General features: G+C 38.6%; 3 protein-coding genes across 16 annotated transcripts in view; 1 reads left to right on the plus strand and 2 right to left on the minus strand.

The window, feature by feature from the left end:
• Positions 1-23,858, minus strand: part of INPP1 (inositol polyphosphate-1-phosphatase) — a 64,108-nt gene extending 40,250 nt beyond the window's left edge. For 2 of the 9 annotated variants that reach the window (XM_069070212.1, XM_069070211.1), the window contains exons 1-2: positions 17,562-17,797; positions 17,073-17,131 (exon numbers count right to left, since the gene is read on the minus strand). The gene's annotated coding sequence lies outside the window, so the exon portion shown is untranslated. Of the gene's footprint in view, positions 1-17,072; positions 17,235-17,561; positions 17,798-23,586 lie in introns of those variants that run through there. The other 7 variants (XM_069070219.1, XM_069070217.1, XM_069070214.1 and 4 more) reach the window with 5 other exon arrangements.
• Positions 23,859-54,097: 30,239 nt separating this feature from the next.
• On the plus strand, positions 54,098-161,584 carry HIBCH (3-hydroxyisobutyryl-CoA hydrolase). 4 transcript variants are annotated; one of them, XM_069070220.1, is made up of 14 exons: positions 54,100-54,322; positions 67,438-67,480; positions 78,345-78,485; positions 78,710-78,794; positions 86,849-86,929; positions 88,318-88,370; positions 115,989-116,067; positions 118,950-119,095; positions 129,365-129,451; positions 130,714-130,772; positions 132,334-132,415; positions 145,574-145,693; positions 146,456-146,489; positions 161,266-161,584. In XM_069070220.1, exons 1-14 carry the CDS (start codon positions 54,288-54,290, stop codon positions 161,379-161,381), a joined length of 1,161 nt encoding a protein of 386 aa, XP_068926321.1. In that variant the 5' UTR covers positions 54,100-54,287; the 3' UTR covers positions 161,382-161,584. The 4 variants fall into 4 exon arrangements, with proteins under 4 accessions (XP_068926324.1, XP_068926323.1, XP_068926321.1 ...); XM_069070221.1 differs by lacking the exon at positions 54,100-54,322 and adding an exon at positions 55,857-56,030; XM_069070222.1 differs by lacking the exon at positions 88,318-88,370 and having other exon boundaries at positions 54,099-54,322; positions 86,849-86,973.
• A 6,457-nt stretch (positions 161,585-168,041) lies between these two features.
• On the minus strand, positions 168,042-190,221 carry CUNH2orf88 (chromosome unknown C2orf88 homolog). Of its 3 annotated transcripts, none has more exons than XM_069070225.1 (2): positions 190,101-190,221; positions 168,042-173,410 (listed from the first exon to the last, which is right to left on the minus strand). In XM_069070225.1, the coding sequence occupies exon 2, from the start codon at positions 173,246-173,248 to the stop codon at positions 172,976-172,978; it is 273 nt and encodes a 90-aa protein (XP_068926326.1). In that variant the 5' UTR covers positions 173,249-173,410; positions 190,101-190,221; the 3' UTR covers positions 168,042-172,975. The 3 variants fall into 3 exon arrangements, with proteins under 3 accessions (XP_068926326.1, XP_068926327.1, XP_068926325.1); XM_069070226.1 differs by lacking the exon at positions 190,101-190,221 and adding an exon at positions 179,836-180,002; XM_069070224.1 differs by lacking the exon at positions 190,101-190,221 and adding an exon at positions 179,811-180,002.
• Positions 190,222-204,823: the final 14,602 nt, after the last annotated feature.

A 204,823-nucleotide genomic window follows, 5' to 3' on the forward strand; every position in this document is an offset into this window, starting at 1 on the left:
GTGTGTGTGTGTGTGTGTGTGTGTGTGTGTGTGTGTGTGTGTGTGTGAGAGAGAGAGAGAGAGAGAGAGAGAGAGAGAGAGAGAGAGAGAGAGAGAAAGAGAATCTTCCCCTCTGTCAATGGGCAGCTTCACTTTTTCCAACCACTGATCTTTATTTCCCTTCAAAGTATAAGAATAGATTCTAAGCCTAGAATACCTTAGATGTTTTCTTTGGTGTGGCTCCCAAGGAATGTGGCTCTAATTAATAGTTGTTGATTTCAAAATCCAAGGAAGAATTTTCCTCAGTTAATGGCTAGAGGTAAGACATCTCCAGAGTTCCTATATGTACATTTGTACAAATTCTTTACAATCTGTACAAATTATGTGCAATCTCTTATACAAATATTTTAGAGTTAAGTTCAAAGCTTTTAACAGGCCACTTTATTTGGGGGACAGCTATGTTGGAAAATACTAAGTCAAGTCCAGTGGCCTTAAGTGATATTAATAAAATGGAGGTGGAAAGCTATGGGAAGGTCCTAGAACAAGAGATGAGCTCTGCAAATTTTGTTTCCATTTGGCTCAAAGAATAGAAAGTCTTCAAGTGAGACTAAGAGCTTCAATCATTGTTAGCACATGATGGTCAAAGTTGGCCTAGCCTTTGTGAAATTCTTAGTATAAAGTAAAGGAATTAACAACCAAGCAAAGACTCTAAGGAATAGATTCTGGTAGCTCATCTGAAATGCTCTGGCCATTGTGGCCCCAGATCTCCTTTTGAAGATGCAGTCAGGAACTTATCTGCATTTGGCTCTATGTTCATTCAAGTCCTGTGTTATCATAGAGCCTGGAGAGAATGCATCCAAGTAGGAATCAAAGTGAAAACAATGCTCACTAGAGATTCAGCCAAGAGATATGCACCAGACACTCCTGTCGCTAAGCCGAGACCCCCATTCCTATAGGAAAGGGGCTCTATGGTGAGCATTGGTACATGCCATGAGTCCAAGTGTAGCCATGATACAGATTAGGACCTACCTATCTCTTTAGGAATTATAGAGATTGCTACATCAATTAATAAATCAATCAATAAACATTCATTATATGTCTTGTACTAAGTGCTGGGCACGCAGAAAGAGGTAAAAGATAGTCCCTATCCTCTAGGATCTAATGGGGGAATGCACACGATGTGTAATTAATTTTACCCTTGCTGGGATCAGTCTCATGTTCAATTTCAACTGGAGGAAGTGATACCTTCATGGTTCTCCAATCCTTTGCAGGGTGCTGGCATTGATGAGGACATCTATTCTCTTCAGCTTCCTTGAATTGGGGTAGAGACTTTGTCTAGTTTCCTTAATATAAGGACATCCTTTTGTCCTAGATTTAGTGACATGACTGAAATTACTAGAGATCCTTTGTCCTACTTACAGTAACAAAAGGAATCTCCAAAATGGTGGAACTGTCTCTCCCAGACCCTGCTTTTTCCTTTTCAAATTCATTGAGTAGACAGGAAAATCAAACTAAAAGTCCTGGTTGTTTTCTTCTTTGATCAATTTGAAGGAAAAGTGGGGATGCAGGCTACATCTAGCAACAATCAAAGTCAATGTGGAACTAGAGAGGGGAGAGACAGATCCTATCTCTTTAAGCAACAGCTAAAAATAAAAATGAGAGTCTGAAACAACTCCTGTCTTTTGGATTCCCTCAACTCTTAGGGAGAATCATTGAAATGTTCGTCATATTATCTGAGTCCAACATCATTCCACATGATATGACAAAGGATTTTTTTTAATGAATGCAACAGAAAAGATGAAAGTCAGACTGTCCTAGAAAATCTAGGCCACAGTATTTGAGGGACACTAAATGGGGTGGATTAATTATGCAGAAAGGAATGTGGAATAGTTAGGGAAAGTAGTGAAGAAGGCTTGTAAGACCAATATAAGGCATAAAAGGTGGGTTCATAGGAAGAGATGGGGTCTTGGAAAATAGCCAAGGGAAAGGACAGTAGCAAGAATTGCAGCTTGAACAGAGAAAAAGCAGCTGCTACCAGAAGAGGCTTCAGAGGGGGGTCTCCCACTTCAATTCCAATTCCAGTTTAGCCCCTGAGGTTCAAAGCTATCCTGGACTGGAGAAAGAGAAAAATCAAGGTAGCTCCTTTTATGGCTCCTATTTCTTACTTCAAGCTCTGGGGTTGGATTAGCACTCCGGGAAAAATGCAGACTCCTTTATTGTGATCATCAGGTTGACAAATAGCTGCCTCAGATCTCTTCAGTAATAAGCCACCATTTCTTTTTTTGAAAAAAAAAATTTTTTTTCAATCAATAATTTATTTTCTCTCTCCCCTGTCTCCCTCTTCTCTCTCATTAAAAAGAGAGAGAGAAATTAAACCTTATAACAAATATACATAGTCAAGCAAAACAAATTCACCTTAGCCATTTTGAAAACAACTACCTACACTTTGAGTTCATCACTCCTCTGTAAGAGGTGATCCATCTCTTCTACACTCCCTTATAGGCAGATCTCTAACCAGATCCATATCATCATTTCTGTATAAACAGCTACTTCCTCTTTAAAGTTCCCTTTTAGGAAGAATGTGGCAACTAGGTGGCACAGTGGATAGAGTGCTGGGTGTGGAGTCAGGAAGACTCATCTTCCTGAGTTCAAATCCAGCCTCAGACAATACTAAGTGTGTGACCCTTGGGCAAGTCATTTGACTCTATTTGCAACCGTTTCCTTATCTGTAAAATGAGCTAGAGAAGGAAATGGCAAACCACTCCACTATCTTTGCCAAGAAAACCCCAAATGGGGTCATGAAGAGTTGGATGAGACAGAACAAGTACTTTAGGAAGAGCATTGACAATTCCTGTGGCTCTAAAAGCTCAACAAACTCTTCACTCTAGTAACATTCTTCCATCCTCCAAAATGCTAAGAGGTCAGAACAATGCTCTGCTGCTTCTGAAATTTTTACTTGTTTGTTTTTGCTCTCTCTTGTTTCCACTTTTTTTTAAAGGAGAAGTTCATTCTCCTGATAACCCAGAGAATAGAGAAGTATTCCTTAAGTCCCTTTACATTCTCTTCTAAGAGCGACGCCAGGCTGCACCTTGAATAGAGATAGCAGTCGCTTGGCTATGACAGAAATATTAATATAACTACAGATCACTGCAAAATTCACCCTACTCTCCATATTTAGGGGACACATCCTTGGCCACTGTTTTCCTTGCTAGTTGATCCCCTATGTGCTAGTTTATTTTAATTCACACATAACACTGTCATCACTTCAGATGCTGTTTCAACATTCAAAAAAGTATTTTTTTTCTAATAGGTGCTTTCTCTACAAGTAGGCGATATTACCACGAAGTACCTTAGTGATGGTGAAGCAGGAAGAAAACAAACATTTATTTGGCACCTACTACGTGACAGAGCTCTGCTAAGCACTTTGACAAATATTATCTAACATGATCTTCACAATAACCTTGGTGCTATTATTATCCTCGTTTTTCAGTTGAGGAAACTGAGTCAGAGAAAGGTTAAGTGACTTACCCAGGGTCACACAGCTAGTAAGTATCTGAAACTGGATTTAAACTTAGATCTTCCCAACTCCAGACCCAACACTCTATTTACTGTGCCAGCCAGCTTTCTAATAGCAGCTAACATTTAAATAGCATTTTCAAATTTTAAAAGTGTGTTATAAATATTTACTCATTTTATCCTCACAACAATCTTGGGAGGAAGGTGCTGATATCATCTTCATTTTGCAGATGAGGAAACTGAGGCAGAGGTTAAGTAACTTGCTCAGGGTCATACTTAGTAGAGTAGGTTTTTGAGGCTAAATATCCACTATGCACCTAGCTACTAGTGTGCTGCCAAGTAGTCAGTACAGGAAATGCTAGAGCCATTGTTTATCTGAGATGAAAATAAGCATGTTTCATTTTTTAAAATAATCAAACCTCTCTATTAAAATAGCTTTAAATGACCTAAGTGTCATCAAATGCTGTTGTACCAGCTTTCAAAGGGAAACTATCACCTTGGTAGGATGCTTTTGCTACTAACCAACTATTGATATATTCAGATCTCTAGTCTTTTGTTTCCACAAGCCTTGATTGGAATGATCTTTTATAATTCTCCTGCTTTTCTTAAAGAGTAAAAAGCTCTTCCTCCAGGTACATGAGTATACAACACTGGACCTCTAGAACCTCACTTTAGCATCCTATCAAAGCCCTTGCAGGCAGATTCTCTTCTGTTAGGATTTCCCTTTCCCTGAGTAGCTTTTCTTCTGACTTCTCTCAGGTAACCAAGGAAATCTTCCACTTCATCTTTGTACCTCCCTTTCTTCTTGATGTCTTCTTTATAATAGCAAAAGCCAGAAGAGATCATTCCTACACAGTGTATTTTTTTACTTCTTGGAGTAGGAAGCCTTTGACAAATATTTCAGAATTTCAGACTTCCCTGGTCGTTTCTTTTTCGGAAGAGGACTTAAATACCCCCTCCTTTCCATCTACCTTCCTTCACTTTTATGCCTCCTATTGCTATGGTCTGCATATATGAACATGAATATCTAAAGTGAATTAATTTTGATAGCAGAAAAAAAAGTACATGTCACCACATACACCAATAATTATTCCTTAATGGGGTAATCATAGGTCCTGGTGGTACAGTGGATAGAGTGCTGGGCCTGGAGTCAGAAAGACTAATCTCTGTGGGTTCAATCTAGTCTGACACTTACTAGCTGTGTGACCCTTGGGCAAGTCACTTAACCCTGTTTGCCTCAGTTCCTCATCTGTAAAATGAACTGGAGAAAGAAATGGCAAACCACTCTAGTATCTCTGCCAAGAAAACCCCAAAATAGTCATAGACTCAGCTACAACAGAAATAACTGAACAACAGCAACAATCATAGGTCCCACAGAATCACATTGACAATTTATTCATGCTTTTAAAGTTTTGTTTTTGAGGGGGTGGGGTGATCAGACTTATGTTTTAATTAGTGTGAGGAAATTCTCCCAAAGCAAATAAGCATCTTTTCTGTGTCCTATAGTCTTATTTAGTTCTCCAGAAATAGGACTTGAACCCACGTCATTTAAACTCCATGGTCAATTCTCTACCTACTAGGCCAGAATGACTCTCTAAAAAGAATTTGAGAGTATGTTTGAATCCATCTTATGGACTCCCCCTTAACTAAAAAAAAATTTATGAATTCACACTTCATCTGGTTTTCTTAGTTGTCTTGAATTATACAGGATCATATACAAACTACTTTGTATTAAGAGACATCTATCATTCAAAATAACTTTTCTTTTTAAATTATGGGGTCTTAACAAAACTGATTTAAAGTAGTTTTTTCACCCAATGATTCACCCAGTGAATTTACTTTTAGTTGTTGAAATGTTTTAAATGAGGAAAAGTAGGTTCTCAGTCAAGTTATTTCATCCTAGACAGAGAGACCTTTACAGGTTTTCTGACACAAGAGAAAGAACATAGATTGTGTAACCCCTGTTGCAAAAGCCCCTCCACCAGAGACTATTGAGACTGTTATTTCTTATAAGGAGAGATGTTAAGAATTATAATTGTTAACTGTTATTCTATGAGGCGCCTCTCCTTATGGAGTCAGAAGAAATATGTGTAATTATAAAATCTCTGATACAAACTATAGAGAAAACAGAGATGGTGAGAAGAAACTTCTTTCTCATTAAAATTGTTTTAATTGTTATTTTATGAAAAAACAAGAAGAATTTTGCAGGAAATAAGTCTTGAGAGAGACTAACAGTAAAGCATTGAAAAAAAATTAGACACTGTTGCCCTGTTCCTTCTGGGAGAGAAATATGGAGATATCTTCTGTCTTTATTCAACTATTATAATCTTACCTTGTGAAGAGGTTTCTTGAGAAGGAATTTATCTGGAGTGAACTAAATGGTGTAGGACTGTATGTTCAAAAGTGAGGAGTGTTACAATGAGAGTTTGAAGTGACTCTGGCTATAATTATTCTCCCAGCTAATATATTGTAAATAATTACCAGTCTTACATTATTAATAAGTTATATATTCACTTTGCTATTTATTTAATTTGGGGAGATTAAAAATGACTTAGTAGAGAAATTAGTAGTTGCTACTGGGAAAGAAGATTTCTCCAATATATTAAATAATTATTTCATGACTTGAGAACAAGGTTCCAAGTTTATCTGACTGAGAGATATGTTGAAATGTTATTAGTGAAGAAATACACAAGTGTCCCTTTGAATTATCCTCAAGTTCTGCCTAATAAGATCAAATATGGAAATGAATGAAGTAGCAGACTGAGGAGTAACCTACAAATGATGTTGTTGACTCATGTAACTGTTACAGGCAAGGGGGTCTGCCTGCTAACCCTGTTGCAATTGGACTTGTCTTGCTTAGTGGATTTTATTTAAGTTAAAATATTGCTTCGGCGGCTAGGTGGCACAGTGAGTAAAGTGCAGGCCTCAGAGTTGGGAGGACCAGGATTCGGTTCCAGCCTCAGACTCTTAACACCCACACACACACACACAAAGTAGCCATGCAACCTTGGGCAAGTTACTTAACCCCAATTGCCCTCCAAAAGGCAAAAAAACAAAAAAAAGTATTGCTTCAATGGATCTACAATAACTAACAATGTCCTGCACATAGTAGGAAAAATAAATGTTTTTGTTTTATTGATAGTTATTTTTATGTCTTGCATGATGTAGTTTATTTACAACATTTCTTCTTATTAGTATGAATTATATCTGTACTATTTGTCTTTCACAGAATTGATGTGTTGCTAACCTCATTTGGGGTGAACTTTTCTGTTGTAGTTGCTGTTCAGTTGTGTCTGACTCTACATGACCCCAAGGACTTTGTCCATTAGGTTTTCTTAGCAAAGATACTGAAGTGTTTTGCCCTTTTCCTCTTCAGTGTGTACCCATTTTACAGATGAAGAACTGAAGCAAATAGGAGTTAAGTGACTTGCCCACAGTCACACAGGTAGTAAGTGTATGAGGCTGGATTTGAATTCAGATATCTCTGACTCCAGGTCTAATGCTCTATCCATTGTACCACCTAGTTGCCTCCTTTCTAGACAATACTGCCAATTTTATGAAAATTTGTGATCTGAAAAAAGAAAAAATGTTCCTAAAAGTAATGGAGTCTTTTATTTATTTATTTATTTGCTTTTTGGAGGGCAACTGGGGTTAAGCGACTTGCCCAAGGTCACGTGGCTAGTTTTTGTGTTGTATGTGAGGCCAGATTTGAACTCAGGTCCTCCTGACTCCAGGATTGGTGCTCTATTCACTAACTGAGTCTTTCAAATGATGAAATATGATCTGCCATTTTTGAAAAGCCTTATTATATTGGTTTCATTAGGAATAGTTTTTTTTAATACCTATATATAAAAATAACCTTTTATGGTTTTTGGTTTGTTTTTTTTAACCTCTCAACTGAGACCTATTTATTTAAAAAAAAATTTTTAAAGCACAGATTTTTTAAACCTTTTTTTTAGTTCCAAATTCTCTCCTCCTCCCTCCATCTCCCACATTTAGAAGCCAAGAAAAAACAAAACCTATTGCAAACATGTATAGTCATGCAAAACAAATGTTTGCATTAGTTTTTTTAAGAAAAAATATGCTTTATTCTGCACTCTGAATCTATATTAATTCTCTCTCTTGAAGTAGATAGTATGTTTCATCATGAGTCCTTTGGAATTATGGTGAATCATTGTGTTGATTAGAATTAATAAGTCTTTCAAAGTTGATTATAATATTGTTATTACTGTGTAAATTGTTATCTTGGTTCTGCTTACTTCACTTTGTATCAGTTAATAAGGGTCTTCCCAGACTTTTCTGAAACTATCCCTGTCATAATTTTTACAGCACAATAGTATTCCATCACATTCATATACTCCCAAATTGATGAACATCCCCTTACTTTCCAATTCTTTGCTACCATAGAAAGAATAACTATAAAATATTTTTGTCCATATAGGCCCTTTTCCCCTTTCTTTTTTTTTTAAAAGCAATCGGGGTTAAGTAACTTGCTCAAGGTTACACGGCCAGTTATTTCTGGGTGTGGTGCTGAGTATCTGAGCCCAGATTTGGTCCAGGTCATCCCGACACTGGAGCCGGTGCTCTTACTCGCTGAGCCACCTGGCCACCCCTAAGCAATTGGGGTTAAGTAACTTGCTCAAGGCTACATGGCCAGGTGTTTCTGGGTGGGTGCTAAGTGTCTGAGCCCGGGATTCGATTTCCAGGTCTTCTCAACACTGGAACCGGTGCTCTTACTCACTGTGCTACCTAGCTGCCCCCCTTTCCCCCTTTCTTTGATCTGATAGAGGTATTGCTGGGTCAAAGAGCACACACAGTTTAATAGCCTTTGGGGCATAGCTCAAATTACTTTCCAGGATGGTTGAACTAGTTCTCAGATTCACTACAGTACATTAACATACTTGTTTTCCCACTTCCCCTTCAGTATATTATTTTCCTTTTTGTCATCTTAGCTAATCTAATGGTTGTGAGGTAGTTCCTCAGTGTTGTTTGATTTACATTTCTCTAATTATTACTGATTTAGAACATTCTTAATATGACTAGTAATGGTATTGACTGCTTCCTCTGAAAACTACCCATGCAGGCTGTTCTTCATTCATTTCAGTCATGTCTAACTCTTCATGTTGCCATTTCGGGTTTTCTTGGCAAAGATATCAGAGTGGTTTTGCCATTTTCTTCTCCATTTTACAGATGAGGAACTGAGGCAAACAGGGTTAACTGACTTGTCCAGGGTCACACAACTATTAAGTGTCTGAGGTCAGATTTGAACTCAGTGAGATGAATCTTCTTGCCTTTAAGCCCTGTACTTTATCCACTGTGCCACCTAGCTATCCTTATACATAGTCTTTGAATATTTATCAGTTGGGGAATAGCTCTTATCATTATAAATTTGACTCAGTTCCCTATATGCTTTAGAAGTAAGACCTTCATAAGAGATACCTGCTGCAAAGATTTTTCCCTACTTTCCTGCTTTTCTTCTAATTTTAGGTGTATTAGTTTTGTTTTTGTAAAGATTTTAAAATTTTATATAATAAAATATATCTATTTTAACTCCTGTAAAGCTCTCTCTCCCTTCTGGTTAAGAACTCTTCCCATATCTACAGATGTGACAGGCAATTTTACCATGCTCCCCTAATTTGCTTATGAAATCACTTTTTATGTCTAAAACATGCATCCATTTTGAGTTTATCTTGGTATACACTGTCAGATGTTGACCTAATTTCTGCTAGACTACTTTTCCAATAGTTTTTGTCATATAGGGAGTTCTGGCTCTATTGGCTGAGATCTCTGGGTTTAGAAAACATTCAGTTGCTGTGTTCATTTGCTTCTGTAAACCCTACACATCATTTGTTCCCATTGAACAACCAATTTCCTACCCAATACCAAATTGTTTTTAATGATTACATCCTTTGTAAAGTGATTACAGCTTTGTAGCATACTTTGAAATCTGGTAGTGCTAGGTCCCCTTCCTTTCCATATTTTTTTCATCAATTCTCTTGATATTCTTGACTTTTTGTTCCTTCAGATAAATTTAATTTAATTTTATTTTTCTAGGTCTATAAAGTAATTCTTTGGTAGTTTGGCTAGTATTACACTAGATAAATTAATTTATGTAGTATTGTCATTTTCATTATAATGACTTAGTGTACTCATGAGTAATTAATATTTCTGCGATTAGTTATATTTATTTTTATTTGAATGAAGTGCTTTGTAATTGTGTTCATATATCCCTGGATATGACTTGGCAGATAGACTCCCAAGGATTTTATACTGGGTGTACTTATTTTATGGATTTTTTTTCTATCTCTTCCCACTGAAATTTGTTGGTAATATATAGAACTGCTGGTGATTTGCACTATTTGGAGAGGAAAGAAGAAATAAAGGTGATATAAAAAGAAAAAAGTTAAGTCAAAAATATCTTAGAAATGAGAATTAATCTTCATTACAATCCCAACACAGTTTTTGTGAAAATTTTAGAAGCAGAGTCATCCAAATAGGTTTGGGAGACGTAAGACCCCAATTTGAGATACAATAGGGGTTCAGAAAAATTTCCTAACTCTAAGACAAAGACATTTAGGATAAAAAATTCTAATGAGCACATAGAGTTAAAAGAAAAGACTACTCTTTAATCTTAACATAAGCTATTCTGCTACCTTCCGTTGCTTGTCTAACTGGGCATGGAAACTTACAACCCTCATCTATTCAATAAAAAGCTCTCCTCAGAGAGAGGCTTTATACTTATAATAGTAGAGAAACCAGCTGATTCTAAAGAGACCAGTGAGCTTAAGAGCACCAGACAGTAGCAGAGAACAATGTCTATACTATGAAGACCACAGAGAATATATGACTAACAAAGCACAGCTCAAGTGCATTTCTCAACTCTGAAGTACTAAATATGAGAATGTCCAGTCATGCCTATGCCAAACATGTTCTCTACATGTGTGGGGCACATGGTAGAGATTTTTTTCTTTTCATTTTATTTGCTCTGTTGTTTGCTCAACCTGAGAACACATTAGTTCAAAATAAGACATTTATTCAGAGTCGACACAGTGGTGAGGCCTCATGTGCTAATGGATTTTAGTGGTTGCTGACCCAGATCATCTTGAACCTGGATTAGTTTTTCTAGGTTTGTATATTTGTAGCTACAGGTATAGACAGGGCTGGTCTTATATTTGTATTTGTTTAAATTAAATTATTCAAACTATATAATGTATTATCCCAAGGTGTTATTTTGAAAAACTGAAGAAGTTTATAACCTGTCATTTCTTTATTCAATTGTCACATTTGTCATTTTAGCCTTAACAAAGTAATTCAGAATTATGCTTAATTCACCAAGACCAGCTGTTAGTTTTGAACAGGTATATTTTATTTCATGCTAATATGCTTAATAAAAGGGTATCATGCATTCAAAGTAATAATAAAAATATCACAACCACCTTTCCCATGAATAAGTCAAATCATTTTAGGGAGTTAGATTTAGATTTAGGGAGTTGTGTAGTTATTCTCAACTACTTTATAATTATGGAACTCTTCCACTTCTTGTAGTAATATGAAAATTTTGTTGGTTTATTTCATTATTTTTAGATTCCATGACTGTTTTATGAGTTTTCCCCCTTAGCTACATTTTTGTCAAAGACATATCATTATTCTCAAATCAAATTGGATTATGAATTTATATAAAGTTTGCTTTAAAATGCTTAGTTTTTAAAGCAATCACTTTTTAAAATTAAAAAAAATGCTGGTTCTTCAAAATTAGCTAGATGATTGGCATAATGTTCTAAGGATGAAACACTACAAGTAATTGCTCAAGCTATTAGCTCTTTAAAAAGCTGCTGATAAAGAGAAATTACTGCAGGGTTTTAAATTGAATTAGATTTCCCTTAAGTAAAATAAAGAAAATATCTTCCTTCAAATGTTTTAAAGGATAACTGCCTTTGATGCTAATTAAAACTCTCTGTAGAATCAAGAAGAAATGATATAATTACCATTATGTAAAGAACAGGGCAATATTTATTTTTCAAGCAATTAAATATTTAAACTAACTTAAAATGAATCATTTAGGAGAACTCCAGTATTCAGTTGGTAAAAACAAAAGTCTTTTATACTTGACACTATGGTAATAATAATAGCAGGTCACATTTTCATTGTACTTTAAAAATTTGTTGTGCAAATTTTTATCATATAAAAATTACTTTTATACATCCACAATATCTTATATGACCCTCACTACAAACCTTTGGGGTTGATGCTATTATTCTATCCATTTTACAAAGGAGGAAACAGGCTTAAAGAGATTAAGTTGCTATGGTCAAACAGGTAATATATAAATTAAGTGGGGCTTGAGCCAGTTCTGGCAGGGTTTAAAGCTAGCATTTTATCTATTACACTGTCTTACCACTGCAGAAATCTTATGTCACGTGTGATTATGTTATCTGGCTTTTATAGTGGTTAGGTGGAGCAGTGAATAGAGCACCAGCCCTGGAGTCAGGGGACCTGAGTTCAAATCCGGACTCGGACACTTAACACTTACTAGCCGTATGACCTTGGGCAAGTCACTTAACCCCAATTGCCCTCCAAAAAGCAAAACAAAAAACAAAAAAACTGGAACAGTTACTTGCTTTTGTTTCAAGTATTTTTAAAATTAACATCTAAAATATTAATGAAATAATACAACAGATGTTTTAAAAATTTATTAAGTCTATTAGTTACAACTTACTAAGATTTAAAATTTACATATGACAATCTTTTTCCAATAAAATAGAAAATATAAATTGCCTAGGAAATAACTTCCTATTTGATTAAAAACTGCTGGGAAAACTGCAAAGCAGTCTGGCAGAAATTTGATTTAGACCAAAACCTTACACTATATTCCTCAATACATTGTAAATCGATATGTAACTTTAATATTAAAGTTCATACTATAAAATATATTAGAAAAGGAATTCATCAAGTGCCTCTCATAGCTATGGATAAGAGATGTATTCTTAACCAAGAGATAGAGGCAATTATAAAAGATAAAACATTCTTTGATTACATGAAACCAAAAATCTCCCATGCAAACAAAAGTAATGTACCTAGGATAAGAAGGAAAGCAGATGAATAGAAAAAAAATTGTATTAAATTTCTCTGATGTGGGTTTGATATCCAAGGTTAATTAACAATTGACAAACATATGTATGTGTATATATATCACAGCCATTCCTCAATAAATAAGTAAAGCATATGAACATGCAATTCACAAAAGAAAAATTCCAAAGTATTAACAACCACATGAAAGAATGCTCCAAATCACTAATAAGAAAAATGCAAATCCAAACAACTCTGAGGTTTCACGTCACAATCTGAAAATTGACAAAGATCATAAAAATTGGTGTCAGGGTATTTGGAGACCCCATATTTCCCAACACTAAGGTCCAGCAAACAGGCTGTGCCCCACACTTGGTATAACAAGAATCCTTTTTACTCTGGATGATTTCATCCTATGGCAAAGTGTATTCACTGAGGGATTTATGATTTTCATATTAATCAATAACTATTTAGATTTGTTGGAGCTTCCCCTATTTCCCAGGGATGTGAGAGCCAACATGCTGCAATCTAAAGCCATCCATCATATCTCTTGACATGCTCACAATCCCTGTTTCTTATAACTGCCAAGACAACTGAACCAGGTACTACACTCCTGTTCCCACCACCCTGACTTTGGTTCTATACTCTATTGAATGATCACAAGACTTGGCAACCCTTAAGACTTGAGAGACTGATCCACTTCTGACACCAATTAATGTCAACCAGACCAGAAATGATTTCTTCCCTGGGTATTATGAAAGTGTATAAGGTGGTTTAAATATGTAACTTCAATATATTAATAATGAGTCAACTATCAGGTGTTTGCTGTATGTCTAAAACCCCAGAATATGGGTACTTTTAACTTATAAGTAAAAGATAATTGAAATATTAACTGTTAGGGGAACATCAGGAAAGATGTTCAAACCCTAAGTTGTAATTAGTGAAATTTTGCTATTTAAAGTAAATTTATCTGTAAATAATTTAAAGTAAATTAATCCTGGGGCTATAACTTACTGTGGTTTTGAACTTTGATTTACCAGGATAGTTGTTGGAATTGTCATAAAGCCAGTAGACATATGTCACAATGTGGGAACTGCTAAAAGGTAGATGACTGTGCCTCGGAAAGGTTTTGGGGATGACCTCAAACATGGCCTAGGTAGAATCATCTGGACTCTCTATCCCTATTGTGCTATTTCCTTGCTGAATTAATACTAAACCTTGACTTTAACATTCTGTAACTACATGATTGACTGTCAGATATGACTCATGCCTGGAATCAAACAGAGCTAAGGGAATCTCTTCTCCGCCCCCCCCCCCCAACCATAGACAGAATTTTTCCCTCTGTTATGATATATGACATTGTTATAACTATGTTCCTATTTTTCCTTTTACAGCAAATTTCTATAATCAAGAAGTTTTGTAAGCACAACACTAAATCTATTAAATAACAGATCCATACTAGAACATCTCTAAGTTACTATAATATGATTCAAGTATGAACCTCTTACAATTTTATTTTTATTTTTTTGCTCTTTGGAGGAGGGAGGGCAGAGCAAATGGCAAGGTCACATGGCTAGTAAGTGTTAAGTGTCTGAGGTCAGATTTGAACTCAGGTCCCCCTGACTCCAGGGACAGTGCTCTATTCAGTGTACCACATAGTCACCCCAAACCTCTGACAATTTTAACCTATATTTGTGGTCAAATTATAATTTAAAGATAATATCTTCCTAAGGATGGAATGATTAGACAATATAATAAGTCAAAGATGTAATATAAAAATTTTCTAAATAAATAGAATAATAAATTTTGAGAAAAGCAACAGGATTAGACTGTTTTCTCTAAGAACTATGTGTATATGAATATGATTGACTTCCAAGTTATTTATCATGGAAATTCAGGCTTTGAGTATGTTTTGCTAATAAGTTCTCAAAATTGGATTAAAGATTTGTTCATTAAGGATGAATTAGATTTTCCACATAAATTGTATTGATAATGGTACAGAAAGTGAAATTATTTTCCCATTTTTCTCGACAACCTTAATATTTGAGAGACTGTTCCCATAAGACCCATGCCCAAGAAATGTCAGCCAAGGGAACTGCTTACTCAAGACCTAAGAACAATTGTGTTGTGTCCAGTCCCTTTCATGTATATAAGCTCTGCCTTTGACCCAGCATGTTAAGCCCTCCTTCTCAGAAGGGGGTTTTCTGGTCACAAGCATTTTCCTCACTCTGAAATAAATTAAACTTCTATTTGACTCCTGACTCCCCTGTCTTTAGCTTGCTCTGTTCTGCTCTGGCTACCTCAGGTTAGAGACCATTTCCAGTCTGGTTGACCTGGGTAATATTCAATGTTGGAAGGCACTGTGGGATGAGAGGCACACTAACACCTTTGTTGGAGCTATGCTATGAATCATACAACCTTTTGGAGAGCAATTTGGGATTATGTAAAGTGACTCCAAATATCCATACCCTTTGACCTGGAGATTCCATTATTGTACTATACCCCAAGAAAGCTATTGATAAGATGAAAGTCCTCATATATACCAAAATATTTATAACAGCACCTTTTGTGATAACAAAGAATTGAAAAAAAAGTAGATGCCAACTGATTGTGGAATAGCTCAACAAACTGTGGTACATGAATATAATGGAATATTACTATAACCTAAGAAATAGTGAATGTGATGAATACAAAGTATAAACAAATCTACATGAGTTAATGGTGTATGACAAGTTGAGCTAACAAAATACACACAATTTCTCTAACAATGTAGATGGAAACCATCACATACAAAAAATAAATAAATAAAACTGAATGTAGCAAAATTATAAGGATTAAGTATGACTTGAAAGGGCACCTAGAGTGCAAAGCAGTTAAAGAACTAAGCCTGGAGTCAGGAAGACCTGAGTTCAGATCCAGCGTTAGACACTTACTATGTGTTTGACCCTGGGCAAGTCGCTTAACCATGTTTGCCTCAGTTCTTCATCTGTAAAATGAGCCAGAGAAGGGAATGGCAAACCACTATAGTATATTTGCCAAGAAAAATCCAGTAGGGGTCATGAAGAGTCAGACACAAATGATCAACAAAAAATGACTTGAAAATCAAAGATAGGATAGTTCCAATTTACCCCTTTGTGGAGGCAGGAGTTCCAGGAGTACTGCACATCACAAAAGGTTTTGGACTTTTTCAATGTATTTATGTATTCCTTTTTTTTTTTTTTTGCCTTTAAAAATACTATTTGTTATATGGGATGGCTCTCTGGGAGGGGGAAGGGAAGTGGGAAATTATGAAAATGAAAAAAAAAACAAGACCTCAATAAAAACATTTACATAGGTTATTTACCATAGTGGAAAGAGAATATTTAAAAATTATCCCTCTTATTAGAGAAGGAAATAGAATGAGATCACTTACATGTTCATATTGAACAACTTTTGTTTTACAGGATCAATATAGGTCATTCAAAAAGTTATCATATTTACTCCTTTTCATTAAAGGAGGACTATTAAAGAAATAAAAATTCTTAGAAATGTAAGTAGGGTATTTGAAAACATAGGAGACTGAGATACAATTTCCCCAAAATTATATTCCCAACACAGCATCTATTCTAAAAATAATTAGCTCCCCTCCCCATAAGAAATGCAGAAAATTACAAATTCCTATATTCTGCCATCTTAAAAACATCTTCTGCATAATAAAATTGTAACAAGAGTACTCCAAAACCAAAACAAAACAACTCTAGAAGAGCTTAAAATGGAAAATAAGAAGCCAAACTGGAACACTAACAAGTTTCCAAGGTGAAATCAATCTCCCATTTCCTTCACTTTTTTTTCCTTTTGCCAACTATTTCGAAGGGTAAGAATGAGGTCATCCTAGATAACACCTGAATTACACATAGCCTGCAAATTTATCTTATTTTCGACAGTAATTAACTACCCATCTAACCCAAGAGCTGATTCTTTATCGACTTCTTTTGTTTCAAAGTAGTGAATCAAACAGAAAAAAAACAAACTCCTGTTTATTCAGTGTGGGATCTCACACTTAAATCACCACCTTGTCCTTAATCCAGTTTCCCTTTGAAAATGGTGCAGCTCAGAAGGCGGTTTTTTATTCTCGATCTGGCCCTTGACTTTGTTCATCTCAAACACACACAGACTGGCATACAATGCTTACTTCCTTTATCAGTCTGGTGTTTTTTTATGTCCTAGAATACGCAGGGCTGAATCAAATCTAGGTTAATCATCTTGCCCACCTCCCATTTGGACCCTACAAGTTGGACGAGTTTTCCCAAGGCAGAGCGCTGAAACTCAGTAATATGGAGCATTAAAAGCTTGAAAACAGAACCTTTCCCCAAGCAGAAGCATACGAAGTTTATTTTTACATGCGTGCTGATGCCTCCAAAAGGTATCAGGGGTTTGTTTGACAGCTACGAGTTACCACTCAGAGGGTGGGCGAGCAAAAGACCTCTCTGTGCAAACAACTGGAGAGGAAGAGGTTACAGCTTGCCACCTACCTGTAGACCTTGCGGCTCGGCTTCCCAAATGTCAGAACAGTTAGTATCCTCCTTCAGATCTAAAAACAAGCCACCCTTATGACTAAGACAAGTCCCCCACTAACCTTTCCTCCCAAGCCCATTTCAAGTCTTTCTGGTTGTTTTCAAAGAGCAGAGGGAGAGAATGCAAACTGCCTGGGCTCCTCCCCCCTCTCCAGCTGGTTGGCAAACCTGGTTGTAGCTGCAGCCACTCACGTCTCGGCCTCGGGTAGCTGGGGGTGGGGGTGGGGGGGTGGATTTTTACACCCGGACGCCGGGATGATCGCTGCAGGAGGCGGGTAGAAAAGGAACCCTCCAGGGCCATGGTTACTAATCCAGGCCTTTAAGAGACGATGGGGGGAAGGGGTCACAGGGGGAATGTCTAAAACTGCTTCTGGTACTCCCCCTCTCTCTTCTCGTTCTCCTCTTCCCCCTCCTCCGCGACTCCCTCCCTTCTGGGGCCCATCTGACCTTGAGAGCTGCAGAAGAGGTAGTGAGCGGTGAAGGAAAGTGAAAAGAAAAACGTATTACCTAGAGACTGAGGTGGGAGAAGGGTGATGCAGATGTTTCTGCCTTTCCCTAGAGGAACGGAAGAGGCGGGGGAGAAAAGGAGGAGGTGGGCCGGGAGATGCAATCAGAAGGGTTGCTAAGTGGCAGGGCTTATGCTGGAGCCAAGGCTGGAGCTGGGAGGCAGAGCCTGAAACCTTTGGCTGTCTAGGCTAAGGAGGTGGGGAGGGGGAGGAGGAAACGGGACTAGCTGGGAGGGGGCAGGGGAGGAACTGGGGCCGAAAGAAAGAATAAAATCAGGAGCAAATGGGTCCATGCTCCGCAGCTTGGGCCCTCTACGAATGGTAACAGCAGCATCCGCCTCAGATGGCCGCCCACTCATTTCCTTTGAGGTAGCCCTAGGGAAACTAGTGAACTATGCAGATAGTCACCCTCCCGGTGAGAGCAACTCAAGCGACATCTTTGACTGTCATACGCGAAGAGCTATGATGACGGCAAAAGAGGTCTCTGGAGTCCCCTAATCAGCTGTTGTCATTCTCTCTCAGAGTAACCTACAAGAAAAGGCTTTTTTAAAGTCTTTCTCTTCTTCCTCTATCTTTGGGGGATTAAATGTTTGACAGCTGGGTTGGCGGTACCGGGAACGCAAGAGATGTAACTGACAAAACAGGCTTCCTCCAGCTGAAAATAACCATAGCTAGCATTTATACAGCGTTTATCCATTTGGTTCTCGAAATAAGCCTGTGCGGTAGGTGCTATTATTATACCCATTATTCAGATACGAACACTGAGGCTAAAAGAGATAAAGCGATTTACCTAGGACTACTCAGTAAGGATCTGAGGCAAATTTGAATTCAAGACTTCCTGACTTCTAGGTCTAGGGATCTGTCCACTGCGCCACCTAGCTACCGTAATTGTTATTATTGTTTTCATATTTACTGAGCATTAAAAAGAGTTGGGTACTTTGCGGGGCACATTAGTGCCTTCGAGGAGTTCACCTACCATGTAAAGTGCTATACAAACCTTAAATCACTGCAAAAATATTAGTTGTTATTATTGGTGGCAGTTGTAGTAACAGCAGCAATATAACACAGTCTTAGAACTGAAGTTATACTCTGGGTACTGCCATGGGACCTTGGGAGGGCTTTAGTTTCCCTTTTGAGAGCTTTATTTTCTCCATATCTGAAAGGAGATTAGGTTAGGTGAATTCTAAATCCATAAAATACTATACTAAATCTTATGAAACAAGGGGTACAAATCATACTCCAAACATTTTTATCCAGGTGTTATTAGGTTTAAGCTGGGACACATGATTTCATTCCCTTGTGGTAGAAGTCCCTCCACAGAGGCATATCAACACCATCTGTAATTTAGAGATTTAGCACAGTACCTGGCATATAGTAGGTGTCTAATAAGTGTTTATTGACTAATTTGTAAGAGGTTAAGTGCCAATGGTCACATAGGTATAAGAGAGAGGTCTTAGGCTTTTTCTCTGGATACGATGCTACTTAACCTTCTCAAGTTACTGTAGTACTTGGTTTATCCTGCATGAAGCATGGAGCCATCATCTTGATTTACCATGTCCTTTTCCCCAAGAAACTAAGTTTCACACAAGTCAATGCTAGAAGGGACTTTAGAGGTTGTCTAGTCTAACATCTTTTTTTTTTTTAAACCACTGAGGAAACTGAGGCCAGGAGAAGTAAAATGAGTAGTAGAGTTAGAATTTAAACCCACTTCCTCTTACTCATAATTCATTACTCTTTCTCCTACATCAAATTATTTGCTGGGTAGTCCTGGTGAGGAAATGCCTTCTACCAAGGCATATCATCAATCATTCTGCAACTTAAGACTCTGAGAGCTGCTTATGGCTTAGCAATCTGTCATCTATGAGTTCTCTCAAATTCCCTCCTCTCTAGTTCAGTGTTTCTCTTAACCCACCTTTCTTTTCTCTTGTTTCTCCTGTCTCAGAGGAAAGTTCCCTTTTGTGTGTGTGTGCGCCAAGATTAACTTCTTTTCCTCTGCATTTGACCACAACCCCTACTACTTCTTCCATAATCTTGCTGCATATATTATCTCATTTTCTTTCTCTTGAATCTTCCATCTATGTCTAACCACTGATTCCTTTCCTTTTTATTTTTTAAACAAATATGCCCAAGATGGATAGCTAACCACTGGGTAACAGGTAAGATCCAAAAAGACACACAGCTTAGAATAGTTAACCTGAATCTAATTAAATGAAATTTAATAGGAATAAAGGTGATAGCTTACACACAGGTTAAAAAAAATTTCATAAGTACAATATGGTATAAACATGACTAAACAGCAGTTTATGTGAAAAAGATCCAGGTATTTTGGTGGACTGCAAACTCAGTGAGTAAAGGGTATGATATGGCAGCCAAAATGGGCAGGTAGATGGCACAGCACAAAGAGTGCCAAGCCTGGAATCTAGAAGGCTCCTCTGCCTGATTTCAAATCTGCTCTCAGATACTTCTTAGCTATGTGACACTGGACAAGTCATGTAATCCTGTTTGTCTCAGTTTCCATATCTGTTAATGAGCTAGAGAAGGAAATGGCAAACTACTCTAGTCTCTTTGTGGAGAAAACCCCAAATGGGGTAACAGAGTCAGATGACTAAAATACAACTGAAAGTCTAAGATGGCAGTTCCTTCCTTCCCCCCCTCCCCCCCCGCCAAAGAAATCTTAAACTTCATTAAGAGCAGGATAGTATACAGGAATAAAAAGAGCACAGCTCCATTATGCTCCATACTAGTCACAAAACATCTAGTGTCATCTTCTGGAGACTGTCTAGATCTGGGGACCAAATTTTAGGAAGGACATTTAGAAGTTGGAAAGTGTACTGAAGAGGGCAACCAGGGTGGTGAAGCATAAGTTCATGCTTTATGAGGACCAGTTGAAGGAAATGAGGATGATTATGGAAAAATGGGGAAAAGAGAAGCCTGAAGCTCTCTTTAAGTACAAGAAAGATTAGACTTGTTTTGCTTGGCTTTGGGGGGAAGAAATATGAAGACTATATGGAAGCTAGAAAGAAGAAAATTTAGACTTTATGTAAGAAAAACTCCCCAAGAATTAGAATTATCTATTAATGTAATGGTTTGTCTTGGGTCTCCCTCACTGGAGACCTTCAGGCTGGACAGCCACTTGTTGGGCAGGTTGTTAAAAGGAATTTTTCTTCTGGTATGGATTGGAGTAGATAGCCTCTAGAATCCTTTCCAACTCTGAGATTCTGTGATTCTATGAAATTCCCATCCTAAAAAAAATCGTTTCCATTGGCTATGCTATGCTTTTAAGCTGCCATTCCATCTCTCATTTTCCCTTGTTTGTAGACTTCTCAAAAGAGTAGTCTGAAGTTGCTGTTTCTATTTTCTCAACTCATTCATGCTTATTTCTTTCTTTTTGGTCAGCATTTATGAGTTAATTGGGAACTGTGGAAGAGGAAACTCCTTCTTCCAACGCATATCAGCAATTGTTCTGCAACTTACAGTCTTCAAAAGTTCCTTAGTCCTTAGCAATCTGCCTTCTCGTCTCATAGAGCTACTGAAGATTTTCTTTCAAAGGTCACTTCGCCATCAGCAAATGCAATAAATTTCTCTCAGTCCTTATCTTTCTTGACACCGAGATTCAGCTGCTAGCCATATACTAAATGAGGTCAATGACAAAAAGAAATGACTTATATAGATCAAAATATTTATAGCAGCACCTTTTGTAATAACAAAGAATGGAAAGAAAATCAAAGTTCATTGACTAGGGAATGGCTGAAAAAGTTATGGAAGGTGCATGTAATGGAATATTACTGTGCTATAAGAAACGATGAATATGAGGAATCCAGAGCTGAAGTAAGCAGAACCAGGCAGACAATATACACAATTACTATGATAATGTAATGGAAAGAACAACATAATTGAAACCAAATAGTACAAAATTATAATGGCCAAGCTTGGCCCCAAAGAGGAGATATGAAATGATGCCTGTGGCTACTTTTTGCAGACAGTAGGAGGCTATAGGTATGGAAAATAGCACAAGTCATATATTTTTTTCAATATTTTGATTAGTTTTGCTGAATGTATTTTTCTTTTTCTTCTTTTTAAATTATCTTTTACTATACATAGATATATATGTGTGTGTGTGTATATATATATATATTCTTTTATTATAAGGTTCTGGAGGGGAGGAGGGTACAGAATGGTAATTGTAGGTGATGGAAAAATAAAGGGTATCAATTAAAATATATTTTCAAAAGCACCACTAGATTGTGAGCTCCTTGAGAGAAGAAAATGTTTTTGCCTTACTTCGTATCACCAATGTTTAGCATAGTGCTTACCTTAGCATATGGTAGGTGCTTTATATAAATACTGGTTGACTTCATAAATAGAAAAGTCTGTGCATTGTGAAAGGATTTAGATTAGAGTGTCTTCAGTAAAAATTACAATGATTTCCTTTCTAGGTTCTGGCACTTCTTTTGTCTAGTTGGAGTCTTTTTGTTCTTGCTCTACATTTTCTGATGCCCAGAGTTTATTTATCCATAGCTCATATGCATAGCCCAGCCAAGTCACCACAACTCTAGTAGATGCTTTCCTGATCTTTGGAAATCTCAGCTATTGTCTACAGTAACTACCACTGAGGACTACTCTTTCAGGTACTCTTTTTCAACTGTGGGAGCCAATCAACTGACTTCTTCCTCCCAGCAACCTTGCTCTTATCCAATGAATGCCTGTCCCTAGACTCAGGGACTCATGGGAAATGAAGTCCTTAGTCTCTTCTAATCAGCACCTAAACTCCGGGTGCATGGACTCACCACAGATGGGGTTCTCATTATTGGGAATTCCTGCTACATTCTCTTCCTCTCCAATCAAAAAACAAAACACATATACCAAACTCTTGTGTACAATCTGTAGGTACGTATTATACCACATTGTCAAATTCTACAAAACATAGTTACATGCAAAGTATGTACATCACACAGTATTGTGGTAAATAGACTACCTCAGAAGATGTACAACGGCATACGTAGATATATACTAAACAGTACCGCAGATTAGTGTTCTGTGCAAAGTATACCTTACTTTGTAATACCATACTATGCTAAGTATACTTTATTCTATTGTCCAGGTACCATCTTGTCCCAAAGGGAGTGCATGATCTTGTGCCAGTAGACATTGCCTAGCTACATTAGTGTTGTCACCTATCATTTAAATAGCATTAAATGTCACTTGGCACTGGCCAGAATCCAAATACTTCTGAACCATTTAGTTTTTCTCTCTGTGCATAAACCAGTATCCTCAGGTCTACTGGCCTAAAGTGCCAAATTTGGGCCCTTGGATGACCAAGGCTGAACGTTGTCTTCTCCAGCTCTTATGGGGTCAGTTTTGTAGGTGGTCTCTGTTCTCTTGGGACATCCACAATTGGAGTATCAGCAGCACCTCTTCCCCTTTGGCTGTGCAGAGGTCCCTCTCTGCCAGAGTGATCTTGGCATTCAAATGACTAAAAGCCTACTAGATTACAGTTTTCTTTTCATTCATTTTCTCTAATCTGATTCTCCCCATACGAGAGTATCTTTTCCTCTCTAAGATCAGAGACTTTATTATTCATTTTTGTAAGTGTCTTATACATATTAGGTGCTCAATAAATATGTTGAATTTAATATTAGAATGTTTAATTTTTTTTTAGGTTGCATGGACTTGGGTAGGACTGTCATAATATTTATAAACACTCTGTAATGGATAATTTGATTTTTTGGAAATAGAGCAAAAGGTTGAGGTGCCAAGAGAAAAAGAATCTACATTCTTAGATGAATTCCTGACCAAAATTTCTCTAGTCACTTCCCTTTTCTGAGGAATATGATTGGCTTCTGGTTAAAGTAAATGAACTAGACATGAAACTTCAATCTTTTCTACCACTTGTTTCCTGTATCTTAGAACTTCTTTTTTACTGGGTTAAAATTCTTAAACTAAAAACAGTCATTTCTGCCACTTACCTTTCTACAGCAGTAGAGTTTTAGTGAAATCAGTTGATTATCAAGCTTTCTGAATTCTTAGATGAGAAGGAATATAAGCTCCAATGTCTTGATGTGTCTAATGCTACCCTTGAGATCTGGGTCCCTTTAGGTCCCCATAAAACAAAGCAAGGTTTCTGGTCTGAGAACAGAAAGTCTAGGAAATAGACTGTAGCTTATCCAAGAACTTACAATCAGTGACTCTTTGGTAAACTTCCCCAGCCCAAGTTAGGGTGGGGAGATAATAAGGTTCTCTGCTGGGAAGTCCAAAGGTTACCCTCTTTATCAAGCACATTACCAATGAGTCATTTCCTCTGATTCTTAAACATTCTCCTAAAACATTCATGTTTACTTTAGTTTTCTATGGATTTTCTTTAGTTTTCTAAAATATGCCTTTATTCTCCTTTCAGCCCAGTTCCTGATTTTCTGGATTTTCAAACTATGCTTTCCCTCTTGCCCCACCTCCAACTCCAATTTTTAGCTCCCCTTTTATGTGTTGGCCTCTCAAACTAGAATGTAAATTCTTTGAGGGCTGGGACTGTTTGTATCCCCAGTGCTTAGCACAACAGTACAGGCAGATAATAAATGCTTGTTTGCTTTGTTCTTCTTTCCTGTTATTGTTCTGTAAGAAAACATACACACACACACACAAACTAGGGGGAAGAGGAGAGGAGGAGAGGTGGCACAGTGAATAGTGTGTCAGGCCTGGACTCAGAAAGATCTGAGTTCAAATCTGATCTCTGACACTTAATAGCTACGGTATGTGACCCTGGTCAAATTACTCAACTCTGCCTTAGTTTCCTCACCTGTAAAATGTGCTGGAAAAGGAAATGATAAATCACTCCAGTATCATTGCCAAGAAAACTCCATAAAGGGGTCATGAAGAGTTGTACATAATTGAAAATGATTAAATAACATAGATAGATATACATATATATGTATATGTATATATGTGTGTGTGTAAAACCATACTTGTCTCTGGATACCCAAACTCTGCCTTTTGTATCAAAGAAAAACAGTTAAGCAAAAAAAAAAAAAAAGTCATTACAGTTGCCACATCTGATACTGAATGAAACATTTTATCCCTCTACTTAACCCCTTGCCCTCCTCCCTCCAGGGAAAGTATGTTTCATTGCCTGATCTCCACGACCATTATTGGTTATTACAGTTACTCAAATTTTGACTTCTCTTTAATGGCCTATTTTATTTACTCTTGCTGCAGTCATGCATATCATTTTAGTTCCTCTTCTTTCTCACTACCATCAATTTACCCAAATCTAACCCGGTGACTAGCTAGGCATAGCTCGGCTGTGGACACAGGAGATGAAGACCTGAGTTTGGGCTAGTCTCTGGCTTTTCCTTGCCATTGTGGTTTGCAAAGGTTTCACCTCTTGGGGAAGTATGACTTCTCAATAGAGGAAGTAGTCTCATCACTTTTCTCTTTGATTGATACCCCCACCTCAGCTTCAATTAAGTGTTACATTAGATAGAATGCTTTGAATTGGGAAGAGTTTGAATTTGAACTCAGACAATTACTAGTTATGCAACCCTGGGCAAGTCATTTGACCATTGTTTGTTCAGTTTCTTCAGCTTTAAAATGGGGCTAATAATTAGCACCTACCTCACAATATTGTTGTGAGGATTAAATGAGATATTTGTAAAACACTTAGCACAGTTCCAAACATGTAGCAGTCCTTTTATAAATGTTTGTTTTTTTTCCTGAAGAAGCTTGCTAATTCTCAGCATGGTGCTTCTGGTTCTAATCTAGAGTTTCTAGAAAGAAGAGGAAAAAACTTTAAAAGGTACCCAATAGAGGGACGGCTAGGTGGTGCAGTGAATAGAGCACTGGCCCTGGAGTCAGGAGTTCAAATCCGACCTCAGACACTTAACATTTAGTAGCTGGGTGACCTTGGGCAAGTCACTTAACCCCAATTGACCTGCCCTCTCCCCTCCAAAAATAAATAAGTAAATAAAAGGTACCCAATATTCCAACATGACTCAGGTATGGGGACAGTAGTATATTCCCATGTAGAAAAGGGAAGATTAAGCAATAATCATGGAATGATTAGAGCAGAATCCAGCAACAGCATAAGATAATAGATTTACAGCTGAAAGGGACCTTAGCAGACATTAAATTCAGCCCTCTTATTTTACAGATGAGGAGACTAAGGGGAAGGAGAACACACATTTATTAAGCACCTACTGTATCTCAAGCACTTCACTAAGCCCTTTACAACTATCATCTCATTGACCCTCACAACTGTGATGTAGGCGCTATTCTGATCTCTATTTTACAGTTGAGGAAACTGATGTAGACAGAAATTAAGTGACTTGCCTAGGGTCATACAGGCAATAAGTATCTAAGATGAGATTTTTACTCAACTCTTCCTGAATTGAAGCCTAGTGCTCTATCCACTGCACCACCAAGCTGCCCAGGTGCTGGAGGAATAAGTGACTTACTCAGGGTCACTCAGCTGAGAAGTATCTGAAGTGAATTTGAACTACTTTTACAATCATTTGGGATGCTAATATGAAAGCCTCACTGGGACATAAACAGTTCTACCAACAAGTCTTCTAGTCAGTCTACATTTCACCTCCAATGGGCACAGTCCAGTCAAACACCAAGTGGGATCGTCTATTCGGGGGGCAAAGTTTTCCCTGTTCTAAGCCTATTCTGCTACAGTTGCCTAGATGGCAAGCATACCCACTCTGCTAGAATGTTCTTGCCATCAGCATTCACAGGTCTTTCCAGATCTTTCAGCGTTCACAAGGTTGATACTAAATCAAACACAAAAGAGAGACAAGGCAGGCTTCTGGTATAAGGCTGGCTGAGTCTACACTCTCTATGGCAGCTGGGAAATGTGGTGGGACCCAGCCCCATTATTATTGCAGAGTAGGGAAATAACTTTCTTTGTTCCACTTTCCCATTTGAAGTCACAGTTTGTCTTCTTAAAGAGCTGCTTCCAAGCAACTTGACAGCCAAAAACTGAATTTCCTTCTACCAAGTGTGGCCTTTCTGAGTCATCAGCTTTCTTGGCTTAGCTCTCAAGTGGGGGAACTCAACCATGAGTCTTACATAGCCAGAAGCAGATCAGCATATGCTCTTAAGGGGGACAGGGAAGAGGATTTTACCATGCTCCCCTGAATGCAGGAAAATAGAAACAGAGCTGGAAGGGATCTTTAAGACCATCTAGTCCAAAGTCCTCATTTCACAGATGAGGAAACCAAGACCCAGGGAGATTCAGAGACTTGCCCAAATCATTGATGCAGGATTTGAATCCAGGTCCTCAAATCCAAAGTTTGTGGGCTTACCACTTAACCATGCTGCCTCCTAGCTTATTTCTTATTATAACCATTATTTCTTATTGCACAATAATAATCCATTACATTCATATGGCAGCTTCTTTAGCCATTCCCCATTTGCTGGAATCTGCTTTATTTCCAGTTCTTTTTTAGCACAAAAAAGTGCTTCTTTGAATGTTTTGGTATATATGGAAACTTTCCATCTTTTAGAGCATCTTGGGAAAACACTTGATTTTCATAATCTTTTTTTGTCTCATATTTTGTTTTGTTTTGTTTTTGCTTTTTGAGGGGGGAAGGCAGGGCAATTGGGGTAAAGTGACTTGCCCACTGTCATACAGCTAGTAAGTGTTAAGTGTCTGAGGTCAGATTTAAACTCAGGTCCTCCTGATTCCAGGGACGGGTACTCTATTCACTGCACCACCTAGCTGCTCCCTTGTCTCTCTAATATTAATATGAGTATTCTATCAAATCCATTTTAATCAGGATCAGCAAAATAATGTGTGGGAGAATGTTGAGAATATGATATGTAATGCAAAATATATTTTAATTTCTCAAATATTGAATGCAACTTTAAGAGAAAATCATATTCAAAATGTCCAGTTCATGGAGTTGCATTCTTTTTCTAAACCACACCCAATTGAATCTCTTTCACACGCAGAAGGAAATTTATGAAATTCCCATTTCATTCTGGTAAAACTTAGCTCATAGAAAACAGGCCTGGCAAGAGTAGACAAAAACTGGATCTCTCATTTGCTAGTCAGGCTTCACTTTTTTTAAAAGATATTTTCCCCCTCCAGTTTAAAAATCATTTTACCATTTAGGTAATACTTTGATAGAAAAACCTCTCCTGAGACAGTGGAAAGGGCACTGGATTTGGAATCATATGGCTTGGATTTGAATCCTGGATTTACCATTGAATGAATACCTTTGTGTCCCCAGGTAAATAAGTGTTAACTTTGGTGTCTTTGTCATGTCATGTATAGAATTAAAGGGTTAGGCCAGATTATGTCCAAAATCCCTTCCAACTCTAAGATACCATGGTTCCATTCCAGTAAAAGTAAGGAGTATTATTTAATATGCCTTAGGGCTTATTGAACTATCCTAGCTGCTTTTTCACCAGAGAAGTTTTTTTTTTTTATTTAAAACAATATATCTAAATGAGATTTTGGGCTTATTGTGGTTACTCATATTCTCTTAGTAGGAACTTTAGAGTTTGAATGTGAAAAATACTGAAAATTAGAAAGAACTTATAACTTGTGAGTGTTTGCAAAGTTTAAAGCACAACAATTATTATTGACATATCATTTTTCTCATGGGTTTTTTTTTTCCTTTTCTTCATCACTGTTCCACCTCTATCATAGTGAGATAGAAAATTTTTTGTGCATAAGTTGGCTGGCTCCTGAGTCCTAAATAGTGAGTTCCAGCTGAGAGGTGCAGATTGAAAAGGCAGTGTGGTATAACACATGGAGGGCTGGTCTTTGGAGTCAGGAAGATCCCTATTTAAGCCTTGCCTCTGACATATACTATCTGTGTGATCCTGGGTAAGTCACAACCCCCTTAGAGCTCTAAGTGAGTTTCTTTGTGTTGATATGCATTGGTAGAGGAAATTTCCTCACACAAGAGTTCCCTGATAACAATGAAATCACAGGTCTAGTCCCCAAACCTAGGGGTAATTAAGTGTAGAAGTGGATAGAGTGCCTGAGGTCAGGGGCCTGGAGTAATGATTCATCTTTCTGAATTCAGATCTGGCTTCTGATGCTTAGTAATTGTGTGAACCTGAGTAAGTCACTTAACCCTGTTTGCCTCAGTTTCCTCATCTGTAAAATGAGCTAGAGAAGGAGATGGCAAACCACTTCAGTATCTTTGCCAAGAAATCCCAAATGGGGTCATGAAGAGTCATTCACAACTAAAACAACTGAACAACAGTCCCAAACCAGAATGATTTTTTTTCTCACCCTTAATTCTTTTTCTTATTGCTTTGAAACAGTAACATCTGCTGCCAGAATTGCTTTTCTAAATCTTCAATCTTGTAAGGGCAGACAACAAGTTGTGTTAAAGACATAGACTTTTACTTGGCATGAGTCGGGGGTGGGAGAAGACACAAATGGAGAGAAAACATTTCTTTACCCATATCCTGTTGTTTTTTTTAAACTACCTTTCTTATTTATCTCTGTTTCATTCCTACCTTCTTTCCTGGTGGTAAAGAGACCAAACAACTTGAATATATTTCCCTTTTGAAATACTGTGGACTGGTTAGTGGACCTTTGGGCATTCAGGTTTTCATTGGAAAGGATAGTTTAATGGGGTCTGAAGCATGTGCAAACCCCATCAACTTGCTAAGATGGCATCTCCAGGTAAAAGATGCTAGGAAGCTGCTTCTGGGAGAATCCTGATGATCTGTGAGGGAAGTGCCTTGGAGAGGCTGGAATATGTGTAGATCATCTGTTAACCAGCTACAGCTAGCCTACCACATGTTGGATAGGAGCTGCCTTTTCCTTTGGCAGCAGATCCTGAGTCATCTCTTCTCCTGTTGTCTCTTGTTGCAAACTTCTCTGAAGGATTGAAGAAGTGAATCTTTCACCCATGAAGTCCAATGACTTACTAGTTGTTGTAAGTCAATAAGCATTAATTAAGGGTGTACTATGTGCTAGGCACTGTGCTAAGGAATGGAGGGAAGAGGATGGGGAGGGCTTTGGGCTTCCTTCCCTCTTTGCAACCATATGGCCCCTGAGAAACAGTCATATTCATTCATACTTTTCCATTCTATGTGCAGAGAGGAATCTCCAGCTTTGGGAATTTTAAAGGCCTGGAGAATGAGCCATAGAAATTCAGAAGTCAGAATCTAGGCCAGGTATTGCAACCAGCACAGCATGGATACCCTGAATATCCAGGAGCAAGGAATGATTTTTATCTTTATCTTTAGGAGTGACCCAGCTCAGTGGAATGACTCATCTGGCATCAATGTCAGTTTTGGACATAAACTTGATAGGATTAATGCTATATAGGAACTGAGCTAAGTAATGAGTCTGATCACCTGTTCACCTCCAGACAGGGATACTATAGAGGGATTATACCCCCGAGGTCTTGGGGGAAATGTTTGCATAATTGTTCTTGCTATGTCTTTGAAGTAAACATCCCTTTAAAAAAAACTAACTGATTTTAAGTGGTTAAAGGGAACCGGGCAGTTAGTTAGTGGCCAACTTAACTAATAGAAAAACACAAGTGTTAGGAGTCCCAGACAGGTGTAAGAAACAACTCACAAACTTTTCAGAGGGCCCAGGTGCTCTGAAGGCTGATGTAGCCTGCCTGGCTCTGGGAGAGAGGGCCTCAGAATATTTTTTACAATAGAATTTGGTGTTCTACCATCTGTGTTTCTTCTGTATTTATAACCCTGGAATTTTGCAAGATAGTCACCCTCTCTACTACCTCAAAAATAAATTTCTTAAAGCATAAACCTAACTGATGTTACTCTCATATTCAAGAAACATCACTGACTACTTGCTGTCTCCTAAGCTTAACATTCCATCTTCTTCCTCCTGTCTTTTTGCATAGACTCCCGCATGCCTGGGACGCACTCCCTCATCTCCATCCCTCGAGATCACTACCTTTCTTCAAGCTTCAGCATTTCTCGATCTAATTAGTTGTAAGTAATCATCCTACCTCAAATTATATTTATATTATATTCCTTCCCTAGGTGAAGGTAATTTCTATTTTTGTCATTGTTTCTTAATGCTTACTATGATGCCTTGCACATGACATATGTTTGAACATATCTTATATTGAGTAGTTCAATAATCCTCACCCAACTATTAAGTATCAGAGACAAGAATCAATTGTAGATCTTGCCCTCTTTCAATGACACCAGGCTTCCTCTGAAGAGTAAAAAAGTCACAGTCATCTGGTTAGCAAGAAAACCATAAAGGTGGTTCAGGATAGAGTTCAACTTTAATATTACTAAAGCAACATAGTATTTAAATAGTAGTCCCATTTTTTTCCTAAAAATAATTATTATCAAGTATTAAAAGTACAAATTTTCAGCAGAGGGAATTACATACATGTTATAATAATGATGGTGATCAAACCATTGACTTCCCCTCAGCTTAGTGAATATTTGCAAATAAAATGCAAACTGGTCTGCAGGGCACAAGGGTTCTTGGACTTGTTTGTAGATAAGCCAACCATTGTTGCTAGGTTACCTGCAGAGTTAAAAATCTAATTCAATAGTACTGATATTGTGACAAGCCCTTAATCCATGAAAACTGATATTTTTGCTTACTATACCTACAACTTGCTATTTTTAGATATACTATTTGCACATTAATGTTTTAAAATCCAAGTGCATTTGCATTGTTCTGTGAATAGTTGCTTTATGGGTTCATGACTAAGGAGGGTGAATGTAAATCTTTCCATTTACTTTGTTCTTTTTTTTACTTCCATTTTGATAATTAGTGTTTATACTCTATAAATTCAAGGAGGAATCAAGAAAGATGCTGTGGTTGCAAAGGTGGGTCACCTTAAAGAATGGAGGTGCCCTCAAGTAGAAATAGCAAAGTTCAGAAGGGTGGTTGATTTGGAGAAGACGGATGGTAATGAGATCTGGTGTTTTTTTGTTTGTTTGTTTTTGCTTTTTGGAGGGCAAATGGGGTTAAGTGACTTGCCCAAAGTCACATGGCTAGTAATTGTGTCAAGTGTCTGAGGTTGAATTTGAACTCAGATCCTCCTGACTCCAGGGCTGGTGCTCTATTCACTGTGCCACCTAGCTGCCCCATGAGATCTGTTTTGAAATAACTGAGTTTGGATACCTAGCTATAGGATACTGTAGCAGCAAGCACCCCAAGCGCGTTCTCAGGGTTTGCAGCTACCACAGGTTCTTAGATCTGCTTTGTTAAAGGAAAGCAACTCAAAATGGGTCAACAAGCTTACTTTAATCAGTCAGACATATATCGTTTACCTTGTTCAGAAGAAAAGGTCAGCACCCTGAACCTCAAAGTATACAGGCATAATTATCAAGACATTAACAGATCAAGTAGACAGCTTTCCAAACTGTCCAACCATTACATCCATACCCAGTCAACATCTGGGTTTCCACATTCTGGGTTTTTCAAAGCCGGGGGACTCTCAACAACGGCTTCCCAGAATTCAGATCAAATCACAGAACACTTCTCAAAGTGAGTCCCAAAACAAAGCTACACATCAGGGCTTATATAGCCTTCTCCTGGCTCAGAGAATGTAACAACCTTACTGACGCACTGGCCAATCAAAAAGTATCTACTGAAAAACAAGCCTCCCCCACCCCAGGCTTCAGGTGCACATTAGCCTAGGGGCAGGGAAGATCTTTAAAATTTGCATTCCCATTACAGATACCCAGCTGAAAATATCCAATAGACAGGATGCAGGATAAAATTTCAAGAGAGAAAAGATGGTTAGATATATGGACGTGGGAGTAAATTGCATAGAGCTAATAATTAATCCTATTGAATCTGATTAGATCACCCAATGAGATTGTAGAGAGAAAAGATGAAGGCCAGGACAGAGAAAATGAAGTGCAATGGATGGGGAATTAGAATCAGTCAGGAAGACCTACATTCAAATCCAGCTTCAGACCTTTACTAGCTGTGTGACCCTAGACCAGTTACCCTCTCTGGGCCTCAGTTATGTCATTTGCAAAGTGAGGGGGCTTGGATTCAATAACCTTTAAGGTTTCTTCGAGCTATAAGTCTATGGTCTCAGGAAATAAACTGAGCTCTAAATCTATGATCCCCACATCAGTACTTGGGAGATACAAGGGTATGGGAACAATTAGAAATTGACTTTCTGGGGGATTAACTTTGGTCAACAAGAAGTATTTAATAAGTACTTACTTTGTGCCAGGTACTTATTGTGCTTTCTAGATAGGGGAAATGTGCAAAAACATGGATGTGGAATATTATGCAGGAAAAAGATCAACTATAAGCCAGTTTGGAATTTAGAGTACTTTAAGGTGAATACAGTGAAATAAACTTGGAAAGGAGAGATGTAGTCAGATTGTAAAGGTCTTTAAATAACAGAGTAGTGGCAATAGTGAACTACTGGAGTTTTTTCTATAGGAAGTGAAAGATTATTTATTTGATTTTTTTTAAACTACTAGTTGTTACATTTTTAAAATGTAATTTAATTTTTAAAAATTTTCTCTTCTCTTTTTTACCCTATCCCCTCTTCAAGAGTCTTTTCCTTCTGACCAATGCCTACTTTAATCTGACTTTCCTTTTATTTTCCCTCCTCTTTTTCTTAACCTATTTTCCTCCCACTTCCCTGTTGGCTAAGATGAGTTTCTATATCCCACTAAGTTTGTATGTTTATTTTTATCTCCTTGAACCAATTCAGATAAGAGTGAGGTTCAGGTGTGCCTACTTCCTCCCCCCCCCCACTGCCTCCTCTATTGTATAGACTTTTCCTTGTGCACCCCATGTGCACAAGGAAATTTTCCCCATTTTTTCTTTTCTTTCCCCCCCTCTTCCAGTGTATTTCTCTTCCTTCTTCTTTCCTTCTTCTTTTGAGATCATCCCAAGATAATAGAATCACATCCAAACCTTTGTCTAATTAGACTCCCTCTAAGAGCTCAAGTGATGATAAAGTTCTGAGGGGTGATATATCCTCTCCTCATAAAAGAATGTAAATGGTTGAATTTTGTTTAATCTCTTATGATTGCTTGCTTGTGTTTACCTTTTTAAGCTTCTTTTGAGTCCTGCATCTGAATATCAAATATTCTATTTATCTTTGGTCATTTTATCAAGAACACTGGAAAATCTTCTATTTCATTGTGTCCTTCTCTCCCCCTCCCCCCACCCCCTAGGATTATACTCAATTTTGCAGGATAGGTTCTTTTTGGTTGCAATCCTAAATCCTTTGACTTCTGGAATATCATATTCCAAGTCCTCTGCTTCTTTATCATGGTAGCTGCTAAATCTCATGTGACTCTGACCACGGATGGTTACATGGTACTTGAACTATTTCTTTTTTTCTATTTGCAATATTTTCTCCTTGACCTGGGAGTTCTTGATTTGGGCCATACTACTCCTGGGTATTTGCATTTTGAGGTTTCTTTTAAGAGGTGGATTCTTTCGATTTCTACATTCCCTTCTGATTCTAAGATATCTGGGCAGCTTCCTTTATAATTTCTTGAATATGATGACTGCATCTTTTGTTGTTGTTTGTGGCTAATAATCTAATAACTATAAATAATATCTAATATAATAAAATAAATATAAATAATATCTAATATAAATCTAATAAATAATAATAGTCTAATAAATCTATACTCTCAAGAACTAAATCCAGTTCTTACATTTAGATGATTCTTAAATTATCACTTCTCAATCTATTTTCCAGGTCACTTGCTATTTCTATGAGATAGTTTACATTTTCTTTCATTTTTTTAATCTTTTGACTTTTAACAAACTATTTCTTGATGTCTCATGGAGTCATTAGCTTCCATTTGGCCAGTTTTAATTTTTAAGGAGTTATTTTTTTCCAGTAGTGTTCTATACCTCTTTTGTGAAACTGTTCATTCTTTTTTCACAAAACAACTTTCTTGCATAGCTCTTATTTATTTTTCATTTTTCTTCCTCTATCACTTTTATTTTTATTTTTAAACCATTTTTTTTGCACTTTCAAAAGCTTTATTTAATTTTTCTAAAAATTCTTGTTGGTTTTGTGTCCATTCTACAATTTTCTTGATGCTTGTAGATGTTTTCAAGTTACTGTTTTCTGTATGAATATTGGGCTTCTTTGCTACCATAGAGGATTTTTATGGTTGGGTTCCTTTTTTGTTTGCTTTTTTTTCTAGGCTATGTGTTGACTTTGGACTTTATGCTAGTACTGGGCTCTGCTCACTTCAGGAAGAGACATCTTATCTGAGCTTCCCTCTTTTTATGTGCTGCTGTTTTCACAGCACATTTGGGGTGGGGGAAGCTTCAAGTTTGCATTGCTTCCAAAACTGTGTGACCTGGGAAGAAGTTTGTTCACTGTCCTTCTGGTCTGAACTCTGCCAGTTCTGACCCAGGTTTGGGTATGTAGGATTGTGTGTGGTTGAGTTTTGGTAGATTGCTGCTGGAATCAGTTACTATCAGCCTCTTGGGAAATTCTGCAGGTTCAGAGTGACCGAATTGTACAATTCCCATTTGGTCTTGCTTTCTTATCCTGATTACTCCAATGCAAGCTTATGTGTAGAGCAGAAAGTTAGAACTGCCTCCTCTGCCTCCCTCCCTGCTTCTGAGCTCAGCAAAGAGCCAAACTTTTGGAATTCATGCCTTACTCTGTACACAGCTGAGGCCTCTCTTGCTCAAAATTGTTCCTGGAACTATCCCCAAACTGTATAATGGGCAACAGAGTTGCCAATTGGTATCTGTCCTCTTCTCAACATTGGTTCCAGGGTCCCCAGGTTCTCTTTTTACACAGGTGCTTCCAGCCCTGGTGTTCAATCTTAACTCTCTTACTGGGTTATACAGTACTGCCTGTCAAATGCTCTCCACCTCTGCTATTATTGCGGTGTTGCCTCCATTGCCACTCTGCTCTGCTCCTGGTTAGCCCCAGCACCCAAAGACTTTTATATCTTCCTAAGCAGACCTGGACTGAAAAATGACTCCTATGATCTTTTCTTAGCTTTCCCAATCAGGATTCAATCTGGTGCATTTTCTAGGTTGCTGTGGATACTGTTGGGTGAATTTAGCAAAAATGCTGACTCTTAACTCTGCCATCTTGACTCTGCCTCTAGTAGTTATATTTTTAAGAACACAATTGGACTAGCCATATATTCTGTATGAAATGGTATTTATTTGTAGGGGCTTAAAAAAAACTCATTTGGAGGGGGAACCTAACTGAAGAAGAAATGCTTTGGTTTACCTAGCAGTGACTCCATTGGCTCAGGCATATATAGCAATGATTTTAAAAATAATAACAGGGGCAGCTAGGTGGCACAGTGAATAGAGCACAGGTCGTGGAGTTAGGAGGACCTGAGTTCAAATTCAGCCTCACACACTTAACATTTACTAGCCTTGTGACCTTGGGCAAGTCACTTAACCCCAATTGCCCTTCCCTCCCCCCTCCAAAAAAAAGCAACAACAAAAAAATAAATTAATATGAGAACTAGGGCTGGATGTAATTACATTTCTTTAGGTGAGGTACTATTATTTTTGTCTTTGTGGCATCACAATGCCTAATCCAAAGGAGGCACTTAAATACTGGTGGTGTATCTCTATCATTAGAGAGACAGAGTTTCGGGGTAATTAATCATTTTATTAATCATGCTAGCAGATAATTAATAAAAGAATCAGAGGCACTTTCATATGCCAAAGACCCATCATGAAACTCACTCAAAGGTTATATGCCCTTAGAAGAGTTCCTGAGGGTGGCAATCAATTCTGGTTGGTTAGCAATAATGAAAGGAATAAATATCATAATGAGAGGTAGATCTTTTCTAATGAAAGGCTAAGAGATATGACTTTGATCACTCTTGCTCTCAGACTACATTCAGTCTCTGGCAATCTAGACAAGAGATCTACCGCCTGGCTAAAACTTCCAGAATGGAACACAATGGGCCAGAATTCACCTCAGATTAAATTCTTTGTAATGTTTTCTAGTTGAGTGGAGCAAAAACTCCACCTAGATAAGATGGTCTAAGTGAGGTAAATTTTTGGGAAAGATCAGAGATCTCCCCAATAATTTGTTATTTAATAATAATTTCTCTCAAAATTTAGGATTTAATAGGGTTAAATACTTTGGCTAAACAAAGTATTTATTTTGTCAGATTCTCTCCAAAAGAGAAAGAACATGTGTTTTTTAAATCTCTCTTGTTTTATGTTGTATCTTTTCATCCTGTACTCCAAAAAAAAACAAACAAAAAAATGAGCACTTTGAAGCATTTCCATCTATAGAGCAACAACCAACGAGGATTGTACACAAAATCACAAACATCCACCGCATACAGCTTGCTTCCCTCCAATTAAATAACAGACTTAACATGTAACTTTCAAAGTTGTCTTGCCTTCCTGTGTTTCTTTCTGTCCTTCCTTCTCTTTTCTTCAGTGCATTTTTGGAAAATGCTCCAGTTACTCTTTTTTTCCTTTTATTTTTCTTCCTTTCATTTATCTTTGGTAAGTATTTCTCCTCTCCCTAACCCTGTTCACCCAAAATTGTTTATAACATAGCATATATATTTTAATGGCTTATAGGTAGACATCAGACTCCAGATAAAACTGTATAAAGAATGCTTGTTTAGGGGAGGGAACATTGATCGCTTGCTGTGAAATGAACACTTCCCAGTTGTTGAAATCAGGATGTATGGAAAAGTATGGTTAAATTGCATTATCTAAGAATCTTAGAACCATGAGAAATGTTACAAAGAAATTATGTCGCATCATTTCCTCTCCTACTTTGGTGGATTGGACACCTACTTATTCTGATCATTCACAAAGTGGGTTAAGGCAGTTTATTTGAATACAGAGTCTATAAGCAAAGTCATGTAACATCTGACTAAGTTACTAGAGACAAAGTTGAAAATTTCACATAATCTATCATATAGAATCTTCAGGGTATGTTAAAGGAACAAATCCATTTCTGAAAATTGTCATCAGAAAGCATATGATTGAAAGTAGATAGGATTGAAATGTTAAACTTCCCCTGACATTTATGGCACTAGGGGCATCAGATATTCAATGAAACTCCTGCTCACGAGGCAATTATTGGACCTTTAAGAATAGATGTTCGTAATGACAAATAATTACAATTCTTGCTTAAAGCATTGAAAACTATTGAAAAAGTAGGTAAGTGCTAGTTAAACAGTCCAATTTTTAAAAATATAAATAATACATCTCAACAAACATAAAGATTTCAATATAAAAAGAATAGAACAGAATCACATATGACACTGAATTTATATTAGCTTTGTTTTAAAGTATACATTGAATTTGACATAGTAGTTGCAAAATCACCCTAATTTTCTGTTTTATCTGAATTTCTTTCTATGCCTTTTGGGTATTTCTTCATTTAATTGTTCATTTCTTCTCTCTTTTAAAAAAATCTCTATAACTGCTCAACAACTCCTCCTACCTCATGCAAACCTTCCTTTGCAACAAATAAGTGTAGTAAGCAAAATAAATCAACATGTTAACTGTGTCTGAATATATATCTCATTTTGTGTCTCTAGTCTACCTCTTTGCTATGATGTGGGAGGCATTTTGTCATCAGACTTCTGATGTAAACAATTACTAGAACATAGTAGGTGCTTAATAAATGTTTATTGGTTGATTGAAGTCATAGTAGGCCGTTGCATTAGTAAGATTTATAAAGACTTCAAAAAAAAATCATTTACATTATTATAGTTATTCCTTTACATTATTATGGTTATCTGGAATCATTATCAGCTGAAGAGTTATAAACTATTTTCCTTTCCATTATTATAGTTATTTTTCAAATTGTTCTTCTGGTTCTACTTGCTTCAGTCTTCATCAGATCATAGAATTCTTTCCATATTTCTCTGAATCTATCATGTTCATTATTCCTTACATAGCATTTCAGTAGGACTTTAAATGAACAGGAATGTGAGATATGGGTTCAGAGAGGTTTGTTTTGAAAGGATACCCCTGTAATGGGAAAGTAAATTTTTAAGATCTTCCCTGCCCCTAGGCTTAAGTGCACCTGGAGCCTGTGGTGGGAGGCTTGTTTCTCAGGAGATACTTTTTGATTGGGCAATGGGTCAAGAAGGTTGTTACATTCTCTGAGCCAGGAGAAGGATATAAGCCCTGATGTGAGGCGTTATTTTGGGGCTCACTTTGAGAAGTGTTCTGTGATTTGATCAGATGAGACTCTGGGAAGCTGTTGAGAGCCCCCTGGCTTTGAAAAACCCAGATGTTGTTGCCCCCTCTCTGGAAACTGTGATTTGGTATGGATGTAATGGTTGGACAGTTTGGAGGCCTGTCTGTTGAAATGTTCTTGTAACTTATGCCTCTGTATACCTGTATACCAGTATACTCTGTAACCTCTGTATACTCTGAAGTTTGGGGTGCTGACCTTTTTCCCCTGAACTAGGTAAACAATATATGTTTGACTGATTAAAGTAAGCTTGTTAACCCATTTTGAGTTGATTTCCTTTAGCAAAGCAGATCTAAGAACCTGTCTTGTCAGCCACCCTGGGGACTCTGGGGTGCTTGCTGCTACAACCCTTTCCAAGCTTACTATGAAGTCTGGAATATAAATAGCAGTTGATATTATATCAAGGGATGAGTTTAACCCCAGGGGGTATTTTAGTCAAGCAAACCAGTTCACAGAATCCTGGATAAGTTACTATTTAGTAGACATCATTTAAATAAGGAGGAACAATGTCTTTCTGGAATTCATTGGAAAGGAGAAACAATTCTCTTTGAGGTCTATTCCGAAGGCTTTATCTGGAGCTTCCAGGAATTCTGTCTAGAGCATCTGGAATCTTTATCAGCTGAAGCCTGAATAAAAGACTCCTTTCAGAAAACATATACCTCAGAAGACAGACTGAATTTGTCTAACTAGGTAAAAAAAAAAAAAATGAAGGTTTAGAGATAGATACCACAGCTTTTCTCATCTAGAGACTCCCAGAAACAATAGCCTGAATAATTACTTTGAGGGCTTTGACCAAGGACAATTTTGAGGCAAACAGGCAATATAATCCCACTGATTCTGTGTATATCTGATGCTGAAGACAATTACATACTTTAATAATGCTGGCATTATGCCACCTGCTGGTCAGAGATTTTTAGGGAAATTGTGCCATGTTCTTCATTACCACACCACTCCTTACCCTTTCCCTGTCAACCAAAGATCGATCAAAAGTTTTAAAAGTATTATAGAAACTATTGTTATTTCTTTTGTTCCATTTTATTTAGGGGAGACACTTAATGAAAACAGATTACTATATATCAGTTGGATCCTGTATTATGCCTCTGTAAAGTGAAAAACTGCTGGGCAATTGGTCAATGATATTTAAATACATCCTAGTTACCAAATCCCCTTTCTAGTGTGATACCATTGCATAGGTTCAAATGGAGTTATTATAGGATAAAAGTGGCTGTAACTAATATTCCATTAGTATTTGTCAATGATGAAATAGATATTCTTTCCTTCTAAGTAGTGTGTAAGACATTGAATTGAGGAAATAGAGACTACAATAGCTAAATACCATTGACTTTCTAGTCATCTGGTCAGATTGAAAAGAAAAAGAGGATCAGGAGAGACATGTTTGCTGATTCTTATCAGATTGAGGAAGGTCAACAACTGTCCTGTTACTAGAACAGGCTAAATAGAGATATGGTAGTATTGAGCTTCAAGTGGCAGATGGGAGGCTTGGGTAGTCAGGAGTGATTGTGCTGAGATCTGAGAATTTGTCTCTGTTCTGAGGATATTACAGGATACATACAGTAGCATTTGAAAATGATGCTCTACACGCTTCTGGGCAGCACAGATGAATTGAGGGAAAGTATATTTCATTTTCTAGAAAAATGTCAGTTACCTATAATTCCTGACAGGGAGGAGCTTCAAGAGACAGCTCACAGTGCTTGCGTAAAGCTTCTCTTTTAAGATGTTTCCTTAGTGGTATTTTCTCCTAATATGGAGAAATGAAGATGGTGTCTCTCTCTACAATACATTTGGGAAGCAAAAGTTCAAGGTATAGGATTTGATTATGATAGAACTTTAATTATATTTTCTGTTTTTCCTTGTTCCTATGGTAAAACAAAACTAATTATATTTTGAATCTTATTAGTTTGTGTATAGTCTAAATATTTATATAGATTAACTCTAGATATTAATTTGTATCTTAGATATCAACTATTTTCAATGATCAGTTATCATCACCATTAGTCATGGAACATTACTGTTTCTGAAGAATTGAAACCCAAAAGGTAAACAGGAGTTACATAGTGGATGCAAGCAGGTGATTGTGACTGGGAGTCCTAGGGCAGCCTCTCCAAAAGATCATCCTTGACTCCCTTTCCTCATGATGATATATTTGAGTCTATATTTTATTCTACAGGCTTAACAGTTTAACCAAAATATATTAAGAGCCTACAGCACAACCACTAGGCAAGCTGATAGGGATAACCAGATAAAATAAGACTGTTCCTCCCCTCAAGAACCTTATGATGTAGGAGTTGGAAGAAGACATAGTATCTGTTTGGACTGTAATACAAGGCATAATATTGAAATTGCAAAGGAGAGGTCTAGATAAGATACTAAGGGAAATGTAATCACTAGATCACTGAAGCTAAGAGTTGGTAGGGACCTCAAGAGCCTCTACTCCAACCTGCATTGGAACAAGTTTCTCCTTTACAGTCTCCCAGTGGTCATTCAGCCTTTGTCGTTCAGCTCAGGTGAGGGGGGACCTACTACTTCCAGAAGAAGTTAACTTCTCTTTTAGATATTTAGAATTATTTAGAAGTTTTCTCTTAAAACAGGCCTAAATTTGCCTCTTTGCCGCTTCTAATTGTGTCCAGTGTGCCTAAGTAGAATAAGTCTACCCTTTTCCATATGACAGCCCTTCAAATACTTAAAGATAGTTATCCTTACTCCTTTCCCTCCTCCCCACAAGTATTCCTTTTCTTCAGCCTAAATATCCCCACTTTCTTTAATCAGTCTTACATATGGCAAGGAGCCAGTACCCTTTACCATTCTCGTAATTCTTTTTTGTATAGTGTGTGGGAGGATTTATTTCCTGCTCCCCACCAGCTAGTTGATATAATTATAGAAAATGTTAGGGGCAGATCACAGAAGTATTCATATACCAATAAAGTGAAAAAAAAAGTATAGTCCATGACATCCTTAAGAAGGAGTTCTCTTATTGAATCAGAAGGACAGCTTGTCAGTGGCTGGGTGAAGATTGCCTAACAGGCTATGTTCCTAGATAGATGCCTTTAAAAAGCTAAGCCAATTAAGACCTGGAGATAATTGAACAAAGTGTTCAAAGCAGGAAGCAGTTATAGAATATGATTATATGGGTTCACCAGAGGACAGAAGAAGAAAGGGGAATTTTTTTTCTTCTTTATTGGCTATGGTGCCAAGGGATAGAGATGCTCTTCCAACAGGACACAATTCATCTAGGTATCAAATAGTTAAGTAATTCAAAGTAAGGAGTCAAGACAGACATTCTCCAAATAAATATAGACACAGAGAGGCAGCTTTGAAAGCAGGAAGCAGCTTCAAGGAATAATAGCTCTGGTGGGGGAGAAGAGGGCAGGCAGTTAGGTGGTACAGTGGATAGAGTGCCAAGCCTGGAGTAAGAAGACTCATCTTTGTGATTTCAAATCTGACCTCAGATACTTACTACCTGTGTGACCCTGGGCAAGTCATTTAACCCTGTTGGCTTCAGTTTCCTCATCTCTAAAATGAGCTAGAGAAGGAAATGTATCTTTACCAAGAAAACCCCAAATGGGGGTCATGAAGCATCAGATACAACTGAAATGACTGAACAACAGCAGCAGAGAAGAGAGATGACTACAGATTGGAGAGAACTGGCCCTTGTCATGTAGGGCTATGGAGAGAAGAGTTGTGGATGGGAGCTCTTCTAATTGACACACCTAAGAGAGATTTTGTGCCATGGTGAGGACACCATGAGAAGAAAAAAGGCAAACATGCTTTCCATACTCATACTTGTGAAGTTGATTTTTTTTTGTATCCAAAGGCAAGCCATTACATTTATCCCTATCTATCCCATTTATCCCTACTTTTATCTTACCAGATTCAACATTTTGCATCTTGCATTCATTGGGTTAGCTATCCCTTCCAGTTTTATACCACCTGAAAATTTGATGAGTATATTTTATGCTTTTATCCAAGATACTGATAAAATGTTAAGTAGTACAGGCCAAGAACACATTACTGTGAACAGATCCACTGTCATTTTCTCCCTTGCTGACAATGAACCATTAATAGCTACTCTTTGAGTCCAGCCATCCAAACTAGTCCTGGATCCTTCTGATCGTATTATTGTCTAATCCATATCTTTTCATCTCCTCTACAACTATAGCATGAGATACTTCATTTAGGCAAAATCTAAGAAAACAAGATCCAGAGCATCCTTTTCATCTACTATTTTAGTAATTCATTAAAAAAAGGAAATGGGGTTAATTTGTCATGGCCTTGTTTTGATGAAGGAAGCTGTGCTGACTTTTTGTAACCATTGCTTCACTTCCTAGATGTTTGCCAACCATATCTTTATTGATCAGTTCTAGAGTTTCCCCAGCTATTGAAATTAAGTACACTTGCCTGTCATTTATAGCTTCTTTCCCTTAAAAAACAATACAAAACAAAACAAAACCTGGAGAATATTTGCCTTTCCCTAATCTTTCATTTTTCAAATATCATTGGCAGTGGGTCAACAGTCACATCTGGAAGTTCTTTCAAAGCCCAAAGATACAGGCAATGGGGTATAGAAATTCATCTTGCCCAATAAGAAAGTGGCGGGGGCATAGGGGAGGATATAAGAACAGATCAGGGAAAGGGGTATTCAGTATAATTACTATCTTGGGGTGGGGGACAGGGGAGAGATGGGGAGAAAATTTGTAACTCAAAATCTTGGGAAATGAATGTTGGAAATGAAAATAAATACCTCCCCTAACCCCCAAAAAAGATATAGTTCATTTGGGTCAAATGACAGGGATTCATCAAGGGCAGCAAGATGTCCTCTTATTATCTTTTAATTATCTTGGATATCAACTCTTTATTAGTTATTTTTGTTGTCTTTCTGACATAAAGGTCATTCTCCCTTGCAGAGAAAGCAGAAACAAAATTAAAATCAAATAATTCTGCTTTCTCTCTACTGTCAGTTATCATCATATATGTTCCAACTAAAGGTCTTATTTTTCTTTAATCTTCGTTTTTCTCCCAAAGCAGCTTTAAAAAATAACAACCCTTTTTGTTGTCCTTAGTTTCCTTTATCAGCAGCAGTTTACTCTGAGATTTAGCATTCCTGATGATATCTTTCTAAGACTGTGTCACACTCTCGTATTCATCTTCTATTACCTGTCCTTGCTTTGACATTTTATATGTTACAAAAATCTAAGTAGTTTAGAGAGTTCCCTGAGCATTCACACTGATTTCTTCAGATAAATCTCATTTTCCTCTTCATTTGAATTGTTTCCCTTTGTTCCCTCAAAATTTTATTATTGAGCCTCTCCCATTCATTCTAGACTGACTTTCTCTAAAGCATTTTAGTCTGTGCGACTCTGAAATCTGCTTTCCCAAAATCTAGTCATCTATGCCCACATGAATCACCAGAAGTGGTTAGCTGTCATCTATTTTGATAAATCTTGGGAGGTTTTCTGTTATATTTTGACTATAAAACCCAAGAAGACAAAAGACCTCTATTAGTTACTACATCAACAACTAGCTCTTTCTATAACCCTGAACAGGGAATTACCAACAATTATTTGCTGCTTTTTCTTGGTCCCAAACTAGATGATCTTTTACCTGAATTTCTATGACTCCTCTGCCTATATTATCTTGAGGATAAGTAGCTTTTTCTTCCTCCTCAGAGTATTCAGCTATCTTCTCTTTAGGAAGAACATCAAATCTCCTTTTCAGTTCAAATTATTTAGCTGTCCTTTTCCTTCTGTTTCTCTTCTATCTATCATTTCCATTCTCTATCATCCCGACAAGGGTCAAGTGTCCTCTCCTTTACCTCAAGAACTCTTTTTTTTCTCAGTGTTTCTCCTTCCTTTGAGAACCCTTCTTCCTTCCTAACAACATGGAGTGTAGGTAGGTGCTCTATTTACTTCACCTTTTCTTACAGGAAACCAGCCTACACTTGGAACACAACTGTAGCAGAAATACAAACATCATACACTCCATGAAAGTAACTATAATTTCCCCTATTATCCATAATGTTTGTGGTTTTCATCTTTGTTTCTTAAAACTACTTGTGGGCGTTAGTTACATATCAAACTTGAATCCCTAATTAAAACTTTTTACAGCCAATTATTAATTTTAAAAGTTAAAACTTTTTTTAATAACCATTCCAACCGCCCCCCCCCCATTTGCTCTTTCCTCTGTTCTACTTGCCTTTTCTTACTTTCCCTTGCCTCACTTTGTCTTGCCAACTATCTTCTCTTTCTCCTTATGTCTACTTCTTCAGGTTCAACTCTCTAATACTACTTTATCCACATTAATCCTCTTATGGGTTCCTCAATTAATATTGTTTCTTTTGCAAATCAGAAGTATAATCAGCACCAGTATAAAAGCTTAGAGATTATATGTCCATATAGTCATATGGAAAAATGCTCAAAATAACTATTGACTAGAAAAATGCAAGTTAGAACATCTCTGAGGTACCACTTCATAGTTATCAGATTGACTAATATGACAGAAAATAAAATAAAAAATGTTGGAGGGGATTTGCAAAAATTTGGACACTAATGCACTGTTCATGGAATTATGAACTGATCCAACCATTCTAGAGAGCAATTTGGAACTATGCTCAAAGGGCTATAAAAATGTGCATACCCTTTGATCCAACTATAGCACTATGAGGTATGTATTCTAAAGGGACTTTTTAAAAGGGAGGGAGAAAAATATTTATAGCAGCTCTTTTTTTTGTGCTGGCTAAGAACTAGAAATTGAAGGGTGCCCATTAATGGGGAAGGTTTACAAGTTGTGGTATATAATTGTAATGGAATATTATTGTGCTATAAGGAATGACAAGCAGGATGATTTCAGAGAAACCTGGAAAGATTTGTATGAACTGATAGAGTGGAGTGAGCAGAACCAGGAGAACACTATACACTAACAGCAATATTGTACAATGAGCAACTTTGAATGACTTAGCTATTCTCATCAATAAAATGATCCAAGACAATGCCAAAGAACTCATGATGAAAAATGCTATCCACTTCCAGAGAAAGAATTAATGGTGCTTAAATACTGATTGAAGCATACTCTTTCTTTCTTTTCCTTCCTTCCTTCCTTCCTTCCTTCCTTCCTTCCTTCCTTCCTTCCTTCCTTCCTTCCTTCCTTCCTTCCTTCCTTCTTTCCTTCCTTCCTTCCTTCCTTCCTTCCTTCCTTCCTTCCTTCCTTCCTTCCTTCCTTCCTTCCTTCCTTCCTTCCTTTCTTTTTCAAGTATTCTTCCACAAAAGGACTAATATGGAACATTTTACGTAATTACACATGTATAACCTATATCAGATTATATAGGTTATACATAAGATATACAATCTTGGGGGTTAGGGAGGGGAGGAGGGACAGACAGAATTTGAAACTGAAAACAAAAAAAACTAAAAAAACTTAATAAATGTTAGAAATTGTTTTTACATGTAATTGGGGGAAAATCAAATATTATTTTTTAAAAACTTAGAGATTGTTCTTCAAATTTCTTCAGTGTCTATCAAATTTTGCTAAATATTTCCTCCTCAAATTCAATTTTGTATTGCCTTCACTACACTAAACCCTGTAAGTCACCTAATTTTCTTCTCTCTTCTCCCTCTCCTCCCATAATTTTCTCCTATGGAAGCTGGAAGAAGAAATGCTGAACAATCAGCCTCAAATACTCTCTTTTTGGAGTACCACATTACTTTGGGGTGATTTCTTAATATGTTTTCTTTTTTAAACTAGCTTACTTGTCTTAATTAGGGGTGAGTTCCAATTTCCATTTAGATTATTACCCTGTATGTTGCAAGGATATATTCTGAGAATTTGGGATTCTCTCAGGGGTGGGGAGACTGTGGCCTGAAGGTCACATGTGGTTCTCTAGGTCCTCAAGTACAGCCCTTTGACTAAACCCAAATTTCAGTCAAGGCTCACACTTGAGGACCTAGAGGGTCACATGTGGTCTTAAGATCCCATCCCTGTTCTAGATGTTGTAAGCATCCAGAGGAAGACCCAGGCCAGTTGACTTTCTTACCCTTAACCCCAGATCCCCTATCCCCTGTTGGGAGCCCCACTGGTACCATACTTCCCTCTGGGGGAAGCTTGATTTTTTCCCCCCTCCATTTTCTTTTATTTATTGTTCTTGGGTTAGATAGGCCAGGGATTCTTTAACTTTTTCCATTTACAGCTCCTTTTTGCCCCCAAAATTTTTACATGGCCCTAGGTATGTAAGTATATAGGATAGGTAGACAAACCAAACACTAATAAATCATAAAGAAATTTATTTTTAAACAATTCTTTGGCATACATGTAATTTTATCATTTATTAAAGACAAAAGCAAATTTTCATACTAATGAGATAGATTGCTTACTTACTTTTACATAAAAAATTAAATCTTGGGCACAATATTTGATACTGCAGGACATAGAGTATCTTCAATATTTTTCAGAGTTGATTGGTAGTTTGATTTTCTACTTGTTAATGCTGAGAACACCACTTTGCATAAATACATAATACTAAATGGCAGAAGTATGTTTAGGATCATTTCAGAAATTTTTGGAACTCTTGTCCTAATCCCAAGCCAAAATTCATTTAATGATTTTGTATATACACTAAAAACATTGCAATTCATAACATACAAATTTGAGCTGAGGTGTTTCTGGTAGCAGGTGTTGTGTGGTATGATAGCATGGGCAGTGCAAAGTACATATGTGTGTTTAAAACCAAGGCTGAAGTGAAATTGCATGATGCACCATGGGCAACATGGCCAAGTGCTGCCACAGACACCTCAGATTTATTATGTGTTTAATTTGGAATTAATTTTTGGTTTTTGCACACTCAGAAACCTTTTACTGTTGTCAAATTTTTTGCAACCCCCACATTGAGTTACATGATCCCATATAGGGTCCTGACCCACAGTTTAAGAAGTGCTGAGACAGGCCTTTGGAAGTATTTGGACAAGTTATATGAAAAAATTATAAATGTATGTTTGTTAAATTGAATTTGGGATTGGGTATAATCTTTACCCCTATCAGCTATGATAGGCCTGGACCTTCATGGAAGAATGTAAATTTCAGGATTGTTTAAAAGAAAAAAAAGATTTCCACATAAAGTTTGCTGAGTTTTTTCACTATGAGGTATTGGAAAAGACACTTATCAGGACAAAGTTTGGGCCTTCTCTAACTCCATATCATTGGAGAACTTTCCATTATTGAAAATATGGATTTTTCCAAAAAGTTTCCCCTTTGCTGGGAACAGCAAATATTTAACTGGAGGAAGAGTGGTGCAAAAGGGAGGTTTTTTTTTTTTTCAGAATCCATATTTTGGAAGGTTCTCCAACAGCTTGGGGGAGATTTGGTTCCCATCCCTCCTGTCTAACTGATGCAATAACAGGAAAAAAGAGGAAGATAACTGATATATTAATATGATAATAAAGTACAAAGACTTACCTATACCCGGTCATCCCTTTATCAAACATCAGAGTTCTTGGAATTATAAGGGTATCTGGCCATTGGCTGGGGGACTATCTGCTATGCCCTGGGTGGTCTCTGAATGACCCCAACTTACTAGTCTCCTGGGGACTTGAGGAGGCACACAGCTCTAATGAGATGCTGTAAAAGATATGAACTGGAGGAAGAAAGCTGTGAGAAGTCATTGATCTGGAAGAATGGGAATCCTTTTAGAGGTAGCTCTCATGAGCATCAGATGCAGACACTTGGGAGGAAGGCTGTGTGGGCCAATGACACTAGGTGTATATAGATGCTTTGTTGCTAGACAAACCCCAGACTACAGTTCCAACTACAATTCTCTATTTCCTTTTTCTTCTTGGATGCCCTCAGGGGAACCCAAAGTCTTTCCTCTAGGTAAGGGAAAGAATGTCTTGAAAATATATTTAGCTTTCTTTGTTTTAAACATTCACTTTGTGAAGAGAGCTGAGCTAGTAATTGCCAGAGCTTGGATTTGAACACATTCTTCTGACTTTCCATCTAGCAATCACTGCTTTCTAAACCTATATTCTACTAACAATTCAGCCAATCAATAAACAAATATTTATTGAATAGTCACAATGAACAATACACTAGGAAACACTCACATTTATTATGTATTTACATTATTATTATTATTACATTATTAGACATGGTTCTTGTCCCAAAAGAGTTTATAATTTATTTGGGAGAAAGGAGAAGAAAACCAAGATATGTGAAATAACTAGAGAACAATTGAAATTTGTGGTTTTGGTCTGATGCTGTCTTTTTTCATCTTTAATTCACTAGGTATTTAGCTACTGGATAAGACACTGGTCAGAAAAATAAGCTTTGATTTATATGACTAATGTAAAAATTTGGGGGGTGGAGGGGAATCTTCAAATTGTTAGCTGGGGAGGAAAGAACCCACTTAAGCTTAATTGCCTTTCCATGCTGTGGAAATTGTTCAGTGAACAACTTCTTCCTGGTAACATAGTGACCTTTGTATTGTAAGAAAGATAGTTGGAAAGTTTGTTTCTGGTGGGTGGATTTTGGATGTAGATAGAACATTCCTCTGGTAAGGGGGTGGTCCAGAATGAAATGGTCAGGTACTGTTATGGGGATAATTAAGTTTCAAACATAACAATAAATGGATTTAGAGCTAATTTGATAAAATATTTATTAAGGAGCCAAATATGAAGAGGCATTAGGGAGACAAAAACTAAAACAAAAAAATAGTCAAGTAGTCCTTGTCCTCAAGGAGCCTACATTTGACTGGGCATGCAACTTGTAAACAGTCAAGTCTATACATTACATAACTGTCAGTTCACAGCCTTGTCAGACCAGATTGAGTTGGGAACTTCAAGTGGACACTATGGCAGAACTGACCAATTTGGCAATCTCTCTTTGAACTTGGCTGTGGAGGTTTCTGGAAGAAGCAGAAGAAGAGATAGAGTATTAGAATGGGTGCTATATTATTAAGAAAGAAAATCAAGCAGCCACCAAATCCTTTTTTGTTGTGATTAATGATGGTGGCTGGCAAAGACTCAGGAAGAGGTTCTAATGTCTAGGAAAGACAGGAGAATGGCCTGTTTGCTATTCTTCAAACAAGATGTCATCTCTAGACGGGGAATTTTCTCTGGCTGTTCCCCATACCGGTAATACTCTTCCTCCAGGCTTCCCTGGCTTCCTTCAAGTCCCACCTAAAATCCTATGTTCTACAAGAAGCCTTTCCCGATCCCCCTTAATGCTAGAGCCTTTCCTCTGTTGTTTCATCTTCAATTTATGCTGTATATATCTTGTTTGTCCATGGCTGTTTGCATGCTATCTCTTTTAGATTTCGGTTTCTGGAGAGGGAGAACTGTTTTTGCTTTTCTTAATGTCTCCAGACTGACTGACAGGAGACACATTTTGTTTCATCACAGACTGAGGGGAAGGAAGAACAGAGGCTGCTCCCATATGGAAGTCCCCATAAGCATGGGGAGCATACTAATATCACACCCATAAGTAAGGACAAGTTTCCATAAACAGAAGCTATAGGGTAAGAGGTCTAGTTGCATATACATATCCTTAGACCTAAGATAAATCGTCAAAGACACCTGGGCTGAACCTGGCAATACCATTTGCCTGCAGGGTGTGCTCTACAGAGCTGGGGCTATCCATCATACCTTTTCTAGGTGAGGCACCCTGTGCTTTATTGCACATAGTTCCCACTGATGCCTTTGCTTCTTTACAGTGACAGTGTGAGGAGTGAGGGAGAAAGTATTAAGAAGTAGGAGAGTCTGAAAAAGCTTTCTATGAGTGACAACTGAGCCAAGCATTGAAGGAAGCTAAGGATTCTAAGAGGCAGAAGTGGGAGAAAGCCATAGGCCAAGACTGGGGAACATCTTATGCAAACGTACATAGGGAGAAGGATTTACAAATTCTGGGAACAAAATGGGACATTTTGACTGGTATGCAGATTACAGGATCATTGCTTTAGAGCTGAGAAGGATCTCTGAGGTCATTGAGTCCCACTCCTCATTTTACAGATGAGGACACCGAGGCTTAGAGAGATTAAGTACTAACCAAAGTCATGTAGCTAGTGAATGTCAGAAGCAAGACTTGAAACCAGGTCTTCCTGATTCCATTACTGTCTCTATTGTAGACTGTGTGTGAAAGGGAACAACGTGAAATAAATCTGGAAAGATGGAATCAGATTGTGAAAAGCTTTGAATGCTAGCTGAGAGACATACAGGCAGACAGGTGTAATGGGAATGCAGATTTGGAAGATCTTCCCTGCCCCTAGGCTAAAGTGCACCTGAAGCCTGGGGTGGGAGGCTTGTTTTTCAGTAGATACTTTTTGATTGGCCAGTGGGTCAATAAGGTTGTTACATTCTCTGAGCCAGGAGAAGGCTATATAAGCCCTGATGTGAGGCTTTGTTTTGGGGGGCTCACTTTGAGAAGTGTTCTGTGATTTGATATAGGTTCTGGGAAGCCGCTGTCCAGGGCCGCCCCCCCCCCCTTTTTGAAAAACCCAGATGTGGAAACCCAGATGTTGACTGGGTATGGGTGTAATGGTTGGACAGTTTGAAATCTGTCTACTAGATCTGTTTCTGTCTTGATAATTCTGTCTGTGTACTTTGAAGTTCGGGGTGCTGACCTTTTCCCCTGAACAAGGCAAACGATATATGTCTGACTGATTAAAGTAAGCTTGTTAACCCATTTTGAGTTGCTTTCCTTTATCAAAGCAGATCCAAGAACCTGTGGTGGAAGGAACCCTGAGGACGCTTGGGGTGCTTGCCGCTACAACAGGTGATGGGGATTATGTTTGGAAATGACTGGGATCCATAATGGGACACTAGCCAATGGCAGCCCTGTCCCCAGAGCATGCTCTGCCTGCTGCCAAACCACATGGAGAGGTTTGATCAGCTTCCTTTTGAAAATGCATGATGATATGTAGTGGGGATTTTTGCTCTCTGCCTCAGAGCATGCTCAGATATGCCTGTTTCTGGTTTGTTAACCATGTGATAAAGAAACAGATTTTGGATTGGCTATTGAGCTGGAACTGACAATGCAAAAAAAAGAAAAAGAAAAAGAAAAAAGACTACCAAGGTGGCAACTTTGCCTTTCTTTCCTCTCGAGAGGGGGCAAGCTGCTGTGGGTCCCAAAGCAAGGGGTAGACCTTAGGCTCTCTCACCTGTACCTGGCACACCGGCACCATTGGCCTACTCCAGGTCTATTTGGAGTCACAATACATGTCCCTGCTTCTGTTTGTGTTGTGCCTATTCTTTCATGCCCTAGGTGAAGGAATATTGGAGATGGAATGGACTAGGTTGTGACCTTGAGAGCTTTGAAAGGTTTGAGCCAATAGATATCCAGGAAGTTGAATCTATGCCAGAGTTTTCAGACTAAGCCAAGTCCACTATAGCCCCAGTTAGCAGTAATCCAGTCTAGCTGTGGATTGACCCCATAAGCCAAGATGCCAGGTCCCATAAGCATGAAATGGACTCTGTCAGTCAGTCAAAGCTACATTCAGAAAAGAAGCTGGTGGGGGTGAATGCTTTATTGCAACTACTTTAAGTTTGAACCTATTCTCCCCCAGAATTGAGGTAGTATAGGAGTGAGTGGGCTCCTTGATGTTAGAGGTAGATGTTTGTACTTCTATTTTTGTTGTTATATTCTTGGTAAATATCCCTTTGTAAAAACTAATTGATATTAAATGATACTATGACACTAATCTTTGTGTCAATCAACGATGTTAGGGAGATATTAACCATAACTGGTGATTGATTTTGGAATGAACACACTGGAATGGGACCTCAAAATGATTCTTTAGAGAAGAACCATAACCTCTCAGGAGTTCCTCTAGAATAATAATAGTTAGCATTTACATAGAGCTTCCTATATGCCAGACACTGTGCTAAGCACTTTACAATTGTTATTTCATTTGATCCTCACAATAACCTTAGGAGGCAGGTGCTATTTTTATTTCCAATTTACAGATGAGGGAACTGAGAGTTTAAGTGACTTGCCCAGGGTCATAGGACTAGTAAAGGTCCGAGGTTAGATTTGAACTCAGGTCTTCTAGGTGCATAGGTGCCTCTGGAATCCTGAAGGGGAGATGTAGCCTTGCTCTGGTGAACCCACCTGATTTGTCAGTAGAAGTGGGAAATGGGATAAAGATTTTCAGAGTTTATAAGAGCTACAAAAAATAATAAGAAAAAGCATGTATTTTAAAACCCAATGTTAGGTATTTTTATTTATCCTTAAGGAACTAGACAACAATTGAAGATTTTGAATAGGATTGTAGAGTCCTAAGAAAAGACCTTAGGGGTCATCTAATCTAATACCTTCTTTTTAGGGATGACATGATCAGATCTTTATTTTAGGACAATTTAATTTGGCAGCTATGTGGAGGATGAGTTTAATAGAGGAGAGACTGGAAATGGAGAAACCAGTTAGAAACTGTTGCCATAGTCTCAGGCAGAGTGGATGAGTACCTGAATAATGGTGATGAACCTATAATGATTCCTGAGAAGAGGATGGATGTAGGGTGTTGTGGAGAAAACAATTCATGGGACTTTGCATCTTCCTAACAAAGGAGAGTGAAGAGTTGAGTGTGAATCCAAGAATGCAAATTTGAATGATTAGAAAGACTCTGATACACTGAACCAAAACAGTGTATTTTGGTAAAGCTGTCCTTGTCTTAGTCGTCATCATCAGTCATCATCATCATCATCGGCACTATTACCCTCCCCCACACATACTCACATAAATTGACTATTTTCATATCAAATAAGGCAGCTCAGCTCAAGTACTACCTTCCTAAAGCAATCCTATCTTGAGCCCCCACTTGCTACTGCCTCTTCTGAAAAGATTACTTTGTATGTATTTTGTATTTCATTTTTCTACTATATATCGTTTTCCCTCTAACCAGAAAGCAAGCTCTTTGAAGAAACTATTTCATTTATGTTATTGTATTCTCCAAGATTAACAAACTGTTTGGTACAAAGCAGGCACTTAATGTTTGTTTAATGAATAACATTTTAATTTTTGGTATTAATATTATAAGCAAATTGTTATTAAAAAGCAATAGCAGTAATACTACTTTGAAATTTTGAAAGACGAAGATAAATATTTGGGGATGTGGGACTCTTGCAAGAAAACTGAATATGGAGGCAGTGTCTAAACTGCACTGGGGAGAGAGGGGTCCCCCTCTGACATTTCAGTCCTGCAGCAAATCACGCAAAAAGATTTTCAAAGCGCTTTTCCGATACTGGAGACCTGCCGCCCAAATAACTGAGCAAGGTTCAACCCAAGCAAGCCAAACCCCTCCCTGCGTGACGTCACGCCCTGCCCCGCCCTCTCTCGCACGCATTTCCTGTGACTTGGGGCCTTCTTCGCACATCACCTCCTGTACCCAGGCAGAAGAGCTCACGGAGGGCCGCTCTAGGCTCCTTGGAGGACCGGGCTTCTCTATTGCCCCGGCTACAACCTCATTCTTCTCCGGCGCCTCGGGGTGACGTGATCACTTAGCGCGTTCGGGGCTCTGAGTGTCGGTGCTAACTGTTCTCAGCATGGGGCTTTCGGAGGTGCTTAGGCCGGTGTCCAGGTGAGTGGCCGAGCCACGCGTCCCAGCAGCTGAGAGGTGACTGAGGAAGGGCGAGCGTTATCGCCCGGCTTGGACACTTCACTGCCTTCGGCCTGGTCTTAGGCACCCGCACCACTTTATTCCCCAGACCCCGCCCTCCACCCCCTTCTTCGCTCCAGCCTAGCCCTGCGTTATTTTCTTCTCCACCCCTTCCCCCTTTTCCTCCCCCCGTTTCTTCTCCTCTCTCCTCTCTTTCCCCCGTTCTCTCCCCCTCCCCCTTCCTCTCCTTCCTCTGCATCTCCTTCTCCCCTCTCCTTCCCTCTTCCCTTCCTATTCCTCTCTTACTCCCCCTCTCTTCTCTCCTTCAGTCTCTCCATCCCTAGTCCTCTCCAAGCACCTTAGTTTTCAGCGTTTTAATCACCGTTCTGCCTTGGCACCCAGACCTTCCCTTCCTATCAGATAGTTACACATATTTTCAGAGCCAAGTGAAGACAAAATAGAGGGCAAGTCGAGGAAAACCCAAAATGAATACTTAAACAAATTACTGAATTCAACTAACATTAAATACCCACTGTTTGTGCAACACCCTGCCAGATGAGGGTGGGGTGGGGGCGGAGTACCAAGTTTATTAAACTTGCCCCGCCGTTCTGAAATCCCTGCCTTTCAGAAGAAACTTTGGTAACTGGTGGAAGTTATATGTACTTCATTTGTTATTGGAGCCGCTCTCAAATATTTGCAGCTATTCATCAAACATTAACTACCTGTGATGTATCAGTCCCTGAGAATGCAAAAAAAAAAAAAAGTTCCATTTTTTAGAGGTTTAAAATGTAATGGGGGGAGAGGAGAATAAGATTTTTACACAAATATACTATTTGGTAGAATGTGATAATGGGGATCGGGTTGTGGAAGTCTAGACAAAGAATGCTAGAATAGAGTTTATGTTTTATCCTCTATACAGTGGGGGAAGGCATTTAAGGCCTTTGAACTGGGGAACGACATTGTTATATTTTTGAATTAGAAAAAAATGGAAACTGAAGGATTAATTGAAAGGAGAAGATACTAGAAACAGAGACTATTATAGTATTCCAGATTAATGAGGTTTTGAACTAGAGGGGTGGCAGTAAGAATGTAGAGGAAAGAGTAAATACAATGGTATGTGTAGGACTGGACAAGTGATTAAGGAGTTGGGAAAATTAGATTTTTGTGTCTGGGTGATTGAGAAATGGCATGACCTTTAGTAGAAATATGACAGGTAGGAAGATGGGCAGTTGGCAGGGAAAATGATCAGTTTGGGGCTTGTTGAGTTTAAGGGCTTGTAACATACAGGTGGAGATTTTACCAGGGAGTTCAGAATGCAGGATTAGAAGTCAGCAGGTAGGTGAGGTCTGGAGATAAGTGTTTGGGAGCGAGTTGTTTAGAAGTAAGTTAAAGCCATGGGAATAAATGAAATTAGCAAAGGAGAATAGTAGATGAGAGGGATATCTAGAGATCATTTCCAAACCCTTTAGACTATAGAACTAGTTTGACAAGATGATTGCATCATCCCTTAAAATAAATTCGTCTGTTGCTTGTTCTAGCAAGATCATAAATCTTGGATACAGACCTGGGAGAGACTTAAAGATTTATCTAGACTGACTCCCTCACTTTAGGAGTAACTTGAGGCCTGAAAAGGCCACTTGACTTTCCCAAGGCCATACAAGTAAATGGCAGAGCTGGAACCTGAACCAAGGTAATTAGATTTGAAATCCATCTTTTCTTCGCTGTATCACAGTGAACTGCAATTACTTTAGACTGTTACTTTCAGGTGGATAGTGTGAAAAATTTGATGGGGCTTTTAAATAGCAAAACAGTTTTGAAATATGGAAGAAATGGGAAGAATCTTAATACTGTTCTATTTAAAAATACTTTAAAAGTGCATGACACTCATTTTTTTTAAATGAAAAAATTTTGAGTTCTGCAGAGGAAGGTTTTTTTGTAAAATTGTCTTCCCCACTCTAGTAGGCTGAAATGAATCTGTATTGTATTAATCTTCAGTCTATTCTGGAAAATATACCAATTGCAACTGTGCTTGCTCATTTGAAATGAGGAGCATCAGTCAGCCAGACTTTGAGAGGCTAATTGGGTCATAGGTGAAATTCCTTCCTTGATGGGTGGAAAGGGGTGTTCTTTTGGTTAGAAGGCCGATTTGGTGGGTTACTATACTATTTTTTTTTTAATCATTCCAAGTTAGTTGAGTTATCCCTTCATTTGAACTAATACAGAAGTTAGTGAGTCATGAAAGTGAAATACTTGTAATGATCTGTTGCCTCAAACAGTTTTTAAAGTTGTGAGAACATAACTGCACAAGCAGCAAAATAAAAAGACTGATGATGAGTTTATTAGAGGTAATTAGTGACTTGGAGAAGGATTAATTGCGATATAGCCTCAGATGGTTTGATGTCAATCCAGGTCTTTAGAAGGAAATTCCCTGGTAAGGTGGAATCTGAGAGGCAGAATGGTAGAGACCTGGTGTCAGGTTCAGGAAACCTGGCTTGTTTAAGTTCTGCTTCTGACTTATACTGATTTTGTGACCCTGTGCAAGTCATTTAACCTCTCAGTGCACTAGGAAACCCTTAAGACTCTAAGTTGCATTGGTAGAGAGTTTCCTTATCTAAGAAGTAATGAAATCACAAGCCTAGTTCCAATCCCTAAGACATCTAACTAGGATGGATCTGGAGCCACAAATATCTTCCCTTTGGTTGGGTCTTGAAGGGGTGCTTTATATTTAATCCTGAGCAGTAACTTGAAGTAACAGAGACATTAGGTCAAGGTTATGTATTGAGACATAGACTTATCCTTAGAAACTGGGTTAGCTGGGTTTTGCAAAAAAAAAAAAAAAGTACACATAAATGTATTTTTCATCTTGCATGTTTATACATATGCAGAGTTTATTGGAAACATTACTAGTAATCATTTTTTTTCTAAAATTTAAGGTGAAGCACTAAATCAGGTCATAAGATAAAAGGTTTGTTCCCTCCCTTCCCTCAGGACAGAACAGATTTGTTTCCCCCACTAGAATGTAACCTTGAGGATAGGAGCTATTTCTTATATTTCATTATCTGTATAGTGTTGAACACATAGTAGCTATGTGGTTTTTTTTTTTGAGAGAAAAAAATGAAGTGATATTTGTTATTTAAAAGGAGTACTAGCTGCTGGACAAGCCCTAGAATGACTTGTAAACACTGTCCAGGTAGTTTGCCATCACCTGTAATGGTTGTTGCCAGGTGAGCAATCCTCACTTGATCTTTCCAGCTTAACCAGTTGGACATCCCATATCTTTTCCCTCCTGTTACTGAAGTCCTTCAGAAGGCCTTCTGTAACTACTTCTTGTGCTTCCTTTTTTTTTTTTCCCCCACTTTCTTTTTAGCTTTCTAGAGTTTGGCTTCTGACCTTTATCATTCAATTGAAACTTCTCTCTGAAATTACCAGTGATCTCTTTAAGTGCCATATCCAATGGCCTTTTCCCTGTCCTCAACTTTCTTGACCTCTCTGTACTCTTTGATACTGTTAATCATTGTCTTCTCAATACTCTTCCCTCTAGGTTTCTGTGACAATTCATCCTTGTCCTCCTACCTGTCTGAGTCCTTCACAGTCTCCTTTGCTAGAGCATCTTGATCACATCTGGTCATCGTGGATGTCTCCCAAGGCTCAATCATGGGCCCTCTTCTCCCACTATATCATTTTGCTTGGTGATTACATCGTCTCCCATGGATTCAATTATGATCTCTAGACTGAAGATTCTCAGATCTACTTATCCAGCTCTGACTTTTTTCCTGACTTCCAGACTCATATCTCCAGCTACTTATTGGATGTGTTGAACTGGATGTCCCATAGACATCCTAAACTCAACATGTCTGGAAATGAACTCATTATCATTTCCTCCAAACTATCCCCTTTTCCTGAATTTTCTTTTACTGTGGAGGGCACCACCCTCATCTGTCATCCAAGTTCAAGATCCAGGTGTCAGACTTAACTCATCACTCTTTCTCTCTTCCCATATTTAATCAGTTGTGAGGTCCTATTTCTGCCTTTGTAACATTTGTTATATACACCTCCTCTCTTTTGGCATCCTGGTATAGGCCCTCATCACATCATGCCTGTACTATTGCAGTAAACTTTTGTTTGGTCTCCCTTCCTCAAGTCTCTACTCATCCTCTACTTAATAGTCGAATTGATCTCCTTAAAGTGCAGATTTGACCATGTCATCCTCCTGTTTAATAAATTTATTTTTAAACTTTATTGCATTGTTTAAACCTAGCCCTGAATGGCTGGGAAACTGGACCATCTCTATGTGTTTTGTTTTGTTTTTTTTGCTTTTTAGAGGGCAATTGGAGTTAAGTAACTTGCACAAGGTTGCACGGCTAGGTTTTTTTTGTGTGTGTGTTAAGTGTCTGAGATGGGATCCGAACTGTTTAATAAATTTTAATGGCTCTGCATTACATCCAGGATCAAACATGAAATGCTGTGTTTGGCATTCAGAGCCTTCATGTCCTGGACCCTTCCTTCCTTTCCAGTCTTCTTAAACATTAGCCCTCTCCATGTATTCTGTGATTCAATGACACTGACTTGTTTTCTTACATAAGACACTCCATCTCTTCACTCTGTAAATTTTTCTTGGCTCTTTCCAATGCCTGCAATTTTCCCCTTACTTGTTTGCCTCCTGACTTCCTTCCTTAGCTAAAATCTTATCTTTTATGTGAAGCCTTTCCTGATTCCCCTTAATTCTAGTACCTTCCCTCTGTTGAGTCTATCCAATTTGTCTTGTATGTCTCTGTTTTTAAATAGTTGTTGGCATTTTCTTCCACTCATTAGATTGTGAGGTCCTTTAGATTAGGGGCTTTCTTTGCCTTTCTTTATATCCTCTGGGTTTGGCACACAGTACATGCTTAATAACTTAATTCGTGCGATTACTTCAGTAGATTTAATGCATGATTAAGTGAGGAAACTACCTCTATCTTACATATAGTAATTTATCTTTTTTACTAAAATCAAAATATAATAGTTGAGCAATAAAATGCAGGGCAATTCAGTTTACTTTCTATTTACCAAGGAACATAAACGTAATGAACAAGCATCAGGAAATAGTTTCTAGGTTCAAATGTTACTTCGTACTGATGAGCGTGAGAAGTGGAGGAAGGAGGGATTTATTCTATCTCTGGAGAGATTCAGGGAAGGGTTTTGGCACCTTTCTGTTGCTTCAAGACCAGTTATTTGTTCTATCCTCAAATGACTCCAAATCCTCTAAGTCTAATTGGCATAAACTCTTTTTCAGTTTTATTTTTCCAAACTTTTTTTTTTTTTTTTACCATATATGTACTGCTACTCTTAGGCTCTAAGCTTGACTAGCTGTGGTAATGTTCTGTAAGGGTTTAAGGTTCCTGAATTGCTTTTTAAATAGGAGTTATATACTTTCTGTTAACTGTAGAATTTCAAATAAATATTCTGGACTGTTAGCCCCATGAGCCATCAAAATGCCCAATAAATTTAATATTTTAGCAAATAATAATGGAATAAGTCAAGTTAGTAAATATGATAAAATATTTAGGGGCCATAAAATGGAGAACTGGTTGAAGAAACATAAAAGTTACTCATAAAAACTCTTTTAGGTATTCTTGGATTATGTGTCTTTAGCAGATGCTCACAAACCCTGCTGTGTATGCTCTGTTATAAAAGATTAACAATTGTGGCAGTGGGATCAAATAATAAAATTTTTTTGTCATACCATTGTGTCTTGATTTTTGGTTTGGAGAATACAGTCACCATTTTCTGGAAATAGCACTCTAGTATTCCTACTTACCTCACTTAGGTCTATTTTCCACCCAGATCATAATACAAATAAACTTTTCAAGACTTATTTCCATACAGTTTGAAACAAAATATAGGTTACCTAGTTAAACAAATTTCTTCAAAAAAGTTTATATTGTGGATACTTAACATACTGGTGGTATAGCTAGTGGATAGAGTGTTGGACTTGGAGTCAGGAAAACTCATCTTCCTGAGTTCAAATCTGACCTTGGACACTTACTAGGTGTGTAACCCTGGACAAGGCACTTAACCATGTTTGCCTCAGTTTCCTCATTTGTAAAATGACCTGGAGTAGGAAATGGCAAACTACTCCAGTATCTCTGCCAAGAAAAACCCCAAATTGGGTCACAGAGAGTCAGACATGACCAAAATGACTGAATCACAATATCCCGGCACATTGTGTAATATGGTATGTCATATGCCATATTCTGTAGCTAAGAATTCAGTATTACTAGAGTCTTGCTTGACTCTTATTCAGGGAGATTTAGTTACTAGAACTGCCAGAAGATTTGGGAGCCATCTGCTTAGTTAATAATTGAAGTCATGAGAATGAATCTGATTAGCTAAGGAGAATGAGTAGATGGGCAAATCACTTAACCTCTCAGAGCCTCAATTTCTTCATCTGTAAAATGGGGTTAATAATATTTATGCTTACTGCCTCACAGTGTTTTGAGCAAAACACTTTGCAAGCCTCAGAGGGATGTACAAATGTGAGTTGTAATTATTGTAACCCACGGCCAAAAATGCTTTTACTTACAAGGGAAGGAGGGAGCAAACATTGATTTAGCACCTTGTGTGTGCCAGTCCCTGTGCCAAGTGCTTTACAGGTATCTCATTCTATCCTCACAAAAACCCTGTGAAATAATTGTCTCCATTTTCCAGTTGAGGAAATTGAGATAGACAAAGGATATAAGTGGCTTGCTCAGGGTTACAGAGTTACTAAGTGTCTGAGGACACATTTGAACTTAGATCTTCCTAACTCCAAGTTCAGCTCTTTATCCACTGTACCACCTAGCTGCCTCAGTTCCTATCATGGGGCTTTTCAATAGTCATGCTCTTGGACACCTTCAGACTTTTCCTCAAGAACATCTAAATTTAGCTTTTTAGCCCTGCTTTGGGGGTGTGGGCTCTTCACTTTTTCTTCTACAAAACACTCATTATTCTGCAAGTCTATCAAGGTGTTTGAACTTCAAGCAATTTTTTTTACAGGACATCTAGAGAATGGTTATAGGCTGCATTCTTTCCATACTGAACTTGCAGGTACCTTCCTTGCATCTTAATAGTCCTTGAAAAAGGAATACTAATAGGTGGTATCCTAGAAACTTCAGTCTTGATCTGACCTTTGCCGCTGTCACTGTCTCAGGTACTTCTCAATGCCAGTTTTTAAGCTGTGTCTTTGAGACTGTGCTGTGCCTTTGCTTATGACTGCCATCTTCTACACTCAGCTTCCTTCTTCCTTGTGGTTCTTTCTGCATTCTTTGCTGGTTGCTTTTTTAATACCACCTGAATCCACAGAATCACTGAAAGAGCATTTGTTCTCCTTCCTTTCTCTGCCCTTTTGGGGGTTAAAGGTGTAGGGGAGGGAAAAAAGAAAAGCTCAGGTACTTGCTATATGATTGTATAGGGTAGTAGTGTGGCAAAATGGATAGAATGCCAAACTTGGAGTCAGGAATACTTGGGGTCCATATCTCACCTCTGACATTTGTTAGATAGCCATGGGTGAGTCACTTAACCCTCTCTGAACCTCAGTTCAATTATTAGTGAAATAGAGATGATAATATCCATACTTATAGTGTTTATTTTGTTGTATTGTGAAACTCAAATGCGATAATGTTTATAAAGCACTCACTTAGGATGGATTTTTACTTAAAATTTTGGGACTTTATTAAAAATAATCTAGAAATATAGTACATAAGATTCCCTAGTCAGGTATTGGTGGTCTCTTTGGATTTAGTGAGTCTGTCATTTAAGTCACATTGAAAAACTCAAGATCTTTCTGGGAGACAGAGATAGGGGTAGGTAGTAGACCTATGATTCCATTGGTATAAGGAATTCCCAAGTGAGGAAACTCCCTCTACTAATGAAGATCACTACCATCTCTGCAACTTACAGACTTAGAGAGCCACGTAAAGCAGTGAAATATTAAATGATTTTTCCAGGGGTGTATAGTCACTATGTATGTTAGAGGCAAGAATTGAACCCTGGTTCCCCTGGCAGCTAGGACTTCCTATCCACAATACTGTTAATCATTCTGGAAAAGGAAAAATTCTGAGTCTAGTTTTTGAATTTTCAGATCCTAGTACTTAACATTTTCCAAGTGTTAGGTTAATTTTTGCATCCTGTGATAAAATGAACTCAAAAGTTATACAACAAGAAGAAATTGAGATTAGTTTTTTGTTCTCTTACTTGAACAAAATAAAGAAGTTTTAAATGGAGTATTCAGATTATCAAAGTTCATATAAATTTAGTCACAGTAATTTGAAATGGCAACATCAATAGAAATACACAAGTTTTGGAATATACAGTTCTTTTGCTTCGATTAGCAAATTAAAATTTTGAAGTCATTAGTAAAAAATAAACAACTTTGCAACTTCATTCAATCTAGCACCTTATTTTAGAGCTTTCTCTTTTCCTGCCCCTTCTGGTAAAATGTCAACTATAACCTCTCATAAAAAAAAGATAAGGAAAGAGGGTTCCCAGGTAATCGGGATCTCTCCCCCTTTCATTCTTGTAACTATTCTCTACTGACCACTCTTAGAATTTTCTTAATGATTCTGGTACCTGGACTCATGGTCTCCCTCTTTTCCCCTATTCCCTACTATTATTCTTAGGACTTTAGAATTCATGTTGATAGCTCTTGATCAAACATAATAAATCTTCATTTCCTGCAGGGATGGCTCCAAATCTTTTTCTCCCCTTCAGTGCACTGCTACAACCTCATACCCTGGGAAATGACTTAATATCATGTTTCACAGAGAAGAAGAATACTGTCCTACATGAAACCACTCAACTCTATGCATTCTGCCAAACTTGTAAGCACTGTTACCTGCCTTTATGCTGGTCACAGGAACAGGATGGTCTCTCGGGTATATTATAGGTTAAATAGATTTTGGCGGGGTGTCAATGTTTCTCACCTTTCTCCCCTAGCTTCTAGAGACATATTTAGGCCTTCTCAATCCTGAATAAACTTGACTCCCTTAGCTTCCTTGGTTCTCTGTTTCCTCATATGTAAAATACGGAGTTTGAACTAAATGGCTTTTGAAACCCCCTCCAGCTCTAGATCTGTGATCTCATGCTCTTTTTTCTCCAGCTACTGGCCCATCTCTCTCCCTTATCACCCCTGAACTTGGAAAAACAATGCCTTTGCTCTCCTCTCAACCCTATGCAATTTGGTCTCTATCCTTCCAATTTCCCCCACCCCAAACCCCATTGAAACTCTAACAACCAGATTCAATAGTCTTTTTTCCAGTTCTCCTCCTCCTTGGTCTCTTGGTAGTATTTGAATTCCTAGCTTCCTTTAAGGTTCAGCTCAGGATATATCTCCCCTCAAGATTTTCTGATTTGTGAGTGCTCTTCTCCTGAAATTACTTTGTATTTACTTTTGTGTATGTGTGAGATATATCCATTCTAGTAGAAGGTAATATGCTTTTTTTCTATCCTTAGTGTCCACTTAACACAGTGCATTGTACATATAGACACAATAAAAATTTGTTTTGACTTTGGGTTGAATTTGATTGTATTGGCTGCTTTGCTATTCTAATACCTGATTGTTGTGGCAAAGGCACTTTCAAAAATTTCATAGGATCTGTTTTAGAACTGAAAGGGGTCTACAAGGTCATCTAATACAATACTCTCATTTTATACATAAGAAAGCTGAGTCCAGAGAAGTTAAATGGTTGTCATTAAATAAGTATATATTAAATCTTTATTATGTTCTAGTCACTGTGCTTAGTACTGGGGAGACCAAGAAAGACAAAAACAGCCCTTGTCAAGGACTAAGTCCTTAAAAAGACTGTCAAGAAGCTGGCTTTCTAATGGGGAAGGATGACGCAACGTACAAACAGATATGAACATTCAAGTTATATACAGTGTAAACGGGAGTTATCTCCCAGGGACATCACTAGCAGGTCGGGGGGCGGGGGTGTCGGCACACTGGAAAAGACCACAACTGTAAGGTGGGATTTGAACTGAGTATTGAAGGAAGCCAGCAGGTAAAAGTAAAGAGGGAGAGCATTCCAGACTTTGGGGAAAGCCAGTGGAAGACAGGGAGTTGAGATACAAAGAGAGTGGTGGCTAGTTTACATAGAGCCATCCTTCAGGTATATTTTTTGAGCACAACCTATTTTTTAAAATAATATTTAATTTTTTCCCCAATTACAATTTTTTACATTTTTTTTGTTTCGTGTTCTGGATTCTATTCCACCCCCCTTTCCCTTTCCCCAGAGCTGGTGAGCAATCTGATATAGGTTATACATGACACAGCCTCTTTATGTGTTAGAGACTGACTCAGCATGTATGGACACGTAATGGTACTAGTTAGGAATATAGGCACATATCCATACTGGTTAGGCATATACTGCCCTCTACTGATTTAATTTAATATTGGCATATACTGTTAAATTTTGTAGCTTTTAGTTTATTGTCATAAATTAATTTATGAAAACAACAATAGTCTAACAAGTTCTAGAAGTATTTAGTGACAATATACTAATATTTCAAAGTATATAAATTTCTACATGTAAAAACCTTCTAAGCCAAAATTTTATCTTTGCTATTTTCCAAAACAGGGTTTTTTCCTTTCGTAAAATGATGCAGAAACAAAACAAAACAAAAATCCCCCTGTAACTTTTTTGCAATTGTATTCTGGCAGAGTTTTGTTTGATTGAATAAACATCATTCAGTGCACTGAAAACCAGCAGTAGGTGCTGGGGATACAGAGATAAAAGTGAAACACAGTTGCTGCTCTCAAGGAACTAATTTTAACCAAATTGTGTGTGTGTGTGTGTGTGTGTGTGTGTGTGTTTAAAGAATGGTATTATTAAGGTGGCTAGGTAGCACAGTGAATAGAGCACTGGCCCTGGAGTCAGGAGGACCCGAGTTCAAATTTGGTCTCAGACACTTGACATACTAGCTATGTGACTTTGGGCAAGTCACAACCCCAGTTGCCCTCCAAAAAGCCAAAAAAAAAAAAAATGCTATTATTCTCTTACTATTTTACCTTGCAGAGTTTTTGGCAAGAAAGAGTTCAAGACCTAAGCCTAATTAGTGGTCTACTTTCATAAAAATAAATTACACAATTTTGAGAGAAATGGTTCTATCTTTAAGAAAAATTCACATGGTAGGTTCTTATATATTGTGAACCAAATCCCTTGAAATGCTCAAAAAGTAGGCTTTTTTTCAAAGCTTCAGGCTTTCCCCAATTTGATTTCAGACTTTTTTTTTAAAGGAGGCATTGGAAATGCCTTATTATCTAAGCAAGAATTGAATAGGTACAAATTTCAAGCTAATAGATATTTTTATAATTGACATTTATATAGGGCATTTATTATATAAACATTATATTATATAGTATATGTGTATATATATATTAATAAAGCTTTTACATGTTATTTTTTTTTCGCAACAATTCAGAATACAGCTCAGGTACCATAGCTATTACTATCCCCGTGTTACTATTGCGGAAATTGAAAGTCAGCAAGGTTAAGGGACATGCTTCTGGCTTTGTACTAGAAAGTGTAAGAAGTAGGATTCAGACTTGGGTCTCTAACAACCCCAAACCCAGCACTCTTTCCAGCTGTTGTACCATATACAGTATACTGCCTCTGAGAGCTGTAGTAGATTGCAAAAGGTATCAGAGTGCCTGCAGAGGGAGTTGTTTTTTTCTTCTCCCAAGTCTGGAGATTATATGCTGTTAAAGATAGAAGGAAAACATCATGAGTAATTATATGATAACTTTAAAAAATATTTTTATAGGCTGTAAATATCTCTTCTGGGGTGTATGGGAATTCAGGGAGGACTAGCACCTTTGGTGTGAGGACTTGCTGAGCTCTTTTTAGGGCTGCTCATCCTTCTTTGGTGTATATATATACCTGCACTCAACTCTCACCTGTGGCTCCAAGTAGCCGTAGTATGCACAGTGGCCATACCCCAGTAAACTGTCTTGGCTGGCAGGCTAGGCTAAACTAGGTTGAGGGTAACCAATGGGCTGTACACTTGTCTGTGAATTGGGTGTGTTTGCCCCAAGCATGTGAAGACTTACTCTGTTGGAATCAGCAGATGAGAACAATTTGTTCCAACAGCCATGAAGGTGGCTGGAGCAGGTGCTGTGGAGTGCCTGGAGCTTGGTCAGACATCAAAGGTGCCAACGTCATCCACTGCATCCAAGGCCATCACCAGTAGTCCTGACTTTTGTCTTGCTGCTGGACTTCGGTGACTGGAAGAGAGAGTGAGGCTGATGACTTTGTGCAGCTCTGCCTCACTGAAGTCCAATTCATGTGTGAGTCTAGACATGATCCTGTGATGTCATCGATCCTCTTCAAGAATGAAGGACAAGTAACAACAAATACACTTATAGCCAAAAAAAAAATGCACAGGAATCAGTAGCTCTTGCAGTACTTCAGCACAGCTCAACGTGCCTTTGCAAGAACACTCTTCATGCACTTGTATTTTAGGTGTATGGTTTACTTGTCTTAGAATTATTGATCTAGGGCTGAAGTGGCCTTCATAGCTTATTTTACATATGAGGAAGCTGAGACTCTGGGAGGTTTTCACTTTCCCATGGTCACACTAGTAGTGAACTTCAGAGGTGATTTTGAACCCAGGTCTTCTGACTCTAGAGCCTGTGTTCTTTCCACTGTTCTGCATTGTACAAATTGTAAAGCTGTTAATCATTTTCCCATACCCTCCTCAGGTCCAGGTTTGGGTTCATGAACATAAATGATTTTTCAACAAATATTTTTTAAGGAGAATTTTATTGCAAGGTTTAGTTTGAGAGTTGGATTCATTTTTAAAACAAAGTTTTATTCTCTGTTGGAGATGAGAAAAAGAGATTTGTAAAATAAAGTAACCCGGGGCGGCCAGGTGGTGCAGTGAGTAAGAGTGCTGGCCCCGGTGTCGGGAGACCTGGGATCGGTTCTGGCCTCAGATACTTGGCACCCACACAAAAAATAACTGGCCGTGTAACCTTGAGCAAATTACTTAACCCCAATTGCTTTAAAAAAAAAAATAAAGTAACTACCAATTAAATGAAACTAATGAACAATATTTATTATTATTAATATTTTGTGTTTTAGGTTCAGTTCTTTCAAGAGGACACAGATTATACTGCAACATTTAGTAAGTACTGACTTGTAAAACCTTAACATTTATTATATATGTGCTGTTTTTAGGATTGGGCTATCTTATAAGGGGAAATTAGATGAAGGCAACTGGGTAGATCAGATACCTTAAACTCAATATGTTTCAAGCAAAACCAGTAACACTGGCTTCTTCCTCACACAAGACATTTCATCTCCTGACTATACATTTTCTCTGGTTGTCTCCCATGCCTGGAACTTTCTTTTTACTCATCTCTGCCTCCTGGCTTCCTTCCACTAAAATTCCATCTTCTGCTAAAAGTCTTCTTTAGTCCTCCTTAATGCTAATAATGCCTTCCCTCTGAAATTATCTGCAATAATATATCCTGTACATATCTTGTTTGTATGTAACTGTTTGCTTATTGTCTCCCCTATTAGAATGTGATCTCCTTGAGAGTAGGAACTGATTTTACCTATCTGCCTCCACTGCTTATCACAGTGACTGGCACATAGTAGGCACTTAATAAATGATGACTTGATTAAGCATCTTAGGCCAATCAAGTATGAGGTCAGCTTCCTTGGAGTTTAGGAAAAGAATTAGACTAATTTATATGATGGTTGGGGATGGAGGTGGGGGAAGAAGTGAGTTACCCTGGCCTGTCACTATATCTTTTTTTTAAAGTTAATTTATTGTTTACTTTTAGTTTATAAGATTCAGTTCCACAATCCCTTGAGTTTCAAATTTTCTCCCCCTGCCACTCCCCATGGCAGCATGCAATCAAATATAGGATCTGCAGATAACTTCACATTAAACATTAGGTTGTAAAGAAGGATTTATAACTGATGGAACTAACTATGGGAAAGAGGAAACAAAACGAAACAAGAAAAAGAGAGCAGGTAATTTGCTTCAGTCTATGTTCAAACTCTGTAGTTCTTTCTCTGGATGTGACTGTTAAGATATTGATCTTAACTATTTTTTAGGCTGCCTTTCCCTCCCCTGCCCTCTCCTGTCCTCCCTTGTCCTCCTCTGTCCTCCCTTGTCCTCCTCTGTCCTCCCTTGTACTCCCCTATCCTCCCTTGTTCTCCACTGTCCTCCCCTCCCCTGTCTTCCCCTAGTGTGTGCGATGTTATCCATAGGAGATCATCTGTATTAAGCAGGGAACTTGGGAGGTAGCTAGAAATAACAAATTTAGGGGAGCAGGAAGGAGTACATAAATAGGAGAACTAGAGAAATGAATAGGTAAGTTAGGAATCAAAGCCATTGGGAAACCAGAATCATATGTCTTGGTCAATCTATTATTTATTTTTTAAAATATTAGTTTAAAAAAATTGTTGAATTCCACATTCTTACTCTTAGCAACCCCCACCCCACTATTGAAAAGGCAGGCAATATATCAGTTATACTTGTGAAATCATGCAAAACTTATTTTCATATCATTTATGTTCCTCCCAAAAGCAAGAAAAATAAGGAAAGTGAAAAAAAAATAAGCTTCAGTTTGTACTCACAGTTCATGAGTTCTCTCTCTAGAGATGGATGGCATTTTTCATCATGAGTTCTTTGGAATTGTCTTGTATCAGTTTAAAGATTAAAGTATAGGGGCGGCCAGGTAGCACAGTGAGTAAGAGCACCGGCTCCAGTGTTGAGAAGACCTGGAGATCGAATCCCGGGCTCAGACACTTAGCACCCACCCAGAAACACCTGGCCATGTAACCTTGAGCAAGTTACTTAACCCCAATTGCTTAGGGGCGGCCAGGTGGCTCAGTGAGTAAGAACACCAGCTCCAGTGTCGCGATGACCTGGATCAAATCTGGGCTCAGATACTCAGCATCACACCCAGCAATAACTGGCCGTGTAACCTTGAGCAAGTTACTTAACCCCGATTGCTTAAAAAAAAAAAAGATTAAAGTAGCTAAGTCTTTCATAATTGATCATTATACATTATTGCTGTTGCTGTGTACAATGTTTTCTTGGTTCTTCTCCTTCACTTTGCATTAGTTCATATAGGTCTTCCCAGGTTTTTATAAAATCCTCCTTTTCTTTTCTCTTTTTTAGAGTTCTTTTTTTTTTCATTTTTCAAATGCTTTATTAACTTCTGATTTACATCATTCATTTCCACCAGATTTTGAATTACAAATTTTCTCCCCGTTTTTCCCTACCCACTGCCCCAAAATAGCAGTCCCACAGGATATCCTCTCCTCCAATCAGCTCTCTCCCATATCTTCTCCCATGTCCCCTTCGACTTTTCCAGTAGGGCATGGTGGATCTCTATGCCCCAGTGCCTGTATAACTTATTTCCCAATTACGTGGAAAATAGTATTAATAATAATAATATATACATATATATACATACATTTAAACATTTGATTTTAAAACTTTGAATTCCAGATTCAATCCCTTCCTCCCTTGTCACCCACCCTTACTGGGAAGATAAGCAGTTTACTATAGGTTGTACATTTGTAGCTAATGCAAAACATTATCATAGTAAATATATTTTAAAAGACTGACTATATTTCCCTCCCTCCTATCCTACCTCCCACTTGTTCTATTCTCTACTTTGATCCCATCCCTTTTCAAAAGTGGGTGCTTCCAATTGCTCCCCCGCCAGCCTGCCCTTCTTTCCATCATTTTCCCTCTCATCCCCTTGCCCCCTACTCTCTGGTAGGGTGAAATACCCTATTTAATGTGTATGTCATTCCCTCCCTGAGCCAAATTCAATGAGAATAAGGTTGACTCATTCCCTTTTGCCTTCCTATTCTTCCCCTCCGCTGTAGCCATTTTCTCTTGCCTCTTCTATATGTGATAGTTTACCCCATTCGGTCTCTGCCCATGTAATAGTAATGGAATATAAAGATCCCCCTGTATTGGCTTGGTTTTCAAATTGCTTGTGTTAAAACCCAGAACTTGTGAATCCCACTTGTGGGATGGACTTGTTGACGGGAAAAGAGAGGACTGAACTGGGAGGAGCTGGTGATGTAAATTTAGAGAGACACAAAAAAAGAGAGAGGCAGAAGAACTTTTTGGAAGCAGCTCCTTTGGAGGCAGAGAGAGACTGAGAGGATTGCTGAGGGCCACTTTGAATTGCCCAGGACTTTTGAGAGCTGCCACCCAGAGCTGCCAAGGACTGAGGAGATATGGCTGTTATGCTGGTACTGTCTGTCTGTTTTGATGTTGTTTTGCCAGATTTGTCCACTGGTGAAAGACAGTCCTGTTGTTGCAGAGGTCTTGAAACCTTGCTGTTGGTTCAGAAGCCCTGAAGAAAGATTTTCTTGTTGTATGTTTACAGAAATCCTGGAAGAGGGTTTTGCTAATGTTTTCAGGGGTCCTAGAACTGTTCTGCAGACAGAGAATGAATTAATGAAGACACTGACAGTGTATCTTGTGGTCTTGCTAATAAGCTTTGTCTCCCCAGGAACAAAGATTGCTGAGAACTTGCCTCCTGTCAAGATGAAAAAAAAAACCTCCATTTGGGTATTAAATGCTGTGCTTAAGCTTGTTGTAACTCTGGGGTAAATTCAATTGTGATCCAAGAGTGGGGAACTTTTGACCTTTTTTGTGCTCTGTGATTGAACAAATGAATGTACTTTACTTATGATTGGAAACTAATCTCCATTTGAGAACAGGGGCTTTGTGATGGACTAAATGAATGTACAGTCTAGGGGTGGAGTAGTATTTAGAAGAGGGACTTTGTTATTGATTAAATTAATGTAATGTCCAGGGGTAGGGTAGTACTTGGAGATTATTGAATCACACTTAGTAAATGCTGTATTTTGAATGATGTCATATTTTGATCTTCTCTGTTCTTAATTTTTCAGTGAATAAAATGGAGAGCACCTATGCTGGTATTTTCAACCTTGGGAAGTTGCCTTTGCTTGGCATTACACCCCATCTCCTCTCATTATATTCCTCTCTCACCTCTTAATTTCACCTTTTATGTATCATCCCTTCCTATTAAATTGGTCCTGTGCCCTCTATCTATGTATACCTGTAAACATATATACACACATTCACATATGTATTCATATGCCTATATACCCTCTGATATAGATATATATGTATATATGTGTGTATATATATATATATATATTTCTATTCCCTTGAACTATTTGCATACTGAGAAAACTTTCATCAGTTACAATTATCGTTTTTCCATGTAGGAATATAAATAGTTCAACTTTGATAAGTTCCTTATGATTTCTTTTCCCTCTGTACCTTCTCATGCTTCTCTTGCTTCTTGTATCTGAATGTCAAATTTTCTATGCAACTCTAGTTTTTTCATTAAGAATGCTTGAAAGTCTTCTATTCCACTGAATGACCATATTTTCCCCTGAAACATGATACTCAGTTTTGCTGGATAGGTGATTCTTGGTTTTAATCCCAGCTCCTTTGCCCTCCGGAATATCATATTCCAAGCCCTTTTATCCCTCAGTGTAGAAGCTGCCAGATCCTGAGTGATCCTGATTGTGTTTCCACAATATTCAAATTGTTTCTTCCTGTCTACTTGTAATATTCTCTCCTTGATCTGGGAATTTCGGAACCTGGCTATAATATTCCTAGGAGTCTTCTTTTTGGGATCTTTTTCAGGAGGTGATTGATGGATTCTTTCAACCTCTGATTTGCCCTCTGGTTCTAAGATATCAGGGCAATTTTCCTTGAGAATTTCTTGGAGGATGATATCTAGGTTCTTTTTTTGATCATGGCTTTCAGGTAGTCCAATAATTTTTAAATGATCTCTCCTGGCTCTATTTTCCAGGTCAGTGGTTTTTCCCATGAGATATTTCACATTGCCTTCTATTCTTTCATTTGTTTGTATCTGATTAACAGCATCTTGATTTCTCATAAAGTCATTAGCTTCCATTTGCCCCCAATCTAATTCTGAAGCAATGATTCTCCTCAGTGAGCTTTTGAGATTCTTTTTCCATCTGGCAAATTCGGCTTTTTAAGGCATTCTTCTCCTTATTGCCTTTTTGAGCCTCTTTTGCCATTTGAGTTAGTCTGTTTTTTAAGGTGTTATTTTCCTCAGTCAGGCTGTTGACTCTCACTCATTTCATAATTTTCTTGCATCATTCTCATTTCTCTTTCCAATTTTTCCTCCACTTGTCTTATCTGCTTCTAAAGGTCCTCTATGGCCTGTAACCAGCTTGTATTTTTCTTGGAAGCTTTTGGTGCAGGAGTTCTGCCTTCGTTGTCTTCCTCCTGTTCCATGCTTTGATCCTTTTTGTCCCCAAAATAGGAGTTTAATGTTGGGTTCCTCTGTTTGCTTTGCTTCCCTCGTTTACTCATGTTTCCACTCAATTACTTGACTTTTAGTTTTGTTTTTGTTTTTTTTTTTTTTTGCCACAATAGGACTCTGCCACCAGACAAGGGAGCTTTGTTCCAAATGCTGGGGTTTTCTCAGCTGCTGGAGGTATTAGCTGCGTGCCCTCTCTAAAGCCTCCACATGCTCTGGCAAGCTGGTCACACAGCCCAGGACCTCCACCCTAGACCGCAATCCAGGTCCAAGCAGGTTAAAGGAAGAGTGATTACCCTGCAGACTGGTGTCTTGGTCCCCCTACACTCTGTAGGCCAGGAGCTGAAGCTGCCCCATGGTGGCTGGACTGCAGCCCTCAGTGGCTTCTTGCCTTGGGGGCAAAAGCTGATGCACTCCCAACTACAAAGTCCACATTGCACTGATCTCTCACGTTGTCCTTAGCATTTATGTGTTGATAATTCTGGATCGCCACAGCTGCTGGTGATCTGGAGTCCCTCCAGCAGGTGTTTGGTCAGGCCTGCCCTGAGGCTAAAATCTCTGAGTGGAGCTGAGCTCACCAGTGCTGTACTGGCCGCTTCCTGCCAGCCTGCTGGGCTGTCCTCAGCAGGAAGTTAGCTTCTCTGTGTCATTTTGTGGGTTCTGTAGCTCCAAAGTTTGTTCAGAGTCCCCTTTTAAATGGATTGGAGGTGGTGGGATCCAGAGCCACAGGGAGGTCCTGTTTCTACTCCACCATCTTGACTCCACCCTCCCTTTTCTTTTCTTATATAGTACAATAGTATTCCATCATAATTCATATAACACAACATAGTCAACCTTTCCCCAACTGATTGTCATCCCCTCAACTTCCAATTCTTTGCCACCACAAAAAGAGCTACCATAAATATTTTTGTGACATGTAATTCCTTTTCCCTTTTTTAGTCATCTCTTTGGGATACAGACCTAGTAGTAGTATTGCTGGGTCAAAGGGTATTCATGGATTTGTAGCCCTTTGGGCACAAATCCAAATTGCTTTCCACAAAAGATCTAGAAAATCACTAGAGTATATCTTGATTGTTACATCTAAGAAAAAATCACACACGTGTTTTTTCCAGCCCAGATTGGCTTCAGGAGGGAGAGATGTTTGCAGACTGGGGATGGGCTTTACCAGGAATCGTCACAAGGAACATTGTAGCTGAGAGTGTAAACGGGGACCACCCTGAGTCAGTATACCAGAGCACGGAAAGATCCCAGAGTCATCACAGAGGGCATGACATAATAGGGAGAAGGAACAGGTGTCAATTTCCAGCTCTTTGGTTTACTTCTCAGTGCTGGGTCTCAGATCCAGTGTGGACTGAGGAAAGGACTTGTGCCTAGGAGTAATGGTTCAGGGTAGGGAGTGGTCAGGCCCTAGGCTCTGCACTCAGTGAGGAGCAAGTATAGAAACAAACAGTAGCTGTGTATCTTTGGACCTGGGAGTGGAGCTGGGTCTCAGATCTAGTTCAATCTGAAGCCTGCAGCAGAATAGCCAAGGCAGGAAGCCCTGAGTAGAGAGGGGAGTCCATAGTTCTGCCACTTCATTCTGAACCTGCAGAATTTTCTGTCTAGCTGATGATGGCTGAGTCTAGCAGCTGTCCACTGGAGTTCCAGTCAGGGGCAAGCCCACAAAGTATTGCTCAGATCCCACCAATCCTACTTCAAGAACTTTTGTAATTCAGACCAAGAGGACAGTGCTTAGATTTCATCATGTATCAGACCTCTGTACACACTGAAAGCTTTCAAATCTCTTACCTGAACTCTCTCTGAGATCCTGGGATAACATTGCTCAATACCCCAAGAAAACTGTAGCAGTATACAAGAGGCTTACAAAATAGGACCAAATGTTGCCCAACCATTCTTTCCAGAATTATGCATTGTCTGGCCCTAACACAAAGTTGAAAATCAGGAAGTAAGATGGGAAGAATGAGCAAAAAAAAAAAAAAAAGGAATCCCATCATGAAAAAGTTATGGTGACAGACACTAAAATCTGTCTTAATTTTCTTTATCTACTTAAATTGTTAAATAAGAAAGACATTGATCCTTTTTAATTACTACTAGTTAAACCTGAGTTCTTTTTTGGGGAGGACGTGGGTTGAGGTTTCTGGATGTGTGATTTAATCATTGTATGGAACCTCCAGTGTGAAAACTTCTACTCATGAAGATGGGCCACTCGTCTGTAATTTATAGAGTGGGAGTTGCTTAGGACTGTGGTGTCAGACTTGATTAGAAACAGGACCACTACATTATACTTAACGTTCCCAGAAAGTTGCATATTGACTTAGAAAACTACATGTTAGCACTCTCTCTGTTTTAATATATTTTCATTTCTTTTGTTAAATATTTCCCAATTACATTTTAATCTGGTTCAGGCCACACCTTGAGAGTGCTGCCAGAATGTGGGTCAGCCTGCGCTTGACACCTCTGACCTAGTGCACTGAGATTCACCCATAGTCAGACAGCTAGTATTTATTATATATAGGACTTGATCCTAGATCTTCTCTATAAGGCATGCCTTTTATCCATTATGACATGTCAACTTTCACCTTAGGTTTAACACACTTTTAAATGAGAGAAAGCAGAGTTTTACCTTTGCATTTCTCAGCTCCTTTCCTTTTATTTTGTTGTTTCTCATTTATGTTAAATTCCTTTTTATTAAGAAAAATGTATGTATTTTAGGGATGTTTATTTTAACCCTTTTATGTTTATCACAATACACATTTTTATCCCAAGCTTGAGGTCTTTAAAGTTAGAAAAAATTTTGTTCATTATTCTTATAACCATATACATCACTTAACTGTAAATTATAACCTGCTTAAAGTATATTATTATTTTTGTCATTCACTTATGTTTAGTAACTTTAGCTTTCCTTGTCTGCTTATAAGCATCCCTTTGATGATGGTGGCTTTTTATTTTTTTTGGATAACTTCTTACAGGTCTTAAAATACATTTTAGTGTTTTCAAGAAGTATGATTTGAACTCATTCATAGAGTTTATAATTTTAGGGCTCAGTCTTTTTTTTTTACATCTGCATTTTTATCCCACTTTAATGTTTCCTCCATTTTTTGAAAAGTTCACTCTTATTCTAATTATTTAAAAAAATAATTATTTTCCAATTTGAGAAATTTTGTCTTCATAATTCTGTAGCTTAATAAATAAATAAATAAATGTATATATATGTGTGTATATATATATATATATATATATATTTGTCATTCATAGTGAGGGCCCTAGAGGGCTTCTGAGGAGAAAATGAGGCTGGTGACGATGGACAGCCTTCCTCACTTAAATCCAATTCCCTTACGAGTCATGACATCACCTTCCCAATGTCATGGTCTTCTTCGAAAATGAAGGACAAACAACAACAACCCTCCACGACTAAAACCTGTAGGTTTCTATTGGCAAAGGGAGCTTCCTCAATAGGAGTTCCTTACACCAGTGATGTCAAATTCAAGTACAAACAGAGGTCAAGAAATTGTAAAGAAGGATACTTGCAGGCTGCATATTGACTCAGAAAAAAAAACACATTAACAATATCTAACATTATCAGCACCTAACACAGAGCCTGATGAATAGTGGGTGATTAATAAATGTTTATTAATTGATCTATATTCTGTTGTATTTTTGTTAATGTTGTTAAATGTTTCCCAGTTACATTTTAATTCGGTTCAGGCTGTGTTTAGGAGTATAGTAGGCCACAATGCAGCATGCAGGCCAAATATTTGACACTGCCTTACAGCAATGAAACAGTAGAAATAAAATGTGGTAGAAACCATAAACATAGTTTTTTAAGCCATGCTTATTAATACTGTTCTATATATTACAATCTATTGCTCTTTCAGTGCCTATCACAGATCTAGCCCCCTCTCATGTAAAAAAAAAAAAAACCAAAGCAAGAGTCCAGATAATTTCAAAAACTGAACATACCAAACACAAGTGGTGAAGGAACAATTAGGAAATAATGAAACACAAGAACTGAAATCATTTGTAGAAACTATAAATTACAGAATAAAAGAAATTAAGCAAAGACCAGTAGTTAAAAATAAAACTAAAGAACAAGACAAGGAATAAACAACTAGAAAAGCAACTAAAAGATATACAGGACAAAGTCACCAAATTTAGAAAAGAAAATTGGCACAAACATTTGATGTATTATGTTCCCAGAAGCTAATGAAAAATGCAAGTTAGACAATATATTTAAGTACCTAACCAGAAAAAAAACCCAGCCTTTTTTTTCCTAGAGTTGACAAGACTATGAGTAGAAATATACAACATATAAGAAAGAAAAGGCCCAACTGTGAATGACTATATATATATATATTAAGCTACAGAATTATGAAGATAAAAAATTCTCAAATTGAAAAATAATTATATTTTAAAATAATTAGAATAACAGTGAATTTTTCAAAAAATGGGGAAAACATTAAAGTGGGATAAAAAAAAAGAGATGTATTAAAAAAGACTGAGCCAGTCATCCTGATTTATATAATACACTTAGGATAAGAAGGAAAGCAGTTTAATGATGGGAGGCCAGGAGAGGGAAATAAAACTCTTGCAAATTAACAAAGATGTCAAAGTATTAGAATAGTCAATATTGGAGTGGTTGTGGGAAGACAAGAACACTAATAAAATATTGGCATAGCTGTGAATCAGTACAATTATTTTTGGAAAGCAATTTAGAATCATGCAAATAAAGTGATTAAAATGCTTATTAATACTGTACTGTTAAGTACAATCCATTGCTCAATGCTTTTTGGATATATAATACTTTTTATTAGTTAGGCACTGATTTTGGATTTCTTAATATGTGAAATCATGTATAGAATATTCTCTTAAAAGAATAAAATAAAGTTAATATGGCAATACTCTGCCTATTCTGTTTATCTGTATCCCTTTTCAAATATCCTAATGCACTCTTTTGTGCATTTTTAAATGTTTCATCTTATTCTCTTCTTTTTGGGGCAATCACTAATACTGCCTTCCATTCCCCTTACAATTTTCTCCACAAAGTGGATTTAAAAAACCCTTTTCAACATTTAAAGTATCCAACCACATTTTAAAGAAATCATTAGTTCATTTCTTAGTTTTATATACTTTTGACCTTTTGTCTTGGTTTCTTGGTGTGTGGGTTTGCTGTTCTCTCTGTAGTTTTCATTAGCATTCCAGTATTGAATTTTAAAAGTTTATTTCAATCATGTACTGTAATTCTTTTCCATGTAATATTGGTAACCCTCGCATTTAGAAGAAGGAATGTGTTGAGTACAATTGTTAAAATGTGCCACGAATCCTGCAGTTGAGCACAGCAAAGTTCAGGACTTAGAGTTCACAGATTGTAATCCTAAAAGGTGCTGGTGTATTCAGTGTCATACTCTTGCTGAGCAGTGAAAAATGACAATCAAATTATAAGACTTTAAGGCAGTTGAGAGTTGCTTAAATACTTCAGTGTTTGTCTGAATCCATGTAGCAAATGCTATCCTAATTGCATACAGTATTGTTAACTCAGTAGTTTCATTTTATTGAGAGTGCCTAATTCTATTTATTTATAACAACCAGCAAAGAAATAAAATAATTATATTGTAATACATATAAAAACTAAAAAAAAATCCTAACTATTACAAATTTTTTTGTCTTTTGCCCATAAAGGGAATGTCTAAGCACACAGACTCAGAACCAGAGGTATTCTTGGAAAGAAAAGGCTGTGCAGGAGTGATAACATTAAACAGACCAAAGACTCTGAACTCATTGACTCTCTCTATGATACAACAGATATATACACAGTTAAAGGTTTGTAGCTCTTTTATTTTTTAAAAAATTGTATTGATTTTTAAAAATATAAGAACATCCTTCCTCCCATAATACCTTTCTTTGTACCAAAGAAAATCAAATAGACTCTGCCTTCAAAGACTTGATGCTCTACTAGGAAAATAATATACACAGAAAAAAGAAACTTTAAAGTGTTAGATGAATGTCAGTTGCTATTCTTAGCTGCTTCTTTTGTGTTTGAATAGAAATGGGAACAAGAACCAGAAACTTCTTTGATAATAATAAAGGGAGCTGGAGAAAAGGCTTTCTGTGCTGGAGGCGATGTCAGAGGTAAAAAAATTTGCTTTTTACTTCAAAACATTTTTCAGTGTAATGGACAGATTTTTAAACAGTGATGGATATAATTGTGCTTTATAGTTTGAGCAATAGTAAGTTTTAATTGTATGTTTTATATTTAAGCTGAAACACTTTAAAAAATGTGCCTTTTTGATTTAAAGTCTCAACTGTCCAGTTCAATGTGTGAACTTAGTGCTATGTAGAGATAGAGAAGAGGATTACAGAAGAGAGAGCCATCAGAGAAGATATTTGAGCTATAATCCTTGGCTCTCAGGTAGTATTGTTAATATGGTGTTTTGTCATTTTTTTCAGATGATGGGGAAGAACTGCTATCGTGAATGTGTTGCTTTTTCTCAGTAAATTGGGTATAAAATGATTTGGAAACCAGTTCAGAGTTATATTGGTTGTAACCTTGAAATTAATATATTTTTGTATACTTCTTTATATTGAGTATATAAATTCCTCTAGTTAAAATCTACAAAATTGGGTTTATAACTCACTACAATTTTATTAAAGTGAAAGTAGTTGGTCATTTAAAAGTATTTGAGACATGATATTCTGTAATTATAAATATGATTTTAGAGTTTGATAAATTTATGATAAGGTGAGTCAGAGATTCTTAAATTTTTTATGGTGCCCTTATCATCTCAGTAATTTTTTCATAGTGACCCTAGGCTAAAATAAATACATAATAGTTCAGTTCACTAACTAATTAGTTCCTAAGAACTTAATATGTCCTAACAACTTAGTAGTCATTTGAAAAAATAATACACATAAATTGAAAGAAAAAAATAATTTTTTTTGTTTCATTATTAAATAACCACAATTACTTATGAATAGGATGTATGCACTATTGGGCATTGCACAGGTTCTCAAAACTTGGGATCAAATGTGACATTGCCTTCCTCATTTCCTTTTCTGTGGTGATTTCCACAAGGTACTTTTTTTTTTTTAAAACAATCTATTTATTTATTTATTTTTGCTTTTTGGAGGGGGAAGGTAGGGCAATTGGGGTTAAGTGACTTGCCCAAAGTCACACAGCTAGTTTTGTGTTACATGTCTGAGGCCGCATTTGAACTTAGGTCATCCTGACACTGGAGCTGGTGCTCTTACTCGCTGTGCTACCTGGCCGCCCCGCCCCCTTTTTTCTTAATCCTCTTCTTTCCTACTTTCCTTTATGGTAAGATAGATTTCTATCTGATTGTGTCTGATATTCTCTCTTCGAGCCAGTTCCGACAAGAATAAGGTTCAAGCAATGCCCACTGCCTACCCTCCCATCTTTCCCTCTACTGTAATGGGTCTTTTGGCCTCTACTTGTGAGATAATTTCCCTCATTCTACCTCTTCCTGATTTCTCCTCCTAGAATAATACTCTTTCTCACTCCTTGATTTTATTTTTTTACATCATCCCCCTCAAAGTCACTTTATACTCATACCCTCTACCTATATATACACATTTTAACTGTACTAATAGTGATACAGTTCTTAAGAATTAAAAGAATTTTCTTCATGTGTAGGGATGTAAACAAGATTAGCTAGAAAGGACTATTAACAAACTTTCCTAATTTGTTAACTATAAATTTTCTTCTGAGATTAGAGAAGTTGGTGTAGTATAACTTTGTTAACTAGTGGTGATAAATGCTGGTAAATATTGCTTGTAAGCTTTTACTTTGCAGGACCCTCCAGTAGAAAAGAATAGCTGAATAATTTATTTGTTGAAACATTCTCTATATATTACCATGTGAAATCTATATTTACAAAACTGGATTTTGTTTTTCTTTTTAATGTTCATGACATTATTATTTCCTGCTGGGAAAAGGCTGGCACATGCTGATGATTAGGGCAAATGCCAGGGCTGTGGAGGGGCAAACTATTCCTCAGAAAGAAGGTAGTGTCCGCAGAGCTGAATGGAAAATTTGACTTTCAAATACAAGAATCAAGAGATGCATGATAAGGTAAACAGGAAAGAGAAATCATAAGGGATTTATTAAAGTAGCACTGTTTATATCCCTACACGAAAAGACGATATTTGTAACTCAAGACTTTTCTCAGTATGAGGATAGTTAAGGGCATATATATGTACATATATATGTATGTACATGTGTATATATGTATGTGTACATATATATGTATATATGTGTACATGTATACATAGAGGGCATAGGATCAGTTGAATATGAAGGAATGATATTTAAAAATTAAGAGGTGAGGAATATATTGGGAGAAGGAGATAGGGAGAGATAGAGTAGGGTAAATTATCTCACATAAAAGAGGCAAGAGGGGGGTAGCTAGGTGGTGCAGTGAATGGAGCACCAGCCCTGGAGTTGGGAGGACCTGAGATCAAGTCCGGCCTTGGACACTTAGCACAAAAACTGGCCGTGTGACCTTGGGCAAGTCACTTAACCCCAATTGCCCTCCAAAAAGCAAAAAAAAAAAAAAGAGGCAAGAGAAAACTGTCCAATGGAGGGGAAGAGCAGGAAGGGAAAAGGAATGAATCAATCTTACTCTCATTGGATTTGGCTTAAGGAGGGAATAACATACACACTCAGTTGGGTATCTTACCCTACAGGAAAGTAGGGGAGAAGGGGAGAAGGGAGGAATGATAGAAGGGAGGGCAGATTGGGGAGAGGGTAGTCAGAAGAAGATACTTTTGAAAAGGGACAGGGTCAAAGGAGAAGATAGAACAAATTGGGAGGTGGAATAGGATGGAAGGAAATATAGTTAGTCTTTTACAACATGACTACTATGGAAATGTTTTGCATAACTACATATGTATAACTTATATTGAATTTCTTGTCTTCTGAGTGGGGGTGGGTTAGGAGCGAAGAAGGGAGAGAATCTGGGACTCAAAGTTTTCAAAACAAATATTAAAACAAAAAATTGTTATTATATGCAACTGGGAAATAAGATATACAAGCAATGGGGTATAGAAATCTGTCTTGCCCTACAAGAAAGTAAGGGTTAAGGGGGTAAGGGCAGGGATGGGGGGAATATATGAGAGGACAGACTGGGGGATAGGAGTAATCAGTATGCTTGCCATCTTGGGGTGGAGGGTAGGGGAGTGATGGGGAGATAATTTGGAACTCAAAATCTTGTGGAAATGAATGTTGAAAACTAAAAATAAATAAATAAATTCTGAAAAAAAAGAAGGGTAGGGTTTGAATCGGGATCCATGCACTCCTAAAATCAGGAGACTGGGCAATCAGTTAAGTACTAAGTTTCTTTGGGAGTTCAAAAATCCAAGAAACTGAGATGGAGGCAAGAAAATAATCATGGTAGCAGAATTCCAGGGTGAATGACTGAATAAAGCATTTATTAAGACCTTACTATGTTCAAATCACTGGGGATAGAAGTAAAAAATTAAGACTGTTCATTTTCTCAAGGAGCCCACGTTCTAGTGGGGAGAAAATACATATGCATATTTTAACTACAGGTCAGATGGAAACATCCCAAAGTCCTTAGGGTACATTGGCAAAGCAAATGGTATTTAGCTCATTTAATGTCATTTACACTAATAAAATCCCATCAGTTTTTGATGTTCAACTGTTTGAGAGTGTTAAGGAGTTTGGTGGCTAGAACTTTCTTTTTTAGATCTTCGGTAGCTCTGACTACAGCCCCTGCAGGAGCTGTTGCCAGGTTTCATCTTCCCTGATATTGTTTCCCAGGAAGATGGCTTAGCACAATGAGCTGTAAGCATTGCTCTTCCCAAGGCTCTTAGATTCAAGGTAATGGGCTTTCTCTGTTTGGATCTGAAAGAAAATGGTGGGGGTGGTTTGACCTACTTGACATATGCTGCCACCTGTCCCTGTTAGGGTATCTTACTCTGTGTGTGGTAGTTGATTTTTAGTTGGCTGGCCTCTTCTCCACATAAGTTCTTCCCCAAATGGAGGGCTGAAAGTAAGTATGGGACTAAGGGGAGATGATGGTGGTCAAGGTGGTGACTTTGTGCTTTGACTTGTTTGGCACTTGCTTTTTCCTGTTTCTTTCTTAGGATGCCTTCCTGTTTCTTCCAGGCTAGTCTCTCTGTCCTATGTGTGGGATTTGATTGGCACTTGGTGGGGATTGTTGGCCCCTTTTCCTTAGGAGTTGCTTTTCTGGATGAGGGCTATGAGGGTTGGGCTTAAAGCAGGACTGGTCATGGTGGTGGGCTCCTGTGCCTATCTGTAATAATAGTCAGTAGGAAGTCTGTTATTATGAAGCAAGAGATACTTGGCCTATCAGGGAGCTGATTTTTTTTTTTTAAACTAACCCCTTTTCCCCAGAGCTTTAATTTTTTAATGCCAGTTGTCTCTAACCTATAGTGCTATATCATTGTGATCACAGGATGTGTCTGCTATGTCCCTCCTTGATTCAATTGCTAGTTAGGTTGTAGGCTCAGACAACATATGTTAACCTCTTTTCTTGGATCCTTCAAATGTAATATCTAGTTCAAGTGGGATAAAATATAAAATTTGAGATCAGGGCTCCTTGAAAAACTTTTTGTTATCATATACAGATAAGTCAGTAAGCATTTATTATATTCCAGTAAGCATATATTATATTCCGTATATATTATATGCAAAACCCTTAGGAATACAGAGAATGGCAAAAGACAATGCCTGATTCAAGGAGCTCACAGCCTAATGGAGGAGACAACATGAAAACAGACTTGTACAAATTAGACACACACACAAACATAGACATATTACATACACACACACATATATATTATATGTGGGTGTGTATATGTGTATCATATAAATGGTAAATTGGGAATTATCAACAGAGGGAAGACTGACATTTAGGGGGATCAGGAAAGGCTTCTGGCAGAAGGTGGGATTTTAGTTAGGACTTGAGGGAAGCTAAAGAACTAAGGAGGCGAAGATGAAGAAGGAAAGAATTCCAGGCATGGGGGACAACAGGTGAAAATGCAGAGTTGAGAGGTGGAGCATGTTATAGGAAGAACAGCAAGGAGAGCAGTGTTAATAGATCACATAATACGTGGATGGGAGTAAGGTGTAAGAAGACTGGGAGGTAGGAGGGGGATAGATTATGAAGGGCTTAAAACACTAAATAGAGGATTTTCTATTTGGAGGTGATAGGAAGCCCTTGGAGTTTATTGAATAGAGGAGTTACGTAGTCAGATTTGTGCTTTAGGAAGGTTACTTTGACTGGAAGGAGGGACTGGAGTGAGGAGAGATTTGTGGCAGGGAAACCAACCAGCAAGCTATTATGGTAGTGCAGGCAGGAGGTGATGAGGGCCTATGCCATGGTGGTGGCAGTGTCAGAAGATACCGCTCTATTGAGAAGTGTGAGATATGCTTCAACATCCCTTTGAAGTTACAGCTGGTCACTGCACTGATCAGTCTAATATTTTTCAGTATTTTTTTATTTTACATTATTGTGCTCATCATATAAATAGTTGTCCTGGTTCTATTTTTTTTGTGTGTGTGTGTCTGTTCATAAGTCTTACCAAGTTTTTTCTGAATTCTTATTGTTTCTTACAGCACAATGATACTCTTTTGTCCATATAGAGCCATTTGTTCAGCTTTTCTTTCCCTAGTTGATAGGTACTCATTTTGCTTCCAGTTATTTGTTACTATAAAATGTGCTTCTATAAATAAATCTGTGTATTTTGGACTTTTCCCTGTGTGTTTGATCTCCTTGGATTATGTGCCTAGTATTACTATGCTGATATATTTTGAACACTTCTTCAGAAGAGAATGGGTATTTTTTTTTGTAAATTCATGTAAGTTTCTTAGAGATTCAGCTTTTTATCACATACATGTATCCGAAATATATTATTTACGCGGTCCTTTTATTTTTATTCTGGGTACATTGTGCTATTTAAAAAAAAATAGAAGAATCCATTTTGTTTCTAGTGATGTCTTATTTGCTTAATAAAATTTTTTCTTCATTTGGTAGAAAAAAGGAATGATAGAGTCATCTCAGATTTTGAATGTTCAGAAATTACTGGATCATTGATCAGTTAGATTTTTTTAAATGTATGACTATAGAAATGAATCTAAATTAATTTTTCATCATACTGATATTTAGTTTTCCTTAAAACTTCTATTAAAATATGATTCTTTTCTCCAAAGTTTTGTATAGTTTCTGGTTATGCTTTGGGAAAGCATTGTAGTATGATAAAGTTCAGGAGGACTGAGGTCCAGCTCTTGAATGGGTGATGATCTTAGGTGAGCCATTTAACAGAATGATAATGCTACTACTTCTTCCCAGGACTTGTGGGGAAAGAGCTGTGTAAACCCTGAAGTATTATATAAATATGAGTCATTATCATAATCTTGGGTTTTTCAGTCACAAACTATACAATTTTGGTTCTGTTTCTGTATTTTTATATTTTAAAATCTGGCAAGGCAAGTTTCCTTTTATTTTTCCTCTTGATATTTTTGACCCACTTATTTTTCCAAGTACATTGAAAAAAAATCTGTATGTCTGGAGTACCCTATATGTGTTTTGATGTTACATTGTATCTATATACTAATTTGGGAAATATTACAATGAAGGCTCAAACCAAACTTTTTTAGAGTACAGAAATGTCTTTTTTGAACAGAACTTTTATTCAGAATCAAAACTGTTATTTTCATAAGAGAAGCAGCAGTAGGGTTGATTCAAAAGGGAGCAGATGTATAAAATGCTTTCAGACTGATCAAAGAAAGGTAAGATGAAAGTAGCAGATGCCAAATTTCATTTTAAAGCTTAGAAGGAATCACGAATTAGAATAAGAAGACAGAAATAAATTCTAAAGGATTAATCAGAAATTAGTATAAATAACCAACAATATTATTTTTCAGAATGATGAATTTTGTCTCAACAAAACAAATAAAATACAATAAAACAGTTAAGACAATGCGTAAAACTGATTGCAAATTGGTGATGATTAATTCTTATTTGCTTGTAGAAGAATGAAAAACTGTACTAATCTTAAAAGGATGTACCATTTGTGTCTATTGCTTTAAATAATAGTCTTATTGCTGTTTTAATACTTTTATTACATATTTGTGGCTTGTGTGTTATTATTTTGCTTTTGCTTTTTTCACTTGGATTATTTTGTATATATTCCCATAATTCTTTGAATTCTTCATTCCATGTATGCAGTAATATTCTATTACATATGTATTCCACAATCTAATTAAGCACTTTTCAGTAGTAGGGTACGTGCTTTGTTTCTGTCTTTTTGTTATCACAAATAATGTTAGCATATGACAATTTTTCTATGCAGAATAGTCCTTATTTCTTGCCTATAACCTTCTTAGGTTATAAACATAATACCAAAAATTCTGAAGATAGTAGTTTTTTCCTTGTAGTCAGAATTTTAAAATATGTTTAATTTCAGATACTATATTGGAGTGTAATAGTTGCTAGTAGGATTTAAAGAGGGGGTACCATGGTCAAAAGCATGGGCATTTTTGATCTCATCATTAAAGGTTGCATGGAGATAAGACCATGTAGGAAATAGGTGGTTCCTAGTGGGAGGAATTACAGAGTTTAAAAGAAAAATGAACAGAACCTAAGTAAGACAGGAATCAGGGATGAGCACTACATGATGCAGTGGAAATACCACTAGACTGGAATCCCAGAGACCTGGGTTCTAGTCCTGGCTCTGCCACTGATTAACTGTATGACTTTGGGCAAGTGATTTTTTCTAATTATCCCTATCTGTCTGAAGTGGTATGGTATGGTGGTCAATTGTAGTGAATTTGAATTCAGAGCACCTTGGTTTAAATCAGACCTTTTGTAACTTTCTGTCTGTGTGACGTTGGGTGATTTACTTACTCTTTTAGATCCTCAATTTCCTCATCTCTAAAATGAAAGATGATTAAGGATCCTTCCACTTCCAAATCCTATGATCCTTTACATTTTCTTTATAAAATGATGAGGTTCAGCTAGATGACATCTGAGCCGTCTTCTGGTTTTTAAGAGTATGTGGCTAATCCTTTTAGAGTTTTTTCACCAGTTATTATGACAAAATCATATAACTTTTGAATATTTGGTGTCAGAAAACTTTCATCTTATTCTATTTGAGATTTTATTCTTTTTCTTTTTCAGTCATATCTGAGGCAGGGAAGGCAAAACAGAAATTGGCTCAGGATTTCTTCAGAGAAGAGTATACTCTGAACTATGCCATTGGTATGTGTGCTGTGCATTGTCATAAAGCAGAATTGAGAAATAAGGTGCATATCTAACTTAAAAAAATTAAAGTATGATATAGTATTTAATAAATCCTTGTGCATTGGCTAGTATTTTATTAAAAGACTAACTTGTTCACTTGCAAGTATCTAGCTTAATATACTGCATTGAGAATTATTAATAACTGCGTGTTTAGTTGGACAGTGCAAACAAGCAGGTAAAAACTGAAGTCTCTTTCCGTGGGACATAGTGTAACAGCAATGCTACTTGTAGCTGCTGTGAAGTTGTATGACTAATAACACCAGCACACAGGAGGGCTGCTAGCACAGGTTCTTTGGTCTACTTTTTTAAAGAAAAGCAACTCAAAAGGGGTCAACAGTCTTACTTTAATCAAACATATATATATAATTTACTTAGTTCAGGGGGGAAAGTCAGCACCCTGAACTTCAGAGAAAATACACACAGAAATTACAAGCAGAAATAATAGTATAAAGACAAACAGGCAAGGCTTCTAACCATCTGACCAAATAATACATACATCACAGATCAACAGACAGATCCAACTGTCTGACCATTACATACATACATGGTTACCAGAGAGAGAAGCACCAATATCTGGGTTTTCAATGCCGAGGGACTCCTTAACGGCTACCCAGAGTCTCATCTGGCTGCATCACCCAAACACTCTCCCCATGTGTGAGCTCCAAAGCAAAATGCTAACCTCAGAATAAATATACACTTCTTCAGGGTCAGAGAGCATCACAACCCTTGTGATTCCGGCTCATGTGACTCATACTCATGTGACTTAGGCTTCCATGTGACTTAAGCAGGTCACATGGGCCTATTAATGGATGGGAAAGATCTTCCCATTAAGCAAAAAATACATTAACAATATACATAGGAATAACTTGTATTTCTATACTGCCTTAAACTTTTATTAAGTACCCGTATCATTATTCCCATTTTGACATAATGAGGAAACTTCATGTGTGCACACAGATTTTTCTCCTGAAACATATCAATTAAGGTAAAATGCCTTATAGAAGTCAATTCAACGAGCATATGTAGAACATTGTTAACCTATAGAAAAAGTGAATGGTAGACATGGTTCTCCAGTCCATTATTATAAAGAGTTTCCATTATATGTTGACCTTACAGTCATTAGTAGATGTTAACAAAAAGAATAGCAACTAATGTATCACTAATTTTTTTAATGAAATAATATGAATTGATAACATCCATATTTTTCAAACCACTCTTGTTGACTGCTTCTCTAATTTTCTCCATTTATATGGCAAATATTTGTGCTTTAAATATATTTCTCTGTGTTTTACAAAAAACTTGAAGCTTTCAAATATTGAAATTAATTATAGCTATATTTCTTGTAGGTACTTGTCAGAAGCCTTATGTTGCACTTATTCATGGAATTACAATGGGTGGAGTAAGTAAAATGTTTTATTGTGGTTATTGAGCCATGAATTTTCATTCTATACTAAAGTCAATACAAAAGTTATTTTTTTTCTTTTTAACTTAATGTTTTATTTTTCCCCAATTACATGCAAGAACCATTTTAACATTTTTTCAAAGCTTGAGTTTCAAATTTTCTCCTTCTATCCCTTCCTCTCCTCATTGAGAAAGCAAGCAATTTGACATAGGTTATTATACATGTGTAGTCATGCAAAACACATTTCTATGTAAGTCATGCTGTGGAAGAAAACATAGACAAAAAATTCCAAGAAAAATAAAGAAAAAGTATCTTTGATCTGTATTCAGCTTCCACCAGTAATTTCTTTGGAAATGCACAGCACCTTTCATCATAAGTGTTTCAGAATTGTATTGGGTCATTGTATTACAGAGACTAGCTAGGTTATTCACAGTAGATTGTCATACAGTATTGCTGTTACTGTGTATAATGTTTTCCTGGCTCTACTCATTTCACTTTGCTTCAGTTTGTGTAAGTCTTTTCAGGTTTTTCAGAGGTCATACTGCTTATCATTTCTTATGGCACATGGTATTCAGGGACAGTCATATACAGCAACTTGTTTAGCCATTTCCAGTTATTTCCATTTCTTTGCCACCACTAAAAGATCTGCTATAAATATTTTTGTACATACACGTCCTTTTCCTTTTTGTTTTTTATCTCTTTGGGATACAGACCTAGTAATGATATTGCTTGGTCAAAGGGTATGCATGGTTTTATAACCCTTTTGACACAGTTTCAAATTGCTCTCCAGAATGGTTGAAACAATCTACAACTTGACCAACAGTGCATTAATGTTTTAATTTTCACACATCTCCTCCAACATTTGACATTTTCCTTTTCTTTCATATTAAATAATCTGAAAGGTGTGTGGTGGTAGCTCAAGATTTGTTTTAATTTGTATTTCTCTAATCAATAGTGATTTAGAACATTTTTTCATATGCTTATAGATAGCTTTTATTACTTTGAAAACCAGCTATTCATATTCTTTGTTTATCAATTGAGGAGTGGTTCTTATTTCTGTAAATTTGAATGAGTTCTCTATACATTTGAGAAATAAGGTCTTTATTGGAGGAACTTGCTGTGAAATCTTTTTTCCACAGTAATGATTACTAACTATGTATTTCCCTCCATCCTATTTCCCCCCTGTTTACCCTGCTCTCTTTCCTTTCACTCTGTCCATTCTCAAAAGTGTTTTGATTTTGACTTCAACTTTTACCAATCTTCCCTCCCTTCTGCCAGGCCCTCCTTTCTCTTATTACCTTCTCCTCCCACTTTCCTGTATGGTAAGGTAGATTTCTATATCCAAATGAGTGTGTGTGTTATTTTCTCTTTGAGCTGTTTCTGATGAGAGTAAGGTTCATGTGCTCCCATCTCCTACTTCTCGCCTCTCCAGCCACTTCCCTTATCTCCCTCTCCATGTCAAATCTCCTGCCTTTTATATCTGATAATTTACTCCATTCTACCCTCCCTTTCCTCTTCTCTCAGTGCCTTCTTCTTTCTCGCCCCTTAACTTTATTTTTTAGTTAATCATCCCCCATATTCAACTCACACCTGTGCTTTTGTTCTATGTAGACTCCTTCTAACTGCCTTAATAATGAGAAAGGTTTTAGGAGTTACAGGTGTCATTTTCCATATAGGAATATAAACAGTTTAACTTTATTGAATCCTTTTATGATTTCTCTTTCTTATTTACCTTTTTATGCTTCTTTTGATCCATGTAAGTCAAATTTTCTGTTTGACTCTGGTCTTTTCCTCAGGAATTCCTGAAAGTCCTCCATTTCATTGAATGTCCATTTTTAACCCCTAGAGGACTCTACTGAGTTTTGCTGGATAGGTGATTCTAGGTTGTAATTCTAGCTCTTTTGCCCTCCAGAACATTATATTCCAAGCCTTATGATCCATTAATATAAAAATTGCTAATCTTGTGTTATCCTGACTGTGGCTCCATGATATTTGAATTGTTTCTTTTTGGATGCTTGCAATATTTTCTCCTTAACCTGAGAGTTCTGGAATTTGACTATAATACTCCTGAGAATTTTTGTTTTGGGATCTCTTATAGGAGGTGATCGGTAGATTTTTTCAATTTCTATTTTACCCTCTGATTCTAGAATATCAAGGCAGTTTTCCTTGAAAGATGATCTCTAAGGCTTTTTTTTTTTCTGATCATGGCTTTCAGGTAGTCTAGTAATTCTTTCTTTTTTTTTTTTTTTTGGAGGGTGAAGGTAGGGCAGTTGGGGTTAAGTGACTTGCCCAAGATCACACGGCTAGTTTTGTGTTAAGTGTCTGAGGCCGGATTTGAATTCAGGTCCTCCCGACTCCAGGGCCGGTGTTCTATTCACTGTGCCACCTAGCCACCCCTACTCCAGTAATTCTTAAATCATGTCTCCTGCATCTATTTTTCTAGGTCGGTTGTTTTTCCAATGAGATATTTCACATTTTCTTCTACTTTTTCATTCTTTTGATCTTGTCTTATTGTTTCTTAATCTCATAAAGTTATTAGCTTCTACTTGCCCAATTCTAATTTTTAAGGAATTATTTTCTTCAGTGAGCTTTTGTACCTACTTTTTAATTTGGCCAATTCTGTTTTTTAATGAGTTCTTTTCTTCAATGGATTTTTGTACCTCTTTTTCCACTTGGCCATGTCTGCTTTTTAAGGCATTCTTCTCTTTAGTGAATTTTTGTATATCTTTTTCCATTTGGCCAAATCTGATTTTCAAGGCATTCTTCTCCTCATTAGATTTTTGTACCTCTTTTACCATTTTGCCTATTGTTTTTTAAGGTGTTATTTTATTTAGTATTTTTTTTGTGCCTCCTTTACCGAACCATTAATTCTTTTTTCATGATTTTCTTGCAGCATTCTCATTTCTCTTTCCAATTTTTCTTCTACCTCTCTTACTTGATTTTTAAAATCCTTTTTGAGCTCTTCCATGACATGAGGTCAGTTTGCATTTTTCTCTGAGGCTTTGAATGTAGGAGTTTTGACTTTGTTTCCCTCTTTTGAGTTTGTGTTTTGATCTTCCCTGTCACCATAGTAACTTTCTATAGTCAGGATCTTTTTCTGCTATTTGCTTATTTTCAAGCCTATTTCTTTACTTTTAACTCTATGCTAAAGTGGGGTTCTACTTTCAGAGTGGCAGAGGGGCACCTTCCCAAGCTTCATAATTTTTTTTGTGCAGCTGTTTTCAGAGGTAATTCTGGGGACCTGTAATTTTTTGGTTCTTCCAAGGTGATATGATCTACGGAGAGGTGTGTTTACTATTCTCCTGGCCTGTGCTTTGATCTGCGATGACCATAAGCACTCTTTTCCACCTTGGAACTGTGACGAGGAATCCCGCTTCCCTGCAGCCATGAGCTGTGGTGTGCTAGTGTTTCTCTTTGTCTTGGAATTGAGACCCAGGGCTTCAACCCATAACCAGGTATGGGGAGTATAACAGAGTCCTGCCCCCCCAGTGCCAGTACAGGGACTCCTATAATCTCTTTCTGACCAGCCCTCTGATCCTCTTACTCTCTGTGGATTGAGAAGTCTGGAAACTGCTGCTGCTGCTGCTGATTTAGTTGCCCCTAAGGCCTGCTCCTAGTTTTCAAAGGACCTGGTTTGTGCTTGTGCAGCCCTGTGCTGGATTGCATTCTGCTCTAACCTGGTTCCTGCTGACTTTCTAAGTTGTCTTGGGCTGGCTGGAAAATTGTTTCACTACATCCTTTTGTGAATTCTGCCATTCTAGAATTTGTTTTGAGGCATTATTTAAACGTATTTGGAGGGATTTGGGGAGAGCTCATTTGAGTCTCTGCCTTTTCTTCACCATCTTGGCTCTACCTCCCCAAAAGTTCTTTCAAAAAGAAATGTTGTAATAATTCAGATATGATAGAGAATAAGATAGTTGTACTACATGAGGGCCCCCCCCCCAAAAAAAAAAGTTGTGGCTTTTGGGCTTTTGTAGAATTTAGATAGAATATATGGCAGGCATACGTACCTTAGGAGATTGCTTTGTATACCAAATGTAGGCGCCTTCATATGCCTTCTATACTCTGACCCTTAACCATGGTCTTGTTATTCAGAAGTAATCATTGAGTATTATATGTAGAACACTTGTTTTATTTACTCATGACTTCTTTCCCTCTATTCCCAGTCTATGATTGCTGTGTTTCTTTACTTTTTTGCCTTCTTTTTGTTGTCCCTGTGGTTGATCACTTTATGTGTACACTGCTTTCCCTTCTTAATTCTCTTGCTTTCTTAGTTTATTCTACTCATGTCTCCCCAAACTCCAAACCTGAGTTAACCTTACTCTTATTCGCAGGATGCTGGAGGAAGCCACAACTATGAAATCCACTACTAAATTATGTTTTCTAATCTCAGCCAGGCTGTTGCACAACAGTCCTTTTAATCTTACCTAAATAACTCTCCATTTCGACACTGGCTATCTAGACCTTCTCCTCTTTTCCCAAATTCTCTGCATCTTCCACCCCTCCCCCATGCTCTTAACTGAGGAACTCTCCTGTTTATTGATAAAATCAAGGCTGTCTACTCCCTCTTTGAATGAACATGTTTTGTTAAATCTTAGTTTGTGAATAAATCATTTCATTCTGATCCTGTACCTTAACGTCTTAACTAGTCTGAATCTTTCCTGACCCAGAACAACTCTTGAGGCCAGACACTCAGGCTGCCTTAACCTTCTTACATTGGAGTATAGAGTTCCCCAGTCCCTGCCCAGAGGCCTGGAGGAGGGGAGGAATAGGACTGTCCCCTGCATAGCTCCTTTGGGTCTCCTTTTGTTGTCTTGTCTGGGCTGAATTGGAGTCTGCTGTTTTTTTTGAGGGGGGGGGGATGGGGAGAGAGTTCTCAACAGCATCTCTGCAATTTTGGTAGTCCTTAACCTAGGCCTGGGCCCCAGTCAAAAAGCATCATGTTTTAAAGTCCCCAACCCCCGCCCCTTCCATTTCATTTGTGCACATTCAGTGTCTCTCACTCCTTGAGGGGTGGAGGAGGTGTGGGGGAGAGTATTCCAGTTGAGTCTCTCCAGAAATATGGACCCTTGCAGAAACCTGCAATAATCTTTACTCCTGTGGGTGTAGGCTGGTAGAGGAGAGGTGCTGGGTGAGCACTTTAAGGATCAGCATCCTCTGTTATTAATTGTATTAAGGATTTTACCTCCTGGGAGTTCTGATTTTTTTGGGGGGGGGATCTAACTATAAGTACTCTACATCTGGTGTTTAATTTGCTTTTTTTTTTTGAGAGTTGAAGTAGTTTAGGGAAAGTGACTAATTTGCCGTCTTGCTTATTAACCATATTCCTATAGCTGTTTTTTTTTTTTGTTTGTTTTTGCCTTTTTGGAGGGGGAAAGGCAGGGCAGTTGGGATTGTGTCTTGCCCAAGGTCACACAGCTACTAAGTGTTAAGTGTCTGAGGCTGGATTTGAACTCAGGTCCTCCTGACTCCAGGGCCAGCCAGTACTCTATTCACGGCACCACCATCTGCCCCTCTATAGTTCTTAATGTCTGTACTTAACATTTAATCTCATATTATTTATACATAGAGATATGATTTTTTCCATCTTGGGTCTGTCTTATATCTCTAGTTCTACAACCTTTTATTCACTTTGTGACTTGCAGGTGAATTAAGGTACTTGCCTTATGTATCTTTCAGTCTTCAGTAGTACTGAATACAGCGACTTGCACATAGTAGACATTCCCTTTTTATCTTGAATTTCTTTTAGAAAGATATTTATGTCAGCACTGGATTCAGAGAATCCATGTTGATGATGATCAATCAGTTGATTGATGTGGGCATTTCCTCCTTTTGAATATATCGTAATTCCTCCATGAATTCTTATTCTGGTCAGTTCTTGTCCTCCATTTCTAAAAATCTTCCATAGAAGATAAACCAAACAAATTGGTGGCCCTCTTTTAGGTCTTTTAATATTTTATATGTAACAGTATATTCCTGAAGAATTGTTGTTGCTTCATTATCCTTGGTGTCTTTTATGCCATTTCTTGAAACCAGATCATTATTTATAATAAGTCACAAACTTCCTACCCATGTTCATACATGTACTTTCTGTCACTTGTAGTTTTAATTCTTCTGAGATTGAGGTAATAATGCTTCAGTTCTTCAAGGATCCATGGTTTGGTCAGTGTAGGTACTCCCTTCACTGATGCAAATTGGAACCTCTCTATAACTTAGGAGTCAGTCTTTGAGACCATCTACTCATTGTGTTAATAATAATAATAGTAGTAAATAGTTTGAATGAATGAAAAAGGAAAAGCATTTATTAGTTATATACTGTGTTCAAAGCACTGTGTTAAACATTGATGATATAGTTAAAAATGTAAGATTGTCAGGACTAGGAGGTTTTAGTTGTAAGTTAGATGGGAGGGTCCTGTGGTCCTTCCAGTGCAGTAGCAGAGTAGATGGTAATGTAGCTTCTTTAATGTTGTTTCCACTGATGAAATCATATTAGTTTCTGATAGTGAGCCATTTGACATTGCTAAATATTTATTTTTTTGGTCTTTAGGACCTGTGGCTACAGGTACCAGGCTGCACATGCATGAGAGTTGCTTCCTGGGATGATAGCTGTGGGGGCTGAGTTGGAAGCAGGGCTGGTTGTCTGGGGTGGGGGGTGCTACCACTTCCAGGGCTCATGGACCTTACCTACCTGTTAGAAATAGTTGGTCTGCTGGTGGTGGTGGTGGTGATGGAGAAATTGTTAGGCTCCTTCTCCAAAGCCATTGTATCCGTCAGTGACGACTGTGAGACCCAGACTGGAAACTGGGCAAGTAATCAAGGAGAAATTGTTACTCCTGAGCTGTCTCCATTGAGGTCTGAGTGGAGGTAGTAGTTAAGGTGGAAGTGGTGGTTTATCTTGCCCAGTACTTGCCCAATCTTGATTCTTTTTTAGGTTGCCTTGCTGCTTATAATGTATCTAAGAGTGGGCAATCTCATTGAAAATTGGGAATAAATTTTTTTAACATAATTTAAATATATATTTTGGAAACTTTTTCATATTTTATTTGAGAATCTAATTCAAGGAACTTTAATGGTTTCAGTTATTCAGTAGGCATTTATTAAGCCCCTACTATGAGCCAGACACTGTGTGAGACATTAGAGATATAGACAAAAGAAAGCAGTCGTTGCTGTTGATGATCTAACAGTTGAGCTTAATGGCTTAAGGAGCTGGATTGTAAAAATGTAGTTTTGACTTATGTGCTAGTATTTTGTTATTCAAAATGTCTGTGTTTTTTTTCCCCTAGCAGGATTTTTGAACTATAATCATTTGGTGTAAATCTCTTATTTATTCCCTTTGAGGAAGGAAGACTGGTGATATGAGAGAGGGTAATCTTTCCAAAGAAAAATCATACTGAACCCATTTTGGAATTCATTGTAGATGTAATTCTGTTTTTAATCTTAACCTGAATTTGAATCAATAAGATAAATTAAAGACCTAATGAAAATTAGAAAAAAAGTTGTTTACTCTTAGGAAAATGTGCATCATCCAGTAGATGGGGCCATAGAGCTTAATTTTGGCTATGCATGATTTTATTTTCTCTTCTGGAATTGAGATTGATTTGTAAAACTGATTTTGGTTTGTAATTTCTTGTTCTATTACACTTTACATAATATGTTGAGATGTCTGAAAGGCATTTGGAGATGTGAGATTGGAGACCAGCAGAGAGATTGGGGCAGAATATGTAGATTTGAGAATCATCAACATAAAGATAAGATGTATGGGGTGTTCAAGGGACTAGCACCTCTTGTGTGAAGACTTGCTGAGCCCTTTTCAGGGCTGCTTATCCACCCTTGGTGTCTCCCCGGCACTAATTTTTCACTTGTGGCCCTAAGAAGCTGTAGCATGTGTAGTGGCCTCACCCCAGTAAATCATTTCTGCAGATGGGCTAAACCAGGTTGATTGTACACTGTTATGGGGGTGTCTACCCCAAGCATGTGAAGATTTCCCTTAGTGGGGGCAGCTAAGTAGTGCAGTGAATAGAGCACTGACCCTTGAGTCAGGAGGACATGAGTTCAAATCCGGCCTCAGACACTCAACAATTACTAGCCATGTGACCTTGGGCAAGTCACTTAACCCCAATTGCCCTGCCTTCCCCCCTCCAAAAAAAAGCAAAAATAAGATAAAATAAAGATTTTCCCTAGTTGGGATGGTTAGATGAGAACAGTTTGTTCCAACGGCCATGGAGGTGGCTAAAGCAGGCACTTTTGAGCTGCATCTTGGCCCATGGCCAGTCATCTTGATTTTTGTCTTGCCATAGGACTTTGATGACTCTGGAAAGAGAGTGAGGCTGATGACTTGCAACTCTGTCTCACTTAAATCTAATTCACATACGAGTCAAGACATCACCCCAGGATGTCATTGGTCCTATTTGAAAGTGAAGGACAAACAACAACGTAAGTTATTAAATTCATGGGAACTGATGAGATCACCAAGGAAATGGTAGAGAAGGAGAAGAGAAAAAGGCATGGAACAGAGTCGTGAGTGACATCTACAGTTAGAGGGCATGTTCTGTGGGAGGATCCTGCACGAGAGATAGAGAAGGAGGGGCCAAATTAGTAGGAGGAGAGCCAGGAGAGAACGGTGTCCTGAAAACCTAGAGAGTGTCACGGAGGAGAGTGACCAACAATGTCAAAGGCTGTAGAGAGGGCACAGTAGTATTCCCTTATTCTCATTTACCACATTTTGTTTAGCAATTAATCAGTTGAAGGGCATCTACTTTGTTGACAATTTTTTTGCTGTCACAAAAAGTGCTGCTATAAATATTTTGGTATATATGGAGACTTTTTTCTTATCAATGACTTTCTTGGATTAAAAGCCTAGTAATGGAATCTTGGGGAATAAGACCAAAAAGATGCTGCCATTCCTTCCTGGCTCCCTCCCTTTACCAATGGCACCCTGAGACTCCGTCCCCTCCTTCCCTCATCCTTTGTTTCCCTTCTCTCCAATCTCCTTGCCCTCTCTGCTGCCTTGAGGTCTTTCCTCTTCCTCTCCCTTATTTCTCTGGGTCAGATGGTATGGACATTTTAGTCCTTTAATTTGCATAATTCCAAATTGTTTTCCAAAGTGACTGTACAAATTCATAGCTCCATCAATAATACACTAATAATACCAATAATAATAAGAACGACAACAATAGTAGCACTTATATAGTGCCTACTATGTGCCAGGTACTGTGCTAAATGCTTTATAAATATTATCTCTTAAATATTTAATATCGATCTTTACAACAATCCTTGGGGGCAGGTGCTATTAATTATCACCATTTTACAGATGAGAAAAGTAGAGGCAGAATGGTTAAATGATTTATCTTAAGTCATACAGCTAGTAAATGTCTGCGGTTGGATTTGAACTGGGGTCTTCCTAGGCATCCAGCTGTCTCTGATAACATATGAATAGTAAGCACCAGTGCTCATCTGCCCAGAACCCCTCCTGCAGTGACTTGCTACCTTTTGTAATTTTTGCCAATTTGCAGGGGGTGAGGTGAAACCTCAGGGTTGTTTTCTTTTGCATTTCTCTTATTAGTGATTAGTGATCATGTGGTTTTTAATAGTTTTCAGTTACTTTTTTTAAAGAACTATTTGTTCATATACTTTGACCACTTATCTTTTGGGGAATGGTTATTGGTTGTGTGTGTGGTATGTGTATATTATATATGTATGTATATATTATACATGTATGTATATATTATACATATACACATATACTTGTGTGTATCCATATGTGTGTGTGTTTATCTCTCACTCTGTCTTTTAATTGTTAGTATATCTTGGATATCAAATCTTTGTCGAAGAAGTTTGAAGCAGATTTTTCCCTTCTTTTCCCAAATGCATTAATTTTGTCTGCAAAAGCTTTTCAAGTTTCATGTAATCATAGTTATCTATTTTATCTTGTAATTCCCCCTGTCTTTTCTATAAGAGGTTTGTGATCTTTTCTTCTGATTTTTATAGCATTTTTTAAATAGTGTGATCTTTAATATTAAGGTCATGTATTTATTTAGAATATTGTGAAATATGGTATAAGATACTGGTCGAAATCTATTTTTTGCCCCATTGTTTTATAGTTTTCCCAGTGTTTTTTTTTTTAAATAAGATCAAGTTATTTCTAAGTAATTTATGTTTTCTAGTTTGTCACACACTGGGTTCTTCAGTTCTATTGTTTCTGATTCTCCTTTGTCCAGTCTCTTACATTGTTCTGCCTCTCTATTTTTTAACCAATACCAGATAGTTCTAATGGCTGATGCTTCAAATGTAATTTGAAGTCTGGTGATTCTATTTCTCTTTTATCCTGACCTCTTTTCATCATTTCCCTTGATATTCTCTTTTCTTTTTTTTCCTCTTTTCTTTTTCCAAATGAATTTTGTTATTTTATCAGGTTCTATAAAGCATCCCTTTGATAATTTGATTGACATGTAGCATGAAAATTAGAAATTAGCTGTGGTAGAAGTGGCATTTTTATTATGTTGGTAAGCTAATCTCTTTCAGTGGAGTTCAGATAGAAATGGTCTTGGAGTAATTGCTGTTTTATATTGAATGTTCTGCTGGCTCTTGTGCAGGTGGATAAAATAATTGCTTTTTGTAGTTGAATAAATATAGGCTCACAGAAAGCATCCTCACTATAATTCAAGTAACAAGACTGTGGGGATGATATGTACTTCATCTTGTTTCTACATGATTTTGATTTCTTCTTTAAGATCTCTATATTTTGAAAGCATAGCATTCTATGTAGCTTGGAAACTACATGAATATTTATTTGTATGGTGACATCAATTAAAAATGTTCTTCAGGTTTTATCAACCAATGTTATATCTTGATGATGATTATGATTTCTTATTGTTATCATTATGTGACCATATGTACTTTTCTTGTTTACCTTTTCTGAAAAATGGGATAGACCATCTCCTAGGAGTGAATGACTTCAATGATTGTAAAGTCTAATATAAATATAATAATTGCTAGCATTTATAGAGTTCTTTAAGGTTTTCAAAGTACTTGACAAATGTTATCTCATTTGATTCTCATGGCAACGATATGAGGTACTTGTGCTTACTGTCTCCATTTATGGATGAGCAAACTTAAGTGGTTTACCCACCACCACACAGATGGCAAGTGTCTGGGGCAGAATTGAGCTCAGGTCTTCCTGATACAAGTACTCTATGTATTGTAAAACCTGGCTGCTTGTTGGGTAAATTATTGAAATAAGGTCTATGCTCATGGCAGTATCTTGACTGAATTTAAAGGTCCTCTAAAACTTAGTTCTGATTTAGTTTATAGAATTGCTTCTTTCTTTTTCATAAGCTGTCAAGTTTCATTGTCAACTGAGACAATTAAAGAACAAACCAGTACTTTATCATAGAAGAAAAAGAATTCTTAATATGCCATCTATTCATTTAACACTAAAATCATTAAAAGGGTGCATTAGAAAACTGTTGTATAAAAAAGGTCAAATAATTTCATGTAATAGGTGCAGAGCTTAAAATTAGTATTTATCTTGTAGAAATATAATTGTGTCAACTTGCTATTTTACCTACTCCTTTAATATAATTTAGGAGCTCAATCATTACATTAGTATCCTGAACAGTCTTTATAGGTGAAGGAAGTATTTTAAGCTTGCTTCTCAAGGCTACAAGAGATTAGAGCAAGGGGATGGGGCAAGCTATGACGATTTCTGTTTCTGTAATTTTATAGTTGAAGAAATGGAGGCAAGTGGAGGTATAGTAACTTTGCCAGTTTCAGATTTGGGATTCAAGTCTGCTTGAGTCTAGCCTAGGTTCTATTCATTGTACCACCTAGCTGCCAGTTCAGTTCACCTCTTGGTTTTTTTCCTTTAATTTTCTGTCAAATAAATGATTGTCTCTGGGAACAATTGCAGAAGTTAGTTTGTTCATAACCCCGCAGCTCCCCCCCTGCCTTTTATCTGTTGTTCTTTGTCTGTCTTTCTTAATTTCTGCCTCTCTCTGCTTTAATTTCATTGATATGGGAAACTCTTGATGTAGACTTTACCTCTAGTCATGCAAACTGGCAATGCTTTCAAAATTTAAAGGCTTATAACTGATAACTCCTTCATAACTTACTGTCTCTCCCAGATCCACTCTTGACTCTCTGGGCTTTTCCACTTTAGTGTCAACAGCTTTCTCACTATTATCACTCTTCCTCCCTTCGTACCCTATGAATTTTTTTCCCTCCATTAAAATGTAAGCTCCCAAAGGGTAGGAACTATCTTTTTTTGCTTATACTTTATTGTATGCCCACTGCTTAGCACTGTGCCTAGCTCTAGTAAACACTTAATGAGTGCTTTATCTATCTGGATAATTGCCTGATGCCCACTGGAGGCATTAAAATGTTGCCTTTTTCTATCTTCCTTTATAGTCATTCTTTTCACTGGAAATTTGCAGGCTTTCTTGGGCTTTGAGGTATAAGCTTGATGTACCCTATATATACCGTGTTTCCCCGATAATAAGACACTGTCTTATTATTTTTTTGGACAGAAAAACACCAGAGGGCTTATTTTCAGGGGAGGGCTTATTTTAATGAACATTGACAGCAATTTTAATAAACAGGTAAATGTGAACAAAAAAATGTACCTTTATTCAATGATGATCATGTCATCTTCTTCAACAACATCGTCATAAGTGTCCATACCCTGAATTCAGTCCTGGATGTCTTGCGCCTCCATTTCCTTCAGAAGAAGTGGACCCAATCTGTCACGTCCAGCAATATAGCTCTCTTTAAATGAATATGTCTTGTCCAGGTAACCTGCTGTAATAAGAATGTAAATTTTAAAGATCTTCCCTGCCCCTAGGCTAATGTGCACCTGAAGCCTTGGGTGGGGGAGGCTTGTTTTTCAGTAGATACTTCTTGATTGGCCAGTGAGTCAATAAGGTTGTTACATTCTCTGAGCCAGGAGAAGGCTATATAAGTCCTGATGTGTAACTTTGTTTTGGGACTCACTTTGAGAAGTGTTCTGTGATTTGATCTGAATTCTGGGAAGCCGTTGTTGAGAGTCCCCCGGCTTTGAAAAACCCAGGATGTGGAAACCCAGATGTTGACTGGGTATGGATGTAATGGTTGGACAGTTTGGAAATCTGTCTACTTGATGTTTCTGTCTTGATAATTATGCCTGTATACTTTGAGGTTCAGGGTGCTGACCTTTTCTCTTGAACAAGGTAAACGATATATGTCTGACTGATTAAAGTAAGCTTGTTATCCCATTTTGAGTTGCTTTCCTTTAACAAAGCAGATACAAGAACCTGTGGTAGCTGCAAACCCTGAGGACGCTTGGGGTGCTTGCTGCTACACCTGCTCGTAGTGCCTTGGCGACACAGCTGTCAGTAATTTTATCCCATGACTTCTTCACCCAAGTCACGACTTCTTGCAGACAGGGCTTCACAAAGTTTCCACGCTGATTTCTTTCCATTCTATTTTCAATGTAGTCATTGACTTCCATGTGCAAATGGTCCTTGAATGGCTTGTTTATTGCAATATCAAGGGTCTGGAGATAGGCAGTCATTCCTGCAGGAATCATTACTTGATCTATTCTTCTCTCTGCAAGGAAGTTCTTCATTTCTTTAGCGCGGTGAGTGCTGGCTGAATCCCAGACTATCAGACCTCTTTGGTTACCTCGCATAACAAGTGGCAGCATTAAATCAACCCACTTTCTTATAATGGCTTGTGTACACCAGGCTTTTTTGGTTTCAAGAACGTAAATGCCAGATACACGTTCAATCTTATCTTTCTTGCCCTTACTGATGATTAGAGGTGTGGCTTTCTTTCCATCCAAACGAATTGCCAAAACACAGGTGACCCGTGCACTTTCATAGCCAGTGGTGGGAATGTAGATTGACGTTGCACCCCTGTGATGAATTGTTGTTTGAGATCCTTGTCCCATAAACACTACAGTTTCATCCATAGCAATCATATTGCAGGTTTGGTACTTGGAAATGTCGATCCTATCAATAAAGGACTTGAATGCAAGTGCATGTTTAATAACTTCAGCATCTTCCAGCTTAAACAGTGTTGTTGATCTTCTTAGGGGCAGTTCATACCGTTGAAGGAAACCATCCAACCAGTATTGTTGATGCTTTGAATCCTTCTGAGACCATTTCAAACTCTGGTGCCATTGAAAGGGCAAATGCTTGAATATCAGCCCTGCGCACAACCAAGGCCTTTGCTCTCCTGTCAGCAATCCATTCACCAATGAGGATCTCCAAGTCAGGATATAAGGGCTGCCGACCTGATCCAGACCTGCGCTTTTTCCCTTTTCCCTCATCCACCTGTTGATTGAGGTTATTATAATCTGCTCTCCATTTTCTGACCATTCGAAGATCCAGAAGTTTTTCTTTACAGAAAACTGCAAGATTCTTGCCATGTGACTCCTCCACAATTGCTTTCTTATACTCAACAGTATAGCTCTTCCTTTTTGTACTCATGTCTGGGGGTCAAAACAGACAGAATAATAAAATTATAACCATCAGTCCTTCTTTTCACTCCATCATGCTCCCTTAGTTCTTCTTTTTTCCTCCATCATGCCCTTTTTATCCTCCATCATGCCCCCTCACTCCCGCTTACATACCGGGTTTTTATGTTGTCCTGCCTCAGCTCTCCTCCGCGGCACTGCTCTCAATGGCGCTAGCAAGCAAATCACTGGGGAAGAACAGGATGACGCGCTCACTGCTGCAGCTCTGATTGGATGCATCTCGGAGTGCGGCGTGTGTTTCACCCGGGGGGGGGGGGAATGGTGCATACAGAGGGTACCGTAATGTAGTGTGTAGCGCAGGGGATCACCTTCACTACAGTAGCAATCTCAATAGGGCTTATTTTCAGGGGGAGGGCTTATTTTAGAGGAATCTTACACAGTAAGGGGAGGGCTTATTTTCGGGATAGGTCTTATTATCGGGGAAACACGGTAGCTGTTGGATGGTGTAATAGTAATAATAACTCACATTTATATAGTGACTTCAAATTTATAGTTTTTTTTCCTCCAAACCTTGTGATGTAGAAGTGCATTACTGATGACTTTTAGGCCATTGTAAAAGCTTCTGTCTCTAACCTCTAACCAATTTTCTGGCATCTAGTTTTGGCAGAGATTCTTCCCCTCTATACCTTCTTCACTGGTTGAAGCCTCCCTTTTTATTGGCCTAGATCCAGGGATCAAGAGCCATACTTCTGATGCTCTCAGCTGATCGCCTATATCAACTCCTAGAAGCCTTGGCCTATTTGGCACTAACTGCCCGTTGCCAGCTGAAAATAAATTTTGCAAATAGAATCTTTACAGTAGTTATATAATTCTGTTGCTCTTAACTACTGGCAGCAGGGACAACCAATATATACCTCATTTTATAAAACTTGGCAGAAATCATATGAAATTAAGCTAAGGACTGGATCTGGTTTGTGGGTGAGAAGTTTCCCACTCCTGCTTTAATAGACTGGGAAACCTAAATTATTTTATTTAGTCATTTGAGTAGTCATTCTAACACACTGTAGAGAAATATGGCTTTTAGTAAATTCAGGAAAATGAATTATGATTTTATAAGAATTTGAGAGAAAAATTGGTGTAGACCAAAGTTCTAGTCTACCACTAAATAGATGTGTGAGCTCAGATAAGTCACTCCCATTAGGCCTCAATTTTCTTCTTTCCCTAAAAAATGCTTTGCAAATCTTAAAGTGATGCATAAATGCTAATACTTTTTATTATTTTTCTCTATGAAATGAGCAAATAGAATTAGGTGGTTTTTGAGGTCCTTTCCAACTCCATATTTGATTTTCTAAGCTTTTTTTTTTTTAAAGGGAAACCATATCACTTAACATTTTTCAGCCAGTGTGATTCACCTCTAGCTGCAATGGATGCCTTGAATCCCATAATTAAAACAAAACAAAACTCTTGTTCTTAGAGTAAGTACAAAACAACAATATTTTGATGTCTTTTATATCCATAACTATGGAAGAACATTATTGTGCATTTGACTTATGACCCTGTAAATCAAACACCAGATAAATCTTGTAAATGATGAAAATATATTGTACCTTTGCTATCTTTTATTTCAACCATGCTACTGGAAGAAGTTATTTGGACTTTTCAGAGGCATCATGCCTTTGCAGAACAGCTGTGGTATCAAAATAACTCCTGGGAGTACTAGTTAGATTTGCTTCTTTTCATCTACCTATTGTAATATAAAGAGTAGTGGGTTGTAGATGAAAAATAAATAAAAGCTCCTGGTTTCTAAAGCCAGGGCTGTAAGGCCTTAGAGACTCTTCCCTGCTTCTCCAATGAGGTGATGTTGGAATGGGGAAAGTGTGGGCCGTAATGCATGGATCACTGATTTGTTGTCGTACCCAGTGTTTACTGGGAAGGCATAGTCCCATGTAATCTGTGACCAGTTTTTTCCCAATGTAAGAGAACAGCAATAGAAAGGAAAACAAAAATCAGATTGTTTAATATCTCATCCACTTTTTTCAAAAATCAGTGAGATTTCATTGAAGTGGGTAATCATTTCACCTATTTGAAGTCTGTAATAGAGGCAGATATTTTTCCATTTCTTAAATCCAAATAAGTTAACATCTGATGTTCTTAGTATGGCAGAAATTGGGCATAGACCAATATCTAACACCGTACACCAAAATAAAGTTGAAATGGGTGCATGATCTAGGTATAAAAACTGAAACTGTAAGCAATCTGGGAGAGTAAGGGATAGTTTACCTGTCAGATCTATGGAGAGGGAAAGACTTTATGATGAAACAAGAGTTAGAGAATATTATAAAATGCACAATGGATAATTTTGATTACATTAAATTGAAAAGCTTCTGTACAAATAAAGCCAATATCACCAAGATTAAGAGGGAAGTGGAAAATTGGGAAAGAATTTTTACAACCAATGTCTCTGATAAAGGCCTCATTTCTAAAATATACAGAGAATTGAGTCAAATCTATAAGAATACAAGCCACTCCCCACTTGATAAATGGTCAAAGGATACGAACAGGCAGTTCTCAGAAGATGAAATTAAAGATACCTATAAGCATATGAAAAAATGTTCTAAATCATTAGTGATTAGATAAATGCAAATCAAAACAACTGTTAGGTACCACATCTCATCAGCCAGATTGGCTAAGATGACAAAACAGGAAAATGATAAATGCTGGAGAGGATGTGGAAAAATTGGAACACTAATGCATTGTTGGTGGAGTTGTGAACTGATCCAGCCATTCTGGAGAGCAATCTGGAACTATGCCCAAAGGACTATAAATAAGTGCATACCCTTTGACCCAGCAATACCACTTCTAGTGTTATATCCCAAAGAGATCAGAGAAGTGGGAGGAGAACTCGTATGTACAAAAATATTTATAGCAGCTCTTTTTGTGGTGGCAAAGAATTGCAAATCAAGGGAATGCCCATCAATTGGGGAATGGCTGAACAAGTTTGGTACATGAATGTAATGGAGGAGCAGACAGACTTCATAATAACCTGGAGAGACTTATATAAACTGATGCTGAGTGAGAAGAGCAGAACCAGGAGAAATCTCTACACAATCACAGAAAAAACATATGTGTGACGACTAACTTAAGTAGACTGGGCTCCTGTGTATGGGCTCAGCAATGTAAGGTTATAAGACAACTCCAAAAGACTCATGATTGAAAGAGAGAGCCACATTCAGAGAAAGAGCTGGGGAGTCTGAATGCAGACTGAAACAAACTACTTGCTCTCTCTTTTTCTTGTTTTGTTTTGTTTCCTCTTTCCCACTGATCATTCCATCAGTTATGATCCTTCTTTACAACCTGACTAATCGTTAATGTGAAGATATTTGTAGATTCTGTATTTGAGTGCATGCTGCCATGATGGGGCGGTGGGGGGAAGAGAGGAAGGGGGAAAAAATCTGAAACTCAAGGGACTATGGAACTGAGTGTTGTAAAATAAAAGTAAACAAACAGATAAACAAAAATAACATCTGATGTTCTAATTTCCCATTATCACTAGAGTATTTAACATACTGACACATTATGGCAAAACTTGAGAAAAGCATTTTTTTTCCACCTCAGTGTCCTCACCCCTTCTCAATTTTTTCCTGCTTTGAAATGGCAAGTAGTACCATCATGTGGTTTTATTTTTATTAAAAGATCTACTAGTTCATCCCATTGGGGGGTGAAATGTAGGGAATTTTAGAAGAAATTGAGCAACTTTAGATCTCTGTTTCAATTAACTTTGTCACAGATTTCTGGTTAACACAATTAAGTTCCTGTTATTAATTAATGAACCTGAAGATCTCAAAGATTAATTAGATGATAATGGTTTGTACTAGACCAGGACTCAGTGCTTCCATGTTCTCTTCCTCAATCACTTTTCTGGTCAGACATGGAAAGGAAGGAAAGATCCAATCAGTCATTCAATAAGCATTTATTAAACTGCCTACCATGTGCCAGGCACTATGCTAAGTACTGGGGATAGTAAAAGAGGCAAAAGACAGTCCCTCCTCTTACGGAGTTTATAATGTTATGGGGGAAATAATACACAGAGGATTGGTGGCAAAGGAGGAGCCTTTGACCTGAAACATCACAGGGATGGTGAGTGGTGTCATAAGGGAGTAGACTGATAGGTGTTATCCATGGCTGATCTGATCATAGTTCGTGGTTCTAAGAACTGGAGAGTGGGGGCAAGGAAGGGAGATTATGGTTAGGGAGATGGTTATTGCAGAGGTTGTGAAGGATGTAGCTTGATGGCAGGGAGGGAAGTGACATGTGCCTGGAGGGTCCCCTGAAAGTAGTGGTCCGAAAGAGGCAGTTACCAGCCAGAAGCACAGGACCCTAGAACTGAAGCTCTTCCAGGGCACGGTCTTTGGTGTGGGCAGCAAGGTGAGATGATTGAAATACTTCAGTATCCAAAAGATCTTTAATTTCAGTATTGTGGGTTATAAGCACCATTGCCTAAGTCTTAAAAGAGAAACAATGGAGGGTTAAAACCAATTTAAAGAAAGCTTGGCAAGAGACCAAATAAAGCAAAACCATCCGGAGGTCATTCAAAGATAAAAATAGGACAACAAACAGAAGAAGAATGGAAAAGAGCCTAACAGTTCTGTTTTGTTTTAAATAATGAACTGTTTTCACCATCAAAGATGGTAGAGCTGCCACACTCAGGACTGTAACACAGGAGTTGTGTTATAGAGGAGGTAACAGTGACAATAAAGACAGCAAAAATGGGGAAAATGGCCAGATTAGACCAAACATCTTGTGCTAGAAGGTCACACTTGTGAGGATGTTGAGGGATCAATTCACAATATATATAAAGGAGAATTTGCCAAATGGATGGAAAAATAAATTTCAAACTTTGAAAAAAGATCACTCAGAAAATATCTACAGTGAATGTTTTAAAGGCTTGCTTCTCTATCTCCATAATTTTTTTTTCTGAGAATTGGCTCCATATGCATTGAGTATCTTCCAAAAAAGGGGGAGGGGGAGGGGACAGCTAGGTAATGCAGTAGATAGAGCACCAGCCCTTGAATCAGGAGGACTCGAGTTCCACTCCAGCCTCAGGCACTTGACACCTCTTAGCTGTTTGACCCTGGAAAAGTCGCTTAACCCAGATTGCCTTGCCACTCACCCCCCAAAAGTATCTTCCATAAGTATATTAATAGGGAGCAGACAAGCTTTTAGAAATGGTATAACACCACTAAGCATATCTTTACTATCAACCAACTGGCTTAAAGATGTAGAGAGTACAGAATTGTTTCATATTTAAAAAACAAACATTCAATAGAATAAAACTCTGCCTTTGAAGACTTTGTTCCAATAAAGATGTCTCCCATCTTTACATAAAAACCACTCAAGAATCCTTGAAAGATATAATAACAACACAGAGAAACTTGCTCATTGACCCTCTATGCACAAATATCAGATGAGGCATATAACAAAGTGTGTACAACTAAAGTATCATCATTGTGATGGGGAAGATCTGGCACAGAGTTTAAGTGGAAGATCAAGTCCATCAAGTGGATAGTGAGTTTCCAGATATTCTTGATTCTGGATGACATTGTGTCGGTTGCATCAAGTACTGGAACATGGAAATTCTTTTCCTTATCTATAATCATTCAGAAGAGTTTGGCCAGACCATCCACAGAGGAAAAACCAAGTGGATAAAGACTATTGCCCAGATTATGATATACTATGATGCATGAGCAAACTGTAAAGTTTATTTGGTAGTATGTATACTAGTCCATCAATAAATATTTATTAAATGCCTGTTATGTTCCAGATACTGTGCTAAGCACTGGGATACAAAGAATGGTAAAAGACAGTCTCTGCTCTGAAGGAGCTCACAGTCATATGAGGAATACAAAACGCAAGCAACCATGTGTATCAGAGGATGAATTGGAAAAATCAGAAGAGGGAAAACACTAGAATTAAGGGGGAATGGGAATTAGGGAAGAATTAAGGGGGAATTCTATAGAATGAGGTTTTAGCTGGGATTTGAAGACAGAAGAAGACTGGGGGTGATAGGGAACCAGTGGAGTTTATTGAGTAGAGAGGGTGACATGGTCAGACCTCTGCTTTATGAAAATCACTTTGACAGCTGAGGAGAGAATAGACTGAAGAGGGATTTCGAGCATAAAAGAATGAAGGAATAAAACATTAAGTACCTACTATGTACTGGATACTTGCTAAGTATTTAACAAATATCTCATTTGATTCTCACAACAATCTTGGGAGGTAAGTGATATTATCCCCATTTCATAGTTGAAGAAACTGAGGTAGGCAGAAGTTAAGTGACTTGTTCAAGATCACACAGCTAGTAGGTATCTGAGTATGAGTTTGAACTGACCTGGTACTCTGTCCACTGAATCACCCAGCTGGTAGGGAGATCAACGAGCAGGCTGTTTCAGTGGTCCAGGTATGAAGTGATGAGGGCTAGTAACAGGGTGCTGACAAAGTTGAAGGAGAGATGCTTTGTTCCTCAGCATGAATAGGCATGAAGGCTGACAATGTATCTGGGACTGACAGTGATCCCAAGGTTAGGCTTGTTTTTTAGTTAACCTTAAGCATCAAATATAAGGATTAATAATGGTGCTTTTATTAGAATGAAATAATGAATATTTACATTTTTGACTGAACACACAATCTTGATTTTTAGGTGTTCTCTGTATTCCTAATGACACGGAGTACCTGCTGTTGAGTGCTTTCTGGTACCATAATACAGCTGCTACGTCAGCCATTGCATGTGATCTTGCTTTCAGTGGACATATGTGCTTATATTTAGGCATATGACCTTTTGGGAAGTGAATACTGATTTTATACAGTTGTCACACTGTTTTATTGGCTATGGTCTTTTCACTTAAAAAAAAAACCCAATAATACCTTTTTTGTCCCCATGACCAAGTCAGGAGTGAAGAAGTCCCACATATGGTGTGTGGGGTGTGTGTGTCTGTGTGAGAGAGACAGAGACAGAGAGAGAAAGGGTGTCATATCAGTTTCTGGGTTTAGTAATGGTATAGAAGGTAATAGTTTGGTAATTATATGCCTGGAAACCCTGTTGCAAGAGCTTCTCTTCCATTGCTACTCACACCAATCCCACTACAGAAAGAAAAGGTCTGGGCTTCACTTAGCAGATAAAGTTTAGAACAGAGCATTTGGTAGAATAAAGGTCCCCTATACATCCTAACTGGGTTAAGTCTATGGTCCTGATTCCTGTGACACCTCCCATCCAGCTGCTGGGTAGATTACTCATTTATTATGATAAGTTATTCTGCATTTGGCATTTAAAGCTCTTTACAACCTGCCCTTCCCAGCTTTCTAGTCTTCTTACCCATTAGTCTCCTCCATACACCCAAATTCCAGCCATGTTTGCCCTCCTTGCTGTTCCTTCCACAAAACACTTGCAATTTCATTTCACTGTCTTTCCCTGAGTCTGGAATGTTCTCCTTTTTCTCTTTTACCTCTTAGAATCCTTAGATTTATTCAGAGCTCAGCTTCTCTTCTACATGAAGCCTTTTCTGATCCCATCGGCTGCTAGTGCCCTCCTTCCTCAAACTGCCCTGTATTCATTTTTATATATATGTTATGCATGTACTTCCATATGTCCATGCTGCCTTCTCCATTGGGATATAAGCTCTTTGAAAGAAAGGACTGTTTCTCTTTTGTTTTTATGCCCCTAAATGCTTAGTGTAACGCCTGGCAGTAGTAGAAGCTTAGTAAATACTTACTTGATTGAATCATATGCCAATCTGTTCCTTGGCATACTTGATTGATAATATCTTAAGTCAGGGGTTATTGGGGTCTGTCAATTTTTACAAAGATATTTTAAAAACTATTTCACCATATATTTGGATATATTCCTTTCCTATATATTTTGTTTTATGGATTTAAAAACATTATTCTTCAATTGATTGTAAAGGTATTAAAAAAGAATTAGTAGGGGGGGCGGAGCCAAGATGGCAGAGTAGAAGCATGACCTTCCCGTGGCTCTGGCTTCCACCTTCCCCAATCCATGTAAAAAGGAGACCAATCCATGTAAAAAAATTTGTTTAAACTTTGATGCTGCAGAACCCACAAAATGACACAGAGAAGCTAACCTCCTGCTGAGGACAGCCCGGCAGGCCTGCAGGAATCAGCCAGCATGGAGCACTCTGGGAGCCAAGCCCTAAGGCTTTAGCCCCAGGGCGGGCCTGACCAGCTGCAGCCAGAGGGACCCCAGATCAGCAGCAGTTGTGGTCCTTTCCAGATTTATCAAGACACAGATGAGAAGGACAAAGTGAGAGGTCAGTGCAGCTCTGGACTTTGGGACCAGTAAGTGGGAGTGTGTGCCTTTTACCCCTGGGGCGAGAAGCCGCTGAGGCGCCGACACAGCCAGCCAGCGCCACTTGGTGGCTTCAGCTCCTGGCCTGCAGAGTGTAGGGGGACCAAGCACCAGTCTGAGGGGTAATCGCTCTTGCTTTAATCTTCTTGGATCTGGATTTCAGTCTAGGGTGGAGGTCCTGGGGTGTGTGTACAGCTTGCCAGAGTGTGTGGAGGCTTCAGCAAGGGCACCCATCTAATACCTCCAGCAGCTGAGAAAACCCCAGCTGTTGGGACGAAAGCTCGCCTGTCTGGTGGCAGAGTCCTACTGTGGCAAAAAGCCCAAAAGTCAAGTAATTGAGTGGCAAAATGAGCAGGCAAAGGAAACAAAGCAGACAGAAGATTCCAAATTTACACTCCTATTTTGGGGACAAAAGGAGCAAAGCATGGAACAGGAAGAAGACAATGAAATCAGAACTCCTGCACCAAAAGCTTCAAAGGAAAATATGAGCTGGTTACAGGCCATAGAGGACCTTAAGAAGCAGATAAGAGAAGTGGAGGAAAAATTGGGAAGAGAAATGAGAACAATGCAAGAAAATTATGAAATGAGAGTCAACAGCCTGACTGAGGAAAATAATACTTTAAAAAACAGACTGACTCAAATGGCAAAAGAGGCTCAAAAAGGGGCGGCCAGGTAGCACAGTGAGTAAGAGCACTGGCTCCAGTGTTGAGAAGACCTGGAGATCGAATCCCGGGCTCAGACACTTAGCGCCCACACAGAAACACCTGGCCATGTAACCTTGAGCAAGTTACTTAACCCCAATTGCTTAGGGGTGGCCAGGTGGCTCAGTGAGTAAGAGCACCGGCTCCAGTGTCGGGGTGACCTGGATCAAATCCGGGCTCAGATACTCAGCACCACACCCAGAAATAACTGGCCGTGTAACCTTTAGCAAATTTCATTAACCCCAGTTGTAAAAAAAAAAAAAAAAAAGAGGTTCAAAAAGGCAATGAGGAGAAGAATGCCTTAAAAAGTCGAATTTGCCAGATAGAAAAAGAATCTCAAAAGCTCATTGAGAAGGATCATGGCTTCAGAATTAGACTGGAGCAAATGGAAGCTAATGACTTTATGAGAAATCAAGATGCTGTTAAACAGATCCAAACAAATGAAAGAATAGAAGGCAATGTGAAATATCTCATGGGAAAAACCACTGACCTGGAAAATAGATCCAGGAGGGATAATTTAAAAATTATTGGACTACCTGAAAGCCATGATCAAAGTAAGAAACTAGAAATCATCCTCCAGGAAGTTCTCAAAGAAAACTGCCCTGATGTTTTAGAATCAGAGGGCAAAATAAAGGTTGAAAGAATCCACCGATCACCTGCTGAAAAAGATCCCACAAAGAAAACTCCTAGCAATATTATAGCCAGGTTCTGGAATTCCCAGATTAAGGAGAGAATATTACAAGCAGCCAGGAAAAAACAATTTGAATATTGTGGAAACACAATCAGGATAACCCAGGATCTGGCAGCTTCTACACTGAGGAATTGAAGGGCTTGGAATATGATAGTCTGGAGGTCAAAGGAGCTGCGATTAAAACCAAGAATCACCTACCCAGCAAAACTGAGTATCATGTTTCAGGGGGAAAATATGGTCATTCAGTGGAATAGAGGACTTTCAAGCATTCTTGCTGAAAAAACCAGAGTTGCATAGAAAATTTGACATTCAGATACAAGAAGCAAGAGAAGCATGAGAAGGTAAACAGGGAAAAGAAATCTTAAGGTACTTATCAAAGTTGAACTATTAACATTCCTACATGGAAAAACAATAATTGTAACTTATAAAACTTTTCTCAGTAGTTGAAGGGAATAGAAATATATATATATATGTATATATGTCTATGTATGAGGGTATATGGGCATATGAATACATATGTGTGTATATGTTTACAGGTATACACAGATAGAGGGCACAGGTCCGGGATGATACTTAAAAGGTGAAATTAAGAGGTGAGAGAGGAATATAATGAGAGGAGATGGGGAGAGACAGAATGAGGTAAACTATCTCATACAGAAGAGGCAAGGGAAAATGGTTACAATGGAGGGGAAGAATAGGAAGGCAAAAGGGAATGGGTCAACCTTATTCCCATTTAATTTTGGCTTGAGGAGAGAATGAAATACACACTAAATAGGGTATCTCACCCTACAGGAAAGTAGGGGGGGGTAAGGGGATGAGAGGGGGGATGATGAAAGGGAGGGAAGGCTGGGGGGGAGGGAAGTTGGAAGCACCTACTTTTGAAAAGGGACGGGATTAAAGTAGAGAATAGAACAAGTGGGAGGTGGGATAGGAGGGAGGGAAATATAGTCAGTCGTTTACATTATATCTACTATGTTATTGTTTTGCATTAGCCACACATGTATATCCTATAATGAACTCCTTATCTTCCCAGTAAGGATGGGTGACAAGGGAGGAAGGGAATGAATCTGGAATTCAAAGTTTTAAAATCAAATATTCAAAAATGTATGTGTGTATATATATATGTGTGTGTGTGTATGTATACATATATATATATATATATATATATATATACTATTATCAATACCATTTTACATGTAATTGGGAAATAAGATATACAGGCACTGGGGCATAGAGATCCACTGGAAAAATCGAAAGGGGTATGGGAGAAAATATGGGAGAGAGCAGATTGGAGGAGGGGATATCCTGTGAGACTGCTATTTTGGAGGGGTGGGTAGGGAAAAACAGGGAGAAAATTTGTAACTCAAAATCTGGAGAAAATGAATGATGTAAATCAGAAGTTAATAAAGCATTTGAAAAAAAAAATAAGAATTAGTAACCAGATCTGTGGTCTTCATTTTCTTTGGCTGCATTCTTGATTTGATTCCTTTGCTGATGAGCATCTGAGAGACAGTGCAATAATGGGAGAGACCTTGGACCTTCTCCAAGATGAGGCTATATGTGCCTCTGTAAAAACAGGCCTTGGTCTTGGTGCCTTCCCTTTTTGTTATTTTCTATTTTTGGGAAGGGCTTTGTAGAATCTAACTTTGTGAGTTGCAGTCAGGAAGATAACTTCCAGACTTCCTGGGCTCCCAGCATCCTGGCTTTGCAACCAGTTCATCATCAATGCCCAGGAGGTGAATGACCTTCAGAAGAGATCTTTGAGATCTAGTGCAAGTATTGATGATAGGAGGAATCATCTAGAAAAAAATCCACGATTTGGACTTACTGGGATGATTGAGCATCTCCTGTATATTCCAGTGATTCTAAAACACTAGATGTCACTATCCAAACCCCATTCCCTATCCTCCACTACTCAGTTCCTTATTTCTATCCCCCCACCCTCCTACCCCAAATCAAATGCTACCCATCCCTTCCACTATGCCCTTGTAATGTCTGTTCTATAAGCAAACTTCCGTTTATCCCAAATCTTTTCCTCTTTCACTCCTTTTTGCTACATTGATTTTGTTCATGTGAAAACTGTTCAGGTTCATGTAATCAATGTGACCGATATTTTATCTTTATGAACTCCTCTATAGATTGTTGGATTAAGAATTCTCTGCTAGCTATAATTATAGAAGTACCTCTTTACATTTCCTTCCATAAACTTTTATTTTTGTGGTTAGTGTACATTTGTATTGTGTTGTGTATCATATAAGATGCTTGTTTAAATCTGACTTTTTGCTTTGCAGTTTTTCCATCAGTTCTTTTCAAACAGTCCTTTTCTAAGTATTTTGTTTTTGGCTTTATTGACCACTGAGGTATTAAGTTCTCTTATTTCTGATAATTTATCTAGTTCTGCATATCTACTTTAATATTATTTAATTTGTTCCAAAGAGTTTTGATAATTGCTGCTTTATAATATAGGATTACAGCTAGAAGTTCTATTCCCAATTAATTCTTATTTAAAAAAATTTTTCCATTGAGAATCTAAATCTTTTCCCCCTCCTTATGAATTTTATTATTATTTTTCCATAAAGTAACCTTTTTGTAGTTTTGATTGTCATAGCACAAAATCTAAAAGTTAATTTAGGTATTATCATTTTTATTATATTGGAGTAACTTAGCCATCAACAGTGAATATCCCTAAAATTATACACCTTCCTTTAGTTCTGTAAAGGGTATTTTTATAGTTTTTGATACCTTAGAAGATTGATTTCCAGATATTTTATGTAGTTTATGATTGTCTTGGATTGCTTTCTAGAAATGTGGATGATTTTTATGGACATAGTTCATACCTTGCTGACTTACTGAAGCTGTTGTCTCACTCTCTTTGCCAATTCTCTAGAGCTTTATAATTAAAGCATCTTTTCTGCAAATAGCTATGGTTTTGTTTCATTTTGCCAATGCTTATGTCTTTAATTTATTTTCCTTGGCCTATTATAATCAATATTTCTATAACTTTAATATTTCTAGGAATAAGTCAAATAATGTTTTATTTTATAAATAGTAAAGCAAAAGCATTGTATTGCTATGTTAATGAGAAAAGTTTCCACTATTTTTCCATTGCCAAGTATTGCTATCCTGAATGTTTAGATAAATATTTTTAGATCGTAAGACCTTTCTATGCTATGCTTTTTTGGGATGTTTTATCATAAGACAGTAGCTATGATAATAGTTTTAGCATAATAGAATACTATTTTTTTTCAAAGCGTTTTCTGAACTTATTAGTATAATCATGTGCTCTTAGTTGTTTTTGAAGATATATCCAACTATATTAAGTCTAGAATATGTGACATTTAAATAATCAGTTATGTAATTAATTTAAATATGATTCATTTTTAAGCATAATAATATTTTGTTCTATTTTTAGGGTGTTGGTGTCTCAGTTCATGGACATTTCCGAGTGGCTACAGAGAAAACGCTTTTTGCTATGCCAGAAACAGCACTAGGTAAGAATTATTCTCAGTTTTAACTTCTGGCATTGTCTTCTTTAATGTGTTTCAGATTACATGAAAATTGTTGAAATAATGGGCAGGAATCTTATATGAGGTAGGAGAAATGAAAGAAGAGTTGAAAATGATTGAAAATAAAACCAAAATAAAAATATTTAAATGATTTTCTACATTTTCTGATTAAATACATAATTTGTTCAGACAATAAGGTAAATCTTTTTTTCTTTTTTTGCTTTTTGGAGGGGGGATGGTAGGGCAATTGGGGTTAAGTGACTTGCCCAAGGTCACATGGCTAGTTTTCTTTTGTGTATATGTGTGTTACGTATCTGAGGACGAATTTGAATTCAGGACCTCCTAACTCCAGGGCCAGTGCTCTATTCACTGCACCACCTAGCTGCCCCTAATAAAGTAAATCATAATGGGATTCAGACACAAATATACTTCTCAAAATCTAAGATAAAAGATTATTAGTACTAAACATTGTTATGAATTAAGAGGATGATATCTTTTCATTGTCAGGCACAGAATTCAGGAACAAGTAGAAGAAGAGCTTGGTCCTTGAATTACACAGAATATTTGAAGAATGATCTTCTCGTTGTTCAAATGTGCTGGGTAGTAAACAGTTGCCACATAAAACTGTTGCAGGTTGTCAATATTCAAAGATTTAGAAAATAATACAATTAGCATGAAGTTATAATGAAATTAATGTAATTTTTGTATAAATCAAATTACCTCCCACTCCATGTAAAAATGGTGCTAGACTTCAAGTAAGGAGATTTGAGTTTGAATTGCAACTGATACTTATCTCAGTTTCCAAATCTGTAAAATGGAATACTAACACTTGTGCTACCATGGTACTGTTGTTGGGAAATCACCTTGTAAATATTAAGACTTTATTAGTCTGAGTCAGTTTTACTTTAGGGCTTTGTAGTGTCTGAGAGCCATAATTATGAACATGTAATCAGTTACAGCCACCCAGAAGAACTAACTAATTAATTAATTAACTGGTTATTTAAATGTCACATATTCTAGACTTAATATAGTTGGATATATCTTCAAATATAATATGCTGAATGTTACAAGAATTATTTATCTAATTTGACTGAAGACTTTTGGCTGTTGGTTCATTTTGGAGTAGGTGTTCTTACAAGTTCTTTTCACTTTTTGAGATTCTCACATTTGATCGCTAATCTCTAACCAATATAATTACATTTGTGAATAAGTACTGTTTGATATAAGATAAGAAAGCTCACTTTACCTTAGTTTGCTGTATTAAAAAAAAAAAAACCGTGAATGTAAATATCAGCTTTTGTAATCGTTTGGAGCAATCTGCCAACCTGAAAGAATCAGAGATTTTTAAGCCAGTTCATATTTATTCATATACATTTTAAAGCTATCATCCAGAGGTATCCAAAAGTCATTTGAGTGCTTATAGACATGTTTACTATGAGTCCCCTGAATGAGGACATGGTAATGGTTCTTTAAAGTTATTGAGCCCTAATTTATTCAGTGTGTAACTAAGCACCACAAAACAAGTGCTTACAGTGACCACTAGCCTGATTTGCTAGTGGACTATCTTCTTTTATTACTGGACAATGATGGCCTGGAGATTTTTTTTAGATTGCAATTGAGTTATGGAAAATGTGAATTATAAATACTTGGTTAAATGTAAATGAGGAAGCTACAATTAGCCATTTTAACACCAGCCTGTAAATAATATGTAAAAATTAATGATGGAATTTCAGATTTTTTTTTCTTTTTGGAGGGGGGAAGCTAGGGCAATTGGGGTTAAGTGACTTGCCCAAGGTCACATGGCAAATTTTGTGTTAAGTGTCTGAGGCTGAATTTGAACTCAGGTCCTCCTGACCCCAGGACTGGTGCTCTATTCACTGCACCACCCAGCTGCCCCAACTTCTGAATTTTTAAAAACATTTATATAACACCTTAAGGTTTAAAAAGAGTTTTCCATATATTATCTCATTTGATCCTTATAATGTCTCTGCAGGGTAGATGCTATTATTACACCCATTTTACTGAGTCAGAGGTCAAATGACTTGCCTTGGATTTGAAATCAGGTCTTTCTTCCTTACTTCTTGTACTCTGTCCTTTGTTGATATACAAACTCAATTTTTGAATTTTCATATTCATTCATTCATTGAATACTTATTCAGTAAGCACCTGTTGGTTGCCAAGCATTATGCTAGGTGCTGAGATGCAAAAGGGGCATCCCTGCCCTCACGTAATTTGCATTCCATTGGTAGTAAACAACATGAACATTGCTAAGTCAATACAAAATATACACAAATACATCATATACAAAATATTTGCAGAGTTGTTTCAGTGGGAGGTCTTAAGAGGCAGAATTGAGAAAGGAGTGCTTGGTGTAGGATAGCTTGAGCAAGGGCACAGAGATAAGAAACTGAATGTCCTGTTCAGGGGATAGCAAATGGGCTAGTTGGGTTAGACATGAAAGCTTAGGTGGAGCCAGATTGAGGGCTTTACATTCTAAACTGAGGCATTGGAGGTCTCATTCCAGAGGCATTTGGGAACCACTGGAGTTTCTTGAGCAGGTCTGTCAGATTTAATTAGAATTTGGAATTTGTGTGCCTTCTTATTTAATGAAAAATTTTGTATATATGTGTGTTTTCATGCATGAACTGGTAGCTAAATTTAATTTCATATGTTGCATTTGTTCAGTCTACTGGGATTTAATTCTGTAGCTATCATACATAAATATTTTAATCATTTCCAGTTTAACTACTGTTACTTGTAGTACTGATTAAAGTCTAATATTTAATCATGTGGATAAGTGCTCCTAATATGTTTCATTTGGACCAGTCCTATAGCTTTTCATTTTTAAAAATTTTCTTAAATTGCAGGACTTTTCCCTGATGTGGGTGGAGGTTATTTTCTACCACGGCTTCCAGGAAAACTTGGATACCTCCTTGCACTCACAGGATTCAGATTGAAAGGTAGAGATGTCCAAAAAGGAGGAATTGCTACACACTTTGTAGACTCTGATAAGGTTAGGAATTTTGTATAATTTCATTTTTCATTATGAGATAACTTGAAATTAGAGGTGTGGCTAACTTTAAAAAAATTGAGTTTGTAAAACTCCAGTCATAGGAACTAACTAAAACAAAAGAGAAATTATTTTTTTCTATGGAAAAATTCTACCGGGTTCTCTAAGTGGTGAGTTCCCTCAATGCTTTTAAAACCAGTCAGTAAACAAGCATTTATTTATTAAGTGTCTACTATGTGCCAGGCACTGCTAAATCCTTTCCCTCAAAGAGCTTAAAATCTAATGGGGGAAGACAAAAAGTGGGGAAGGAGAAGGTACCCAGGATACATAGTAGAGTTAAGTCCAAGGAGTGCATCTGGTAGGAAATAAAAAGATGGCTGGCTGGGCAACCTATTTAAATGGAAGCTTTGGGAGGAGTGCTTTGTGCAACCTTTCAGCCCTGGAATCAAAGGGGCAGAGGTACTGAGGATTCTAACCAGGTGTGAGTACCAAAGCTGTAGTTTCATAGGATGATAAGTTTCCTTGTGATGAGGTTTCTAGGGGCATGATCATGACAGGTTCCAGTCCAAGGAGTATAGCTACTCAGGGGGGGAAATAATTGTTTTGAAAAATTTGACTCCTGCATAATTTCTTTGGAATATAACTTTTGCATAAAGCCTGGCCCACTTATAATGTTCTCACTTTTATTTAGGTAATTAGGCTATTTTCCTTAGAAGACATTTTCTTGTGACCCTTGCTCTTCTAATATTGCAAAATATATTTATTGCTTTTGATAGCAGTGTTTTTCACTTTTAAACTACCCTCACGTGTACAAGATAGGAAAGTCATTTTTCCACGTGTCCTCCTGACAGAGCTAATACAGTTTCTGCTTTTAATGCTGGAGCCAGATGTTATAGTACTTACAGAATAGTTAATTACAACCAATGACTTTTAGTGATACATCCCCATGCTCTCCCTATGTTGCCAGTGCACTGTATTTGTTGCTAAGCAGGGGAGGACAACAAAGCATATGTAATGGCAAGCAAAGTAGGATTTTTTTTTTACAGTTTTTTTGTGGATTGAGTTTTAGCTAATCAAGTGTTTTTGATTGAGTCTTACCTTTGATTGAATCAAGAATCCTTGATTGAATCAAGAGTCTTTGAAGCAAGGGTCTTTGACTGGAAACAGTAGATATTGTATTTCTTGGAGGGAGAGGTGAGAGAGAGACATACACACACACAGACAGAGACAGAGAGAGACAGCATGATGTAGTAGAGAAGGAACTTAGATGCCATGACAACTGAATTCATGTCCCACTTCTGATAAACACTGGTCATATGACTGAGCAAACCACATGATCATTCAGTGCTCAGAAAGGCCTTGATGAGTCAGAGGTTATCCATAGGGTGACCAGGCTAGTAAAGGACCTCCAGGTCATTCTCCATGTGAGGTTCAGTTGGAAAAACTGGGAATGTTCATCCTAAAGAAGAGAAGACTTAAGGAAGAAGCTGCAAGCAGGAGCCCCTGGAGCCTGCTGTCAGGCAGAAGCAGGAAGAGCTTGGAGTGGAGTAGTCCCTAAGAGCTGAGATAAGGAGCAGAAGTAGAGAGCTGCCTTTGTGGGAACCCAGGCAAGAGCTAGGAATGGTAGACCCATGGAGGAGGAGCCATGGGGTTTGGAAGTCAGCCTGGAGTCAAGATGAATATAATGTCAAGCAAAGGCAACTCCCAAGGTTCAAAATGCCAGCATAGCTGCTCTCCATTTTATTCATTGACAAAGAATAGACAAAAATAAAAAAATAGCATAATTCAAAATACAGAATTCACCAAGTGTAATTGAATAATTTCCAAGTACTACTCCACCCCTGGGAAGTACATTCATTTGGTCAGTCACAGAGCACAGAAAAGTCAAAAGTTTCCCACCCCTGGATCACAGCTGAATTACAATTATCATCAGTTAATGCCAAGCACCTTCTCAAAAGGGGCAGTAAAGAGCACAAAGGCCATCTGTCCCTGAGTTACAATAAGGTTAAGATATCATCACAGTATTTAATACCAAAGAAAGGTCTTTTCTTCATCTTGACCCAAGGCAAGTTCTCAGCAATCTCTTCCTGTGGAGACAAAGCTTAACAAGGGCACAAGATACATTGCCAGTGTCCTCATTAATTCATTCTCCATCTGTAGAACAGTTCTAGGACCCCTGAAAACATTAGCAAGACCCTCTTCCAGGATTTCTGTAAACATACAACAAGAAAACACTTCTTCAGGGCTTCTGAATCAACAGCAAGGTTCCAGGACCTCTGCAACATCAGCACTGTCCTTCACCAACGGATGAATCTGGCAAAAACAACATCAAAACAGACAAAGTACCGGCATCACAGCCATGTCTCCTCAGTCCTTGGCAGCTCCAGGTGGCAGCTCTCAAAAGTCCTGGGCATGGGGCGGCCAGGTAGCACAGCGAGTAGGATCACCAGCCCCAGAGTCAGGATGACCTGGGATCAAATCCGGGCTCAGACACTTAGCACCCACCCAGAAACACCTGGCCATGTAACCTTGAGCAAGTTACTTAACCCCAATTGCTTAGGGGCAGCCAGGTGGTGCAGTGAGTAAGAGCACTGGCCCCAGAGTCGGGATGACCTGGGATCAAATCTGGGCTCTGATACTTAGCACCATACCCAGAAATAACTGGCTGTGTAACCTTGAGCAAGTTACTTATACTTAACCCCAATTGCTTTAAAAAAAAAAAAAGTCCTGGGCAGCTTTAACTGGCCTTCAGCAATCCTCTCTCTCTCTGCCTCCAGGATGCTGCTTCCAAAAATTCTTCTGCCTCTCTTCCTCTGCTTGTGCCTCTCCAAATCCATGTCACCAGCTCCTCCCAGTTCAGCCCTTTCTTTTCACATCCACAAGTCCATCCCACAAGTGGGATTCATAAGCTCTGGGTTTTAACACTCCACCTGAAAAACAAGCCAATACAGGGGGATCTTTAAATTCCATTACTATTATAATGAGAGAGGACTTTACATAGACACTGTGTATTGATTGAGGAGATTGTGACCTACTGTGACCTAGGGGTAGATAGTGTTTTTATTTTCTGCTACCTCTTAAGGATGTGTTGTGCTAGGGATGACCCTAGCCTGGGACCCCGTAATTGTGTAAACAAGTATTTTGGGGAATGTTACTGAATGCAATGATATATGTATGCACCATATGATATACTGAGTGTTTTATATATACATATACATATATATATATATATATAGATATGATATGTTATGCTTTAGTTTATTGCTGAATAGAGAGTTCATTATACTATGTGATTAGACCCTTGAGATTATTCGCAGCAGCATTCCTCAGGTATGCTGCTATGATTGGTGTTATAGCATGATTATTTATGGAACTTTCTCTGTATACCTTCTACAGGAATACAAATGTTAGCCATTTGAAGGGTCCTGTAACAAATAAGATTGATTCATAATTTCATACAGATATAGTTTACAGGTTAAGTCCCATTATAATGGGATATGCAGGACCTTCAAATAGCATTGGGGTTTTTTTTTTGTTTTTTTTTAAAGCAATTGCGGTTAAGTAACTTGCTCAAGGTTATACAGCCAGTTATTTCTGAGTGTGGTGCTAAGTATCTGAGCCCGGATTTGATCCCCAGGTCATCCCGACACTGGAGCTGGTGCTCTTACTTGCTGAGCCACCTGACTGCCCCTAAGCAATTGGGGTTAAGTAACTTGCTCAAGGTTACATGGCCAGGTGTTTCTGGATGGGTAATAAGTGTCTGAGTCTGGATTCGATCCACATGTCATCCTGACACTGGAGCCGGTGCTCTTACTCGCTGTGCTACCTGGCCGCCCCCAAATAGCATTGTTTGAAGGTAATTGTGCAATGTTGCATAAATGACCAGAAATACCATTCTCAGTTTAAAGAATTTAGAAGTAAAATAGAACTGGTAACCAGTCTTTCTGTAGCAAATTGGGAGAAAGTTGTCAGAGTAGAAGGAAAGAGAGAAATGTTTTTCTTGTCAGGTTTCTGAATTATTTGGTATTTGGGGTTGAGATTTTTGTCTGTGTTTTCTTGGTGGCTTGATTGAGGTGTTTAAGATAAGGAAGAATTAGGGAAAGGGAAGTAGAAGGGTAAGTGCTTCTCCTCCTCCCCAAATAAAAGAAGTATGAAGAGCTTTTCCCTTGACAGAGCTCTCAGCACTACTGGATCAAAAATTTTTAAAAACCATTTGTTCTCTAGGGTTATGCCTTTTTAAGCAAGTTACTTACCATTCACAACTATTTTTTGTTTCCTATCACTTCTTTTTGGAATAGAATTTGTTTTTGAAAGTTTTTACCTGTAGTTTTTAATGATTTTCAAGAATTTAAGAATTTTCATGGGTTTTTCCTTTGTTGGTAATTGTTTTGATAATTTTCCTCTCTTACTAATTGGTAAACTTCTTTAACTTAGAGTATTAAGTGGATTCATATCCCACTTAAAAACTGTTTAGATTTCTATAGTGAGGTATTTTTTTGTTCTCTTATTTAAAAAAAAATTAAGTTTGTTGATTGAATATATATTTAAAGACCACTTATTAAAGCTTGTAGAATGCCTGACCTATAGAGATAATTTTGTTTGGGATAGAATAGTTTGGAATGTCTACAATTACTGCTTTTCAATAAAATTTCTTTCAGGTAATTATAGGTATTGAATTGTTTCTTCACACTTGATAATTGGTTTAGTTTAAATCAATTAGCAGTTATGTTATATTCATTGCCTGTGAAAGGTAAACTATTTAAGATTTCTGAGTCTGGCCTTTCAGATTTAGAAAGCCATACCTACAGAATCATAGAATGCTGGGCTGGAAGGGATCTTATTGGTCAGCCAGGGCAGTCTTCTCCTATACTTAAGTAGACTGAGGCCTGCAATGGTAAGGTGACTTATTCAAGGTCACATAATATCACAGCTGATATTATAAAAGGTTTACTAAGGAAAAGAAAAAGTTAAGGATAATTTTGATATATTCTGTAAAGTTTCTACCAAACAGTTGCTCTGAGGTAAATTTTGATATTAGTACCATGAGTAATCCTTATATTTAGAATTGAAGTTTCCACCCTTTCCTTAAAAGCATTAAGGAAGAGGATTGAGTTTGAAATGCCCGCTTCTTTTTTTTTTAATTTTATTTTATTAAATTTGTCTACTTTTAATTTACGACATTCAGTTCCACGATCCCATGAGTTCCAAATTTTCTTCCCCTCCCCCGCCACCCCATGGCAGCATACAATCCAATACAGGCTCTGCAAATACCTTTGCATTAAGCATTAGTCAGGTTGTAAAGAAGAATTATAGCCAATGAAGTGAACAACGAGAAAGAAGGAATGAAACAAAGCTAAACACAAAAGAGAGAACAAGTAGTTTGCCTCAATCTGCATTCAAACTCTGTAGTTCTTTTTTCTGGATGTGGATATCCTTCCATTATGAGTCTTTTTGAGTTGTCTTATAACCTTGCATTGCTGAGAGGAGCCCAGTCTATCACAGTTAGTAGTCATAGATACAATGTGTCTGTAATTGTGTGCCTACTTCTTACCTACATACTATTCCAGGAAGAATGAATTTTTATCTGTGTTATCTGCTGCACTTTGTATATAAATACTTCTTCAAAATGATGATAAATGTCAATGGGGAAATAGAACTTATTTTATAGGAATAAATTATACAAATAACTTTTCAGGAGCTCCTATGTAAGGGAAACCTGGATCAAAGCATTTTATAAATTGAATAATCATTTTGATTGGTAGTTTTTATAAGTTAAGGCTTGTATATTGGATCATCTTTTTTGTTTCTATTAAAAATATTATTTTTTACATTCTTTTTAAATTTTGAGTTTCAAATTCTCTCCCTCTCTTCCACCCTTCCCCCACTCACTGAGAAGGCAACCAAAATAATATCAATTATTTATATATGTAAAATCATGCAAAATATTTCCATATTATCCATATCACAAAAAAGCAAAAAAAGAAATGAGAAAATTGTATTTCAGTTTGCCCTCAGAGTTCATCAGTTCTTTCTTTGGAGGTAGATAACATTTTTTTTTTATCATGAGTCATTTGTAATTGTCTTGAATCATTATATTAATCAGAGTAGCCAAGTTTTTCATTTGGTCATCATTACAATATTGCTGTTACTATGCATAATGATCTCATGGTTCTTTTCACGTCACTTTATATCAGTTCATATAGATCTTGCCATGTTGTTTTTTCTGAAACTACCCTCTTTGTCATTTCTTATAACACAACAGTACTCTATCACAATTATATGCCATAACTTGTTCAGTCATTACCCAATTGATGAACATCCCCTCAATTTCCAATTCTTAACCACCACAGAAGAGCTGCTACAAATATTTTTATACATGTAGGTCCTTCTCCTTTTTCTTTGTTCTCTTTGGGGTGCAGACCTAGTAGTGGTATTGTTAGGTGAAAGGGTATGCAGAGTTATATAGCCTATTAGGTGTAGTTCCAAATTGTTCTCTAGAATGGTTGGATCAGTTCGCGACTCCACTAATGTTTATTAGTATACTCATTTTTCTTTACCCTTGCCAGCATGTCATTTATGATTGTTAAGGGGTGGCATCTCAGATTTGTTTTAATTTGAATTTCTGTAACTAATAGCAATTTAAGGCATCTTTTCATATGACTGAAGGTAGCTTGTAGGGCAGTAGGAGGTGCAGTAGACAGAGTGCCAGGCCTGGAGTCAGGAAGATTTATTTTCTTGAGTTCAAACCTGTCCTTAGGGTTCATGAAGTGTTCTATTTCACCAAAAGGACTGCACAACAATAGGTATCTTTGATTTCTTCTTTTGAAAACTGTCTGTTCATATCCTATGACCATTTATCAATTGGGGAATAGCACTTATTTTTATAGATTTGACTCATTTCTATATATGTTGAGAAATGAGGACTTTATTAGAGAAACTTGCTGTAATTTTTTTAATATTACTTTTTTGTTTTTGGTACCATTTAGCAAAATGTGATTTCTCTGATTATCTCTATTAGTTAGGTCTGTTTTTGCTTTTGCTTTGCCTGAGATCATTGTTGCTCCCCCTGCCTTTTTTATTTCAGCTGAAGCACGATAGATTCTAATTCAGCCTTTTATTTTAGCTCTCTGTGTATCTTTCTGTTTCAAGTGTGTCTCTTGTAAAATATTGTGTTGGATTCTGGTTTCTAATCCATTCTGCTATCTACTCCTGTTTTATGGGTAAGCTCATTCCATTCACAATCACCGTTATTATTACTAACTGTATATTTTCCTCCATTCTATCTTTTATTCCCTCTTTCTTTTTATTCTGTCTCTCCTCAAAAGTCTGTTTTGCTTCTGACCACTGCATCCCTTAATCTGCCCTCCCTTTTATCATCCCCCTCACCATATCTCTTATCCCCTTCCCATTTATTTCCCTTTTGGGTAAAATAGATTTCTGTACTTCCCTTTTTCAACCAATTCTCATTAGAATGAGGTTCAAGCATTGCCTTCCACCCTTTCCACTATAAAAGCTCTTCCTTGCAAGCCTCTTTTATGTGAGAAAATTTCCCCATTCTACCTCTCTCTTCTCCCTACTTCTCCCAGTGCATCCCTTCTTTCTCACTCTTTAATTTTTCTTTTTGAGATTATCCCAACACAATCGTCTTATATTCATGCTTTCTACATAGACTCTTTTTAACTACCCTAATGATTATAAAGTTCTTAGGACTTACATATATAATATTCTCATATAGGAATATAAACAGTTTAATTTTATTGAGTCCCTTAAGTTTTCTCTTTCATGTTTACCTTTTTGTGTTCTTCTTGAGTCTTGTGTTTGAATGTCAGATTTTCTACCCAGTTCTGGTCTTTTCATCATCAATGCTTAAAAATTCTCTATTTTCTTAAATGTCAATTTTTTCCAAAGGATCATCCTCAGTTTTGCTAGTATGTTATTCTTGGTTGTAATCCTAGCTTCTTTTCCTTCTAGAATATCATATTCTATGCTCTCCACTCATCTAAGCTGCTAAGTCTTGTGTAGTCCTGACTCGATAATATTTGAATAGTTTCTTTCTGGCTGCTTGCAATATTTTCTCCTGAACTTTGGAACTTTGGAATTTGGCTATAAAATTCCTAGGAGTTTTCATTTTGGTACTTTTTTCAGGAGGTGATTGGTGGATTCTTTGAGTTTCTGTTTTACCCTCTAGAGCTAAGATATGGGGGCAGTTTTCCTTGATAAGTTCTTGAAATATGATATCTAGACTTTTTTTCATTGTGGCTTCCAGGTAGTCCACCAGATCTTAAATGATCTCTTCTTGATCTATTTTCCAAGTCAAATGCTTTTCTGATGAGATATTTTACATTTTCTTTTCTTTCTTCCTTTTCCCCTTTCTTTTGATTTTGTTTTATTCTTTCTTGATGTCTTATGGAGTTACTAATTTTCACTTTCCCAATTCTGACTTTTAAGGAATTATTTTCTTAAGTGACCTTTTGTACCTCCTTTTCTATTTGGCTTTTTCTACTTTTTAAGTTCTTTACTGAATTTTTGTGCCTTTTTTTTTTACCATGAGGATAATTATGCTTTTTAAGATACTTGGTTTTTTTTTTCAGTACTTTTTTGTGTCTCTTTTACCAAGCTGTTAATTTTCTTTTCATAATTTTCTTACATCACTCTAACTTCTTTTCCCTCTTATCCATCTTACCTCTTTCTTTAGCTCTTCCAGGTATTCTTGTTGGGTTTGTGTCCAATTAGCATTTTTCTTTGAGGCTCTGCTTGTAACTGTTTCTACATTGGCCTTCTTCACAGTTTATGTCTTGGTCTTTCCTGCCACTATAGTAGCTTTTTATGGTCAAGGGTTTTGTTTGTTTATTTGTTTGTTTTGCTTTATTTTTGTTTTTGTTGTTTGCTCATTTTTCTAGCCTATTTCTTGACTTTGAACTTTATGCTAAAGTTTGGCTCTGCTCACCTGGTGATGAGGAGGCAATGTCCCAAGCTTCAGACTTTTTTTGTGTTGTTGCTTTCAGAGCTAGTTGTGGGAGGTCTGCAAATTTTTGGTCCTTTCAGAGTAGTGTGATCTGGGGAGAAGTGTGATTACTGTTCTCATGTTCTACACTCTGTTATCTAGGAAGGGCCCCTGCTTCCCTGCAGCTTCAAGTGTTAGTGCTTCTTTCTGCTTTGAGACTGTGACCAGGGTCCCTGTTCCCTTGTGATCTGCTACAAGTGTACCTCTCTGCCTTGGAATTACAACCCGTAACTGCTTACGGGCAGTAGTCTCCAGTCAGCACCATCTGCACCCACTGTCAGCAGTGGATCATCTCTTGTAATGTTTTTCTGACTAATTGTCTGACCCTTTCCTTACTGTCTCTGAGCTGAGAACTGCTGCTGCTGCTGTCATGGCTCTCATTGATGCTCCTGCCATGCTCAAGGCTGGCTCCAACCCAGGTGTCACAGACCTCTACTGCTGACCTTCTGAGTTGTCAGGTTGGAAAAACATCTCACTCTGACCTCTTGTTGTTTCTTCCGCTCCAGTATTTGATTTGAAGAGTTTTTTGGAAGGGAATGTTGGGAGAGTTCAGCTGGGTACTTTTTCATATTGGTTCTTTCTACTATTGGATCTTCTCAAAGTCATGCAAATGTCTAACTTGTCCACTGACATTGTGTAAGATGTGAAGTGTTGCATAAGATTTGACCACATAGTTGTGATTTAAAGAATATAGAACTTTTGTAGATTGGTGAACTTACTGTAAATTTTGCATGTATAGAAATCAGTCTGAGACAAATATGAATGTACCCTTAAATTAAGTAAAAAGTTACCCTTTCAAACTAGTATCAGTTTTCCCACATAGTTTTGAGCACAGAGGAAATATTTCCATTCCTTTGTTTGCTACCTCCTAAAAACAAGACCTCTGTAAAGTACTTTTTAGGAAACTAGATATAATTCTCTGTAATAGCTATAAAAGCTGATTACTGCTATCTTTTTTTATTTTGAGGAAGAGTAAAAAGAAATGGCTTAATAAGATGGGACTAGCTGGGGAGCTAGAGGGAATAGACAAAGGCAGATGATGTAACTTCTCCTTACTCAGTTTCTCTTCCACCTTCTTGGACTCCCTCCAAGTAATATTACTTATATTAATATAGGAATGTGCCTTCCTATGTGGAGGAATAATTAAATAATTGATTCAGTAAGAATAAGTAGCATGATGTCTAATTCAGATTATCTTCTTTTAAAGTGTTTTTTAAATTCTACATTTTTTCTGTGAAATTCAATTTTTCTTTAATTCTACTCTTTAGTTGACAATGCTAGAGAAAGATTTGTTGGTCCTGAAATCTCCTTCAAAAGAAAATGTGGCAGAAGTCTTGGACACTTACCAGAAGAAGGTAATACAATTGATAGTTTTAACCTCAGGTGTTAATTAAAGGAACTCTACTAAGATTCATTCATGTATATGAGTTTTAAGCTGGGGGGTGGGGCACTAACTGTGACTCTTTGCTTGAGGGCTCAGAGTTCTACATTGTCCAAGAGCTGAGATTACTTCCAGTTTCCTCCTAGAGAAGAGATGCCTACTGAGAGGCCTAGGGAACATGACAGAATAGTACGAAAGGAGGGTTGAACTTGTTCTTCTTGGGTCTAGCGGTAGAATTGGAAACCGTGGGTGGAATCTGCAAGGAGGTAGATTTAGTTTTGAGTTCGGTATGTAGAAGGACTTTATGTGCTGGCTTTAGAAGTAGGGAATTTCTCGTCATGGAAATCTTTACAAGGAGGGTGGGTTGCCACTTGTTATTAATGTTACATAAAGATTTTATACTTGGGTGTGGATTGGATTAGATGTATTTGAAGGACTTTTCTACCTTTGATAGCCTACATGTTATCCTAACAAGGTTTATCACAACTTTGCTTCTTCAATGCCTCTTCCACAAGTGAACAGGTTGTCATGCAAAACCTATGTTGTGGGTTGAAATGTGTAGCAGCGTGTTTTAGAGGTTCTCATTTGTTTACATTTTAGTGAGCAGGATGACATTGTCAAAAAAACCCACAAAAACCACAGAGAGAGCCTAAAAAGGTCTCATACCATATGAGGTTTTTACTCCAGCAGTGTATATTAACCTCTAGTGAACATCCATCTTATAATAAAGTACATTGCAATATTCTAATGCTTTCCTTAGAGATTATCTAAATCTACATTCTCTCACATAATCCAGAAAGTTGTAGATTTAGCTATTAGCACCAAGCATGATACATGAGTAGGCTTGTTAATTTTTTGTGAATACTATAACAAAATAACAAAAAGCCTGAAATTGTCTAAAATAATTCTGAGTCCATAACAAGGCATATTTAATACTCTTAAACGAGACAAAACCTTAAAGTGTTATATAAATTATCCTTATAATACTATCTGGATTTTGAACATGGTAGTGAATTATGTATATTTATCTACTATTGTAGATGTAATTTGACCAAGTATGATAATTTGTTATTGTCTCTTAATAGATCTATATTTCATTATTGTCTGTTATTAACATTTATAATCTATAATTATTGCAATTAAATTCATCATTGTCATAGCAATTTTAAGATTTCCACATTATTTTAATTCCTTCAATTAGCCAAGACAAAATTTTTGTCATCTCTTTTTACGCAGTCTAAAATTGATCAAGATAAACCTTTCATACTTGAGGAACATATGGACAATATTAACAGGTATTTTTTTTTCAGATCTTCAGTGCTTTTCTTTTATTTTCCATTTATTTAGTCATTTATCTATTTATTTTCTTATTTATTTGTAGCATCTATTTACAGAGCATAGAGTTTTTTTATTGATTTTTTTTTTTAGTTCCAAATTCCTCTTCCCTACCCATTGAGAAGGCAAGAAAAACAAGGAAAACAAATCAGGGGTGTGTGTGTGTGTGTGTCTGTGTGTGTGTGTGCATGCGCACACAATATTTCTATGCTAGCTCTGTTCTGTGTTCCAACCCCCAAAAAAGCAAGTAAAAGAAAGAAAAAAAATTATACTTCAATATGTATGCTGAGTTCATCAGCTTTCTTTCTAAAGGTAGGTAGCATGTTTCATCATGAGTTCTTTGGAGTTATGGTAGATCATTGTTTTGATCACAGTACTAAGTCTTTCACAGTTGATTGTCTTTAAGATATATCTGTTACTCTGTAGATTCTTTTTCTGGTTTTGTGCCCTTCACTTTTTATTAGTTCATATGGTCTTCCCAGGTTTTTCTGAAACCCTCCTCTTCATCAGTATTAGCAAATATTGAGCAGCATTCTTTGTGTTTCTGTTCCTACAAAAAGAGTATCTTAATTTGAACTGGCTAACAGTGCAATAATAAAAAGTTTAAAAGCGACACAGTAATTATGTAATGCATATAATTCTAAATTAGGTTACACATTGCTTTCATTTTTACTTCTCTTTGAAAGTGGTTACTCTGTTTCTCCAGGGTCATAACAGTTATTGGGATAGAAAAACCGGAATACTAGTCATATTTTAGGACAAGGTACCTTGACAAGGCAGAAAGGGTAAAAGACTGACCAAAAGGAAAATCTTTGTGAACTAATAAATTCTTTAGAATCATTTGTTCAATGTGTCAAGTAAAATATTTTATGTAGTTAAATCATGAAAAAACCAAATAGGACAGAGAAAAGGCTAAATAATTGTATGTTAAACATCTATAGACTTTTGAAAAGTGTTTATTTTTATATCTGAAAATACTGGTACATCTATTAATTTTGATGAATATAGTAAGAAATAGTGTGGTGTAGTGCATATAGATCTGGCATTGGAGTCTGGAAGACTGAGTAGGGTTTATGCCCTGCCTCTGGCACAGACTGGTTTTGTAATTTGGAGCAAGTTATTTAATCTTGATGTATCCCAGGCTTCCCTCTAAGACTACTGATGTACTTTGGTAGAGGGAGTTTCCTTGAAAGTGGGAGGATAACCCTTTATTATTAAAATCATAGGTCTAACTCCACCCTCCCCAAACAACTCAGAAATAATCATAATAAGTACAAGGAAAGAATATCATATAGCAAAGGAATAGTTAGGCTTAATTTACAATTAGTGAAAATTGGTCACAAAGTTTCCTGGAGAATCTAGTCTGTTTCTTGCTATTTTTAATTAAGTTGGAAAAAATTTTATTTTTACTGTAGAGAGGGGGGAAACAATCATGCTTTCCCCAATTTCAAATTCACTGATAATTCGGAAATGGAAAAATAGATCACTGATTGGCGATACAATAAATTTTCCTTTCTATAGATGTTTTTCAGCAAACACCATGGAACAGATTATTCAGAATTTACAGGAAGATGGTTCACCTTTTGCACTTGAGCAATTAAAGGTAATGTATACATATCACCAATATAATAGTATTGACATTAAAAGCCTCTGAATTGTACTCTGTTATCATCTTCTCACTTTTCTTTGTGGATCCTGGGTGAGAGAGCCTCTGACATCACCTCTGCAAAACTCTTGGGAACCCAGATTCCTCAATTTCTGGGTGATAAAGACAAATTCAAGTAGAAAGGAATCCTAGAAGAGGAGGACTCATTTTTACTATTTTCCATGTCTTATAGGGACAGGTACAAACTTGGAAAGGAATCATAAAGGAGAAAATTAATAATATGTGGCAATTATAGCATTTTCTTGTAGAGTCTATTGATATGGAACAGATTAATAGAAGCCCTTTAACCAAGGATGAAAGTAGGTTTGATAGGGAAGTTTAACCAATAAAAAATAAGCAAAACAGACCAAATTTAAGTAAATTTTATTATATAAATTGTCAATGATTTTGCAAAAATCTGTTATTTGGCAAAAGATTACAGTACTTTCTTTTAATGACAGTGATGGACTTTGAATATAATCACTTCTTGTGAAGAATAATGACCTTAAAATATGCCTATACTAGAGCAGACTCTGAACATATTCATTTTTAAAGTGAATTTTAGTCTCATACTTTGAAGAGTGATGATAAATTGTTGAGATCAATTTATTTCGTGGCTAATTACTTCGTAGGTCCCGTTTGTACTTCACTTTTCTCTGACTGATTTTAGCATTTGACCTGAGTAGCAAGACACTCCATCTGTACCCTAGCAGTCTTGGACAAATACTTGTACATGTGTTCATGTCAGGTATGCTCTGATCCTTCCTTTAGTATAGTCCTCAATTAATGATGGCTTTACAGCCTATTTAAGTGGGAGAAAAATGGCTTTTGTTTGATTGACCACACATTGTGTACTTATCCTACTCAAAACTGCTTAAAGTATGATGGAATGTCACAGTATTTCAAGATGGCCTTGGAATACAAGAGAGTGGGAATATCCTTCCTTGTACTATTAAAAAATACTTAAATTTGAGTTTCTTTTCATTTTTGTAACCATAAATTATATCAATATTTTAGCTGCCCAGAATTTTTATATGCAAGTACAAAAAAACACCTGTGAAAATGCAAAAAAAAACCCAACCCATTGTTCTGCATTTTTGAAAGGGAAGCCTCAAGTTAAAACTGTTGCCTAAATGTGGATATTTATTTTTAGTTAAATCTGCCTCCTTTCTTTCCAGAGTACTGTACTAGCTAATGTAATTATTGCTCATCCAGAAACAGTGTAAATGTAAGCAATACAACTAGCAATTTCATTTAAAAACAATTAAGCCTGATAGAGCATATGAAGTCACTTAAAAATGGAACAGATAATAATGATCTATTTTTTAAATTGGTTTTTAAGCTTTATAAAGTACTTTCCTCAAAATAACCCCTTCAGAAAGATAGTACAGATATTATCATTCCCATTTTGCAGATGAAGAAGCTAAGGTTTAGAGAAGTTAAATAGCTTATCAAAGTTCACTGAGTCCTGAGATAAATGGCAGGCCTGAGATCTGAATCTAGGTAATCTGTCTCTAATCTTTAAACCTAACTACATTTGATGAAGTAGAACTGGTTAAGCTTAAAGTGTGGAGAATGAAATCGGGCAGCCTTTTTAGTGCTTTGGTATCCTTCATTAAGGGAAACAAAGTCCTTAGAAAGCTAGCAGACAGTCAAAACGGGGAAGCAAGGTGCTGCAGGGGAAAGAGTTTTGGATTTGGAATCAGATAATTTGGGTTCAGATCCCCGTTCTGCCACCCCACATGTCCAAACAAGTCACATAACCTCCCTAAGTCTCATTTCGTTAGCCTGTAAAATAAGGGAATTGGACTGATGAGCTGTAAAACCCCTTCCACCTCTGAATCTATGAACCTATTCCTGATGGGCTTTTATTCACATGCTCTTGAAATACAGTGAAGTAAAAGCTAGCCCCTGACATAAAAAGGCGTGAGATACATTATCTGCTGTTGTTTAATAATGGTAAGAACTGCCTAGTGCAGAGGTGAAATAAATTCCTCATAAGTCCTGCTGATTTGTGCCATACCTAGCCTTTACAGTCAGAGTTACCTCCTTCAGGTATGCTAAACAGAGACATGGAAAAAGCTCGTTAGCCAAAAAAATGGTCCCTTGAGTAAAAGACAGTCAATTCACATCTCTGAACAGGTATTACACAAGGGGTTAGGTGATTACAATACTTTTAGAAATTTCTTCTTCTTCTTTGCCAGTGTAAAATTTAGGAATTTAAAATCTTAAAAGTATCTTTTCGCAGCGAGTAAGAGCGCCAGCCACGGCATCAGGACACCTGGGATTGGTTCCAGCCTCAGATATTTGGCAGCCACACAAAAATAACTGGCTGTGTAACCTTGAGCAAGTTACTTAACCCCAATCACTTTAAAAAAAAAAGTATCTTTTTTTTTATTGTCCTGAGCAGTCAAAGAACTTCATATATCAAATAGAATGGAAGCTAAGCTGCTTGAAGTTGAGACCATTTTATTTTTGTCTTTCTATTCCTAATTCCTAGTACAGTGCTTGACACATCATAGGTGCTCAATAAATCTTTGTGGAATAAATGGACAAATGAATGTATGTAAATACCTAAAAAACAAAACAAAACAAAACTCCTTTGTATTTACCATTAATAGTTATCCAGCTTCCACTGCGAATATCTCTACTAAGGGGGATTTAAATTCTGTTTCTATATTGATTCAGTTGAGAAGAATTTTCCTTATCTTGTACTAAAATCTGCAACTTTGCAACTTCTTCCTATTTCTAGTTATATTCCTATTCCTAGTTATATTCTTTTGGGCTAATCAGAGTAAGTCTAAACCTTTTCCATATGATGGTAGTTCAGACATTCAGAGACTGCATTTATGTCCTGATTCCAGGTTAAACATCCCCACTTCTGTCAACTGGTTCTTTTATGGTATGATCTTGAAGCTCCTCTTCATACTGGCCACCCTTCTGGAGAGGTTCTATCATTTCATTGATTGTTGTTCAGTAGTGTCTGACTCTTTATGACCATATGCACCATAACACACCAGGCCTTTCTATCCTCCACTATCTCCCAAATTCTGTCCAAGTTCATGTTCACCAGAGTAATTAAGCTTCAGCTTTGGTATTTGACTTTCCAGTGAATAGCCTAAATTAGTTTCTTTAAGTATTGACTGATTTAATCTCCTTGCAACATGTTACTCCAGCACCACAATTCAAAAGCATCAGTTCTGTAGTGCTCAGCTTCCCTTATAGTACAGCTCTCACAGCCATATATTACTATTGGAAAAATCATAGCTTTGACTATATGGACCTTTGTCAGCAAAGTGATGTTTCTGCTTTTTAGTATGCTGTTCAGATTTGCTTCCTTCTAAGAGCTGTCTTTTTTTTTTCGCTTTTAAAAATAATTTCTACTTAATAGTATTTTATTTTTTCCAATTACATGTAAAGATAGTTTTCAGCATTCATGTTTATAAGATTTTGAGTGCCAAATTTTTTTCTCTGACCCTCCCCTTCAACCCTCCCCAAGACAGCATGCAATCTGATATAGACTCTACATGTACAATCATATTGAACATATTTCCACATTTTTCATGTTGTGAAAGAACAATCAGAACAAAAAGGGAAAACTTCAAGAAAGAAAAAAACAAAGAGAGAGAGAAAATAGCATGCTTCAATTTGCATTCAGACTCCATAGTTCTTTCTCTGGATGTGGATAGCATTTTCCATCATGAGTTTCTCAAACCATCTTAGATCACTGCATTGCTGACAAGAGCTTAAGTTTATCAAAGTTGATCATTACAGTGTTGCTGTGACTATACACAATGTTCTCTTGGCTCTGCTCAACTCACTCAGCATTAGCGCATGTAAGTCTTTACAGGTCCCTTTGAGATCAACCTGCACATCATTTATTATAGAACAATAGTACTCCATTACATCCATACACCACAGTTTTTTCAGCCATTCCCCAACCTATGAGCATCCCCTCATTTTCCAACTCTTTACCACCACAAAAAGAGCTGCCATAAACACCCTTATACATATAGGTCCTTTTCTCGTTTTTAGCATCTATTTGGGATATAGAGCCAGTAGTGGTACTGTGGGATTGAAGGGCATGCACAGTCCTACAGCCCCTTGGGCCATAGTTCCAAATGAAGTAAGCCTCTTTCATGATTGCAATTGCCATCTGCAGTGATCTTTGATCCCAAGAATATAAAATCTGACACTGCTTCTATTTCTTCTGTCTCTATTTGCCAGGAAGTAATAGGACCAATTGCCAAGATCTTTTTTTTTAATGTTAAACTTCAAGTCACCTTTGCCACTTTTCTCTTTCATCCTCTTCAAGAAACTTCTTAATTCTTTTCATTCTTTCTACCATCAGAGTGGTATCATCTGCATACTTGACATTGTTGATGTTTCTCTTGGCAGCATTGATTCTGGCATTTGATTTGTCCAGCCTGGCATTTCATATGATGTACTCTGCACATAAGGTGACAGCATACAGCTTCATCATACTCCTTTTCCAACTTAAACCAATTAGTTGTTCCATGTTTAGCTCTAACTGTTGCTTCTTGACCCACATACTGGTTCCTTGGGAGACAAGATGATATGGTATTCTCTTCTCTTTGAGGACTTGCCACATTTTGCTTTGATACATACAGTCAAAGACTTTAGTGTAGTCAATAAAGCAGAAGTAGATGTTTTTCTGGAACTTCCCTGTTTTCTCCATAATCCAGCAAACATTGGCAATTTGGTCTCTAGTTCCTTTGCCTCATTGAAAACCAACCTCTTCTGGTAATTCTTGGTTCATATTGCTGAAGAATCTTAAGCATAATCTTGCTGGTGTGCAAAATAAGTGCAGTTGTTCAGTAATTTGAACATTCTTTGCTATTTCCCTTCTTTAGGATTAGGATATAAACTGATCTTTTCTAATCCAGTGACCCCTGGTGAGTTTTCCAAATTTCCAAAAGTACTGAGTACAGTACTTTAACAGCATCATCTTTTAGGATTTTAAATAGCTCATTTGGAATTCTGTCACCCCCTCTAGCCTTCCTAAGGCCCACATAACTTCATTCTCCAAGAGTTCTGGCTATAGATCGTAACTATCAGTGATATTAAGATCTTTCTTGTATAGTTCTTCTTTGTATTCTTTTAATTTCTTCAATTTCTTTTCCTATCATTTTTGTCTTTTATTGTTCCTTTGACATCTCTGATTTTCTTGCAGAGATCTCGTCTTTCCCATTCTGTTTTTTCTTCTATCTCTTTGCATTGCTTATTTAAGAAGGTTTTCTTCTCTTCTTGCTATTCTCTAGAATTCTTCATTCAGTTGGGTATATCTTTCCATTTATCCTTTCCCTTTTGTTTTCCTTCTTTCCTAAGCAATTTGTAAAGCCTTATCAGATAGCCATTTTGCTTTCTCACTCTTTTTCTTTGGATTTTTTTTTGGCTGTTGCCTCCTGCACAGTATTGTGAACTTCATAGTTCTTTAGACACTCTATCTAGCAGATCTAATATCTTAAAACTATTTATCACTTCCACTTCATGTTCATAAGGGGTGTTATTTAGGTATGTTCTGATGGCTTTCCCTACTTTCTTCAATTTAAGTCTGAATTTTGCAATAAGAAGCTCTTTATCTGAGCCATAACTGACTGTGTAGAGCTTCTCCATCTTTGGATACAAAGTATATAATAAATCTGATTTCTATATTGACCATCTGGTGATGTCCATGTGAAGAGTAGCCTTTTGGAGTGTGGAAAAAGAATGTTGAAAAAAAAAGGAATTTATCTTAACAAAGCTCTATTAGTCTCTCCCTGCTTCATTTTGTACTCAAGGCCAAATTTGCCTGTTATTACAATTATCTTTTGATTTCCTTACCTTCCTTCCAAAATGTGGCATCCAGAAATGAGTAATACAGCATATAGCAGTACTGTTAGAACTGAATACTCTGTCTCTCTGTGCAATTTAGGATAACATTTTTGGAGGTTCTTTGGCACTGTTGTCTCATTTTGAGTTGACTGCAATAACACTCCCAGATCTTTTTCACATAATCTATTGTCTAACCAGGCCTCCTCTAACTTGTATTTGTTAAATTTATTTTTCTAGCTAAAGTGTAAAACTTTACATTTATTCCTATTGGGTTTCATTTTATATAGATTTGGGCCATTGTTCTACCCTATTTTATATCTTTTTTGGATCCTGACTTATCCATTGTTAGCTATTGCTCCCAACATTATGTCATCTGCAAATTTGGTGAGCATGCCGTTTATGCCCTCACTCAAGTCATCAATAAAAAAGGTTAAAAAGCACAGGGGCAAGGGCAGGTTCTTGGGGTTATTCCAGGAAGGTTTCTAGGCTATCCTATGCCAACCACTCTTTGGCTCTTGGACTCAATCAGTTCTGAATCTTCCCACCTATATTATCTAGTCTACATTCTTCATTTTGTCCACAAGGATAGCATGAGAGAATGTGTTAAATGCTTTGATCAATTCTAGGTTTACTATGTCTATAGAATTCTTCTGGTCTTGATGCTCTGTCTAAAAAGGAAATGAGGTTAGTCTGGCATGACTTATAGGTTATCATTGTTTCCCTTCCTAATGTCACACAATTATATTATAATAACACAATGCAGAATTTTTCCAGGAATAAAAGTTAGACCTGTTTGTCTGTAGTCTACAAGTTCCCTCTTCCTTTTATGGAAAATGAGGCCATTTGCTTTCCTATAATACTGAAACATGTTTCCTGTTCTCCACAGAATTTTAGAGACCACTAAAGGTGTTTCACCATTCACATTTAACTGTTCTTTTAGTACCTTAGGATACAGTTCATCTGTGCCTACTTACTTGAACTCATTGAAGGCAGCTAAGTGCAGAACTGTAAACAGGGCCCACTAGGAGTGTGCCACAGAGTGTTAATTTCCATGGGCTCCTCTTGCTATTTAGGGCCATTTGTATTTTTCCTATAGCAGTCCAGAGATCACTGTCCTCATACTGCATTAGTGTGAAACTGTTCCCTTGTTTGGCCTCTCTCTTATGGTCCCATCAATGTGACGCTCCCCTTTCATTTAATTTGCTTCCCCCTCATGCCTCCCCCACACACACACAAAAAGAAAACGCTTGAAGGAGGTACAGGTGGGTCTCTCTAGGGGAGACAGGGTACTTATTCTTGCAGAGCAATGGCATCTCTGGTTGGACAGTTCTGTGTGCTGTTACAACACCTGTTCCCCTTCATGGGACTGTGCCCTCTTCCTGCCTTGGTTCTTTTGCTGCTATTATGCCCTACAACTATCCTTTGTATCACTTTTGGCCCTGCCCCAGGTGAAATAATTTCAGTTATGTAAGTGGTCTTTACTAATGCCTCACTCACTTGTCTTAGATTTTAATTCCTTATTCACTCTTTATGTCCTATCTTAATCCAAAGTTCATTATCCTAGGGAGAGAAAATAGAAGCAAAATGACAATTGAGTAGCCCTACCTTTTCTCTGTTGTCTGTTGTTAGTGTTCCCGTCCATCCCATGTAGTGATCCTGTTCCTTCTTTGAGTTTTCTCTTGCCTCCAAAATAGCTAAACGACTACTTCTGTTGTCCATAGTATTTATTGCCAACCTCAGTTCTTCTGTAGCTTTGGGGCTTCTGACATCCCTCCAAGACTTACTCTATATTCATCTTCTGTGAGCTGTCATTGTTCCTATCTTGTAGACATGGCTTCTAAAAATATGAGTTCATTTTATATCTACCTTGATCTCCTTAAACATCTTACCATTTTTATTTTGTCAGAAGTTGTTTTTCACTTTTTTAAGAATTTCAGTCCTGAGATTTCCATCCTTCATGATTTAACTTCCCTCTTTGGCTTCTGCCTTTCCTTTGTCTGAAGCTTCAAAATCAGTTCTCTCAAAATATAAGTTGTCAGATTATGTTTTGCTCTCCTGTATCTCTGTTATGAATTCTAAGATGGAGTGGCCACTTGTCCCCAGTGTTCCTGTCATTTATGCTTCAGCAGTCAATTCCTTCTTGTTTGTAAGATTCATGTCCAGAATAGCAGTTTCCTTCTTTGCTTCATTTACCTCTTTGAAGGATAAATTGTGATCAGTACAATTCAAAGATAGATTTTTTTATTCTGCTTTTGTCAGAAAGGGAGTCCCAGTGAGATGCCTATGTAGTCGAATCACCCCTATCAATTTTATTATGTCACCTCTCTGTGCAAGGTGATTTGTTTCCCAAATCTCTTATCTATTTCCTCCTGTCCAGTTACCCTGTAATATATCCCCCCATTTTACTACTTTTTTCCATCCTTGATTGATTTGCATGTAAACGATCTCTACCATGCTTCTCCTTGAAGGGGCTCTAGCTTTCTTCTTTTTCTCAGAAAAAAATTTATTGATATCTCTTCTTTTTATATCATCTACCTTTCCTTAAAAAAAACCAGTTCAACAAAACAGATTGAAAAAAAGTCTGACGTATTTATGTTCCGTGACCATATTCCCTACTTCTGCAAAGAATCTGGCTTTCTTAATATACAATACCATACTATTGCCACCTTTAGCCATCCTTTTCCTTTTTGGATAAAGTATACTTTTTTGTAGCCTTATTCTAGTCAAGCATCCCATCCCACCAAGTCTCAATGGTCTCACCAAGTCTTTAGACCTATGAAATGAGATTTTCTGCCTTGAAACTTAGGCAGCAAGAAAGCTTTTAGGGATTTAAGGACCTGGATAGATTCTGCAAAGGGCTTAAATACACAAAGGTAGGGAAAATTGGAGTGCTGGATGCAAGATTATGATGCATATTTATCTGAAAAATTTAGCAAGAAAATGGAAAGAGACCTTAAACTACATTGATAGAGGCCTAATGTCATGACAGAATGAGGATTGTAGCAGCTCTGCTATCTCTCTTCACTGTTTAGGCTGTATCTGAAGTTCTGTGTTTGGTTATGGATGGCAGCTTTTAGGAAGACCATTATTTATGTTAGGATATAGAAGAAGAAGAAAAAGGCCACTGGGAGAGCTAAAAAGACTAAAAACTGTGACCTAGGCCCATGAAATTCAGTTAAAAGAAAGGACCAGGGATATTTAGTTTGGGGCAGAGAATATTTGTTGAGATGTGATAACTGTGTCCAAATTTTTGAAGGATTTTCACACAGAATAGGGATTAGATTTGTTCTGCTTGGCCCCTGGATACAGATTGAGGGTAGAAGTTCCAGAAGAGACCGATTTCATCTCAGTATAATGAGACACATCATAATAATAAGTTGTCCCAAAAGTATAACGGGCTACCTTGGGAGACAGTGGATTCCTTGGCACTAGAGGTTCCCAGTCATTCAGGCTGAATGACTCCTTGTGAGGGATGTTGTAGACAGGATGCTTATGTTTCTATGGGTTGAACTAGATGACCTTTGAAGACCGAATATTTTGATTTTGTGGAATAAAACATGTGAAGATTAGCTCATTTTCCTATAAGACAACTTTATATAATGTCCCTTTTAAAAGGGAAAGTGAAAGATGCCAAAGGGTTTTGCAAAAAAAACAAAAAGAATTTTCATGTTAAGAAGTGTGCTATGCTTTTGCTGAAGGTGCCTATTAGTCTTTGTTGGTTATTGCTGTAAATAAGAGCAATTTCATTTAATAGCAATTCCAGGGGACATAATGTGTCTCTAGAAAAAGGGTAATTTATGATGCATACTTAAGCTAAAATGCAGCAATTAAGGAGTCCAGCATAGAATGTGACTATAGGCCGTTGATAGTTACATGAAATTTCTAAGAGAAAGAAGTAGAAATTTTTCCAGTTACTTGCTTTTTTTTTTTGAGCAATTGGGGTTAAGTAACTTGCTCAAGGTTACACGGCCAGTTATTTCTGGGTGTGGTGCTAAGTATCTGAGCCCAGATTCAATCCCCAGGTCATCCCGACACTGGGGCAGGTGCTCTTAAAGTTACTTGCTTTTAAAATTTTTAACTATTCAGTGAATATATCACTTACTTTTGGTTATATCTCATGGGACTTTATGAGTATCATTAAATAGCAGCCATGGCAGCCTTAGAATACAATCTTTGCATTTTATTTAAAATAATAATACTTTTTTCTGTTAGTAGAAAAGCACATTTAACAGGAAATAGCAATTCAAGAGAAATTGACTAAGTGCTTACTTTTTTGCAAGGAACATCTTTGAGGGTAAGGACTGGATATTTTTGTTTTTTGGTCCTAATATTCCCAGTGTCTATCACCTAGGAGATACTTAATAAGTGCTTATTGAAGTGAAAGTTCTGTAGTGGATGTTGAACTGTTATCACAAGTTAAATAATGACATTCTATCTGCCCTGAAGTTCCTTGGATAAGAAGGGAGAAAGAATAGTATTTGCTTAAATGAAGCATATTTTTGTCATCTGTAACGAGAAAATAGACTTTTTGTATAATCTCTGTACCCTCCTCCCAAAAGGGTAAAAGCAAAATTTTATATTTCCATAAAGCACTATTTTTCAACAGGTGGGTTTTAGTTTTTTCCCTGTTGGTCTTTTACTTACACTAGCTATCAGTCTGAAAATTTGTATAACAGAATTATGTGTTTATATGTGTGTACACATATGTAATTATGTTACAGATCTTTATGTAATTACAGGCATTGATATACATAGATATTTATGTGTAAGATTATTTTTATTTGCTGCTTTGTGACTATTCTGAATTCCTATGAAAACCATACTTCTTAAGTATAGTTTGTTGAATCTGATGAAAAAACTTTGTGAACTGATAGGCTATTATAGTGATTATGGTGCCTAGGCTAAATTTAAACCTTTGTAGTAACCATTGGAATCCTGACTTTACAGTTTTTTCCACAGGACCTTTCAGAATCCATCAAAAATTAAATTACCTGTTTGTATGCATGCATATACAGAGGTCTATTCCAAACAAAGAGAAAACAAGAACATCATCATGGAGCAAGATAGGCATATTATTACTTCACTGTGTTGTGTGTGTTTCAAAGAGGACCATGGCATCAGGGAAGTGATGACATGACTTGCAGTTGACTTTGATTTGAGTGAGGGAGGGCTGTACAAGGTCAAAGACTCACTTTCTCCTCCAGAGTCATCTGGATCCAGTGCCCAGATATTCTTCAGGATGACTGGAGATGACCTAGGATGCAATGGGAGACCTTGGCCCTTTTAGGCTAAGGCTTTTTCATGTACTTACTTAGAGTGAGGTCATGCCCATTCAGTGAATAGGCCTCTTTAAGAAGTGGGTCAAGGGATGGCTCCTTTAATTTGGAAAAAAAAAAAAAAAAAAAGAAAAAATCAAGCAAAAATCATTAAACATTTGTGGATTGGGAAAAGGTCAAGTCAGGACCTTTTTAGTTTTTTTTTAATTAGTTTGTTAATGTCATCAAGATGTAATGGTTTTCATGAACTGACCAGATATGAAGTACTAATCCTGAGCAGTTCTAGCTTAGTAATTTTAACAATTTTCTGAATAATTAATAAAGTATTTTCATAGGTTTCCCCAAAGCAGGCATGCTGAACATCCAGTCTGCTGTATAATTAGTTCTCTCTTTACTTTGATCTGACTCACAAGAACATAACATTGCTGTAAAAGTCTTTCGTAAAGATATAGTGGTCTTAGAGAAAGAAGGTGGAATGAGAGGTCAGGGAATAACTCAACTCCTCAATTATACCTCCTTCTTCATGGATAGATTAAAATGACCTGAAATATAAAGAAAAAATTTTTTTTTAAGTTAAATAACAGAATAACCATAAAGTATTTTGGTCAAGTACCATAATTTTTTTTTGGTTAAATTTTCTTTAATTAGTAAAAATCTAATTCTTTCTCTCCAACTTCCCTCCCCTCTCACATTGAAAAATAAAGAAAAACAATACCCTTGTAACAAATGTGTAACTATGCAAATAAATTCTCACTTTGGCATTGTCTAAAAAAAAATCTATGTCTTGGTATGTGCTCTGGGTCCATCCCCTCTCTGCCTGTAGAAGAAATCATATTAGAGATTTCTACAGCAAGAATAATATATAAAGAAAAGAAAAGAAAACAAACAAGCGGAGGGAAAGTCTCTCTATTATGATGAACAAATGTGATATTATTAAAAGATCACTAAGAGAATTTACCACCAGCAAGGTAATTTTGATCAGCAGCTAAAGTTCCACAAATGGACTTTGTGTAATGGTTGGTTGTAGGAAAGTTGAGTAAATGTCATCAAGACTATGTTAGAAAAACTGGGATCTGAACTCTGGTAGCTTATAAATAATGTACTGTCCTCTGCCCATTTAGTCTTTTTATGGGTGCAGTATTAATTTATGTAGTTTAACTTGAGAATGCAACTGAGACCTGCAATCCCTGATTAGAATTTTCTATTTCTGGACTTAGTGGGAAATTCCTTCAGCTCAATAAGCTAAAAATCATCACCAAAAGTTCTTGTGGCGGTCATTCATTAACAGACTATGCAAACTTTATACACACACACACACATATATATGTATATATATTTTGCAACTGCAAATCAGAGGCTGATCTTAATATATATTAAGTCTGTTAGAACTCCAGTTAGTCTTTTTATTATAACGATAATAGCAGACATTTACATAGCACTTTACAGTGCTCTTTGTAGACATGTATGATCTCACTTGAGTCTCACTTGACCACATGAAGTAGGAGCAATTATTATCTCCATTATCCAAATTAGAAAACTGAGGGTGTGAGGCCACACAAAAGTTATGGCTACACACGTGTAGTAACATCATCTACGAACATGAAAAGAAATGGAGGTATTACAATTATGTTGTCATGTCTATAATTTTTGGTGCATTGAATATTTGAAGAGATGATAGCACTTATACAGGTGCTTTAAGGTTTGTAAAACACTTTTAATGTTATTTCATTTTATTCTCACAACAACTATGTGAAGTAGTTGCCGTTATTTCCATTGCACAGATGAGAAAACTGAGGTGGAGAGCAATTAAGTGACTTACCTAGGGTCCTGCAACGAAAAAAGTTTCAAGTACAATTTGAACTCGGGTCTTACTAGCTCCAAGTCTAGTACCATCCATTAAACCATTTTGTTGCAAATAAAGGATATGTGCAGACAAAGATTATGTTGATTTAATAGAGCTGGTAAAGAGACTATAAATATGTATTTAACCCTTTTATCTCAACAGACAATTAAAAAACTGTCTCCAACCTCTTTAAAGATCACATTAAGACAAATAACGGAAGGATCTTCAAAGAGCTTACCAGAAGTGTTAACTATGGAATATAGGCTGAGTCAAGCATTATTGGTAAGAATTTCTGAGTGCCTGGGACCTTGGAAGCACAACATGTTCAACAGTCAGTAGATGTTTATTAAGTACCTACTGTGTGCTCGCCCATAAGAGTGACTGTCTTTGGTTAAGGGGAGAGATTGCTCTTAGTGCTGCCATTCATGGCTTTATATCAAGCAGTTATGTTCTTATGAAATAGCAAGTCTATGTTATCTGGGAACAAAGCATTAATAGCATTGTTTTTATTATTGAAAAATACTGTTCTGAGTATATTTTAAAAGTAGATCGCATAATCACCCATGCCATGTTCTTACAGACCTGTTTATTTTGTGGAAAGAAGACCCACATTTGACTATTTCAGTATCCTCCTGTCATGCCTCCCACCAGTGGAAGACCCTGACAGACAGGATCCTATCTCTATCTCTGCGTTGTGCACGGTGCCTGTTGAATGAACATTTTGCTGTAAAAGGAACGAATCAGTCATTTTTGGAGATGTGTGATTATCACCAAAAAGAAATGTACTGTTTAATCTATAAGCTCCCCCTCCCCCCAAGAAAACAAACAAAGTAACTTGGGGGGGGGTTAAGAATTTAATAATAAAAAGTAACCAGTTCGTTTTCCTCTTCTCTGCCAACAATTTAGCCCAGTTCATGACTAAAGGGGATATTTTTATCTTTCATTTAATCAGAAACAAGATTATATTAACTGTGTCTTGAAAATTTTGTGTTTCAAAATGTCCATAATATTACCTAAGTTCATCTCTATTTCTTTAACTTTCAGAGAGGCCATGACTTTTATGAAGGTGTTCGAGCAGGTGAGGAAACAATTATTTTTCCTTTTTTTTTTTACTGGAAAACTTTGTTGTAGGTGGAGTGGGATAGCTGGACATAGTTTAGATGATTCTAGTTTTGTTGGCAGCATCTAAAGCATCATAGTCTGGAGCAAGTTGGACATAGGCCTTCTTCTCTCCATCAGACTGGATCAGTGTGTTGACCTTGGCTACGCCCGCTTGATCTGATGCTTTTGGCCTTGATGTCCACAATGAAGACTAGGGTGTTGTCCTCAGTCTTCTTCACAGAACACTCACTGGTCAAGGGGAACTTAATGATGGAACAGTGATCAAACTTGTTTCTCTGAGGGGTACTTTTTTTTCCTTTTTTGGAGGGGGGAGAGGTGAGGCTGTTGGGGGTTAAGTGACTTGCCCAATGTCACATAGATAGTAAGTGTCAAGTATCTGAGGCCATATTTGAACTCAGGTCCTCCTGACTCCAAGGCCACTGCTCTATTCACTGCATCACCTAGCTGCCCCCTGTGGGGTACTTTTCTGAGGGTATTTTGACTGCCTTCAAAGTCTTAGCATCTTCAGTCACCACAAGGTGAGGATTTTTTGGATCTTTTTGTGGCTTGAGACACCCTTCAACACCACCTTCTTGACCTTCAAGACCTTGGACTTGGCCTTCTGTCTTGAGGGGGATAGTGGCTTCCTTCTTTGCCTTTGGCGCCATTTTGGGAAAAGGGCAATTATTTTTCCTTCTTGATGGATATATAAGATTAAGATTGGGGTTAGACTGGTAATGCATGCTTTGGTCAGAGATGTGACAGTTTGTCAGTGACAGTTTATCTTTTCTCAGGCTAGCAAAGTACTTCATCAGTACTACCCATCAGATAACTTAAAGGAGACCTCATCTTCCAGTATTGAGAGTGTTTAAAAAATATAACTCACCTGGTAACTACCATGGTTGATGTTAAGAAAGCTAAACTTGCTCTTAGGGCCTAGTGCTGTTAGGTACAATATGAGCTCATTAACTTACTCATTTCCATCATCCCAGGAGCTACAGAAGGTGACTATGTAGGTGTGTGGGCACAGACTTAAAGTACAAATAAAATTCTTATTTTTCTTTATTCTTTCACATACAATCCAGAACAGAGCTATATCATCCAGTTGCTGATCACACCTTTTGTGTCCTCACTGTTCACGGATGTGTCCAATAAATCTTGGGCTACATGTAGCCAAAGGTCACCAACATGCCTCAGGCCTGAAGCTTTGAGGCACACATCCTCACTCCATTTTCCCCACCCCGTACCCTTAACTGCACTGTCTTCCTTCTTCCCAATGATTTCAAGGCTTTAGGGAAATAAAAAGTAGGATTTTACTACAAAAGAAAGGCTGGGGATGCTGGCTTAGAAATCAGTCAGTGCAGGGGTTCCTAACCTTTTTAGTGTCATAGACCACTTTGACAGTCTGGCAAAGCTTATGGATCCCTTCTCAGAGTAATGTTTTTTTTGAAAAATCAAAATGGAAAGAAATACTAAATTTTAGTTAGAAGTTAATGAAAGCAGTGGGCAGCTAGGTAGCACAGTGGATAGAGTGCCAGGCCTAGAATCAGGAAGATTCATCTTTCTGAGTTCAAATCTGGCTTCAGACACTTACTAGTTGTGGGACCTTGAGAAAGTCACCTAACACTGTTTGTCTCATGAAATGAGCTTACCTGTGAAATGAGCTGGAGAAGAAAATGACAAACTACTCTAGTATCTAAACCCCAAGTAAGCTCTTGAAGAGTCAGACACAAGAGATACAACTAAACAATAACAGCAACAGTGAAAGTAAAAATGTAATTTTATTTTTTACTGCTCATCCAAGTTCTTGGATCGCCAAGGACACCATATAAGAACACCTATTCAAGGACAGTCAAAGGACCTCCTTTGTTTGGCCTTTAAAAGCCTACACGCTCTGATCGTGGCCCACTCTTTTAGTCTTATTTCATATATACTGTGTTCCAGCCAAACTGGTTTACTTGTTGTTTCTCATACATGACCTTATATTCTCATCTTCATGTGTTTATAAGTGCTCATTGCACTCCCTCCCCACCTTCACCTCTTAGAATCCCCTACTTCCTTCAAAGTTCAGCTTCAGTACTATCTCCCAAAGGAAACATATCTCAGTGCCCTTCAGTGGCTACTGCTCTCCCCATTAGAAATTACATTATGTATTTTCTGTTTGATTTTTTGTATACAGATTTATTCCTGAGAGAAAATAATCACCTTGAAGAAGGGAGTATTTCATTTTTGTCTTTATTATCTCCAGAGCCTGGTACATAGTTGGCAGTTAATAAATGTTTGCAATTAACAGAATGAATAAAAGAGGAAAGAATCATAAAGACAGTAGGGAAATTATTGTATTAAAAGTCAGAGGGGCGTGAATAGAGCACCACCCTGGAGTCAGAAGGATCTGAGTTCAAATGTAGCATCAGACACTTAACACAAAAACTAGCTGTGTGACCTTGGGCAAGTCACTTAACCCCAATTGCCCTCCAAAAAGCAACAAAAAAAAAAGTCAGAGGAGGACAAAAAAGAGAAAATGGAAATGAAAGGAGGAGCAGGAATAGAACTAAAGAAAACATGGAATAGTGAAAGGATGAGTAGGAAGAAGAAAGTAGGGGCTAGGACATGAGCAGATGAGAGATGGAAGGAGAAACAGGAAGGGAAGGAAGAGAAAAGTGCTATTCATTCTTTTCTTTCCAGAAAAGGAAAGAGATGGGGATGGGGGTGGGGTCTGTGTGGTAAGATTGGGTATATTTTGAGGCCATCTTTATAAACACTAAAATTATGTTGAATCTGCCCAAAACTATTAAAATGGGCCATACTTGCACTCTATATTATTCATTTTATTTCTGTCTTCCATCCAGAAGAGGAAATTCAGAAAGAACAGAACCTTTAGACACCTTTTAAACCTGAATGAATGGAACAAATGGCTTTGATAGTGCCTCTCTGTATGATAACTCAGCCACCTTTATTTATCTTAACAAATTATGTCATTTGCCAATATTTTAGAAAATGAGAATCATTTTAGAAAATAGGGACATGTAATAACATGTGTTTTATAAGGCCAATTATTTCATAAATAAACTCATTAATTAGTAACTTTGTAACTCCTTAGATTCCAGTCCCCCCAGGCCTGGAAATATTTATTTTGACCTGAAAGGAATTTAAAGAATCTAAATTCCTAAAACACCAGGCTTTGGCATGTAAATGGTAAACAATGATTCACTACTCCTTTAGAGTCTCTCATATTTCTGGTGTAGAGCAGAAAGACAAAGGCACTGAGTTAAAATGTAGGGCTAAATGAACAGATGTACTACACCAGCTGTCCTTGTGAACCGCGCCCTCTCAAAGGTCTAGCTTTGTTTATAATTCACTTCAGAGCATAAGCAAAAAATGCTCATTTCTTTTAAAAGAAAAACAGAAAATAAAGTATCTACTCACATAGCAAACTAGTTGAAACAGAAAAGCAGTCTTATAGCTTTTCTTGTCTTTGACATCTACTGCATATATTGCAACCAAATAAAACCATCATTCTTTATTCCCCTACTTTGATACTTTGAAAGGGTCATAATATCATTGGTATGGGGATTGTTTCTTTTCACTCAACCACAGTCCTCCACACATTAGTAAAGAGTCTTCATAAATTGTTCTGGACAAAAATTCTGCCTAATGGAGACCACCAGCAGACTGTCTTCAGTGAGCTAGGACAGGCCTCAGGTGACAAGCACACTTTAGTGTGTAAGACCCACTGCCACTCATGCTTCCAGGGCAAAATCTCAGAAAATCCAGCAATACCTGCAGGCCACGATTGGACATTATGGTGAGACTTTAAAGGCAGAGCTGGAACAAGCCCTGGGCTGCTGGGGCTTTGTCCCAGTGTGGCAGATTTAGAGGGTACAAGAATTTAGCACATGTCCTTCAGTAGAGTAGAATGGAATGTGTAGAGGCCTCAAGCTCTGATGCTGGCTGGGCAATGGTGAGTTTAGCAGCATAAGGCAGTAGGCTGGAGCCTTTTTACCCCTTCTCTTCTCCCTCTGTTCCATAAAGAAATTTCCAGTCTACCATATTCCTTTGCTAGGGTTTTTCCTTCCCTCTTTTTCTTCTCTCATGCACTTCCTCCACAAGCAGAGCAGCAGCATTTCTCCCAAGTGAGTGTAATCATCTTATCATAATTCTCCTCTCATAAGGAAGAAGCCTCTGTGGAAGTAGACTATAGGATCCCAAATTCTATAACCCGATTAGATTTTCGGAGGTCTCTTACAGCTCTGTGATTCTGCTTCCTAAGTCACTATAGTAATTACTGTATCTCAATCACTCGTATTATTTTTACCTTTTGTGCTACTGAGTCAGTTTGAGGACACCTATCATGCTGCTTCATCAGTTTGGTGCCAGTTGCCCCAAGTGCTGAAATTGCTGGTTATGGTTGTGTTACTCCTTTACTTCTTTTATAGAAGTTTGGCATGATTATGAGAGTTCATTTACTACCTCAATTGTACTTCCTGGAACATTCTGACCCATTTATACTCCACAGAAGCTCCTTCTTTAATACAGCTTTATAAAATAAAGGCACTATTCTGGCAGTGCTGTACAGAATAACCCTCTTATCCCTGGTGGCAGAGAAAAATAAAAGCAGGTCATGTTAGCAGAAATGGTAAGCCAGCACATGTTTCATAATGGAATATGACCCAATAGGCAACTTATGGGATGCTCTCCAAAAGCTAAGTCAATAGGTGAGGAATTAATCACAGGGAATATAGATACTGCTATTTAAACTAAAGGAAGGGGATGGCCAGAATCTGGTGAATTCTGCCCTTTGGGGTTTATACTTTGGAAAAAATGAAAATAATTTGAACTAGTTACTTTATTACAATGAATTCAACATAATCTTAGGAAAATAATGGGATTATCCATTCTTATCAGGGAAGAAATACCAAAGTAGAAAAGAGGATATTCAGGATTGTCCTGTTTTACCTCTATTCTTCTTTCTGTCTTTCCTTCCCTTCGTTCCCTAGGAGGTAGCTGCCTTTGTATGTTTACTTAGGTTTGGAGGAAGGTACACACACACACACACACACACACACACACACAACACACACACGACATGTATGCACATACTTATATGTATCTATAGACATGTTTATGATATATACATACATGTACATATCTTATATGTTTTTTTTTCATAAAGAAGAATCTCAAACTGTCCAAGTGAAACATGAGACTCCTAAGGGAACAGTTCTGAACTGCAACATTTGCCTTTTTTCAGTATTGGTAAAATTCTTCACAACATTAATGCTGGGCACATGCCCCCCTCCTACTTCTCCTTGCAGAGATAACAAAGAGACTACCTCAGTTTATAGTCCCTTGAGGGGTAGTGTGTGACTATGCTGAGTGATGACTGCAGTGAAATAGGAGAAATGGTGGAGACGCAGAGAGAACTGAGAGTGAGTTGCAAGGCCCACTTTTTCGGGAAGGAATTCACCCCATTTGATTATGCATGAGGTAGCCAGGATACGATTTCTTTAGGATGGCAGTTGCTTTTCTGAAAGTGCAGAGTAGGAGGCTCAGTGTATCGTACTTGAACGTTCCTCTCCCTGAGCATTTTTATGAACTGATAAAAGCCCTGATTTCACTGTAGCCTGATGGAGGCCTGGCAGCTTTCAGCATCCCAAAAGGGGCTAATCTGAAGGAAGCCTTATTCTATAAACTTGTTTCTTTTCTTTTCTTTTTTTAAAAGCGTTTGGGGTTAAGTGACTTGCTCAAGGTTACACGGTCATTTCTGGGTGTGGTGCTAAGTATCAGAGCCTGGATTCGATCCCAGGTTATCCCGGCACTGGGGCCAGTGCTCTTACTCACTGAGCCACCTGGCTGCCCCTAAGTTGTTTCTTTTCAATGTTATTTCATTGAAATTATTGTACTCGTTTATTTTAAAGGTAATGAGCACTCAACTTAAACTTGAGTTTATTCGTTTGCATTCTAAATTCAAAATGTTTTTAGGTAAAACATTTTGCATTTTTTGGTAGGGATTTCTGTTAAATCAACATTTTTGTTGTATTTCATCACTAGAAATCTCTTACTATGTATTATTTTTAGAAACTTGTACAAGTCATAATTACTTAGGAAGTTCATTCTTTCCTATTCATATTTTACCAAAATAAATAAGCCATTAAAAAAAAGTTCTTCCCCTGTAATAGAACCTCCCTTGTAACAAGAAAAAAAATAATTGAGCAAAGCAGATTGTGACAGTGACAGAATAAGCAATCTATTCTGGTAGTAAATTCTCCCCACCCCATTACCTAGAGGAAGGAGGTATGTTTTATCTGTCTTCTGGAATCTCTGTTGGCCATTGCATTTAATCTGAGGCCGCCTGCCTCATAGTACCTGGTAGTGTTGTTTTCATTTATATCATTGTCATTATGTACATTATTCTGTTTCTGCTTTCTTTTTTCTTCATATCACTTTCATTTCCAAATATCTCCTCTGCCTTGCTCCAAAAATAACCTTCCCTTGTAACAAAGAATGTAAAAGGAAGAGGGAAAAAAAAGTTCAGTGAAATTAAATGGCCTATCAAGCAGTCTGACATTACATGCCATGTTCCACAGCTGCTCTGCAGAGAATGAAGAGAAGGTACATTTTCTCACCTTTTGGGGGCCAAACTTGGTTATATTAGGGAAGGAAAGAAAGGGAATGGAACAAGCATTTATTAAATGCCTACTATTTGTCAGATATCGTGCTAAGTGCTTTACAAATATTATCACAGCAACCTTGGGAGGTAAATATTATTATCCCCATCAGACAGTTGAGGAAAATGAGGCAGACAGAGGTTAAGCAACTTTCCAGCGTTGCACTCTGGTAAATGTCCAAGACCACATTTGAATTCAGCTCTTCCTCCCTCCATGCCCGTCTCTCTCTTCACTGTGCCCCCTAGTTGCCCCTAAATTACCCAGCATTTAGTTTGTTTTTCCTTTTTCCACATATAACATGGTCATTGCACATATTGTTTTACAGGTTCTGCTTTCTTCACTTTGCATTAATTTATACAGATCTTGCCATGTTTCTTTGAATTCTTCATATTTGTTGTTTCTTAAACTTCAGTGATATTTTATGGCCTCACAGTCATAGCATCGTTTGTTCGGCTATTTGTCATTTGATAGCCTCAAACTTTGTTTCCAATGTTATTCTATCATAGAAGGTGCTATGTCTGTTTAGATACAAAAGGAGGCAAAAGACAGCCTTGGCCTCATGGAGCTTACAGTCTAATGGGGAAGATGGCAAATGAACAAATAAATATACACAAGCTTATATACAGGATAGGAATAACAGAGGGAAGGCACTAAGATTAAGAAAGGTTGAGAAAGTTTTCCTGTATTAGATGGGATTTTAGTTTGGACTTTGTAGCGCCAATGCAATATTTATAGCGCCCTCAATCATGATAAAGACTGTGACTATAAATATCGAATGATGTTAGATCACAAAATATACCAAACTCTCCATATAGAGGTATAGAACTGAAACATTTATTTAGATACCAGAAAACGGAATCCCAAAACCAGTAAGCCAATTCCATCATAATAGTAAAAAAATTAACAAGTAGGGGGTGGCTAGGTGATGTAGTGAGTAGAGAGAGAACCGGCCTCCTGGAGGCAGGAGGACCTGAGTTCGGATTCAGCCTCAGACACTTAACACACACACACAAAAACCTAGCCGTGTGACCTTGGGCAAGTTACTTAATGCTAATTGCCCTCCAAAAAGAGAAAAAAAAATTTAACAAGCCATAAAACACAGAGAGCCATGCCATCCTTCAGCCTTCCCACAAACCAATACAAGATCAATAATTACTCACAAACCTCTCTATCTTCTTGCCCGAGCACCTCTCTCTCCCACCATCTGGCTGGCTCTGGCTCCCAGCTTCCTGTGGGCTCTGCTTCCCTCCAGCAAACTCCTCCCACCACAGGCTCCATGTGATTACATTCAGCTTATCGGGGGGCAGAGTTTACTTTTGGAGCAGGGGAGGTCCTCAAACTCCCCCATAGGTCTATTAAGGGGCAGGGAAGATCTTCAAATTCCCATTCTCATTACAGACTTAAAGGAAGCCATGGAAGTCAGTAGGTGGAGATGAGGAGAGAGGCATTCCAGGAAGGGGAGGTAGGTAGAGAAAATATCTAAAGCTGAGAAATGGAGTGTCTCCTCTTGTTTGTGGAACAGCCAGGAGGTCAATGTCACTAGATCACAGCATAGGTGGTGGGGAGTAACACAGAAGACAAAAGGTTATGAAGGGCTTTGAAGGACACATAGAACATCTTGTATTTGATTCTGGAGGTGATAGAAAGAATTTATTAAGTGGAAGACTGACATGGTCAAACTTGGATTTTAGGAAAATCACTTTAGTGGATTAATGGAGGATGGAATAGATTGAGGAGACTTGAGAAAGGCAGACCCGCCAGCAGCTAGTGCAGTAGTCCAGGTGTAAGGTGATAAGGGCCTGCACCAGGGTGGGGGCAGTGTCAGAGAAGAGGAGGCGGCATATTCAAGAAATGCTGCAAAAAATGAAATTGACAGGGCTTGGCAACAAATTGGGTATGGGAGCTGAGGGGCTGAAGTTGTGAGCCAGAGAGGATGTTGTTACCCCCAGAAGTGGTTGGGAAGGTAGGAGGGGGAAAGGGTGTCAAGGGAAAGACAATGAGTTCTGTTTTGGACATACTGAGTTTTAAGCTGCCTATTGGACATCCAGGGCTGGTGGTGCAGTGGATAGAGTGCTAGGCCTGGAATCAGGAAGATCTAAACTTAAATTCAGCATCACACCCTTACTAGCTGTGTAACCTGAAGCAAGTCTGACTTCCCCGTTTGCCTTAGTTTTCTCATCTATAAAATGAGCTGGAGAAGGAAATAGCGAAACACTCCAGTATCTTGCCCTTGAAAACCCCAAATGGGGTCCTGAAGGGTTGGACACGACTGAAATGACTCAACAGCAGCAACAATTGGACATCAAGTATGAGATGTCTGGAAGTCAATTGGAGATGCAATTGGAGGTCGGCAGAGAGGTTAGGACAAGTTAAGTAGGTCTGAGAATTGTCAACTTCAAGATGGTAATTAAATCCATGGAAGCTGATGAGATAACCAGGTAAAGTAGTATAGAGGAAGAAGAGGATCCAGGACCAAACCCCAAGGGACCCCTACAGTGAGGGGGTGGGATCTAGAGAAAGATCCGACAAAAGAGACTAAGAAGAATGGGTCACATAGGTAGGAGGAGAACCAAGAGAGAGTAGTATCCTGAAAACTTAGAGAAGAGAATAACGGGGAGGAAAGGGTGGCCAGCAGTGTCAAAGGCTGCAGGGGAGTCAAGAAGAATGAGGACTGAGAAAAGGCCATTGGCTTTGGCAGCTTTGGAGAGAGCAGTTTTGGTGGAATGATAAAAATTGAGAGCCAAATTGTAAGGGGTTAAGAAAAGAATGAGGGAAGAAAGTGGTGGCCACCTGCTTCAGATGGGCTTTTTCATGGAGTTTAGCCACAAAGGGTAGAAGAGTTAAAAAATTATGGCTAGCAGGATTGGAAGGATCAAGTGAAGATTTTTTTTTCAGGATAGGAAAAACATGAGCATGTTTGTAGTCAGTAGGGAATGAGCTATTGTCAAGGAGAGATTAAAAGAGATAGAAAAGGGCCAGTCTTTAGGAGGAGATGGGATGGAATGGGATCACTTGAAGGCAGAAGGCTGAACGGAAGGAATAAGGCTACCTCATCTTGTGAGAGAGGGGTGAAGGAGGAGATAATGGCAGAAAGTCTCTAAGTGATAGGAGATGGAGAAGAGAGGAGAGAGGGAGTTCATGGTGAATGGCCTGGATTTTTTTTCACTAGCACTTGAGGAGAGACCTCATGAAAGACTTCATGTAAAAGATGGTTCTTGAACTGGCTCATGAATGAAGAGAGGGATCCTTTGAGGCGATCAGGAGAAAAGCAAGTTTAGCTGGATTGCAAAGTACAGGAAAGATGAAATGTTCAGTGATGCTGGAAAGATAGGTTGGGGTCAGGTTGTGAAGGGTTTCAAAAGCTAAACAAAAAAATTTATATTTTATCCTAGAGACAATAGGAAGCCACTGGGGTTTATTGAGTGGTAGATCCGAAGTCAGTACTTAGATGAGTAGTCCGATCTGTACTTAAAGAAATATTTTTTTTGGCATCAACGTGGGAAGTGGTCAGAAGTAGAGGAGAGGCTTGAGGCAGGGAGATGAATTGGGAGTATGTTGTGATAATCTAGATGAGAGGTGCGAAGGCCCTGAATGAAAGTGGTACTGGTGTGATTAGAGAGAAGAGGTCCTGATGATAGGATATGTGTGTTGTGGATGTAGAAGTAGCAACTGATTGGATATGTGGGATGAGGGAGAATGTGGAATTTGCTAAGGTAATGAACCTGGAAGACTGGAAGGATGGTGGTAACTTGGATAGAAGTAGGAAAATTTGGAAGAGAAAAAGATTTTGGGAGAAAGACTGAGTTTACTTTTGGACTTGTAGAATTTGAGGTATTGCCAGAATATCTCATATGAAATGTGCAATAGACAACTGGTAATGTGGGACTGAAGCTCAGGGGAGAGACTGGGTGTGGATAGATATGAGTCATCCACATAAAGATGATAATTAAGCCCATGAGGTAATAGGAGACAGACAGACAGACAGAATAGGGCCTAGGAAAGAGCCTTTGGAGAAGAACCACAATTAGGGGGTTGTGTGATAAGGATGAGGAGCCAAGAAAGGACGTGCAGAGAGTGGTCGAGTAGGAAGAAAACCAGGAGAGAGTAGGAGCATAGTGTCATGAAAACACAGAAAGGAGGGAGTATCCGGGAGGAGGGTTTGGACACGTGTCAGATACAGTGATCAGATAAATCAAGAATGATGGGAACTGAGAAAGGACCATCAGATTGTGTGCAAGTATGATTATCACTGGTAACTTTGGAGAGAGCAGTTTAAGTCGAATGATAAGGCTGGAAGAAAGATTGCAGAGGGTATAGAAAAGGGTGAAAGGAGAGAAAGAGGCAGGGAGTCTAGAAAACTTTTCTTTTAGGAGTATAACAGAAAAGGGAAGGAGAGAAATCACAGCTTAAGGGGATTGTAGTGTCAAGTGAAGGTTTTGAGAAGATGGGAGACACTTGGGTATTGTTGAAGGCAGTAGGGAAGGAGCCAGTAGATAGGGAGGGGTTGAAGATTGGAGAGAGAAAGGATGTTGGAAGTTGTAATCTACAAAAGAAGGCAGGAGGAGATGGGATCATGGCAAGAGGAGTTGGCTTTGTCAAGAAGAAAAGGCCACTTCATTGCTGGACATTGGAGGAAAGGTAGAGAAAATAGGGGAGGATGTCTAGTGGTTTTGAGATAAAGAGAATGAGATAAGGGGCCCTCAATTGTCTCAGTCAAAATCTTTAGCTGAGACAAGAGGGATAGAGTTTGGGAGGGGAAAAAAAGGTTTTAAATAGATTTTGTGGGGAGAGTGAGTTAGAGAATCAATTTATGAGGAATAAAAGATCTTCCTTGATGAAGTGACAGCCCAGTTGAAGTTGAATAACATAAATGTATAATGTACCCAGTCAGAACAGTTGTGTGATTTCTTCTAGAGTTCTCTTCAGCCTGGAAATTAGGAAGAATGCAAGATGAAACCTCACATTTTTTCATATTTTCATTTAGTTATTTGGAACATTTTTTCATAAGGGTATTTATAGTTTTAGTTTTTCTTTTCCTCTTAACTTTTGACTACTTAATCTGTTGATCTTGGTTATATATTTGTATCAGTTCGTTATTTATCACAGATACCAGACTTTTTAAAGTCCCTTGCATATTCTAACACAATTAATTAGCTGTTCTTTAAGAAATAATGAACTCCATCATATGCATAAATATTATATAGCAATTCCCTGTAAACAAATTCTGGCCTAGTAGCTTTTTTTCCTCACAATAAATTCTTTTTTTTTTTTTCACTTTAAGAGATTTAATTATTTTCCTCTATTAGCATTTCAGAACTAGTACTTTCTTTGCTCATTTTTTTTGCTTTTTTTTTTTGAAGGGGGTAAGGCAGGGCAATTGGAGTTAAGTGACTTGTCCAAGGTCACACAGCTAGTAAGTGTTAAGTGTCTGAGATCGGATTTGAACCTTTGCTCATTTTATACATGGTATAGAGTAGATTTGGTCACCAGAAAACTGAGTCCATTGGGTTCAACAGTTATTAAAATAAGAGGTGAGATGATTCTCAGTGGCAGAAGTTGTCAGGTAGCCATTTATGCTCTAAGCAAAATGGCAAAGTAAATCTGTTAGCATTTACTGAGATGCTACCTAAATGCTCATGATACAAAGAAAGGCAAAAACCCATAGCCTCTGTCCTCAAGGAGCTCATGTTATAATGGAGAAGCCAACGAACAAGCTGTGTGCACACAAGATACATATGGTGTAAATTGGAGGCAGTCTTAGAGGGAAGAAGGCATTAGCCAGGAGCTGGGGTGGGGAGAGGGAAGGGAGAGGTAGGAGGAGGAAAGAGGAGGATGACCAGAAAAGGAAGGGCATTTTACAGAAGGCTGATTTGAGCTGAATCTTGAAAAACACCAGGGCAGCCAGGAAGGAGGTAGAGATGAGAAGGGGAGATGACCTTCTAGGCATGAGGGTCAGTCAGTGAAAAGGTTGGTAAGTCAAGAGATAGTTGGTTTCCTGACGTCTGTATGTGTATATATACCTATCTCTCTATAATCTCCCTATTCTCTCTTCTTAGGATTGCTCCCCAAGTGCCCAGTACCCTGTTGCTGTTATCCAGCTTCCAAAGCTGCGATGTCCACCCTCAAATGTCCCTTGCTCTAAATTCCCCCTTAGTTTCCTAGACATTAGGGTCTTAGAGAACATATAGTCCAACTCCTCATTTTATGGGTGAGGAAACTGAGAAAAACTAAGTTACTTGCCAAGGGATGCAGTTATCTCATGGCAGAGCAAGGTCTTTCATTTAAAATATTCTGTAGATCTGTAAGTTCTTAGGTTAGAAGAAGTAAGCCAAGAAGAAAAAAATTCTGAGGGGGTACAGGAAAATTGAAACAGGACGAGAGGTTGGAGAATATAAAAACCTGACAGCAAAGAGGAAAGAGAAGTGGCTGCATGCCATGCCAGTGTGTGACACATACGAGGCCCTGCAAAGACAGAGGGAGTACATTTGGACCCTGTTAGGAAGGGAGAGCAGAATTAAGAGGGATCTACAAGTATCAGTGGGCGTGAAGAAAGCTATTGCTGGCCTCAGGAGAGAGATGGGGGTGGCTGTAAAGAGTATGTAGAACTGCACTTGCCACTTAGTATCTCTGGTGACTATGAAATCCTGGGGAGGAAATGGATCCAATGAGGGGCACATGTTTTTGTCATTTCTTCAGGTGGAGTGGAGGACTGAAGAGGATGTAGAAATGAATAGCTGATTGCACAGAGGGCATCAAAAGCTAATGGGTTTTCTAGAATGTCTTAGGATACTACAGTGATGACTTGCCTTATAGTCCGGTTTCTTTTAAATTAGAGGAACTGATGTGCACAGCTGCTGCCACCTAGACCTTACTCTGGGGAACGAGGAGAGGACCTAGGTGGTAAAGTAGGAGTAGCTAGAACTTTGGGAACAAGAGCTATCATGTTAGAGCTTGTGATATCTAAGGAAGGAGATTCTAAGCATAATTAGGTGTGCACCCTAGACTTTAGGAGAGCAGATTTCAGAGAGTTCAGTGAAAGGAACCCATTACCTGGGAGTCCCATTGCTATACCTACAGATACAAACAAACAAGACAGCCTCTGTTTTTATTTTTTTTTTTAAAGCAATCGGGGTTAAGTAACTTGCTCAGGGTTACAAGGCCAGTTATTTCTGGGTGTGGTGCTGAGTATCTGAGCCTGGATTTGATCCAGGTCATCCCGACACTGGAGCCAGTGCTCTTACTCGCTGAGCCACCTGGCCGCCCCTCAACCTCTGTTTTTAAGGAGCTTATAATCAACACATAAAGGGGAGCTGGAAAAGTGGAAGGGCAGGGCACAAATCATGAGGAGTGACCTGGTTTGACTGGGAAGTGATATGGAAACCTGGTTCTGCGTGAGATAAGGTGAAAGATCATCTGTCAGAGCCTGTCAGGGCCATAAGGCTAAGGTGCTGATTGGGGGAATAAGGGAATAATGACCAAAGTGTAGGCAACATGGTACGGAGATAACCAAAGATGCTTAGAACATAAATAAATATATTTAGTAATAATAAATTATATTAATATTTGTCACATTCAACATAATGTTTTATGTTTATGTTTCCTATATCTTCAGTGACATAGATAACATTCTAGATTGTTTCTAACACAAATTGTAACTAATGATTCTTCCTTTTATTAAACTAGTTTAAAGTGTAGTAACTACTCTCCAAAACAAAGACTTCATTAATTTTGATATGTTCCTTTTTCACCCTTCAAGAAGGCTAAATGTTGATGTTGGTACCATTGATTTGAGTAGTTATTGGGAAGTCCACAATTTCCTTATGGGTTCAGATGGGTTTGAACCTTTGGCTTAAGAGGATTAAAAACATGCTTCAAATGTTCTATCACCAGCACTCAGAAATTGAAAATGGGGAGGCCTTTCAGAGGCCTTTCAACCTAGAAAATGAATTAGAAGTAAACACAATCAGTGTATACTTTTTTAGGAAAAGAGGTGCTGTAAAAAGATGAGTAGTTTCTACATCTTTGATAATTAAGTCTGGCATTGATATGTAAAGATTTACTTATATTTTCTTTTTTTCTTGGCAGTTTTGGTTGACAAAGACCAGAACCCTAAGTGGAAGCCAGCCAAATTAGAAGAAATACCTGATGAATTTCTGAATGACTGCTTTAAGTCCTTGGGAAGTGATGATCTCAAATTTTAACTGCAACGATTGACCTTTCTCAGAACTTATTATGAGCAGACAAATAAGAAAAATGGGAAGTAGACACTCTGGATTGGAATATCAGCTCAACTTGACATGGCAGGTCTTTTTTTCTATGATTGTGTGATAATCTGTTCATTGATTATTTTATATAATATTATATGTCGACAATATTGAATAAAGATTGTGATCTTTTGATTGTGGTTTAATGATGTTTCTTAGTTTTTCTTCAAGTTTCTTCAGTTTTTCTTTATTGCATTTTATCATGCTTTCAAATTAAAAATATTTGAGGGGTAAAACTTTTAACATGATATTCTTGGTAATTCTTGACCTTCAGTGACTCTCTTGCAGCTCTGTCTTCCTAGACATTTTCTCCCCTTTGGGTTCATGTGACATCTCTCCCTCCTGTCTGGCCACTCCTTATTTTCTTTTACTACATTATTATCAATGTCCTCTCTTCTGTTTGTGGATTTATCTCAAGTCTCTGTCCTGGATCTCCTTTTCTTTCCTCTGAACCATCTCAGTGATTTCATCAGCTGCTATGAGTCAATAATCATTGCAATGCAGAGGACTCTCAAGTCTCTGTCCAACCCTACACTTTCTTCTGAGCTCCAGCCCCACATCACCAGCTGTCTGTTGGATATTTCTAAATGGATATATTGTAGACATTTCAAACCCAACCCTATTCCTAATTTTCCCTTTCTGTTGAGGGTACCATCATCCTTCTAATCACTCAGGGTTTCAATCTCAGCATCATCCTTGATTCTTAACTTTCCAACACTCGTATCTAATCAGTTGCCAGGTCCTTTCTCTTCCCCACCACCCTACTTTAGGGGTCTCCTCTTCTCTCTTGGACTCTCCTAATCGGTCTCTCCCAAGTCTCTTCTCCTCTCCAGTCCATCTTCCACATAACTGTCAAAGCCATATTCTGAAGCCAAGATCTTAGCATGTAGTTTTGTACTCAAAGACCTCCAGTGGTGGCTTCCTGTTGCTCCCTACAGGAGAAAATGCAAATGTTTCTGCCATTTAAAGACCTTCACACTTTGACTCCAGCTAACCTTTCCAGGATCATTATACATAATTCCCTTTTCATGCATTCTATGTTCTGGTCAAACTGGACTGTCCTATATGCAATCTTTCATTTTTGTACCCTCTTCCTGGAATGCACTTTCTTCTCACCTCCTGAGAATTCTGGTGTTCTGTCAGAGTTCAGCTTATGTGCTACCTGCTGCATCAAGGGTTGGCAGACTATGGCTCAAGGACCAAATCTGACTTGCCATAGTTCTCTGATGCCTGCCCTACATGAAGCCTTTTTTTATCTCTGCACAAAAAAGTTAGTGCCACTCTCAGTTGCTGTGTGTCTGTGTGTGTTATGTGTATGTATATGTGTGTATGTATAGACATATATATATACATATATATGTAGTATTTACTTATATTGTGTATGTGGGTATTTTTGTTTTGTTTTTTAACATCAGCAGAATGTAAAATCTTGAGAGCAGGGACTATTTCATTTTTGCTTTATATCCTCAATACCTAACATAATGTGTAGTACATGGTAACCATTTAATAAATGCCTTTTAATTGATTTTTTTAAAAAGATGTTTAGAGTAATGATTTATGAAGTAAAAGCTACCTTATAGAAACATTAGCATGCTTTAAACAAATCAAAATAAAAACTCTAAACGAGATGTTCTTTGGTCATTCTAAATCTCCCAGCAGGTCTTGCTGAGTTGCACTTGTTTTAAAGGATCTCAGTTGTGATTTTCCTTTATAGAATCACTAAGCTGGAGTAGGAAGGGACCTCACAGGCCATCTAATCAAATCCATAGAGAGGATTCTGTTTCAGTTATGCCATACTTCACTTGAGAGAGAGCATATATGGAGATGGAGAACTTGGGCTCGAATCCCAACACTCTGCTTGTTAGCCAGGGGACCCTGGGCAAGTGTCCTCACCTCTCTGGGTCTTGGTTTCTTCTACAAAATGAGCAGATTGGAATAAGACAACCTCTAGGTCCCTTCACACTTTAAATCTATGATTCTGATATTTCTCAAGGTATCTCATTCTTTTGCATAGCTCTTATTGTTAGGAAGCATTTCCTTTCATCAAGTCTAAATTTCTCTCTCTGCAACTTCTCTCTATCCCATTGCTCTGTGTTTTGCCCTTTGGAGTAAAACATAAGTAGTCTAATCCATTTTTCTACATCGTGGTCCTTCTTTCAAAGAAAATTATCATATTCCCTCTAATTATCCAGATGAAATAGCCCTGTTTTCTTTAATCAGTCTTCACATGATGAGGTCTCAAGGCCCTTTGCTGGCCTTGAGATTGCCCTCTTTTAGACATTCTGTTTTATCGGTGAGCTCCCTAAAATAGTTTTTCTCTTGATTTAAATTGTTTGTGCCAAGAATTTCTTTGACAACTTCCAATTTCTTCTCAGCTGATTTCCTTCTTAGGCCATGGGATTCTTTCCTTTCTCTGAACCCTTTGAGATGTGCTTTGGCCCCAAATCTAGGATTAATATTGGACTCTGGTGGCTTTCCTCTCCTCGTTGCAAATGCTAAGGTGGAGTAGTCACTTTTCCCCAAAGTGCCCCTCATTTCTACCCCAACAGTTGGTTCCTCTTTGCTGGTGAGAATCAGATTCAGAAAGATGTTCCCCCTTGTTACTACCTCTACTTTTTGTATGTATGCGTATATGTACGCATGCATGTATGTATGTGTGTATGAGTTTATGATGTATTTAGACAGATCTCCATGAGTCTCCTGCTTGGTTGCCAGCCTCCAATGAGAATGGGGAGAGGGCTTATTACCATTGTGCCCAGTGTATTACCTGCCTGACCTCTAGCCACTGTAAGGAATAGAAGGCGGCACATCACCATCATGCCCTATGCGTCTTTGGTCTGATCTCCATGAATCTCCTGCCTGGTTTTCAGCCTCAGGTAAGAGTGGGAGGGAGACAGGAGGGCATATTAACCATCACACCACATGAATCTTCTGCCGGATCTCCAGCTTCCTGGGGGGAAGAGGAGAAGTTCCATCATACCAGTCTCTCACTATTGAGACAAAAGGAGAGAGTGCCATTCCATCAGATCTTGAGCTTGGTCCCCTGCCTTGGGGGAAAGAGTATCACCATTCTTTGTTTCAGGTTCTCACTCCTTTTCCTGAACTGCCCAAGATTCTAAATGGACTCCTTTCAGAGTCAAACTGTTGGCTTTGAAAATATCTATAAATTATATATATAAAATCTCTATAAAATATTTACTTGGTGATTAACAAATTTCTATCCCCAGTCATACCCTCCCCACCTTAGTGATTCTAAAACGCCATAGGTCATCACCCAAACCTCATTCTGAATCCTCCATTGCTTATTCCCATTCCCCTCAGCTTCCTCCCCCCTCCAAAATCCCTTTCACCATGTCCTCTGGAATGCCTGCTCCATAGGCAATAAGCTAGCTTTCATCTTAAAATCTTTTCCTCCCATCTTGTGGCTCCCACTGAGCCGTGGCTCTCCCAGTGACTCAGCCTCCCTGGCCAGCCTTTTCCAGAAGGTACCTGCATTTTTGCTCTTTTCCCTTCAGTCACTGGTTGAGGTGGGGAAGTGCTTTCCATTGCTATTTCCAGGTTTCTTCCCTATCTTTCCTCCTTTGCATTTTACCCGATGATCCACAACTACAGATATCCAGGACATTTCCCCTTCCTTTCTCAATGAATTCAGTTCCTAGTTCACACTCTTTCTCTCTCTTCTCCAACTCCTGCCCTCATAGTAGGGGACTTTAACATACATATTGATACTCCCTCAAACACCGTCACTCCCCAGTTCATCAGCTATTCATTTCCCATGACTTATTCCTCAGCCTTACCTCGACCACAAACAGATGGCCATGCCTTTGATCTTGCCATCAGTTCTGAAATGCCCTTGTCTAATCACAATCTGTAGTCATTCTGTCTCTTCCCTGTTTCTTCCATCACCGCGCCCTGCTCTTCCAGTCCCTCCATCCCTCAGTTCTCCCCCAGGCTATCACCCCTGCACAAGCTACTATCTCCTCCTTTCTCTATCTTGACCCCTTAGTGAATCAGTTCAGCTCTATACTCTCCTCAAGTCCTTTGCTCTCTTACTGTATTGATGCTTGTGCCTGAACTTCAGCCTTAGATCATTCTCATCATCTGCTGCCTTTGCTCTTACATGTGCTGCTGAATAGTGGGAAAAACCATGCAGCTATCCTGAGATGATTCTTGACAGTCTTTATGTTACCCAGCTTCAATTGCAGTATGTTATAAGGGACAGAGTCCTGGGAATAAAGTCAGGAAAACCTAAAGTCAAATCCCATCTGTGACATTAAATGTGTGATCTTGAGCAAATCACTTAGCCATTATGTGCCATTGGCAACTCCCTAGAATTTAACCACTAAAAGGTGTTTTGTACTGATAGATAAATTCCTATTACAAGGGAACATTGGTATTTGGATGTTGGCTTCTGTCATGGTGACAAAATCACTGATCCTACATATATCATTTCTAAATCATGTCTCTATGATTATGTTTTCCTGACTCCTCATCTATTTCCTCTTTCTGTCCAGGTGGTCCCTAGTCTGATAATAATATTTGATATCTGATAATAGTATTGTTTGATATTATTTGATAGAATAATATTAATTGATATTTAGATGTTTCCAGATTCCTTCTCTGGTTCTTCAGTTTCCTCATGTGAACAAATCTTTCAAATGTATAATGCTTTTCTGTCCAATATCTTTTTACCCTATCTTTTTCCTTCCAAATGAGGTATGCCCTTTCAACATCACATTCCAGTCACAGGCTGTATTTATCTTACCCAACCTTAGTGACACTTAATGAAATCAAATAACTCACCTTGTTTTTAACTTGTACTTTCTGAATTTCTATATGGCATTTGAGACCATTGAAACCATAACTGGCTCTTTTCCTAGATTTTGTGATTGTTAATTTATAGACTTATGATGTATTTTGAAATTATGTTAAAAACCGTTGTACCCATCAACTCTCCCTTTGTACCTGAAGTTCTATTTTTGGAATTTCCTTTATTCTGTCCTCCCATCACATCACTTCTGCTTCTCCCTTTAATTTAAATTAAGTAAATGTGATAGAGTACTATCCACCTATAGTGATTCTATTTACCTATTCTTTTTAGAAAGCTAAGCCTTTCAGGTAAGATGAAATGTTTGAAAACTCATTTATCACACATTTGCTTTTGATATTTTTTCTTAGTCACTTATTTTTTTTAAAGCAATTGGGGTTAAGTAACTTGCTCAAGGTTACCCAGCCAGGTGTTTCTGGGTGGGTGCTAAGTATCTGAGCCCGGATTTGATCCCCAGGTCATCCTGACACTGGAGCCGGTGCTCTTACTTGCTGAGCCACCTGGCTGCCCCTTTTAGTCACTTATTTTTTAAGAAGAGCAGCAGTCAGAATTGCAGTGCATTTCAAGGGGACAGCCAGTAACAGGTTCTCAGGATGGATTTCATATCAAATCAGTGACCCAGAAAAATGCCTGAGCTCAGCTAAAACCCGAAAGAGAAAGCCTTTGCCCTAGACATCATCCTCTGAGGGGATAGCCTAACTTTGGTTAGCCAAACAGAAGAAGGGAGTATGGTAGTTGAGATAACTGTTTTTCCCCCAGTCCAGTTCCCTAAAACTAGTGACTACTAGAGCTATGGCAAATTTTGTGCAGTCCTTTTAATCCAAAACTGGGGCTACCATATGAGAGCACCTGCAGATGGTGGGAAAACTGTGACAAGCTGTTTCTCCTGATCTCAGGGTCTGAGGTTGGGGGACCCTGACCTAGCTTGGAGACCCAGCCGCTTTTGGTTGTTCACAGTTTGATAGTGTTTCTGGCTGATCCCAGGAACATGGGCTGATGTCACATTCAGCCTTTGTCCCTCTAGAAGGATCAAATACAGAAGATGAAGTCAGATGAAAACAAGAAAGCTTTTGTTCAAAATAGGCTTTTGCATGACTGGCATTGATGGAAGAGAAACTAAAGCTGTAAAAGCCATTTCTGAAGGTGAGAAAGGATATAAAAGTATGAATGGTAAGTTCTACTGCCAGACTGGAGAGGCTTGATTCAGAGTACTGCAACTTCATGATCAGAGGTCATTTCTGCTAGGGAGCACAGTGGATAGAGCACTTGGGAAAACTTGAGTTAAAATCCAGCCCCAGACACTTAGTTGCTGTATGACTTTGGGCAAGTCATTTAATTTCTGTTTACCTTAGTTTCCTCATCTGTAAAATGGAGACCATAACATCACCCACCCCCCGAGATTGTTGTTAGGATCAAATGGGTGTGGGTGGGAGTGGGGATGGGTGTCTGTGTCTGTGTCGGGATCATCTATGCCAGTTCCTTTCATTTTAGTGAATAGATAGCATTTTCCCCCCAAAAGATTCATAGCAGTGATATGGAAAATAGATTCAAATATCATATTAATGGATACATTTATTGACACATGTTTAAATTTTTTTACTTAGAAGTTCTTATAATGGTCCTTTAAATGATCTTAGAAATTATTTTCAAAATAGTTAATCTGATTTATACTTACTTTTTTGTGGGGGAGGGGGAAGATGGGGTCATTTCTGCATTCCTGAAAGAAATGTGAAGTCCTCTTATGTTAAAAATAAATGCCAAGCACACGATTAGGTTGATTGCTTATTTTAATTGAATAAAAGTTTGCAACTAGTTAATGGCAACTGAACTTTATTGCACAGTTTCAAAGAAAATGTTTTCACAAAAATACTTGTAAAAATATACTATCATATGTATGCTTCAGTCATGGGGAAGTGAAGGAACTTGCCAACAGAACACTAGTTTTACAAGGTAAAAAGCAGCCAATGCTTGTGAGCTAGTTCAGGCTTCAGTAAATAGAGATCCTACTCAGGCACACAACTTCAGCCTAGAACAAATGGCATTGCTTCTATTTTATGAGAAAGAAGAAAGTTATGTAGGAACTGATTTTTTTGGGGGTAGCAAATCTCATTTATAAAGTGTCTGGCATGTCTAATTTCTAAAAACAAAAAAAATATATGTATATATATATATATATATATTATGTATCCACATATACATATAAGTATATAACATTTTGTTATCTCAAATCCAATCCCAGTAAACTGTTAGTATCATGTGATAGTTTCATGCTACTTCATTTATTCTTCATGCTACTTTAAAAATAATGCCATTTTATGACTAATTCTCCTTGTAGTATTCTTTTGGGGGATATATAATACCTCCTTTCACTTTTCCTCCCCTCCAAAATTGTGCTTTTAGTGCTAATAAACCAGGGGCAGTTTGTAAAGAGATGCTAAGGCAGTTAGGAATCAAGGACCTTGGAATCTTAGGTAAGTGATCTGAAAGGTAGGAAAATGAGCATGTTGAATTGGTGGACACATAGTGGGTTGGGTAAGTGAGGAATTATCATTTCTTTGGGCACTATGCTGTTCCCAGAACTGTCACTTAGTTGTTTTTATCAATTTGACATGCCTCTGCCTTCCCTTGACATACACTGCCTTGCCTGGATCTTTCTGAGTGAATAAGTTCATCCCAGACCTAAGCATCATAAAGTAGAAGTTTTATATTACAAGTGACAAGGGCTTGGGAGATGGAAGAAAAGAAATGCTAAATGTTCTAAATTTACTGCCTTCATTTATAGCATAGAAAGCTGCCTCATCTTCAGCCAGACTATAGCATCTAGCCCCCTCTCCACCCATCCCCTTCCAATTTCATCACTGTTTTCCTTGTAATATATTAATGTCCAAGCCTGAATTAAGTCTCTTCCTTTTAAGCAGTCTCACTCACGTGGCCTCCTCCTGTACGCCTGTTTCCTTCTCAAAGGACACGTAAACCTGACTTCTAGGATGGGTTGCTGTTGGTCTACTATCATGTCTCTGACTGACCTCACAGGATCTAGAGTTAGAAGAAGCCTTAGAAAGAAGAAAGTCTAGTCTAAGGTGTTTGTTTCACAGATGAGAGAACTATGGCCTAGAGAGGTGAAGAGACCTGCCTGAGGTCACATGGGCAACGGGCCAGGGTCCTTGGGTGTCAGATTCAATGTTGCCCCACCATATTGCCTGGGAGAACCAGTAAAGGACAGCAGTCCATTAAATAGGAAGGTATGAAAGAAAACAGTACAAAGACAAGCCTATTGCAGAGATGATTGACCCATCTTATAACTAAGCCATGTTATCCATGTACTATTTCATGGGAGGAGGCCTGGAAAAGCTTTTATGAAAAAGTAGCCTTGAGAACCCCAAGAGCCAGAGGAATCTGAGGTGTATAAATAAGGTTGCATTGTCTGTTTAGTTGTGTGTGTATGGCCAACAGCAGTAGACCAGTAGTGTGTGTGTGTGTGTTTGTGTGTTTACGTAAACCATAACTGAGCAGCAGACAATACAGCCTTATTTATGCACCCCAGATTCCTCTGGATCTCAGATTTCCCAAAGCCTCTTTGTTAGAGAAGCTTCTCTAGCCCCTTTACCATGAAATAGAACACAGGAATAACATTAGAGAGGCAATACGGTGAATGCAAAGAGCCCTGTGTTTAGTCAGAATATCTAGATTTGAATCCTGGCTCTCCTTTCCCACCTGTGTGTCCTTGGACAAATTACTTCATCTCCCTGTGTTTAATTTCTTCATCTGTAAAAATCAAGGCTGGCCTAGAATGAGCTCTAAAAGCCTGTGGCCTGTGGAGGGACTTGTGAAGAGCCCCATTGTGCCAGTTCATGCCTATTGTATTGTGGAAAACACCTGGGAGGAAGCTCTCTCACACTGTACTGAAATGCAGTTCAGGGCTAAGGAGAGGGATTGGATTTTTGGATAACTGTCTTGGAAAGGCATCCCTGACCGTGGCTCATTTATCATCCCAGTTGCTAATTTTTTTCCTTCTTTACTCACCCACCAAAAATGAAGGGACTGAAACAAATGTAATAGTCTTGGAACTATGAGATCACCTGGGTTGTGGACCCAAAGTCCAGATAAATAGATATACCGTGGGGAGGGGTTCTATTGGGGAAAGGAGGCGTGAAAGGTCATTAAATAGCTTTGTCTGGTTGCCACAATCGTCATATAGCTATCTCTATATATCTATACATAAATACATATACGTGTATATGTATACATATACACATGTGCATATATAAGGGGGGCATATATATGTGTGCACATATACACACATATATTTTAATCCATTTCTTAGACTAGAATTGGAAGTCAAATTTTATCAATTGTTTGACATTCTTAAACCTTCAAGGGCATTGTGGGAACGTGAAATGATGATGTATGAAAACTAAATGTGTTCTAAATTTTAGATAAAACATTAATTAAAAGCATTAACTCTGAGGCTTTGGTCTGACTTTAAGCATGTGTAAACTTTCTGAACTTACTACTGTTGGAAATACTGTTATAAGCTGGAGTCGAGGGACAGTCCATTTAGCATCAGACCCACAAACCTCAGCTCCCTCCATGAACAGGAATCATCTACATTTCTCTTGATTGTAGCTGTAATATTCGGGAAATTGGAATGTTAAGAATCATACACTCCTTAAAAAAGGGCCTAGGTGGCATACTTTTTATTGATCATGGGTCCAAAATGCAACTGGACTTAATGCATAAGATAACAGCAATAATTAAGGTGACTTCGCACTCATTTTTAAAAGAAATATGCTAGGTAGGGTTCTCTTGTGTTTAAAAGTGGTATTTTTTAAGTGAGTAGAGGTATTTTTTTTTTCTGGCTGCTTTGCCATGCAGGATACATATATCCTTATTTACATGCTACATCCTCTCGTTCCTTCTCTTTAGACTTGAATGAGGGAAATGGAAACAGTGGGAACGATGACAGCAAGTCTGCAGTGGCTCATTTTTTGTTCTAGATTGCAGTAAAGCATGGCCCTTATCTACTCCTCTATGGTTAGTCCTAGAATTCATACCCAGTTTTTATTACAATGTTTTAAACAAATGACCTGGAAAGTATGTGCTTTAAAGAGACCATCCATGCCCTCTCCCAGCCCCATGAAACTGAAAGGGAATAAACTTGCTAAAAAGCTAGTACTCCGACCACTGGAACTGGCTCCAGCTTAGACTCCATGGGTATGACCATACAAATAAATGATTCATTCTGAAGTTTTCTTGTTAAGTTTTTGGTAGCTGCTCCCTTGGAAAAGTCTTCGAGGGTTTTGCCATAAGGTGCTCACTCATCAGCATTTTAGTTTTCAGAATCAAGTCTGTGAAAGTGACAGAAGGAAACAGTTGCAAGGCACCCAAACATACCATATCAGCTTAGGCAAATGATACTATAGCTTATGTCTCTAAGTCCCCCATACTCTGCTCTTCTAAGTAGGGAAACATGTTCATTTATGCTGACAGATATGATCAAACACAAGATAAACTCATAGCTTCTCTAAAACAAATTACTGGGCCCACTTAGCACACAGCCAGGCTAGCTTTGTAGGCAAGGTAGTGAGGAGGAAACAGAACTTAATGGGTTTTTCTGTTTGTTTTTTAAAGATTTAAGCTTTTAAGGCTTAACATCTCATTTATTACACTAGCCAACCATAATCCTTTTGGGAATTTCCTTGATTTCTTGACTCAACAGAAGCTGCTAGAACAGCAATTAGGCAGGGCTCTAGGGGGGAAGATGAAGGAAGTCTGCCTGCCTCAGGCATTGGAAACTCGATGCAAATTCAATGTCAAGACTGGTGCCTTCCAGCTGGTGGTGGTATACCCACCTGCTCATTCAGTTTTAGCATTTACCATCACCCTAAGAGTTGATGTTTTCCAGCATTTTAGGATTTGAAATAAGTGGTGTATGTATATATGGAATCTGAGTGATTTGATGACCTGGGATGGGGAGGGGGTATGCATCCTAAGGAATATGGTAGTTTAACCCTGCCACTCTAAGTGCTTTTCTTTAATGTATTTGATAAGTTTCGTTAGGGGAAATCCTTAAGGGACTCTTCAAAAATGCAAAGATCACTATTTTCTCATGATAAAAAACACACAGGTTCTTTTTAGCTGTCTATTTCTGGAGCAAAAGGCTGCCCATGAATGGGAAAAGGGGCATTCTTGCTCTAACCAGCCCCAAATATGGTGTTTTTATGGAAACCTTCCCTTTCATACTGATGAGCTTTGCCTGTGTAAGAAGATAGGGGAGCTAAAAGCATATGCTTAAAAAACAATGACCATGATCAAAAGTGATGCTTTTCATTCTTTGGCGATGCTGCATGGAGTGACAGGCTTGTCTCATGATTGTAGGAGAGCAGCCACTTAAATGCATCAATGCTACAGGACCCCATGCGGCCATTTAAGCTACATCAGACTATAACCCAAGGCAAACAAAGCAGAAAACAAACTTTCTTGACCTAGCGCTGATCACAACAGATGTTTCATTTTTAAAGTACCTACTCTCCCATCAGAGCAACTGTGGTACCAATATAAAAGACATTTTACATATGGCTGGAGTTCTTTGTACTTAATCACATCAGTTTTTGCTTTCTTCTGTATTTGAACTAGCACCAGTGTACACGGTTTAAACCTATAGTTTCATGGAGTCATCCGAACCAGAGTGAGCCAGGGAGCCTCAGGGCACTGCCTCACTCTCAATGTATGGGATGTCCCCATACCTGCTGTCATTGGCGGCCCACTGCTTCATCGCTTCATCCATGATTTCCTGGGACAGACGATGGGCATACTCCAACACCACCACCCTGGTGGAAGAATCCTGCATAACCTCTGTTTTGACAGAAACCATCGAAGGCTTTTCTGTTAGAAATCTCTCCTCACTGTCTTGTCTCTTCTCAGTTGAGATTGTGTTTGGAAAAGGGAAAGTTTGCTTTGACTTTATGCAGCCCATGGTAATCAGGAATCAAGCCAAGGAGGATGGAGATGTCCACGGCTACTTTAGCAGCATCTTTGGAATACTGTGATAGGTAATGTGATTGATAAACAAGCGTTTTTTCCTCCTAGGAGCAGGAATCGATAACTCCTTTCACCGCTCTTCTCATTGATGGTTCATCTGTCAAAAGAGCAAGGGTACAATTTGAGGTTACAGAACGCCTGATCATCTGGTTCGCTAACATCTGTATTCTTTTATTTTATTTTTTAAAGCAATCGGGTTAAGTGACTTGCTCAGGGTTACACGGCCAGGTGTTTCTGGGTAGGTGCTGAGTGTCTGAGCCCGGATTCGATCCCCAGGTCATCACTGGAGCCGGTGCTCTTACTCGCTGAGCCACCTGGCCACCCCAATCTGTATTATTTTTACAACGAAGAATTGATACAACATACAGAAATGACTTATTTTGCAGACAGAAGGAAAATTCACTTAAGAGTTGGGATTAAAACTTTTTAAATTATCTGTCAACATAGTTAAGACATTAGGCTTTAATTATGGGCTAATTGTTGTTTTTCCTTTTTCCATTAAGCAAAACTGGATGGTTTTTTAGCTGGTGGGAAGCTGTTGATGCTACTGAGGGAAAAAAGGAGGTTCTTGATTTATACCCCAAAATTTAACTCTTTCATGCTTGTCTGCAACTGGGGGAATACAGCTTTTTTCTATTAAATGTTTGGTGTTTTTGTATTTTTCCTTGCTGATCATATCCTATAAAGCACAGCATCCATGCAAGCTAGGTATTAAAAGACAACAAGCATTGGCTACTTCTGACAATGTTTGTGGTTTTAAAAATTTTTGATAATTTTGTGTAGAAAATGTAAGAGAGTCCCCTCTTCCCAGCATTCAGTTCAATTGGTAGTTGTTTTAGTGTTTAGATTTTTGGAGGGGAGGTGCAGACCTCTGATTTATTTGGAGGAGGGAACTACTAGCTTTGCAGAATCAATGGATATAAATCAGCAACTCACTTGTCTATATGGCCTTAGTACCAGGGGCACTGAGAGGTAAATTTTCTAGCCCAGAGTCATGAAGCTGCCACATATTGGAGTCAGGATTTATATCCAGATAGCTCCCTATTAGCTCTCTATTCATTAAACTAGTACTGTTCAAAGTGTGGTTCCTAAGATCCTTTTCAGGGAGTCTCTGAGGTCAAAACTATTTTTATAATAATACTAAGATGTAATTTGCCTATTAAAATATTCTTATCTTTTCCATCTATATATCTGCATTGGGTCAGATTTTCTCCATATCCTTCGACCAAAACAACACATCACAAGAGACTTAATGTAAAAATAGTAGTAATAGCTAACATTTATATAATGCCTACTATATTCTAAGTGCTTCACAAATATTATTCTCATTTGGCCCTCACAACAACTCTGCAAAGTAGGTGCTGTTATTATCCCCATCTAATAGCTGAAGAAACTGAAGCAGGCTGAGATGAAATGATGTGCCCGGGGCACACATGTAGTAAGTGTGTAAGACTGGATTTGAACTCGGGTCTTACAGGCTCCAGACCTAGCCCTCTATTCACTCAGTCATTTGGCCACCCCTAATGAATATGAGAATTATTAAGCCAGACATTAGAGAAATTTGCAAAAGTGATATAAAAAGGGCATCTCAATAATTTTTTTTGTTTGACAAAAATAGTTTTTCGTGAAAATGTAATATCAATAGGTAATGGGTTTATTATTATTTTTAAAAATAAATAACTAGTTTTAAATATCAAGTGAAGTTCTAATATGATACCCACTGATAACTTTAACCCACAGAAACCAAAAGTGCTTTGGGGCCCTCAGTAATTTTTATGATTGTAAAGGTATCCTGAGACCAAAAAGTTTGAGAACCACTAACAATAAGCCATGCTAGCTTTCATGTTTGTTTAGCAGGTAAAATTTAATGTAGATGATATGTTCACAGAATTTCAGACTCGGGAAAAAAAAGCCTCAGTGGTCATCTGATCTAAGTCACGCCTGAGGAACTCTTAAGTGTTAGGAATCTTTTTCCTTATATCAAGACTAAATTTGCACTTCTACCCTTTGCTCCTAGTTCTCCCCTCTGAGGCCAAAATAAATAAATAAGTCTAATCCCTCTTCAGATACCTGAAGAGGTTTTCATGTCTACTTTCCCCTCCCTAGCTCCTCCCTCAATTTAAGCTCCCAGCCTCTGCTCTTTCAATGAAGCCTCACATGGATAGGTTAGAAACTCCTTGAGGACAAGGACTCTTTCATTTGTTTTTGTATGCCCTGACCCTGGCCCGGAAGAGGCACTTAAAGAAGGCTTTTGTGATTGCTTCAGCAGGAACTCAAAGCCTTTTACCATGTCTGGACACTCTAGCTTAGTGATACATTCTAAAAACTCAGTTCTGCGGCCTTACTGTAGGTGTGGTCTGACTCCTTCCTCCTCAGAATTATTGGGCTCTCTTTCTGTAGCCGAACATCCTTCTCTCTAATCCATGAGGTTGATTTAATGCCTTTATTCTCCTGAGCTTTCAAGCTGCAGTGACAGCCCATGAGAGAGGACTGACAGACTGGGGCAGGGGGGACGACACATATCTTCAAGTATGGAGGGGGATGAGAATTAGGATCACAGAACTTGAATCTGGGAAGCTCTTTCTTTAGAGGTTATATCAACTGGCCCCCACATTTCATAGATGAGGAAACTTAGGGGAAGTGACTGGGCAAAAAGGTAGTAAATAGGAGAGCTGGAATTTGAACCTGGATCTTCTAGGTACAAATCTAGGTTCTTTCCACTATATCTGGTGCTGGAGAGCAGAACAGGAGCCGTGGGTGAACACTGCAGAAGTAGACTGGGGCTTAAGAGGAGGAAAAACTGAAAGATTGAAATCATACTAAATGGATTGGGCTGCTCCAACAGGTCATATTTTCTGTTATGCAGCTTCTGTTCCAGGTCACAGGAGACCTGTGAGTGGAGGCTGAGTTGACATTTAGGATTTTATACTGGAGATTTATGTTTCAGGGCAGTTGGATTGGATGACCTCAAAGGTCCCTTCCCACTCAGATTCTGAGTGGTAAATTAATTTCATTTGGCAATATTCTCAATTTTCCAGTATTCTCCTGAATATCTAAATCTTGGGCAAAGATTTAGAGGAAAAGAAACTTAATGGTAATCTATTGCCTACAACACGAGTCATGACTTGGAATCGATCTGATAGCTCTAAAAATGTATGTTGGGAAAAATGAAGTTGGCTTCCCAGTTCCCATCTACTCCCCCCCAACCTCCACCCCCCTCAAACCCCAAAGGTGTAAAAGCTGGCAGAAAGCCCATGACAGCACAACAAGCTAGGCACAGGTTTATGTGTGTCTGTCTAATGACTGAGCCCTAACAGGATCACACTTTGGGTAATGCTCAGCATTTTAAAGTGAACTACTGGAGTTGCCAAATACTCCTTATCATTTTACTAAACATGTTAACGGTACTCAATTGTAGTAAATTATTCCCTTTGGGGCTTATTTCCTACATAATGATTCTTCTTAGCTAGTTACTCTGAAACAGATAATTTTTTCACAAACTTAAAATGAAGTCACTGTTAAAACCCGAGGTGTCACTTATCTTCAAGTATTATCAAAAGGGATGTATCAAAAGTTGTCATCCAGGGCTACTGAAAGTTTGTGGAATTTTTATCTTGGAAAAGAAAAAAATATCCAACCTGTTTATCATAGGGTAGCCTGTAGAGAACAGTACTATTTAAAGTAGATGCCAACCATATGATCCCAAAGGGTGTGTGGATCAACCAAATGGAAGACGAGTGACAGTCCCTAATAGGCAGTCATGGCTTATTTCCAGTATCCCGGCCTCTACCCATCATCCCACAGTACGTCCTCACTCAGTTCCCTCCGCTCCCCCCACTCCCTACCTCCCAGATCACCTTGTGGTTGTAGCAGTTGCCTGGCCCTTCACTCTGGCCCTCTCCCCCTCACATTTTTGGTGGGACAGAGTGAGCAGCAGATTCTTAGAATTGGTTTCCTGGATGCGAATCTCTTCCCACTCCAAATCATCCCCTCCATAGGCCTGACCCAGTCTGTCCCCTACTCAGAGTTCTATTGCCTCCAGGATCTAGAATGAAATATCTTCATCTCATCTGTTTAAAATTTATCTTTTTGCATCAAATTATGAAGTATATAATTACTGGTACAGTAGTATATGTGTGTAAGTTTATAAATAAAATTGACCGATTGGGTAATAGATGCTTAGACACTATTTCCTGTAGATGTGCAAGACCCCAAAGGTTTGGAGAGCACTGCTGGAGAAGATGGAGTTAATTTATTCTAGACAGCACCAGAAAGCAGAACCAGGCCCCAACAGGTGGCACGCAGAGGGGGACAGGAGATACAGCTGAAAGGGCATGGAACTTGGAAGTTAGGAGGCCCTACATCTGCTACTCACTGCTGATACTGGGCAGGTTACTAATAAGCCCTGTCTGGGCCTCAGTGTCTTAAACTGTAAAATGAAGGGATTGGAGAAGGTCCCTTCCAGCTCTGTGATCAGCAAATCTTACCTCATTAATAAAAGGTCAATATGAGGAAGAAGATTTTAACGGAGCAGTTGAAAAAAAATGAATGGGCTTCCTCATCACTGGAAGCCTTCCCAGTTAGAAATTAATCACCTGTCATACTCCTGGACAGGAAGAATGGACTAAACTTACTATCTCTAAGGTCCCTTCCAATCAGAAGTATGCTGGAGCCAATTCATATGCACTGATTGAACACTGAAAGAGCTGATTGTTAAATCTTCAGTATGAGCATTTACACCTCAGAAATCGGCAAACCACTGAAATTGGGGTTTGATTTATTTTGATTGTCTAGATTTAAGAATACAAGTCAATTTTAGGAGCATATGTGTGCTTTTTTTTTGAGAGCCAATTGTTAAACATCTACCAGCATACCACTGTTTCCAGTACTGTGAAATTATCTCATGGGTTCTATGCCAGAACTTAGAGGAAGAAATCCACATTAGAGAACAAAGTATCACTCTGACTGACTTAATACTATCACTTAAAAGTACAATAAATAATGTTTTTTCCATATGTGTTAGCTAGAGAGGTGGCTTTGTTCCATGAATATCAGAGGAGGACTAGCTGCAGGATGTTTAGAGCCTGGAGAAGACAAGCCTTGGGGGGAATAAGCATCATAGACTTACACTTGGAAGGGACCTTAGAAGGTCAGTTAGGGGCGGCTAGATGGCACCGTGAATAGAGCACCGGCCCTGGAGTCAGGAGGACCTGAGTTCCAATGTGGCCTCAGACACTTAACACTTACCAGCCGTGTAACCTTGGGCAAGTCACTAAACCCCAATTGCCCTGCATTCCCCCCTGCAAAAAGAAAAAAAAAGATCAGGTAGCTGAACCCTATCATTTTAATATTTTGTAACAGGCTTCAAATATGCCTAGGGCTGTCAGGTGGAAAGAAGAATTAGACGTGTTTGGTGTAGCTTCTTGGGGTAAGTGAATAACTAGAATTCTAATGACAGGTGAAAAGCCACAGTCACCACATCTGGGGGATTAGAGGGAGGACCAGGCAGCGCTTTGGAACCTAACAAGGCAAAAGTAGACACGGAATAGCTTCCAGTTCTGTAAAGAGATTTTTATGGCCTTGACAGGTTGCTTGGCTGTACATTCTCACCAGCAAGAACTACAAAAGGCACCATGGTTTTGGTTCCTGTTTTTCTTTAAACTTCCAAACTTCTACCTAGAGCCACATTAAAAATAGGAACCAATAAATCACCAAATAGAAGATAAAACTATCATACCTACTTGCATAACAGCTTTTAAGCTACCTGTAATTTGAGGTAAGAAGAATTCTGTAACAGGATCATGACACATGGGTCGTAATCATCTCATTGACCACATCCTGAAGGCCCTTCTATGATGACATCTTGCCCACTCTGCACACAGCTGCAGCTCCTTAATGATCTAGTTTAAAGTTCTGTTTTTGATAGCGCCCTAATTAATTCTCCACTTTTAGGGAAATCATATTCTGGTTCCCTGTTTTATATTCCAATGATAATTCTTCTATCCTACTTGTGGACTCAGGTCTCTAAAAGGACCTGCCACTATCTGATGGCAAAGCCACTTCTTGCCTAAATGGCCAGAGGCCCCTCCACCCCATCCATGACTTTGCTGGTCAGCAGTCCTTTGGACACTGAGCTCCATGTGCTGCACTGAGTATATACCTTTGGCGTTACATAAATGTTAAAGTACCACTGAGTGAAAATTTTATGCATAGAGCCTGCCACGACCTCTGCACACAAATGTCTGTAGGTCCCATTTCCCCTGATGAGTTCTCAGCCAAGCTAAGTGACTTCATCCAAACCTTAAGTCTATCACAGTCATGCTCCACATGGAAGTCCACATCCTCAGGGATGCCAATGACCTTGAGGCTGTGTGTATAGGTAGAACGAAAACCTGCAGATTAAAGTCCAGTCCTTCAGAGAGTTTATTTCCATGATCTAGGATCCGAACCACAGTCCCACACGCAAAGCCACACCAAAGCATAAGGGTGCTACATACCCACAGAATGCGATGCCTTCCTCACCTTCCGTATTACTGAGATTATTGCTCATTAGCAGACTACCTGCAACAAACAGAAGGAAATTCAAAGAAGCAAAGAGAAGGGCGGGAGGAGCCTTCACACGCCTGGCATTCCTCATGTCAACACAGAAGGCATATGCTCGCACTATCAGTATTCTTGGGAGCACAAGCTATAAATAAATGTTCTACTTTCAGTTCATGGGCCCTGCCCCTTGACCAGCTGTGGATCTAATGTTTGTCAATGGAAGGGAACACTCTGCCTTCACCAAGCCCTAGAAAGTAGAGGCTGTGCTGGATGCCTCCCCAAAACAGGCCCTAGCCATCATCACATCTGTACGTACCTTGGGCAGAGGCCACTGCTCCTTATTAACAACAGCAAAGGACCAGACCTTACGATATCGCAGCCAGCCAAATCACCGCTGCACGTTATCGAGACAGTTCTGAGGGAAGGGGGCTGGGGGCTCATACTATAGAACTAAAAACCATTTTGATTGGCAAGGTGCTCAAAAATTTTAGATGAAGGCAGCTAGATAATGCAATGTATAGACTCTTGGACTTGGGACTAATCAGGAAGAGACCCTGGCAAGTCACAGCCTCCATTCCTCACCTAGAAAACAGAGATATAAGAACAGCACCTCCCTCACAGGGTTTTGTGAGGAGCAAATGACATAACTTATGTGAAGTCCTTTGTAAACCCTTAAAACATATTTAAATAAAGATTCAGCAGCCTCTAAGCACAGGGTCCTTTAGATTTTCATAATTAATGGAAAATTTAAAATCCTTAAAAAACATCGTTAGAGTCTAGAGGTTCTCCTCAAGAGATGGCATATCACCGTGCCTAACTCAATAATAAATATTTGGCCAGTGCCTAATAAATACTGACTGATTTGTTATTTTAAAAGGTGACTATCATCTAAACTTATATCTCATTAAAGACCATCTGTGCTTTATAATCGTTACTCCACGGACGAGAGGACGGCTTGGTACGTGTGAAGGGGTTTGGTGCTGCTGTTATTTTTGGTAGCATTTCATACTGCGGGAAAAAGACTCCAAGAAAAGTATTAGCCATTAATCTAAGTCAACAGTCCAGCAGGCTATCCAGTTACTTCCTAGTATGTGCCTAATGCATATGAGATGTTTCAGTTTCTAGGCATTTTCTGTTCATCTTCTTAAAATGGGCCAAACTGGTTGACACCTATCTGGACTGCATCATATTTTAAGTAATGATATACTAAATGTCAGGTTCAGTTCTCATGGCCTTTTAGTTCACTTGAAAAAATAGAATAAAACCAGCATATACATAGTAAACAACAACAAAAAATTAAAACCAACTTTTCATAAGCTTCATATGACTTCAGGGCTATTCCTCAGGCCCTTTAAAGAACTTAAAGTTAAAAGATTCCCTTACCACTAAAAACTAACATTTACAGAGCATGAAAATCTTCTGCATTTGGGAATCATGATAAACTGCAGGATGACGGCTGTCCTACTTCCAAGTTCACATGCCTACAAAGGGTCCAGGCTTTGTTTTTCTCCAGATTGAATGGTCTTTTGCACTTGCCAAAATACTGTAAGTGACTCCCTCTCAGTGTGTGAGGTGAAATGGGAAAAGAATTCTTCTTTTCAAAGTTTTTTTTAAGGTGTTCTGTGAAGACACTGAACACTCCTGAACAGTAAGAACAAATACTAGGCCACAAAGAGTATCTTCCATTGTAAGAGAGGGAGGACAGAGAGCTCTTGGGGCCACATGGCTGGCAAACTAATCTGCCTTCACCATGTCCTTAAAGGAAGTAAATAAATGGCCAATAAGGTAAACTCTTTCTGGAGCTGTGAGCTCCACTAAGCCTTCTTTGGGTCATAGCCAAATTCAAGGGGAAAAGTTGGCCTCAGGACCCACTGCAAAAGTACCTGGACATAAGCTAGGCCAAAACCGTACTAGACTCCAAGAGGAAGGTGGAGCTCTAGACGTGTTATGTAAAGTACACGACTGATTAAGACTCCTATTCAAATATATTTTGGAGACTGGTATCTATCTCCTATCCTTTGTCCTTTATCCCATCGTCTGAAAAATAAAGCAGGTTTGCAAAGTACATTATGTATTAAACCAGTTAGACTGAACCAGTGCGTAGCAGGGCTATGGATGGAGGGGTTGGTCAATGAGTTACGGGAAGTCCCATAAGCATACAAGGTCTTCTATTCAGCTAACACTGTTAAGAAAATGTAATGGGGGCTTGGCCCCTGCAAACACCAACTTCATGGGAGGTTTTCACATATCTGGACTCTGTCAAATAAGAATGAACTCATGCTTCCAGCTACTAGAAAGAAGTTTCCCTTCTCCCCTCCTCCCTGGAAAAAATACACGCAGTTAAACATGTAGTATACATTATGGTTATCTGAGAGTCACAAAAGATACATCACAGCAGAGATTTATCAGCTTTTTTTCCTTCCAAAACAAAGAAGACATGTGCGATTGCTCATGGTTGGGGTGAGGAAGGGCAGAGTTTTCCTTTACTCCTTCCAGATTTTTGCCTAAATCAATTAACATTCATGGAAACATCCACTAGCCAAATACTTTGACGAAGGCTGTGGAGATGGTGGACACTTAAGAGATATCTGGTCCAACTACATTTACAAAAAAAATTTTATGCTATTTTTTGTTTCCATGTTGCCTAAAATTTCCCCTTTTCCCTCCTCCCAGAGAGATATCCAACATAATGAAGAACTCTATTCCATTTTACAAATGAGGAAATGAAAAGACTCAGAGAAGGGAATATCTTGCCTAAGATAATGCAGATAGTACACAGAATTGGGACTTAAACCAAGGTCCACATGCTTCCAAGTGATCTTATAAATGTCTTAGTTCTTATATTACAAGATTTAATCTCTCCCCCCGTCCCAACTTGCAACCTAAAGACACCTGGCATTTGAGTCCTAGATTGTGACCTACCCTATGGAAGCTTTACCTGATGGATTCTCCTAAATTGGATAGAATTTCTAGTAGTTGGGATAACAGCCAGAAGGAGCACCCAACCCCTTCTCCTCTCAACTTCAAGGCAAAAAAGCCAGATGTGATGTTTTTGTTTGTTTTGTTTTGTTTTTGGAGGGGGGAAGGCAGGGTAATTGGGGTTAAGTGACTTGCCCAAGGTCACACACAGCTATTTAAGTGTGAATTGTCTGAGGCAAGATTTAAACTCAGGTCCTCCTGACTCCAGGGCTGGTGCTCTATTCACTTGTGCTACCTAGCTGCCCGTTTGTTTTTATTTTAACTACTTACAATGCAGAAATCCTTAACCCAGCTCCCCAAGCTGGTTCAGGGACTTAACTACTCATTGGTCTACACAATCTTCTCTTCCCCTACCCCCCAGTTTTCATTTATTGGGATATAGTGTCTTTCTCCAAAAGGGTGCTGGATTTGGAATCAGGAAACCTGGTTTCTAATCCTGGTCGTATATCTATGTGACCTTGGATGTGTAACTTAATAATAATAATAACAAGAGGAATAACAAAAATAATAGCCAGCGTTTATATTGCACCGTATGGTTTGCAAAGCACTTTACAAATACCTTATGCAACAACCTTAAGAAGTAGGTGCTTTTATTATACTCATTTTACAGATGAGAAAACTGAAGCAGACAGATTTAATGACTTGCCCAGAGTCACACAGCTGGTAAATGTTTAGGTTCAATTTGAACTTAGGTCTTCCCGACTTCAAGGCCAGCACACTTTACTTCACCCCCTAAACTGCCTTGAACAACCTTTCCAGGCCTTGGCTTCCTCATCTAGAAAAAGAGGGGATTGCACGGAATGACCTTGAAGATCCTTCCCTGTTCTAAATAAATGATTTCGCTTAACCCCTCTCTCTCCTGAAATTCAGGAAATAGCTTGTGGCTGCTCTTCCCCAAAAGGACTCGGGCCTCTGATTTAGAATATTTCTTGGGACTACATGTCCCACACAGTGACATTATGTGTTACTAAAGTTCTGGCCAAATGATAATATGGTGTCTGGCATATGAATAAGCTGATCTTTGCTCTACATACTGAAAAGTGCTCTATGCAAGGGCTGTGTCTTCAAGGAGCAGACACATAGGAGCAGGGTGGCCGTGTCAGAACATGGTCATCATTGTTTAATGGGATACAAAGGGGCTATTCTTTTCATTAGTAACTGAGGCTTAGAGTCAGGGCATGAACCAGGACTTGGATCAGAACTGGCACAGATCCCACCCCATTCAAAATGCTACCTTAAAACTCGAGTCCCCAAACACTAACAATCCAGGAAACCATGTTCAAATTTCCTTCTCATGACAAAGAAAAAATTTATTAAGTCCCCTATTACCACCTTATGGTTTTATAGGCTTGGCGACTTACCAGCACTTTTACATACATTATTAACTCGGCTGATCCTCTTAATGCTCCCCTGGGGTATTGGTAAGGTACTATTTGCTCCATTTGGCAGGTAAGGAAATTGTGGCACAGACCAATTCTGGAAGGGTGCTGAGGTTATCTCTATAATCCTACAAGCTTTTTATGTCCCATTGTTTTCTCTTGACATCTAAGATGGGTGGATAGTGCTGGTTGTTTAAGAGAAACATGAGGATGAAAGAGACTATAACAGCAGCCTTAGGAATAAATCCTTGCTTCCTCTGTAACTGGCAGGGCCACAGCATGAAATCAGTCTCCCTCTCCCCACCCCTGAGATCTCATGCCCCACATCCCATAAATGAAGGCAACTGTTCTCTCAGAAGTAGTCACAGACAAACACACTTTTCCATGTTAGAAAGTAATCTCTCTTTGTTCACAACTGGTATTTCTGCTTACTTTTTAAAGCAGCCTACAGGCAAAGCACAACCTAATGTAACAAAACCCAGTTCAAACACAGGAGGCAATGGTGGATCCCAATGACTAAAGCTGAAGTATCTATCTTTCTGTTAATAAATGGTAAAGAAACAGAAAGTGATGGGTACAATCAGCTGCAACTGCTTTATGAGGTGGCTTTGACTGACTTGATTTATGAAAAGGGAGGAGGGGGGTTTGTTGAAAAGACTGTCAAAATAAAACATACCATGTATTAATAGGGAAAAATAAACCAAGCCTTATTTGAATGAGTTTCTCAGTAGTTTAGCAGAAACATGCCTTTGCCAACAAGGGGGCAGCATTTGGTGAAGGTAAGAATTTAAGTCTGGAAAACAACCAGGAAGGGGACTTGTGTATCCTAGATCTCAGTGGCCATGGTCTAGCAAAACCTCTAGGCTCCTTCTCAGAATAATGTTTTTCAATGCATAAAATAAAATGCAAAGGATTACAAAGGAAACCAATTTTCCTGAAATACAGATAACCAAATGTTAAAAAAAAAAGTTTGCAGACCCTACATTAAGAATCCCTGACTGAGATCTTATAAAGTTCTTCACTGGGTCAGATCAATGATGCAAGGGGCCCAGTGCTTTTGCCTCTGAAATGCCAGCAGAACACTGATGAGTGAATTTAGCTGGAAAGTAGCTGGGTACAGTGCATACAGCACTAGGCCTAGAGTCAGGAAGACCTGAGTTCAAATCTAGCCTCAGACACTTACTAGCTGTGTGACCCTGAGCAAGTCACTTAATCCTGTTTGCCTCAGTTTCCCCATCTGTAAAATGAGCTGGAGAAGGAAATGACAAACCACTCCAGCACCTTTGCCAAGAAAACCCCAAATGAGGTCACAAAGAGTCAGACATGACCTAAAAAAACAACAAAAGTTGTTTTATATGCTGGTGTCATTTCTTCGATTAATCTATAAACACCACAAGACCAACAACAATATATTGCATTACTTTTGTAGATATATGATGCTTACTGGGTTGCTGGAATTGGTTAATAAAAATGAAAAACTCTCCCCATACCAAGTGACTGCCAAGAGTCATTTGTTCCAAAACCCACGAAGCCCCAGACAGTAAGTAGTAACAGGCTCAGCTTCCCATTTAAGGCTTACTCTTAGATTCCGTGTCCTGTCACTTGTCAGGCCTTAGCAGGTCCCAACTCTAGGGTAAGCCCATCACTGCTCTGCTCTCCTGCTATGCCTCTGAATTCCTCTGGAAGGCGTCCTCCTGCCAGGTTGCTTCGATTACTAAAACTCAACCGGGTCCTCCCTAGCATAAGGCAGTCCTTTCATGCTTCTTCATGTGGCTCTTCTAAACTCTCGTCACAAGCCCCACAGACCACTCTCATCCCCTGACCCCACCCTTCTGCTGGAGAGGGCTTTGCCTTCTCTGCATCTAGAAAATCAAGGTTATCATGAACATCTTCTGCTCTACTTCAAACCCCAAAGCCCTGTCCATTGCCCCGTAATTCCCTTCTACTACTCTAGTTTCTGAGGAAAGAAGAGGCTTTCCTTTCTTTCCTGGGGAGGCCAAACTCTCTATTCATGCCCATGATCCCTTCCCATCTAGGATAATGAACACTTGATCTCAGGCACACATCTCCATCCTTAAAAAACTTGCATTCGCTCCCTGGCATCCTCCTAGGCCTACATTTACTTTCCCCTTTCACAGCCAAATTCCTAGAAAAAGTCTGCTGCCTCCATTTCCTCACCACTCCTCCTCACTTCTCAGCCCTCTGCAGTCTGGTATGGGACCCCAGTTCTCAAAAGAACTTGCTCTGAGGTTAAGAATATGGATCTCAACTGATAAACCCCCCTGGCCATTTCTTTGTCTTTGTCACCTGCTGCTTTGTTGAAAACACCACCGGCTATCGTCCAGGCACTTGCAGTCATTCCTGACTCTTTCCTTTCCTTCCACACCCCTCACATAATCAACTTGCTGCTAAGGATTGGCGATTCTGCCTTCACAATGTTTCCAGCATCCTTTCCCTTCTCTCTACTCACGTAACCACTCTTCTAGTTGAGTCCTTCAACATCTCCCACCTGGATCATTATGGGAACCTCCTTATCAGTCTCCCTGCTTTCTGGTCCCTTCCTTTTTCTAACGCAAAATATACTTCCTAGTAACAGGTCTAAACACATCTTTTTCCTGCTCAGACATTTTCATCAACTCTTTAGTGTCTCTAGGATAAAAGACAAACGCCTCAGCCTGGCTCCAACTTACCGTTCCAGCCTTATTTCTTATTATTTCCCTCTGCCTCTTCACATAGTCTAAGTTCCCACCATACTGCACTCCTGGCTGGTCCTCCATCACCAGGCTCTATGCTATCGAACAGACTGTTCTCCGCATCTGGAATTCACTTCCTAGACTTTTAGTCACTTTCCAGGTATCACCTTATATGAGGAACCTTTTCTGATCCATCAGTCATAAATGTTCTCTCCACCCTCAAATTATCTTGCATTTGCTTACCTTTGTACATGTTTTATCTCCCCAGGAGCATATAAGCTCTTTAAAAGGGAGAGACGAGGGCAATGGCGACTAACTTATATTTGCGTTTGTATTCCCCACCCCTGAATTAAATCATCTCCAAGGTCCCTCCCAATTCAAAATCTATGATGGAATCAACTATTCTGTTTCCATCTTCTTCTTCATCTTCATCGTTATCATCATCATCATCAAATAGCTGTCACTTATAGAGGATTTTTTGTGAACCTTTTTTCATTTGTTGTTCTCAACAGGGGAATGGGGGGGGGGGGAGGAGAGGTATTATATGCATTATTGTTCCCGTTTACAGCTGGGGAAATAATGGCTTAGAGAAGTTTTAGGTGACTAGGTTCAGTTACCAGAGAACGGGTGCCTTCACTTCTGAGACCGAGTGTCAAAATGTACAGCCCACTATGAGATGTCTATAACATTCAAAAGTCTCAGAGTTGGAATTTGAACCCAAGACTCTCCTGATTGCCAATCCAGTATTCTTTCTGCTACACCACACTTTTTCTCAAGTAGAATGATACTCAGACTGGAAGCAAACAGAACCTCCACAGTGAAGAGTGACTTGACTGCTTCACTGGAATCCAGTGGGGTATCCAAGACAGGTGAGACAATAGATACAGAAACCAGCACCTAGCCATTTCTAGTCATTTCACATCTTGAGGCTCAAACAAATTATATTGTTAGGTACAGAGAGAACTTGCAGCTGTGATGATAGCTAATAATGAATCTTTTTTTTTAAATCATGAAGAAAGGAAAAATTGTCAAAACCCTGGAAAAAAAGTCCTCTCTAACTATCTCACCTCCCAATTTTCAAAAAAGAGTAAAAAAAAGGGACCCCCAGGAAACCACTCTTCCAAAATTCTAAATGGATTATTAAATGATTTGTGAGCACTCTGAAAAGGCATGCGCAATAGCAACCACGATGAATGTACCAAGAACAACTATATTCCTTTACTTTTTCAAGCATGTGATTGACTTGGCAGATCAGTAGAATTTTGTAGATATATATTTGCCTTGATTTTAGCAAGGAATTTTACAGTGTTTTGTGGTATTACTGGGAATAAGAGGGAGGTTGTTCAGACTTGGCAGCTAGGTGGCACAGTCAATAGAGTGTCAGGCTTGGATTTAGGAAGACTCATCTACCTGAGTTCAAATTTGGCCTCAGAAGCTTACTAGATGTGTGACTGTGCAAGTCACTTACCCCTGTTTGCCTCAGTTCCTCATCTGTAAAATGAGCTGGAGGAGGAAATGGCAAATTACTCCACTATCTTTGTCAAGAAAACTCCAATGGGGGTAACAGAGTCTATCACAACTCAACAAAAGATTCAGACTCAAACACCCTATCCAAAGAGCTGCTTAATGGATTTAGGCCAGTAAGTCTAGGAGGAGACCTGAGGAGTCTATGCCCTATTCTGTTCAACATTTTCATAGATGTTGATGAAGAGAAAGAAATGATCAGATCTTTGATGACAAAGCTACTGGCCATAGTTAAGGTTAAATGAGAGAATTAAGACTTTAGAAGTTGGCAAGTTGGAGACAATGAGCTAAAACAAGATGAAATTTAAGTGGGGTGGGTAAATACATTTAAGTTTAAAAAACAAATCCTACAAGTAGAGAAATGAGTAAACTTAGCTCAAGAATAAATAGTTCGTATTAAAAAGCTTTGAGGGCTGTAGTTGAATAAAAGCTCTCCGAGGGAAGACAGTGAGATGTAGTTATTAAAAAAGCCAAGACCATATGTGGGGTAGTAAATTTAGTTCTGTGAAGTAAAAAGAGACACTGAGGAGTTCATCCAGAGATGAAGAGATGAAGAGACTGGATAATAATTTTTTAAGTATTTGAAAGACTACAATATAGAAGAGGGATTAAATTTATTTTATGTGCCCCCAAATGGATCAATGAGCAGGACAGGAAGGAAGATTTCAGCTTAGTGTATTTTTTTTTCCTAATAACCATCTAAAATAAAATCGAGGTTGCCAAAAAGAAGTGAGCTGCCCATCATGGAAGGTGTTCAAACAAAAACTGAATGACTGGTCACCTGTAGGTAATGTTATAGAAAGGATTCCTGCATTGCATGACAGTTTGGATAAGTATTTTTTTGTATCAGGGAAGACCAAGAAAATGAAACAAAGCTGTTTTTTTTTAAAATTGTGTTTCATAGATTTTCCCCAAGACTTGGTCTTACTTAATCTTCTATTTTTTCCTGATGAAAGCTTATTGCAGGGCACCTTAAAGTTAACCCAAAAGAAAGAATAAAGAAACAAGTAATGCTGTTCTGGTTTATACTCCCATTATCTTAAAAGTCGATTTTTCATGCCTTGGTACGACCAAATTGAAATAGGCACCATATGAGCATCCTATGCATCAATTTCTAACAAATGTGACCCAATGAAAGGACGAATGCAATGGAAACAACTCCCAAACTTCCACTGTATGTTGATGCATAGGATGCTGGCATTTCCCAGGACCACCCCCAAAGGCTGATGAATAGGCTGGATCGGCCTCAGTTTTCCTTCATATCTGCATCGTAACTGATAGCTGGATCTGTCTGACCACCGTCCCCACGGAACAAACTGCTAACAGCCCCCGACCTCCCACCCAGCGCATTCAGTGCAGTCCTCAACAACAGCTCTGCCACACGAATAAAACGTTTTAGTATCTAAAGCTTTGTAGATGTAAGTCGCCTCCTTACAGCATCAGTCACCATCGGAGGGGAAGAAGGGGCATCCGCAGAGTAGGACATAACCACCCTCTAGTGCCAGTGTCTGGGGGACTCGGCACCACCCTGGGCCCGTGCACCCAGCCCTCTGCACCACCTGCCTGGCTCCCAGCCCCGGACAGATCAGCGCCAACTTGGTGAAGACGGACCGACAGCGGACACGGACACACGGACACAGACGCGCGCGCACTCCAGGTGTTCACTTACTCGCCCGCGGCCCAGACAGCTGCTGCGGGGGTGTGCTGGGGGCTCGGGCCGGGCCCGGGGAGCCCCGTCGGCGGCGGGCTGTGATCATAGCCCTGGGTCGGGTCGGGTCGGACCGGGCCGGGCGGGGCCGGGCCCGCGGGCCGAGCTCTCTATCCCAGCGGGCGCCAAGGCTCTGTCGGCGTCACGGGCAGAAAGGAGGGAGGGGGCGCCGGCCGGGCAGGTGGGCAGGGAGCGAGCGCAGCAGAAGCAGCTGCAGATGGAGCAGCCGCCACGCGCCGCTGCCGCCGCCCGGGGCGCAGACGGGGGGCTGCGTCTGGAGGACGGGGCGTCCTTCTGCCCGCGCGGGCGCCGCCTCCAGCCTGGCCCGCTCTCGGCCCCGGCTCTCGCCCGGCGCAGGCTGCAGCGGCCCGGCGGCGCAGGTGGCTGCTCCGGGCGCTCCCGGAGCGCCCGGGCCAGCCAAGTCTGGGCAGCGCCCCCTGCTGGGCAGTGGCGGGGGCGGGCAGGCAGGGTCCAACTGGCCCGGCCCCAGCCAGCCCGGGCGCTGGGGGCGATGCAGCCCCGGCCTGGGCCACTTCCGCCTGGCTGCAGGGGCAGCTGACCATGTCCATCCCATCCACCTGGCATCCCGCTTCCTCGTCCCACCCACACCCACTGCAACAGGTGTGAGCCCCTCCCCCATTACTTTGGAAGACAGTTTTGGGGGCATAATGAATAAAGCAAGGAGCTCAGGAAAACCTGAGTTCGAATCCTCCAGACACTTACTGGCTGTGTGATCCTGACAAATCACTTAACTCTCCAGCCTATTTCTTCGTCTTTGAAGGAGGACTCATAATAGCTCCTACTTCCCTGGCTTGTTGTGAGATCAGATGAGAGAACGCGTGAAGCCCTTCACAAACGTGAACGTGCTATACAAACACTAGCGTGGTTGTCATTGCCAATCCCGTCCCGGCTGTGAACCGCTGCAGAGCCCGACCTCGGCAGGAAGGCAGGGAGGCACGGCACGGACTAGCCTCGGGGCCTTGGAGCCGGCTGCCGTTTAATCAGATTCCATGCAGCTCGCCTGCTGCGTGCAAGGTGTGGAGACAGAACGTGGTGCCGGCACAGAGCGCTAGATAAGGGGTCCGAGGGTCTGGGACACACATTGAGCTCTCAGTTTGTAAACTTTTGATATAAAAATTTAAAAAACCCAACACAACCCCTTTCACTCTCAAGAAATTTATCATCTCATGGGGTGCAGGGGAGAGGGACTCAAACCCATGACTAATAAAAAACGAGAACGGGACAGAGCTCCAAATAAAGTGCCAACAAATCTGAGGAGGGGGATCACCTCCCTCTTGAGAAGAATGGGGGAGCAGGGCCAGAAGATCTGATCCTTGGGGAGAATTGGCCTTGGCCTTGGGAGAGGCAAGAGACAAGCCAATGGAGAGGGCCATTCTTCACAGAGGTGCCAGGAAGTCTGACGAGAACTGGCGACAGACAATGGTTCAGTTTGGAACAAATGAATAAAGGTAGAATCAGAGGCTTAGAGCTGGAAGGGGCCTTGGAAGGTCCTCTAGTACGACTCCCCCCCCCCCCCCCTTGTAACAGAGGATGAAACAGCCTCAAAGTGACCTGCCCAATGGCACACACCCCAAGCTTTCCTATCACAGTGATGCAAACCTGTTTCCTCTGACTCAAATCTGCATTTATTCCATGGTACCAAGCCATGGCAGGCTGGAGCTAGACGGCCAGGTGCTTCAAGTGTTAAGACTGGAACGGGGCGGCCAGGTAGCACAGGGAGTAAGAGCACTGGCTTCAGTGTCAGGATGACCTGGAATCGAATCCCGGGCTCAGACACTTAGCACCCACCCAGAAACACCTGGCCGTGGAACCTTGAGCAAGTTACTTAACCCCGATTGCTTAAAAAAAAAAAAAAAAGACTGGAATGTAATGAAAAACATTCATTAAGTCCTTACTATGTGCCAAGCACTGTGCTTAAGGACATTTAAACTTTATTGGTTAGGAAGTGTTAGATTACTGAAGGTTTGTGAGTAGAAGATGTTCTGATCAGCGCAATCTATTGGGGAGATCACTTGGATATCAGTGGGAAAGATGGATTGGAAAGATACTGGAGGCAGGCTGCTGGAGTGGCAGCTGAGGTGGCTTTGAAACATGCTGCAGATTAGTAGGATTTGGTAACTCATTGGCAGGGGTGTGAGGGAAAGGTGTTCAGGATAAGGCAGGGATTAAAGATGATCCTAAGGCTGGATGGCTGGGCTGTTGTAGCAGCGACCACACTGGCATACCCAGGATGGCTGCTAGCACAGGTTCTTAGATCTGCTTTACCTGAAAAGATGGCTGTGAAAGGGGGCAACAATTTTTTTTTAAATTGCATTCACTAGTTCAGGGGAAAAGTCAGCACCCTGAACTTCAGAGAAGAGAAAATACAAGCAGAGAAATAAAGACCAACAGACAGGGCTCTGACTGCCTGAATCAGCTATACACTTTACATACATCCCTGGGTTGAGAGAGCCTTTACATCTGAGCATTCAGGGAACTCTGAACATATGGCTACTCAGAATCTTGGCCAGGGAATCACAAGATCCTTCTCATAAGCAAGTCCCAAAGCAAAATTCCAACTCAGAGTGTGTGAATATATATATATATATATGTATATATATACACACACACACACATATATATATATATACATATGTGTGTATATATATATGTGCACACGCACACACACTTCTTAGAGCCAGAAAGCATCACAACCCTCCTGACTCAGTGCCTAATTAGAAATTAGCCAAAGCTGTGAAAGCCTTCCTACAAGCAAACTTCCTCCAAGCAAGCTTTGCTTATGGGCTCCCCATGAGGTCTTTTAATGGGTGGGGAAGATCTTAAATCCTATTAATATCACAGATGTATAGTGATAGTATAATATACTAAGTCTTAGGCAGGAAGAGAAGGCAAAAAAAGGTAAGGAAGGATTCCATGCCATGGGAAAGAAATGGAAGACACTAGAAAAAAACAAACTGGTTTTCCCAGAACCCTGGGTGGATTTCATATTAATGATAAACATTACTGTATTTTCACCATGAGCAAACAAAAGGCAAGGTCCCTTCCCAACTCCTCCCCGCGCCCCCCCCTCCCCACTTATCTCCACACAACAAAAGATTGGAAATCTTGAACCTGCCTGGTGACAGGGTCAGCTTAAGTTTCTATCCTCCCTATGCCACATAACCAGAATAGTAGTTTGGAATGGGACAACACAGAACAGGACAGAGACGACCAAGCAGAGGAGAGCACTTCGGTTCCATTTTGCAGGTTGGGGTCCAGGCCCAGGCAGCCCCAGTTCGACCTCATGCCATCTATGATACCATCAGTATGATCCAATCAGGACAAAACGCAGCTAAGGTCAACCCTAGAGGATGACTTCTAGCCAACTGAACCATTCCCTTTCTCTAAGAGCCATCATGGCAGAGTATCAGGAAGATCCAAATTTGCATCTTGCCACAAACACTTCGTAGCTCTGTGAGACTAGGCAAGACAATGAATCCCTCAGCACCAAGCTTCATGCTCGGTAAAACAGAGATACAGGTGGCTGGGTAGAGCACAATGGATAATGCTCCAGGCCTGGAGTCAGGAAGACCTGAGTTCATACCTGGCCTTAGACACTAGCTGTGTGACCTTGGATAAGTTACTGAACCCTGTTTACCTCAGTTTCTTCATCTGTAAAATGAACCGGAGAAGGAAATGGCAAACCATGTCAGTATCTCTGCCAAGAAAACCCCAGAGTCATGAAGAGTCAGACCCGACTGAAGACAACAGCACCTGCTTCCCTTTGTAAACCTTTAAGTGCTATATATGCCATGTATTTCTCAATCCTCTTCCCCTCCACCCCCAATGATTTCTTTCTCTCTCTGCCCTCCCTGTCCCCTTCTCCTCTTCCCATATACAGGGTTCTAGAGCACTAAGGAGAGGCTGTATCTCTTCTAAGTCAAATTATCCAGTAGTAGTAAATCAACAAGCATTTATTGGTCACCCACCCACCTTGTGCCTGGCACTGTGCCAGGCACTAGAGATATAAAGACATAAAGGAACTAGCCCCTGCTGCCAAGGGGTCATTCTGGTGGGAACACCAAACGGTCATATTAAAAGAGGATCTATCTTTTTTCTCCTTTCTGCATGGCACCAATCCTGTATGTCTAATAGCCATGGGAATGCATTATTTTTTTTAGTGACACTGCCTTCCCAATGTGTGTAACAGAGGTCAGCAGACAAGTCATTTGGCTGAAAGCCTCAAACTTTGGTACTACTCCAGTGATGCAACAGGCAGGGGCCCTGTAGCTCTGGATTTGACCACATGATTTAGCTTTGCTCTTACTGCAAGTAAACAAATCATATGTGCTCTCATCTGCAAGGCTTAAACATTTGAGAAAATTAATTTATCTTGCCCTCCTTCTTGTTAAAAAAAGATCGAAATGTATTTTCCACGTGAGATATGACATTTTCATTCTCATTTTTAGAAAAATCAAAGGTCAACAGAACTAATGTCACCCATCCCCTTCATCTTAAGAATTATTGGCCACGATCAGAAAGAATTACAGAAATTTGGCCTCTCTCTCATTCTTCACAGTTAGTTAGAAAAGAAAGAGTCCTCATATCTCGAACCAAAGCCTCTTCTGCTCCTCTCGAACCAGAGAGCTAACAAGCTCACTATGATGTAGTGTGCCTTTCCCTTCAAAGTTCTCCTTACTGTGGTGGGAGGAGCATGGGAAGGCTGGTTGTGATTGGGAAGACCTGGGTCTTCCAACCCCAGGTTCCCATCCTCTCTAATGTTTTCCAGCTTTCTGTGCTTCGGTTTCCTCATCTGTAAAATGAATATACTATTATGTGCTCTACTTACCTTGCAAGACTGTTCTGAGAAAATCAATGTAATTTTAACAAAGGCGAATGGCTAACGCCCCAAGAATGTTCTTTAAAATGTTCAGTCTTAGTGCTCTCTGATGGATTAATGAGTAGCCAAAGAATCATATAATTGTATAACTTTAGAGTTAGAAGGAACCTTAGCAGTTATCTAGCCTGACCACCCTGTTTTACAGATGAGAAAACTGAGGATAGTTATAAGAGTAAACAATAGGAAAGGATAGAACCGGGCTTCATAATGTTCTGTTCGGTCTTGGATTTACCCAGTTGGTGACACAAGGGTGTACTTCAAAGGCCCTTTCAGGTTTTTGCAGGTTGTATCTGCACATGAAAGGGCAAGACTATGGTTAGGCAGGTAGAAGAATGCATTGTCTTTTCCCTGCCCAGTCATTTACATTGGAGAACAGAACAGGCTTGAAGTAGGGAACTAGGGAAACAAGAACTCTAGAATGGTAGCGGGTAGAGGTAGTTAACCCTTAGTAGTTTATAACTGAGGGCAGCAAGGTGGCACAGTGGATAGAGCACTGGGCCTGGAGTCAGACAGACTTATCTTCCTGAGTTCAAATCCAGGCTCATACACTTATTAACTGCGTGACCTTGGGCAAGTCACTTAACCCTGTTTACCTCAGTTTCCTCACATTCCTGTATATTTACAGAAAACTGTAAAATGAGCTGGAAAAGGAGACGGCAAACCACTCTAGTGCTTTTACCAAGAGAACCCCAAATGGGGTCCTGAAGAGTTGGACATAACTGAACAACAAAAAAACCTCCTCTTCCTATGTTTACAAAGAATAGTACTATCATTTTATGATTCGTAATAGGAAGTTTCTTATTGTTTTCCTAAGCCTAGATGAACAAAGTTTAAAAATAGATGATTTATGTATAACTATTTCAGAAATTGATTATTTATTTATTTTTGGAGGGGGGAAGGTAAGGCAATTGGGGTTAAGTGACTTGCCCAAGGTCACACGGCTAGTTTTTGTGTTAAGTGTCTGAGGCCAGATTTGAACTCTGGTCCTCCTGACTCCAGGGCTGGTGCTCTATTCACTGCACCACCTAACCACCCCCAAAATTGATTATTTCTTTAAGATTCAAATTACTCAAATGAATCTGTGATCTCATCAATGAAGATTTTCCCTGCATAGATGCCAATTGGAGCCCATCTATGCCTTCCCATTCTAAGAACTTTTCAACCAAAGCCTTCCACAAATTTGCCATCAAGCCCCTTATTTGCTTTCTCTCGACAGAGGGTTATCAATGGAGCCCATGACCTATGTGCTGGTTATTCTTCTCTTTCAACACACGACCAGTCTTGTACATCTATCTTCTTTGGAAAGAAGATATTTGTCCTGCGTCCCAGGCTGCTTAAACCCACTATACATCTTTCCATTGGCTTTTGAGTGATACTCATTTTTAGTTCTTAGGAGACCACAGCTTTCATCTAAACACCACTGGTAGAATATAAAAATATAGGCCTTTGTCTTTGAGAAGTTGGGGGTCATTAAAGAAGTTTTTCAACGTCCAAGAGTTAATCCAGTTCATTATCCCTCTTCAGGTTAACAATTTCCTTGTCCATTTACAGAGCTGGTCCAAATATACACATACTGATGAATGAACTGTATTGATTGTTCATCTAATTGTACTTCTACTCTAGCACAATGCCTCCCTAAGTAGAAGTTGGGGTGTCTCCCTCCCAAGAGGGAGATAAATGAAAAACAATATGGTGACAGCTCTAGTTCCCCTAACAGGTCAGATACTGTTGTACTTATCAGGAGCATGTTGGCAAATGTTTAACAATCTTCTTCTAAAACCAAAACAAGACAAGCAAAATACAAGTACTCACAATACACCTTTCAAATGCAATCTGAATTATTAGAATTTTCTCCATCACTTTCTTAGGTCTAGACCATAAATAAAACAATAAATCAAGTCCCAATTTGCCAAATTTTCCAATTTCTGTGGTGTATAAATGTTCACACTGAAATTTAACAATTGACTTTGCAAACTGGTTCAAGGTGACTCCATTCCACCCCTGGACTTATTCTTAATATCTTTCTAGTAGATATCTGGAAGAAAAACACTTTTAAAAATTATTTATGAATTTTTTATTTAAATTTTTTTTTTGCTTTTTGGAGGGCAATTGGGGTTAAGTGACTTGCCCAAAGTCACATGACTAGTAAATGTGTCAAGTGTCTGAGGTCGAATTTGAACTCAGGTCCTCCTGACTCCAGGGCCAGTGCTCTATCCACTGCACCACCTAGCTGTCCCGTTTTTTATTTTTATTTTTTTGCTTTTTGGAGGGAGAAACACATTTTTTTAAACACCATAATTATTCTGCTGAAACTCTATGGATTCCCTTCAGGTGAAGTTTTATGGTTTTAAATTTTGGAAAACAATCTCCAAAATTTCAAAACTACAGATGACCTGAAGGATAATGAAAGGATTTAAATAGGCTGTAGCATTACTAATGATTGATTTATGTGCAAGAAGTGACATAAAATGTATCATCCAGGAGATGTATAGTCAGAAAAGGTAGTAGGCCAGTAAATGTAGAGAGTGCTAGGGATGGATATAATTCTTATAGGCTGGATATGTGGAGAGCGATGGGGACAAAGAGATGGACATGGTGAGCACTGCATGACTCCCTGGATAATGGCAAAGACCTGGAGGAAGGTCTCCAGTACATTGGGTTAGGCCAGGGGTGGGGAATCTAGATCACATGTGGCCTTCTAGGACCTCAAGTGCAGGCCTTTGACTGAATCTGGACTTCACAGAACAAATCCCCTTAAAAAAAGGATTTGTTCTGCAAAAAAACTCAGTCTAAAGACCACACCTGAGGACATAGGAGGCCACAAGTTCCCCACCCTTGGGTTAATTAATCCATAAGAGTTATAGGAGGATGTGGACAAGATCACCAAGGATAAAAAGATCTAAGATAGGTTCTGATCTGCCCCCCTGTGATGGATGAGATCATAAATCCACAGAAGTATTAAAATCCCTGGGGCAGCTGGTTGGCTCAGTGCATAGAGCACTGACTGGGCCTGGAGTCAGAAAGTTCAAACCTGAACTCAGACACCAGCTATGTGACCCTGGGCAAGTCACTTAACCTCTGTTTGCCTTAGTTCTCTGGAGAAGGAAATGGCAAACTACTCTAGTATCTCTGTCAAGAAAACATCATGGACAGTATGGTCCATGGGGTCATGAAGAGTCAGACATGACTGAACAACAAAAATTAAAATTCCTTCCCCCAGCATCCAGTACATAGTGTGCCCTTAATAATTTAATGATTGTGTAATTAATTATATTAATATTTGTTTCATGAACAATTGAATAAAGAAAGCCAATGATCACTACTAGATCTGTATCCCAAAGAGATAAAAATAAAAGGGAAAAGGACCCACATGTACAAAAATACTTATAGCAGCTCTTTTTGTGGCAGCAAAGAATGGAAAATTGAGGGGATGCCCATCAGCTGGGGAATGGCTGAACAAGCTGTGGTATATAAATGTAATGGAATACTATTGTTCCTTAAGAAATGGTGAGCAGGCAGATTTCAGAAAAACCTGGAAAGACTTAAATGAGCTGATGCTGAGTGAAATGAGCAGAACCAGGAGAACATTCTACACAGTAACAGTAAAATTGTGCCATGATCAACTATGATAGACTTAGCTCTCCTCATCAATACTGTCATTTAAGACAATTCCAAAAGACTCATGATGGAAAATCCTATCCATATCCAGAGAAAGAACTATGGAATTTGAATGCAGATTGAAAAATACTATTTTCTGGGATGGCTAGGTGGTGTAGTGAGTAAAGCACCGGTCCTGGAGTCAAGAGGACCTGAGTTTGGTTCTGGCCTCAGACACAACATCCACACAAAAAAAATTAGCTGTGTACCCTTGGGCAAGTTGCTTAACCCCAATTGCCCTCCCAAAAGCAAAAAGCAAAATATATATACACTATTTTCAATTTTTTGATTTTTTTTCTTTCTCATGTTTTTTGCCTTTAGTTCTGATTTTTCTTTCATAACACGACTAATGTGGAAATATATTTAATGTGATTGCACACGAATAACATATACCAGATTGCTTGCTGTCTTGGGGAGAGGGGAGGGAAGGGAGAAAAATTTGGATCTCAAAATTTTACAAAAATGAATATTGAAAATTATCTTTATATATAACTGGAAAAATACTATTAAGAGGGAAAAAAGAGAACAGATGATTTTGGGAGATTTGGAACAAGATACATGGTAAAATAAGAGTATGAGTCTGTTAGGACAGACATTTGTTGCAAGCTATAGTATCCTTAGCTAACCAAGGACCAAGTAATAAGACCTTGTGAGATGTTCACTTGTGCTTGCCTCAGTAAAATCCAATGTGCCATATTAAAAACATGGTATTCAGAGAGATAGAAAACCTTAGGGATAATCTAGTATAACCACCTCATTTTATAGATGAGGAAACCAAGGCCCAGAGGAGTCAAGTGACTTGACCAGGATTATGCAGCTACTGAGTAGCCAAGGCAGAATTTGAATTTAGGTCCTCTGATCCCAGAGGCAGTAACTTCTCAGGGATGTTCAGACCTGGTGCATCATTCAAACAGGAAGCTGAGAGGCAAAGGAGAGCTGCCCCCTTGAAAGTATACTGTGTCAGGCAAAGAATCTACATGAGACAAACCATCATTTCACTGCCCCCACTTCTCCTCTTTCCAAGTTAGTTCTCATGTTCTCCCAAGCCTACTCAGTGCCAACTTTCCCAGATTTAGACCCTGCTAAAAACTCTTCTCTGACCTTCTGCCTAGTGCGTATGAGTGCTTACTTTAGGAAGTCTGGTTTGATTGGCTATGGAATTCCATTTATTCACTTGGTTCACAACTGGGGCCCCAGATCTGCTTCTCTAGGAGAGGGTCTTTTCCTCAGAACTAGGATACTGCTCCTAAATCATCAACACACATCCAGGACCCTTAGGGATGGGGTTCAAAGATATCTCATGCTAAACCAAAACAAACTCTGTTCCCCCATCTTGGTATAGAGGAAAAAGTACTGGTTTTGAAGTCAAAGGACCTGAGTTCAAATCCTTGCTCTGCTGTTTACTATTTGTATAATATCTTAGACAGATCATTTAACCCCTTTGCACCTCTGTTTCCTCATCTGTAAAATGATGGGGGTGGACTGGATAACTGCTAAGGTCTTCCAGCTCCAAATCTTTGATCCTATGACCCTCCACTCCGACAATGGCCAAATTTCTAGGGGCCTCATTGCCTTAGCAGCAGTGGGGTCAGACCCTAACATTCTGTTAAGTACTGAGATGAATTTGAAGCCTTGCAGAAAATAAGTAAGTTGCTCTAGAAGTGCATACAGCCAGCTGCCTTGGTCTCAAGTGGTCTCAAATTAATTACCCAGATTTATTTATCCTTCAGGTAGAGAATCTCCTGGTATTTCTAGACTAATGAAAATTGTTTGTGAAACTCTACCTTTGGGAACTCCCCATAAACAATCCAATTCAACAAACCTTTAGAAGTGCGAGATGCTGTCCTAGCAATTGGATATAAAAAGACAAAGCATAGACCATCCATGCTCTCAGGGAGCCTATATTCTACTGGGGGGATACAACATGAATACAAATAAGTAAGTCACCAGGAGATAACATCAAGTGGAGGTAGGGCTCAAAGAAGGCTTCTTGGAGGTGGAGCTGAACTGTGCCTTGAAGGAAGATAAAGAGGCTATGGAATAGTCTGGGTAAGAGGCGATAGTGGCAAATATACAAGAGGAGACACAGGAATGGGCTGCAAAATGTGCAGGTAGAATCAACAATTCCCTGCACATTATTTAAATGACTGATTATGAGAGGTTGGGCATGAGGAAGAGGTAAGAATAAGGGGTGACTGAGGTCACAGACTTGGCTGGTTGGAAGATGATGTTGGAGGAGGGGATGGTTTAGGAGAGAAAATAATGAGATTCTTTTGGGGGTATGTTTGAATTAGAGAAGCTGACAGGATGTTCACTGGAGATGTCCAGCAATCACGTGTCAGTGAAGGACTGGAGTGGAGAGATTAGGACTGGAAACTCAGTCTGGGAGTCATCTGAGAAGAGGAGATAGATAAACAAGATAGGTGAGATCTGTAAGAGAAAGAATGAGGGGGCGGCCAGGTAGCGCAGTAAGAGCGCCGGCCCCGGAGTCGGGAGACCTGGGATCAGTTCCGGCCTCAGATACTTGGCACCCACACAAAATAACTGGCCGTATAACCTTGAGCAAGTTACTTAACCCCAATTGCTTTAAAAAGAGAGAGAGAGAAAGAATGAGGACAGAAAATGAAAGACAGCCCAGAAGAAGGCACCAGGCTCAGGCAGTGGGAGATGCATGATGAACAAACAAGAGAATGAGAAGGAACAGTCAGATAGGAAGGAACAAAAGACCTAGATGGAGAGAGTGGTGTCACAGGAGGCAATGGCGGGGAGGGGAGAGAGGGAGAGGGAGCGAGGGAGTGCACATGGAGAACACTGGGTAGTTTAGTGTGAAAGGGCAAAGAGGATTAGGACCGAGCAAAGGGCACTGGATTGAGCAAAGATCACTGTTAACTTTTGAAAGAGCAGTTTCATTAGAATGGCAGGCTTAGAAGCCAGACTACAAGGGTCTGAAATAAAAGAGGACATTTGTGGAGAACAGGAAGTGATGGTTCTGCCAGACCCATAGAGCCTAAATGTCATTGGCATCTGGGACTAGTACCTCTTTCCTTCTGTACCTGACCTATTGGATTGGTGGGTAGGAACAGTGATGACCATGAAATTAGGCTTCCTGGGGGCACACAACATAAAATATTTGCATCAGGACACCCCTCCCTAGAGAAGCTCGTCACCTCTAATCTCACCACCAGGCTCTAACTCCAGCCCTGATTGACCCCACCTCCCTCCACCCTGCCCCCTCTGATTGGAGGGGTGGAGGTGGAGCACATCAATTTGTATTCCACCTGGTCAGCACATTTGAATAATTTCCTCTTGCAATTTTTGGCAGTTCAGGAATAGAAGCAAAGAACACACGTGGTAGGGGGTGACCCTAGACTGCTAAGGCAGGGCATCAATGATGGAAAGAGCAAGGGGGCAATGAGTTCCAGGGGAGAGGACTGTGTCCAGTTGACCTCACTGCCGCAGAATTAGGATTGTGAAAGTAGGAAAGGGAGGCCAGAGTAGCAGTGATGGATTGGGGAGCTCTGCTTCTCTGGCTGATTCTTTGCTTCTCCACTTTAGCAACAGTCAGCTGAGAGTTACAGTCCTTTTTTTTTTCTTTTTTTTACTCCTGTGTATTCTCACCTTCTTTTGGAAGTGAGAAAGGTAGTTGGAGAAGAAAGGTTATAAAATAAAGACCCCCTACATGTCAGCCCGACTGCAAAAATGTTGCATTGATATATACTTATTATGGAAATTTAAAAAATCCCCAAACCAAGCTGCATTTGATCATATCTTAAGTGGTGAGATAATCATTCATCATCATCATCAAATCTCTCTCTCTCACCTCTTGGTTCAATATATGGTTGAAGGGAGCCTTTCACATTTAGGGGGCACTAGGCTCATCCCTGAAGCCTAGCCTTGAATAGCACTGTGATTTGTGGCAATCCACAGATCAACCTACACTGCAGTTCATCCAGAATTATACAGTCCTAACAGACTACCTCAGTCTACCTATTCCTGACCCTTGAAATTGACCTTCCAAGTTACAGTTTTGATGGAGTCTGAGACTTCTGAGAAATTTAGAAACTCAGTCTTTTCCTGGCATGAGTCAGTCCACCTGCAATTCCATACATCCAAATGGCAGTAGAAACAATAGATGGGCACCCACTTCAGTCTAGACCTGTGATCCAGGACACAGAACATGTTTGACAAAATATGTGGTAAAACATTGTGAAATGTCAAATCTGAATATTACCCACTCCCCCCTCTTTCAAGTGGTACTAGGAATCTGTTGACTGGTTTGGGATAATCCAGCCATTGTGTAGGACTCAAGGAAAGTCATGTTCCACACTGAGTTCTGCCAGAAGGATTGCCAAAAGGAAAAAACCCAAACATGTTACAACCAGCTTGGACCTCCTGCCAGCCCCCAGTTCAGAGCTCCCCCATCAGAACTGAGGCTGTCAGGATGTTTTTTAGCACTATTGAGGCAGAAAAGCTGCCATCTCATTATGATGATGGGATTAGCTAATTCCCAGCAGCACCAATACCAGCCAGGAATCTACTTATTGAATAGGCTTGGGATTGGGATTCTGCCTTGAGATTTTTTTTTCTTAAAAAGAACCAGCAGAATGTTTTGTCCAGTCCTGAACTTCTCATAAGAGGGCTAGGGAGGTTTGTTGTGAGGAGCAAAGAGTTCTATCTCTGCTATTCTCAAAGCACCTAAATGTCACCCACATTTGGGATCCTCAATACTTGACCAAGTTGGGTTAATTGGCAGGGACAGTGGTATTCACCAAATTATACTCCTAGGGGTATACAACATAATCTATTGGCTATTAATGGAAGGCTATTTTCCAGATGTGACCTGGAATGAGTTATGCTTTTGGTTTGGGAGTTACCCTCAGAATTCAGTATTTCAAGACCTTATGGACCAGAGTGCAGTAGTTTGTTTCAATAATATCTTCATCTACTCCTGGAACTCCACCCACCATATCAGATGGGTCCAGATCACCTTCTAGTGTTTGGCATCAGTGGCATCTGGATTCTAAATTGTGACAATCTGGAGAGCATGAATTTCAAGGTCATACACACACATGTGTGTATATATATATATATATATATATATATATATATATATATATATATATTATCAGCAGATAGGGGATAATGGTTTATGTAATACTTTAAATAAACCATCTCATTTGAGTCTGACAACAACCCTGTAATAACTCAGCTATTATTATTATTATTGTTATTGTTATTTCCATTGCACAGATTAGGAGACTGAGGCTGAGAGCAGTTAAGTAGTTCTGTTGCTGCTCACATGTTGCTGCTCCTAACCCTGGGGTATTCCCACTATCCACATTCTCTTTTCCTGGTCCTGAGATTTGGAACACTGCTGGAAGCCACACAACCATGACAGGGCAGCTAGGTGGCTTAGTGGACAGAGTACTGGACTGGGAGCCAGGAAGACCTGAGTTTGAATCTTGCCTCCAAGATACCAGTTGTGTGACTCTAGCAAATCACTTAACTCCCTCAGTCTCAGTAAAATGATAAAAATAGCACCTAGCTCATATGGCTGTGGTGAGGATCCAATGAGAAACCTTCAAGTGCTATGTAAATGTTATTTTACTATGTGTCAACCGTGGCTGCTAAGCTCTGGGGATAAAATTACAAGCAATAAGATAGTCCCTGCCTGCAAGGAGTTCATATTCTAAGGCAAAGGACAACACATAAAGAAGTGATGAAAAAAACAGAAAGGAGTCAAACAGGTGGTAACATGATGACTGGAAGTAGAAGGTCTGGGTCCAGGCAAACCCATCAGGGTTGAAGGATCCAGGCACAAGATCCAGGTTAGGAGCGGGAAGGTTATAGTTCAATTAGAGGTAGGCTGTATAGAGCGAGTCTCAATTTGCCAATATTCAGTCAGTCACTAAGTGGCAGGGCAGAATTTGAACCTATAATCACAATAAATATGATAAAACTTTGATATTTTGATTTTTTACAATATTGAAACAGTTAAGAAATGCAGATGAATATTTTGAATATTTTCTAGTAAGATGCACAATTAGAAATTCAGCCCTTTTCTTTTTAAAATGCATCATTGTAAGGGTTATGGGATTTAAAGATCTTCCATGCCCTGTTGGACTTG

The sequence above is a fragment of the Petaurus breviceps genome, unplaced genomic scaffold (assembly GCF_028583685.1).
Source record: "Petaurus breviceps papuanus isolate PSGF00001 unplaced genomic scaffold, PetGlider_PUasm1.0 90804, whole genome shotgun sequence".
Taxonomy (NCBI): Eukaryota; Metazoa; Chordata; class Mammalia; order Diprotodontia; family Petauridae; genus Petaurus; species Petaurus breviceps.

Coding starts and splice junctions, on each gene's coding strand:
- HIBCH (XM_069070220.1), top strand. CDS start 54,288: ATGGGGCTTTCGGAGGTGCTTAGGCCGGTGTCCAG. Junction 86,930..88,317: donor TACTCTGAACTATGCCATTG/GTATGTGTGCTG, acceptor TATTTCTTGTAG/GTACTTGTCAGAAGCCTTAT. Junction 130,773..132,333: donor CATATGGACAATATTAACAG/GTATTTTTTTTT, acceptor TCCTTTCTATAG/ATGTTTTTCAGCAAACACCA.
- CUNH2orf88 (XM_069070225.1), bottom strand. CDS start 173,248: ATGGGCTGCATAAAGTCAAAGCAAACTTTCCCTTTTCCAAACACAATC.